The sequence below is a fragment of the Alosa sapidissima genome, chromosome 7 (genome assembly GCF_018492685.1).
Source record: "Alosa sapidissima isolate fAloSap1 chromosome 7, fAloSap1.pri, whole genome shotgun sequence".
NCBI lineage: Eukaryota > Metazoa > Chordata > Actinopteri > Clupeiformes > Clupeidae > Alosa > Alosa sapidissima.
In genome coordinates this window covers 23171020-23419023 of record NC_055963.1, presented here as the reverse complement: position 1 = coordinate 23419023, position 248004 = coordinate 23171020, and the positions used below count along the sequence as shown (strand labels likewise).

The window sequence follows — 248004 nt, the reverse complement described above, 5'->3', positions numbered from 1 at the left end:
TTATTATTGTTTGTTTTATTGGTGAAAAGGGTCATCTGTCATCATCTGTAGTAGATGTTTTTGTTTTTGTTTTTTTAAATGATAAACCACAACTTCATCGTTTAAGCAAATTATTGTGCGGGCCCCAGGTTGCGGACCCAGGGGTTCATACAACTTTAAGAACCACTGGTTTAAAATACTGCCAAATATTTTTGGTAAAACCAAGACCTCCCCAATTAGTCCATGGGCCAGGACCTAAAAAATCACATATCGGTATCACCTGAGGTGGCAAAATCTACCAATGATTTTTGTAATCCTCCATGCCTGAGGGACATTATTTGGTATGATAACCCTCTCTAAGTGGTAGCTTAGTGGTATTTTTCCTAGCTTTTATACCTGCACACAGTAAATTATACAATACAAGCCTATGTACAGATATGGGTGCCTCAAAGTCTGGAGGAAGGTGGGACATGTTATATCACATCTAGATGACATAGGCATAGAAAATATAAAATTTAGATGGATGATTTAGTTTTTCATTAATGATCCAGGCTAAATTAAATAAAATGTACACATTTTCGCCTATATAATACATTAATATATACATGCAAAAGGATGGAAAAGGGTGGATCAAGTCCAAACTCATGTTTTGTGACATCTAGAGAGTATGGGCTTTTATAAAATATATGGATTAAATGGCTGAATAGGCATGTTATGCTTAGAGACCATAATGTCTTGGCTGCAAAAATGGCTCAACTTTAGGCTACAGTGGAATTTATAGGTTGATGTGCTCAAACATTTGAAGACAAGATTAATGAGGACTCAAAAATATATTTTTAATCTTCATCACTATCATCATATTCATCCAGACTGGCATTTATGTTCTCCTCATCATCCTCTTCCTCCATCTGATTGCTACAAGTTTGTAACCTACACAATTCCGTGCACTTTAATTTGTTTGAAAGACAGGAGCAGTCAGGAAGTTTGCAGGTCAAGTTAGTTTCATCTTTGTCTATGTCTGAATCTCCCTTTGTGTACACCCTGTAGCAGGATCTCACCCATCACCCTCAAGCACACTGGATTTTTTAGTATATTTAGTATTTAGTTTTGTTAGTTTTTCTTATCTCCTACTGTCTCTAGTGTACAGTGGAGTTTGGTTCTATGTTTATACTTATACTTATATTTACCATTTCTGCTGTAAGTGCATGTTGTGTGTGATGTCTGTATGCTACTGAGACCCTCCTGAATTTTCCCTCGGGGATCAATAAAGTATCTATCTATCTATCTATCTATCTATATGGTAATGGCCTTCTGCTGCTACTAAGTCACGACTGGCTATGGATAGTACTCTTTTGTAACCTTTCCTGACGGCTGCTCTTCTGATTTTGTCATCAGGTCTTAACTCTGCACATTTTGTTAGACTCTCTTTTGTCCTTTGACCTTTCAAATACTTGCTACATTTGTCACAAAATACAGGTGCTGGTCATATAATTAGAATATCATGAAAAAGTTTATTTATTTAAGTAATTCCATTCAAAAAGTGAAACTTGTATAATGTATACATTTCTTCCACACATACTGATATTTTTCAAGTGTTTATTTCTTTTAATTTTGATCATTATAACTGACAACTAATGAAAACCCCAAGACACAAAAGGTCATTGCTAAAGAGGCTGGCTGTTCACAGAGCTCTGTGTCCAAGCACATTAATAGACACCCATTCAAAAATGTGGACCTTCTGAGGTCCAAGGTCAACGCAGCCGTCTACCAGGAAGTTTTAGAGCACTTCATGCTTCCTGCTGCTGACCAACTTTATGGAGATGCAGATTTCATTTTCCAACAGGACTTGGCACCTGCACACAGTGCCAAAGCTACCAGTACCTGGTTGAAGGATCATGGTATCCCTGTACTTAATTGGCCAGCAAACTCGCCTGACCTTAACCCCATAGAAAATCTATGGGGTATTGTGAAGAGGAAGATCTGATACGCCATACCCAATAATGCAGAAGAGCTGAAGGCCACTATCAGAGCAACCTGGGCTCTCATAACACCTGAGCAGTGCCACAGACTGATCGACTCAATGCCATGCCGCATTGTAATTCAGGCAAAATGAGCCCCAACTAAATATTGAGTGCTGTATGCTCATACTTTTCATGTTCATATTTTTCAGTTGGCCAACATTTCTAAAAAAAACTTTTTTTGTATTGGTCTTAAGTAATATTCTAATTTTCTGAGATACTGAATTTGGGATTTTCATTAGTTGTCAGTTATAATCATCAAAATGAAAATAATTAAACATTTGAAATATCAGTCTGTGTGTAATGAATGAATATAATACAAGTTTCATTTTTTGAATGGAATTACTGACATGATTGAACTTTTTGATGATATTCTAATTACAATGAATGAATGAATGAATATAACATACAAGTTTCACTTTTTGAATGGAATTACTGACATGATTGAACTTTTTGATGATATTCTAATTATATGACCAGCACCTGTATACATTTGGCCTCATAAACTCTTAAAGTCATTGGACCTTCCCTTTCGGTCCTCTGTGACAGACGGTTCTGCAGATATGTCTTTTGCAAGGATCTTGTCAAGCAGTTTCCTTATAGTAAAGATGCTACGCCATTTTCTGTGATACAATATGGATGGTATTCTACCCTCAGGGAGATCTTTAGCAAGATCAAGGATGGGGCGATAGGCTCTTATTTCAGCTGCTCTCAGTAGTGTGTTCCATGACTTTATGTTCATACAGTAGGTGCCACAAGGTTTATCATCTGAACAATGTATTAAACACTCCCCCTGAATACCACTACTTCCTTCTGCCATGCTTCTCTATTCTGGGATGTACAACAATTTAAAAGCAACAGAGATATATCAGGAATGATGTGCTAAAATGAGGCCTTTTCCTACTCAGCAACAGTGTGTGTGACTGTGTGTGTGCGAGAGAGGGAGAGACAGAGGGAATATATGAAGTGTGTGTGTGTGTGAGTGAGAGAGAGTGTAAGAGAGAGAGTGTGAGAGAGTGTGTGTGTATGTGAGGGAGAGAACATGTTTGTGTATGTGAAGTATGTGTGTGTGTATGTGAGGAAGAGAAAGAGAGTGAGAGTGCAGTGGCTTGAGCTGTGGCTTGACTGTGCATCATCAGTATTCTGCCACTGTCATCAGTATTCTTAGCCTGACGAGCCAGACCCACATTCAAATGTAGGGTCTGGGCACTCACCGTTCGCAGTGCTCAGTCCGAGGGGCGGGATAATCAGTTGTCTTTCAAATTCCCTCTGCACGCAATAGGACAGCGGCAGCGCTATGAATCCCATGCCTTTCCCACCAGCGGAGCTAGTTGGCTAGTTCAAACGTTTGCCAACCAAATAAAAGCTTAACTCATGTCACACTGTTCGCCAACAGCAACATCCATCTTATTTGTTTTCAAGTAGCAAGGAATTCAAGCCAAACCGTTGCAACTCTGCCATCAATCATTATGTTAAGCCCACCTAACGACTCTATACAGGATTTCATTGGCCTGATTGAGTTTCGAACGGAGAGTTGCTAGACTAGCCCTTGCTGCCGCTAGGGGCGCATCTAGATTTCTAGGCTACAGTATTCTAGCTTACCAACTGAAACTGCTCTCTCACACATAGGCTACATCTCTGTATATTATTTAAGTAAGTATATATACTCTTTTGATCCCGTGAGGGAAATTTGGTCTCTGCATTTATCCCAATCCGTGAATTAGTGAAACACACTCAGCACACAGTGAAGTGAAGCACACACTAATCCCGGCACAGTGAGCTGCCTGCAACAACAGCGGCGCTCGTGGAGCAGTGAGGGGTTAGGTGCCTTGCTCAAGGGCACTTTGGCCGTGCCTACTGGTCGGGGTTCGAACCCTCAAGGTTACAAGTCCGAAGCGCTAACCAGTAGGCCACGGCTGCCCCTAATTTTTGTCCTTTCTTTTGTTCACACACAAATTGGGGAAGTCTACAGTACGGTTTACAGCATACATCATTGCTTGATAATGATGTTAGTACCTGGGCCGGTTGGGTTATTATATCTAGTCTTTCACAAGTAGCCTAGTCACTGGTCATATCTTTACTCATTCTCACACATCTGAATCATAACACAAATAAAAATAAACAGGACTCACCTTGTAATCTGTTTTTGACACCACAACAGCCAACTAAACTGCTTCCATCCACATACTGGCCCTGTGGCCCAGCAAACACCAACACCAGGGTTGCCAGATTGGGTTGAGTGATTTCCGCCCATTCACGCTGAAAAACCCACCCAATCTGGCAACTCTGATAAACACACTCTAAAGTTGGCAGTTTATATTTGTACTGTAGAATGTTCAGAAAAGAAATCTAGTTCCAGACAAATTGAAAAAGCAGAATTTAGGCCTAAAAGTTATGCAGGACCTACATGCATTCTCTTTAGAATTGAAATATCATGGCATATCATTATAGTTTTGGTATCATTAGGGAAAACAGATTAATTACCCTAAAATATATTTTTCTGAGAGGTCTATATATTCTAGATGTGATATAATGTGCATTGAGACATCTCACAACTTCCTCCATACCACTATACCTTAGTTCTGTAATGTATTTTGCATTACATTGAAATGCATTGATTTTCAATGGACAGCTATTAGTTATGGGTCTAAAATAGCTGTGTAAAGTGTATTCAGCTATCTAACCCATCTATTTGCTAAAAGCCTACACTCTCTAGATGTGATATAGCAAGAGTTTGGATTTGACCCACCCACTTTTAGTCTTTTGCCTCTATTTAATCCTATATTAGGTGAAAAAGTGTATGACGGATGCATTTAGCATGTAATTCATGAAAAGCTAAATTATCCATCTAAACTGTATATTTTCTAAAAGCCTATGCCATCTACATATGATATAACATAGATTAAGACATATCGCATCATCCCACATACTTGCATGCAGCTATACCTACACATAGGCATGTATTGTGAATTGTACTGGGTATGGGTATAAAAGCTAGTAATAATGATACCAACTTCTGCTCTGGCCCATGGACTAAATAGAAGCTTCCCCTTTCCGATCTGCATGAGCTCAGGTCAATGAGGCCTGCAGGTCATAGCAAATGGAAGTTCAACTGGTTTATATCCAATAGCCTAGAGCACAAGTTGATACAAAGGTCTATCAAAACATTAGATGATAATATATGTGTTACTATGGATTTATAACAAGTTATAATGCAGCAACACAAAACTTGTAAACATAAAACAAACACAATAAGAGGGTTAACTCCCCATAAATACCCCCTAGAAAAACCCAGAAAGTGCTATGTCCAGTAAAGTGCTTGGTGCAATAAATTAATAAATCTAATAGAGGTAGGATTGTTGGAGAGTTTTTGCAGCAATGCAAAGTCCAGGTCACAGTTATTGGGGGTTATGGACAGAGGCATTATGTCACAGAGGGATGTCCGATGGGGAGTGGGGTGGGGGGGGGGGGGGCAGACTGTCCATTAGACTGGGGGTATAGACTGTTGGCCAGCCTGCTGCCTGGAGGATGTTCCTCACTCGGTTCATGCAGCGGGAGGTGTACACAGCAATGTCTGGGAGGATGACCCCAATGAGACCCCAATGTAGGGCCTCCTTCTCTATGCTGGTGCAGGCGGCAAACCACACCAGTAACCCATAACTAACTCGGTCACACACTCCCTCTCACACCAACCAAGTTTCTTGAGAACTTTAATCGTCCAATGGCAACACATGGAACTAATTGGTTGCCCTGCAACATTGCTCAAAAAGTTTACCCATGCATCACCTAAGCAATGAAAAATATTTATGCCCATTGGCGTCAATATAACGCCATTTAGCACTTGCACGGTACCCAGTTACTAAAAGGGTCATGATCCTACCTGATCAACAGTGTTACACAGTGCAATATTAAGCAATCTGGGCATGCACTGACAATGTCAGAGACTTGTTTCCACTTTGTACCCCCTGACAAGTTCAGTTGTGACTTTTTGAGTGCATCTCTAAGCTATGAGATGTGACGGTCAGCATAGTTGCCGTTGACTGTCTGCAGGTTGTCTCGTAGGCAGAGTATTTTTAGTATCTTTAAAATGCAAAAATACAGTATTTTATTTTGATACATGGTGTGGCTACTGTATTTTGTAGTTTATTACTTTTAAATTAAGGTATTTTTTTATTTTATCTTAAAATAAATTTGTATGTAGGCCTATTTTTTTTTTTTAGTCACTGGTGATTTCATTAAAGCAAAGACGAACTGTTTTAAATATTTAATTTTAGATTCAAAGGAACATATAGTTTCAACTTTACTTTCATGACTACCAATGAAACACATTAGACTACTATTAGTGCCAACCAGGTAATTGAAAAAAATATGCATTAGCCCAGTGGTTCTTAAAGTGGGGTCCGTGAGCCATAGTCAAGGGGTCCGCAAAATAATTTGCTTTAAATGATAAAGTTGTGGTTTATTATTTTAAAATCATATCTACAGATGACAACACTTTTTAAAAAAAAAACATGTGTGCAGCTGTGCACCCACATTTAACTTGAATCACTTCAATCAGGTCAAGGAACCATTGCTGCTGCTTAGCTTGACTTATTTGACTACATAGAGAAATGTTTGAATCAGTCCATGATGTCAAGTGACACAAAATCCAAAGGTGACAAAAGACCAAGTTACACACCTGCCAGAAAACAGTGAACCTAGCCACAACAAAAGGGGTCCTTGGAACCAGTTTGAGAACCCACATAGCCCATTATTTTATACAGGTTTAATTTTGAGTTTTACCCAATTATTTTCAATAGGGGGTGCTACAGACCAAGGATTTCTTTCAAAGAAAGATACAGTACCCTCCAGAATTATTGGCACATCTGCTAAAGTTGACTAAAAACAGGTATAACAAATCATCTGCTTGTGATTTATTGTAATCTCACAATTACAACAATGAGAAAAATCCAACCTTGAAAGGAAGCCAATTTATTTAGAGAAAAAGGAAATAACACATTACTCAAAATTATTGGCACCCCTGCTTGTAATACCTTAAGCCTCCCTTTGCCAATAAAACAGCTTAAAATATTCTTCTATGACACCCCATAAAGTTGGAGAATACAAAGTCTCCCCAAATCGTCCACATTCCTACACTTGTGCATTCTCCTCTTTGACTCACCCTTTGAAAATGTTCAGGTTTTTTAGGGGGTTCATGATACCATGCACCTTAATAAGGTTCCCAGAGCCTTTGGGAATAAAAAAAAACAGTCCCACAATATCACAGCCCGTCCACCATAATTCTCATTAGGCATGGGGTCAGTCATTCTTCTGTGTACGTCAAACCCACCTAAAGTGTTTCTTGATAAAGAGCGCAATTTTCATTTAATCTGACAATAGACCACTTCCAGACAAAGTCACTGTACTATTCAGTAACTCCTGATGCTTACATTTGTATAATGACTGGAAAGGCTTTTACCTGTCATGCCCTCTAAATAATATATTAACAGTGAGGTCACTTCTGATGATTTTTGGGGGGACTTGGTGACCCCAGGATGATACCTTTTTCTGTAACTCTTCAACAGTGGTTCTGCCTATCTAGATAGATAGATAGATAGATAGATAGATAGATAGGTAAATATAAGTATATAAACATAACAAAACTCCACTGTACAATAGAGACAGCAGAGGATGAAGACGCTTCCAGTGACAGGGCCAGGACTGGCCTGTAGTTCTGTGTGCATGGTAAGGTGCTCAAGAGAGTGAGTGTCATGGTGAAGGTGCAAAAAGCAGTCCAACAGTAGTCTAACAGTGCAACAGTGCAAGAATAAGGTCTAGAGACCAGCATAAATAATGTAGACAAATAAGAGAGTAATGTATAATGTAGACAAGGTAATATAAAAACTATGTAAAAACTATGTCAGTGCAAGAATAGGTCGAGGTAATAGGGTTACAGCCATTCAGTATTGTAGCAGAAGTCATTGGTCATGTGTAAAACAGTAGTAAGACATTAGGCTGTGGACAGTAGTAAAACAGTAGTAAAACAGTAGTGGGCAGTCAGTACTCAAACATGGAGAGGGTGGAGAGGCAGAAGCATTGGCCCTGGGGACAAATGACTTCCTCAGCCTTGTGCCTCAGTTGTGCATGGCAGTGAGCGAAGTCTCCAGCTGATCAGGCTCTTTTGCTTTATAATAGTGCTGTGGAGTGGATGACATTCACCAAGATGTTGATCAGTTTGCTCAGGGTCCTTTTATCTGATATTGAAGTGATGCACTCCAGTTCAGCTCCCACGACAGAGCCAGCTTTCCTTACTAGTCTGTCTAGTCGCCCAGCATCCTTCTTCTTTGGGCTTCCTCCCCAGCATACCACAGCATAAAAGAGGACACTGGCAACAACAGACTGGTAAAACATCCTGAGGAGCTTACTGCAGACATTGAAGGACCGCAGCCTCCTCAGGAAGTACAGCCTGCTCTGCCCTGCTTCAGTGTTTGCTGAACAGTCCAGTTTATTGTCCAGTTGTAAGCCCAGATACTTGTAGGTATTTACCACCTCCACATTGACCCCATTAATGGAGACTAGTAATTCACCACCATCTCCTTGGTCTTCGAAGTGTTGAGTTGGAGGTGGTTGAGTTTGCACCACTGCACAAAGTTTTCCACCAGGCTTCTGTATTCATCCTCCTGCCCATCCCTGACACACCCCACAACTGCAGTATCATCCGAAAACTTCTGCATTGTGGCATGACTCAGTATTGTAGCAGAAGTCAGATGTGTACAGGGTGAACAGATGATGGTTTAGGTTGTTGGGTGTCACCGGGATGCAGAGCTGGAGAGACTGGGAGGCTGGAAGGTGGGGGTAGGGCAGGCACGCAAACAAGTGTTTTATAGGCATTCCCTGACTTACAAATGTCTACACACATTCTTTTTATTTCATTTTAGTGTATTCTCGTCTTTCCGATGTTGAAAAACAACTCGGGATTTGTGTCACTTTAATGTCATACCTTAGTTAAAAAGAAAGAACTCTGAAAGTTCACAGACACAGTGATTAACTTAAATAAGTTCAAATTAGATAGGAAAATGCTTCTGTTACATTTTGAATATAAGATTTTCCTTGGGTGCCAATAATTGTGGGCAACATGTTTTTGTTAAGAATATTTATATATTTCTTTATGAGATTTCCCTTTTTATCAGAATAAATTTGCTGCCCTTCAAGGTTGGATTTTTCCTCATTGTTTTCATTGTGAGATTACATTAAATCGGCCATAAAAATACTTAATACCTGTTGTTAGTCAACTTTACCAAAGGGGCCAATAATTCTGTAGAGGCAATAGAAGCACTTGGCTTTCAAATCAAGTTCAGACTCAAGTCATAGACTGTTGCTAAAGTAATATGTATAAAGAAAGTTACTATACATGACATTCTGACATAACACTTCCTTACAGTTGCAAGTAAAGATATCAGGCAAGTGTTATTTAAATAAACTCCTGGTGTATTTACAAACTTTTCAATGCCTCGTTTTATGAGTAAAGAACACAGTTGTACTACTGTAGAAGTTTCGTACCATTCAGGGCATTATTAGGTGTAATTTACGAGATAAAAGTTGGTACCATTACGACTGCAGAAACTCATTAGTTTCTGACAGCGCTACTCGACCAGGGTTCGACCAAGGGAAAACAGGTTCTGGGAGGGTATTTGGCTCGGGGTCGTGGTGCAAAGGACCCTAGGGTGAAATTACTCCAAACCATCGCTTTAATTAAAAGTATGAACATATACACAGATATTCAAAAGCTACTTTGAAATAGTGTTCCGCATTGTTGAGCTTTATTCTAATGCTAAAGAACCTGTTAAGGAAGTCATTAACAGGTCTAGGCCTATATAAGGAAATGTATGGAGCTTGATAATAAACCAGACAAGTGTAGTAGAAGAAATTAACTGTGGCAGTAGAATGAGAGACCCTATTTTATAGTCTATGGGGGGACCATGCAGTGGAGTAGACATATTGTTGGAGTAGTTTACAAGTCCTGGCTTAGAGGCAGAAAATGAAGAGTGCTCATGGTCTGGCCTCCCTGTAGCCTGGCGGGCCATCCTATATCATTGAAATGTATAGTCTGGCATCGAACCATTCACCTCGCTTAATCCAAGGGGCGGGCAGAGAATTGTCTTTCAAACTGCCTAGGCATGCAATAGGCCAGCGCTACGACCATATCCGTATCCGGTCGGCAAAACGGCAAATACATCCCTCTTCGAAAGGAATGACTTAAGTGCATTGTGTTGCTCAACTTTCAAAGAAAAGCACAAGTCCAACAAAGTTGACGCCAACGCCGATTCAACCGCTCTTCGTTCGCCATAGCCACCTTCCTTGTTGTTCACCGTCGCAGGACTGTCGTTATCCTGTTAAGCCCGCCTTAAGACTCTCTAACAAAATAGAGCGCTGTGGTTGAATAACATCCACGGTGTTAGCCAATAGAAATCCCTATGGTTTGATACTAGACGTACAGGCTGAGCAAATTAATTTGCCGCCGCTAGGGTGCGTCTAGATTTCTAGGCTAGCCTCCCTGTGGACCCTGAGGGGTGGTCCTGGCATGGCCACATGAAGGTTAGTTTGGAGCTAAACTTGTGCCATAGGTCGACACAAATATTTGCATACAACCACATATGTAGCATCTGAGAAAGTAAGGTATATCTCTACATCAGCCTCCCCATTAATTAAAAGCTTAAGAATGTCCTTTTCTTTGTAAAATGTGTTTCTATTGCTGACTGGATTATGCTAGTTTTCACATAGTTGTGTAGTGCGTAGACAAAACACACAAAATAGTTAGTTAGTGACAAATATTGTTTTATTTACAAACATTGTATATACAGTGTATAGACATTCAGGTGAAAATCTTATTTGAAATAAATAACATTCCCTAAACAAATTACAGTAAACAATACACAAGTATTAACGAAAAGCTGTTGCAACCCAGGCTAAACAGCCCAGATTTTCAAAAATAACTTAAGGGTGACATTGCTTTTGTTCAATTCCTTCCAACTTCCCAAGCATCTGGGCTAACAGGCACTTCTATCAAACAAATAGTTGAAGCACAAATTAAACAGGACTTTAAAAAATGGCAACCCATTGCAATTCAAACATAAATATGACTTATGTTTTAATGGGGGTTTATCCACTGAACACATCACTCCCAGGAGTCTTGTATATGTGATATTGATCAAATAAATCTGTAACTTATCCAATCTAAAGAAAGACATCTGATCAAATATACATTAAGTTCTGTTTGAAATTGAACTTGCTGATACACAGATATGTATTACACACTTGATGGCCATGTAGACCATTCTTAGCCCTGGGTTAATGACTCCTTGTTTAAGGTTCCTTCTTTAGTATTGACAATTTAAATTTTGGAAGGAAAAGAAATCCTATAGGTTAGCTGTTGATGTTGCATGAACAAAACATTGTAGTTTGAAAAAGAAACAACCTCAAAGCTTTTCAGGAGAAACACAAACCTCTTTTTAAGTCTAGTGATGCCACTCCCAAGCCCTAACGTACTTCAGGTCTTTTAAAGTGGTTCAGTAGTGCTCTGTCTTATTGTTATGTGAGGTGGGAATTGGAAACTGGATCCCTGGTCTTTGTTACCTCTTAAAACAAGGTGAAAAATCCTTTAGATACAACTGCCTGTAAAACCAGGTCTTAAGTATCAGTTTTGGTCTTAGGGCAAATAAATGCCAACATTCTTGGCCTGCATTTGGAGTACAATGGGAGGTATCAGAAACGTGTCCATGCCTTAGATCAATAAATAACATTCCATTTTGAAAATAAATAAGTAACATAATAAACTCCCTAATAAATAAAGAATCTTCTGATTTCCACAATTGTTTAACATTACTACAAAATAAAGTAACATCTAAGATAACCCTCCACATTGTGCTAGGCCCAAATATTGGTTATTCATTCAAGGCATAAACAGCTTGGACTAGCTGATGACTGTGCCTTATTGAAACAAAACAATCCTATGGCACAGTGTAACTCACAGAAGTAACAGTCAGTGAGGACAAAATGAGAAGTTGGACATGTGACGTTTCTCTGACCGCCCAAAGTTATCCAGAAATTAGAGGCTTGGTGTGATGTTTTGTTCCTCTGACAAGTCTACAATATCCTCAGAAGTCTCCATCCAAGGATGCAGCAAGATGTCTTCTAAACTTGGTCTGTCTTCTGGCCTATATGATAGGCACCATAGAATTAATGACTGGCACTCTGGAAAAGCAAGAGGGGAACTTCAGGTTAGAGTCATGCAAATGACAGACAGTACATAATGTGGCAGCAGGAATGTTTTTTTTAATTCCTTACAGCACTCCAGGCCAAGAAGACTCACCTTTTGAGATGCGTTTAGTGAAACTGGGATTGGCCTGCACAATCTCTCTGTCCCTTTCAAAAGGGATGTCGCCACAGACCATGTCAAAGAGGAGTACTCCAAGTGACCACACAGTGAGAGGCCTGGCATGGTAGTTGTGGTGCAGTATCCACTCAGGAGGGCTGTAGACTCTTGTACCTGTAACAAAAGAGCAAATGAAGGGACATTTGTTAGCAATGCAGTGCTAGTTGTGTCTTTCATGCTCAAGTGAGATCTGACATGTGGTTGCTGATGATTTGAAGTTTAACATACCTTCAAAATCTATGTATTCACTTTCTTTGATGAGAGCACCAGATCCAAAGTCAATAATTTTGATGTTTCTGGTGCGGGTGTCCACAAGCACATTCTCATCTTTTATGTCCCTGTGTACAATCCCCCGGGATTCACAGAACTGCAGAGCTTCCACTATCTGTCTCAGAAACCTGCAAAACATGCCACCAATGTCAGACCATGTTATTGACTTCCAAAGTCCAACCCATGTCAAATTGAGAACAAAACTATTTGACATAGCAACCCAACTCTACCTTTGGGCAATGTGCTCTTCCAGACATCCTCGCTCTGTGATGTAGTCAAAGAGGTCCTGGCAGGGCTGTGGCCTCTCAAAGACAATAAGAAACCCACGTCCTGGCAGCTCAAACCAATCCAGCATCCGAATGATCCCACTATGAGTTTTGCCTGAGTTTGTTTCACCCCCCAGACGCAGAAGCAGAGCAATCTCCATGGGAACAAGGTTTGGGTTATCAGGCTGTAACAATGAAAAAGGGAGAGCTTGATTAGGCTACTTAACTTAAGAATATGAAAATATATGTAAACAGCAGAAGACAAACATTTTGTTTATTTGTCATGTAATAGTAGAAAAGTAGAAATTATTCTTCTGTAATAATACTGTAATAATCAGGATTAAGAAATAGCCTAAAAAGTATAACAAAAGCTAAATATATTTAATTAGATTCATGGTGAATTAATCAACAAATAACATATTAAGAGTAGCCTAATCAAATGAGACCGTGGGGTTTCTGTTCTTGGGGAAATTATTCGCAAACGTTGTTTAGGAAACTCGTTATTGCTACGTCATCCAAAACAGTTAGTTTTTTCCCTGCCTTCCGCTATTTTCCCACCAGAGGGAGCAATGCACCACACTGTACACGTTGACTTCATACGAGGACAATAACATCTAAACAAAAAACAAGAATAGAACAAAAACAAAGCAGAAAACGCAATCTTACCAGTCTTGCCCACTGCTGTACTCTATCAGAGGATATCTGTTTGATCGCCACCTAAAATGGACGGAAAGCAAGTTAAAAGTTAATTAACGTTAAAAGAAAATAAGACAAGAATCGTTTCAGTTGTCCCATTTTACCTAATCAAATAAAGACCGTATTGTCTTGAAGGGGGTATTCCAATCCAAACTCACCTGCAAGCCGTCTGAGATGCGCTGGCCTGCGAAGACAGACCCGAAACCACCGCTCCCCAGCAGCAAACCAAGCTGATATTGCGTCTCAAAGGGCTCTTTGCCTGTTGTTTGTGGGAGGAAGTTATGAGTTAAGTAGGCTAGTAAATACCTGAACAAATGCCTCTAAGAACACTTCTGACAGAAAATTACTTGTAAGGGTTATTAACTTTTGAAATGCTGCGTATAAGTTACTGAGCCAACGTCCATCACAAGTTGCAGGTTAACGTTACAGCTGATAAATCAAGTCAAATAAAACTAGCGATAACAAGGCATATAGGTAGGTAGGCTAGCCATATAGTCCTATGTAATTGTAGGAACGTAAATCCAACAGAGCAGGCCAGAAGAGATGAATTAGTAGGCCTGGGCTACTATCTTTGATACAATTATAAAAAATATAGTAAAAAGGCTTTCAACTTACCATGTTTGCCCCTTAGATCCTCTGCTTGTTCCAAATGGATATCGACAATGCGGTTGTCCAACATCTTTGTTCGGCCCTTTACAATTTTGAAAAAAAAGAAATACACAAACCGAAGGTAGTTTCAAGATAACATCCAAGTTCGACCAACTTCAGTCTAGTTAATCCACCAGAGCTCCATTTAAATTCACGAAGACGTTGGTGCAATGTTCACGATGGAAACACATGTCAGAATAGTGAGCGCTGAAAGTTTGTTGCTGTTTTAAGTTTACATCGGTTAACACGCCCAGGGAGAGGGTATTAGCCAATCACAATCATACCCTTCACTGTATTTTGAACTGTCTTCCAATCACAACGTACCTGTATTTAAATATGAGAATATTCATGAGCCAATGTTTGGTTTTTCTCAGAATTCAAGCGCTCAAAATAAACTAGCCTAGCATCTACCTTCCAGTAAAGTGGCGCGTGTCTTTGCTGAAGAAGGAAATGCGTCGGTGAATCGTATACGTTTTCGGTGTTTCTGTTTTTCTTTTTTGAAACAATTAAATCACATTAAGTTTAAGTAGATCATCTTGTGTCTAAAGAGAAGCTGGTTCGTGTCTGATATAGCATTGTCAAACAGTGTTAGATTTCAAATGTGTAGGCCTAGGCTACAGGAGTTTCACACGGGTTATTGGCTTTAAATTATAAGGTTATTTCAATGTGCGTCTTCAAAACATTGCTTCAAACACAGTTCTGTGTAAAGCACATTGGGTAGGCCTACACCAAACGTGAACGCAGGCGCGTCTTTTAGACTGGGAATGCACGGTGTTCCCGGGTCTAATTGAGAAATCGGTGTTTCTGTCTTGAATTTGGCATCAGTTATGTAAAACTATTAGAAGAACTTAGGCTACGCTCATGACTCACCAAATGTGTGCCTGCTCTTTGCCAATTAATTTCTTCATCGCAGCGTGCCACGATTAGGTAGATTGTAGTGGTTATGCCTACACATTCTGCACTGACCCGAAGTTTCTTTTTTCCCTAATAACCCACAGAACTACAGAGAAGTCAAGAAAGTATTTCTTCAGAAAGTTCTTCTTTATTATTCCCAGAAAAAAATGTATTTTCATCCAAAACAATAAAAACAAAACAAGCTTATATTAATCATTAAGTGTATAATGTATGACATGACATCTTAATTAAGTCTTTTCTTGTTTGTCTGTTTGTTTTTTTAAATGATATTTGTATGTGTGTGTGTGTTTAAACATGCACCTAAAGAAGTCCAATGATTGTGTGAATGGTATTAGAAAGAAAGGGGTTTGGAGAGTTCGAGAATGAAGGATCTTTATTGGTAATGAGGAGAGGTGAAGGTGGAGATAAAGAACGAGTGAAGGAAAAGACAGGATTGGTCTCCTGTTCTGCCCTCTCCATGTTCTGCCCTCTCCATCAACTGTTGTCCGGAGAGGGCTCTCTATGCATTGAATTCTTCTTCATGCTGTCGAGGTACTCTTGTTGTGAAACTGCCAAGACGGAGGCCAAAATCTCGTCATCTTCCCAGTCTGTCAAACCTGGAGATGAAAACAAATGTTTAATGTTTGTCTTTGAAGTACTATCCCACAAAATGAAAATCGTTTCAAACTTAGGAAGGGCAAAATCAGATGTTGTTATTTTCTTCTATGGCAAAAAGAAAAAGCTTCAATAAAAGTTTTGTCAAAAAATATGTCGTCATGGCTCAAAGTTTGTATTCCAAAAATGTATCTGTACCAACCATCAGCATAATCACTGAGGTCAGGAGTTACCTAAACAGCTAATTAAACAGCACATTTATCCAACAGTATTGCTTTATGACTTTCAATAATTAAATCAAGGCTGTGCAAAACTACTGTTTTGTTTATAGTGTACTCTGAATGGACAGCTAGTAGATTGTGAGATGTTTGCTTAATGTGACAAAAAGTGTAATCGCTTACAGTACGTTTAACATTCAGAGGGAAAGAAATACTTGGTGAATAACAGCAAATTTAGACAGTACTCTGACCAACTATACCCCTTTGAAGCAAACTGGGTACGTTACAGATGTTTATCATATTATGAAACTATGTAGCGATACTTGAAAACAAAGTGCCGCCACCACAGTTTTACATCCAGGACTATTTGTAAAACTGCAAAAGGCATGTTGCTTGAGGTGCACCAGGTGTGAACTTGTGCTCAGGTCACCGAGGGTGAACTGGTTCTCTGTTATATTGCTCTATTATTTCCTTCCTTCCTTCCATAGAACTCAGTCATATCTGACATGAAATCAGAGTTACATCATCTTTCATTCACACAGCAAATGACAAATTCCATCTTTCCACTGAGTCTGTATAAGACCGGTCAAATGCAGAATCCTGATGCAGCCCATAGACAAGACCATGCACGAGTCAACGCTTAACGAAATGTGACAATAAGTTGAGATGCACATTAAGAATGTATTTGCTAACAGTCGAAATTCTTTTTGAATGAACTGGACGGACAAGGTGATCAGGAGCATGCCTCACCAAAGGCAGTGGGTGACATTTCCTGCATGATGGCACGATACCCCAGCGCTGGGTACAGGGACACCAGAGAGGAGGAAGTGGGCCTGTCTGGCCCGACGCACGCCTGGTTACTGGGACCTACGGCACAAGAGCACAGGCTCGGAAATCACCCCCTGTGAGCTCAGAAGACAAGTCCCACATTCCCACTGGGACCTAAGAGCACCTGTGATCTCTGCCCTTAAAAAATGTCTACAAGCAAACGAGTCAACCAAATACCCAGGGTTTATCCATTTTCCTCTTTCCACCATGAAACAGTCTGAGCAGGAAATACTAGAGAGTGAATGATGGGAGTTCCTAGTTGAAATGTTTACGGGAATCATGAACCTAGTGTAAATTAGAACCTTGGAACATAGCAGTAAGATATTACTGATATGTTCCGCTAAGACGACTTTGCATTCACATGTTCAGAGTTGTACCAGATTTAACATTTGTACGGGATTCAGAGTCATGCTCACCTGGTGCGCAAGGTGAGGGGGGTTTGGAGATGGCCAGGGCAGCTCCTGCCGGGGAGGGGGGCTTAGCAGCGGTGTCTGAGTGGAGAGGGTCGGGGTTCTCTGGGGAGGGAGCGGAGCTTCGTTGGCGTGGAGAGCGGGCACTCCACTCTTCTAGGCCACTGGAGGCTGCAGCCGTGGCAGAGCTGCAGGTGGCACTGGCTTTACGAGGCTGCACAAAATGCATACACAGCACTCAGAACACTTCCAAACTATTCAAAACTCTTTGAAAGCATGTGATTACATAGAAAAGAAATAAAAGGAAACATTTAAAAGTTGTCGGTGGGGAAGGGTCTTCTTTTCTTGTAGGCACATCAAGAACGTAAATGCAGCAGTTACACCAACACAAAAATACAGGGCGGTTTGAGAAAGATGAACAGGGTAGCCAATAGAGTTAAACCAGAGACTTTCTAATGAGGAGACACAGCACTCCAAAAGTCCTCCATAGAAATGCATGGGGTTAGTTTGTAACACCAATATGGCCGTTGTCTACGCATATCACACCCCTTCCGCGTCAAAACGTCGACATGTGAATACCTTGAGCCAGTCATGTGCTGTGTTGCGAATACATTGAGCCAATAATGTGGTGTGTTGTGAAGACATCATGCCAATCATGTGTTGTGATCTCGCCGCTGGAGTAAGATTGGTGTCGTGAAGCCTTGCGCAGGCGCATTTCTACCAAAATAGATGCCCGATAAGTGCCTAAAAAGCGTTGCAATATGGCCGCCGAGTGGAGGGACTTGCCTAAAAGGACTTTGGTTAAACATGGCACATCTATGAGTAAGTCAGGCACTGTACTAAAAAGAGCCGATTACTTCTTTGAAGAAGGCGTATGTGATGTTTCCCTGTATTTGTTTATTTTAAGCATCACCAAAGAAGCAGCCAGCTCAAAAATCTAACAGATGCACAGAGAGTAGCATGAGTTTGAAAATGACAATTGTCTTGCCGTAAATTAACATAATATGACCATTTTATATGTCGTTTTTGTCAGTTTTAACATTAATTCAAGGTTTTTTCAATGTCAGTCTGACATGTTAAAACTAAAATTAACTTTAGAGAGGAACATGCTCCGATCTGGGGTGTGACTGAAATAACTGCCCAGGAGCAGTCTCAAGAGGCATAAGGAGATGAAGGACTTGACTGGAAGGACTTCGGCAGTAGCGATAAGTGCCACCTGTTTGCACATATGCAAAGGCATTATCTAGTATGCGTGTGTGTGTGTGTGTAGCTGCATTGAGAGAGCAACTGTGTGTCTTTATGTTACTGTTGTAAACTGTATGCTATCTATGCATTTAAGCCGGTGATACCTTAGCAGTAACTGAAACCACCGTAACAAAGCCCAGCCCTTTTGAAAATAATCTGACACTCCCCAACTAAACAAAGAAGTGATGAAATCCGTAAATACATAAACATTACTCAAGGTATCCAACTGGTTCATGTCCAAGCCAAGTTTGGATATTGCAACATCACTGTTGTGACTTGCAGACGGCAGAGTGTCACTCCTTTTGCATGTCAAATTGTGTTATTCAATTACTGGTAGTTTATCTGTAGTTTACTATGCTCCTCCTTTAGCCAAAGTCAGAATTCAAATGAGGCAATAGAGCAACTAATCTCCTTTGAAGGTTTGCGAGCCGACAGATCCTTTTTTTCCTCATATTGCAGGTAAGCCTTCAGGGGCAATGCTTCAAGAGTCAAACAGTATCACCCTGAAACGACTGAATTAGGGCCAACTTTACATGTAGGTAACAAGTGCCAAAAGCCAAAGTGTGGGAACTAAGGGTCTTAAAAGAATGACTAAGAAATGCATATTAGTCATTTTACAATTTGCTGACAAGAAATGCCACAAGTGTCACAGGGAACTCACCTGCCGTGCCTGCTTCTCTTGGTCCCGCAGCCACTGCAGGTAGGACTCGCGCGCCACCTGCTCCTCGATGGCCTCGTTGGTGGCCTCCCAGTCGGTGGCCCTCTTCTTGTCCTCCAGCATCTGCTGCTCGATCCACGACTCCTCCGACGTCTTGATGGCATTCTTCATCAGCGACGTGTCAGCATACTGCCAAAGAAAAGGAGCAGAATACCTAATGTTCTACTTTTCTGACAGTAACATCCAAGATAACGTAGCAACATGGTACATACAGTAAGTGCTTTGCTCAAAGGCACAACGGTGGAAGCCGGGTATTGATCCCACAACTTTACAGGCTACTGCATGACAGCTCCTTAGCCACTACGCTACTAACACTCCAGGGTTCAGTGTATAAACATATTAAAGTTCAACACCACCTTAGACAGAAAACGCTTATTAATTCATTTTGAGGACCTCTTTACGTCTTTACATTGGAATAGAATGTCCTACATTGCCCTTTTCCTATATCATTCAGTCTTTTCTATAATTGATGGCTGATGATCATGCATGCTCAAGCACAAGCAGTGATGAAATGTGCCCATTCAGTGATCTGCATGTTGCCCTGGACACAAGCATTGGTCTTCGTCTCCGCTTCATCAGAGCTGACAAATCGTTAAAACAGAATCTGACTGGGTGTTAGTGATAACTGAACATGTAATACTATGCAACTCTCTACTAAATCACATTTCCCCTCCCTACACAGGTGTTTTCTTTCCTGTATGAGAAACTGTTCTGTTCAGACTCCAGCCTCTGTGTTTTGAACGGCATCTGAATTGTAAGCATGTTTACACTATCAAATCATCAACAGTAACATGACACAGGACATTGCAGATCAAAACAAACAAAAAGGTCTGCTTAGGACCTGCTTAGCAGTGTCTGATACATACCCAGGACATGCTGGCTGAACTCAGTACCGATAAAGGCTTCTTTGGCTTTCTCATATTGAATAATTAAGTTCTATGTTCTACTTCACTTAAAAGCCTTACAACTTGGGACTGCAGTGGTGCTCATTGCAAAGAAAAGTTCTCAACAACACCTCCTCATTCAGTTGTTCCAAGTAGAACCAGTGTTCTGCAAAGAGTAAAATGGCCCTGCAAACTTATGAAAAAGTGCTCACAGATTGATCATATTTTGTGTCCCTGCCTTTCCAACAGATCAACAAGTGTTTCTTCCGGATCCCATGGATGGTCTTCTAACCTGCCAAACCGGCAGCAACAAGGAACGGACTGACCCAAATACGGCCAGTCAACAGCCGCCCCTCCAAATAACAATTCCAAAACTGGGACAAAAACGCCTGTGTTTCACAGTGAGTAACCTAGATACCCCAGTGTTACCACCTTTATCAGCCACTTCATGACCAATACAATAGTCAAGCGTGCCTGCTCCTTGGCATTTTATCTGGAGGACAGTGGGTAAGACTACGGTGGTTTCCTGGAGACTTAACAGATAAGAACACAAGGTATTATCTAAGCATGTTGATTTTGTACATTCACTGTGTACTGGGAGAGGGAATGTATTTTACCATCAAACCTTTCCACTTCACTAGTTTACCTAGCCCCCTGAAATTGTGCCACTAGCAAACATCAGCTATGACACATGCAGTTTAAACACACGAGACAAAAACTCCAAAGCAGGGCAATCACCATTTGGGAAATGGTGCGTCTGTTCTTTCGAACACTTGACTACATACTAATGCAACCGTAGGGCTTTAAGGTTGACCAAGTCAAAGGAAGAGGAAGCACACAAAGTGTTCTTTTTTCTTCTAATTACTTAAGGCTATTTCAGCACAGATGCTTCATTGCCTGTTGACCAACACACAGTGTTATCATTAAGGGTGTCTCCAGCCTAAACAAGACAGTGTACTGCTAATAGGATTTCCCTGAGAGACAGGGACGTGTGGAATGTTGGCCTTGTCCGAGCTGTGCCTCCCAGCTCTTTGATGTTCATGTGTCCTGGAACAGGGACGGGTCTGGTGCTTCCTCGGTCTCTGATGAGGCTTTGATGAGCTGAGGACTGTCACGTAATTCTGACTTCTCCGCTCCGCAAACACGGAGGGCCTATCTGAGTCAGGTGGCCACACTTGGTTTCCTGATGACAAAGACGGAACAACGACTGCTTTACACAGCAAATGCCTAATAATGATACTGAAACACTTAGGCACAGGAGCATTATGAGTATCTCTAATGAGTTCGTTAAACACAGGGGTAACAGAGATCAGGTTTATAACAGCAGTCTAGACGGACCAGTAGCAGCAGACCAGACTTAAGTAAAAGTCCTTAAATACAGTATGTTGCCAACAATTACTTCTCCTTCTGAGTCCACATCACCCTGAATAGGCTGGAGGTTGGAACTCACTGCTTTTGATTCTGAGCCAACTGTACCAAGCCTTGCTGCCCCCTAGGCACATACTGTAGCACTACCCTCCCCCGATATCGCACTCAACTGTAAGATCTGTGTGTGCTACATCTCTTAGGGGGTCCATCCAGCTGACAAAGGGCGGACGTGCACGAGTACACAGAGGCATCAGTCACACCCATGTGCTCTAAATCAATCACTCTGACAGGGGTCAATCAAGGTCAGGAGTTTATTTCAGACCCAGCAGCAAGGACTTGCTGGCATGTTTGGGGAGTATCCTCCTAACTCTGTTTGTAGCGCATGTCTTCAAAAGCACCCATGTGTGTGAGGTTCCACATTATATTCACCATACAACAAGAGAGGCAATAGGTGTTTAAAAACTTTTTGGAACACCTGTAGATACACGTTAACGTTTTTGACATTAGCAATTCAATTGAGACCAAGGACGCCTCATTTTGTTCTTTTATCACACTATATTTGATCACAACTACAATTCCAGACAGACTGTGGAGCATGCTGTAAGTCAAATGTATCTGTACCAGCAGTCATTGAGAAATTTGATGCTACGTGTATGTGCAGGCCAAAGCAGACAGACAGTACCCACCCCTGGTTTGAAGGCAGGAAGCCCGAGCCCAACTCCAATGGTGGCTTTGTTGGGGTTCACCACAGAGTTGTAGTGAATATTCCGATGGTAGCTAACTCTGATTGGCTCATCGTGGTTCTGATGAATGCCATGGAACGTGTTGATTGGTTCTGCACAAAAAAAGAACAGAGGCCTTTTACTGTGATGTCCGTTACAGCGTGTGCTCCATTACAGACAGACTTTTTTTTATGGCTTTGAGCGAACCTTTAGCTTTATTTCAAGTTTCTTGATCCCCTATGTTCCGTCAAGGGCTTTATGGTCCTCAGATAAGCTTTTGTTGATTTTAGCTGGGTCTAATTTTGAATTAAATACCGAGTGAGATTTCACGGTTACTAATCCTAAACTATTGATACGGAACAGTCTCCTATCTAATAAAAGATCTGTTGTCCATGTGGAAAGTTTTAAAAACAGACTAAAAACTCACTATAATATGCTAGATTTCCCTGGGTTTTAACTATGTGTTTTTTGTAATTGCATTTTAGTTCAATTTGAGTTTATGCTTTTGTTTCATTCAGAAGTTGTATTTTTCGGTCATGTCCACTTGTGGTTCTGATGTGTCATGTTCATTTTATTTGTCTTAGATGTTTTCATTTTAGTTTTGGCTTTTTTCATTCTGATTCCTTTTATCATTATCTAATGTTTATTTTATTCATCACTGGTGCATCACTTATTTTTTGCCTTTCACTCACTTAGTTGTTTATTCACTACGTCATGTTTTGCATTTTATATCACTTCATTGCCTTTTCTTTTTCTTTTTTATTACTTTTATATGTTTTTTTAAACCTTTTAAAAGCTAGACCCTATTATCTTTATATTCTTGTTATTCCTTTATCCATAAATTGACTTGATATTGTAGTACCATCAACATTCAGAACTATGAAGTGGCACTGGATACTGAGGTTCCTGCCAAACACTTATTTGATACACTCAAGTCCAGCTGAGAGGCTTCATGACCCTTGCATCCACACCTGTGCCATACTGGTAAACTTCCACCGGTCGGTTGTACATCTCCGCCATTGCCTGCATTTCGATGTGGTTCCCGTGGCAGTTGTTTTTTCTCTTCCTGTTTATGTATGTGGTGAAGTCTTCTGTCACATAATTTGAGAAGTAGTCTGCATTTTTCATCTGAAATTAAACCAGGACAGTTTGGTTAAGGATCAAACTGCAACAATTTAAAAACCATGTGGTTCACTAGACTGGTATTGCAGCCTAATGTTTGGACAACCAGTGAGTGACTTACCAAGTAATCCATGCAGTGCTTGCGAACAACTTCGTGCATATCTTGGTCTCCATACACTTGATCAGCTGTGCAAAAGAGAACATGTTTATTTATTAAATTAATATTACTTACATTTTACTGTTACAATAACTATAAACTCCTCGTTCTGCTGACCACTAACTGGGTAAGATGATGACTGTATCTAACATCATTAACCTGAAATAGCATGGTTTAGAAACTCAAAGACTTTAAAATGCATTATGTCCTTTGAATGCACTACAGCTAATTCTCAGAAGGCAGATGGTATTGTTAGTTATGGGTAATATCTAAAGTAAATAACGGCCTTCTTGCAACCTGCGGCTCATTTTTGGCGGGCTTCGTCTATTTGTATGGCATGGTTCAGTTTGAGTGACAGCTGAAGAGGCAACAGATGTAAACAAAGTGATGTGGGCATCTCATCTTACTCATCTCGTTCTCCACTCACTTAAGCATTGCGGCATGCAAATGAGCTCTGCTCCCCCCCTCCCACCACCACCACACCCGCCGCAGCCACTTCCAACAAGTCACATGACCCGTTCGCGCGCTATAGTTCTCAGAATCTTAGTCAACTACTTCCTCTTTCGCAGCAGTGGCCTGAAAAAGGAGGCAAAATGCAAAAATCTAGTTCAGCGAACTACAAACACATTTTTTTTTTTTTAAATAGTGCTATTTTCAATTTCAAAGTTAGACAGCTTCAAAGAACTGCAGGGTAAAAAAAATGCAAAATCTAACTTTGGAAATGGTGTTGTTAAAAAAGAGGAAAAATAGTCTAGGCCATGGCCTTTTTTGTAAAAGGCCATGCCAATGAAAAATGTATTTTTCATTCAAATTCAAAACAACACCACGTTGCCAAGTCCCAGCAGTTACTGTGGAGACTGAACTATTTACTATTTGATGCTAATGTGGTTCCTGCATTTGATTTGCCTGGAGAAGTGCGAGTAAAAGCTTTGTGTAGCACCAGTTGCTGTTCCATGAGCCTGGCAGGTCCTGTGCCGAAACATGAACAGAACACCTTGCCGCCATACCCCAGGGTTGGAATAAACCAGCAGCCTGTGCATGCTGTTCAAAGGACCATTTCTTCGTAGCACACCACCCCAGAGGTGCCCGTCTGTTCTGGACATAAACAGACATTTTTGGCAAGACCAGACCTCTGGATTCTCCATCGGCTCAACCACGCATGACTTCATTCCTATGGGCTTGAGAGCAACAAGCCCAAGCAAATTCAGGAAGAAGCCTGTGCAGTAATTAAGAGGACACGTCAGACTGTAGAGTATGGGCTGGACCTCATGGGGTGGGTGATGTGGCATGGAACAAAACAAAACAGAAAAACCCACACAAAACCAATTCGATTCATCATAAATACCTGGGGTTTTAACCTGACTGATTACAAATGAGTGGAGGGGAAGAACCTGGCTGGAGTTTTTAGTTCCTGCCAGGGAGTGGAACCGTGTAATTTCCGTCTCGTTTTTGTTTTCGTTTGGCGGCCCTGAGGTATGTGTGTGTGTCTGTGTCTGTGTCTGTGTCTGTGTGTGTGTGTGTGTGTGTGTGGGTGGGGGGGGCTGGGGGGGGGCAGGACCTGGTCGTCACACACCGGCACACTCTTTTCGCTGAGTGCATGGGTGGTCATGATTGGGATTTCCCCCCCCCCCACGCTCTATTTTGCATTATTGTGACTCATCTCCATCAAATCCCGACCATGTTGCTTCGTTCCATCTGTGATCTCAACTACTACGTGACACTTGTTCAAATTCTCCCTGTGTGGGTTGGTCACAAGTCAGAAAAACACCAAGCAATGTGGTTTCTAGGTGCACATCTGCATCAACAGGAGAAAAGTCGTTTTAAAGAGTCTACTATTAGTGGCAAATAAAACTTTGAGGTGAAAGTGTCCCTTAATCCTGATCAGATATGGCAGGTATTTTTTTGTAAACATCATGACTATGGGTATGAGCTAAGTGAGCTATGGGTATGAGTCTTCTGTCCATTGACATTGATGCCTTGCAGTTTATGGTGTACTTTATGCTTAACTGACACTATTACATATTACCTTCAGGAAGTTTTGTGAACCATCACTGTGTCAAGACACAGAGTCAGACCTCACGTGACCACACCCTGATCACAACCTGTCAGCACTACTACAATACTGGACAAGGTATGGTCTGGATGACTAAAAGGTCAGTCACTTGTCTGGAGCCTCAAAGAAAAGTCACACTCAACCACTGCCTGGACAGAGCCTTCAAAGGCCAGTTTCTCAATCACACAAGAAGTCATCCTGGTGACCTTTTCCGCCTCGACCCGTCCTTGATGTGAAATTTTCGCCAGGACTCAGAAAGAGGAAGAGCCGAACCTAGTACTGAGAAAATGAGCGCCGCAAAGATAAACTTCTGAAGAAATGAGAATGTGTACGGCTGTGGAGGAGAAAAGAAACCACAAGCGCGCCTCCACCAATGTGCAACAGAGATAGTGCCCGATGCTCGTAACCAACCCGCACAATTCTGAGAAAGAGGCCACTCTCCTCTCAGACTGCAGAATGGCGCGCTTCTAAAGAGCCCAGCCTAACCTGGCCTGCGAGCGCCTGATAACGGCTATCCATGCAGTCCTGGAGCAGTACTTTGGTCACTCTTGACGCCATTTACTAGCACCCCATACTATTATGGGAGGTTTCCCGTGGTTTCCTGGGTCAACCCCATGGATAGTTCATTCACAATTTTTTTTTCTAGTTCCGCCGCTGACTTTAATATCAGGAATTGTGTCGTCAGCAGAGTCCTACTTGCGGTCCTTGACAACATTCTATCCCAGAATGCCTTGCCTTGCAAAATGTTTCTCATTTCTGAAATCTAAAAAGCAGCTAGAGATGACTGATTCATAAGTTACCGTAACAGTTTAGACAACAATACCATATTAACTGCCATATTAACCTCATAGCTGAAGAAATTTCGCAAAATCAATGTATAAGCCGCGGCTAATAGTTGGGAAATTACGGTATAATTTATCCATAGCACAGTTCACTTATCCTTTGTGTGTGGATTTTAGACACCTTTAGTTGCACAACTGACCCCTGTATCAAACACATGTATAGTTAATTCATAATTTATTTTATCGTACCTGTTTATATAGTGCATTACATGTTAGGGGTTGCAGATGGAGATATGGCTGGGTAGAAAAGGGGTTGTGGAGTGTATTGTAATTCAAATGTATTTATGTAATGTATGTCTTTATCTTCATAATGGGTTTCAAATAGACCTAGATTTAAACATGCATGCTCATGGTCTTCAAATAGGTTGTATACATGCACTTAAGTTCATAATTGTAAACTTCTTGTGAACAAGCCAGAAGTATGGGAAAGTCTTATGTCAGGGTTTCTGTGAGACTCCGTAGGCCTATTCAATTCTGATGGTTATTAATGCACTAACTTCACATGGGTTGTTAACTTAAGACTGAAGCTCAGGCATATTAATGCCATGGACAATCATATGGACGTTTTCTAACTACTTACCCAAAACATATGTTGCTTAAAATAAAATTTATAGTTAAATATGAATGTAATGCAATGCTATTCTTTACTACGAAATTGGCTTTCTTACCATGAAATGTGTCTAATCTAAAATGTTAACTTCCTGTGCTGGATTGATAGTGAACTTATGCATTTCATTGGAATGATCCCCATTTAGAGTTGAGGCCAGATAACATAGAAGAGACCTCACCACAGTAGCCTGACCCCGAGAGTAATTTCCTAACAGTGTCAGTCTGCTGGTGGGTAAGAATACGTGCCAAATGACCGGGCGTATTGCCTCATTGGCCATGCATCTATTCGATTGACTGAAAGTCAGCCAGTTGAGTATTGGTGTAAAAGCTCTTTGGCTTTTATATGCAGACTTTAAGTTACTTAGTAGCAGCTGCTGAAAAAAACAAAGACAAAAGGTAAAAGCAAAAGAAGAAAAATGTATCTTAATATGGTTTTGTTTCTTTTAACTTGCATAAAACACTGTCCTGCGGCTTATACACAATGCGGCTAATACGCAGGAAATTACTGTAATGTAAATGTTCTTCACCTGCAGGTGAAGCTAAGAAAACCCCCAACAAGGCTGTCAATAGCTAAAAACATGTTATCTACATTGAACAATTGCTCTCACTTTTGACACCACCACTCTGGCCTACCTTGGCCTGGTTGTTACTCTACTGTTTGGTTAATAGTGTATTTGACCGCTCTGATGGTCGCCCTGCACTGTCAGGTTTCAGTGACCAGGCATCTCCACCTTTTCTCCTCTCCGAAACAAACACGTTAATTAAGTCAATGCCACAAAATCAATACTAACAACCATTCACACAGTCCAACCAGATGCCCTGTGCATCAAATGGAACAATGCTACTGAATGCTTTTCACCACTGACATCTATTCAACAACCTTATCTGATCACATTACATTCTCAGACAGAAAAATATATGCAGTAAAATAGACTTTAGCAAAATCAGAATTTAAGATAGAGCTGCACGATCTAATTGCGATTTTTGAACATTGGGACAATTTACAATACAATTTTCAAGCTTCAGTTTAATATTTCAATTTTAAGTTGGGTCACTTCTGACTGCTAAGCAAGCCTAGTTCATGACAAGCACAGCACTCCTTTAAAGGTGAGCTTCACTGTCTGTCACACAAGGAGGATGACACGAATAAGAATCATAGATGTGACCAAATTAACCATTGTGAGCTGCACTATTATGTGCAGCCTTAGCCAATAACTAATAGTATCAGTTCAAATGCGATTTCCATTAAAAATAGTGCAGCCCCAGTTAAAGACTTGATTGTGAATCAGACTGATGCTGACTTTACAGTTGTCTGTGAAATATTCCACCCTTATGATGTGCTCAAAGGGCTTGCTCAAAATCGAACTAGTGCACCCCAGCCATGGAAACTTAGCCAGGGGGTTTGAAGATTTTGGTTGCGAAACATGCAGCTTTGTTAGTAAGTGAGTCATGGGGACTATGTGTTGGGTCTCGTGGATGCCATAACACTGAATCACACCCACCATTGCAATCTGTCTACACCGTCAATGTCCGTGCATGTCTACACACAACAGATGTGCAATCACCCTTGCCCAATATGGTTAAACCCATGATGACTGCTAGACAAGTTGCAGGTACTTAGTGATCTGAGTAACGGGCTTCGAGTAAGCCCTGGACAACAAAAAAAGAAAAAATGTCGGACAGCAGAGATATTGGAGAAGCTACTTTTAATTCGTACAATATCTTGTTAGGGCACTGACCTTTGCTTTTGGGTGAGAGGTCTCGAATACATTGCATAAGGTGGGAGACGTGGCTAGTCTTTCTCAATGAGGAATGTCTGTGTATGGAGTCTATGTCAAGAGCCAAGGGTGTCTGAGTGTGTCTGAACGTGACTGCATGGGCCTACGTGCAAAAAGCATGGATTGACTCACGTCGACAGTCAATGTCACTGGAGCAAAGGGCCCTGTTGCTAGCAAGAATTGGAAGACAACTATTGAAAAAATAGCTACCAGACAGCCACAGTCTATACTGATGGTTGTTTTTTTGTTTTTAATACAACTGTTTTTAATTAAAAAAATTCTAAAATGAAATTGTTTCCAGTTTTAATTGGTCATTAAGGAAATGTTTTTAATGCAACTGTTATTTAACGTTACCACATGATGCAGGACTGACTGATGATGCTCTGCTAACTCATTTGCCCTTTTGACTGGAGAAGTGACTGTTGGGTCAAAGGACAGCATGAGTTGTCCGTTTCCACTGTTTTACAACAGTACACTGAAATCTTAAGCCTGTTGCGGCGCTCTGTATACGGGGGATCAATATGATGATAGGTGAGGCTTCAGGAATCTCCTGTGATACTCCAGGTTCCAACATGCCCTCAAACTTTGTTCTGTGTTTGTGACGAGCAACAAGCGCAATTACATGATGTCCTGAGGTCAGGCCTTTTAATTGTGCTCGGCCTGTCAAAAACAAACTGGAAAGACAAGATAGCAGTACAGCTGACCCACTGTTTGTTCTCCAACACAACAAAACAACAACTTCTTAGAGGCTTAACGCAACACATAACAAGTAGTCATTAAGCACTACATTGTGAATTACATCGATAAATAGTTGAGGATGATCACTATAGCCAAGACAACAACAGAGTTTTAGTGTTGTGCTGGTCTAGTTCTAGATGCTGGCATCGTATTTTATTTCAGTTTGACATCAATCTTGAATTTCCCCTTGGGGATCAATAAAGTATCTATCTATCTATCTATCTATCTATCTATCTATCTATCTATCTCTTTTACTTTCTATGTCCTTTGTGTAAGGGCAAACAGGCCAACCCCAAATACAACCATGAGTCATTCATTCATAAGAGTGTGGACTATTTTGTTGTACTCTTATGATTTGTTTTTTTGTTTTTGTTGTTCATCATATGATCTGCTGTTTCAAAACACGTTTATGAAATCGATTTGATCAGCATTGCATTCCTTTGCTAGCTCATTTGTGATGCTATCTCTCTGTGCTGTCTGTCCCATCTGCTCTCACAGAGTAACACACTAGCCTCTGATCTAACGAAAGGGCCCTTAACTCAAAGCTGATTTAAGAGGGAACAGACACACAAGAAGTGCAGAGCAAGTCCATACGTACTGAACCACCCTCCCAGCCTGCTTCCAGATGTTAGTGAGACTGTTCCTCTTTTAAATAACTGATACTGAAACTAATTTTGTTTCTTGTTTCTAGAATCTAGAATTGTTTTAGTATGACCCCAATGCTCTCCCCGTTTCTGGTGGTTGGGCACGTTGTGCAGTATCCAAAAATCATAAAAAGAAGTTCGCGTTCCAAGTTATTATGCTCTTGTAGCAAGTGTTTCAAACTATTTGCTGCAAGAGAAAAAAAAGACAATACATGATAGCTAAATAACTTAGAGTGCATCCTTTCCTAATTTTTACAATTATATGACCTCTACTGCCATACTATCTAAATGTTTTTTTTCTTTGGTTCTTTCAAAACAAAATGCTTTTTACATGGGATGGGAATGAGATTCCAGTCAACTCCATGATCCCAACCCTTCATAATAGGTTTAAGTAAATTGTAAGAAACTCTAAACCTATAACCCTAAAGCCCTTTAAGGCAAATTTACAGTAGAACCATTTGGAAGCGTTTTTCAGTCGTCTGTATTATTATGACCGCCGTGCAGCGAAGCGGCGGTCATATAGGTTTAGTCAGATTTTTTTTTTCTTCTTTTTTTTTTCTTTTTCGCATGCCCAAATTTCCGTCAATGATTCCCGGGACACTGAAAGACCGGGGTACACAAAACTTGGTGGGCATGTACCCCCACATGGATAGCATGGAACCGTCATTCTTCGTTTTGATCTGTAGCCCCCCCCCCCCGCTGGACTGGACCCCCCGAAAGGAGGGTAGGGCAGACACAGTTCTCTGTGAATATCTTGAGAACTGTAGGGCCTAGGATGACCAATTTTTTCCGTATGTTTGCCTCCAGGGGTCATATGTTAACCCATTCCATGTGCACACATGTGCATAAACAGATACACACGCACACACATACATTTACAGTAATCATACGTATGACACATACTCACACAGTAGACATATGTACGCATGCATGCACATGCACAAACGCAGGCAAACACACAAGCACGCACATACACACACACACACACACCCACACACATAAACATAAATTTGTACACGCACACATGCACACAATTCAAGAATTTTTCCCGTCATCTACTCCCTGAATTTTTGGTCATTGATACCCGGGACACCGAACTACCGGGGTACATGAAATTTGGTGGGTATGTAGCCCCACTAGACTTTTACGGAAAAATTTCATTTCATCCCCGGGGACCACCACCAACCCCCCCGTGCTGGGCCCCCTGAACCGCAAAAAAAAAAACAGTTTTTCCTAAATAACTACCTGAACCGTGGCACTGAGGATGAAGAATCTTTTATGGTATGTTGGTCTCAAGGGCCCACATCAACCTGGCTCATAATCACTCATTTGTGATTTGCACCCCCACCCCCCGGTAAAAAATGAAAATGCAATATTATTCTGCTTTAATCGCCCCTATCTTCAGTTAAGATGTTCAGAACTGCACCAAATTTTATGTGTATGATTGACCTGGCATTCTCCGGGGGTATGCCAAGTTTAGTAGAATTTCATCCATGGGGGGGTCTAAAAAAATTAGGTTATGTGTACATTTAGTGACTGTACACTCATTGGCCTGTAAATGGCGGTGCACACATATACACATGCACACACACAGGCACCCACATACTATCGGTATTAGAACGGCCGATACATAATTACAAATTCAGTAGGATTAAAAGAAAGCCAAAATAAATATTCATCATCATCATCATGGCTGCATTTTCAGTATTGGCGAGAAGTAGTCGTTTGTCCACTAGATGGCGCATCGTTGCAGTGAGACGTAATTTTGTTGGAAGTTAAAAGTGGGTTGGAAAAAACAATGGACGCTTCATACAAGGACTGTAATTTACCGCAGCGAACATCTAATAAGGATAGGACGATGTTCACATGAAGTGTAATTCCCATTTCTTCTTGAAGCCGAAATAAATCTGAGGATGTTTATCGGACATGCTTGGTTTTTACTGCAGGTACGTTAATCTTGTAATATCAATAAGGACCTAGGTAATGTTACCGTTAGCGTTGGTTGAGTGATGGAGGCATTTGATTTATTGCATTTGTAGAAAACTATAAATGCGGTTATACCAAGCAAATGTATAGGAGCACTGTTTGTATCTTTCGACTGTCATTTATTGCACGTGCTACAAAATCATTCTGTGCAATGGAAGATTTACCAACGTTACACCGGTCTGATACAGTTTTGCCTATACATGCGTGAGACTGAGACGCCTGTTTATTTTGTTTTAAGTGCGTGCAGGGTGTGAGAGGGGAATCGATGTGCTTTGATTACAGCTTGGTAGTTGTAGTCTGTGAAATTAAAAAGCACGTGTGTGTGAAGTATCAAACAATGACACCTTCATTTCATTATGGCTGCTTTAGCAAAACACCTTAAGCTACTGTGTAGTGGGTCCCATTTAGAAGTGGCTACTTCATTCGCGCTTTCCTTGACTCATGGAGCTGCGTGAATGTTATTACAACTTTTCGCCACGATATGACAGTTTAAGTCCGCTTGATACTGTAAGGCGTAAGCCATTGGTTTCCAAAGGAGATTTTATTTGTGTCGCCAGCATAGCCTATTGACAATTTATGTTGTAAATAGGCCTACCTTATAATCCTACCTGTAGCTTAGGGAAGCTAACAGCTTTCTATTAGGATCTAGTTTGTTAGTTACCGTTTTGTCATAACTCCCTGATGCATTTTTGCATTTAGAATAGCCAGAGCGTGTATATCTCAATCGGAAAATTAAACAATATCGGGTGCCTATGGACTAGGCTGGGTGAACCCAGCCTGATCTGCCCGCTATTTATTTTTTGATTTCTTAAAAGATTGAGCTTGGTCTGATGAAAGCCAGACTAGCCATGGACCTCAGTTAAACAATGCAAGGGAACATGAATCAGCCTATATTTGCACTAACAATAACGGACAAAAGCTCTTCAACTTTGTCCCGTTAAAATGTGTATGAACAGTCTAGCGACGCATTTCATCAAGGCCCATTTGGACATGTCAGTTATTTGCACCACTGGTTAGATGTAAAACAGCATTTCGTTTCAGACTAGGCTACTGTTACTTAATTTGTGCATTAACAATAACGTTTCAGACTACTGTTACTTAATTTGTGCATTGACAATAAAGTATTACATGAACTAAAGATGACTAAAATCTTATGTAGAAGAAGAAACATTCACAAAAAATCCATCCATCCAAAAATGACCTTTGTTTTTGATAGCTGTTGAAAATGGCATGGAACTGACAGAGATGTTTTTGTTTAAAAATACATAATAAATAAATAAATAAATAAATAAATAAATAAATAAATAAAATTATGCTGATACCTTTTGCTTTTCCCAAATACAATGTAGCCTACAGGTGTAAGTGACCTTTCATCAATCCAGTTGCAATGGATGAACTGTGATGAACTGCCCTACTTGTGATTGTTTAGAGATTTTAAAGGTTTTATAACAATGCTACATCTTCTTTGGCTATTCTACAATCTATTCACCTTTTCAGCACCAGCAGGCTACTTTCTGTGCAGCCGCACACACACACTCAGGCATGCCAAACAAGCATACACAAAAGTTTCAAGAGTGGGGGATGGAGTAAAATATGGAGACAAATTGAAGTGTGATTTATTTTCGCGGAACGGATGTACAGGACTGAGCGGCGGTCATATTTTGTACCGCTATGCGGTACATCTAGTTTCCATCCATTGTTAGACAGAATTCCATTGGAATTAATGCACCATGTTTGACTCGCAGCGCTTTACGGGAGTCCAGCTGACATGTTCACGTGTGGACTGACTGGCCGCTGAACGGAACACCTCCGCCTGTCTAGCTTTCTACAAATCCCAACAATTGGGCTCTTAAGCTTGTACACTCCCCAGGCTGAGAAACGTTGTTGTTGTTGTCTCAGTTTGAGTGGAATCCATGCCACGCCTAACTAAAGCCGCGTGACCCACCCCCCACACACACACACACACGCAGACACATGCTTACACACACATACCTGCCCTGCAGACCTACCACCTGCTCAGAGGGCTTGGGAGAATCAATGAAATGCCAGATATGTCCAAACAGGACATTGATGCTGCTTGTTTATAGCTATGCATCTTGATGACAGCGCTGACAGTCTAATATGCAAAACCAGAGATGCTGGAATGTGCTTGGAATTTGGAGACGCCCATTAAGAACACCTGAATTGTGAGTGTGTGTAGAGGTGAGTGGGTGGATGTGATGGCACAGGTTTGACTGCCTCCTACGATAAGTCTTGTGAGGTAGTCAAGCATCTATTCCTATCCACAATATGGTGCCATTTTGTTTCCAGGAGCAAATTTGATAGTTCTCACAGGTATGGTAGCAACGCTGACTGCATACAGCAGACAGGGTTCCGACAGCAAAGCAAAAAAAAAAATACCACTGCTCAATCCACATTGTTTTTATGATAGTATGAGATTACAGTTAAGTAACATTTTATCTAGACACGCACCAGTTTTCCTTATGAAAATGCGAAGAAATGCCACCCCCCCCCCCCCCCCCCAACACACACACTTTAATTCTGCAAAAGAGATGCTTGTATTTGTTTTCTCAACTAATGAAACAAGCCAGCTTAAGGGGGAGACCTTGACAGAGAGCGCCTAGTACAGAAAGTTCCCTCACAGAGACAACTTGCCCTCCAGTGTGGGTCCGATCTGTTAACAGAGACTCCGGGGTAGTTGATGTGGGACTGAAAACAAACGCCGGAGTATCACTGCGGGCACGTCAACAAATCACTGGCAGGAGGGAAAACAAAGTAGAAAAGTTGTCACAACGCCACCGCCCCCATCAGCTGATTGTCATACCAACAAAGGCTGCGCATGACAGGACATCACTGCGTAAACACTACCTTAGACCGGTACTGACCAGAGGAAATATGGAAGCTAATGGCATTAATTGTGAAGACCAGTCCTGCTCATGGACGAGTGCACTTTTGCGGAAAGGAGAGGAGAGAGAGAAGTGGAGCAGATCGCAGTCCACACACTGGCTCAACGATCGCCCAGGTCAGGGCGCTCTGCTCGCTATTGTCCTGCTGTGTGTGTCTGTGTGCAAGTGTGGGTGTGTTTGTGTGTGTATGAACACAAACACAGAGATGGCCATGTCATTGGTGTCAAGAGAGGGAGAGCGAGAGAGCGGGCGAGAGAGCGGGCGAGAGAGCGGGCCAGTGGACCCCCCCCCCCCCCCCCCCCCCCCTCCTTTGACTGTGGACTCTGAAGAGTTGGCGGGGAAATCGAGAGTGAGAGTGCTCAGAGCTAGGGCAGGGCTCCGCTAGGTGACACCTGATTCCTTTTTCCCACGAATCAAAAGCAGAAGTGCACATTCCTCCTGTGACCCAGGGACGCTAATTACAACAACATTCTGTTCAAGCAAAAAAAAAAAGTAGAGCGAGAGGGAGGGAGGGAGAGAGAGAGGGAGGCAGTCTTGTCAGGCAGTGTATCTTTCTTATCGAGTGATGCTTCCCCTGTGCTTTCTACTCCATGCAACATTGACAAGAAACGCCACGCACATTCAAACATCTAGGTTGATTATAAAGCAGTTACAGATACAGAAACAGAAACTTCTACAGAGTCCGAATCATAAACATAGACCTCAAAACAAAGACCACACACACCTCTCCGAATGATGAATACAGGTGTTAACGAGGGTCTCTGAGTGTAAGTGTATGTGTGTTGATTATAAAGCAGTTACAGATACAGAAACAGAAACTAATACAGAGTCCGAATCATAAACATAGACCTCAAAACAAAGACCACACACAAACACCTTTCCGAATGATGAATACAGGTGTTAACGAGGGTCTCTGAGTGTGAGTGCATGTGTGTGTGTGTTGATTATAAAGCAGTTACAGATACAGAAACAGAAACTCCAGAGTTCGAATCATATCAAAACTGCAATGGCAAAGACCACACACACACACCTCTCCGAATGATGAATACAGGTGTTAACGAGGGTCTCTGAGTGTGTTTTTGTGTGTGTGTGTGTGTGTGTGTGTGTGTGTGTGTGTGTGTGTGATGCACATCAAGTGTGGCTTACCATTTAAGCCTACACTTTACAACTAAAGCGATACTTTCGGTAAGAAGGTGGGCTTACCGCAAGACCACCACATCTAGACACATTTCAGAGAAGCATGACTATCATGACGGGCAAACACGCTGCACTTGCCCTTTACATCCTTGTCAGAGTGCCAAGAGACTCCGGAACCTTCAATCTATTCTGGCCAGGATAAGCGCATCAAGTCATAACCAGAATCTCTTACAGATACCTCACACACACACACACACACTGCATACACACACACTGCATACACACACACTGCATACACACACACACACACTAACTGTGTCCTTTCACAAGATGCTACTCCTGGACTGTAGAGTAGAGAGGCCTGCACTCCTGCAGGATCAGCACAGGACATGTGGGTCCCAGGGTAAACGAGAGCATTTTAGGAACTTTGATTTTGGTGTGAACGTGAGGATTGGTGTGCAAAATAGAAATATGAATGAATGGGAACAAAAAATATCCATCCAATGTAAACATCCACCTGCAGAATTTTGCAGGAAGGAAGAGGAGAAAAAATCCAAAATCCAGGCAGGAGTGGGACAAAAAAGGACATAGCTTTTATAGGAGTGTACAATGACTGTAACCTTGAGTTACTCTTGATCAACAGTGCATGTTTTGGGCTAGAGAGGATAGAAGGCACAAAGTTGAAGTTATACTATGCATTTCACTCATGAAGTGAAACATTTTTTCATGTATACCATATACATGAGTAATGCTGTCTTGATGCTCTCCAGAGCTACTGTAATACCAGATGACGTGTTTTGGTATGGCGAGTAATAATTTCATCCTAAACTCAACAGTCATACCCAACTCTACTACAACAGCGCCCTCTGGTGTTGGTATGTGGTAACTGCATATTTTGTGTGATTTACTAGATGAAAGTAAAGTGGCTCAAAGTCAAACAAAAGTCAAACATATGTTTAACTGCTGCAAAACATATGTGGAATTCTAGTGAAGGGATTAAGCATACAAGAGAATGTTCACCTACCGACTGCTCTGAAGAGGCATGCGCCGTCCTCCTTCATCTTTTTGATAACAAAACCTTTCTTCTCCCTGAGTGCTTTTTCAAACCAGTGCTCCTGCTGCACAAAGAACACACACACACACACACACACACACACACACACACACAGACACACACACAGACACACACACAGACACACACACACGCACGCACACACGCACGCACACACGCGCAGACACACACAGACACACACAACTTTATACAGGAACTGACTTTGAGACTTCTATGAATGCAATGCATCACCATGCCGTTACTCTAGATTAGTTGTCTGACATATTAAAGTATTTAACAAATGTTTAATGCTAGTCTACCTTCACCAGTTGGTATAGTCACATACAGATGGTAAAGGTAAATTTAACTGACCAGTTAAAGCACACACACTGGCTTCTTGACATATCCAAATGTGCACATAATATACACACATAAATCTTGGAGGATGCATGTGCCATAGCCTGATGGAACAACTCCACATAGTGAATAATCATGACACCAGAGGACACAGGGTCTCAGTCATGACTGCAGATTAAGGTAGGTGAGGATCATGCTCATGTACAGTAGTTAGTACTCTTTACTCAAAACTGTTCCTGTTGACATGTTAGAGCTTTTCAGTTGTGGCCCTTTGCCTGCACAAGTCATCCCCGTAACATAATGAAATGCCTTCTAAGACAACCTGGTCAGTGTCTTCACTAATGGAAATGCTGTCCACGCTTATGGGCCAGTAGAGAGCAATAAATGGCACAGCACCACACCTCCCAGTGCCACACACACCTGCTTCCACTGATCCCCTGGGAGCCTGGGCTTAGATTTGCAGAACCAGGTGTTTTCAGAGCAGGGTCTCCAGCTCGTTCCTCCTAGGAACTACTGGTAAACTTGATTTGAAGTGATTTTCACGTACTACACCTACGGAATCTCACTTTACATACGCTTCAACTCCTTCACACTAAAGGCTGATATCGGGTGCTCCTACTTCACAAACAGCCTTTTGTGTAAACCCATGTACAAACACAATCCCCATGAGAGGCTCCTGACCATCTCTACAGAATCTGGTTACTTAATACTCAAATGCGTCAGTACAATAGACAGTGTTTGGGTTTATTTGTACTCTTAATGTTTGAATGAAAAACTATACTTGACTTTATAGCCATTTTTAAATATCTTATCAAAATACAATCACTGGAGTGGTGTTTTATGTTGTTGTTGTTGTCAAAGATATCGAATCATGAAGGACCAGTAAAAACTTTTCCAAAACCCATGGATATGAATTTGGTTGCATCAGGACTTGAAATAAACCTTTGGAACAACAAAAACGCAATAAATTGCTTGATATTCCTGACACTAGTGCTCCATAGTATTAGGCAACTGACTTGACATCATGCCCTCAACAATAGCCTAGTTCTTGTAGCTGTAGAAGCCTAAAAAAAACAGACGAGGCTTTTCATTTGTAATGTATGTCATGATTAGGCTAGAGAAGGGGTATGTCTCTTTTAAAGGGCTCAAGCATGACTACAGCATGGGTTTCTATAACAGTTTGGCCGTATTAGGTTGGATGCTTTGATGAATTAGAACATTTATGTCCTGCTCAGTAAGGGACATGCTGGGCCTTTCCTACATGTCATAACATTTGTGTTATTCAGCACTAAGTGGCATGTTCTGGATGCAGTGGAGTAAACTGCACAGGCCATGCCAGTGAGATCAGCACTGATCTGTCTACAGTGTATGTGCCCCCTCCTGTCTCTGACCCGAATAAAGGGCATAATGACACTAAAAAAAATGTTTGATGAATAATGTTTACAGTTATGTGATGGAGGAACATTATTATACAGTCTGTTATTAACATGACAAACTGTGCTCCCTGAATTCCAATGACTGAGCCAATACCTAAAAACTTTTTTTTTTTGGTGAGACTAGAGACTATCTTCTAATCTATGGAAGAAAATATTTGATTATGATAAAACTATGCCTAGCCTAGGCATAGTTTTAAAGATGATTTCTGCGTGTAGCACATACAGCAAAGGGGAGCAAAGGTACCACATGCCAAGATGCTCACTTGGACAAAAGATGCCAGTATCAGACAAGGCACATTACCTGTTCCACTGTCGCTGGGTCCATAGACTGTAGTCTTGATGCATTCTCATATTCATCTTCACTGTTGTAACCAGCACCTTCTTCTGAGTCAGGACTTGGACCGCCACTGCCTCCACCAGCAACACCAAGAGTCCCACCACCAGCTACCCCACCGGAACAGGTTGCCTGCCGTCGTCTCTTACTCAAACCTGGACCCGAACAGCAACTTCCGAGGCCACTGCCACAGCCTACGCCACCTGACAGTTCTCCACGTCCCCCTGCTACACATGCTATTCCACCAATGCTACTTCCGTCGACAGGAACGGCAGGAGAACCTGAACCTACAGGAGGAGGGGAGGCCTGCTGCGGCCGCGAGCTGGATTCATTGCGTCTGTCCTCGCGTGATGAAGGTGGAGCGGCTTGATACGACCAAGGTGGCGGGGAGGCCCTGGGCCTTGTACTTGACCGGCCTCCGTGTGAATGTTGGTGCGAGTCCGTTCCTGTTCTCCTATCAGCTTCGTCGGAATGGTCCGAAACACCGACCGACGAGTTCGGTTTCTTCTTAGGAAGAATTGTCATGATTTTCTATTTAGGGAGGGGGTCAGGGGTGGCGATTCTTCCTTTTCAAATTATGGTTCGTGTTTGTAGAGTTCCAAGGTGTCCGTACAAATATTGTAATCTTTACTTCAAGATATAGGGCAAAAACGTCTAATATATGTTGTAAATTGAGTTCTGGGTTGATGCTCGGAGAACAAAAACAAACCGTCTCCCTCCTCCCGTTCCCCAAGCTTCCCAGTTTCCACAAAACATCAACACACGTGTGACGACACCAGTACGTCACTTCCGATTGGCTTTAAATCTCTTGTAAACTGATTAAATTACATCAGTCTAGAAACGTCTAACCCCATTTCTTTGTTGAAAAAATAGCTTTTGTGTTTCTCCGATTTGATGACTAAACATTTGTAATATTACTGAAAACTGAGCCAGGCCTGGACTAATCCCTCAATTATCTTTATTGATCCTGAAGAGGACAGCACAGGCTCCTCTCCTTTTTACCTTTTTCATGCCATAGCCTAGTTTATAAGGGAGTAAGAACATTTCTAAGCCTTTAACTATTTTGAATACATAAAATAAGGCAAATAAGACTGAGAAGAATAGACTAGCGAACCTAAATATTTTGAGAAAATTACTGGTGTCTGCTTGATGAATCAACTGAGAAATGTATTAGATTAGATTAGATTAGATTAGATCCAACTTTATTGTCATTGTGCAGAGTATAAGTACAAAGACAAGAAATACAGTTTGTGTCTAACCAGAAGTGCAAAAAAAGTGCAGAAAAATACAATGTGATATACAAAGTATAGACAGATGGTGCATAGACAGGTCAAAAAATATGTACAGTATACAGTTGATATACAGAAGGTGGAGTAATTAACTATAAATATGTGCAGTGTATTAGCAGTTACCTTATAAGAGCAGAATAAATATGGCTATATAATATGAACAATGTATGAACAACATGTACAGATATGTGCAATGTAGTAGCAGTAACATTATTATAGTAGTAATATAGATATATGCAGTGTATTAACATAATATAATATATGAAAACAGAATAAATATGGATATTCAGTATGAATAAATATACTGTGTAGACTGATATGTATAGAGTGTGGTAACAGTGCCATTGTAGTGCAGAAAAAGTAACATTATAAGAGTATTAAGAATAAGTGTATATGCAAGATGAATAGTATGAAGAGCAGTAGAATATGGCTATGTATAAGTGTTACAGTATGTAACCAACTACAGTATTAGTTAGTTGTCACCGGGATGCAGAGCTAGAGTTTGGTAGGGTGACAGCAGCAGGAAAGAATTGCTTCCACTGAACCTGCTGGTGCAAAGGGACCTAGGGCCTCCCGGAGGGGAGTGGGGTGAACAGTCTGTGGTTGGGGTAAGAACAGTCTTTGATGATGCTGCTCACCTCACGCAAGCACCACTTGCCCTGGATGGCCTTGACGGAGGGAAGTGGTGATAACGTTGGGCAGTTTTCACCATCCTCTGCAGTGCTTTTTGGTCATGGGCAGAACAGTTGGCATACCAAACTGTGACACAGCTCTCGATGCTCTCGATGGTGCAGCGGTAGAAGTTCACCAGGATCTGAGGAGACAGGTGGACCTTCTTTAGCCTCCTCAGAAAGAAGAGACGCTGGTGAGCCTTCTTGATCAGGGTAGAGGTGTTGAGGGTCCAAGAGAGGTCCTCTGAGATGTGAACACCCAGAAACTTGAAGCTGGTGACATGCTCCACCTCAGTCTCGTTGATGATGATGGGGGTGTGTGTGCTAGCTTTAGACTTCCTGAAGTCCACAATGAGCTCTTTGGTCTTCTTGGTGTTGAGAGCCAGGTTGTTGTCAGTACACCACAATGTTAGGTGTTGGACCTCCTCCCTGTAGGCCGTCTCATCATTGTTGCTGATGAGACCAATCACTGTAGTGTCGTCTGCAAACTTGACAATGGTGTTAGAGCCATGTACAGGTGCTGTTAGAGCCATGGTGAAGAGGGAGTAAAGGAAAGGGCTCAGCACACATCCCTGTGGTACGCCGGTGTTCAGGGTGATGGTTGAGGAGGTGTGATAACCAAACAGACTGAGGTCTGTTGGTTAGGAAGTTCAGAATCCAGTTACAGAGGGAGGTATTGATTCCCAGCTCACTGAGTTTGGTGATCAGTTTGGAGGGGACGATGGTGTTGAATGATGAACTAAAATCAATGAACAGCATTCATAGGTGTTGCTATTGTCAAGGTGGGACAGGGCAGAGTGAAGTGCCGTAGAGATGGCATCCTCTGTGCTCATTAAAGGGGAACTTGGCAACTATTTCAACGTAATAAACCCGTTTAGAAATCATTTGGATGGTTAAATGACCTGTTCCGGTGAAAATGGGGACTTTTCCCACGGCCCCTAGCGTCCCCAGGCGGAAAACCAACCTTGCAACATTGAGACTACCGTCCCGGAAAGAGAAGTGAGAAACAAGAAACTTGTTTTAAATCGCGTTTCTTACCTTGTAAGATCCACATTGTTCTGCCGAACTTATGCTAACCGTTTCGCTAACTTGTAAACAAATCCATGTGCTTTATCGTTACCTTTTTCCACAGTTTGAAATAGCCTAATGCACAATTTCTCCAGCAGAGGGGGAAATATAGCTAATCCTGGCAAGTTTCCCTTTAAGGCTTCTTGCATTGGAGTCTTTTGGCACCGGCACGATAAGCACACGGGGACAGCTGCCTGGGCTAGTGACAGATTAAATATGTCAGTCCAAACCTGAGTCAGCTGCAAAGCACAGGCCCTGAGTATGCATCCAGAAATACCATCAGGACCAGCAGCCTTACGTGCATTAGTCCTGCTCAGTGCCGTGTGAGGGGCTGGTGATCTGTAGAGACCACAGCCTTGATGGCCATCTCCTTGTTGTCCCTATCAAAGTGCCCATAAAAGTGGTTCAGCTCATCAGGTAAGGAGGTGTTGGTGACAGGGGGGGGAGGGGGGTGGAGTTAGTAGTTTTGTAATCTGTGATGGCCTGGATGCCTTGCCACAGCGTCGGGGGTCCGAGTTGTTCTTGAAGTGATCCTCAATCCTTAGCTTGTGGTTGTGCTTGGCCTTTTTGATGCCCCTTTTCAGGTTAGCCCTGGATGAGCTATAGGCTTGAGCATCCCCTGATCTGAATGCGATGTATTGTGTTATAACATTAACACAAGAATTATTTGGAATACAAAATGAAACTTTGCCCAGTAACACTTTGAGGAAAACACTTACATGAAATGAAAATATTTTCTTTGCATCATACAACAAACTACTTGCTTTATGGTCTTTTGGACCCCCGCCGTCGACTTCAAGGCAGCGCTCCGACCGTCGACTTCAAGGCACCTAACCTTAACCCTTGCCTAACCCTAGTGCCTTTCATTTTATACAGTAGCTACAGTGTGGTGTGTAAATCTACTTAATTGCACAAGGGCTTATGATAGCTCATAGGTTTTACATAGTCCTCATATAGTCATGCAAATTTATGACACCATGACAAAGTTTTACCGCTACACATTCCTTTGAATGACACTTGGACAAAGTTTGAATTCAGTGGCTATAACCCCAGGTTCCATAATATAGTTATGTTTATGTTTATGGTTCTTAGTAGACATGTTGGTCTAACTTTCAATGACATCAGTAGCTAAATATCAAGTCAAGTCAAATTTATTTATATCGCACACTTAACGCAATATGAACGCAATATGAACATTTGCATCGAAGCCCAAACGTAATATTCGTATTCAATTGGGGATTTACAAATACTGTATTATAATATTTTAGCGGAGTTGTAGCTTTTTTGATTTCTATTGATTTACAACTGTCAATAAATAACTTAAATTAAGCACATAACGGGTGTACATTAGGGGTAGCTGATGCAAATGTTTCTTTATGTAAATTAAATAAAAAGATTACAAATAAATTCTATAATAATACAAATAGAAAAGCTAGTGTCATTTTTATAATTAAAGCAGGCAAAAATTGAACTGTTCAATGCATCACTTAAGGGAAGAGGAGAAATAGATTTCTCCACATAGTCTGTCTGCTTCTTCACCACCTCCATGTCTTGAACTGTCTGTCCACTAGCCACTTTACCATTGTCTTCTGCCTCACTGTTTGCGTGCTTTATTAGCACATATGCACAAGCTCTCCCTCCATGCCACAGCCGAACTGTGACCACACTTATACCTTTCTTAATATAGTTATTTATACATAGATATATAGACTTTATTCTTGCACTGTTGCACTGTTTGATTTACTCATTTGCACCATCACCATGACACTCATTCACAAAGAGCACCTTACCTTACCTTATGCACAGAGGACCACAGGCTCAGTCCCTGCTTCAGTCATTGCAAGCGCACCTGATTGATTAATCACCCACTATGTGGATACTGTTTTTAGAATTGATTTAGATTAAGTTTTATTTAGTATAATTTGTATTTTAGTATATTTAGTATATTCTTTATCTTCTACAGTCCTTTTGCTTAGTTGTGTTTTTTTATATTATATACTTTTAATTACTTTTTCTGCTGTTAGTGAATGTGTGTGTGTATGTCTGTATGCTACTGTGACCTTGCATTTCCCCTAGGGATCAATAAAGTATCTATCTATCTATCTATCTATCTATCTATCTATCTATCTATCTATCTATCTATCTAGTTTTAGTTAAATGAAAATCAGGATTTAATTACTGGGCAACAGTAAAACAAATGTGTCAAGGTTTCACTATGTTTTTTACAAAATGTACATAACATCTTCAGTATCAGTATATTTTGCAATAATAAAGTTGACTGAATTGATAGTATATTTTTTACTACCATATTTCTCTTAAGACTCAATCAGGACGATGCAAGATCAGGATCCAGGCTTTATTCTTTTCAATGAGGGGCCAGTGGCCCTCAAGAGAGAGAAGTACATGTTTGTTTCACCCCATCAGGGATTTCACCAGATTCTCAGTATTCTCTGACTTCTCTAACTATACAGAAACAGTCTACTAACTTTATGTTACAAACAAAAGAAGGAGTGACCTCTAGGTCCAACCCAGTTTGAATATCCAATAGAAAGGGAGGATGAGGATTGGCCTTCATCAGGTCTGGTCAGCTTCTATTGTCTTTTAATTAAAACTACCCCCTTTCCTGGGAAGTCCTTCAGAGGCTTGGACACATGCTGTTCTACAAACATTAACATTTCACACCTGGTGATAGGCAAAAGGCCATAGACAGGCAAAAGACAGGCTTTCATTGAATTCAAGGATAAACAAAGGATGCTTGCATACAGACCAAAGACACACACAGGGTACACATGGGTACAAAAATCACAGATGACCATAAGAAGTACACAGTATGTACATTTACAGAAATTAGGCTGATTCACAACACTTTCAAATCCCCCTTTTCAAGTCATAAAGAATCAGCTTATAACAGAGGACTTTTAGGGTGTGGAAGGAGGTTACAGATCATGGGAGAATAAAAATAACAACAGTAGAAAGACTGACATCATCTACCATAGAAACAGCTAAGAAAATGCAACCAAAGCCAGTTTCCATTCTTTTTGTGGTGCACAATGCAATAGAATAAAATCACAGGTGGGTTGCTTTCATGTGGTGCACAATGTTTAGAATGTGTATGTGTGTGCAAAATGTGCTTAGGGCGGCGCTTGGCTCTATTAAGTCTTTAATATGTCCTTCTCCAGTTAAAGTATACCAACAAAATAAAATTCTCTAGTCTGAAGGTCAGGGTCGACTACCTGGAACCTTCGGATCCTTGCTGTTTTGGGGGGTTATTCTGCCCACAGCAGGTCCACTATTCTAAATTGATCCAATTTTTCTCGTGATGTTCTGACCAAGGTCCTTTTGTGGGATGGTACACAAGGTTTCCAAATGCTGCTCTCCCAGGAACACTGTGCTGCTGGGGTCTTCAGGGGTGGTGTTGGATATCAGATCAAAGGGCTGTCCCCCTTTCGATAAGCTGTGTCTTCCACCATCACACTTCTGTCCCATCCATCACACTTCTGTCCCATGAGAAGCCAGCGGAGGAAGTGAGACATGCGTCGTTAGGATGTCTCTGGGTCTGCGACTTCAGAGTCTGTAAACAGATCTTGAAAATACATGTCTTGGAGCAAGAAGTTTTAGCTGTCATTCCAGTACTAATAAGCAAATGATCATTCAGTGGAGTTCAACATTTTTCAAAGATGACGTCAGCTGCAGTCAGGTCTGTCTTGACCTCTCAGTTATACCTCCAAACACGCAAACAATACAGTACATGAACTTTGAGGCTTGTGATGCCTCAGAACAGAATTCCTAGTAATAATGTAAACATTTCTTATGACAGTGCTAACAAAACATCTCGTCCAAATCTATTAAACAGTGTTCTTGAGAAGTAAAGTTTCTTGAGGAGCCCAAGTCCTCAACCTATAATGTAACAGGCTATCTACACACATCACCATCACCATTGTTGTCAACCATCCATTGTTATCAACCATCCCCCTCGGATCGGTGGCACACCCTTGTCCACCAGATCCGCCTCTGAAACTGATAACAAAACAAACTACAGGAAGACGTCATTGTATGAAATAACATGGTAAAATTCTGCTTGTAGACATCAAATATCATCCGGTGATGGGTGGCTAGGAGCAAAGCTTGTAAATGTATGAAATAAATCATTACAAAACAACAAACAAACAAACAACATAAAAAATGAAATCTCAACCCATAGGTTTTCTAATGAAATTAAAATATATCAGCAGTTAGGCAAGCAAACAGACCATCAGAAATTAAACCAATGAGAACAAGGGAAAAAAAATAAATAAATAAAATAAAAATAAAATAACAACACAGCCAGTAAAGGATCAAATGGGGATTATATAAAAATGATCCTCCTGTTATCTTAGCACCTATAATGGAATTGGGAAATCTTTAACCATATCATCTGAGCAACAAGTATTCCTAGTCAGGACAAACTGAAAAGGAAATCAAATGAAATAAACCATAACCTAGCTGCTTTAAAGAAATAAAGATGCAACAAAATAACAAAAAATAAAATTCAAAATCAAAGAGAATCAAATCAAAGAAATAGAAATGATCTTTGTTACTACCAGCATCTGTATAGCCTAGCTGCTTTAAAGCAACAAAAAAAACTTACAGAGTCTATGCTCTTAGACCGGAGCATACAACAAAAAATAGTACATAACTTATTATCTTTAGCTTTAAGTGACTAGAGTAAAAATAAACATGTAATCATGAGTCAAACTTAGTATTACAGAGGGGAAAAGGAAGTAAAGGAACAGACAATAACACTAGATACATGCTCATTGCAAATGTTTACCATTGTGTTCCCCATATAAACCATAGAAATAAAATACAGTAAGATAAGGAAAGTAACAGTAATCTGGCCTTGCCCTGGTCAGAATGCCAGACATGAAAGGAAAGAAATAAAAATAAAACAAAACAACAACAACAAAAATAGAACAACAAAAATAACAACAATTGTCAGTCTTGATTGCATTAAACATTGGCTCACCATTAAAGAAATCACCAGCCAACCTGTAAATCAATTTGTCTTAAAGCATATTATAAGAAAGCAAAGAGTAAGAGACTTGCAATCATGTAGTATGGAAGACAAATGTAAAAAAAAAAGCAAACAACAAAGCCACTCTGACATGGCAGAAATTCATAAAACAATATTCAACACATTATAAAAACAGGACCGTGATTGTAGATCACCAAAGAAATTAAATCTGTGTTACATTTATAAAAAGTTCCCTTTGGTACAAAGCTATTACCATTGGAATTAAGTTTCCACATTCACACATGCTGGCCAGCACATACACTCACACATTCATTCATTCATTCAGGGCCCATGTTGACAATAGCAGTGACAAGACAGACAAGACAAGACAAGACAAACTCATCATGTTAGTTACACTGAACATAACACTGAACATAGAAAACTCCATCTTTGCAGATGGGGCAAATATTACTTGGATCCTGATCATCCATCATAAGTCTCCATAATTTAAAAAGTTGCATTATCAATCCAATTTCAAACTAGTTGTACTTTTATCAATTTGAAGAACACAGTATCATATACCAACTCAAATGTCTTTACTTTAAACGGTGGAAAACGTCATTTGACGCCCAACTATTAATATTACGCTTTCAGTTCAACATCTTTATAGGCTACTTCAAACTGTGATCTTAGTTACACAATCTAAAGATGGTTTCATACATCTGTTATGACCAGCAACACTCTAATGCAATTTCATTTTCAGGTGAGAGATTCTTAGGCAAGCAGTCCCCCCAAATGTGGGGAATGGCCAAAACCCCGGCTACCCTGAAAAGCTTAATCCGATAAGCTCCAGATTGTGTCCATAGGACCAAATATGTTTCTGTCTAAAACATACATGGCTATTTCCAGAACTATTGTTCTAACGCCAGTCTCATAGAGACAAAAGTATTCTCAGTGATACTTACGTGCCATTTACAGGAACAAAACAAGCTTGTTACTAATGCCCAACAGAGCTCCCTGCTGGAACCCGATAGTCTGACAAGAACTATTTAGGACTCAGCTCCCTAATATCTCACCACCAGAAAATATCAATTACCTTACCTTAAGAGTGTGCCGTCAAACATGATGTTGAAGATCTCAGCAAAATTTGAATCCAATTTAAATCAAAAAATTTTAATCTCACGGTTGGAACCTCCATAACTGATAGTATATTTTTTACTACCATATTTCCCTTAAGACTCAATCAGGACGATGCAAGATCAGGATCCAGGCTTTATTCTTTTCAATGAGGGGCCAGTGGTCCTCAAGGGAGAGAAGTACATGTTTGTTTCACCCCATCATGGATTTCACCAGATTCTCAGTATTCCCTGACTTCTCAGTATTCTCTGACTTCTCTAACTATACAGAAACAGTCTACTAAATTTATGTTACAAACAAAAGAAGGAGTGACCTCTAGGTCCAACCCAGTTTGAATATGCAATAGAAAGGGAGGATGAGGATTAGGCCTTCATCAGGTCTAGTCAGCTTCTATTGTCTTTTATTTAAAACTACCCCCTTTCCTGGGAAGTCCTTCAGAGGCTTGGACACATGCTGTTCTACAAACATTAACATTTCACACCTGGTGATAGGCAAAAGGCCATAGACAGGCAAAAGACAGGCTTTCATTGAATTCAAGGATAAACAAAGGATGCTTGCATACAGACCAAAGACACACACAGGGTACACAACACAGGGATGACCATAAGAAGTACGCAGTATGTACATTTACAGAAATGAGGCTGATTCACAACACTTTCAGAATAAATTGTATGTAAAATTTGTGCATTCACAAACACATCATTCGCATAAGAACCCTCGTGGCATAATTTCCTACTCTAATTACTCTTTTTTCTGTTGGTTAAATAGTTTATTTGTTCACAGGTTTTTTCTGCCTCACTTTTTAAATGTTGCAATCCCATTATAGCTATAACAGAACCTTCTGTAACTCATAATAATCAGATTTCAGATTCTTAATAGTCATTGTGGTCATATTTGTGAGCCTATAAATGTTGTTACTGTATAGCTGTTATAGTACAAATAGGCCTACATATTTCACTTGTTATGCACAATGTAGTAAGTCTAATACGTAGCCTACATGCGCAAATACAGTATTACTTTTGCTCATGTGCCAAGATATAATGTTATTTTTGCTTCAGTCAACCCCAACATTATTGTCTATCAAGTCACCTATACATCTGTGTACACATAAGCACCACGCACTGTTTCACTCACCTGATGATGAAAACCATCTGTTCTGCCTGGCAACACTATGGCACAAAAGCAGACAGCCTATGATTCTTACCAGATAGAGATGGGGAATCCCACCATCTCATAGCCTGACGAGCCAGACCACATTAAAATGTAGGGTCTGGGCACTCACCGTTCGCAGTGCTCAGTCCGAGGGGCGAGATAATCGGTTGTCAAATTCCCTCTGCACGCAATAGGACAGCGCTATGAGTCCCATGCGTTTCCCACCAGCGGAGCTAGTTGGCTAGTTCAAACTTTTGCCAACTTAATAAAAGCTTAACTCGTGTCACACTGTTCGCTAACAGCAACATCCATCTTATTTGTTTTCAAGTAGCGGGGTGTTCAAGCCAAACCGTTGCCAAACTCTGCCATCAATCATTATGTTAAGCCCGCCTAACGACTCTATACACGATTTGATTGGCCTGATAGAAGTTTAATTTGTCGAGCTCACAAGCCAACGGAGAGTTGCTAGGCTAACCATCTCAAGCATGTGTGGGGACTTTTGTCAACTTCTTTCCTTAACTAGTATCTATTATTCGTTTGGTCCCCGCTTAACAATAAAAACATAGCCTTAACTCAAAATTGCTGTAGGTTTATCATTTTGATCTGTAAAAAATGTCACATGCAGCGATACCTAAATTCTGCTCACTGCACATTTATTAAAGGTTAATGTATTATAATATAATATTCAATGTTCATTATTGATTGCTTAGCTGGAATGATGCTTTTCCATATCCTCTTATTGTTAAAGCATGCCGACAGGCATGCAATTGGGCTATGGGTTTTCTAGGAATAGCATGTTGTGGTTGTGGTTATCACAGAAAAAAAATGTATTATTATATTACCTATTTTATTCTTATTCTTTCTATTTTATACACTCTTTTATTTCTTAAATAAATTACTGTATATGAAGAGCCTTTCATTAGGAATCTAGATAGTTAGGCTTATTCAAATACATAATGCCCCACCTTGATTAGAATCTTGTTATGGGAGTCTTGGGAGAACATTTTTACATGTTAAAAAATGTATTAAAAATGACTATCAACCAATATATCGGTTATCAGTTTTTGAATAACTCAAATATCGAAATTGGTAGGTTATCAGCCTTCAAAATCCCATATTGGTCAGGCTCTATAGGAGATGGAGACAAATTGACATACTGTACACACACCAAATGCACACACACACACATCCACAATTAGACACACACACACAGACATGCGCAAGCACACTGGCACACACACACACATGCAGGCACACACACAGGACACAGGACTGAGCGGCGGTCATATTTTGTACCGCTATGCGTCTAGTTATTGTAGTATTTATTGTTGCCTATAGCTTGAATGTTATTCCAGATGTTGTAAGTCACTTTGGATAAAAGCATCTGCTAACTGAAAACCTTTTGAAAACATGTTTGTTTTAGTATTTAGTATATAGGACAGCATCAGTGTCCTTTTGCTTAAGCCCTACTATGCTAACAAAGCCTTTGCAGTGTTTGATTGCCAACTTTAACACACATTTCTCTGTTCTCATTGTTTTATTTGCATTTATTGTTTGTTCTACTGTATCAAAATATCCTTAAGATGGTGTGGTTCACCCAAACCCAAATGTACCAATCAAAACCATTCACAAGCAGAACACAACATTTGCAGTGGTTGTTTATTTGTTCTAAAAGTACAGCATACACCATCACATCTCAACTATTTGACAAAGATCAAGTGTAGATTATTACTTTACTTGAATAAAATATTACAATAGATTCTCTAATATAAAATACCCTGTTATTCTGTCACAACAAATCATCAGTTTATCTTGGACATCAGGATGTTTGACCAGTAGAGGGCACATGTGCCTGACAGGCATTTTTAAATGAAAGCTGATGACATTTTCATAGCACTACAGCTGAAAGGTAATAAAAATGCAATTGTTTCAGGTGTGAAGTACTGACATTAGAAGGCCAATAATAAAGCAAATAAATAAATAAATAAATAAATAATATAAAACATCTCAAATTATGTATGATGATAATTTGTACAAAGTACAACACAAAAATAAGCTTCTAATGCTTGGATAAAAAGCCAACTGAGACCAATAATATAATAAGCCAAAATAAGCATATACTGCGGGTGCCTTGTTTTTAACAGTCCGTCTGAGAAAGTACATGATAACAGCTATTTTTGAACATTATATAACACTGGTTTAGCAATACGTTTTTGGATATGCAGCAGTCTAGATGGGTGTGCTTCAGTTGATCTGCATATGAAACTCCAGATAGATTTACTGAAAAACAAAATACCACTTTCAGTCAATGCAGCTAATGTTGACGTTCACAATCAAATATAGAATATCACAATTAATTATAGCCAAATCATACTGCAGCTGGATGGACAATGGCAAATCAAAATCACTTGATCCAAATTAAAGAGAAACAAATGAGAAAGATCTCTTTTGCATATCATATGTTTATTTCACCTGATATTTTTGAGCATTGTTTTGAAGATGCTTATATTATTACACTTGGCTTGTGGTTTCCAGCTGTCAGGATTAGTCATAAACTAATTGTAGTGTAAAAAGTGTAGTGTACAAAATATCACCTTGTGGTCTTGAAGAGGTTAAAGAAGGTAAGAAAGGAAGGTAGGACTCACTGTAGGCTATGAGCACAAGGAGAACATGCAAAAACATGCTAAGGGTCCTATACAGTGATTTGGAACCATCTTTACCCCTGTGAGATGTGACGACCTGCCTTTGCAGTCAAGTTTTACCTGTTTTGGTAGAAACGCTTAAATTACAAATAAATATAATTCCATGAACAAGCGTAAGCGTATAAGTAATAAATGCTCTGCATGCTGAATGGAACGATGTCACTCAAAAAATACAAATCTCTGTGCTGCGTGAGTGTATTTTTGGCCATGGGTTTCACAGCTAGTTCTCTCCATTACAGCTGGAAGCAAATGCAACTGCTCAACTCAAAGTGTGTGTCTGCAAAAAAGAGATATACAGTCTAAAAATACATATATCATTTGTTCACAAAGACATTTTTGTTATTAGATAAATGTTTTTTTAATACAATACATAAGCCATTTGTGAACGTCCTTTTTGTTTTTCCAACTAACCCTGCAAGTCCGACCTACCACATGTAAGTCTTTGACGTGTCGATCTGTGAGTTCTGTGAATCAACTGAGCCCTCTTTTTCTTTCTCAGTCTCGTTTTCCCACAGGTTGATTAGAGGTGGGTAGAGCTCGTTCAGAGGAATAGATGTGGCATGCTGCATGTACTTCTTTAGAGAGTGGTGGCAGGATTTTTGCTTCATGCGTCGCCCCATGTAGAAGACCAGCAGGGCCATAATGCAGATGGCAAACATGGACCCCATGACGGCTGCCAAGGCAACGTTGGTCGGCTGGGCAACCATCTCCACGGCGAAGCTGGCCTCCTTGGTGGTGACGTTAATGCAGGAGTGCTGCGTCTGCAGCTCAGTGGCCGCCATGGTCAGACACACTGTATACAGGGTCGAGGGCAGCAGGTGAGTGAGGTTGTACTCCTGGACATCCACAGGGACCTTGGTGGAGTAGCTGATGTGCGGGTTGTCGATCTTCATTGTTGCGCTGACCCACTTAGGCTGGGTGACCTCGTAGCCAAGATGGGACGTGGGGGCGTTCAGCTTCCACTCTAACACCACTGACTGGGCGTGAATGATCTTGGCCAGCACAACCAGAGCTCCCGTGGTGTTCCTGAAGGCTGGACCACCAAAGCTGTGTCGGCCGCTGCCACCCTCACTCCTTTCCACGAACACCATGACGCTCCGTGTGTCTGCTCCTTCAGCGTTCCACGCCACACAGGTGTAGAGACCGGCGTCCTCGGGCTCAACATGGAGGATTTCCAAAGCACCTTGATCCTGGAGCCGGTGCTTCTTGGCACTGCTGCCATTAATCATCTGTGATGCGATGACCTCGGAGGTCACCTTGTCCCCTGTGGGGGTCACCCAATAGAACTGAGGTGCAGGGTCAGCAAAAGCCCAGCACTCTAAGGTCAAAGGTTGACCACCTGACACATTGAGCTGGGGAGGGAAGGTGTGGAGGGAGATCTGAGGGAGGCAGGTGTTGCTAACCACATTCCAATTGGTTGTGACCACTTCCTGGAGTGAACGTCCAATCAGATGAGGAGGGTAGGCACACAGGGTGATTTGGGATTCGAGCAGTTTGAGTGTGGATTGGTTGCCTAGGACCGGTCCCCAGTTTGACAGACAGTCACACCTGAGTGGGTTACTGTGAAGGCTGACTTCATCCAGGTTGGGGAAAGAGCCTAAAATCTCATGAGGCAACAGGCTAATGTCATTGTTGTGGATCAGTAAAGTGCGAAGTCCATCCACATCCAAAAAAGCACCGCGATCTATGTAGGACAAGTGAGGGTTGTTGTAGAGCTCCAGTTTGGCCATCTCGGGAAGGTTTGCGAAAGCTCCCTTCTCCACAGCGATCAACTCCTCCATGTTGTTGAGGCTCAGCTCCTCCAAGTGGGGGAAGTCTCGAAAGTCTCCTTCCTGCACCCGAGTGATGGGGTTCTTGTTGAGATCCAAGAACTTGAGATTCGGGAGAACGCGTAAAGCGTCCTTTGGTACTGCCGTTAACTTGTTATCGAAGAAGGAGAGACTCTCAAGGTATTCCAAACCTTGGAATGCCCCCGCCGGTACATCCATAAGCCCCATGCCAGCGAGCACCAGACTGTGCAGCTTGGATAGTGGATAGAAACTCATATCCTGCAACCCCAGGATTGGGTTTTCTCCAATCATCAGGATCTCCAGATTGGAAAGCGATTCAAACCATTGGCTATCAATAGCTACCAGCTTATTGGAGTTGAGGTGAAGACGCAGAAGGTTCACCAAGCCTGAGAAGGCTTTGGGGCCAATGGAGGATATCTGATTGTGATTCACATACAGCTCCTCTAAATTCACCAGTTCCTTGAGGCTGTAATCCGGAAGCTCTTTCAGCTGGTTCTCCTCAAGGTAGAGCGTGACAAGCTGCGTCAGCGGAGTCAGGCCGATGTCTTTGATGCGGGTGAAGTGGTTCTGGGAGAGATCCAGCTCGGTGAGATTGACCAGCCGCTGCAGCTCCTGTGTCACGGAGGAAATGTTGTTGCTTTGGAGGAGCAACACTTGAGTGTCTCCCGAAATATTCCACGGGACATGGCTCAGATGGAGCTCGTTGCAGTCCACCGTTTTGGCCTGGTGGTACACAGACTGCGGAGTGTACCAGGGACGGGTTTCACACACGCACTGCGGCGGGCAGAAGGAACCCACCAGGGAGCAATGAGTCATTGCAAGCAGAAGCCATGCGAAGAGTGAAGAACGGACGACAGTTCTCTTCATGGTGAACCTCTTTAAAACTGTTTCAAGCAGTGACTTAGTCTTCACAGATGGCAAGGTGACCTAAGATGGGAGGGTGTGAAAGCGGCTCTGTCATCCAGTCCTGGCAGAAAACAAAAACAAAAACAACAACATTATCCTTATTGTTACACAATAACAAACAATAACAAACATTGTCAATACATGTGTGTTTGCTTCATTCATTCATTTAATAATCACAAATTCTCATCTTCTTATTTTATCAACAAATGTTTCTAAATCTTTTATCTTGTTCAAAATATATTTTAATCACATGAATATGCTTTGGATCATGTTCTCTCAAATGCAAATGCCACTGTCAACAGGAACATGAAAGAAAATTCTGATCAAAGAGGCTGGGTTTTGGTGTTGTCTGTCTCTGTGCACCTAGAGAACTGCGTGATCTCATAACCATTCTGTCTTATAGTCCCCCAGGAGCCTGTAAGTACAAAGGTGAGAGAAAACTGCAGACACCAGTTCTGTTAAAAGAAGAAGAAAAAAAAATGGCATCTGTAAGAGAGCCATATACTGGTGAAACATACCGTACAAAAGAAATACAAATCCAGCAGTGAGTGAAGAGCAGTGAGTTAGTTTCATACATAGGATATGTGTGAAGGAAGACTTGTTCATTTAAATCTATAAAAAACTTTTCCCCTCAGTCCCATGTCAACATGAAACGTGTCTGGTGTGGTGTCTAGGAGCTAAGAAGCAAATGTTAGCATTAGCGTGCGGTCTTCCAGCTATTGCCACTCTACACTAATGAGCCAAATGTTACTGGCAGGGTGTAAAAAGACAGTGGGAGGCTGGTAGCACTTGAAAGGTGTTGGAAGGCGGCTATTGGAAAGATTTTTTCCCCGACCGCTCATTTCATAAAGTGGGCACATGGGTCACGACTATGAATTCATAGGGGGGGGGGGTAAAACAACTTGACAGCTTATTTCAGCAATTCAACGATGCTGGCATGTTTAACCCTTAAAGGAGTACCGTCACACTGGTGTACGGAAATGTTGAGAAATGAACGTTCTAAAGAATTTCTGGGTTCATTGAATTCAACATAGAATTTTAGAACCTTCAATTGTTGCGGAACTTAGAACGTTCAAAAACCTACACCTTTAAGGGTTAAGGAAACAACAGTGAGCAGATGTTTATATGTTTAAGCTGCCTTCCTCACTCATTATGACCATGTACCAATAACATCACTTCAAAAGAAGATTTAACATTTGGCAAAGTGCCTGATGCGGACAATAAATCTCCCCTGAGCCTTCGGGACACTTAGAGAGAAGCTGCCATGATGCAATCACAAGTAACAGCGTCTTCTTTTTCTGCACAATAAGAGTCCGGGACACTTAGGAGTGCCCAGGTAGACAACATAGATGTTTTTTGGATAAGGCTCTGAGACATCCTCCCATCTAAGCCCTTTAAACTGTAACTAATTTATGAGCCCTGTTGCCCACTGGGTGCTGCTGACGTGAGTTTGTGTGTATATTAAACAGTGAGCCTGCTGCTGAAGTATTTGGTCATTACAGAGGTCACTGGCAGAGAGAGAGGGAGGAGGGTGAGTGCAGGACCTCTCCCTAATCAATCCTCTTTCCCAGAAGACCTTGTGCTGTCAATGGTGTTGCCAGAGACAACGCCACGCCAGCATATGCACATGCTTTGTCTCCATTAGCTATTGGTGTGGTGGGGGGTGGCAGAGGATGGCGATTAAAAAAGACGTGCAGCGCTGCGTCTGAGTCTCCCCGGCTTTTAATCTGTTCAGCCTGTGGAAACGCTCGCATGACAGCCTTGTTTGAAATCCTCTGAACAAAATCGGGTACATGGACACACGTATGAACACACGCACACTCACACACACACACATACATAACACATAGTGCCTGATCACATACATGGGCCTTACAGAATGAAACACAAAATTAAAATGGGGAGAAAAAAATATTCAAATACAAGAATAATTACCCCTTATTCCTCTCAACCAAGGCACACAAATTGACTCTCACGAGACCTGCATCAGGGAGAAAGAGGGAGGAGAGGAGGGAGAGAGAGAGAGAGAGAGATGAGCAGCAGTGTCAATGTGATGGAGAGTAAAGCATGCTTCAGCTTTAGAGAGGACTGCGCAGGACCCCACAGCAAGGGAACCATCCTGAACCCGTAGCCCCTGCATCCCTGGCTGTCTCTGCCTGGGACCATGTACTCTCCCCACTGCAGCTCAAAGAGATCCAAGCCAGGAGGAGAGGGGCTTAATGGCTCCTAATGAGCGCCTGTGCTGGGAGCTGAGCAGACAGGAGATTCTTGCACCTGTCCAACCCCCACTCTCTCACTCACTCGTCCCTCCCCTCCCTTCTCCTCTCCTCTCCTAGCTTCCCAGAACGAGACAAATATGTAACCTCCCCGGGTTAGTTATACCCCCCTAGAGTGAGAGGACCAGAACGTCCAAGGAAGCAGCACACTGTGGATGGCGGACACTGTGGATGGCGGAGTCTTCCCAACCCCATAGCCGACAGTGGCGGCTAATCAGCAGACCTCCCACTACCACCAACAACCCTATCCCATGCCCTCCCCATACTCTCCAGCAAACCCCCTCTCCCTTACCTCCCTTCCTCCCTCCCCGTCTGTCCGGGATGTGGATGTGTGACAGTCCCCACCACGCCTGTCTGATCGCATTAGCGCACGCGGTCCCGCTCAGGACGCTAACCCCCGCAGACCCCTCTGAGGACGGCAGGAAATGGGGCCACCTTGCCTGATGCCATGGCAACCTGACAGGAAGTGGGGAAAAAAGGAAAGCAGCCCCCGGGGTGAAGGGGGGCAGGGAAGAGAGGGTGTGGGGTGTGTGCGTGTGTGTGTGTGTGTGTGTGTGTGTGTGTGCGTGTGAGACTGTGTGTGAGTGTGGGGCTAGGGTAGAGGGGGTTTTCACTGACTTGGGTCTCAGTGAGACTGTTCGCTACGCTCGCTCAAACACGGACACAGTGATGTGAATGGGGAAGGGCGTAGTGCATTTGAAATTCATTACAGAACCGAAAATGAATTTGCTGTGAAACAAATGCTGTCTAATGCAAGATGCTTATGAAAGAATGAGCAATAGGCAATATAAAAATAATGTGATGCTAAATTAAATGTAATACCAACTTAATGGGATGTCTGTGCATTGTTAATTAACAGGAGATGCTTATATAGCAGGTTAGGCTACTACGTGTAAATTAAATGCAGCCACAAGCACTATTGCGATAATGATATAATGCATTTGCTTAGAGTTTGTGTTGACTGGCAGGTCTGATAGCCATCTAAAAAGAAATGAATCAAGCTGTCATGTATCGTCATGTCTCTGTCAACCAATTGCTTTTGTCTTTGAAACAGAGCAAAAATCCATGACCTTCAACATTTCACTTAAACTTACTCTAAGACAAATCGGCATCAGAGCAACATCTGTTCCCTTCTGTGAAGTCTCCCAGTGTCTACGTGAGGGCTGCTGTCCTTTATAGCTCCATAACTCCATAGCCAACTCCACTGCCTTTTATTCACAAACAACCCCACCAACAAAAAGAAGCAAGGCCTCTATGATATAATGAGAATGAGAATCCTGAGAGCCTTGAATTACCAAGGAAAGAAAAATGGATTCATGAGAGTTAGATCTGTTAAATACAATTCTATTTTTACTTATAAAAACATGGAGTAACCTTGAACTGTTTCCAGCACAGAACTAAGCCAGATGTTAGCAGGCGATGTGCATCCTTAATGTTGAATTCAGCTCACTGACTGAGCAAAGTGCTTTTTCAAGGCACGCCTTTTAATTTAAGCAAGATTATCAAGCCAGATGTTGACACGACCAATGTGAAGTTCTCAAACTAGCTCTATACCTTCAAGCTGTCACGCTTGATTCTCTTGCTAACAACCACTGAGTAGAACTAACACATTAGGAGCTCGTTGCTACGGCCTTCAACTCAACAAATGAATGTAACCAAGACAACAAATAAAAAGCCGCAATAGAAAGTACCACCATGCGACTGGCAACCTCAATACCAGTATTTAAAAAAAAAACACTGCTTATTCAACTGAATGATTTATTGAGACTTGCGGAGAGATTGTGCTAAAGACCTCTGGCCACTCACGCATGGGAACTGTATTGATTACACTCTCATCACTCCTCTGTAAAATGGTGCTTCCTTCCTTTACGCTGGGCTTTGCTGCATCTGCCCACATTTGCAAACGCATTGGATGTGATGAAAAATTCATGGCTGACTTATTAATTATTGAGAGTACTGCAGGCAGGTCTTTAATTTTCATCCCTGGCTTTTTGTACGGAGCGCACAAACCAGCTGTTAATTGACGTGAAAGAGAGGTAGTGGCTGGGGCTTCACGGTTTGTCAACACCCTCGATAGATGCGACTACGTTCCCATGTGACAGAAGCTTCCTTATTTAGCCTTCTCAATACTTCAACTGATGGATACCAAAGTCAACCTTAGGTCACGGAAACCTTGATTGGCATCTTTAGTTAAACCTAAATTCTGAAAATGTGCAAATGCTCTTTTTTTTCCTGTTAGGCTTTTTGTTCCTTTAAGCAAGAGGCCAAATAAAGTATACCAAAGCACATCATCACTTGTTATTGGATGTCGATGTGAAACTCTGATCTGATCAGGTCTTCTCTAAAAATGTATCAGCTGTTGCATTAGAGTCTTGATGCAAAATAAATTTAAAAAACAGCAGCACACCAGCAGACCAATATGCTGCGGGGTCAGTATAAAGTGCACTCTCGCCCAGCCAGATAGGAGCCGCTGTATTTGTAGCCAGCACATGAGCAGAGAGCAAGAGTGCTTTTAGAAGCTGCTCCAAATGGACACAGGGACCGAGTGTCTTAAGAGAAATGCCAGCGTAAGCATCTTTCCAAAACACTTAAAATTCCGTTCTTGACTTATTTTACTCTTTACTCTAAATGCAGAGTGAACTGCCTTCCAGCCATTTAATGCACAGCTGCACATCAGATAAAATATGGATGACCACAGTTTAAGCCCCCACATTTATGAACAATATATGTACAATTAATACATTTGACTTCCAAAATCATTTACTTTCATCTGGGCTTCAGTTCAAAATGTCCCACGTATCAGTAACAATTGCAATTTGAACTGAAATACCATGCGAGGTACAAAACTGTCTGGTATAAAATTATATTAACCAATTCTCCAAATCTCTCCTTACATTTAAGGTATTAATTAAACAAAGTTGTTTGACAAAGTAACTTCATGTAATGACTTTGCTGCCTGTGACTGATAATACAGTTCTGTTTAATGTTCTCCTTCTCCTTCACCTACATTCTCTCTCTTCCTTGTCTTGTGAATACTTCCCGTCCCTATCTTTTGGATCTTCACACTCCCTCCTTCTGTTTTATGCTCTGAGAAAAAGAGGGGGGGGGAAATCAGTTTTGATAAGGTAGATAGGGATGCACTGGGATGGGTAGATAAAGTGCGCTGACACACAGACAAAGAGATGCTGCAGATAGCTCGAATTAAAGAGCATCACTCCAGGGAGGGAGAAGTCTGGCTCAAGGACATGCCTCGCAGCTTTTCATTTGTTCATTTGTTCTGGGGACATAAAAGCACTGACACTCTCACTCACCTCCCTCTCTACTGTAGGAGCAAATCCAATGATGATCACATTTCATTTAAAGCAATAATCAATTATACCAAATGTATAAACCATATGCAACATGGATTATGAAGTATGATAGGATATGTGGATCTGTGTTGTGTAAAACGTGGTATTGTTTAATGCTCATTGTTTCTGTGCTTGAGTACAAAGAACTCCTCTGAATCTTGGCTAATAGGAGATTGAGCATCTGACTGAACTGTGTACAGTATGTCTGCACATCCAGCACTGGCATTTTCTTATTTCCTGTTTGCTAAAAGTAATACTTAGAGCTGCAACAAGAGCATGTGTGTGAGACCTGACACAAAATTCAATCCAACACCAGCCACTGACACTCCAGGCTTTAAATGATTAACTGTGAGAACTTCATATAATAGCACTACAAAACATGTGCGTGCACACACACACACACACACACAGGGTACTCCACCAAGCAAAGCCCTCTACAGTTCTGTTTTTGAGGCAAAGTACAGAGGATGCCCTAACCTTCCACCACTCCAGCTGGTGAGAGAGTATACATTTAGGGAGGGTGTGCACTTGGAGGCTTGTTATAGTGGTGAATCATCACACTGTGTGCACTAACCGAGCTAAGCAGCATTAACATTTCAGTAATGTCAGTCCTCTGCAACACTTACTCCCGCAAATTATCAGGGCGAAAATAGGCTTCAAGAGCCTCCCCTTCTCACCTAAGTGTAGCTCTTTGTGACTAAAAACATTCATGCCAAAGCCACTTCTATATGTAGCCATTACACCTCCGGCAGTGGCTCGAGGTACAGTTAACAGCTAAGTGGCATAAGGTTGATCACAAAAGGTCATAAGGAACTATGGTCTGTCCACCTAAATCTGTACTTCAATTTTCTTCTTAGTCATTGTCACTCGCATCATGGACAAAAATATTATTATATCAAAATGCCAGGTGAAAAGGCACACAATAGTGTGAGCAAAGTTTACATCCCTAATAGGAGTTGAGATCTTTGAAGTGTCATAAAAAAACTTGATTCAAAAAAGCTCCGGTAAACTGTAATGTTCAACTATTATAATCAACATCTCTGTTACACATCCATGGCCGTTGAAAAGCACACAGATTGTTTGATACAGACACAGTGTGTACACACACACACACAGGTGCATCAGTCCTGTTAGTGGAAGTGAAATCAGGTGGCCATTAGCGTTTTATAAAAATGAGACCGAAATAGGGAGCCCTGTGCCAGGACACACATCTGGTGGGATGTGCCTGCATCAAGGTCCTGTCATTAGAGGGTGCATGACAGTGAGAGAGGGGGAGAGAGAAAGATAGAGATAGAGAGAGAGGGAGGAAGGCACAGGGGTAGAGAGAGAGTGAGGGTGAGAGAGAGAGAGAGAGTGTGTATGTGTCTGTGTGTGTATGTGTGTGTGCGCGTGTGTGTGCGTGTGTGCGTGTGTGTGTGTGTGTGTGTGTGTGTGTGTGTGTGTGTGTGTGTGTATGTGTGTGTGCGTGTGTGTGTGCGTGTGTGTGTGTGTGTGTATGTGTGTGTGTGTGTGTGATGAAGCGTTTCTGAGCGCCCCTATGCAGATGGCAAGCAGCTACAAAGGGAGGGAAAAAAAGATGGAGGGTGGTAGGCGGCAGTTTGTTTTTGTACTTTTACTGTCATCTCCAGCAACCCCCACAGAGATAGTAGCAGGAGCGCTTGGCTCCCTAGTTGCTGTGGGAGCAGAAGATCTATTGTGAGCACTGGCGGTGGCGTAGCTGTCAATGAGATAGCTCGAGATTGGTAACAACAACATTTCCACCTTTTTCACCAAACAGGTCCTAGCATAACATCTAACACATTTTGGGGTGTTCACAATGACATGTGAAGAACATGGCGCAAATCATTACTTTATCCTGAAAAAGTATGATTGTGAACTTCTGATGGTGAATGCCCCTGGTAAGTTGAAACCATTTAAGTAGGTACACCCAACTATGTATCTAATGCCAATTTCATGAAGAGAAACATTTTGTTGACTTATCACCAACAATTTTAGTAATTTAATGCAGTTATTAGTAATGATGGTAAACACAGGCACGCCAAGACATTTATATCAGGCTACTGAATCTGAATCTAAAAAGATTTGTTTAAAGCTAAGAGACAAACTGTCTGTGAAATGTGAAATACATAGCTACATAAATAAATAGCCTACATAACTGTTATTTTTACATTGGAGATCATTAGGAGAAATGCCAGGGGGGACATTTCATTAAATGTTGTATCACTTGAAGGAGAGGCAGTAAAAAGCACAGGCGCTGCACTTGACAGACATCAAACTTGAGATCAAAGTACCAAATCCTAGGCGCTCACTGTCATCTGCATGCGCCCACACGAGCGCTAGAGCAGGTTAATCAATGAGGAATCGCTGCAGACAATAGAGAAAATCAAAGTATTGTGCAACTTTTTGCTTTTTCCATTGAAATAAACACTGTGCGATTGACTGTAAATCAGAATTACAATGTCCATTAAAATGCTCGAAGTAACGCCCTTACCTCCGGCAAATGCAGGCGGAGTCCAACTGAGGAGATTCCTTGGTCCTCTTTCGCTTGGAAATCCTCAGTGCGGACTAATTTGCCAGTGGTGGCATATCCTTTTGTTGATGGAAGACCGCTTGAAGCATGCATGTGTAAGCTCCCTACCGGTCACGATTTTCTGAACCGCAGTCAGGGGGTACAAGATCTGACTCCAGGTCCGCTCACTGATGTAGGCTACCTCAACCTGTCCTGTGTGTGGTTCCCACTGTATTTGAAGCAGACTGCGCGCCTGAATGTGCACGCCTCTCACCCCCGCTCATCACTATGTCGTTAACCAGTAACATCTCCAGGACCCTGTTCTTCTCCAGTAGAATTCGACGTGTTATTGAAGTTGAACCAATAGTATCGCCAGGTCGCTGCTCTTAACCAATGAGGTATAAAAAAGCTTATCAGTCTATCCCGTTGGAATGATGTAATGGTCTAGTTTTTCGTTTTGTTATTAGGGTTTACCGTTCCTGCTGCAGTGTGGGAATTAAAACATGTTGTCAAGCGATGATGTCAGCTACGTAGGCATTCGGTTTCATAAAATGAGTAAGAATATTGTAGGTCAGGATTGAAAATAGGCGATGACTCTGACACAGTTACTGAGATATTTAGCCTGCAGCTTTTGCCCTTAGCACCACAGTGGTGATATATGGAATACAACTACTAAAGGCGAGATGGACTAACCTTTAACGTTCAATAATGTGTAATTTCAGCGCTAAATTAATAAAACCATTATTGACAAACATTTGTAGCCATATGAAACATTACAAGTAGGAAAGACCCTTATGTATTCTGATCTTTTAATTGTGACTGTTGGCTGACATAATTCTATTTGAATGAATGAGAAAATTAAGATAGCCCTCTTGACCAAATTCTTCCATCATCACTGTTATGTTGACCCAAAAATCTCTTCAAACCATAATCAAAATGTAATCCATATTTCAAATGTAATGATTTTAATTAAGGAATAATTATGAACTGCCCCGCCACCCCCAACCCATGAGCTGTTAGGAATCATGGGCTGTTAGTGAATAATGTTAGTGAATTTCTCAACCATTGACTGAGGGTCAGTTTGTATCATGAGAAAAATGACAACATGAATGTATTAGAACCACTGCATGAAATATTTAAAAAAAAAATTCTTTCTGAAACTGGTTTTATCTCCCAAAGGTGATGGCCTCTGCTACTGTATTGTGCAATGGCATTGTCAAAAATGTCCACAACCAATTAATTGCACAAATCCAAGCCACAGCCTACACAATTAATGACAACATTAGTTCTGTTTTACCCCTAATCGTGTGTGTTCCATTTCTTTAAGCAAGGCTTGTCCTACTGCCAGAATTACACTACACAGAATTCAAAGACACCAATGAAAATAAATACTGGCCAGTATCTCTGAATTGTGCTTAGCTCAAGCCCACCCCCGGTCTCCATCCCACCCACTACCCCACGCTGATGTGTGAGACCTGGGCGTGCATCTCAGCACCCTGCCACGCCGAGTGAAAAACAATCACATCCCTTGAAATCCGGGATTACGTTGGATTAGTCAGGCAAATATTAATTCCCCCTCAGGCCCCTACATGGGAGTTTATTGTGCCGGCTGGTGCGCAGGGTTGCCCCTGCGGGAGAGTCACGTTGCAGCTTACATAGAGACACACAAACGCCCCGGCTCAGTCTTAGCAACTTCTGACACAGCAGCCACTGAGCCACTGAGACAGCCATGGTGGAGACATGCTGGGATAGAACTTTGGTGTGTGTGTGTGTGAGAGAGAGAGAGAAAGAGTGTGTGTGTTTGTGTTTGTGTTGGTGTGTGTGTGTGTGTGTGTGTGTGTGTGTGGCACTACCCCAAGGATTACCCTAAACACAAGCCTTGGGAAAAGAGACTTGTTTGCATTTTAATATAAAACAATAATGAAACCACACACAGGTTCAGAAAGCAGACGAGCTGTGCAGTCTATACTTTACAAATATACATAAGGGACATTTTGAGAGGTGCTCAAAGCAAATAACAACACAGCAGCCCTCATACACTCCACTCCTCATGGTCATGTACAGCATACTATCACTGCAGGATGACATGGCCCGGCATTGTTCTGCTGTCATTGGGCCTGCTCCCTGCCTGCTCGGAGCTATTGATCGTGGCATTATAGCATGCTTCTGCTGAGTCATCAGACAAGAGCAGGGCTGATGCGCTCATGTTTTTTTCTTCCCAATTACAGTGGCCTCCTTTACCGTCACTCAGACCACAACAAGGCTTATGACTCACTGGACAACTTGTTGGGCAGTGGTGTTTGTCTATGGAATTGTATTAATTAACTATAATTTTATTTGTTTGTTTATGACATTACTAAGAATTTTAGATTGTGTTAAAGACCTCTCAGTGACTCAACGACTGTCACAATGGCTGTGGGATGAGTAGAGATCACTTGTGTATTTTACAGTCTAAAAAATAGTTGAGGGGGTGACGCATGAGATCTGAAAGTCTGAAAATGTGTCTGAAAGCACTTTACTTAATCAAATAACTAAAGACATGTTTTTCACAACAACAAAAAAACAAGTTTTGTACATTGATTGGACACCGTTTCCGTTGGAAAGATAATCTGCCTACATACATCAGAACAACTGCAGAAAAACACGAGAGGGGTAACACTTTACAGTCCCTAACTAACACGGTTAAGCGAGAGGAATGAATTTCAGTATGTTTGAGCCATCAGTGCTTTCTGATGATGAAGCTCACGGTTGTTCATTTTCGCAAATGCATTCAACTTTACCCCAATGAGAACTCTAATACAATCCAAAAAATAGAATCTTACTCACATTATTCAATGAATAAATCAATGTTAATGAACTGAAGTGTTAAACCTGCAATAAGGGATATTTTTTATTAAGACTTTTAATTAAGTCTTAATTTATAATTAAGATTTTTCTTTTTTAATTAAGTTTTTTTTTATCTTAATAAAAGCAGATCTCTGTTAAGAGATGGAATATTAGAAGCACAAACAATCTCACTATCTTTCTCTAAATATGGTGCTATTAATTATTTCTTCATTGTAATAAAGGCTTTATGAGAAACATGCTATACAGCACTACCACTATGGGGTCCACGATGACTAAAACTTTCCAGCTGATCTAGTTCAGATAAAAAGATGTGTGATGCACATATTTATGAGTTCTTTCTTTTCTATGATTAAACTTTAACTCAACTGACTTATTCATTGTAAGAATGAGCCTGCATACTGTTGAGCCATATTCAGGTAACGATAAATTGCAACGGAAATTTCCCTAATGGACAAAAAGAATAAAGTTCAAAGAGGGAAAAAAATAGATGGTACACTGTAAGACAAAAGGCACCATGACACGTAGTGAGGTTTTGATCATATTCAGACCGAGAGCTGGTGAATAGAGTATCTATATACACATGTAAATGTGTGGTGTCGTATATGGCCACGCCATGCTCCGATGGCAGTGGGAGCACTGGAGCAGGGCACGCTTGCTTCATTAGCGAAGGACATTGATGAAATAGGTCATTGTAATTCAGTATATGCCAAAGGACAAAGGAATGCTGAAGTCGTGTAAAATAAATATAAGCCTCTTAAAGGGGAAGGACCAACAACTTGTCAAAAGGAGTGGCTGGATCCAGTGTGGTTTGTATTTAGGCAAAAGAAGATGAAAAAGGAGTGATTTTTTGCCACAAGTGAGACTATTAAGCTGTATTTTATAAATAGGCCAGTCTCTCAATTTTCCTCATTTTCTCTACCTGTCAAACTCAGATATATTTACACACACCCTGACACTGAAGACTATACAGACAGCATCACAGGATCACAATGAGACAGCTGAGTAATTGGGTTGATCAGATACATTGTTTTGTCTTTTGATTTGTCTTTTGACTTTAGTGTATTTGAGTTAACCTCTGCTTCAGTGAAACAAAGCAAGAATTTAATCTGTGGTTTAAATCACCTCATCCCTTAGATCACCGCATGACGAGAGGGTATTGCAATGCTGCTGTCTTGGCCATGCATCCTCCTTCTGCCTAATACGGGGTACTGACAGCGCTAATATCATCCCTGCGGGCTTTGCGATCCATCTTACGTAAGATGCGCCGCCCGGGTCTATTAAACTACTCACTGTAACCTGAAACCTGAACAGCACACCATTCCCGGAGCACTTCAGAGATGTACAGTAGATCTGGCTCAACTTTGTGGCAATACACTACTTTTCTCTCAGGCTTGTGTTTTTTCTCAGGCTTTATCCAAAAGGGAAGACTAATTGAGAGGAGGTGGACCCTGTCAGGGCTCAGAGGGGCCTTTGATGGTATGAGGAAATGAGGGAAAACTGCTTTCAGTCCCTCTGTGATGGTACTGAGGGCTGCTGTAGTTTATCTTATTGTTGCTGGATGCTGACTGACACAAGTTTGATATCCAAGTGAAGTGCAGAACAACAGAATGTATTGGCCTACTGAAAAGAAACAAAGGAATCAGCAGTGACATGTTGCTACTGCAACTGTGCATATGACCTGATGGCAGTCAGGAACTGAAAGAAAAGAATCTGAAATACTACAACAGTTTTACCCTGTACACCTTTACTCCTGGCACACAGGTGTATGTCTCGGTATGCAAAAGAGAGGTCTTGTGTGGCAGCTGAATTGGGGAAACGAAGACCATTCTAATGGTGCCCTCCATGTGAATGATAGCTTCAATTGAGCACTGTAAGATATTTGCCCATAAATGTAGGTACTTTGTGCTATGTTTGATGCTATCGCAGAGTGGATCTTGTGGTTCTCAGAAGCTTGGCACATTAGTGGCCATTAGCAGTCCGAGTGGCAATAAAATTGATCAAGCACAGGAGATAAGATCAATTAGATATGATGGCAATCTTGTCAGTCTGTGCAAATGTGTCAGACGGGTTGACGTCATCAGCAAAACAACAGTGGGACACAGCCCCCCCCCCCCCCTCCATCGGTTCCCCAACACAAGAAAATACTCCAGAGCTTCCCAATGCCGACACAGAATGTCAGATAAGTAGGCCCATCGTTCGCTTCCACCGCCACAGAATATGGAACAGATAAGCATTTTTAAAAAGAGCCTCTTTCATCATTCTTTTTGAAAGTCTCCGCCAAGCGGAATCAAAGACTAGTTTCAAGGGAGTGTTCTGGGGTTTGGCTAATCAGTACATTGTGCAGAGGTCCTGCTGTGCTTCTGCTTAAACCCCCCCTCATTAATTAATACCTTGCCTCTCACCCTGGAGGGACAGAACCGGCCCCCACCCCCAAAACTAGAGGACAACATCCATGATGGAAACTCTTGAAGCGGGCAGAGGGGGCTTCTCTTGGATATTTTTAGCATTGTTTTGGGGGGGTGGGGTGGGGGTACTAAATTCTCCCAGCAGGGATTGAGTTGTATTATTCAGGCATACTGTAGTTGAAATGAGTTGAAATGGCTTTTTAAAGTTTGTTTTTAGCGGAAGAAAATCAACTTTTCAGAGCAGGCCATAATTATTTGGGGGATTCTCAAGTTTAAAATGTGCCATGTCAGATTTTGTGCCATTTTGCTGGGCTGGGGTATTGTTAGCGGGCAATGGAGTAGGATCATTTCTATAATTTTCAATTTAAACTAATTGTTGAGGAAGCAAGTCTTGGGAGTTTACGAAGTAACAGAACAAATATGTCAAACACATAAGAATTATGAAATAAATTAATCAACAATGTAAAGAACAAAATAAGGTTTTATTCTTTTTTTCTTGAACATTAGTTCCAGGTATTTCTTTAAAAAACAAGATTAATATCTATAACATATACACAAACAAAGTAGAATGTGCAGATTAAAAATAGTTTTGTCTCTCTTTTTTCCAGTAAATATAATGTATTTGGACAGTTCATAAACAAACAAAACAAATCAGACAAAAAGGGACTTCTCCTTCTCTCTAAATAAAACCCCAGAGAGCACCACTCATCTGGGTTAAGAAAGGAGAAGCCTAACAGATCGTAACGACTCGCAACAGAGTCTTGGGGTTCAAACGCAGACTCTCAAAGGAATCTGCGTTCCGCATGTCAAGAGATATCCCACATACATTTGCACATACACATATAGCAAGTTTTTTTTGCCAACACGTTGCGATTTACCAGGTCGTACGAGAATACTCCCACATGACATTTAAATAGAAAAGCAAGTCAAAGAGGAAAAGGAATGGAATCACAACATACAGCAACCTGTCATCATAGACATCTCATTTTCAGTAACTTTGTAAGTATATTAAAATGAAGCATAAAACTTTCAACAGTTTTGAGCCCAAATGATTTGATGGGTGCTGAGAGTACGTTGTTGATATATTTTGATGACAACCTAAAGGGCATGACGACTGAGACAAGCACTAATGCAGACATAAGCTAATAAGGGGTGCAATAATGAGTCTTCAAAAAGACCACCAGTAAGGGTAAATCCCCAAGAAACAAAAGACAGAAGGAAACCGAACGTTTTGCTGGTATTGAGATACAACTTGCATAAAGGTGGTGTGAGTACTGAGCATGAGCCGTGTCAGATGATTGCTGTTTGTAGAGCTGAAATCATTTTCAATGGCTTTTTCATATCCTGGCCCTTAGTTTGCATAACATACACAGATAGAGAATCAAACACATCCTGGTCACTCCTAACAATGATGATGAATCTATCAGAAAAACAGCACACCACTATTGAGCAGTAGCAGATATTCTTTATAAAGCTGGGAAAGCAATGGGTCATAATATTCCACATTACTGTGAACAATTTTCAAATAAGTGTTACATGCCAAAATATTCATCTAATGCTCAATATTAAGGCTTTGGCTTATTCTCCATATTTTTCTTCTAAATTGTAACTATAACAGTCTATAGAGAGATTCTCACTCAGTTGACTTTGCAGAGAGGGAAAGCTGGTTGAGGTCACGTGCCAAGATAAAACGTAACCTTTTCCTCTGAAAGGTTGAGCTCAACCAAGGATGAGCTCAGTCATCTTCAAATGATTTACAAAACTACTCTGTCTATCAAAATATTCTTTTATCTGAAAATACAAAGCAACACAGACCTGAACAATCACATTGCCATGCTGCCACAAGAACGGCGTAATCTATACTGCATATTAACCCAGAAACGTGTTTGTTTACGTCCACTGCTTTTGTACAAATATGAAAGCTCACATACACATCTGGTTGTACCACCTCATTGGACAACTCCACCCACCCCCCCCCATCTTGCCCCCAATTCAGGGCCATGTGGTCAAACTCAACCAAGCTCAAACACTGGTTGTAAGTCAGAAAACGCAAACACAACATCATGCTAAGGAACTGCAGAGACAGAGAGAGAGAGAGGGCGGGAGAGAGCTTACAGTCAGGCCAAGCGGTATTTAAAATGCATTTAACCCCCATTACAAGGCTTAGGACATGTAGAATTAGAATAAGCAAGCCTGAAACAGTCATATATCCTCTTAGCATGAAATGTGCTCATATCTGCATGTAAGTACACATTGTGAAAGAGAAACGTTTTTCTTTTTTTTTTAACTTTGAAAACAAACAAAAGCGTGTTCCAAGAGTGCCAAATACAAGCGCCACAGTGCGTGGGCATGTGTGTTTTTGTATGTGTGCTTTCTAAAATGACCCATAAGAATAACAGAAATCACAGTGAGCCACTTCATATTGCAGGCGGTGTTATTGTTTGCCTGGTTAATAAGTAAAGGATGAGAGATATGCCCTACTTGTGAAAATCCACCGGGTTGACTCAACAAGCTCGTCAAGCTGTGTAAAATGGCTTCGTTATCATAATGATCTGCTGATTTTTATGGCAAAAACAAACCACTCCATGACAACAACCGGTGATAGACAGTCCACACAGAGATTTCTCCTTTCAAACACACCTCCCTCTGAAAAAGACATGTTGACTACAGGCAAATGTAGGGAACAAGGGTAAGGATAAATTATATCTAAACATATTTCATTAATGGGGCTAAAAAGATTAAAACATTAAAAACAAGACAAACATAACAATTACAATAACAGACTGAGAGGTGCGAGCTGCTTACATTTTCTGTAAAAACAATTCTTTCCACTGCTGTGCACTACAAAAGCAGGCTTTTCACTTTCGTTTAAATGTTGTATGTGTACTTAAAATAGGCCATGTGACCCATAAATTAAAAATAATTTGTATAACAATATGTTGAAGCTTGTCGTCTCAAATTTACAACATCTGGATTTACAATACAACCTGAATGTCTGAGAGCTGTGTAGGCTAGGAACAGGAGGATGAAGTGCTACTTCTGCTTTTTCTATGCCATTCAATTCAGACACACATCACAACTTTAACTGCAAGATCAACTCAACATCGTAGTGAACGGGTCAGTGGTGGTGCCCTGGGAATGTTACAACAGAGAGAAACTATTAAGATTTTGTACATTCATTCAGTTAAATCTGTTTGGCTTCAACCTGGATGACATTTTGGTGTGAATAATGCTTTAAAAAAGCCTCAGCAAACAGTCAGCACAGGGACCAAGGAATGGATAAACATGATGAGAGACCTCCGCATTGGCTTGGATGACCAGTTGAACAATCAGCTGGCCACAGAGGAAATCACTACATGGTATAAAGTTAGCTTCCGCTTTTAACAGTTAATTCTTTCAAGGGCTCTCTCTCTCTCTGGATGGCTGTGCAGAAGTGTTTCAAGGCCGAGCTGCAACAGGTGCATTAAGAAATGCGAACAGTCAAAAAGACATGGAGCACAGCGCCATATTTTACATGCAGAGAAATATAAAACAACAATTTCAATAACACATCTCAGCATCTTAATACCTCGTCACCTTAAGTGTACTCAACTGGCGAGATGTTTAGGTAACATCTGTACAAGCAAGCTAATGGGATATTCTGTTGTGAACTGTTCTGAGTGCTGGGAGGGGGTGTCTGAATGTGCTTTGACTGGATCGTTTCATTACAATTCCTCAGATATGATTGTTGAAAGAACACAGCATTCTTGCTGCCTGACACATAAGTACAAGACAGTGCACTCTCTGAAAAGTGCTTAATACAATCTGACAAAGATTCCTGTACTACAATAATAAAAAAAACACATTCTTGACAAAGAGCTTGAGACACACTCATTTTTGGGTCATTTTGGCCAAACCCCGGCAAAATCGTTCACTTCTTACTGACAGACACCAAATCCGCAAAAGAGCTGACACATTTTGGGAAGGCTGCTTGGTGGGATGTTGGACCGTGTTGTTAAAGACCGGATTGCTTACAAGCATTTCAATCAGACTCTGTATTAAGGAGCATAAGAGGCTTTTCAGTCAAACAGCACCAGAGAACAAGCTGCTGGACCCACAATCAGTTTGTTACGTGTCTCTGAGATGAGGGGAACAGCCATGGATCATTTCACCTCCTTTTGTAACACATTGAGATGACACTTGTTTCATAAGTCAAACATTTTCATTTTGAATAAATATGCTTGGCAAGGTTCACAGATTTAAATCTGAGGACATCTCTCATAAGTGGTGCTTCATCATGACACTAAAAGCCAACTGCTTTTCATACGGGGCTGGGAAAATGCCCGAGCCAAAAATGACAGCACAGTTGTGTCCTCAAACGATGGATTCCCGCTCTCCTGCTAAATTACACTTGGTGTTACACCACTAAAAGAACTTACATTCATTACAGTCACCCGTCTCCAGACTTTTTAAATGAATGCAGATTATGTGTGGTGTTATTCTGTGTCTTGCAGCCCTTCCACAAAACAGACAAACACTGGAGCACTACGAAGGATGCTTTCAATTTGTATACAAACAGCTTATGCTATTTCTTTGGTTGCCTGTGATGTTTTTTTTTGTTCATTCAAAAAAATAACAACATCATACAATTCCAAAAGGTTTCTTGCGACACTGCAGAGACCTTGTTCCACTGAGGAGGCTGCCTTTGTAAGGGATGCTTTGCAACATCAGAGAAGCACAAGAAAGCAGTCAGACATTTTTTCGTTCCTTCCCTAAACATGGAATGGCTTCAGTATGTAGAACAAAAGAGCCGTTTAAAATGGTCGAATGGACTCTCATGGACTCTTTTGTCTCACTAAACAAAGTTGGCTCATTCCATTTGTCAAAAAACGAGAGAAGATAATCTCTTTAATGAGACCACTCATCATCTTATTCATCCATGTTTCATGCAGAGAGCTCTAGAAAGGAAAAATCCAAAAAGATGGCTGTGAAAATTCCATCGGAAAAGTGCCAGCTGATTTAGAAAATAGATTCTTCTGTCAATGGAAAATATACAAGAGGGTCACAAAAGTTCTCTTGTCGTCTTTCTCTCCTTTTGCAGACCAAGTGCATCAAACATTAGAAATGTTCCTCCCTTCAAGTCATCCAGCCGAACGGTGCACATAACTCATCCTTGTCACTTGTGTTGTGGATCTGATGGTGAATTTGAAATGGAAACATTTGACTAGAAAGAGAGATGGACTGTCATCACTTGGTCAAAAACTCTTCTCCTTTTTTGTTTTTGCTCAGTCCAAAGTAGAAACGAGCTTAATCATGGCGCCATTGCACTGAAAAAGTGCTCAGTGTTAAAATGTTCACAACTAAACAGAGAGGGGAAAAAGAGAGAGAGAGATGCACCAAAATGTCTACTTTGTTGAAATCAGACAAAATAAATAATGAAAAAGGAAACGCACAAACACATTCTTAGAAAAATAAAAAGACTGAGTTAGAACTTTCTATGACGCAAGAGAAGTTACAGATGCCACCTCTGGGTCACCTGGCAGCCAAGGCATGTAGACAAGCCAATCAGGTGAGTTGGGGCCGCACTGGAACATGCAGTTCTGTGCAGTCATTGGCTTGGAGATTGAGAAATCCCCGCCCACTGGCCACACTGGGATCTCTGAGTGGAGTGTGTGTCTGTCAGTCATCTGTCCTTAGCCTCTCATTGGCTAGGCTGTGTGAAACTACAGAACGTAGAAGCAGGTGATGGAGCCAGACAGGTGCTCAGGGCTTCTGAGGTCCAGGTGACAACACAACGGGAGTGGAGAGGCCGTCCACACTCAAGGCTGGGATGTGGATCTGACTGCTGCCGTTGGTGGGGAACTGCAAGCGTAAAACAGAGATGCAAATCAGGACATCTGAAACAACCTTGTCCACACTAAACTACACCGGGTCTGCAAGTGAAGCCATTTGCATAGCGTAGTAGTAATAGTCTTAGAAGATGTTTTTTTCTTCTATTTTTTTCAAATGTACACGTCGCTCTCACGTCTGGTGTAGCCAGTTTCATTGATTACAGTGGAAGCTAACTGATGCAGCAGATGCAACGCTTCAGTTACGTCCTCGTTGTAGACTCGCTGTTATACTTAAACTTTAACTGAAGATGGTTGAGAGTGGACAAGAATAGCTGGAAAACTGCAGGTACTGTAGGAGGATTGCACCTCCTACAGGAATGTAAAGGGACTTATAATGAGCTTATATCAAATATATTTGAAAAATGTTTCATCAATCATGCAACTCAGGCATAACAGAAAAAAACAAGTTACAATAACTCATATGTACAGTATGGCGATTGCCAATTCTTTATATCTATCAAAACTACACTGGGTTACGGTAGTTATCACCTGATACCCTTTACTTTTTCATTCTGCATTGTTAATAAGGATAGAAATTAACAGTGCAAGACAAATATTTTATGAAACAACTAAACCACCTAAAACATGTGCACAGTACTATACTGTATACAGACCACCAACAAGGTGAGTCTTTCCGCAGTTCAAAAACACTGACACTGACAGTGCTTCTTACAGTACGGAGACCTGCCAGCAGAGGGAGACAAAGGGACAGACTGCAGACTGAACTACAGCATCCCTTCTCTGTTGCTCTGACACACAGCCACCAAGCCACAATGGTAGCTCTCTGTCTCCCTCTTCCTCTCCTTTAATCACTCTCTCCATCTCTCTCTCTCTGTCACTTTCTCCCCCCCCCCCCCCCCCCTCCCCCCCTCCCCTGCAGTCAGATGAAGGTGTGAGGAGGGACAGATGGCGCAGTGCAGGGCGGCGTTGGGAGACAGCAGAGGCAGGAAACAGGAAGCCATACCTGGAAGGAGAGCTTGGCAGGGCTCCGAGGGGCGATGGGACTGAGCGTGCTCCAGAAGTGGATGGTGGAGGGGAGCGGGCTAGGAGTCAGCAACACCGGAGTCTGGGAGAGCAACACGGGAGAGAAATGTCTGATGAGAACATGGCTGATTATGGTGTAATAGTATAACGCAAGATTTCAACAGGTTGAAAATATACGCAATATGCATACCTTACTCTACCCTACTCACAGCTAGCTGAGTACAACTTGACTCAAATTAACACTTTGTGACCCTATTCTCATTATGAGTCAACTGTGTTTACAATGCTGAGGATCGGTCAAGAGACTCTTCAGCTGAAGCCTTTCTGTACACTGCTCCTTTGCTGGCTGAGAGAGGCTTCACAGAATAGAATGGACGTATAGACTAATGCACAGTTTTGAGTTGACTTCTCTGAGCCTGTGTCACATCAGTGCAGACCTGCCAACCTTGAAGAATTTTTTTGAGTAGCACCTCGAGCCGAGAAAACAAAAATTGCTCACGTCGGCCTTCATGCATGCAGCCAAAAACAGACATAGCCATACTCGCAAGACACGTTTTGGATAGCGACCCATCTTTAATGTTGAATATCTATCTAAACGGGATTCAATGTGTTCCTGAAAGTGCAAACTGAATCTTTTACAGTAGCTCTATAATGTTGACAATCTGTTTTAGAGCCTAACAATCCTGACCTATGAAAACCACTTGTGTTGATAGGCACTGATGTGGGTATTGTTCATTTTCTTTTATGTGGGCCCTATTTGATCATGCCTGGTATTATACCTCTTTTCAATCCATTAATATTAAAGATTTATTTTGTAAACAAATACATCTATCGTCCATGTTATGCCAACATATCTAATTTACCTGGATGTAGGCTACAGTAGATAGAGGCTTATGGACATCTGCTGTTGTCAGTGTGTAGTCTATCCCTTTACTCACAATAACCTACATGTTTTGTTTATTTGTAAAAAAAACAAAAAAACATTCATTGTTCAAGTATTACCTGCTGACTAATGCAAACTACTGATTGCTTTTAAAGAATTTCACTTGCACGTGCACTCAAGTTTCTTTCAGATTGCGGTGTCTTTCTGCCATCTGTGAGGCTGCAATGATTAGGCCTACATTATCCCAACTACAGTGATAGGTGCGCGATCTCCGTCTATAAGCCTATTATTTGTTCTCACTTGTTTTCACGCTAATAATCAAGAAGAAGGATCCATATGCTCCAAAGAAAAAAACAAATTGAACACTCATTAATGAGCAGCTCAAAATATTTCGCCTTGGTCCACTTTCAGACTCGTTGTTAATGGCTGCATTTTGCCTTGGAAAGGCTCCATTTGTGCCTTAGCTATGAAAACTTTAACCATCAGCGACACATTGAAAATATGCTAACTGAAACAACTTGTGAACAAGTAATAACTTTCCAAGACACAGTCAAACTATTAGGCCTAGGTGAATTTACAATCGCTCTCAGTGGAATATTTTTAGTTTCACAGCAAAACGGCAGCTAGGGAAACGCGAATTTGCGAGTGAACACTTGTTAAACTCACCTCATTCAAGTCTTTCATTTTACCCACCGTTGGCGGAAAAAAAATAACATAGAGAGAGGCCACTATGCTTTGCCTGTCATTCTCACTTGTCACTTTCTCTTTGTATCTCATCGTCGCATGAAATATATTAGCGGGAGATTCACATGCTCAAGGAGCTTTCTAGAGAAGTTGGATGTCTGCTCGTTTTGCGTAGTTTTAAGTAAAAAAAATCGTAGCGGCGTATTTTGATCTGAAAATGCGTGGTTGCTACGCAAAGTGACAGACGGCTGTCTGTCGACTGAGTTAAGGGCGCCCTGGTGAGGACACTCACCAGGGCGTGAGAGGTGATAACTGTAGGCGTTAGTGTGTTGGTGGCACTTCCGGGGGCCAGGAGGCTGTTGACCGCTGCGTTGACCTTATCCAGGGAGAGGCCAGGCGGTAAGATGGAAGGGGACGAGGGTAGCTCCAGACCCCGAGGCTTCTTCGCCTTGGGCGGGTGCACTTCCTGAGAGGAGGTGGACACCGGAACAGACAGGGAGGGGGATGGGGAGCCCTCTGTGGAAATACAAACATCAGGCCAACGATCCGTTCAGTCTGACTACTTTGTACAGACAAGAAAAGTCCACGTGGCACCAGTAACTACATCAAGCTGCCTGTTACATGCATTTTAAAGTGCTACAGCTAAGAATAATGAGACAGAATAGCCAAGTCCCTGACAGATTCCTTGCTTGTCTCTTTAACGTATAAGCGTTAAGCTGGCCTCGTGAAATCACATGAATAGACGTCAGACACAAGAGACTGTGCTGCGACTGACCTGCCAGCTCAACCTTGATCTCCGTTTCTCCATCCCCCTCCTTCTGCCCGTCAGGCTGACCTGCCGGCTCCACACACGGGGCGGGGACGTCCACAGGGGTGGGGGCCTCAGCATCCCTGGAGATGGACACTGCCTCTACAGCCTGGGGGGTGTAAACAAGGTGACAAACTATGAAACAACAAAACAGATAAAACAATGCAAGCCACCTATGAGCCAGCGAGTTTTGTTTTTGGAGAGAGGAGGTGGCAGGGTGGAACAACCTCAGGCGTCTGATAAACAGAATAATATGCGTTTTACCACTGCATGGAAAATGGGACGAGTACAGGCTTGTTTTCCAGGTTAATGGGTAAGAACACCCACTCAGCCTATGCCAACAGCATGATGCTACATCTAATAGGCAACATTTAAGGATAATTCATTATGCGGTCATGTAGGAAGCCTTGAGTTTATTATGGAACTTAATGCCAGTGCATACCAAGCACTAAACACAACCCATAGTGAAAAACACTGACGACAGCATGGGCGCTACATATGAAAGAGGCATAGACATTCAAATGGCCATATGCTTTGCAGCTAACAAACCTTTGGGAGTGGTCCAGCCCATAGACTGTATATATAGATTGATTCTATATATACCGGTCCAGTCTATGGTCCAGCCCCCCTACTAGCTTAGCTCTAGTATATGGTACACCTTCTAATCTACAGTTACAAATGGACTTGCTGCTTTTAAGGGAAGCAGCTACAAAACTTTATCTCCAAAAACTTATTTGATCTGGACAATTTCAATGTGATTTAGCACATTGTTATGTCCATTGCACCTTGTAGGTGACAGTATCAGAGTGTAGATAGAATGTTGTCAGGGAAAAAAAGAACAGAGTCTGTCAATTTATAGAACAGTCCAGGCTGACTCATACCTCCACGGCTGTCTTCGGATCGAGGACTATCTCCAGGAGGTCATCATCCGAGGATGGACTAGGCTCCTTGGAGGTGGCACTCACTGTTGGGGGTTTGATGACCACATACACCTGGGGTGCCTGGGATGCCTGACTGACCACACACTCCCCAGTTCCAACAGGGGCACCAACAGGCGTCAGAGAAATGAGGGAGCCCTGGTCCGAAATACTCGTCACAAAGATGTGCGGAGAGTCGCCCATGGATTGGGTCTGCTGCGTGTGAGCATTCTGTGTGGAAAATTAGGGGGGTTAGTTGGCAGACAAGACTTAAAACAAGTTAGAGCTGCATTAATTTCCCTTTCCTGTATGGTCTGTGTTTGTACATACTTGATATGAATACAATGTACACTTTGATGATTCACTATAAACAGTCCAGGATTTAGGATTTTCTTTACTACTCCGTTGTGTGTGTGTGTGTCTGTATATACACAGTGCTGTGCATAAGTAATTAAAATAGCCCCATTCCTTCACCATACCTAGAGATTATCATGGATCTATTTCAGTTAGCCTAATAGCTGGTTTGATTTGCATTGAAAGATGATCTTATGGAAAGTACCCATGCCAATCTCTAGGTATGGTGAAGGGTATGTGATGATGTGGGGCTATTTTAATTATTTTAATTCCAAAGGCCAAGGGAACTTTATCAGGATGCATAGTATCCTGGATGCATGAAATAACTGAAAATAAAAATCTGCCTGGCTCTATGGGAGTAGGGGTGTGGTTACTTATGCCCCCTGTATTTTAAGGAAGAACATGTATTTATTTACGATACATTATTCATTCACAAAGAAAATTGGTGTCCTTAAATGTTGGATTTTTCCTCATTTTTTAAAATTAAGCATGGATGTCTTAACTTATGCACAGCACTGTATATATAAAGGAGAGAGAGACTGACCGTGCTGCCCGTGGTGGAGCCCGACGGTGTTTGCGGGCTCAGGGCGGGTGTGGCGCAGGGTGAGGGCTGGGTGACGATCACCTGCAGGCCGCTCTCCACCCCGTTGCTGTGGGGGGGCAGGGAGCTCTGCTGGGCCTCGGGGGCACACAGACGTACCTGTCGCACACACACCAAACATGCCCTCAGAACCCTGCGCACATTCCATTTACATGTTCACTATTTACACTAGCCACTTCTCTAATGACCAATTATTCAACTGAAGAAAAAGTAAACACTCATACTTTGCCTTCTATGCCAACGGATCAGCAACAAAACAGCTCAGCTCTTGATCAGCTCTTGAGCTCTTTACCTCCAAGGTCTAGAATCACATTAGTGACCAGACTAGTGAACTGATATGGCCACATCAACTGGCAAAAACTGCCTGCCTTTCTTACTCTAGGCCACCCATTCACCAACTTTTATTCTTTCACAAGCATACACTTTCAGTGGACTCTGAGTCACGTCAGATAATAACCGTATGCAAATCTGTGTACTCCCCTGTGTAGTAGAGCTTGTTAGACATCTGAAAGAGTTATTTCCAGAGCAATTTTTATTTTTTATTATATGTTTGTTCAAAGCCATTCATTTATTTACTCAAAACATCATATTTTTTCCATGCAAATGAAGAACAGACGCAGGCAACACTTCCTATTAACTGAATAAACAGACTCCATGATGGGAACACAATTCCAGATGACAAGGCCCCCTAAGGTGTGCAGCAACAGATTGAATGTTGCCATCTCATAGCAGGGTCATTAGGACACATCATTACTACCCATCTCTTTCGACAGACACATTTGACTCCCCACATCGAATCATTTTTAGAAAGCAAAAACTATTTTCATCTCTGCAGGACCCAGCATGGATGTGTACATCATTAACATGTCCTTTGAGACTATCAAAATATATATGCACCTGTGATCTCAATATAACGAATAAATAAAAATAAGTAAATAAATAATAACAAATGTAATGTAATGCATTAGACAACTGACTCGTACACACTTTGTATAATGGCCCGATTATGCATTTATGCTGCTATGAGTTTGGAACTACTATACAATTACACAGTGACTGCAGTGGATCTACACTGTCAGCCAAGTAAACGAAATGTAATATAAGTAAACGAAACAAAATATGACTGCCACTGAGCCCTGCACATTTTCTCCACAAAAATAAATCACACTTGTCAATTTGTCTCCATTCCCTACTCTTGCAACTTTTGTGTATGTAAATGAGTGTGTGCATGTATGTGTTTGCTTTTGTGTACGTGTGCTTCTCTGTGTGTGTGTCTGCTTGCCTGCATGTGTGTGCGTGTGAGTCTGTGCATGCATGGCATGAATTCAGAGGGTGTCATAATGATCCTACACTTCAAATTCTGCGCAGTTTTGAACCTGTCAGCCAAAGATAGCTGCAATTACACTGCCTCGTTTTTGCTTTTTCATTTTTAACTAGGTGGCGCTATACATCAAATGAGTGGATATGGGATGGGTTGACATGGCCCCTGGAGGCCATCATACAAAACAAAATTAGTCATCCTAGGCCCTGCAGTTCTCGAGATATTCACAGAAAACTATGTCCGCCCTACCCTCCTTTCGGGGGTCCAGTCCGACAGGGGAGCGACAGATCAAAACAAAAAACAACGGTTCCGTGTCATCCTTGTGGGGCTACATGCCCACCAAGTTTCGTGTAAAGGACACTGATGAGTACACTGATAAACATGAAAAAAACAAAACATATATTTCACTAAGCTTATTCTGTTGCATAGTGAAACAAAGCAAAAACGCAAATGAAGCCTAATGTGTTTCCATCAGGGATGGAAATGAAATGTTTTGTCAACCTGCCACTGCCACTACCATCCAATCAACTTTTAGAGATGTAACCGTCAACCATCAATAGAGATGTAACGGTCTAACATCAATGCTGGACAGAACTCTTAACTAAAGGTCAACAGAACTGCATTCATAGGCCATAGTGTCTTGTCATAAAAGCGGTGAGGCTCCTTTATATCCTGGAAATGCATCAGGCTAACTACACACACCTCTACATCCCACAGACGCACCTGGACTATAAAAACCAACACGCACAACCAGCTACATATAGACGTGCACTACTACAGCATGATGTACCCTGTAATTCTGCTTCATCTCGGTGCACTGTTGCACTTCGCATTTATCCTAATATAGGGTTGTATATGCTGGAGTTTCTTGTATGTAGTTTGGTCTCTTTTATATTGTGTGTTACATTGTATTTACCATTTTCATGTTCTATGTAATAACCACTGACCTCAGGGCAGTCACTGTGATGTTGCATTTTGCACATTTGAAAAGCTTTATTTTTTTCCAATAAAAAAAAAGACACACATCACACTCAATACTTACAATTACGCCGCTCAATCAGGCATATTTTGTCTTGTGTGTCAATTGTTATGTTGTAAATTTGTTTGTTTGTTTTGTCGCGGGAACGCTGGCGACTACGCCGCTCCGTCCGGCATCTTTTGTCTTTTTGTTATGTGTCTTGTTTGTGAAGCGCGATTTTGTGTATTTTTCCCCTTCCTCCTCTATAATGTAATGTATGTTATCTTATTATTTATTTATTTTACTTTGTTTTATTTTATTTATAGGCCTAGACCTATACCTATACTTTTTTTCCTCTCTCTTTTTACATCTTGTTACTTCATTGTTTCTGTAATCTCGGCTTCATTGAAAATGAGAGCTTTCCTCAATGACCCTCCGAGAATAAATAAAGGTTGAATGAATGAATAAATAAATAAATACTGTTGATAACATTCCAAGTGACCTGAGCAATCACAAAATTGGCATATGCATTTAAGGCCTAGTCCACACGTACCAAACCGATCTTTTTTTCCTCCGTCTTCCCTGGAACCGTATCAAGAATATCAAACGGATCCATCTCAACGCGACTCAACACGTTACTTCATACCCCAGGCCTATAGGTGGCACTGTGTCTTTACAGAAATTCACCAAAACTTGCAAAACGTGCGCTTTAAAAACAGACAGAATAGGCTACGGCGAAATGGCTAGTGCAAGGAAACCAGAATTGTTTGTGTGGACTGATGGTGAACTGTCAACTGTAGCCAACTGTAAAACTAATAAACTTTATTTTACGGTTTGTGAAGGGTGCAGTCCCGTGCTTTATTTGGCTAACGCAGGTAGGCCTACTAATCACCTTTACTTTCTTTGGTTGTAGGATAGTCCGTGATTAACATTAGTTTTGGCTATCACCGCAATTAGGCTACTAAACGCAAGGCTTACCCAAGTTCTAGGCTATTCTGTCGCCACATTTATAATATTGCTATAAAACCTTCGTTAGTAACAGTCAATACTTTTGCCTGCATCAAATCGTGCATTCGCATTCAGTGTGCTACCATCGGCTTAACGTGAGTTCTAAGCGTCTTTGTATGCTTATATCTGATTTCACTCGACTGTGAATGCATGTATATATGTTGTAAGACAGGTAAAATAAATTAATGACACTGGCACTACGCACAAATTAATGTAGCCTAAACTTACACCGCACTTTCCTAATAACTTAAGTTCTCTCGCGTCACTGACAGTAGCTAGAATGCATAAAAAAACACCGGGAAAAACAGTGTTCAGTCCACCAAGTCATAAGCTATCGGCGCTGCACAGCATCAGTTGTGATATTTATCTTAACGGAGTGTAATCGTAGGTAATGTCATGTATGAAAACTAGTATTGTTAGGCAATACTATAAGTGCAAGTCCAGGGCAGCTGAGGTGTGGCGATGACATCATCGATACGCAAGCAGGATGTGCGGTTTCGCTGTCTAAACGAACTCAAACGGGCTACGGTTTCAGATTTCTCCACTCTGGGACCAGGTTTCAGAAAAGTGCGGTTTCGGGCAGTGCGTTTACAGGATTCGTTTGGACGCTCGGCCAAGACGAAGCAAAACCTCTGCGTTTAACCTAAAAAGCGTCTCCGTGTGGACAGGCCCTAAAGCTATTGGACAGTCTTTGTTTTCAGTGTTCTGTTAACGGTCAAGGTGCTAAACATTAGCATAACCATTTTGAGCTATTAGACAGTCTTTGTTTCCAGTTTTCTGTTGAGGATCGAGGTTCTCCCTCGTTACAGTCAGTGAGGTAGTTGTCAAACTGTGTGGAGGGCTGGAAGTCTTCGTCACACTGTATGGCTCCCAGTGTTCATCCACGGCCTCTTCTTCTTCTTCTTTAATTTTTATTGGTGGTTGGCATACCATCTTGGTGCATTACCGCAACCAACTGTTTGGGGTGCGGAGCATCAATGGATATAAGATGTTTATTTAAATAAATAATACTACTAATACAGCCTCCTTACTGGCCTCACAGTAATTGTTGTAGATGACATGAAGTAGGTCGGTCAGATTGATGTCCATAGTCCATCTCAGAGTGGCAAATGGCCTTGAGTCGACCAAAAGCACACTCAATGAGGTGGTCCCAACAAAAACGTAGCTCAAAATATTGTTCTTGTGGTGTAGAGCCGCCAGTCAAATATTCCTTCAGCTGGGTCACCCAGACACCCAAACGAAAAATGGGTATAGCCTCCTCGTCTGCTTTTTCAGAGCAGGCATCTTGCCAGTCTTAAAACAAGAGTTCACCTTTGAATTGACAAAGACCTGTGCATCGTGAACACTCCCAGGCCACTACAACCACATCCATGAACCTGTAGTGGCACACAGCTTGCACATTAAGGAAATGTTTACCCTTTCTAATGATGTAGTCCATAGAGCTGGTAGATGGTTTGATTTCAATGTGGGAACTGTGGACAACTCCCATTCACTGTGGCATACCATGAGGGCGATGAAAGCCCAAAACTAGATCCTCTGCCTCGGGCTCCATGAAAGGCAGCTGGATGTATTAAGGACCAGGTGATGGCTCTGCATGTCTACCAACATCGGACACGACCTGTTGCAACAAGCCGAAGGCGTTAGCCATCTTCCCCAGCCTTCCCTCGTCGCTTAAGTAATGCAGCGTCACTAAACCTTCTTCATTATGTCAATTGGTGTTCTCATGTTAGTTGCTTGTCCTTCGATATACAGTCAGTTCTTCGCTCAGAGCGACGAGAGAGGCTCTGGACAATTTGGAAGTTCTGTTTCTATTCATCGTTCACCACAATGCCATTAACAAAGCTGTCCCACCAACGGCTGGTTCTCCGAGGTCTTATCCAAAATCCTGGTTGATCTTCTAGTAGGACAAAATGGTAGATTCAAAAGTATTTGGTGCATCCTATTGTTAATGCGCCTTCGCTGGTCTTGTTAGTGATACAGGATTTCCAGGTTTTGTTGCAATAGTGCTAACAAATTCAGCAGCGCCTGCAGCACTAACACGGCCGGGATATTTTGGTTATCCTGGCTCAATTTATCCGTAATCCGGTTGTGCAAAAGCAGGATGGGGGGCCCCAGCCGTGGCGCAACTGGCTGGGGCACCTGCACCGTACGCCGGCGACCCGGGTTCGATTCCCGCCCCGTGGTCCTTTCCGGATCCCACCCCGATTCTCTCTCCCACTCACTTCCTGTCATTCTCCACTATCCTGTAGCATTAAAGGCATAAAAGCCCAAAAAAATATACTTAAAAAAGGGGAAAAAAAAGCGGGATAGGGGGCAGCAGGATATGTTATGGTATAAGTTACCATGGCGATTTATTCTGTGGAGCTAGCCTGCTCCAGACCAGGCTAAGTTCCAGGATCTATTTAATCTCATCCCTTATCTCAGTCAGCAGTCACCACAAACGGAAACCAATAGTTATTCCACTGCCCACTACACATTGTTATCACATATAACTAGACCCACTGTCATTATTTAAACGTTTGTGATCATTAATTAACTTTTACATACTCGCCATTCCCGACCTGTCATGCGACAATGTGACACCACGGGAGTGCCGAAACCATTTTGCGCGTGGTGGTCGCGACACTAATTGCAATATTCTCCTAAACAGAGGTGTTGCCGTTTGTTGCTGTTGTGATTCTATCGCTACCTACTTCAAACCGTAGAAGAAGCAATGAAGCCGCTCTAGTTGCCATGGTGAATCAGTGAATCTGTGATCGGTGCCGGGGTCTATTTGAGGGAGCCGTGAGCGCGCAATTATCCAGGATAGGTTTCACCTGGCTTGATGAATCCCTGTCTGCTCATCCTGGCTTGGTCTTTGTGCAACCAATTAAGCCTGTACGCTCTTGTTTTGGATTCATTGAGTGCAGCTCAGTAACTTATCCCGGATGTTTTAATTCTGCTTTTGTGCAACAGGCCCCTGAGGGGTATTTCACAAAACCTAGATAAGGGATTAAGCTGGGATTTTTAGGTTATCCTGGATGAATTTAGCCTTGACTTGGTTTCACAAAAAAGATGGCACATAAGTTTCAATGGGGATTTATTCTCTGCACCTAGCCTGGTCCCGACCAGGCTAACAGCCAAGCTAAGTTAATTCTAATGGTAATTATGTGGTCTTATTGGTTTAGCTAGCAGTCATTCACATCAGACCTCCGTGCTAATTTTAAGGAGCTTTATTCCATTTATAAACTATTTGCTAAATGTATTTGCTCGCAAAACAAAACAGATTGTCTGCCTACTACCATATGGTTATTATTTTAATTGTGATAGCCTTATAATTATTAACATAGGCCTAGGTACTCATTGTTTGCTTATTTTATTGATAGACGTTTGATGAATAGCCTACTGTAGTTGATTGGAAGTGGAGGGGCAAGTTTTCAAAGGTATTTTCAACTATAATATTAAGGTATATCATACTATGTGCATCTTTGCAGTGGCAAGAGCTTTCTTGATGATGTTGCGTGCCCAGACAAGGAAGCACTCACACGTGGGTGCATACATAAATTTGCATTCAGTTGGTCTACCACGCCTACTTCTGCTGTTTTACAGAAATAGCCATGATTCCCCATTCCAAAAAGGATAACTTTACTTCATTGTTAGTCTATCAATAGCGGTTGTTCACTTTGTATGAATGACGCTATTTTCCGCATTTTTTTTATTCCAACCGTGGGCACTTTGGAGCAGAAACGAGAATGCGCACACATCCTGAATTACTTACACCTGGCTTGACATAGTCGCTCCTACTCATCCTGGATTGGCATTAGTGAAACGAGTTGAGCTAGGATGACCAGACAACGCTATGTCAAACCTCGCTTTATCACTTATCTTGGATGTCTTAATTCTGCCTTTGTGAAATACCCCTCTGGTGATCCACCATTGTTATTGTTGTTGTATTATTATTGTTGTTCCGTCTAGCAGTGTCAGATGTGTTGAGTGCGGCTGGGTGTAAGGGTCAGAGGTTAGAGGTGAGGCTATGTCGTCATCTTTAGCAGAAAACATTGTTTGCCAGTCCACGCTGCAAGGACGAGCCAGCGTTTTCCAAAAATCCCACTCTGGAACTTGTTATTAGGGACCTAAAACGCCATTGTCTTACGCCAAAAAAAAAAAAACATTACCGTTTTCACAAAAACACCATTTTTGTCGTTCTCGTGTGGATGGGGCCTAAGACACTCTGTTCGTGTGATCTCTGGAGCATCCTATAATGATCCAACTATATCCATATGCGGCCTGGAGGAAAGACGAACATACCACTATACAAATTAGATTTTTTAGACGTCCCTTCCTGTTTAGGCTACTCTCCCCCTTTTTAGTGCGCAGTAAATTGCTGACAAACTGACACACCAGTGCACAAGTAACAAGTTCAACAATGTAATTTGTGCCACTTCAAAAGAGAACTATTTGCGCAAGAATATTATACTGTGAGAATTCAGCGTAAATCAACAGATCTTGCTAGGTTTATGTTTATTATTTTTAACCGTCAGTTAAAAATGTAAATTTGTCTGGATTTGACTGTATAGTTGTGGAATGCTAGCTCTATTTATTTACCCACCAGTGGCCGGTAAGTTGACCAAATTCACCCGCAAGTACACAAATTCACCAGCATCTGGCTAATTTCCATCCCTGGTTCCCCTGCCTGTGTAACTGGACTCTACAAGAAAGTGGGACATAATCTGTATAGCTGAACAGTGCCGAGTCTCACCTCACACAGAGCCACATCTGGTGTGTGCACAGCGGCTGGTCCGGCCTTGGGCAGGCACTCGGCCGTCAGGAGTGTGCCCTCAGTCTTGATGGACTTGGGGGGTTGTGTCTTCAGGGACTGGATGGTAAAGGTGGAGTAGAGGCCTGACTTCATGTAGTCGTTTCGAGAGCTGCGCTGGGCCGAGCTGGGCGAGGGCCTCTGGGGCTGGAGGCTCTTAGGGATGCCGGTGACCCCGGCCATAGCGGCCAGGGCACCCGCAGGCTTGGACTGCAGGATCGCCTCGGGGGCACCCTCTCCACCCCGTCCGGCAGCATCTTCTGGCCCTCGCACCCCCTCGGCCGAAGCGGGGTCGGGGGAGTTCACAAACTTGTAGACAAACTTCTGTCCACTGACCTTCTTGATGATGTTCTGTGGTGGAAGCGTTTGGAAAGAGGGAGACGCAAGGAAGACAAAACTGATCAGTTCTGCTCACTGTCATATACTCTTAACCAAGCGCTGTTACTTGCTCTGTCTTTCTTTCTATCTCTCTCAGTTTTTCTCTCTCCCTCATACAAACAAACACACACGATTCATTTCATGCATCAATTTATGTTCACTCTGTAACAGATATACATTGTCATTTATACCATATGAATATATGAGCATTTGCCCAGATACAGCACAAGAGATTGCATGACAATGTATGTATAACTTCAGGGTGCAGAGAGACTACTTTGAACTGTACTACTGTACCAATGAATATAAATAAATGCTTTAAAAATATAAATCATCCCTACAAAAGCAGACAAATGCTTACCATACCAAATAAACAGTAATTTTCTTGACAGAATCTGCAGCATAGTGTGAACACGTTAATCACCTTGAAAGCCATGGGGATAGCATATAATTGCTATGTTCAAAATGCACAGCATAGCAGCAACCCCCTACAGACACCAGTAGCATTTGCAGAACAAAACTGCCTGAAATCGACTGAAGACAAAAGCTCACCTAGTGATATGAATAACAATAGCAATTTTATAAAGCAATAACAGTAATAGAAATAATACTGAAGTACACATTCTTGTAAGGAAGCTCCTATTCAAACGTGCAAATAAACTGTGCAAACCAGGACACTTTTATAGTTCTAAATAAGGGCTGTAGTCTCAATCTAAAGGCTAAAAAACTCTCTCAGACGGATTCTATACCTTAATTTAAGATAATTTCATATCTTCTACCGACTTCTGTAATGAGCCAGGAGAACTCGTAGTTCCAACTAGCACCCTTCACTTATCTATACATGAGCCTTGCTCAAAGCTGGCAAACACACTTGCATTTCCCATAGTGTGTGTTACCCAGGCTGGTGAGACTAGACTACAGACAGCAGCAGAGCCTCACCTTGTCGTAGTAGTAGCGTAGGGCTCTGCTGAGCTTGTCATAGTTCATGTTGGTCTTGTTCTTGCGGAGGCCCCACAGCCTGGCCACCTCCTCAGCATCCAGCAGCTTGAACTCGCCATCCCCGTTGGGCGTCCAGGAGATGAGGTGCTTGTGGCTGTGGTTCTCCAGCAAGTGCAGAAGGAACTGCCACAGGGTGATGGATGGATCCATGGCTGCTCAAAGAGAGAGAGAGTGATTAAGAAAGAAAGAAAGAAACAGAGAAAGAGAAAAGAAAAGAGAGACACATGAGAAAAGAGAGAGAGTGTTTCAATGTTATTTTACAAATGAACACAAAAGCTTTATTGTTCTTTATGCTTTGGCAACACTATATGTCAACAGTCACGGTAGAAAAGCAACTGAATTTGAATTTAAGAGACCGTGAGAATCCAAGAGGGGGAGGGAGAGAGAGGGAGATGGGTGGCTGAGGGCACATTTCACCCTCTACATATTCCCATATTATTCACAGCCTCCCAAATGACACTAGTGAATTAATGGTGGAGGAACAGACATCTCAATTTGTGGACACGAGACAACCAATGACAAACAGTCTGCTTTTGGCAGATGCAGTAAAGCATCTGGCTCGGTTTATGACTACTATAGTATGCATTTGTGTGACCTAATTAATCAACAGATAAATGCATTCTCTACAAAGAAACTGGTACAGAACAAAAAATAAGGAAATGGATATAGCGTCAACTTTGTTTGCCATGTATTTCCTTTTTAGAGACGATCCATTGCACAATTCAACCACAAAAAAAAGAAATAATTTTACCCTGTAGAACATTTATGTGGTCTGCTATTGATTTGGCTCTAAATTCATGAGAGAGGGCGCAAAGCAAGAATGCTCAGTGCTTACTGCTGAATGGATTGGACAGGGCTTATGTTATTCAGAGTTCAGTGTTACACCCTCCATGCAGTTGGCATCATGTTACCCAGAGTGATTGGATGAGAGAGGCCCGCTGACAAAAGCGCTGCCAGAGACAAAGTGGAGGGGACGGGCATCACAAGTTAAGGAAGAACACGACGTGAATGCAAATTAGTCGTATTACCATTTTTTCCCGTCCAATTACGCAACTCATATCAAATACCTAGGAAACTATCACCATGGTAGACGTGTTAAAGCAACAGTCACCATGGAACAGGGTTTTTTTTCCCTTCCATTTTCTGTGAAATTCACTATTCAGGTGTTGCTAAGCGCATTAAATGCCAGCAATTATTGAATCTGTTGCTGCTCTTAACGCAGGCAAATATCTCTACATTGGCAGTAGTGACAGCATGAGGGATGATATGGCTGACCCAAAACCCATAAATAAAAATGGTCAAAGTCTGTTATAGACATTTATCACAAGAATGTTGCAATTTAACCAGCATGGTTCTAATCCCAAGCAAATTGAGACAATTGTAGCCTACAAAGACCAAATCAGCTTACATCAGCCTCTCAAACTTCTCCTGCATCAGATCAATTGCAATGTACTTCATTGTATGCGCAACGCATATAATCACAACAAGTGTCTTCATGTGTCAAGGGTGCTTTTCTCCGATGAGAGCCCTGTTGTTTTCCATGAGAAGAGCACAGATCCAGACCTGCTGTAGTGGTATATATGGCTCCTTGTTTATCTTGGATAACATCACAGCATACATTGGCACAGAGACTCATAAATCTTAATAGCAATGCCAACATAAACAATGACGCGTGACAAACAGAGCATAAATCTGCTTTGAACCTGTCAGCTCCTATAACGCTTGTGCAATGGCCTCCCAAAGCCAATTATGCCAGTCCTTAAGAGACTGAGGTGCAGATTATGTATTTCACCATATATCAGAATTAATTTACACCACGGAGACACCGAGAACAGAGAGGAGGTAGAGTAACTATGGTGGAGAGGCATGAAATAGTTGAGCAATTCCTTTAGTAAGAAGTAATTCCCTGATCAGTTCCACTGGTTTGGGGAGCTGTTTGCAGTTTCACTGACATTAGTTTCAGATGCATATATTGCAAACATGAGGAAAGCTGGCACAGAGACACTCATGCACCAGAACAGCTAAAGTGTGGATCAATAGCCTACTCTTTTCTGTTTGTTGACGCAGCCATGAAATACAAGTTAATTAGCATATTTTGGTTTTGCATTCAGCAGTTGTGGTAAGAGATCATGTTAGAATTCATACAGGAATTTTTACTGCTTGTGCAGAAGAAACAAGCTATTCAACACCTGAGTGAAGCAATCTTTGTCTAAACACAGCTGTCACCATCTGCAGCAACTCAATCAAACCAATGATAAGCTTTAAGCACTCAGCACAACTGTTTCAAAAACAGATATTAATGTTTACCAACATTAGACTATTTTTTCACTCTAATCAGTAATTTCACTTATGTGATTACAGCACTGAGTTGATATGTTGTCAAAGATGACTATAAAAAAAAATCCTCTTTTTGTTAGACCTTTTCCAGCTACTTGCTCCATAATCCTTCGGCTGAACTGCAGGACCATTCATATGTCTGATTTTTTGTTTTGTTTTGTTTGTATCAGCCTCCCCCAAGGCCTCCAACAGGTTGAGATTGTGCACGCTCTCAAACAGGATTGACTGGTAACATATACTAATATTTAGTTACCTAGTAGAACAAACCTAAAATCGGCCACGCTTTCACTTGTAATGTATTTTAATAACAACAATTCAAATCAGCATCATCGCTCCATGAAGCCTTTATGTACGGTCTATCTACTTACCATCTGGTAAGCTACGAGCTGTAATGGACGGTTGATTCATTTATATGCGTTTAATGGGAGTATGAGTCTAATATGTCGAATACAGTCAAAACCCGCCCGCCTGGTTATTTTTTAAAAACAAGATACTCATTGTGTTGTCCTCCGTACCATGAGCTATAACTGAGCAAAAACAAACTAGCAAGGTAAAATAAGACTAGCTGGTGTTAGATGCTAATAAATAAAAATCAGTGCAGTTGTGTTTATAAGAGGCCTGCCAATTCATAAGATTCCGAGGAAACACATGTGAACTTACCACTGATTAGAGTGTTTGAATCCATTTTGCGTGGGTTCTTCGGAGTGTCAATTAACAGCCATTAAGTATTTTATCCAAGATGTCAAAAGTCGGTTTGCGTGCCGTCAAAGAGCAGAAGGTGAGACCAGCGAGTACAATTCTGTTTTGCAATTATGTAACACTGCACTGACAACACATGCATATCTTCCTCCATGTTAGTTGACATTAACGTTAGCTTGTTATCGGTTGTACGCAGCTAGCAAGCAGCTAAAGGAGTACCGCTGGCCTTCACCTATGTGTGTTGCTAATGTCCGTCGACTTTTGATAGTTACTTAATATCTTTTCCGCGACACAGCAACTGTTCAAACACGTGTAACATAGCGCTAAGAAGGCTGTGGAGCTAACGGTAATGATGAGATTCCACCCTACTCTTTCTAAAATCAACTGTCAGCTAGCTCGCTAACTTAACTTACAGTTATTCAGCAGCTAGCTAGCACAGCAACTTAAAATGAACAGAAAACTAGCTGCTGAAAGCTCTCCTGCAGCGAACTCGTTGTAAACGAATACGTGCACCGTTGAACCTAAACGAAAGTCTGACTGTACTCATGTCCAAAGCGCCAAAAGTCCTCTCGTTTCCCTCCATGGCGGCTGTTCAGTGTTTCAAATTGTACTAAATACATTATATCATAGGTCGACGAAGCAAGGCGCCCTTTGAAGTCACACAGAGACCCGACTTTAATCCTTTGCTTTGCTTTCCCTCGGCTTCCTGTTTCCATAAACGCCCGACTACTTTGGTGCGCGTTGTTGTACGCTACACAGTCTGCTTGCCTGAACTCTATCTGGTCGCGAGGACTCACAGCCAGCAACAAACGTCATTCTGCTCATGACGTAAATTGCCTCTCTAGAAAAATGCATGTTTGAAAATCCCACTGAAATGATAGAACGACTTATTTCAAGACTATCGTCGACTATTTTTAATTTATAAATGAACATAATACGAAGGAAAGTAGTCATATGCAAATATTGTTTTGATGTTTTCCCCCCTCAAGCATGTCACTGTTTTCCTTGCAGCTCAGATGAGAGTATGTTGTAGTCTTCCGCTCTTTAACAGTTTCAAAACGCGACAACGGTATTTTGTTTTTGTATAGCCTACACACCAGATAACAATTCAAAATGTGTCTTACTTTTTTACGTAGATTTTACAAACAATCTTCGATGTAGCGCACATGGTTAAACATGAGCGTATTTTGTAGAAATGTGCGCCTCTACAGTGAAACAGCAATCTATTTCAGGAAGCAGTCTTACATCCATGCCACAATTCAACATCTAGTTTCCATGGCAACTGTTACTAGTGTGACGGGATATCAGAGAGATGCTGAGGGGGAGATTAAGAAGTCTCTTCTTACCTCCGGATAACTGTGACCACTGACCAGCACAGAAACAAAAACGTCAAATTAATTTGAGAACCACTGGTTAAATCAGGCTGTCTCGTTTGTCATGTACATTATATCATCCAAGGCTGACTTTCAAGGACTGCATTATAAAGATGACACTTCAAATTTGATCAAATCACATCTACAAAACGTATTTCTGTAAGTGGTCTCCTAAACAACATGGGGAAATTAACTCGGTTAAATAGTTCATAAGGGGTTTAAGAGTTGATGATGTTACCATAGCATTTTTTTTTGTGTGAGTTCAGAATGAGTGTCTGAATGACCCATGATTAATTTCATAATTACAATAAAGGAAACCTTCATTTTCCACCACACAGTAAGCTAGGTTTCAACTACAAGGATGCACTAAAAAGATTTCAAGACACAGAAAAGTTAAAAAATATAGACTTTAATCACTGCAAACTAGACAGCAACATTAAAACATCATTGATGCACCCATTGGGAGGCCACTTTTAACAGTGAGTGAGATTTTATTGCACAGACAAGACTATGTTTGAAACATTACATGAAGCCCAATACCAAAGCATACAAAAGCTCTACAGGACCTCTCTTCTCCTTGCCTCAGGAAGATCAGTCAAACCCTGAAGCTCTCGGAGGCCCTGGAAACAACGAAAATGTAAATTGTGTGATTTTTCTTTTGAAATGGCCAATTTTGTCCATAATTATTTGTTTATACAGACAATTTTGTTCTGCTTTAGACATTTTGTTTTAGAATACTAAAGAAGAAAAATACTAGCTGTACAAAACACTATTTCAGTTTAAGGCTTTAAAACCTACCTCTAGTACCATGCGAATATTTGCCTTAATTTTGGCTGAATCTTTAGTTAGCACCTCTGAATATCTGAAAATGAAAGTAAAATGCATTACATCATTACACATTCTAAATATGCAAAGATAGGTGTAAAGATCAGGTGAACTGAATTTCTGTGTTCCTGAATTTGTGCTGGTTACACGCTTGTCAAATGTCCTGTTCAGCTTTCTCTCATCGCTACATAAATTCAGAAACACAAATCAAGTTGAAATTCAGTGGATATTATCTGAAGCAGGGGTCTCCAACAGGTAACTCGTGAGTTACCAGTAGCTCCCCACCTGTTTCTGAGTAGCTCTCAAAATAAGGTTCAAAGAAAATGTTTGCGAATTTGATAACAAAGTCACTTGGTAAACCTGATAAAATTCCTATCAAATCAAATTTACAATCTACAAAGACAGAAGGTAAAGGAATTGAAAGGAGCGTTAAAACACAGAAAACTTATTCAGCTGTTTTGGGTGGAGATCAGCTATGTGAATACATGCTACTATTAATAGCCTGAAGGATGTTGCATTACGTATGGTATAAATGTCAGCTAAATCCAACCATTAGCCATTGGTGAGGATTCAGACCAGACATATGTTGATTCAGACCAGCAGAAATTACTGCTTTTTGTTTGGGGTACCAACTTTAAACATCAAAACAATTGGGTGGGCAGTTTTAAGATTCTATACTGCTACTTTACAAGAGCAGTTAAACAACTGCAGACCTTTGCCCCTTTTATACCATACTCACCAAAGTGAAACCAAATCCTAACATCTGCATTCTCAGCTAGATACAGATAATCATGTAGGAGGACTGAAATATGGTGACCCTCTACATACAACATGCCTCCATCATTTAGGGACTTTTTTTACAGATATTGCTATTGCAATTTGATTTACAATATCATTTTCATCATCAAGCTTTAGTTCAATATTCCAAATTTCACAATAAGTTGGGCCACTTCTGAGTGGTGAGCATGCCAAGAGCATAAAGCCCACCATACACGGCGGGCAATATGACAGTCAAACGCAAAGGTGGAATTCTGTATTCATTTTACTACACACACCGCTGGCGACGCGATCACCCATCGATTCAGTGGCCAGACAGCTGTTTTCTATTATGACGTATCAAAATAAAAATAAAAAATAAAAAAGGGTCGAGCGACGGTCACCCTGTCATTCCACTTGCTGTATGCGTTGCACCATTCACTTCAATATTTTCTATTCCATTTTGCCGGTCGCCTGCCATAATAATAATAATAAATAAATAAATAATAATACATTTAATTTATAATGCACTTTTCATCATACAGTAGATCTCAAAGTGCTACAGGTTAAAAACAAAAAAAGGTGAGCCATAAATCGCTGTTGCGTCGCCGGCCGTGTGTGTAGGCCTTAAGAAGCACAGCACTCCTGTTGGGTGAGCTTCACTGTCTGTCACGTAGGGAGGATGACATGAATGTAAAAATCATAGATGTGATAAGATAAACCATTGGGACAGAGTTGCGAGCTGCATGATTAATTGCAGCCTTTGCTTTTTTTTTTTGCAATTAGCTAAAAACCTTTTTAGCTAATTGCACTGGTTGAAATGGCAAATTTGACTGAAAATGTATTAATTGTGCAGCCCTACTCTACAAACCCTCTTTCCCCAGTGACGCTGAATATACATATTTAACAGACTTTATGACATGGACAAGGATCTGGGTGATTTGGTGTGGAATGACCCAGCTAAATTGCAATCACAACAATGGGAAAGATGATCAAGAAACATAATATGAAAGGTGCAGGATGATGTATTAGCTAAACATAGCCTTCAAAAACTATTGCAATAGAATATTTTGTCCTGTTAAAAAATACCTTTGTATTAATCAGTAATGTGAATGTCTTTAGTTTTGAGAAAATAGGAAAGTAAGGCCCTTCATCAAAAGCAGTATATTGATCAAATATGTGGACCAGCTGGAATGACAAAAAAGCACTGCTGAACATAATTCTCATGGTCACCATGTAGAAATTGGGGATATCACGATGCAACGTGGCACCGGTTTCAACTAGGGATGTAACGATTACCGGTATAATGGTAAACCGCGATAAAAATGTTCACGATAACAATTGCCGTTTTATTTCAAATATCATGATTATCACGGTTGATTACCACGGTGTGGAAACCGTGTGTTTAATCCTTCCCAGCTTCATCCGAGCCTGCTTTTGACATACAGTAGGCCTGGTACAATGAAACAAAACTGGTACCCTACTGATTCTGTTATCTACTTGATGGATTTAACTGTGATTCAGATTTGGCTACACCTGCTTTTAAAAGCCGGAACATTTTCACCGCAAAACATGCACTGTATCATGTAGCCACTCTGCGTGTTTTTATGTGTGTGTCCACATTAAATCCATTCCACTCACGTTATCAGGAGAATACCATAGCCTAAGTTTTATTTTGAACACTTACTTTGGTCTCACTCAATGGATCCAAATAACAGAAATAGCAAACTCCAAGTCATATATTTTGTAATATAGTAAATGCTGTCACACTTTTTGAAACTATTTCAGCTTGTGTAGGCCTATTAGTGCTTTCTGAACATATTGAACACACTTTTAAAAACACCGCGATAATTCCGAAATCCGTGATCATTTTGGTCACTATAACCAAAGTTAAATTTTCATACCGTTACATCTCTAGTTTCAACTGAAGAAAAAAACAGAGAGGGACGCTGGTATGCCATGTGTCAGGAATACTGCAAGCTCAAGATCAACAATTCCTTTATACAAATTGTGGCTCAGGATACTGTACCACACTACGAAAGCCTAGTCAGTCAAGGTGTACATTGAACAAGACCTACATAATGATTTGATCAGTAATCCACTTGTTTCTGCAGTGTGTGTAACAACCATAGACTGTATAAAATAGGTAACAACATGGGGGGAGTGGAAATGAGTAAATAGATATTTCAGTCACAGCATTATATTCTCTCCTTGTGCAAGCACTGGTAAGTAAGAAAAAATAGTATTGTGTTGTCTGCTCCTTGTGTATTAGATCCCATTACTCACGCTGTGAGCTGACTAGTCTTCTTCTCAATGAACTTCAGGGCTTCTGCATGTGTGAACTCCACAAAAAATCCGTATCCCACAGCCACAAATATTTTTGAGGCATCAGGCCTACAAACAGTAAATGAGCTACCTTAGGCATCATCTTGACAACAGACTGATAAACTATTTTAGACAATTAGGTGAGACACTTTTACACTTACACATGAGCTTGGACATAGAAATTGCATCCAAGATCCACCTCTGTCTTAAGATCACTACTCCCAGAATCCTATACAGAAAATTAAAAATGTTGACAAGGACAAGTTTTCAAAATTGACTTAATCCTGCTGAGTGTGTCTCTGTTCATGGTAAACTTACCTGTATGGTTTCAATTGTATTTTTTAACTGAAGATACTGGGCAATCTTTTCGTACACATCATCTCTTTGCTCCAACACTTTCCTGTCAAAACGGAGACTTCGATTAGTAGACGTGCCAGTAATACTTTAAGACGATGTGCATGAGACTCGCACACACTTACTGCAAATCTCTTTTCAACACCTCGTTGATAAACGTTTCATACTGCAGCACCTTCTGGTCAATGTTTTTCTTCCCAGTTGTCATCCTGTATGTCTAGCGTCCACATAAGGCCTCAGCTATGTGATTACAAGAAATCTAGGATAATCTGCGAGATCAACATCTCATGTTACACGACAATACAAGAGAAACTACTATGGGCAAGTAAGGCAAGATGAAACAAGGAACTGCAATCGCTCTTCCATGCATAAATATTGTACGAAATGGTTACATGCAAGATGTTTAACCATACACGTTACCGTATTCGAGCTTTGAAGCTGCTTTAAATTGGTAATGTTAGAATAAACACATTAGCTTAAACGGAACCAACTCTATCTCAGTTGCTTGTCATGTGAAGTTGCCTTAGCCACTAGCCAGACGACATGCATTTCCTCCCGCTTGGAATTCTGGGAAATAATTTCTAATTTAAAAGTCTAATCATGTTGATTCCCTGTGATACAGTCAATAGTTTTCCTAAAATGTACAGTTTGCGACCCTAGAATTTTAAGATGCCACATGAAGCTATTTGCTTTTGATGTTATGCTATTTTACATTTTTATCAGTATTAAATTACTCCTAGATAGTTGTGATCTTTGATATTAAGCTTTTATTTTGAAAATGAGTGCAACTACACATGTTTTATGTGACATATACCGGTAAACTTTTTTGTAAAAAAAAAATAAATATAATGTAATGTATATACACATTAATAAAACTGCATGTACATACACATACATTTTCCTACTAAATCACATTCAGAACTGTATAAAAAGCACAACTTCGATGTATGTCAAAGGTCATTGAGGACCACCTCTTCCTGGTTGGCTGTTGCGGTGGTGCATTGCTAACTTCGGCACAGCCTGCAGGGAGATGGCTAGCGTGGCGCTGGCTTGTAAGATTAACATGTCCTTGGAATCGTTATTTGTTTGACTTTTTGTCTTCATGATACTACTTTGTTGCTACCCTCTGCTGAGCCTAAATATCCACATTTGCCATCAATTACACTAAACGAGTATTATTCGTGAGTTTCCTACAACTGTAACTTAGGGAACTACTGCTCTACTCGAACGCTACCTAGCTTGCTGGCTAATTAGCAGGCTAACGCCAGTGAAACTCAAAATGTCTGGACCAGAGTTGCTTTTGGATTCCAGTATCCGTGTTTGGGTAGTTTTACCAATTGTCTTTATTACTTTTTTCGTTGGAGTTATCCGTCACTATGTCACACAACTTTTGCACAGTGACAAGAAAGTGGATCTTGAACAAGTATCTGACAGGTGAGAGAACACTTCTCAAGTTAATGGAAGGGTTATTATGGCATGCCTTTTGTTTGCTTTTTTACTGTATTGGTAGTAACGTTGTACGGCTTTCTTTGAAACCTGTCTGTCTTTACAGTCAAGTATTATTGAGGAGCCGAATACTGAGAGAGAATGGAAGGTACATACCCAAACAGGTAATAACAAGCAACATATTGCCTTCCCTCGCTCAGACCTGTAGCAGTGTGCAATTGTCAGTCCATTGCAAAGATAATACCCCTCAATTACTGTTGTGCTGGTGAAAATCACGTTATTTTTCTTGCAGTCATTTGCTATGCGAAAGCATTACTTCAATGATGCAGAAACTGGGTTTTTCAAGAAAGTCAAGAGAAAGGTTGTTCCTAAAAACCCTATGACGGGTAAGGCGCATGTCTTTATCAAGTCTCTACTAAGATAGTAGATTACTGATCACTCCCTCCAAACCATTGACTGTATCCAAACTCACATATTGTCATTGATTGTATTTGATTTCAGATCCCAGTATGGTGACAGACATGATGAAAGGAAACTTGACCAATGTACTTCCGATGATAGTGATTGGTGGATGGATAAACTGGGCCTTTTCTGGCTTCGTCACAAGTATTGAGAAATACATATTTTTTTCTTATCCATTTTGTCTCCATTCAGTCTGTCTGTCTGACAGTAATGTGTACAACTGTAATTTGGGAAACTGTTATATTTATTCAAGAATTGATGGGCCTTCGAGACTAGACTTGAATAAACTGGACATAATGTAGAGATGTGTATGATTCAGATAAGTTATATCTTGTATGGAGTGATTCACTCTGGTCAAAAATGAAATCCCTCTTCCTGCACATAGCCATGGGCTCACAACATTTCTTGTTACTTTTTTCCAAGCCAAAGTCCCCTTTCCTTTGACCCTGCGGTTCAAACCAATGCTTCAAAGAGGAATTGAGCTGCTGTCACTTGATGCTTCTTGGTAAGCTTCTGAAGGCCTTATATTATTACTTGTGATTCAGAGTCGATTTTGATTTGGTTATATATTACATGAGTCGTTGTGAGTGTTTCAGTAGAAAGTGAATTAAGAAAATTAAGCAGCATCATTAATCCTTAACTCTTATGGTTGTTTTGCCATAAGTCACACAAAGACAGCTTGTAGGCCACAGACAATGAATCTCATCTTTGTTCCACACTGAAATGCACGTTCTGTTGATTTGAACAGGGTGAGCTCTGCTTCTTGGTACTTCCTCAATGTTTTTGGGTTGCGCAGTATGTACAGTCTCATCCTTGGACAGGACAATGGTAAGCTGGACTCTCATCCACACACCTTGAGCTTTCCTTCAGAAGTGTTATTGAGATGCTTGTATCAGATTATGGGTTAAGAGTAGTAATATTCTGCTGTTTGCATGCATAGCATTACACCAGTTCTGAGATCTCAGGATTTTATCATGCCCCAAAAAATTACTTTTGTTGTTACAGATGGAACATCAACAAAACATTTCAATTAGTTAACAACTTTTGGTTCATATTTATCAACTATTTAACAAACCTTTGTTATTGGTTCATATTTGTCATTAGTTAAGTCAAATAAGATGCCAAACCCTCAGAGTTTTTGAAGGTATATCTTTTTGTATATTCTAAAACATCAGACTAAGGTTGGCTGTGCTAAATTTCGCTTGTGTTTTGTGTGTGACTTTTAACAAAGCTGCCGATCAGTCAAGGATCATGCAGGACCAGATGACTGGAGCTGCTATGGCAATGCCTCCTGACCCAAATAAGGCCTTCAAGGTACACCCAGTGCTTATACATTGTGTTTATACATCGCCTTTGTAGTGAAATCCTGAGGTACCTATAAGCAAAAAATAAAATCCTGTATGTAATGTAAACATTTATCCTCACTTAACTTCTGCACTCTCATCCTCTGGTAGTTCTGTACTTGGGTCTTCTTGTGGTGTTTGTAGTATTTGTTGTTTTGTAATGTAGCTATAGATAGATAGATAGATAGATAGATAGATAGATAGATAGATAGATAGATAGATACTTTATTGATCCCCAAGGGTCAATACTTTATTGATCTTTATTATATTTTATTGATCCCTTTAGTGTTAGTTCTCACTTGGAAGTCACATTGGATAAAAGTAATGTAAATACAATTTAGCTTTTCAAAAGTATTCAATGGAATGTTACAGTTAGCTCTATGTGTTGTCATATTTTTTAATAATAAAGGCCATTTCAATCCTCGCCAGTGTTGTCTTGCGTGTAAAACTCAAGAACCATTGAAGGGTCTTCAAAAGTTACTTCAAAATAGTGAATTGAGTGTTTCTTAAGGAGTTGTGTTTTGTCCTTGGTGCTGTTATAGAGTGAATGGGAGGCTCTGGAGATCGTTGAGCACAAATGGGCCCTGGAGAACGTGGAGGAAGAGCTGATGGCTCAAGACCTTAACTTCCGAGGCCTCTTCAGTCAGGAACTTAAACGCCCTGTCTTCTGAAGATGGCTTCCCAAGTGTCCTTCGGTACTTGGAACGAGACTGGTCAGTTGCTTGGTCAGTTGCTTTATGTGAACAGGTGGCCCAGATGGACGACTGAACGTTCACTGAAAATGTCTTAAAGTATGGGATGATGATGGAGAAGAAAACATGAACGATGGCAAGGAGGGATATTTTACATCCAACGGTGCAGGAAAAATACACCAGCCAATTACATTCATACATAACACAACCTAGTTTTTCATAACATTCATTAAAATAATTCCAAAGGGGTTGGTCGTCCCATGCTCTTTTGAGTATTTTATATTCTGTGTTATATTTGTTTAGAGGAATCAGAGCGTATGTCATAAATCCGTTATTGTTAAAAGCTTTTTCCACTTGAATGTCTGGCTTTTGCACCTTTTTAAATTCAGTGCCAAATGCTTGTTATAACCCACTTCTCCGCTGTAGATGAATATACCTGGATCGGAGTATCCTCATTCTACTCATTACTACTGAAAGTTGAAAATTTGTCAAATTGTTTTACATATTTAATTAAAAAAAATACCTGTGGACATCTAAACACATTTGTTTCATCCAGTAGTTTCATTATGGATTATGATACGCTTATGTTTACAGTTCAGGTGGGACACCGACCAGTGGGAAATGTGACATTTCAAATTCAGGATAAAATTCTCCACATCACAATTTTTAAATAGCATTTTTTATTTACAGTTCATTAATTTTGTACAGTATGAAGTATAATGGCTCCCCATTACACGAAAAAAGAAATGTGGAAATGCATTCATATTATGCCCAGTGGAAAAAAATAACAGTGCACATTTGTGCACCTCACCCGTAGAAAAAAAAAGTGTGCACACTGGACAAATGTCCATTTATTACACTGACTTACTTGTGAAGTTATTGAAAACCTGGTTGATTCTCAGTTTTATTCTGTGGTCCAGACCAATAGTTAAATTAACTGCAGTTTAACACATGTAACATAAATTGCTCTTTAAGGGCAAGGACAACAGAAATTAAATCATTTCAAAATCAGAGCAACTGAAAATGCCTAAACCTGAGTCATTCTCCAATACATCTTGGTAGGTTTGCGCTAGCTGTTGAACCTGTCATTGGTCACTCTAACTTTTGTCATAAAACTGCATTTATAATCAGCCTTACACTAATCATACTTATCTGCCCATGAAGTAAAGGCAGTCACACTGCACTGAACATAATAAAGTAGTCCATAAAATGAGTCAACCAATGAAGAAATTCTAGTGGAACGAGAGTCCCCTGAATAAATCATCAAAATGCAAAACTTCTGCTGGCGTTCTCTCTAAAATTATTTTACAGCTACCCTCGAGTAGGGACTGTTCCATCCTATCCCAAAGTACAAATGGAAGACAAGCAAGTGAAAAATTCAGTTGAAGCCTCTTTTGATTATACAGCAGTGAACACTGAGTTTGACAGCATAAAAAAATAATTTTGTTGGCTGTTCGAGTATATAAAACAATATCTGTGATAACAGCTCCATGTGATGCACACAAATGTGCAGGAGAATATCCTCATAGTCAGTGCGCTCTACATTTAAAATATCCTAATACTTTAAGTGGAAGGTAGTGGTGGCACCACCACAGTTAATGTGAAGGCAAAAGCAATGTGACACCCTCAGAAGTCCTCTCTAAGACTGTGCTATGTAAAGAACAATGCAAGTTTTGTCATTTTGCAATTACTTATCCAAGCCACTGACCGTATACATCCTGTATGAAAACAAGTGAAATTTAGCCTTTCAAGCAATTAAGTGGGAAGTACCTTTAAGCATATAACACTTAGCCATATATATGTGAAGGAGATAGCACTACACACAGTAGAAAGTGGATGCTGAGCCACAGCCTGTTTGCCACCATAGCTATAGGGTGTCAAGTTGGTAACCCTCAGAATCGCCACAACAATAAATGATCAGCACTCTACACAGGACCTGGCCAAACAGTCCACTCATCTTATTCATAATCAGGGCACTTAAAATAAAATCCAAGATTCCCAGCAAAAGGAAAACATGAGTCCCATCATTGGATGGTAAAAGAATATACCAAAAGCAACAAATGGACAAAGTGTAAAATCTCCCTCAAGCCTATTAATCATCATTTATTTATATCAAAAGAAGCGTATACAATATAATAATATATTCAATCTATAAACAAAATAAAAGTAAAGATCACCAGTCCCCTGCATCTGATCCAGATGATCAAAGATAATACAATACAAAAATACTGTACAGATGCAATTTTTAAAAATCAACAGATCAAGAGCTCTATCCAGAAAGCACTTAGCTGAAATATTCTCGTTGCTCAAAGGAATATAGAAATTGCACAAGTGTTGGGGGCAAAACAGAAAAGAGTATAATTTAAATGCTTTGTTGTTGAATCTATTGCAAAAGATAAATACAAACTCTTCCTTAGAAATATGAATCTGTGTCCTGCAACAGAGGTTTACTTTCTAAAAGAACAAGTGGAAGATCTGTTTTAAAAGCATTCTGATGTCACTGGGAAAACACCAGGAAACATACTTATGAAAGAAAAACAAACACAAAATCCCACCAGTGTCCCTCATAATTAATCTTAAAATGATCAATAAATAATCTATCACAAGATTCAAAGCTACTGTTCAACCACATCTGTCTTTACATAAAATATGCCTCAACAACAAGTATGTGGTCTTTCAGCTTGCCTTGCAGGATCACTTATTGCAACTCGTCAGCCACATCTGTTCATGCAGTCCCTGATATGACGGAGGGAGGGGAAAACGGAATGTGATTGATATAACTGATACTTATTTGACAGACAAAAAAAAAAAAAAAAAAAGAATTCTTTCCTGTTCAGCCACAGATCACTGTTCTTAGATATCACCCTTTCAGATCTTGTGAGCTGTAGCGTATTCCACAAAGCCAACTGCTGGTGTAAGTAGTAAGGGGAGGCAGGAACTGAGTCAGACACAGTGGAATAAAATTGGCTGCACTCTTAATGCTTCTCCTGCCCAGACATGCAGTAGCTACATTCACCATTTGAATGAATAAGAAAATTCAACAACATGTGGCAACAACCCAAACATTCTGAGCGTAAGGATGTTTGCAACAGATAATAAAGCAGAAAAACACAGACATATTCGACCGCCACTTCTGAATCTGTCCGCACCTGTTCCCTACAAAACCGCCGCGCAACATTCGCTCATCTCCTATGGTCGCCCCCGGACGCTTCCTCTTTCTTGGTTACCCCATCCCTCCCTCCCTCCCTTCCACCTCCTCTCCTTGGCCTGAGATTTTAGCCTCTTCCTCTGCTTTCATGTTTGCAAAGAGGTAGAAGGTTCAAGTTTTTGTTTTTGTTTTTGTTGTCCCCCCCCCCCCCCCCAAAAAAAAAGAACAATGAAACAAAGAAACGAAGAAAAAAAAAAAAGAAAAAAAACGGACACACCCAAAAGAGGATGGTAGGAAAACAAAATAATCAAACAAAACAAAATAAAAAAAAAAAGAAAACAAGAGAGAGACAGCTTCAGTCAGTTTCCATGTTGACGCAGGAAGTAGCAGCAGCCAGGCCATCGTGGTTAGAGGAAGTGAAGTCGTTGGCGGGCTTCACCGAGGCAGCACAACCATCTGCAGGGGCGGGCAGGGTGGGTTTGCGGATCTTGTCTTGGCGCTGGTAGAACAGAACGTAGGCAGCATTGGTCTGCAGAGACAAAGAGAGCGAGATGTTTTTTTCACTTCATTGATCAAATTGGAATGGTCAGTGAATAAACTCTGAATCACTTACACACAAAGTTCAGAAAGTTTACCCAAAGCACACACAGAGCTTGCTTGTGCAACGACTGAGTCACTGTTAAGAAGAAACTGTAGTGTATTACAATTAGTTTTCCGCACGTACCACTATTTGATCCTCCCTTGCATAGGTCACCTTGCTGTCATCAAAGTAATACCACTGCCCATTGTCTTTGTTCCGGGCATAACTGGTATCTGAGAGGAGAGAACAGATACTGACATTGGCTCTACGTCATAAAGAATTTCACATGAGTATTTTAATAATTCATAAAGGTTATCCAATCATGTGATAGAGGTCACGTTTGTGTTGTGAAACACTACATATGGAGTTGCATGGAACTGAACAGAGTTGAAAACTAATATATATGCGTATAGGCAGAACAGAGAAATAGGCCTGGCACTCACAGTGTCCATCCCTCAGGCCTCCGTAATGGTTTGACACGGCCATGAGGTCATAGCGACTGGGAGGTTCCCCATTGGCCCCAGGCTTTCGCAAGAGGTAGCCGGAGAAGTCCAGTTCTCTGTGACCAAAGAGTGAGTCGAGAGAGAAAGAGCAACAAAATGAACAAATAGTAAGAAGGGGATCTCATGTCAAGAGAGGATCTCATGTCACTGTCACAGCAAGACCCTTCAGCAGATGACCAGCAGCCTGTCGTCAGCCCCACAGGGTCTGTCACATCTCCAGCTGGGCATTCAGCACGAGTTCGGGCCGAAGCCAGAGGAGGCAGACGGCAGAGTCTGTCCATCACATGATGTGTGACATAGCCATTTGAGATTTTACTATTGCATAAGCCATGTTTTGTTAATGTCTTCCATATAACAGGTGGTTCTTTGATACCGTAACTAACCTCAACAATTTATACCTATATAATTTACCACCATTAATATTTTAGTAAGGGCCATATCATTAACTATCTGTACTAGACACAATTTACTACATTTCTGTTTTCATAGCTGCACAGCATGCAATGGGAGGATGGGCTCTCACCGTAGGGGAAACTCCACTATAGTGTCCAGCTTCTCGCGGGAGTACTTGGTGTAGGAAAAGCGCTTGAGGTGGATGATGAGAACCTCTGGTAGAGACCACAGGTCCAGCTTCTTGGTGGCCAGCTGGTGCTTCTTACACACGGGGCAGTACCTGCAGACACATCACAAGAGACGGAAAACACAGATGTTATGGAGGAAGCCGTGGTGCCTGGTCTATCCATGTTAAACCAAAAGAAGACCCTCAGAAATCAGTTTATGCCTATACACCTTTGGTAATATAATAAAACTCAATGGTAATTTTATGAAATTACTCATTTTTCCCCAATTTGTTCAACTCTAAGCCAATTTTTTTTCTTGGATCTTTTTCTATTTAGTGTCTACTACTGAATTGCATTTCAGTAATTGTGTTGTAGCTGAGTATTAATTTAACATCATTCATGATGGGTTTCATGATTGATTTTAAAAGCCACAATTATGTATCTAACGGATAAAATCTGTTGCTTCAGACCGCTATAATTATTTCTGCTAAATGACTCCATTATAATTCAGCCATGAAACTACAGTAATGGATGATGATGAATGTGTTATTGAGGAGTCTGTATTTCAATGGACCATCTCAATACCCATGTCTGCATAGCATGAGCAGTTAATAATTAGGATACTTGAGGTCTTTTGTGTGTGTTTTTAATGTGCGGTGATGAATCACCCCAAGGTTAGAGAAAGAGAAGGGGGGGGGGTATCATTAATTACCAGGGATTCTCCTCCTCTAGGGTCTCCACAGTAGTGAAGAGTTCGATACACTCCTGCAGCTGCACAGTAGTTTGCTGATGGGGGACCTCCATGCTGGCGTGTTTCACATATTTCTGTTGATCACACAAACAAGACAAATGACTTCAACTCTACAAATATATGTTGCTGTGTTTGTAAGTGCAAGTTGGAATTGTATACAAATATAGCCACCGGCCCACACTCAGGCATAATTAATCATCACGCACCTACATACATATTATGCTGAAAAAACATCCAGGCCACAAGAAGATAGGTTCAGTTCCACCTTGGCTGCAAGATGTTACAATGCCACTAGGTGATTTTAAACAGAGAACATCTCTCCTCCACAGACTCATCTCTCCCCCTGTTCAGGCCCTGGGTGCCCCCCACAGTGTCTTAGCTCTCTGAGCTTAAACCTGTTGTGTTGAACACTGTACTCTCAGAGTCTATCTCCACCTACTTGAGAGGCTCCCTACTTCACTGTGGTGGCTGAGCCTTACTTGAGCCATCACTAAGACAAAGATACAAACATGGAAAAGTGTGTGTGTGTGTGTGTGTGTGTGTGTGTGTGCACCCCACACATTCCTACCTCAGCCTCGTTATCGTCATAGTACTTCTTCTTCATGTCAGGGTCCCAGTCGATGGCCACGTAAGGCTGAGCTGCACATGGAATCAGAGGAAACCAACTTCAGATTACATGAGGAGGCTCATAAACACATCACACATGTTCTGTTGTGTTGGGTTGCGTTGTGTTGCGAGGGTAGGGTATGTGTGTGAGGACTTCTGGATTCTGACTCTGAACCTTGCTGCCACATGCTTCTTCCTGAAAGATACTCATCATATCTGTACCAATGTGTTGTGCATGAGTGTGTGTGTTAGAATTACATTCACAGCTGATGCACTACTGGATGTTCACTTTGCTAAGTGGTAAGAGAGGTTGTGTCTAAGAGATTGTGTAAAGAGATGTGTTTGGTAAAGAGATGTGCCACTCACAGCTGAAGGAGAAGGCGCTGCCCCCCTCGCCCATCCCTCTCTCCGTGGTGCCGTTGGAGTTGACCGCCTGGATGGTGAAAAGCGGTCTCCGCCTCTTCCTACCTTGCCCATTCCTCCCGCTCCCCGTCAGCCGTTTCCCTGACGATGCACCAGCTATAGCTGTTGAATCCCCATCCCTCCTCTCCTCTTCCTCCCCCTGTTCCTCGTCCTCCTCGTCCTGGTCCTCCGCCTTCCCAGAGGCCTCGGTGGTGGCGACGTCCGACTGGGTGGCTGTGTCGGCGCTGCTGCTGCCGGCCGACTGGCCCTCCTCCGAGCTGCTGCCCCTCTCCGGGTCGCTGGCCGCATCCTCCGAACTGGGCTCTGATTGGCCATTGTTCTGTCCATCAGCCTGCCCCACTGATGGAGTCATCTTAGTGGTGCATTCTTCCCCCTCGCCAGCCTGCTTGGAAGGTCCTGCCTTTTCACAGTCATCATCTCTTTTGTCTGTTTTGTGAGTTTTTAGAGAAAGAGAGAGACAAATAAACAGATTAGAACTAAGAGACAAGCAGGTTAAAGAAGAAATCCAGCCATTTTTCACATGGGGGCTCACGGACATGCCCCCAGAGGGTAGCGTTGTAGCGGTCTGGCTGCTTTAGCTGTTGGAATTAGCAACTCAAGCTAGGTAAAACCGCTTGTTTTAGGGTTTTTTTCTGTACTCGTGTCCTCGAGAAATGGAGATCTATGTGAAAAATCACCAGATTTCTCCTTTAAGTATGTATAACAGTACAAGGTTTCACTTTCTTTTTCTTCATGGAGGCTATTTTCAAAGAGAAACGCTCACCGTTGCCCAGTCCATTGGTCTGGGTCTTGTACAACTCTTCCTCCTCCTCATCTTCCCCACCTTCATCATCCGCCTCCTCTTCCTCAACCTCGTCTGAGGGATCCGGGGTGTGAACGTAGCGCCTACAACCACACAAGCATTCACACCCAAAAACATTACAGGATATTTAGCTTACCTGACACAACCTGTACTTGACAAGTAAGATACAGTCCCACAGATGTTAAACACACTAAGAGTTAAGTTCAAATTTCAAGTTTAAGTTAGTATTTTAAGTCAGTGTTCTGTGAGGGGCACAGTAGTGTGAACACTGCCAACTAAACAGTTCTACAACGACATCATTTTCAGGGAAATGAAACTGCACCTGACATAAGGTCAATATAGTTATGCTTCAGTTTTATTTCCGACCTGGCATAAGAACCATATCAAACCACAGCCCTTTTAGTGTCACTACTGTAGCTGAAAGAGGAGCAGCCTTCGTAGCACATCACTCCATGCGAGACCACTGGTCTGTGTGCAGGACTCACGCCAGGCGCTGCAGGAACAGGTAGTAGAGGGCGTCGCGGGTGCACTGCTCGCGGGGCACGGCCATCAGGAGCGGGTGGCCAAACAGTGAGGTGCCATAGCTGCTGCCTGAGCCGTAGTCCCGGTAGTGGGGGCGCTCCCGCAGGTACACAGCCAGCACCACCTCCTCCCCATCATCCTCCACTGCCCCGCTGCTCAGCTCATACCTGAAGGAAAGTAGAGGCAACAGGGTGAGCAATCTACCACCCATATCAATGCTTTGCATTCTGCATACATTTCCCACAGATTATAGATTTTGCAGTTAGCACAGCCAGGCTTTACAGTGCATCTTACTGATACATGGTAACCCTAGCAACGCAGCCAAGTTTAGCTTTACCAGTTATGTGATATAAACACAGTACAGAATGAAACACTACACAACGGTAGAGTACATTACAGTACAGTACAGTACATAACCTGGGAATACCACAAGGAAAGACAAGAGCCCATTTCCTCATTGTGACAGCAGGTGGCGCTGTTCATACACAGCACATGTACTCAAACTGCAGAATGACAGCCAGAGCTGTATAGTGCAACAAATAGGGACAAAGAGTGGTCACTGCTGATCATTTTCACACAGTCTATACTTAAATCCTGGCAAGGGTCCATGGACTTGATTGTAACAGACCATTTAGACCTCAGATATAGGATTTGTTCTTAATTCCCTTGCACGGTCATGTTAAACATGCCTGAAAATGACATATATTGCCCTGATTTTGTCAAAGCAATCTTTGAACATTCTGCTCTTTGGCAATGATGGCATTTTATTTCTGTCCATGCATCTTTGTATTGTAGCAGTGCCAGCATTTGCAATGAGTGGGAGCTGTGGTTAATATTAACAGTGGTTAACAGACGATTAAAAGCTTACACAAATATATCATCTCTGTCCAGAATGCAGCTCAGAGACTCGTCAGAGTGGTAAATCTTATAGAAGCGGTGGTTGAACACGTCTGCCACAACCATCTGAGAGCAAAAGGAACCAAATGAACACAAAATAATGACACACACACGCACACAAAATCATGATGAATAGATCTGGGATCTTCTTATACTATAATTAATCACAGATTCTCACAACATACACTTTTTCATCCACATTTTGCATTTACATTACACAAATGTTACATATTTCACAAATTCGGATTAATCATTCATATTTATTTAATAATCTATCAGCATTCACTCAGAAAAAAAGGGGAGGGAGATGTATGGTTTACCTGATTGGCTGGCACATCTGTTACCTGGGATAGGGCGATGCACAAGTCAATCACCTTACCAGCTTTGGGCACAACCACTCGATGCTAGACAGATCAAAATAAAGAATATTAAAAAATATATTTTTAAAAACATTTTAAAATAAAGAGGGAAATAACTGGGCTGGAGCTGGGTAGTGTGTACCTGGACCGGCTTGGCACCAGGGTCAAGCGAGACGAAGAACACCTCCATCACCCTCTCCTTGCTGACTGGCAAGGGGACACTCAGGTAGCAGAAGGGGTCAAAGGTCACCGAGACTTTGTGGCATTCTGGACAAACCAGCGTTGACTTGAACAGCCCGTGGAAAGTGTCAACGATCACAGAGTCGTTCCGTCGCCTATGGTTACGCCACGCTTCCTCTGCTACTTCCTGCAGAAAGAAAATGCCCGTCATGGATTCTGATTCTAGGCCCACAAATCATACCTTTAAAAAAAGTAACCGGCCCACATCTCAGGAAGACCTTTTTCCGATTTTATGAATTCATGTCAAGCGTCAAATCAGCGGGTGCGATCGATCTTGCAGCGCTCTGCAGATCTGGCTGAATCTTACAACACAAACATGCCTCGTGTTCAGCCAGACCTACACAACGTTGCAGAGGTCGAACGAGCCCACTGATTTAATACTACCGGAACACGAAGCCATGCAATTCCTTCAGATACAGGTCTTGTTGCAACCTCTCTGCATATCAGGGGTCCCCAAATAGTCTGGCCCAAGGGTCAAATTATGTCAAGCATGCCAAACCAAAGGCCAAAGCATTCAGGATTAAACACGCATACACCCAGAAACATTTAAAAATTGAAAACATTTAAAGACCAAACATTTAAAGACCAAAAACTTTTTCCTTTACTGCACCTCTGAAAGCAAATTAGCAACATTGTGACAACTACTACAATTTTTCAATTGGAATAGCCTGACCGTATGCAACGTGAAGCTGGTGGTTTGCTAAGGCGTGCCACTCACATGGCTCCTGCAGGCCGGATGTGGCCCGCGAGCCGCTATTCGGGGAACCCTGTGGTGCACTTTCATAGTTTACAATACTTCAGTTTGTCTGTAGGGACCCTCACCACACTACCACATAAGTGTAATTATATTTTGAGCATTGTAAGTGGTATAAAATAGCGTTTATTTTACTCCTCAATAAATCCTTCTGAGTGAGAGCTCCTGGCATAAGACCCAGACCTGACCATTAGTCATGCCTGCTCCACCACAGCATCTCTCGTTAGCATCTGCACAAGCCCCAGGCTGTTTGCCATCGGCCCACTGTGGCTCTACCCCACTCTGGCCCTAATAACTCATGTCCATCTGAGCCTTGGACACGTGGACCTTGACAACAGGGTGCGCGTGCCATAGATTTGACAGAAGGTGCAGCACGGGATCCTGGGCCTTATATAGCACAACTCAACACTTCCATCAGATTTTGGGCCAATCACCTGCCATCACCCCCATCACCACCCAAGCAGCCTATTTCCACCTTGCCATTCATCTTGACTGCACAGACTCTCCCCTGGGGCCAACTGTTATTACCGAAGTCAATACAAAACAGTGCCAGAAGGCTTTTCTGGCTACGATGGCAACAATGGATAGAAATGTGTGCTCAAGCCTGAGGCGTGACGGACCATGAAAAGTTGCCTGGAAAACTAGATGACAACCCTCCATCCAAACATTCCTTTCCATGTTTCCTTTCTTTCCTTCTCCTTCGTGCTCGGGGGAATCAGAGGCCATAAAGGGACCTTGATATCCTAATCGCAATGTCATCGTCATATAACTCTCCTCACATAAACTAAGAGGGTTAAAAAAGGATTTTTTTTATATTTTGAGCTGCCAGCCAGCTTTACCTGGTCAGGTCGGCCATCGGCGTCCCTCAGCTCGATGTACTCCTTGTTCTTGACGCGGTTGAGGTCCTCGTGGAGGCCGTCCAGCAGGAAGGATAGAAGCTCCTGGGAGTCGTGCTGCTGGTAGCCCAGGAACTGCGAGGCAAAGTGGCCCACCTTCGTCTACACATACACACGCACACGCACACGCACACACACACACACACACACACACACACACACACACAGGCATACAGACACAGACACGAGTGGTTTAGGTGGTGTCCTCAGAATTATTACTGAGTCACATTTACATAGTACAGCTTTATGGACTATTTGTGTTGCATTGGTTTGCATACAGTACAAGATCAAGCAAGATGGCTGTCCTTATCCAGGGCACTTGCTTTAATGACCTGTGGGAAATAACCTTTTTTTTTTATGTGCTGCTGGAAAAGACCACATTAAGATAAGATGATTCAGATCAGAAGCTGAGTTGGTCCTTGTAATGCAGGTGGTTGAGACAGAGACAGACAGACAGACAGACAGACAGACAGACACACACACACACACACTCACTCCAACCCACTAACTCATAGGCCAAGACAGCATAAGACACAATCATAAACATGCTCTGATTTATTGTTCATCTGGTTTTGAAAGGTGTGGCTTACAAGCTTACTGATCCATTGAAACAAAAATAATCTCTGTGGCATCATCAATGTGCAATTCCATTGGTCTCCAAAGCTCGGGCTGGTAGATGCTGATAGATTATTAAATATGAAGACAATAGCCAAAACCTCAGACTATAAGGCAGACATTTCAATTTGAGTGCGAGTATGATTAACAATTTAAAACATGCAGATTGGATTTATTCACCCAATATGCAAGAATGGGACTATTCCGCTTTGAGAGATTATACCTTCTGCACAAGATATGTTGATCAGGCAAACAGTGCAATCTGCTGCACAAGAAATGTTGATCAGGCAAACAGTGCAATCAAGTTAAAAATCTCTTCTGATCTGTTTCCTGTAAGCAGAAGTCTAGGGCTAGACTGTGTGACTGCATTGTGTGAACAAATACATTTCGACTGAGGGAGAACTGATTCATTGCAAATTGTGCATGTTCACAATCCATGACATGATTATGAGTATGGCCTTTAGACAGCACATCACAGCAATAACTTCTCAAATGAGAATGTTATGATGTTTTATCAGTCTGGGGATGATGCAGTATTACTCATAGTCTTCATCCCAGGTAAACACAAATGGAATAGGGCAAGCACACTGGAGCCTTTACTTCACTTTCAGGCTATGACTGCAGGTCCTGTTATGTATGGTAGCTTCAAAGCTGAAAATAACATCCTGCTTGTTTATCCATCATAAAAGCAAACGCTGAATGAAGGGACTGGTGAACGGCAAGGTGGTTCTCATGACATTTGACACTCTACCTTGAAGACACGTGGAACCACAGAGTAGTGCCTGCCAGTCCACATCTGTTTGATGACATCAGCGTAGGCCTCGGCGATCTCTCCCTTCATGCCCAGGGGATTGGTGAAGTTGAGCTCCTCGAGGTACGCGTTGCGGAGGAAGTACTCAGTCAATTGTGGTGTGTTACTAAGACACTAGGAAAGTAAACAGCAATATAATAACCAAATTTTGAATTTGCATATCCAAAACTCTGCATCATAGTCCATCTGGGCTTACACCAACTCTAATATTAGGAAACACACTTCCTGAAGTCATTATAATAGTATAGCCGGATAATATACTATGCTACAAGTTCATGGTTCACTGTACTTTAAACATGGAGGCAATATTCCCATGAGGGACACAGTCCAGTTCTGACCTGCAGGGCAGAGTTCATAAAGCAGGTGTTCCCCAGGTTGGTCAGGCCGCACACCCCTGGTTGCCCCCGGTACGAGTCCTGCTCCTCCACAGAGTTCCTCCTGCAGAGTTAGGACCCAACATCACAATCAGAACCTCTTTCATCAGCTCAGAATCTGCCCCACATCAACAATCACACTCTCTATGAATAACACATGATTCCAGTTCTGATTCTGAATCTTTGACACACAACGGTGTCAAATGACAGACCCAACTTTGCTACTACCCACAGACAAAAACACCCGCTTCAAACCAGAAAGCACAACAAGAGAGGGCAGTCCGCCCCGAGATTTTTGTTGTTTACTGAGGGACTCACATTATCTGAGGCCTGGAGCTTGGCCAGGTCCCGTCCGCATTTCTCATCTCCATGATCACCGTCTGCAAGACAGGCAGAGCAAGTCTCAGCACAGCACACAAGCCAGCTCAGAGGCCTCCAGAGAGGAAACATGACCCTGGACAGACATGTCTGGACTGGACTTAAGTCTACTGAATGCAACTGTAGTGTTCACTGAATAGGGGTACGTGCTGGGAAGTTACGTGTGTGCTGGAGGTAGGGTGGGTTCAGCTGTCAGTCAGACAAATGCAGATGGTAGCGATGCATCTGAGGGGGATTTAGGTGGTCGTGAAAGTGCATATATAATGAATGTGTTATGTGTGTGAGTGTGAGCGCATGTGATACTGGTGAGTGTGCGTGCGTGCAACTATTCACCATCCCAGAGCTGAGGCAGGAGTCAAGGACGGACACGTAAATGTTTCGCAGGCGCTCACAGCTGGTGTCGGAGCTCTTCATCCAGAGCCGTGTCTCAGCGCTCTCTCCAACGTCAAACTGCTTCCTCATCATCTTCTCAATGGTCTCTATGGGGCCCCAAAATCAAATTTAGCAGCATTATTACATTCACATTTAACCTCCCACTTCATTATGATAGCCTGTTCATTTTAAGGGTATGACACTGCATTTAAATCAGGTCAGATTAACCTTTTTACATAATCTACAGACACACACATACAGAGACACACAGCTGTGTATAAATTAATGCTGTGTTACAACATGTATCAACTGATTTTTCCAATAAGCAACACAGTTTTCTTAATCTTCCGGGGCTAACAGAGCAAAACTAATTAGAAGAGTTGGTACTTCTGTGCATCCAATGGAGTAGACACCATGAGTACAGGACTGCTTCCTTGTCTTCCTAATAGGATTTTCTCGACTGTTCTGCTTCAGACATCTCTTATGATAAATACACATGTGTTCATGCTATAATAACAACACACCAACAACAATAGGAGAGGAATAAAATGAGCACCACTCACGTATGGTGTCTACTCTGCTGAACTGCGCTGTCACAACATTGTCCATGTTGCTGTGTAGGCAGAGGAAGACCTCCACAGGGTAGACCTCAACTTTCACAGTGCTGGGTAGGTCCACAACCTGTAAAGTACCAGCCAGATTCCGAACAATATACTCTTTAAAAAACAACAGCAGGAGCAACAACAGCAACAGCAAAAGCAACAATAACAAAAGCAACTAAACTTTCATCAGCTACAACAACAACAACAAAAGCAACTCAACTTTTATCAGCTACCCACATCTGCACACAGCCACACGGCGAAATAACCCACACTACCGGTCTCACAGAGTTTATCTGTACCAGTCATTGGTCACCACAGCTAAGCTAGTTACCTTCCGCTCTAATGCAGGTTGATCATCCACCAGGCCATACCAGGCCAACAAGTTGCGCCAAGCCTCAGCTGGGATCAACACAAAGTCCTCGTTCTCCACCAGGCGCTCCTTTAGGTGGTATGAATCCAAATCTGGGGGGATTAAAATTATTTGGTCAATCCACCGAGGTGCTACTTCCATCACTGTGTGCACCATTTTCTCTGCATCTCTCTGTTGTGATGTCTTTATTGGGGATTTAGACAACCGAGTTATACAGACAAATAAAAGGGTTTTTGGGAAAAAATCCTGTTGTCTACTACGACTGTTAATACTCTCTAATATACCATTTTATCATGGATTTCATACAGTCATAACATTCAAAATTACTTTCCATATAATAGGTGTCTGAACAAACAGAAGCGTACCCTCAAAGAGTTCTGTGTTATCAATCTGGCCAGGAAAGGACGAAGAGTTCTGATCCCCAGTTTTTACATACTCTTTCCACTGCTCAAACCATCTCCTCTCCACCAAATACCTACATTGGAAACAAACACATTCAACTCAATTCAAAAATGACATTCAGCTACACCATCATACACACAGACAGACACACACACAGACACACACAGCAGCAAATAAGGGAAGAGGGTTATAGTCCTGCATGTGTGAGGCCTCGAAAAAGTAAACACATAAAATAACGAGCTGACAATGGCAATGGCATCATCACTGCAGTCGTGATGTCAGACAAAAGCAGAAATAATGTTTTGAAACGCGAATTATGAAAACGGTAGTTAACTATTACGAAAACATTGGAAAAGTGTGTGTTCAACTAAAAAAATATTTCTTGCTGTTGACATTTTATTTCCGCTAGAAGAACCGGTTGCAGCGCTTAAGTGAAAGGAAGACTAGACAGGAATTTCTGTAGGTCATCGTGGGAAAAAACGAAAGTATCAATTGCAGCTGGCTAACTGGAAATTGAAACTTAAGAGATGATTAGAAATAAAGTTAAAATGATTGTGTTATTTAAAGTTACAAACAGCATATATGCTAGGTTAACTTAAATCATTATGATAATTTAATTGTTTCTTTTTGTCTCTGTGTAAATGTGTACAGAACACCTGCTAAACCTTTCTGACGCAGCCTATGGCCAATTCTACTTACATTAGCTACCATTAGCTAGATAACGTTAGCATTTTAACAGTTGCAATTGCATGTCAAATTAGTACAGAATATGTTTTAAAAATACGTCCGTCCAAACAATGGCACAGGTGAGAAGGGTCAATGGCAATTGCTGTCATCTCTTAGAGAGCACCAGCCAAAGTTCACATTACGACGTAATGTATTGCTCAAATAGCTATTTAGCCAGCAGCTAGCTAAATAGCTTCTAGCTAGCTAGCACAAAAAGTCACCAAACGTCACCAGCTTATTTCAGAAACCCATCATATTAGCCACAAGCTAACGACACGTTGGATCACCGAGGGTCGGCGCAGTAGCTAGGCAGAAACTATCAGGGCTTCTTCAACTTGTACACGTCTTACAAAAACATTGAAAGGCCAATTGAGAGTAAGGTACACCAACATTAACTGGCAGCTGTCCGAGCAGGTAAAACAGATTTTTCACTTGTTATTAAGCGCCAGTGTTTGCTCTATGTGGGTGTCAGTCAAGAGGGCGGTAAGAGCCTACCAACTATCCCCAGCTCGGAGTTCATGATTCTGTACAATGGTCTCGATCTCTCGCCGCTGGGTCTCTAGTCCAGGAGGTTCTGTTGCCGAAGCAGAAGTGATAGCAGCCATGATAATTCATAAATATCAGTAAAGCTCTGAATTCATCCACCGCATACAAACCCCGGAATAGTAAGTATTTGCAGGAAGTAGGAAGTGGTTTAATGGTGACAACTTCCTTGCAAGCAAAAGGGCGTGTTTGATTTCCATATATGGGTGTACCGTGGGTGTGTACCTTGGTCCAGCAACTTTTTAAGGGCACTGTTTTCTCAATTATTATACGTGTTGGCCACTAAACAGAGGGTGAAAATGTTCTGTTGACTTGCTGCATTACACACATCAGCTTGTTATTCTCTTGAAGTCATTAACCTTAACCTCTGTCTAGATCTGATAAAGAACATTGTAATTGTCCACAGTGGTTTCAGAAGACCTAATCTATATTTTGAGTGTTGTCTATTTAAAGCACTCAGTTTAATTAGTGATTAATGATTAGGCCTACACATTTTTGGCAGTTACAGGCTGTCACATTGCCGTCACACAGATGTATTGCTCTCCATTGCCACAAGGTGTCAACATATCGTTATGGAATAGAGAAGCAAAATGCAATGCAGGCACATTGAATGACTATATTCAATCACATAGGCCTATATTAATATATTCAGCTATATTACTTAATGTGTTAAGTACCACTTTTATGCTTTATCTTCACCCAATGTAGCTTTACCACATTATTTTACACAAAAATGAAGGTTGCCTTTATCTATCATTGTGTGCTAAAAGACAATCAGCAGTTGAGAAATTCTGAAAATTCTTTTTCAGATAATGTGTAGCCTTGAGACCTGGACAGACTCTACAGTAGGCTACAGACATTTTATGAATGTTAACTGCGGTGATACACGTGCATCAAGACTTACCTTGAACCACAAAGGTCCTTACTCTCTTTCATCTAGTCATCATGACAAAACAGGGTAGCCTGTGTAGATAAAACATGCGGTGCACCAATAGGCATGTCTTTTGTAGTGGTACTTCAGGGATTTAAATATTTAAACTTGGATGAAACACATAAAAAAAAATATCAATAATTTCTCACAATTTCCATATTCAGTCACATGATAATCTAATGTCATGGTATGTAGGCCTATGTGACTTCATAAATTGTACATGAATCTTATTTTGCAAGTTGTCAGTATCTAGAAATGTTTTAAAATGTGAACAGCTATTTTATTTGGATTGATCACTGATGCAGACACAACCACACTGTCATACTATTGGCTAATTATCTTTATAGAAGAGACAATAGATGTGTTTCATTAAAACATTTATTCTATCATGCATGGTACCAGACATAGCAATGCCTCTATGCCCAAATCTCAGACTCATCCAAGAGAGGGTTTATTTTTAAAGTACAACAATCCTATGAATGTGAAAATGATATCAGGAGAATGTTCTCAGTTCACATTAAAACACCTGAGTTCCTTACAGTACAAAAAGAAAATAGCAGTTACCACCCCAACCTCAATCGAATAATCTGAAGATATGTACAAATTCAAGTAATAAATAAATGAAATTCTTTTTTTCCATATGACCATATTGAGTAAAACATGTCCTGATATGACAAATCTTCTTAAACTTAGTATGATATTTGTGATTTGTAAGCTGTAGGCCTACTTGAAATCTAGCTAACTTTAATGGCATATGATTTACATGAGAAGATTGATCTGCCACAGGACTTGATTGGTTTATGTTGACCAAAAAAAGTGTCTGTTTTAAAGTAACTATAAAGTAATCGTATGTTAAACTAAATGTATTCCAGTTTAACTATGCATACTTAGTAATATGATATCTTTATATTCTGCTGTATCAGTCATCCAGACTATTCTGACACTTTGTATGTCAAACACAACTTTGTCCACAAGTTTGCCAGGATAATTAAATGCTGTTCCCTTGGCTCCATAATAACCAGCCATTGTGCAGCACATAGTACCCATAAGGATGATCCATGTACCATGTCCTAAGTGAAATTAATGTAGGCAAAACATTACACAGATTTAGGAACCAAAAACGGAAATAAGTCTTTGTTGACCATTTCCACATCACCATAGTTTAATGCTAATTAAATGTTTGCATGCATGCATTTTCTTTCATCCTTACAAGAAATTATATACCAGCACTCATAAGCATTTTTTTTTCATTTCATTTCACCCAACTATAGTTTATATTTACAACCTTGAAATCTGACATGTACAGTATATTTTAATTTATTATTACAGGTGGTTTAAGGACTTAATTACGTTGTGCACATGCTAGATGTTTTTTTTAAACAGTGAGGTCATGGAAATACAAAAATATTGTGCTTATGAATTAAAGGATAAAGTACTGTCATTAATAAACTTAATCAATTCAGAAAACATAATCATTGTGCTGTCATGGGTAACGCTCCCTTGATAGAATTAATATAATCATATAATGTTGAATGGATGGTGAGTATACAATTATATGTATGAGAGAAACATGATGCTATATCTTGTAGGGAAATAGCTCACTCATGACTAACATCTCAGGATCATTTCAAAATTATAAATTTAAGGACACTACAAAAATTAAAAATAAAAAGATCCATGCATTGCTTCTCTTCTCATATAACCTAACTGTGCTTTTCATTTGAACATTGAACACTGGATTCAGTGAAATGGCAGTCGCCTCCACTTCAGAGAAAATGGCTGAAGTCACACACAGAAATACAAAATAAACAAAAGATCACAAAGCCCATGCTGCTATTTCAGTGGACGCGAGAGACATGTAAGTCCTAAACAGATGCTGCTGTGTCCAGTCTCCAGTAGCAGTAGATAAACAATCCCTCCGTCTATCATGGGGTATTCCTCTGCACTTTGGCTTCCCAATATCCTCATAGATACAGTAGTAGTTGTTGTAATGAGGCTTGAGTCCTTTGATGGTGTCTTTACAAACATGTGCTCTGAGGCGTTTCAAGTTTCACCAAGAAAAAAGGTTTTTGTGCTACTCCATCTGTTTCCTCCAAATCTAGCACACAATAGTTATTTTAATGAGCCACACATCAGGCAGCACTGACTGTCACCGGAAGATCTGGGTATTCTATCTATGCTATTAATACTGTATACAGCAGCAATCTTCTCCTCCTCAAAGTCCATTTGTCGTCAAGCCTATGATAGTACATAATCCGTCTTGGGTTACCTGTCAGAACAAGACAGAAGATATGTACTGAATCAATGTGTGGTTCAATTCATTCATTTAAATTTCATTGTACAATATAGCTTCCACCAATTCAGGTGCCAGCAGACAGTCTATTTTAATACAGTTATATGTGCAAGCTATACACAGTGTAGTGTGAAAAATATGCATTGCTTCAAAATAGGCATTGCTTCAAAAAAGAGGCACACATATTGGCTTCAAATATTAAATACATCAAAAAACATGGTGAGAATAGTCTTGACATGAAAGATTAAGTAACTAAGCCATTTACACTAGGTATACAATGTCTCAGAAAATGAGAACATAATGGTGCTATTTATTCCATTTTTTTCACCAGACACAAGTTAACCCCAAGCTGTTATTCATGATATGCACAACCATTCAGAGTCAATGAACCATTCACACATTGCTATATATTAGGGCCTGGTACCCGTTTACCCATATTTCCTGTCAAGATGCAAATATTGGATCACAAGAAATAAGCCTTGGTTGAAGGATTTCCCATTTGGCCGACTCTATAACCTAAAGCACAAACTGAAAATCTGACATAAAAACCATTGTCCTTGTTGCACGTAAGAGTAAAGGCACAGTTGCATCATCATTTCCTCGAAGGAAACAATGGACTTTATTTAGATGTCTCCTGAAACTGTTATTAACATCAGATAGACAAACTTATGATTTTTCTTTAAGAAAAATATGTCATGCAGCATTCCCTTTTCCAATATCCTGTCTAAAAATATGATACGGTCTATCATCTCAATAATAGCTTAAAGGAATTATCCGGAGTAAAATGCACTTTAGATCAATTTACGGATGATTGGGAGTACATACGTTGAGTTGACATCCAAATCATGTCATTAGGATGTGTTTTGAGAAAGTTCGAGGTTACCGTTTTTAGTCAAAACTCGTTAGCCTGGAAGTTACGCGGGCATGTCATTTCGCCGCTACAAAACGCTATTTTTATACCTCTTCTACAGTTCCAAACAACATTACACTTACGTGGTAGTGAGTAGAGGGTCCCTAAAGCCAAACCGAAGTATCCCGAGGTCTTTATGTGGTCGGATAGAGAGTCCAGAATGAATTTCATCAAGCCAGTACCTTTCCGGAAAAGTTGCCATCTTTGCTGCCATCTTTGCTGCCATCTTCAGGGGAAAGTCCGTAGGAGTCGATTGCTGAGTGTGGAGTAACATGCTCTGGAAATTCACAATTTCGTCGCCGTTTTTTTTTTTTTTAAAAACATAGTCCAGTCCATACAACTTCATTTCAATTTCGAAAGAAATACTGGACTATGTTTTTTTTTAAATAAATAAACGGCGACGAAATTGTGAATTTTCGGAGTGTGTTACTCCACACTCAGCAATCGACTCCTACAGACTTTCCCCTGAAGATGGCAGCAAAGATGGCAACATTTCCGGAAAGGTACTGGCTTGATAAAATTCATTCTGGACTCTCTATCCGACCACATAAAGACCTCGGGATACTTCGGTTTGGCTTTAGGGACCCTCTACTCACTACCACGTAAGTGTAATGTTGTAGAAGTGTAGAAGAGGTATAAAAATAGCGTTTTGTAGCGGCGAAATGACATGCCCGCGTCACTTCCAGGCTAACGAGTTTTGACTAAAAACGGTAACATCAAACTTTCTCAAAACACATCCGAATGACATGATTTGGATGTCAACTCAACGTATGTACTCCCAATCATCCGTAAATTGATCTAAAGTGCATTTTACTCCGGATAATTCCTTTAAGAGTCGACAGGTAAAGTGTTCCAAAGATACTGCAAAACCTAATGGGACAGTGAGCAGTATGAGCAGTGGCATGCCCTAATTAATAGCTAGAAAAGCTACCATTTTATTTGGCGGGGACAGTGACGAAGAATGACAAAATGTATGCCACACGATTGCACTAGAAAGGGATTTGGCTGGCAGCTGTCGGAGTTCACACAAAATACAAACGACAAGCCAGTGAACGAGGGAGGACTAGAAAGCTGGAGCTGCTTCAGGTAGTCTAAAGACTCATTTAGGCATGTCTCCTTGTATATACTGAAAGTCTGTTGACAAAAGGACTCTTTGGCAGGGAAACAAAAATAACCACAATGTTCATTTTTAAACAGAACCATTCTCTGAAAAATGTCAGACAGCTGTCTTGAGGGATTCTGTAATTTCAAATTATGCTGAAATTGGAGAGGGAAATATTTTTTTTTATCAACACAGTCATTTTAATCTGAAGACTGGGCTAAATTAATTGCTGAATCAGTCCCTCTCAACGTTACCCTCAGGTATAACACTTTTCCATTTATAATTCACTTTTAATAATAACAAAGCTTGTACTTCTGATAGTCCAAAATTCACATCAATAATTATCTTTTTGGGAAAATTTCATGCAAGCATAGCAATATTTTTGCTACAAGGGGCTCAATAATAGTGTAGTAATGAGATGAGCTGCCTGAAATTTCATTCGTTAAGGAGAGTGAGAGTGTACTATAGAGATAGGGGGAAAGTGGAAAATAAACCCAAAAGGGCTTTGCAGAGATTTAGAGGGAGAGAAGAAAGACAGAGAGCAAGAAAGAGAGAGCAAGAGAGAAGGAGATAAACATAGAGGCTTAGAGAGAAAAGTGACAAGTGAAAGAGTGAGAGAGAGAGCAAAAGAGAGAGAGAGAGAGAGAAGAGAGATATGATGATGATGATGATGATCATAATGAACAACAAAAAAGGCAGGATTTGAACAATATATATTCTTCAAAAGGTTAAGGTGTATTTAATAGAGACAGCTTTTATTGACAGATATATTCCATCGTCATATTTTATTTTAAATCCAGTTTTGACCACTTTATTTGATATATGATATTGCCCAATGGTATTCACATTTCTGTAACACCAGATCTTGTGAAGTGAAATAGAAAAGTCTAATTTCCTTTTTTGTCAGCTTGTATATTTGCCCTGCATGCAGAATCACAAGAAATCCCACAGGAAGATTGAATTTTGAAAAGATTGAAAATATATGAGAGATGTGATCAACATGATGTCAGAAATGAGGCTGAGGCCGTTTGAGTGATACTGATATCATGTTGTGGTGACATCTCTAAAGGGACAGAACACTTTATTAAGGCTGGGATAATAATAGAATAAAGACAGACATCACCCCTCCTCCTGAAAAAGTGACCTACTGTGTCCTGTCGGGCTCAATTTTGGTCTCCCCGTTTTGCTTCTCGTTGATGGACTTCTGGGAAAGGCGTGTGGACATGGTGGCCGCCTGCACCACCGACTTGAAGCTGCGCTTACGCTTCTGGACGTTCTGCTCCGGGTGGAAGATGATGACGTACACCTTGGGCACGTAGAGCATCCCCAGCGACACCGAGGCACTCAGGCTCATGGACACAGTCAGAGTGGTCGTCTGGATGTACATCTAGGGAGCAGAGGAGTTCATATTTATCCATTCGGCATGCGTGTTTTTAATCAAAAGCTACTTACAAGTGTACAGATCGACTTTGATTCATCTCTGAATTAAATGCTTGATCTTTGTACTACAGAAGAGTTCAAAAGGGTTTAATCACATGCTAAGCCCTTGGAGACTGTGCATGTGGGAGATTACAGTGCAGTAGTATGCACTACTGATGCAGTTTTAAAGGTAATTTCTTGATATACCATAATTGGAGAAAATGGCCTGGTCTTGGTCTTGGTTTCTGATTTGACTCCTTCTTTGGTTTTTTTGCTTTGCTTTGCTTCACTTGCCTGCAGTATTAACCCCCCAAGTGGGAAAGCCATTGGGTTCTTCAGGAGAGCATAGGCACCGAGTTTCAACAAATCCACACACCCACATCTAAGCCCACCAAGAGCTAAACAGCCAGAGTGGGATGCTGGAAATCCGCACACAATGCTACAGTGCAGCATGGGGCTTGGAGAAAGGAATGGAAAGGGGGGTGGGGGGTGTGATCAAATACACATTTTCACAAATACTTGCCAAGGGTTACGTCACATCCCCAGCATGACAAATGCAGCATACATATATAGTATGCCAGTGGATATTTGTGGCCGGTTGACTGGGAGTAAATACATCTGGATGCATCTGTGAGTGGCTACCTGGATGGTGAATGCCACAGCACTGCAGCTACTAATGCCCTAATTCCTAATTCCTCACTGTGGGAAGCACTCAGGTTTATTAAGATGGCTAAAGACATTGTTTCTAAGCTCCCACACAGTCCCCCCCACCCATCAACCTGCACCCACAATTAAGCTCCCGGAACAGTGCTGTTGGGTTGAACAGCTCCTGTCTCCATGTCATAGTGTGTGTTGTGGAGATAAAGGGAAAAATGAAACGATTTTTTTGTTCTCTGTTTCTCTCTCGGTCGCTCTCTCATTCCTTTTTCATGTGCCTCATTCACCCTTTCGCGTCATCTCATTGCCATATCAAAGGACGCCTCAATAGAAGAAGAAAAAAAAAATGTTTCGCAATGCAACTTCAACTTGTTATCGGGAGCTTGGCAGGTTGTTCCCTACTTCAATGCCTGCATTTACAATGGAAAGCATTTTACATAAATTTCTACTTAAGTGCTTAACTATTTATGAAAACAGCCATTTACTGAAATTTCTGCATTGGTGTGAATAGAGGTTGACTCATTGGAAAATCCTTGGAAAGAAGTGTGGTTTGGAACACAATTTTATGCTACAAAATGACCATGAACATTTCTGATGAAAGGTTTGTGCAGCTGAATATGTGTAATAATAAAAGTTAATCATCATTTTCTGATAGAATGAAAGTACTGTACTGCTGACAGTAGGTTCCTTTGCTTTGTGGTGAGATGTTCACTAAATTACAGCAAGTCCAATCATCAGGACACGAAACATGACATTTCTTACATAATTCATCAACTTGTGTGGGTGTGCTTGCGGTTAGCTCATCTTTCAAGACATGCAACACTCATCTATGCATGTCTTAGCAAGAGACTTGGTCATCCACTTGCAGATGGGGTAACCCAGAGGAAGAGACCCCAGGGAATCCTCTTACGGGGGAGGCACTTAATGCATGAAACCCGAGGAGCTGCGGAGGGAGTTTGATGGTGGAGAGAGAGAGAGAGAGAGAGAGAGAGAGAGAGAGAGAGAGAGAGAGAAAGCGGGACTCTTGGTGGTGGCTGGTGTGTGCCTGTGGATTTTTGACTGCCCTGCTTGGATTAGTGATTGCTGCACACTTCAATAGGGTCAGAGGCCCGGGCTAACTAGCCATGTAATCCTCCCTATATGTAGCCAGTCTGTGAGTGGTTGGAGGTTGCTCACACATGCAGCAGCATTTTCTTTGTGGATTCCAGTGCCATTCTTCAGTGCCGGCTCACAGGACTGCTCAGGGAGGAGTGTGTGGCGATTGGGAAGATGTATGAAGGTAATAAGGGCTGAAATGGTGGGCGCTCAACTAGGGGCGGAACATTTCCGGTAAATTTCCGGAAACTTACCATGGGAAGTTAAGTTGGGGAATTTTGGAAATATTCCAAATTGGAAACTTTCATGGAATTACAGGAAATTATGGGAATTAATGGGAATTTACGGGAATTAACTGGGAATTTTGGGTAATTCATACAAACTGTTTCGTATACAAACATTAACATTTTGTTTTGTAATAAGCAATATGAATTGTATGTTGGTATTTTCGCTTAGCTTAGCATATAAAGCTAGCTAGCATGCTAGCGGGAATCCCATTCTTTGCCTATGGTTTACTAGCGTGCTAAACTAGCAACACTGAACTGCCCAAGATACACCACACCACTCAACAACAAAATCCAATTGGTTGGAACATTTTTTCCCCATGCATATGAACGCACCATAGGTTTCCTTTATGTCTAGCAGCCTATGCCAATTGCTGTGCGCATGTGATTGACATTATGTGCAGGGTAGAAATTCGACTGAAACTGTATTAAATCAGGTTGTTTTAACTAATATTAGACTGCAAGATGGGGTTTTGTCCACTACAACTACTACTTAAGTTCCCTGTTATAGACTAACTTGCCATATTAAAAATTCCCAGTTTATTCCCATTAATTCCCGTTTATTCCTGTTAATTCCCATATATTCCTGTTAATTCCCATGGAAAGTTTCCAACTTTGAAAATTCCCAGAATTTTGCAACCCTACGCTCAACTCTACCTGAATCTAACTACAACAACTTCTTCAACAAAAAGTAAGGTGTAGGCCACACATCAAAATGCCATAGGTTTTGGAGGGCTATGGAGTGTGTGCTCATTTTGTACATGCCAAAATGTGCATGCTGCAACATCCACAATAGGTGGCATGTAATTCTCTGATGAGGGTGAAACTACCCTCATACATCTTCCCAAAACACTCAAGATGGCAATGGTATGGTATGGATATTCTTATTTGATCACAAATGTGTTAAGATACTATAAAATGGCCACCTTCTGTGTGCTTTACAGATACCTTCTCAGTGGATTGTGCTGTGCCAAAGAAGATGGGGACGAACGCCAGCCAGACTATGCAGGTGGTGTACATGGTGAAACCGATGGGCTTGGCCTCGTTGAAGGTCTCGGGCACGCCGCGGCTCTTGACGGCATAGACAGTGCAGGTCACCATCAGGATGATACTGTAGCTCAGGCAGCAGATGAGCGACAGGTCGGACATGTCGCACTTGAGGATGCCACGAGCCAGCTCGGGATTGGGTGGCCGCTGCTCCTCGTAGTCCACAATGGTGTGCGGCGGCACCACGCCGAACCACACAAACACACCTATCACCTGGGAACACACATATCCAAATAAATGTTAGCACACATTTACTTTAAAAAGTATACTTAAAGTTGATTTTATTAAGTAAACTTAAGTGCAGTTGCAGTATAATTCCCAAGTTTACTTGCAAACTTGCAATTTTCCACTCCTCGAGCACTCAAAGCACTTTGCAATGTCATCCCTCACATTCACACACACACACAGATGGCACAGGCTGCCATGAAAGGTGTCAACTTGCAAATCGGGAGCACTTTTGGGGTTAAGTGTCTTGTTAAAGGACACTTCGACAGGGTCAGGAGGAGTTGGGTTCGGACGATTTATAATAATAACTAGAAAACGCAATTCCAGGGAATTACCAGTGCATTAAAATGCAAAACATATGGTGTGATATATATCATTAAAACAGATGATGTGCTAATTGGCAACCAACATGATGAGGTTTAATATAGTTGGAATGAATGAACTAGGTAGATGAGGTTTAATATAGTTGGAATGACTGAACAGTTAAATAGGTGGATAGTTTAAAAGGTTAAATTATTTGCTAGGTAGATGAAATTTAATATAGTTGGAATGACTGAACTAGGTAGATGAGGTTTAATATAGTTGGAATGACTGAACAGTTAAATAGGTGGATAGTGTAAAAGGTTAAATTATTTGCTAGGTAGATGAGGTTTCATATAGTTGAAATGACTGAACTAGGTAGATAAGGTTTAATATAGTTGGAATGATTGAACAGTTAAATAGGTGAATAGTTTAAAAGGTTAAATTATTTGCTAGGTAGATGAGGTTTAATAGTTGGAATGACTGAACTAGGTAGATGAGGTTTACTATAGCCTGGCCACCTGGCCTAGGATTCTAATTGCTTAACGGCAGTCTTAATAGAGCCATATTGTATGCTTAAAGCCTGAGACAGAGTATATAGTTTAAAAAATGTAGATAGTGTAATGGATGTTGATAGACAGAAAGTTGAATGGATGTTGATAGGCAGATGGTTTAATGGATGTTGATGGATAGTTTAATGGGTGGATGAGTGAATGGTTTGAAGAGGATGAATGGATAGAAAGTTGGATGAAATGTGCCTTATAATGGAGAGTCACAGAGAGAGTTGGCCTAGTTCAGCAGAAAGCAGTTGATACAGGTGCAATCAGTTGAACTGATTCTTTGATGGGGCCTAGATGAGCAGCTGGAAGTTAAAACAGGTGCAAATCAAGTTAATTAGTCCATTGTGATGTCATCAGCCTAATGTTAAGTCTATGGGGAAATTTTGAGTAGTTTTTAATAAATAGTTTAAAAAGTATAAAAGTTACAAAGATGAAAAATACATTGCCCAGATGTCCTAAGTAAGACCTTAGACCTTAACTAACGTAACATAGTTTGAATGAAGTTTCTACGTTAAACGGTTGAAGCTGCATTAATTGCGTTAGAAGAAGAAGAAGAATAATAAGAAGAAGAAGCCTAGGAAGAACAGTACAGTGCATTTTCATGCACTGTAATAAATAGTTTTTAACTGCAAGTACACTTGTAAGTTTCTTTTATATGGACTTCACATGCTACTTTTAAAGTATACTACCAGGTTTCCATTCAGGTATTATTTTTATACTTGAAGCATACTTTTAACTGCCCTTTAAGTAGTTTCAGAGTTCACTAATATAAACACTACCCATGGACTACATCTACAAAAATTCACAACACATAATCTGAATAAAGAACATGTTTTTTTTACATGCTCTGTTGCTTTCTGCTAAACGTAAGGCATGGTTGTATTGAAAGATTCAGCTAGATCTGTGCAGCACTGCATGATCGAACGAGCCCACTGATTTGACGATACTGCACCAGGAAGCCATGGAATTTTCTTCCTACAGATACAGGCATAGTCTTGTTATAACCTCTGTAGACTTTCAAAGTTCACAATACTTTGGTTTGTCTGTAGAAACCCTCACCACACTACCACAGAAGTGTAATGTTGAGCATTGTTAATGGTACAGTATAAAATAGCGATGTGGCACTCTGACCGGTTAGCATCACTGTAAGGCTATTCAGTGATAATGCAAATTAACAGTCTTGCTCAAAATGCCAGCAATTAACGTAATTTTGCTCTCAATCAAAAGTTTGAAGTTGTTAACTACCGTAGATAGACCCTAGATTGTTTTTACTCTGGAGTTAGACTTTAAGTAGTCAACCCAACCCAGTTTTAACCCAAACAGAGTCTTTACAGAAGGGTAATATTAAAGTCAGTCATGCAGCAAAGAACAGTAAGCAAAAGATCTGCAAAGATCAGTCCCTGGCTACAAGTACAAGTAAATATACTTAGACTTTTCTGTCAGTATATGCCAAGTATACTTAAGTATCAAGTATAGGTTAGATACACTTAAACCTTTATGCATACTTCTCAGTATAAGCTAAGTATTTCAATTTAGTATACCTCTGATCAGTGCACAAAAAGTAAACTATACATATACTTACTTTTTCTTTTTTTGTTCAAAAAAGTATACTTCCATAAACTTCTTTTTTTGTAAGGGCATGCATATTACATTATACAGCAGAATGCACTGAAAGTATAATACAGCAAGAAACAGACTTACAACTGACAACAGAAAAACCACAAATTGAGTCAAAAACTTTGCAAGTACATAGTAGGGAGTCTATGATAGTTAAGTATATGGTGTATAATTTAGATGAATTGCAAGTGTAAACTTATAGCAAAAGAGCCCTAGACAATCCATGTTTTACACTGTTTTTCAGTTTTGACACAATGTAATCCTGTATTATGGATGGATTAACTATCCATCAGACAAAGAATTGGAATTCAACCTCTTCAAACACAGCCAATCTACAAGCTCCCAGTCAAAAGACATTTTACAACAGGGAAAAAAGGATAGCCAAACAGATGTAGAATAGAAAACATCTGTGACGGCAGAAAAGTTGCAAGCGAGTAAACTGAGGATTCAACACCTAAAATTAACACTTCCCTACCAGAAAGAGTGGAGACAGTACTCTTTCTGGTAGGAAGGTGAAAAGCAGTGTACTTTTTCACTACTTCTAGTGAAAAGTTTTTGTTCAGCTTTAGGGGGTGTAGGAAGGTAAAAGGCAAAGCAGACGCAAGCTACGGAGGAGACAGATGTTCCTGTCACCGTACTCGGTGGAGTCGAGCTCGCTCGCTCGCCGAGGGTCCCTGTGACACATCTGTGATCGCGTGCTGGAGGAGGGGTGTGAGGAACTGTTCCGCTGTCAATCCCGACGCTGCTAATCTCCTCTCAGCTAGCGAGCAGCACTCCTCCATTTTCCACAGGCTCATCGGCCGCATTATGCTCCAGCTTAAGCTCAAACTACAAAAAATGGGGTCTTTAACAATCACCATTTTTCCACGGAGTGCACACATTCAATCATCAGTGGGAAGGCTTGTATGCCAAGTGAAATCATCTCTTAGAGTTGTAGAGTCTGGGGTCTGTGGTGTGTGTGGAGGGGGGGGGGGGTATGAGGTTTTTGCCTTCATGAGCTTACCTGATCTGACTGCACCTGTCCTCATGTGATGGAAGCACATGAGGACTGAACCCTCTAATACACTGAGGCAGCAGCAGATTCTGACAGAATACTTACCTTGAAGCCTTAATGAACATATGGAGCATGACACACAGGTGCATTCATGTCTCATGAGGGGAGGTGGTGCATATTCAGTCTCACATAAGTCACATAAGTCATAATTTAACATTTGGGGGGGGGGGAACATATGATACTTGAGAGCACACAAACAAAAAAATGCAAATCTGATACACAATACCTGTCACGCACAAATACACATCTGCTCCAAATCCCTCTAATATTCAAAGTGGGACTTGACCCACAAACAAGGACATCACCAGTTTTCCACATCGTCATTTCACCATGACATCAATCAGAGCTGTTATATGCACTTCTCTGTGTGTGAGTGTGTGCACCAACGTGTGTGTATGAGTGTGAGTGTGAGTGCATGTGTGTGTGTTTGTGTGTGTGTGTATTTCTATGTGTGGATGACAGCGTGTTATGGTTACATAACAACCTTTCACAATATTTGCTCATGTCACTTGATGTTGCTTTGCTCTGAAATCCAAAGGGGTGTTAAAACCTGAAGTGTTAAAATATATGATATCTATATGTATGTCTGGCTTTCAATGTGTGTACTTCATATAGGTGTATGACATGAATGTGTTTGTGTGTGTGTGTTCTATGTTAGTACATGACAGTGTTAATTGTGTCTGTCATCATATGTTGGCGAGGGCCTTTGTGTGTGTGTGTGTGTGTGTGTGTGTGTGTGTGTGTGTGTGTGGGTGTGTGTGTGTGTGTGTGTGTGTTACCACACGCACCTGCACGGAGATGAGGATGAAGGTGATGACCAGCTGTGAGGTGGGGCTGATGAACTTGGGCGGTGTGACGGACTTCTTGCCCTGCTCGAAGATGCGGTAGATGCGGTTGGTCTTGGTGAGCATGGCCGAGTAGGTGATGCACATGCCCAGGCCCAGCAGGAGGCGCCGAAAAGCACACACCCCCACGTCCGGCTCGGCAATCATCAGGAAGGTGATGAGGTAGATGAGGAAGATGCCCGTCAGCAGCACGTAGCTGAGCTCGCGGCCCGCCGCCCGCACAATGGGCGTGTCGTTGAAGCGCACAAAGGTGACCACCACAAAGGAGGTGGCGATGATGCCCAGGATGGCGATAAAGACGGGGATGATGGCCCACGGCGAGTGCCACTCCAGCTTAATAATCGGCGTGGGCCGGCACCCGGTGCGGTTGGTCGTGGGGCGCATGTTGAATGGGCACGCCTCGCAGTTGAACTCGTCCAACTGGTAGAGGTAGCCGTCGCACAGCTCACAGTGCCAGCAGCACGGGACGCCTTTCACCATCTTCTTGCGCTCGCCCGGGTTGCAGGGGAAGCTGCAGACGGAGTCGGGCACCGTACGGATGCCCCCTGACCACTGCATCTCCTCCAGCTGGACAGAGAAAGGGAGACAGAAAGAAGGAGACAGAAAGAGAGGGGTGGGGCAGGGAGATAGAAAGACAGAGGGAGAGAGAGAGAGAGACAGGTAGTAGAGAGAGAGAGAGAGAGAGAGAGGTTTTAGGGATGGTTATGGCTATGACAAAAATGGCCTTAACCATTTTATGGAGACTAGACTTGAATGGGTGAACAAAGTGTAGTGTGCACAAAACTATGCAAGCTGTGTAAATGTGCAGCCATTTACATTGAGTCGCAGGTGATTGGTCCACTGGCCGATGGCTTTATACCCAGGGCTGGTGATATTGGTCATCTGGTACTGAAAGATGTCATAACGTCCTGGTGCATCTCCATTTTCATTAAACAAGACCCCAGTGCCTGCACTACCTGCACAAACACAAATCCAAATCACACACAACATCAGCTACAAAGAGAACCAGCAACCACTCCACATCCCATCTGCCAGAACGCAGCAGGGATCCACACTGTTGACACAAAGCTCTCTGCCTCTGGGCCCTCCCCTGTTTGGTTTGAGGTTATACATTGTAAAAGTATATTTGCTAAAATACAGCAGCAACTTGTACGATGTGCCAGATGTAATATCTCACTCTTGAAGTCTTGGAAGTATCATCCTGGGCATAATGTGCATGTGAGACTAGGGGAATGCCACTCCTGTACTTCCCTTTCTTAACCCTCCCATCCTATCCCATCCCATCCTAGCCCAACCCCAAACCCAGCCCCAGCTCAGCCCCAGCTCCAGTTCCAGCTCAGCTCCAACTCCAGCTCAGCTCCAGCCTCAGGCCCTGGCCCTGGCCCTCTGAGCCCTGCATGCACATTAACCTCTCAGCACCACCAGCTGTTAGCTATGGATGCTCCCGTCATCTTCAGTCATGCATACCCTAACTAGTTTAATATTATATACACTGCTGACATCTATTTTTAAACTTCAATCAAGTCCTCTCCTGCCCCAACCTCCATAAAAAGGAAAACATATGTTGAATAGGAGCTCGCGCTGAAAGCCTGCACCCGGGAACATCAGCAGAATCCAGCCTCTGAATGGGGATGAAGGTGTGGAGATGTGGTGCTGAACACAATGCTCTCGGTGGGGTTGCATTTTCCTCCGAGGCGCATCTCTGATTTTGTGCGGGCGTCATTGCAGCCCTGCCAGGAGATTGTCCTCTCTAATCACTGATAAGCAACCTCAGCATTCGTGCAGCAGTGGCGGTGAAACACGAGAGGTGTTTCCTCTCCAAAAGATGACGGCTGCCTCATCTGGCATGCCAGCATGAAAATGAGGTCTTAACTGTTTTTTTCTCTCCTCCGTTTCTGCCACCACCTCCCCATCCTCCCCTCCACTGCTCCTCTCTCTTTCACTCGCTTGTTCTCTCTCTCCTGTAACGCACATTGCTTGTTCAACTGATCCCCCTAAGGCATTCCCATCTGAGTTTTTTTTACTCCCGTCTCCCCCCATTATTTTGGAAGAGACGCAAACACGTGCTCACACACACACACACACATACGCACACACGCACACACACACACACACACACACACACACACACACACACACACACACACACACACACAGACAGACACACACATACACACACACACACACACATACTAAACACCATACTGGCACAGAGGGGGAAGTCTTAATAGGAATCCATTTCATCGAAAGCCTCTTACCCACCAAAGGAGAAATATATTATTTTTCAAATGAGCTAAAACCCAAGGTTCTTAAAGGGGAAAGGGGATGGGTTCCTATAGTTCCAGAGCAAGAGAAAAAGGGGGAGACACAGAGAGGGAGTGAGAGAAAAAGAAAGAGGGGGAGACAGAAAGAGCATGCAAGAGAAATGTGGAGATAAAGAGATTTGGGGAATAAGAGTGGGACTACAGACGTGTCCTCTCGGCAGAGCTCCTACTTGTCAGTAAAGAGGGTTTCTCACCCTCAGACCAGTGCCACAGCTTTGCTGATACTGAGACAGCCAGGGCCATTAGTGGAGAGAAAAAAAACTTCTGCAGACTGCAGATACATCCATCTCGCTTAAAAACAACCAGAGCCGCATACCAAAGGGTGCCGTTTCAAGATTATTGCTTAAGTACACATATATGTCAAAGGAATTAGCAACCAATCGTGTATTTATCACTGATACTAAATACGTGAAAATGATGTTGTTGCTGCTGCTGTTGTTGTTCATGGCTTCTGTGTTTATGTTCTTATTTTTGTGTGTGCTGCGAATTTGAATCTACAGATGAATCATGGATTACTCTCAACTTCAATCAAAAATCTAAATCAAATCCTGTAACCAGAAAGAAATCCTATAGCCGTAACAGAAACCATGTCATCTTATTCTCATAAATCATACGACACGTAACAAGGAAACAAAAAAATCAAACATATTGTGTTTATCTACAGTCTGCAAAAAAAAAAGAAAGGATGTTAGCAACGGCATCATTCTGTGCCAGGATTTGGCACACTGATAATTGTCGGTTCTCTGAACGTGTTAGATAACATAGATTAGCTGCTATTTTGGGTCCTCACCATTGAAGTTCACCGAGCGTATGTATTTAAGCAACAAGCGTCCCTCCACTGGGTCCATCTTGTCACAGACCCCCGTGGAGCCTGGGCAGAGGTCCAGGTGCATGTTGTGCAGAGCGTGGGCCATGGCGTAGACCGCGTCAATCACAAACTGCACTTTCCCTTCCTGCTCGTAAGGGGAGTCACGGCCTATCCTCTCATTACCTACAATGGGAAGCACACAGAGAGAATTATAGATGGAGAGAGAGAAAAGACGACAGAGAACAGAGAAGCAAATAGATAAATGGAGAAACAGTTCCAGAGTGTTTGTGTGTGTGTGTGTGTGTGTGACAGTGTATGGGAGACAGAGACACAGAGAGAAATAGGTTGTTAGAGTAATCCTCAAAATATATGAAATATACGTGCATCCAATACATTCCTTACCTGTACATTTTTTCTTTTCACTATCGATCTTTATGCCTGGCCGTGTCAGTTTACATCTGAAATCATCTTCCCAGAACTCTGCAAACCAGATGTTCCTGCGGTTGTTCTCCAGAGATCTGGTGGTAAAGTACTGGTCAAAACCTGCAGTAAAGGAACAAGCATGAGAACATAGAACTCTAGCCTACTGTTTCGTCTCATCCCTATGTCTCTAAGGGCCAGTTTCCCATACATAGATTAATGCCTAGCCCTGGACTAAAAGAGAATTTCAATGGAGATCTCCATTGAGAAAAAAATATGTTAGTGTACAACTTAAAGCTTGTGGCTTGTAGGCTTAATCCTTGTGCGGGACACAAGCCCTTAGTACTAGAGCAAAACTGAGCTGGTTAGAAAGCCAGTTGTATGTTCTGATTCCAAAATATTAAAAGACATTAACAAGATAAGCCACAGAATTAAATTTATTAGACTACTATATTGACTTCAGTTATTCTGACACCATTTCTTTTTTAAACACAATTTCAAACTTGTTAGCTCAGCAGTAGTAACATCAGTATATCAGCAGCAGTTAGTTACTCCTCTAATCCTCCTTACCATCAATGGAGGCTCTTTTGGGGAGGATGGTGACAGCTCCTTCTGCCATGTCCTCCTGGTCCAGGATTGGTGAGATTTTTGCTCCCCAGCTGTCAGAGCCCACAAACAGGAAGTGACCCGTGAGGTTTGCCTTCTTTGCTGCATCCAGGACCCGTCTGTGTAAGAGAGGAACCGGAAGTGAGTTAGGGGGTGACCCCCATCTCCCAAACAACCACTCTGCTCTGAAGACTATAGCAATAGCCTATTGGAAATATTCACTATTTCACTATATAGTGCTTTGTGTAGCGGATAAACTCTATATAGTTATTCACTATATAATGCACTATATAAAGAGTTTCCAGGTTGCACACATGAACCTTGAGGTGGATAAACTCATTTCTTTCATAGCTGTGCAATAGTAAGTAGTATGGAGGGGCAAAGCCATAAACAATCTGCGATATTCCACAACAATCCATGTTACCACTTAGAATTACAACTCTACCAACATGTACAACAAACACATTCCAGACATTTAATTTCAAACAAAGTAAATAAAGTCTATGCTATTAAAATCTAATCTCAACAAAATAAAGATTCATGTGTTATATTGTATATGGAAAACACATGGTTGAGAGATGATGATAGCCAACAGGCATCTAATTAGGACGAATCCTCATTCATCAGACGCAATTAATACCAGGGTGGGATTGACACTTCATATTACACTATCCAGCAGCCCTTCATCCTTTCCGGCAACTGATGTGCTTTAATGAGGAGGATAGCAGAGGCTGGACGGAGTGTGAACACATTAGAGAGATGTGTCATTACTGTATCTCTCGGGTTTGATACGCTGCCCATTACACAAGGACGCTGTGACTGTGTGTACAAAGCAGTGGTATGGGTTGATCCATTTTCCTAAAGTGACTGAATGAATAATAGACCAACTGATCAGTTGATGAATTGATCTCTGTATGTGTTTTTAATTGGTTAATTCATCAGCATTATGAAAGGCCCTATTGTATCTGCGGTGGACTTAATCTACGAGCTTCCCATAATACCCCTGATCATACTTAGGAGACAGATTGCACTAATTACCAACATTTGGCACTGTGGAAATGTTGACAGCTGAGAGGGGAAAAAACACCGACACAAAAACAGCTTTTTTTCCCTGCTGTTAAGACGCGGTAATCAGGCGGAAGTGGAAGACCGCCGCAGCGGTAAAAAGACTAGGTGATCAGCTACTGAGAACATTAGGTGACACGGCTTCCTCTCCCACTGAGACTGCTGGACAGCTGATGCCAGGCTGAATGCCTTTGTGGTTTTGGTGTGTGTGTGTGTATGTGTGTGCACTCCTTAGGTTGGCCAGGGAGGGAGAGACACACTGAAGATTTAATTCATCTGCAGACTGGAGCAGCTGTGGACTTTATTAGTCATTTGGTAAACCTGGATGGCAGATTTCCCCAAAGTATTCCCATGCAGTGCTTATAGTAGGATAGTTGTTCTTTCAGCTCAAAATTTTACATAATTGCTAGCCAAATGTGAACTGACCACTTCTGACACATTGTTCAGAGAAAGATGAATCTACACTCATGAAGCTAAAGCATTAGATTTCAAATAAATAAACACACACAGCTGTTAACCCATTTGGAGCACAATTTCTGTAGATTGTTACAGACTGATGAGATATTTGTAAGAGAACGACTGAAAGTATCATTATTAATATTGCAAGTTTATAACACATCACAGCAATAAGATGACTTGACTGGGTTATGTTGAGTGTATTCATCTTGTGACAATACTATTAATTCAGGTACAAGTACAACCCTCAGATGTGCAGTGAAATATCCTTTAATATTCCTTGCCTGGGTTCCTGCATTGGACACTGTTTTGGAATCTCAAACTGTTCCCTTTCCCTGGCACCTCTGTACCCTCAGGGTTTATCCAAAATAGATAAAGACATTACACAAAGAGGTATTCAATAAATTTCAGGATAACCTTGTGAAATTGGCCTCAGTTTAGAGACCAAGTAGGAGAAAAAAAGAGTGATTTTTCCTCTGGGCATGAACAGAAAAAAACGCCCACACAAATGGAAGCCGGAGGCCCTGCAGGCAGCCGCAGCAGACTGCAGAGACTCGCCGCCTCTGACCACGTCTCGACTACCAGGAGGTATCCCAAGATTAAAAGGGTGAAACACTAATGCGCAATAAGGAGCCCCTCCCAGCAGGTGAAACGGCTACCCGATCATCTAATGAGACTGCTGTGTGTGAGACAATTACACGACATGCAAGTCATTACCAGCTGCGCAAGAGACCTGGTTCTGATAACTTACTTGATGTCGTCCTCGCTGGCGAATATAATGACTCCACGTGCATTGGAGGTCTCCATTAGCCTCTTTATGGCCTTGTCATATTCTCCTGGTTTCGGATCTCTCGGGATCTTTATCGACTGGGCGATGCACAGACCCCCTTGAGGTGAAAATGGAAATTGAATTCTGTGAAACTGATTCAGGATTTTACAGTGTGTGTAAAAGGTCAGTTTAGCTTCTAGGCTACATTGCAATGTATCCCACCGATACAGACATTCACAATATATCACATAATAGATCACACAAAAGATCACATAATCATAATAGATCTAATCATGTTTGATTATTTTATCTTCATTGTCGCCTACCTGCACAGTAGATTAATTCAGAGCATGATCACTCTGTTATTTGCACAAGATAAGCTATTTGCTTGCCCCTATTTGATTTAAGGCTAATAACAATGCAGTCAGGTCTTTCTGAGAAGTCAAGTCTGGCGAACGCTTGAAAATAGCTTTGTGTGTCATTTAATACCTTCTTCATTATGCTTCGTCGTTTTACTTACCTGCCTCACGCGAGATCTGGATGAATGCATCAACTCCGCTCTCTCCGTAGTTGCCCTCCGACGCCACTGTTGACACATAATTCCACCCCATGGCCTTGACGATATCAACCATGGCCTGGGCTTGGTAAGAGTCCGGTGGCACCACGCGGGAGAAGAAGTCATAACGGTTGTGGTCACTCAGCTCCGGGGAGGTGGATGCATAGCTAATCTGAGGAATCTGGTCAATTTAGAAACAGAAACAATGTGATTTAAGCAGCAACATCGTGATTTAAGCAGCAACATCTCCCTTATAAAATGGAAGCATATACCTTATTCTTCATACCACTTGCCCTCAATTTACCAGGCTATGGTGCTGCATGAAAACTTGGCCTATTACAATGTTATGTTAATACATCAGCTGTTGTGTGCAATATATTCAAATTCACATACCCACTGCTGCACCACACCAATGATGTCCAAATACAGTAGAGTTGAAACCAAAATTTAATTTCTACTCTTTCTCTCTCTCAGACAGAGCACACTGGCACACCACTATCTCTTCCTCTGGTGGTATTTAATTTACAGTAACTGGATTGTGGCATGAGGTCCACATTCATGTGGAGTCATTAACTTATCCACTGGAGGCACACTAATCTGCTCTGCTTCGGTTGTGTATTTTTGGAAAATGAATCAGTCAGAGTTATGATATGATTGGCAACATGATGGTCTCAAATGAAGTTAGAAGGCCACCACCACATCTGCATTCTCAGGACTTAGATCATGTCACTTTGTTGTTCGCAAGGCTTGTATGGAGGACATGCTTCAGAATCTATCACATATTAGCCATCACATTCATTAACACAAGGAGAGACTTTGCTTATCGTTGGTCAGTGTGGTCGCTTTTATCGTTATGGTTATAGTTATGGTTATAGTTATCGTTCCTGGTGTGACCGCTCTTAAGGCTAGGCTTGGGTAGCCTATCGAATATCGAGTATTGGTTGGAACCGGGACTATCTTTGTAAGAATGAACAGGTATAAGGGATCAGATTCCAAAAATAATTCTGTGGAAATGCATGGATTCCAGTTGCTGCTACTGGAAGAAACTGGAATCCATGCATTTCCACTGAATTATTTTTTGGAATCTGATCCCTTATCATACCTGTTCATTCTTACTCATCGCTAGACTTATGTGACTAAATTCAAGATGGCTGCAAACGCTAAACTTCGTGAAGATACTGTCTGCATAAATCGTCTTGTAAGTGAACTACCAGTGCTTTTTCAAAGTTCTCAATGTCTCGTTTTAAATGTCAGGGCCCTCGGAAGTCTACCAATGAAGTGTGGAGATACATTGAGCCTCGTAAATGGTGTAAAACAGTGATTTATTTGCATGGCTAGCCCGATGCCGAAGCACCACCATTGAAAAAGCTGTTGGTAGCATTGGCTAACTAGCGCCAGATTTTGGAGCGCAGGGGACAAGCTGAGATGGGCTATGAGACATACGTTCACACTCGGTACATGTTTCAACACACTTTAGGTCAATATCACACCGGAATTCTCCTTTAACTCCCATTTGATAGCTTCTGGAGGAAAGTAAATCCTTTTATCGACCAAAACGTCCTCAAAGCCAGCCTGCTTTCATATACTGTCAGCTGCCATTGTCCACAATGTATTTCTAATCAAGTCTGGTTTGTTTGTCCCATGGTTTGTCCGAGTTTTCACACGGCAACAATGGGGGCGGGGCTTAGCGACAGGTATAAGTGACTAGGTCAGGGGTATTCAATTAACCTTCAGCGAGGTCCAGTTACGCGTGGTATTGCCCCCGTATCGTTATATAAAGCTCTGTTCTCGCTGTCTAGCTTTCTCCTCTTTGAGCAATCCATGATTTGAAAATAACTTACTTATCGCTAACTTACATATCCATCTGATTGTTTCTCGTCCCGTATCCTCTCCTCGCTCGTTTCAGGCTATCAGTGACTCGACTTTATCAGAATGCACAGGCTGAGAAGCAGCAAGCGAAATGATGGTTCGTGAAGCTACTGAAGTAAATGCTGTTATCCTAACCTACGAAACATTTAGCCATTTAGCCACGAAACATTTAGCCATTTCCGCCATTTGACGACCCCTGGACTAGGCTATTAGGCTACGGGAGGAAGTGTAGTGGTTGCAGAGTGAAGATGTTTTTCACGGGTGTGGTTAAAGGTGTGAAAACGGTAATAATACAGTAGGCCTATGTACAAAATTATAATAATATGCCTGACGTTTTCGTGGTGTAGCTGAGGCCAGAGAGATATACAGGTAGCCTACGTGGAATGAGGAAGCCTACGGTAGAATGAGCGGGAGAAAGAGCGATAGGTTGGCCATACGTTCGAATTTAGGCCGGACATATTGATGTTAAAAGCCCTGTCCGGCGCAGCCTCAAGCCGGACGCTCATTTGTTCTCCTTTTTTGAGTTGCGCTTGCCATCTAAAATCGTTGCTCGGACGCAGCATCGTTTCACAAACTATGGACGCGAAGACTGCTGGTCAAATTATGTGCAGTGCTTCGCAATCAGGAGGAAATACTGTATATGTTAAGTTGACCTGTTTGCATCTTTCCAGCGTGTGTTGCTGGCCTAGCCTAGGGAAGAAAATGTTATAATAGCCTACCTGTAATATCTGCCAGCAACTTGCTTGCCAACGTTTCCCAGTAGGCTAGGCCTACTTCGCAAAAGTTGTGAACTATAACCGCATATTTTTTGAATGTCGGCGACTGGCTACATAAAAAAAAACGTGCGTTCATAATACATGCGTGCTTGAGATGAAACCAGCAGTTTTCAGCAGGATCATGCGAGGAGGACCTGTCTCTTAATTAATTTAAAACAAGTCAATGTTTTTTGCAATGTTTCAGTCAAGCTTTGGTTGGTTTAGATACAACTGGTATGCAAAAGGTAAAGTAGTGGATTAACTTTAATTTGCTGTGCTGCATATTGGACAATAGATGCACATAGTAAATTATATAAAGTAGGTTTATTAAAATATGTAAATAGCTTATAGTTTGTTAACTACCACAGTCACGAGTTGGGTCGCGATAGTCTGTCATTTTTAAAAAGTGGGTCCCCAGAAAAAAAGTTTGAGAAACACTGGCTTAGTCTAACTTTGAAAAAATATTAAAGGGAATCCAGTCCAGTGCACATGTCTTTGGCAAGTAGCCTAGGCTACTACAGACACAGGTGAAGAACAGTCAGCCTCAGCAGTAAGCAAAACCAAACATGTACAGGCAGCTTAAAAAGCAAGCAGCCCAGACCCTAAACTTGGGCATTTATAGCTTTGAAGGTAATTCACACACAATTATTTTTCTTTCGACAAAATATATTTGGTAACTTCTGTAGACATCCAAAATGGGGTGGGGGTTAAAATTAGTAGGAAAAAAAAACTATTGCATAAACAGTCATATCTTTTTGCTGTGGTATAGTCTTAAGTTTCATTTAGATGTCTTGAAAAGGTCTTAAAAGTCTTTAAATTTGCACTTGGAAAATGTGCAGATACCCTGAGAAAGACCGTTGGTTAGCTAGCTCATTTAAAATATCCTAAACTTTTTTTGACCCTGCCTCTTAAAAAAATCGGAATCGAGAATCGTTAGGAATCTAAATAAGAAATCGGAATTGGAATCGGAATCGTTCAAATTCAAACGATACCCAACCCTACTTAAGGCTTACTACATACTGCAGTGTGGTTATCTAAAGCAGGTTGGGGCCAGCCGGGACGCAGAGAGTGGAAGCGAGAGAGGAGACCAAAGGTAGATGTGGGGGTGTGAGAGAAGGGAAAGAGTGGAGGGGCCCAGAGACCATTTGACAGATTATCTGTGAGGATTAGAGAGGTTTTAGTTAAATTAAGTTAAGCACAGAGGCAAGAGAGACAGAGATCAAGAGACAGGAGCAGCATTACTCACATTTAAGTCAAACTTATGCGAATCTCTAACCACTCAGTCACATTCCCGAGACCTCAGCTTCCTCCTAAAGCTGAAAGCGTGGAATCCCAAAACAGTCAGGAACACTAAATCAATGTTACACGGGGGTTCATTTACTGTTACTATTATGGGATGGAAATGACCATTCGTGCAGGACATGCTCCGTGACCATGGGTGCGCTAGTGTTTGGGATTAATTAGTTTCTGCATGCCATCGCCTCAGGCCTCAACCTGACACATGGGAATAATACCTTGCCCTATTTCCAGAGAACTGGCTGAGAAAGACTCAATATCAGAATGTGTCACTTTCATTCAGCGGGGGGACTTTGATCCAAATCCAATCTTTTAATCACCATAATGGCCCCTGTCTACATCAACCTAGACAATGTGTGCCCATTGAAATAGGCATTACTGTCTGCATGTCCGTGCCCATACACCTGCCTATGTCTATCCATAGGCCAATTGGTTTGTTGATCTGTCTGTCTATTTGTTTCGCTGCCACTGGTCCTGTTTTTCGGAGTAACTCTCTCTACCCAGCTGTCTCTATGTTTGCCTTTTGCGCCCTCCGTGTTGTACTGTACCTCTGTTTCTTCATGCATGCTTGATTGTCGGTTGTCGTTTTGCCCACACATGTTTCTGTGGACCTTTGTTTCTTTATTGATATATCTGTCCGTGTGTCTCTGTGCCTTGTGGTCCTAGATATGTTACACAGCTTGTCTGTGAGCCATCTGTTTGCCTGCTGTGGGGGGATGAGAGCATGTTCACATGTTTCCTTCAATGTCTTGTCTTGCCATTAATTTTTAATGTGGTATATTTATTATTTCTTTGTGTTTGTTTTTGTCATCTCTCTCTTTTCTTATTCAGCCATAAATAGTATTAGGCATTCGCTGTGAGATTGCAGTAGAGGTGACAGAAAGTTCAGTTGAAGTTTGGGCATCTCTCAATCTTTGGTGTGCTGTGTGCTCCACCCCAGATTCAGTGCACGTAGAAAAGAACCTAGTCGCTTTACCCTGAAGCTACAATTATGGTAATTAATGAGTTTCAGGAACTATTTACAACCTCCCATACTGCTTCTGGTGGTCCCCTGGCTAAGTCATGAAGGTGGAATTTACATGGAAAAGTCATACAAGACTGATTTAGCCTTTTTCCCTCAGCTCTACTGGACATATTATGACTAACAAAACATATTAGCCTTGAGCCTTGATTTCACCATTTTACATTCACCAAATGTTTTGATAAAGTAGGCCTACATTTCTGATTTGTTATCCACTGTCAAACCTCCTTTTCTAACACAGCTTACCCTCAGATATTTCAGGGAGTTTACTGTGTACAAGCACTTGTGTTTCAACAACACACTTGCAAATCATTTCAATGCTCCAGCACATAATGGCTTTGGAAAGTGTCAAGGAAGAACAGGGTTTGGGTGAATCTCACCCAAGGCAGAGCTTAACCTACTCTTTTCTTGTCAAACTGACTTCACGAGGCAGACAGGGAAAGGTTTCGTTACAGCCTGCTTACTATTTTAGCTTGGCATCTGAGAAAGCCTGTCTCCCCTCACAGACGGTTTGATGCAGATTTAGAAGATTTGGGGTACTTTTTACCACTGCATTTTTAATGGTGAGAGCTTTGGAATACTTCATGTACCGGAACAGATATAAATAAATATCTTTCCAATTAATATTCTTTCCCATACAACAAGAACATGCATGCATTTTTAAAGATGCCCATTACATTTTAACGGTCAGGCCAAACAAATTCACGTCGCTTCGCATGCAGATCAAAGAGTCTGTGTTTAAGTTAAATCAGTCACCTTTCATTCTCACTTTTCAAGTCACCTGGTCAACTGACAACTGTTGTTGGTGCTTCACCAGATCTGGATTCACACCACATCAGTGCCTGATTCTGTCCACACACAGTCTTTCAGTTATCTGTGGCATCATGCTCCAATTAAACAACATGGAAACATGCAGGCCTAGCCCATGTCAAGTCATTGGACTGTGTTGTAGTTCATATTTCAAAATAATAGGCAGTAACAACATAAATTGACCTATTTATCTCTTATTAATGGGCATTAGGCTTTGGGGTAATCTAAATTTACTAATGATCCATCGTGCCTCACAATTAGTAAGAGGACCTGAACCCTTGCACTTTATCAAACATTTGTCACACGCAGTTAGAGAAGCCAATCTTTAAACAGCGAGTCTTTTTCCCCACTCGTCCCTCTCATCACACTAAATATAGCCTGCAGTCTGAGATGCTGCCATCGGCTTATTGTTCCCCAAGGCTTGCCTAATTCTCTTGCTAACAGCTGGCTGATGTGTTATCTGCCTCCCTGGCTCGTGCTAAATGGCTTATTGTGGGGGAAAGTGTTATTAAGCTGCGCGGTGTATGACAACCAGTCAGCTTGCATGGGATCCTTTTCTGTTAATGCATCTTTATACGTCTCAGCCCCCGAGTTTCCGAAGTTTTGTTTCCACTTTGTTTGGGTATTGTAAGCCATTACTGGCGTTCAATAATTTAGTGCCGAGGGCGTTTTAGAGAGTAATAATTCAACTTGGCTGCCTCCCCCCATCGTGACAAAAGCCTGACAGCAATGCATCTCTGTGACTGAGAAAGATGCTCCATTCTCATGCCCAGCAGGTAAGTTTGGATGCTGAACAGCATCCACTGTGCGAAACGACAGCAGGCAAATGACCAAACGCAAGACCACACATTTTCTCTTTTCAGTGCTTGTTGTAGTCATTAGGAATCATACTGTTTTTTCAGAGGACAATTTTCTATTATGTTTTAAATAAGCACTGTGCTTTATTCATCTCACCAGAAAATACAACCTGAAATATAAAACATATTTAAACATGAATAACTAAGGAGTAAGGATGTTTTTTTCTGTGTAAGAATTAGAAGATACAAGACCCTGGTTTTGCCATTGACCCAACCAGAGGTCTGTGTTTGAAAAGCAGAATATTTACAGCACTTCCTTGACGGCAATGTCTGCTTATTAAAAAAACATGCAGTTTGTTCCAAGCACAGTCCATCTTCAGTCCTCTATAAACAACCGAAGTGCAGCCTTATGAAATTACACAACCAGCCAGCAAATATCAGTCCTCGTCGGCCACACTGAAACTTGATTTGACAGGTACTGCAATATTGTTCCTTTTTTCCGCCTATGCATCACTCCCATGACGCCCCTGTAATCTAAATGAGGGGCCAATAGCAAGAAGAGGGTGCATGACTGCATGTGGAGTAAGATAGATTTACTCACTGTTATTGCACACACCGACAGGGCATTTAGGGTCTCCGCTCTACTCGTTTGTAGTAGTTGTGTCTTTACCAACTTTTGAGGAAATAAGACAAACTGACAGCGTTCAGCGACTCTGCGCCTCCTCTTTTGTCAGAGATACTGAAGAATTATTGGCTTAGAATATGCAAAGCCAGAGTTATTTAGGAGATTTGCCTCAGGCGCCAACCTCCCTGTTCAAATTTGAGCTTCATCCCCCCCAAATATTTTGAAGATAATTCCAGGTGTGCTGCTCAGAAAGTATCGAGACGTATCAGAGAATATCCCAGAAAAGTTTGACGCTTGAGCACAGCTCAGAACACTACTGGTCTCATAACTGTATAGAACACAACTTATACTTTTCATGTATGTATTAAAGAAGAGTCACTATGTTGAGCAAAGCTCACCCTCAACTTTCTGTGACTCACTGCCACCTTACACTATAAAACCACCACACATTTTTCAACAAAGTGTGACTGTGAATGAAAGTAATGTAAGATATGTCCATTGTTATACACCATGTTTAGCAAACAGAATTTGAAAAGGTACTTTATGGGCATATGAGATCAGTATGACGCTCGTCCTAGCTTTTCCCTCAAAAGACAAAAGTTATCCATAGTGTTTTTTTATGTGAAGATACATTCATCAAAAGGGTCCTTTAGGATTTGTTTGAGACAATTGCTGTTATACAGGGACTCATAAGGACTCCAACTGCAAACTACAAAGGTCCTGTACTCAAAGAAAATCTTGTTACGGTGGTTCTATTGGGAGAAACACCAAAGAGTGTAGTCATGGAGGAGGCAGGGAGGGAATTCATGAAGTCAGTGAACATCAGAGATGTGAGGTGCAAAGGTATTTGTTCCAGATATGTGACAGCATAACAGATTTTTTTCCACACAAAGCTTACATTGAAGTTAATGACACACACACCTGAACTATCACCAGGCATAAGCTAGAGACCCATAAAGCAAACCCTTGAATGTCCACCAATGGCTCATTTCGATATGCCCATGTCCAGTCATTCATTAATTAATTCTTGTCTCAGGGTCTCTGTTGTACTCTGTCTCTCAGCCTAAGTTGCTTTTGAAAAACAAAACAGGAAATTGGGGTGGGAATACCATTAATAACAAACACAAAAAAATATATCTGACTAATGTATGAATACACACAGTGAGGTGATTTATCTCTCTTAAAACTGACCCTGGCCTTTTTGAAGGCAAAACAAAATGAATTAAATGAGGTGATCAGAAAACGTTCATTTTGGGTTTTTTGCCTCACTGAACAACTGCGAGGTCGGAATTGTATCTCTGAGTGCTTCAATGCTTTTTTATCACACAAATGCAAAAAGGGCCCGTGTTCTGTCCTGTTCTTCTTTTATCCATTGTCTGCTTCCCACTGTATTGGCTGAATTTAATTAGTGCCTTGTCTTCTGACAGCTGTCCTCGTACGAGACGTCCTTTTGTTTCAAATCTATTCTCATGTAGCACTACTTCAATGGACAAGTTCATCCTTTAAAATAAAGCCATCTGACACGTTTCCATGAATAAATCTCATCACTCTTTTCATTCGTTGCCATGATTTCCTTTCATCTATAAATGGAAAGGGTGCATCGACTGGCATTTCCAGACAATGTTTCCTTGTCTTCTTCAAAACGAAAATAATGCATTTCAGTTGTGTGTTTTTTAGGAGGCTACTAATTGAGGAGGAGGTGCACTGGAAATGGCATCGTTTTTCCTAGAACGGCAATTTACCCACAGTCAGTCAGCCAGCCAGCTAGCACAGGTAGTCAGCCATTTTACTCCATAAAGATATATGGGCTTGGGCCATCTAAGAACAACATCTAAAGACTGAGGCTAACAGTCAAGCTAGTGAACTAAGAGGACTATGATGCTGATACATGCACGGTTGGATGACAGCAGCTCGTCTGAAGCATGTTAAGCTGCGTCTTCTTGTCCATCCCTTTATGGGGCAACTGAGAAAGCATGATAAATCCATCAGCCAGTCAGGTCTCATAAAATCAATTTTGCTTTTCCCCGGCAACAAAAGAGTGAAACACGAACAAGCATCCCTAACAATACTGTTCCCCTTTTTGCCATTTAATTTCTTATATAAGACCCATGTAGGATGGGATTTTGTTTTTGTGGAAGCCTGGGAAAAAAGAGGGACATACTCAATAAGCTTTAGGGTGTAAATCTCCACATTAGTCATGGAGATTCCACATTTTTCCTCAGCTCTGGTGCAGTGTCCAATGTGTGCCAGGAGTCACTCCCCAGAAGAAGCAAAAAAAAGATTGAGACAGAGTGTGTCTCATATCTCCACTCACATTCTGATGGCTCATGTAGTCTGGGAGGGGGGTAGACTGAGCTGTACTGAATGAATGAGTGAGACAGAGAGGTCGCTTGAACAAGGTTTGACCTTAAAGATGCCTGATTAAATAAATACAGTCATCTTTCTTTGTAGTAGACAGGGAGGAGGGGGAAACAACAAAAGAAATATGTCTTTTTTTGATTTGCATTTCCAACCCTTCTGATCTCCACAAAGTTTGCCATGCCTTGGATCACACCCTGCCCCTTGTGCCAACAAAACCCAAATCAAAACCCAAGGCCCTGGCATTGAGCTTGTTCTGTCCCACGGCCTCGTACGCTTGATGGGCTGCTTTATTCTCCATCCCAATTCAGCTTAATCCAATGACAGCATCGGGCAGCGTTCAAAAAGAACGTGTTGGATGGTTTGCATCACAAATTTGTTGATACTGTTTGGGGGCTCATACATATTTATTATGTTTTTTTATTTTTTATTTGAAATGTGATGTCGCTGTCAGTATGCGCAATCAGTATGCAGAGCGTGGGCTCTTGAGCCTTTATCACACCTGGTGAAGGGGGTTGTTGTTCACCCTAGCGGGTTCTGTAGTGGCAATATTTCACAGAACACCTACCATGGCCTCCCAAAGCCATCTCAACGCACATGCGGGAAAAAAGCTGACCTTACTTTGTCACTATTGTGGTTGTAATCGCATGGTGGTTGTAATCGCATAGCGGTATGAAATATTTCACAGGCAAGACCATCAAGGGAGATGTCTCTCATCCAGTATCCTCATCCATTTCCTCCCTCGATATCTGCAGTCCCCCCCATCCCCTTAGTTACAAAAAAAACCCCAACAACAACAAAAAATAACAACACCAGAACTCGATGGACCCTGGGGAGAACCAAAGAGGCATCAGGCCTAAAACGCGATTAGTTCCAGCTTCTAAATCCTCATTGTCAATTAACTGCAGCTTCAGACCCCTAGGAATTCTTACAGGCAGCCTGAATGGTCAGAGTGGCCAACTGTCCATTTCAAAGGGGAGGCTAAGAGGACGTGAGCAGCCACTGAGGAGGGTGGGGGAGGCTGAAACCGGAGGCATTGGTCAGTCTGACCCTGTGTGTCGAACATGAGGCACCATGACCCTCCTCTTCCAAAAAAGACACGTTTAATTAGTGAGGATTTCACATTATATTTGAGAGACTTTGGGACACATTTCAGTAGCCTCAGAGAGAATCTCATTTAGGATTCGCTGTGACTGCATAAAAAATTAGGTGGCTTGAAATATTTGCTCCTCCAAATGCCAGTCTCCTCGTTGACTCATTCTGAAGGCATAGCAGGTCCAAAATCTCTAAAAATATATCTGTCACTGTAGAGGCATTCTACTCAGTCACAATATTAGCATGCATAGGACCTCAAATCTATGCCCATCCTTGTCCACAATAACCAGTCAGACACTAACGCACCATAGAGTCAGGCAAAATGCAATTACTGCAAGACATACTCTGCTCAAACATTCCTCATAATTGCTGGGTGTTTGAGTAAACATCTAATGTCATTGAGATAGCAGGAATAATTTGTCATGGGGGATTATCTAATTCTGTTAAAACATTTGGGAGTATGCTCCGCTCTGCTCTGCTCTGCTCTGCTCTGCTCTAAATTAATTTCGAATTGGGATTGAACTGTGAATGTTTTGCTAGTTCACTAGCCCATGGTGTGGACAGGTGTGTGTGACAAATGTGAAATCTTGGCTGCTGATTTTAGTGCTAAGGGGAAGGAAAGCCCACATACAGTAGTATCTGTAGTGACCCTTACCTCAAAGAGGCGTAGCACGTTGGCCACCATGATGGAGACGGAGCTGGCCGAGGCCCCGATCACGCCCACCACGCGCTCCGGTTTGCGTATGATTGGCGGCTCACCGTTGGAGCAGCGTATGTCCGACGTGTCCTTCTGGATGAGCGCCTGAACGAAGGTGAGCGACTGCTCGAGTGCGTAGGTGTCGCGTGAGCACGTGTCCAGGATGCGCGCGCCCAGTGTGATGTTGGGCAGCAGCTCCGGGTCGCTGTTGATCTGGTCCAAGGCGTAGAGCATGGCCTCCATGCGGTGGATGCCCTTCTCCTTCTTGATCTCGCCGCACGACGCGCCCGCAGGCCCCTTGGAATGCACCGGGAAGAGGCCGCCCAGCGTGATGTCGCCCTCGATCTTGATGGAGCGCGGGTGCGTGGGCTGGTGCGCCCGCACCATGTCCCTGGGGCCCGCCAGAGCTACCCAGAGAAGCCACAGGACGGGCTGCCACCACCATGGCATCAGGCCGGAGCCTCTCAACCTGAACCCAGATGCCCAGACCGTGCCATAGCGGAGGAGTGGGGACGTAGGTGGACTCGGTGTCATACTGCTACTACGACTGAAGGGACCCAAATTGCTCACCCTCTGCCTGAAGCACCTGCAAGAGACAAAAGAGTGTAGGAGGCCTAATTACCATGCATTCATGTTTATAGTGAGACAACACTGTTTTCAGCAGACAGTTAGGTTTTAAAGCAATGCAGGGAGGATATATCTACAGTGTGCTCTCATGGTTTTGGTTCTAGTTCTATTGGGAACCACTGGCACTCTGCTCTATACTGATTCATTAAACAGGATCTAGTGCAGGATCTAGTGCATTAAACAGGATCCCTTGACTTGCACTTATATTTGAAATGCCCAAGGAAAGAAAAACATCATGGAACCAAAACTCTTGGTAGAAGCATTTTTACCATACTTAATACTTTACTTTACATACTTTACCATAAGCCATCAGCCATGACAGTCTTCAGCCCCCCCCCCCCCGCCCCCCCAAAAAAAATGTGATGTGATGTACAGAATATTTTTTTTATTTAGCAAACCCATAGAGGCATAGAGAAGATGTGTACTGAAGTCTGTTATGAACTGATTAAAGGGAGCAGTACATTTTGACAGGTGATTTGATGTTACCTTGGAAGAAAATTAATGTATTTCTTTGCTAAATCGACATAGTATTTTTAATCTGACAAACATAACTTGGCTTGGCGGAGGACATTTGTATCACGGGAAAGGTAATTATATCTCCAGACTTAAAGGTATGCACAGCACAGCGTCTCTTCTCCTCAGATCCTTGTCGACGGAAAACACGGCAATGTCAGCGGTGGCTCTGACTTAATAGAGTGCATCGCGAAGCGCCGTGTGGCTCAGCCATAGTGACTAAGAGCACAGAGACAGATGTAATTTCCAGAGACAGAACTGAACAGAACAGAACAGCCCATCTGTGGACTTAATGTCTTGCGTTCTGCCCGGGGTCCGTGAGGGGAGAGGCCCGGCAAGGCCATTTGCAGAGGATATAGTCTGTTCCCACTACCCACAGCCCTACTTCCAACAGAGAGAAGTTTTTCTGTCTACGCTTCTGTGAATGTAAGATGTATGGTTTGGCACTGATTGCAGAGATAACCACTAGGGAGATGAGATTTCAAATAGTACAGAGGGGTTTTGTGTTGTGGATGTGTTGTGTTTTGGAGAGTGTGTTGTGAGGAGTTGGAGCCAGGCTTTGTTGAAAACAGGACACGCTCTCACTCCCTGGTTCTGTGTTAGCCATGGCAGCTCAAATCATTTATATATGAATCCCTTCCAAGCAAGATGCTGTTCGAGCCTCACTTGCTTTTTTGTGTTTCTTTTTTTCACTTTTGTGAATAGATTCCCCCACTTCAGGCTGGATTTTTGTACAAAATGTCACAGATGTTCTCCCAAAAGGACACTGCAGTAGCTTTTTGTTGGTTGGCAAGTTTCAACTACTAAGGCCATTTTGCTGTGGTAGAGCTGTGGTTAAAGCCATGCAAGATACCTTGATGTCCCCCACTCCCTAGCTAACTCTGACTTCATACGATAATCTCCACCCATCTGTCTGTCATGTGTCATCCACATCAACACCTGTCACATCCATGGCAGGCAGCACATAAGTGTGCAGCTCATTACTACACACAAAAAAGCCTCAAAATGTGTCTCTCGTTTACTTTAAACAGGGATGAAAGGGGCTGGTTCTCTTCCAGCACCAAAGCCTTGATACTCAGAGGCTGGCTGCAGCCCGCAGCCTGTCTAAAATTAAAAGTCATATTCAATATGGTAGACTAATTCTTTTAGGAGAGAGACTTCGCAATCTCCCCACTTAATGTGATTTGGAAGGGGCTTCACAGTCGTAGCAGTAGCGCATCCCTGGATGCTAAACAGAGCCGACATCCACTCCCCAACGCACACCCTGGTAAATATAATTTTTATGGTGATAAAACATCACTTAGGACCAGCAACATAATGGAGGGTTTTAATAATACATGGATAGCCTTTCCCTGTTGTTGTAATCATAGTCTGTAAGTGAATGCATGTGGGATATTGCCATGCTTACCAATGCTTCTAAGGGCAATCTTATTTGTTTATGGTCTCAGGATAAATCCAACTCAAATTAGATATGATCAAATATACAGTAGAACACTCATTATTACAATCCAGTGCATAGGTACACAAAGAAACCTGTATTTGATGGAAGAGAACACATACATATTTGTTCCAATCAACAAATCACTGGAAATTGGAAGGTCTAAGACAGACTCATTTCTATAATGAATGCATAGGCTTACTATTAATAGATTTAAATCCCATAGCACAATACAAGATCATCATGGTTCACTGGGAACATATGAATATGACATATTGTATCTCTGTATACGCCACTGCAGATAATATATGACATAATCTGGTGATGGCATCCGTAGTAATGGGAAAAACAACTATGTGCCATTTTATGCACATTCTTCTGGTTAAATCTATTATACGTATTGAAACCCACTCATATGCTGGTGCAGTGTGATTTGCACCTGGGATTTCCAATTCCTGTGAAATCCGATCAAAACATATGTGCATATATTGTAGTCTGCATGCATACTGTGCTTATGTGTGCATATGCCTAATGTGTGGTGCCTTAGATAAAATGCAGGTATCCAACCCTTTCAATAAGTTTTGAAAACACTAATATTGTCTCCAATATAAAACTGGTATCAGCAACAAGTGACAGTTGTAAAGAGAACAATCTGTAACAACTAGGCTAATCCAGTGGCACAACAAAGAGCACCAATGAATGGGCTTTCAGTTGTATTTGTAGTAGCTCATCATTACCCAGTCAGGTAAGGCCTTCAACCTGCCCCCTAAACCCAAATCCAAACGATTGTGCAATCACTAAGTGAACAAGACATAGTAGCCAACCTGATTATACATCAGGGTTACACTCGAATGCTTGGTCTGGCTTTTCATTTGTTTATGGATGTGTTAATCTTTTTTTCTACCTGGATAATCTCTGTTCACCAAAAAAAACACCTTTGTATGTCAGCAAATGTGCCTAAAGAATTTGTTTTTTCCCTAATGATTTCAGGATCCATGGGCCATCTGATGCTTCTAGCTGCAGATGATTCTCCAGGGAGTGCAAGCAGAGTCTAACGTCTAACGTCCTACTCCTAACACTAAATTAAGGGATACTTTTCTTTGTGTGACTGAAAACACATATGTCTTGTAACAATGTTTCCACATGAAGCAGATGATAGTGTCACAGCAGAAAATTAAGGTCAAACAGTGCCATAATCAGAAGGTGACAGAGTGTTATCTTTAACACCAGACAATACTTATGAACAGTGTGGTGCATTATTAATCAAATAAAGAGCATGTCATAATATAGTTATATGAAGCATTTTCCTGATCGGGTCAAAAACTGTTCATGTGTGTGAGGTAGTGACTCCATTGTGAAGCAGATCTCAAAATGATAATATTTCCATTCATGTGAGTGTGTTCAGATGTACTCATCTGTGCAGTATCACAATCAGATAACATCTGAGAGACCTATTTCCAGGAAAAGGGAAACCCCTTGCGACTGAAGCAATGATAGCTATAGACATCATCACTATAGTGGGTATTTTCTTGACCAGGAGAGCATCAATAAATCAATAACAAATATGTCATCTGCCTGGCTGTCTAGGATTCAATATGAGCTAGTAAGAGATATCATTACATCACACACTGTGACATTACTGATGGGCATCAAAGTCCAAAAAAAAATGAAATGATGACAGAGATCACATCCACTAAATCAGGTCAATTACACTGATTAAATTAAACTGACCCAGGGCTTTTGTTCCCAAACGTGAACGGGCATGGACTCGGCATGGAAGTATTTTTAATTTAAGGTCAAAGTTCATCCTAGCGAGCTCCTTGTTGCCTGCCTGTGCAGTGACAGCATATTAGGAAATTGGAGAGCAGTGGGAGTTGCACAGGCACCAGAGGTTAACATGCCATTGACTCCTGGTCTAACAAGACCCACCGATCTCCCAATACAATTGACTCTCGGTTAGCATCTCTCTCTCTCTCTCTCTCTCTCTCTCTCTCTCTCTCTCTCTCTCTCTCTCTATCTCTCTCTCTCTCTCTCTCTCTCTCATTGTAGGGACCTATCCTTACTAATGCACATTACAGTTGAACTGACTCAGAATGCCTACTGCCAAGTTTTTACATTAGTAATACACTGTCTCTGCCTTTGCCGTGGTAGCTTATAGAAGGAGATTTGAGGAGATTTTTCCTCTGATGATTTCGTTGACATTCATTATGAAGCTCGACTAAAAGCCAGCATGAGAGCATGCTGTTCAGGCTTTGAGAGGTTGCGTGGGTGAACTGTTGAAGGGAAAGATATGGTGAAAAGATGTCTGCAAGGCTCTGGTTGAGAATTACAACGTCAGAGAAAAAAATTAATTGTGTTTATCTAAAAAAAAATAATCACTGACAAAACAGATCTATCTAGGCTATCTGCTTGATAACAAGCAACACAGAGTACATCCTTTTAACAATTCTTTAACATATGATGCATCACCCCCCACTAAAAAAAGCATTTAAGGGACTCAACTCTACACAGTGTACACTGTAACAAACTGCAAATGAACTGAGATAATAAAATATATTCAGAAATACTTGTGAAGCTCATTCAGATCTCTCCAGAGCATGTGTTTGCTCCACAGGATGTTTAGCAAATCTTTAATAGCCTATTTTACCAGAGGGATGATGAAAACGGCAGGCTTGCTTGACACTCAGGCACTCAACTTCAACACACCATACGCAGTTGTACATGTGAGCAGACTACTGTGACTTCAACAATCAAACAGTGACGGCTCTGGGTAGAAAATGTGGTGCACGAGTGCGTGAGTTGATGGTCTGTGTCTCTGTCCGTGGTGCTGAAAAAAAGAACGAGATCGGTAATGATGTTGGTCATTTGCTTACCTGACATTTCCATCCTGACGTGAAACGCGCGTAGACCGAGGTGTTCAGAAGTGCCAATCAGAACTTCAGAGACTCACTTCGTACATATGTAAATACTCCATATAGAACTTTCTGCCCGTCTCTAACATGTGAAACATTGTCCAATGCCAGCTACGTCAAATTCCATTTCTATGGTTCCTCTCCGGAATGAAACACGTCCGGCATTATTTCTTCTCATGGACACTTTTCAGAATTCTGAATTCAATTTAGAAACGCAACATTTCTAGAAATTCTTCCTTTCGAGGCTTGCACATTTCCTCATAATTATGACGCTTCAAATTACTATCAAATCTCTTAAAAGCGTGGTTTCCCCCGCCTCTCCATCTCTCTCCCTCTTTCGTCCTCTCTCAGTCAGTCAGTCACTCTCTCTCTCCCTTGCTCTCTCTCTCCCTTTCTCTCTCTCTCTCCCTCTCTCTGTCTGTATGTGTGAGTCTCTCCCTCTCCCTCTTCATTTAAGGAGGATTAGTGTGTGTGTATATGTGTGTGTGTGTGTGTGCATGCATGTGCGAAAGAGAACGAAGAGAGATAGAGCGCATGCATGCGTACCACATCCATGTACAAATGTGTGAAACTGATTAAGAGGAACTGTTTTTCCAGCTCACTTCGAAATTCAGAAAATCGCTTCTATTCACCGTCGGCGCCGACTCGTGACTGTTTGCTGTGTCTCCTAGGAAATTGAATAGCTTGAGGCAAAGTAATATATATGTAGCAGCTCTGGTACAGGAGCGCTAACAGGTAATTTCTGTGGTTGCCATTCTGGCCCAGTTGATGACACTGATAATGAAGAGATGAGATTTACACAGTCTGCATTTTTTGTTTAGGCGCCTGTCATGCCCACTCCAAGGCTAGCAGACAGTGTATGACAGTGCATAGAACTGGTCAAATGTTCAGTGAAAGGCCATCTCTTTAGGATGCAATCCATCTTTGTTTACCGCACCCGTAGTTTGAGACTGTGTGTCTCTCCGACAGACAATTGAGCTTGAAACTGGCAGGAGATTTCTGTCGAAATGCTGCGCTGGAGGATTCCCAGTGCACATGCAACTTTAATAGCCCCACAGCCCCAGCAAACTTTCTCCTTTGCTTTAAAAATACAAAGCTTGAATTACATATGCATGATTTCACTGAAGCCATTGCATGCTCATCCCACTCGACCGCTGGGCTTCTCATCTGAAATCTCACATCGCTCTGTTATTGCGCTGTGTTTATGCCAAAGTTTGCGTGCATTCCATGCTCATTTCATTTTAGACAACATTTTGGGGGGAAGAATGTAGCCACTCGGGAATGTTTCTATCATGCGAACCCAAATCTCATAATAAATCAGGATGTGGTCTCATTGTGTGTGCATATGATAGCCAATAACTCATTGGGAACCAATGCCCTTTTTGTGCTTTTGAAACACACTATAGGCCTATATCACTGTTGATTGACTCATTTCATCAGAAGGGTGCCTCACAGTCAGTGGTGCATGCCTTATACATAGCAAACAGCATCAGGGTCATAATAATCCTATGTAGTGTGCTGTGGTACATATCAAATAGCTAATCAAATATGTCAGCTACAGCTCTGCACACAAATGATGTCTCCTATATAAGAATGCCAATACATTGACATATGGACTTTCTCCCTAGAAGGTGATTCGTCATGTGGTGTAAAGAGTTCCCTGCATGTTCCCACTCCAAATGGCTACAAAGGGAGCATCCTAAGAGGCTGACCACTGGGCCAGGAGAGGTGCAATTCCCTAATTTTAAAATGTATCAGTGTCTCATTTAAGATACATTTATTCAAATCCTGTTTCAAAATGTACTGCATGTGGGCAGGGATTAAGCTTTTCTCTGTGAATGTTTTTTTTTTTTTGCCTCCGTGTGGAGGAGATATTTATTCATTCTCTTTTTTGTGCTACGTCCTTTCGGGAGTTTGGTGGAGGAATGAGCATTCCTGCCTGTAAACTTGCCTCACGTTTTCCCTCATCAGACAGAACCATCCTACCCTACCTACCCTACCCTCCACCCCGCCCCCCCCCCCCCCCCCCCCCCGCCACACACACATCATACACACACACACATCATACACACACACACACACACGCATAGTCAGACACACACACTGCTCAGTAGTACACTAATGAACCCCCAGTAAGTGGGTAACGGGACATGTGATGCGTTTCAAGATGTGGTTCAACTCCATCCACACGCAGAGAGGAGGAGATCCCTTGAGGGGAGGAGGGGAATGAAGGGAGTGGACCAGCAAACCTCTACACTCACACACTCACTCACACACACTCACTCTTACACTCACACTCACACTCTCTCTCACACACACACACACACACACACACACACACACACAGAGAGAGAGACAGAGAGAGAGAGAGAGAGACACGCACGCAATCATATCCCAACCTCTCTTGACTATTGCTTTAGGCCAGCTCTGGGCTAGTTTGTGTGTGTGTGTCCGCGCCCATGTGTGTGTATTAGGGTGTGTGTATTAGTGTGTGTGTGTGTGTATGTATATATATTTTTTTGGTTTGGGAGTCGGGGTGGGGGGGGTGGGGGTTGCGTGGGTGAGCCCAAAGCAGTCCCCCATGACATCCCATCCTCCTTAGGGCATCGCAGTTACAAGAACACAAAGCCACTCCTGACACCCCCTTCTAACAAGATCCAAAGTGATAATTTCACACTTCCCTTGCTTCCATTTTGATTTGCAAGTGTTTGTCTCTTTTAGAGGGAATTGTTTTGACCTGTAGCCAGCTGACTGACAGTGTCAGCTTCAGTGATGCAGCCCCTCAGAATTATTGCCTCTAAAAATGCCCTGCTCGGCTTGTCGCGCAGCTGACAAAATGATTATCATAACAATGAACACGCTCATCAGTGCGTAGCATCTGAATGACCCAACTTTGACGGAAGCCTTATTTAGCTGTAGGTGCTGAGATTATTTATGCTGAAGCCAGCAGAGACAAAGAACTGTGCACTCCTTACTCCAAAAGCTGTTCAGCCAGCGTTTGGCTATCATGTTAGAAATTTGTCAACACCAATGGCTTACAAATTTTGCTCATGTGCCATGCCGTTGATATGTGGGCCTGTGAAAGGCTAATCTGCATAGAGGACTTCCATTTGTTTGTGTGGAGCATGATTTTGTTGGTTGGGGTGCGTTTAGCTCACTGTTTCCTCCTCATCACTCCTATCAGTATGCCGTGGCGTTGGGATGAAACGCCTTGCCACTGCGGATTATGCGTTTATCTGAGGGAGAACAGTACCTCCTGCTGCTCATTTGCACATCTGCTTTTTCCCCTCGATCAATATTTATAAACAGTAAATAAATAATCAGCAGCACTAGCCCCCTGGGCATCACTCTGATATTTATGTGAAGTTAGGTGTGAGGGAGGAAGAGATGGAGCCCTCTCGTTTGCCTTGTGTCATTCTCTCTTCCCCTTCCTCTTTCTATCTCCTTCTCTTTCTCTTTCTCTCACTCTGTTTCACTCTCTCCTCTCCTCTCTCTTGTTGATCTGGGTAGTGTTTGTCACCTCTGAAACCGATATTCCTCTGACACACCTAATGGTTTGAGAAAGCCAGCTGCGGCGGTTTGAGGGTGCATGGGAGACGGTAACTGGTGTTGTCACGGTGGTCCAGACAGATGGCTTCAGGTTGCTTTACTACCCCTCTGCAGTTCTCTTGCGCTGTTAGAGATGCTCTTTGATGTTCACTCCAGCTTGGGTCCAAAACTTTCCTATCCCCAAAGAGGGCACAACAGTGCACTCCACTCGCCAAAGTGCCTCAAGATGCCACCCAGAAGTGCTTTGCTCATGCCAGGGCATTGTTTACAATGTGCCCACTGCGCTGTGATGTTTGCCAAACGCGTGTTATTTTCTCCCCATCAGCCAATTGCCACATAAATAGCAAGAGCCATGTAGTGCATGTTCACACCTCTCGGGAGAAGGAGCACCTAAAATGAAGTGCTGTGAATTGCCATAATTTAATGCCTTTTCAGCCGTGTCAGAAAAATCAGCCTTCAAGTTGAATGAAATTTTCAAGCCCCTGGAATTGCAACAGCACCAACCACTCAACCATTTAGATACCAACACAAATGTCTGGAAACATTCCCTCCCCAATTTCCCTGACTCCCAGCTGTTTTTTCCCCTCTCTGCGTGTCAGAACTGATTCATACCATGCCAATGTTCAAGCTGTTTTGTATGCGTACTGATTCGGTGGACAGTGTCCTGTCAAATTCATGTTGTGGGCTGTCACTCAGGGGACGAATCACACCGACACTCACAAATTTACTCTGCGAGGCATTTCGGATGTGTCATAATGGCCTTTTCTCCACGAATTTGCTATTGTCCATGAACTATATGAACTTTTACTGGGGGGTTGGGTAAGGGGGGTCGTGACTCATGAAACTGACTTAAGTAGACTATTTTTCTTATTTTTGTCATACTTTGATCACCACTTCTTCTCTGGGGTAGAGATAAGGTACTCATTCTAATTGCAAAACACTCCATCTCTGCTTGTTTGTCAAAGATTGTGCTGTTAATGGACATATTACCAGAAAAATCACAGGCAGGTTCTGTCAAGCAAACATGTTTTTTTTTAATTGGAAAAGGACTGAAATGCAAATGTTCTTCACTGAAGCATTCACAATATATCCACAGCACTGAACTGGCATCCTGAAAAATGGCATCCCAGAAAAAATTATGGAAAAGGGATGGAGATTCCCCTCTCCACCTTCATGTTTTTATATAACAGCTTTCAAATGGAAACATGTCTTGCCCCTTGCCCATCACCTCACCACACACAAACACACACACACACACACACACACACACACACACACACACACACACACACACACACACACACACACACACACACACACATACACACACACAGCCCTGGGGTTTTTGGACCTGGTGTTCAGGGTTATATTTAAACAGATAGGCTGAGGTACCACCGGCAGGGCAGAGGAGCACTTAGTAAGCCCAAGTCATCCTCTTCAATAATGCAGGAACACACACATGTGACAGGCACTAGGCCTGTGCATATTCAACTCCACCATGGACACCCCTGCAGGGATGGACAGACTCTGAGCAGTAGAAAGAGAAGGAGGGATAGAGAGGAAGACAAAGGAGAAGAAAGAAGAAGACATTGGTAGAGGCGGGGGTGCTCTGCTTTTGAGCCTTTCCCCTCGGTAAAGAGGCAAACCCTTTTCCCCAAATCCTCCATGCTCTGGCAGGCAGCTTCACACGCTCTCCGTGTCTTCAGAGGTGCCTCAGTGGTTTCTCGGCAGCTCAGGGGGTTCCATGTTTGGGGCTTCTCCCCACGCCGCACAGGTCACGCTGCCTGACACGGATGCTTGTTCCTTAATCAAGTGCCAAGTTTATTTTTACCCAGATGATGCTCCAGCTGTACGGACTGCGCAGTGATAGTTACAAATGGGGTATATGTGGTTTTCTGTGCATAATCCAGTAGTTACAAATGGGGTATATGTGGTTTTCTGTGCATAATCCAGAGGGCTTATTACATAAATGCTCCACGGGTGCATACCTATATAAATTCTCAAAGGGATTTTTTTTTGTTAGAGCCTACGTTTTTCCATGGCATCTTTTCTGAATTAGAATTGGGGAGATTATTCATTATTATGGATTCCTTCACAGTTACCACTGGCAACAAAGCTGGTGTAGGGTCATCACACTGGCATGGTTTTGAAAATGAACCATCACAGTTTTTTTTTCTGGGGGGAAAATCCCTAGAGGGTTATAGATTGCACATTTTCTCTGGGAATGTAGTAGTGTGACCGCCATGAACTCCCTGAATCACTTTGTGCCACCACAGTTATGGGGTCCATTCATCATCATGATACACTCCACTGCTCAGCAATAAAACAAAGGGTTTCCTGCATCTCATCACAAATCAATGACTCATGCACCTTACAGACTAGTGTACTTTACATTAGATAGAAAACAGGAGTACAAAATCTCCCAAAATTGATTTGGCCATGTGTTCTTATTATTGTATACAATATGAAGGCATAGGTCAATAACTAGCCTGCTACTTGTGGAACAAATCTTTCTGTCTGTATCTTTTCAATGTTATCAGCCGAAGGGAAATATGCTTCAGTGGATCTGTACATCCGCGAAAATAAAATGAGGGGAATCAACTCTCTTGATGCCCTTTTCTTTACTTGTTGCCATCGAATAACGTTTAAATGTTCCTCCCAAACCCTAATGTTTACCTTTTAGGTCCTAGCTTTGAAGGTGCCTTTTACATGTTCTGACTTATAAACTTCAAGCTGTCAAGGTGAAAGAGCTTTCTCGATGTAAAAGTATATGTATCATGGCGTGACACAGTCAGAGCTGATTTCAGGCTTTTCCATTTTGCATTCATACACAGTATGCTGTAACCTTTCAAATTACAGTCCTGAATTTAATAGACTTTCAACTCACATACTTTCTGGGACCCAACATTTCAACAAGCCAAAGTCAATTTTTAATCATAATCTAGTGCAGCGCTCAGGTGTGGAGTTGCAAACCACCCTCTGAATGAAAACTGGCTTATTGGTTACCGTGGCAGCCGAAAGGCCATTCTTGCAGTAGCAGTCAGCGGAGCTCATCTATCAAAGGAAGTGCAGAGCTCCGCTCTCTCGGTTTGGGTGTCTGGGCAAGTCTGATAGGGTGGCACTTAAACAACATAATCCACTGAGCATTCTTCATGGACCCCGTTATTATCCTACAAAGCAAACGCAGGCAAGCATGCCCTCTGACTGTGTGATGATATCTACCCCCCCCCCCCCCTCTGAATAAAGAAATCTGAATAAAGAAATCACCTCTCAACAAGATGACGTACAGTAGGCTAATTGAGATTCAGGTGTGAATGACTGCTTGTATGAATGTGTGTGTGTGTGTGTGTGTGTGTGTGTGTGTGTGTGTGTGTGTGTGTGTGTGTGCTTGTGGGTGCGGGTGAGTGTGTGTGTGTGTGTGTGAGAGAGAGAGAGAGAGAGAGAGAGAGAGAGGATGGGGCTTGGGGCAGAGAGGTTTGTGCAATGATGAGACAAACAATTTTGTGCGTCCTGTCTTTCATTTCACACACACACACAAACAGAGAGAGAGAGAGAGAGAGATCACTCCAGTTCAGCTCCCACTGCAGAGCCAGCTTTCCTTACCGAATTGACAGGTTGGTAAGGAAAGCTGGCTCTGCAGTGGGAGCTGAACTGGAGTGCATCACTTCAATATCTGACAAAAGGACCCTGAACAAACTGATCAACATCTTGGACATTGAGTGTCACCCACTCCACAGCACTATTGTTAAGCAGAAGAGCCTGATCAGCTGGAGACTTTACTCACTGCCTTGCACAAGAGAACAGACTGAGGAAGTCATTTGTCCCCAGGGCCATTGAACTGTTCAATGCTTCACTTAAGGGAAGAGGAGAGATAGACTTCTCTGCATAGTCTGTCTGCCTCTTCACCCCCTCCATGTTTGGATACTGTCTGTCCACTAGACACTTTTTACCACTGTCTTTCTGGCTCACTGTTTGCGTGCTATATTAGCACATATGCATAACCCCTCCCTCCATGCCACAGCCGAACTGTGGCCACACTTATACCTTTTCTTAATATAGTTATATATAGTAGATCTATAGACTAGTATATATAGTAGATATATAGACTTTATTCTTGCACTATTGCACTGTTGGACTTACTCATTTGCACTATCACCATGACACTCATTCACACAGAGCACCTTACCTTACCTTACTATGCCTCACTCATTGCAAGCGCCTCTTGATTGATTAATCACCCACTATGTGGATACTGTTTTTAGAATTGATTTAGATCAAGTGTTAGTTAGTATAATTTGTATTTTAGTATATTTAGTATATTCTTTATCTTCTACTGTCCTTATTGCTTAGTTGTGTTTGTTATATTATATACTTTTAATTAGGCCTACTCTTTCTGCTGTTAGTGAATGTGTATTGTCTGTATGCTACTGAGACCTTGAATTTACCCTGGGGATCAATAAAGTATCTATCTATCTATCTATCTATCTGTCTGTCTATCTATCTATCTATCTATCTATCTATCTATCTATCTATCTATCTATCTATCTAAACACATAGAGAGAATAAATGCACCATGATGAATGGATTCTAAAGCTATATCGCCACCTTGTGTTAACATGGCTAACAGCAAGTCAATCAATGCCTGTGATAAAGAAACGCAAAACGCGTCATTAATATTCTCAATGTTACAATGTTACGATTTTTTTCCTAAAAGCTGAAGAAATCTCACTTATCTAATCGATGCGACATTTGCCTATGCGAGATGATACAATGTAACAACAGAGACGGTTGATAAAGTTAAAGTTAACTATAGAATCTTTGGTAACAACATGTATATAATGGAACATTCTGGACTTCCGAATGATCTGCGCATGTGCGTAACCTTTCAGCCCACAACACGTGTTCAACCAGATTGGAGAATGCAGTGCTTGAAATGAAACAGCTACTGCAAAGTTGTACAGTTTTCTGACGAAACATTTTAAATGACCAGTAAAGGTATGCAACACGTCTAATATTACCTTTGAATTTACGGTTTGAACTGTACAATGAAGAGTCAACCAAGCCTACTCGTTGCTTGAGGTAGCATCATTAGATCGCTTGTAGTGTAGCTTGCTGGCTAACGTTATTTGGTTGACTAGCAAGTAACGTTAGCCATGATGTTAAAAAACATTACACTCTGTGAGTTGTTTTAACCGTTGTGTTGTTTAGAAACACTATAATGGTTGATTGACATTTTCTCCATGTGGTCGTTTGCCAGTGACATCGTTAACCGATTATTGCAACGTATTTAAAGGGGAGTATAGTCAGCATTAATTAATACGAGTTAAGTTAGCCTTCTTGGTGCAGTAAATTTATGTCTCCTACTAGTAAGACCTAAGGTCACCTCACCTAAGCTATAAAGCATTTTAAAGCAGCACTATGGAGTTCTGGTAGCGAGCTAAGACTAAGCAACATGCTTAACCTCGCAAACACCACCAGGAGGAGGCATTGCAAGAAGCTTGCTAACAGGTTTGTTTTGGCGATGTATTTGCAGTGTCTGCTGTGAAAGGTTATCTTTCATTTTTGCTGTGTGTTCCTACCTCGAACACAATACTGCATTGTGAATACACTCAATGGCGGGTGCAACAACACAGATGTTATGTCTGTTTTGCACATGCTCTGCAGCGGGCCATGTACCAACAAAATGAATTTAAAGATTATACCAAAACTAGTTGCCCGATAAAAGCATGCCCTTAAAAGCAGATTGTTGCCTTATGTAGGGCTGTCTTTATTTCTAAAGACCCACTGCGGCCATTTCGCCAACCCTATAATCTAATTTGAGTTCCTCAGTGATGCACATTCATAAGTCATAAGAAATCCTTCCATAGCGAAGGAAGGAACAGTATACACCTTCTTCAATCCCTGAAGCAAGGATTTACTTTTGAAATCCCCATGCTTCAACAAAGGTTATGCTTCAAGGTATCCGTAGTACATACACCGACCACCTGGAAAACTGGCATGCAGTAACGCAATTGAAGTGTGTGAATTTAGGGTTAGTTGCCTGTGATTTGTCCTCCTACTTCAGAAAAGGTCAGAAAAATGGGCTAATCCATTTCGTTTTTTGGAGACCTGAGTTGATACACTGACAGTTCAAACCAGAAATCCTCACAAATGATCTTTAGAGTGGTTTGCTCATAATGTCACAAAATGAACATGTCAAAAAGGGTTCAAAATAAAAAAAATTGCCGCAGTGGGTCTTTAGGGCTAATATCTTCCTGTGTTTCCACTCTTCAGCTATTCACTATTTGTCTCTACAGAATGACGACAGAACAGGAACGTTATGTAAAAGTGACTGAAGATGTGACCAGTGACGGAACTGCGGAACAGACTGATCTTGCAAAAGATGTTGGTCAGAGTGAATGTGCTGCTGAGGTCCACATCGAAGATCAGGAGGAGGAGGAAGTGGATGGTTCAGAGGTGGACCATGAAGAAGACGCCAGCACAGCCGATCTTGGTGAAGAGAACCAATTCATGGATGAGGGAGATGGACAAGACTTGAAAAGCGGCAAAAAGACTGTACCAGGAATAGTGTATATTGGACATATACCTCCCAGGTTACGACCCAGATATCTTAGGACCATGCTTGGTGCTTATGGAGAAATCGGGAGAATTTTCCTGATGCCTGAAAGTAAGAACTTATAGTAGAATGAAATGCCTAGCGTGTAATGTATTATTGAGGGTTCCCAAGGGGTCATGGAATTTCTGGAATATCATGGAATATTGGAAAGTCTATTCCAGACATGGAAAGTCAAGGAATTTTTGGTGCAAAGTCATGGAATATTAGGGAATTTTGTTGCAGCAGTTTAAAACGTAGTTGCCAAAAGACATTAATACAAATATATTTCCATGTGAAGTTGGTGTATATCTGGTTATTAGCTTTACTGCTTGCTTGAGTGGTAACTTTGTTTATTTAATGCCCATTTATTTAATCTCCCACTCTAAAAAAGTAAGATTCTTCAACGCTACGTGGCTGTTCTGAAATCATTGGTCAATATATTGTACCATTCATTATATAACAAGTCATGGAAATTCAGGTTTTTTGTCAGGGAAAAGACATTTTAATTTAATTTTACATTTGATTTAGAGTGGGAACCATTTATTATTATTATTATTATTATTATTATTATTATTATTAAATGCAGGTGAATTGATCAGTGGTGAATGCAGCACTTTTTTTGAGCATCTGTTTCTGCCCCTAGGTCGAATGGTCCGCAGGAAGAAAAAGAAGTCTGGCAGTAATGCCAGCAATTTCACTGAGGGCTGGGTGGAGTTCAGAGACAAGCGCATAGCCAAAAGGGTGGCCATCACCCTCAATAACACACCCATTGGAAACCGCAAGAAAAGCCGCTTTGCTGCTGACCTCTGGTCCATGAAGGTGCATATTTATTTGATCAACAATCTCTTGCAGAAAATGGATTGGATGGATAAAGAGCCAGAGAGAGACTGAATTTTACTTGTGTGTGCTTTTTTTGTTGATAGTTCGTTAAAAATATCATCTTTCTCCTCTAATTGATTAGTACTGTCATTGTGATCAATCAAACTTATCAATCCTCACCTGCTCTCCTGTTTACTGTGCCAGTATCTGCACAGGTTTAATTGGTGCCACCTGAGTGAGCGGCTGGCCTATGAGCAGACTGTGTATCACCAGCGCATGAGGACAGAAATCACTCAGGCCAAGAAGGAGACCAACTTCTACCTGGCCAGCGTGGAGAAGAGCCAGACCCTGGACAAGATCCGCAAGAAGAAGGAGAAGAAGGGCGAGAAGATGGAGGAGAAGACGTGGGACTTCAAACAGCGGCAGACCGAGGAGGAGATCCAGACGGGCAAGGCGAAGAAGAAGGGCCTGTCGAAGAAGAACCTCCAGAAGGCTCAGGAGAAAGCTAAGGTCATCCAGCAGAAGGCCCAGTCCAACACCTCTCTGCTGGCCAAGATCTTCAACAGTGGAAGAGCACAGGACTGATGAACTTATTCAAGTCATGCCTCAATATTCAGACAAACTGAATATACATAGACTTTACCAGTATCAGTGGTTTGACACTGTTTTTGTGCCTCTTGACGTCTCTCAGACTAGATGGATCTTTTTTGAGAAATTGGAATATTTTTTCCATAAATTGCATGAGTGCTATCCACGGCACTTACAAATAAACTGTAGGCATGTTGTTTTACTAACAGCTTGCAATAGCAGCAGCAACATCATTTTATAATTGTGCATGTAAAGGAAGTCACAAACCAGTGTACACCATTAAGAACAAATGTGAAAATTGACACGAAACTTTGTTTATTGTCCCATAAAAAATGAAAGGATATGGCATACAAATCTATTGTGCACGTGAGATACTTTTCTTTTCATTAACAAAGGGTAAAGGGATTCAGTTGTCCTGGAGAGGGAGAGGACTAGGCAAATGTACAAACGCAACAATCATTTAAGAAGCCAAATGGTGAATACACTTAAAATGTAAACATGTCTGACATTCTGTCCTAGTTCATGTTTAAAGCGCTCTCATTTTCACCATACACCTGCAATGCAACATGGTTTTACAGGGAGACTGTGGATGTCTGTATTCTATTCATATTAAGACAAGTGATGAGGGCAAAACATCTATGAATTAAATTGTCCCAGTAAAGGTGAGTCGGGGAATCTGGTAGAGGATTGGCCGATTTCCTCAAATGTCAACAATCAAATTTACACCCCTCATGTCTGCTCCTGAAGCTCAGATCGAGCAGTAAAACAGTGTATGGCTGTCTGGTCCAAACCACTATATACAGTACAGGGTATTTTAATTGTGGACAGCACCTTTAAAGGTTAATTTTGTTTTCTTTTGATTGTGCTCCTCCTTTGGATAACCACATCTGCCCCCTTAGTTTTATCCCAAGTAAACCGATTTCTCCAGACCATCCTCCACTTTAGTATACTCAAGGTGGGATCTAAAGTATTTGCTGTCATATTTAGGGCTACTCCGAACATAGGCAAGGTAGTCTGGGGTTCCAGGACAGATAACATTATCTGCCATCAGGACAGAACCTTTTCGTAGCAGCCCGCATTCCTGGGGGAAAAGAAAGGGAAAATGTTAATCTCAGTGTGGTGAAGTCTGTTGGCATTTAAAAGGTAGAACATGTCGAATCACTGAGCTAGAGAACTTGTGTAATTCAGAAAGCTGCTTGCCTCAAGTAATTTGGTGTCGGGAAGATATCGGTCTTTCCAGTGGTCCAGGAAAACCAAGTCAAAAGTTGTTATTCCAAATTGCTCCTTTATTTTGGGGATGATGTCTCCTGAAGGACCTTCTACCAACAAGACCTGTTGCATTGAAGTAGAATAAGTGACCATTTTAGCGTTAGATGCATGTACAAACATGATTCCTAATGACATTTTTTAAAAAGGACTTGACATTTAGGGTTCTACAATGGTATTGTGCCTTTATGTGGATGCCACAACAGATAATTAATTATGAATGTGAGATAAATTGTAATCATATACAACCAACATATTTTATATACAGTGCAACCGGAAAGTTTTCAGACCCTTTTAAGTTTTCCACATTTTGTTTTGTTTCAGACTCATCTTAAAATGGATTATTTTTTTTCCTCATTAATCTGCACACAATACCCCAACACTTCACAAAAAAGCAGTTGTTTGGAGTGTTTTGTAAATTTATAAAAAATAAAAGACTGAAATATTTAATTCCTCTCAAAGGATCTCATTCATAGTGACCATTGGGTCCTTGGTTACCTGTCTGACCAATTCTCTCAACCTTATGGCTTGGCTTTCACTCTGACATACACCATCATCTGTGAGACCTTATATAAGGAGATGTGTCCTAATAATGTCCAATGAATTAATTTAGGCACAAGTGGACTCCAATCAAGTTATAGAAGCATCTCAAGGACCATTGATAGAAGAAGGATGCACCAGAGCTCAATTGCAAGTGTCATAACAAAGGGTCTGAATACTTATGTAAATGGAATATTTCAGTCTTTTATTTTTTTTTATAAATTTACAAAACACTCCAAACACCTGTTTTTTTGTGGAGTATTGGACTATTGTGTGTACTGTAGTACTATGACGTGAAATTAAGTAAGTATGTAAGACACCCTGTCTCTATTGACCAATGTGTACCAATGTTTAATATTTCAAAATACAGTCTTTTTTGTTTACTCTGTAGCCCTGCAGATATGTCTGGGTTGGTTTCTCAACTTGCTGACTGCAAAATTTAAAACCTTGATCTCTCAGACACCAAAGCATTCGCTATATGTAAACTCAGCTATCTTGTCTCCTTAAGTTGGACTGTTGACCTTGGCACAAAAAAACCCAAGAAATTTGTCTTTACTTTTCATAAATTCAAACAAATCCATTACCTTCTCCTGTAGCCCAGCAAACTCAATGACCTGACAGCCACCTTTGCGTAGTCTGGGTTAAACTCCAGAGTGATGAGTTTGGTCCCAGGCGCCAGTAGGCGGGCAATGCGCACTGTGGAGTACCCGCAGTAGGTGCCAAGTTCTAGAGTTGAGCCAGGACTGACCTCACACACCACAGAATCCAAGATGGTCCCTACACACACACACACACACACACACACACAGTTGTAATGAATAGAGTACTTCAGTGACAACAAAAAGGCTGTGAACATCAATAGGATTCATTTCCATATCAAAACCCCATTACACTCTTGCACTTACTCCTTAGTGCTGTTAATGGACAGCTTTTGTGGCATATAGGAACGATGCTGTACACATGCTCACAATACTTTCTCTCCCCAACACCAAAGAACTTTCCCTCTGTCGCACGCACGCTATTTGTTTATCCAGCACCGGCTTTGCAAATAACAATGTCCACAGACAAGGTGGAATATTTTGCATGACTTATAAAAGCACAATGTATTGCGACATCAGATGCAAGTCAAATTTGTAGTTTCTTATGTCTCATTTCATCGAACTACAGATCCGCTACCCGATCTGGCAAACTTACATAGTGCGGTTATAGCCGATAGAGGGCCGCGAAGCGAATGCAGAATTGCCGTTCACCCTGTTACGAGTTGATGAACCACTGAAACGATTTTGGAAACATTATTTTAAGCAAGAAAAAAAACTCTTTGGTGTTGCTTTAATAGTTCCACATCAACTCAGACAGTTCAAACAGACAGATTCTGAGTCTTTCTAAGTTATTCATTAAAATATATACATATATTAAATCATTCTACTATGAAGCCATTTAAATCAAAGTATATGTATGTTTTTTCATGTACATACATGTTCAACTGCCACCCTGTGCAGCCATGCAGAAGTCCCAGTGACCTAGCATTCAGCTGCAAACCTTCACTTCACATTCAGGGCAGTGTTGTTTGATATGACTGAGGGCTGTTCACTCCAGACTAAGGAGGCTAGCACTGATTGAGGAGAATGACTAGGAAACGTCAAATGGGAAGAGGCTTACTCAACCTGCAAGACTGGCATGTACCACTAATGCTAAAAACTGAGCACTATGTTTCCTTTGAGCGCTGTAATCTCTGAAACATAACACGTCTAACTGGACTTCACTAGGTTGCTGTATTATATACTGCTTCTGGTGTTTTTGTCTGATAGCCTGCATTAGAGATATCTGAGAAGACTTTTGGATATTTTAACAAGACAATTATTTATTTAATAGTGATATCCATGACATTTTTTGATTTTCTGAGCATTCTAACCTCACAATTATTTCCCTTTTTAGTTAATAAGCACACTCAGAGTGAAAGACAGATCCAATCCATGGTTCACTCCGGAATGAAAGAAAATTAATTACAAATAAAAACACAAAATTCCCTCCCTACACATATCAAATCAGCTCTTCCACTATATAAATGAGATGTGGTGAATGGCATTGTGTATGGGTTGAATAGTAGAAAACATTGTGCTGCCCTTTTTATTGATCCATCAAAAGCATTTGATTGATACACAAAAGCATATCACAAGAGCAGCACTCCTAAGAACCTATATCTTAGCATCTGGTAAGATGACAAACTAAGTTAAGGCAGAAACTGGGCTTTTTTTATATACAGGCACATTTTCCAGTGCTGTGCAGGAAAATGATTATTGAGCCAGCGTTAGAATTAGATTATGGTGACTCCCACTGCTCCCACTGCTCTGAAACCACTGGACCTGGTCTATTATTCTGCCCTCTGCTTTATTACTGGTGATGCCTACAGCACCCATTATTGCACCCTCTAAGGTTGGTTGCTTCTCTCTCTCAGAGAGACGTGACTAACATTTATATTTACAAAGCCCTTATTGCCAAAAGCCCTCTTTATACTTCATCACTCTTCAATCAATTCAGTCAACACTACAGTATCAGACTTGCCATGATCATATATCACTTCAGGTACCAAAAGTTAACACAGTTCTGTTAACACTGTTCCTGTAGGACTGCCTTTGTATATTATGCTCCAGTTACCTGGAATAAACTGCAGTCTATTTTCAAACTTTGTAAGCTTCCAACAGTTTGCAAATAAGATTTTAAATCTTCCGGGTTCAGAGTGCAATTGTTTGAAGTGATGTGATGTGTCCTATATTTGTATTCCTGTACTTGAACGACTGGTGGTCTAGTGGTATCTTTTAAGTATATCCTTTTTTGTTTTTGTTTTGTTTTATTTTCTTTTATTACTGTTTTGTTTCAACCACTTTGTGCTTTTAAATTGTACTATAATTTTATGTCCGATCACTTTGCCGATGAAGTTTAATTTCTATGTACACTCAAGTGTCCTTTCCTACCTTTCTCGTCCCCCACGTTCATAGCCCACTCGCAACGCCGGCAGAAATGATCAATAGTGGAGATGACGCTCTGGGGATCCCCTTTGGTGGCGTTCTTCTGCACTGCTTTAAGGAGCCGCTGTGAGAGGAACAGGAGGGTCTGGTGTTGAATACCACTGTTGATTTTAATGAGTCTAAATAGCACTCCTCTAAAAGATTGCCGACAATATGCAATATGTAGATTTAAAATGTATTGCACACGATCTGTGAGCTCCCAGCTTGATTGATTTCAATTAGGGCTGTCAAAATAATTTCGATTAATTAATTTGAGAAAAAATAACTGATTAAAAAAATTAGTGCAGATTAATCGATTCTGTATGTCCTTTGACCCCGAGCCATTCTAGTCAGTAAAAATTAGGCTGTAAAATGTGCTGCTTGGATCCTTGATTGGAACATTTACTTTTAAAAAACGGCCTGATGGTGTTGATAAAAAATAAAGTGTTGAAAATAAAGTCCTCTGCAATGTCTGCAGCAAGGAATTTGCATATCACCGGAGTTCATCAACTCTATAGTCGCACATCAATGCAACGAAATAAGTGTTGACATTGAGGGGAGTGCTAATTTATTTTCATTGTGTCTCCAAGGTAATATCTGTGGCCTGAAATGCCTTGTATGTGAAAAAAAAACTTCTTCCCGAAGCACTTTATTTTGAATTTATTTCCTCAGCATATTAGGTCATATCATAGATTATTATGGCAATTATTTGAACAGTGAAAATAATAATAAAAGAGTTTTTGAACTTTAATGTCACTAATGCTGATTATTCAATGATTCATTTGAATTTAAATATTTAAAATACTTTCACAGCAAAAATTATATATGCGATTAATTTAGATTAATTAATCACAGAGTATGTAATTAATTAGATTATTTTTTTTAATCGATTGACAGCCCTAATTTCAATCAATGCACAGAAACAGGATACACTGATAAATGCAGACATTACTATAAAGTAAAAATCTTCATGCTGCTGATCTCATAAAAATGATGGCATTTGGCCCAGGTGTGCAGATGAGCCCATAAACAAATAGGTTTACAAACACAATCCACAAGGTCACCTGAGGTCGCGTAGAGCCTGTGATGAGGTCCAGGAAACGCTCAACGATGACATCATGCCACAGGAGTGCGGCCGAGGCATTGTACTGCACAGCTACGGGGATGATCCAGAAGAAGAGGCTGTAGAGGACAGCTGCTCCAACCACACACGCCGACAGGACACCCAGCAGCATGCTGCGGTCAGTGGGGGAAAAGGGAGAACACAGATCACACGCTCGTTCAAGGAGCGATCTCAGATCATGGCCCTGGAGACACAGGGGGCTGGCAGAGCATTTCGGTAATAGGTGAGAGGAGGAACTCTAGCTCAGAAAGTGAAGAACCCTCCTAGTTTGTTTTAGTCATTTGCAAATGTTAATTCATTGTTAAATTATGTTAATTAGTGTTTTTCTGGAGGCAAAAGTAATAGGTGACATAAGATGGTGCATTGCATGGGTAGGGCAGGATTTTTTTTATTATACCTTTGCTACCTGGCACCTCTTCAGTCAGTAGGTGAACTAAATACTGTATGATATGAGTGCACTCTTTTTCCTTCACCAAAACCAACAGTTAAACAAGTGGAAGCATTGTCAAGGAAATATAGGACAGAAACCACAATCTATGGGTCTGTGGGTCATATACCTTTGCCTCCTTTCAATTATACCCTGCACAAAAAATGACAAATGAACATAAAGCTTAATATCTGTAGTTTCATTACACTTTCACAGTCCTTCAAAATGTTAAACTTTTTGTGTTATTAATAACTACTTATCTTGGGAATAGTGCCCAATGCACAGTGCATTTCCACTTTTGGTCATAAGAATAGGTTCTTCTCATGAGACCAAATATTGTACCAAATATTATTACTGGGCCAATATAAACGTGTGACGTGTTTTACCCATCATTAAAGCAATGGTCCCTTGTGTACTTCTGGCTGTGTTTCTATAGCAAGCTGATGTTCAAGAATATAGCTGCAAGCAGCAATGTGGGGGCCAAGCAGTGCGCTATAGCAGGAATGGAGTTGCCATGGCATGAGCAAGCACTCACAGCAAGTTTGATTGCAATTGGATAAAGAATGGCTGAGAAATAAGCTCATTTACTTTGTTATAGTGCCCCTAGAGGCGAAAATTACACCAATGTCCTTATGCGTTCTCACAATCATCAACCATGTCCCTGGACTTCATACACCAAAGAGTTGCTGAGATGTGAGCTCAATTTGTCTATTACAGCACCCCTAGAGGCCAAATGAGACCACTTTCCTTGCATGTCCTCACAATCAGCTACTTTGTCTCTGTATTAAGTTTGGACTTCATACATCAAAGCGTTGCTGAGATACAAGCTCACTTCCTGTATTGCAGCGCCCCCTATAGAGGCCAAATGATGCCAATTTCCTATTGCGTCATCACAATCAGATACCAAGTCCCTGTACCAAGTTTGGACTTCATACATCAAAGCGTTGCTGAGATATGAGTTCACTTCCTGTATTGCAGCGCCCCCTATAGAGGCCAAATGATGCCAATTTCCTAGGGCGTCATCATAATCAGGTAACATGTCCTTATACCAAGTTTGGACTTTGTACCTGAAAGCATTGCTGAGATACAAGCTCACTTCCTGTATTACAGCGCCCCCTATAGAGGCCAAATGATGCCAATTTCCTAGTACGTCCTCACAATCAGATACCAAGTCCCTGTACCAAGTTTGGACTTCATACATTAAAGCGTAGCCGAGATGTTAGCCCACTTCCTGTTAGTCGGCATCGTCGCCATGTGTAATTTATGTGAGTGAGGATTGTCTCAAAATGATTTAAATATATATAAAAGGATATATATACATATACATATACATACATTTATAAATATCCAAATACAAAATACAAATATAAAAATGTGACATACAAATAAATAAACAAATTTATATAAATAAACGTGTCTTTGTAAATATATTTTCGAGATTTGAAAATAAATATGCTTGACTTTGTATGTGGAATCTGCATTTGTGAATCTCCTTTTTGCTTTTATGTCGATGACGTAATTTTGAGACATTCCTACTGCACACCAAGATCCACAAATAAATACCACTAGATTTGAATGCGAAGACACCCTCCACTGAACAACCAGCAGATGGCAGTGTTGTACAACATGTCTGTTATCAACTAATAGCAACTGGATCTTTCCGACGCTGTTTTCCCTAGTTCAGTTCAGTCAAGTGGTCTATGACTAGCAGGATTAACGACATGGAAGACACTGGATTAAATGGATAGGTAAGTAGTAACAACTAGCCAGAACGATTTATTATCGGTTTCGATGTCTAGTGCCGTTTTTAATTTCATAGACTGTAAATAAGTCCATTTAGTCAGTGTACAGCTGCTAACGTTAACAGCTAGCTAAACAGCTGGTGCCTGTTCAGCTTTGTTGGTGCCTGCACAAAACACATTAAGTTAAGATTTCCCTTAAAATCTGATTCATGGCCCCTTTAAAATAAAATGTAGTTTTCCCTAAAGTTATTGTGTCTTGCAACTCAAGTGACAGGCTGTGTTCGTGTTCGCTGTTTTACAGATGTTGCAGATCTTACATTACAGATGTTAACATAGCTTCTAGGTTAACGTAACGTGAGAGCCAGCTCAGCTGAGATCGCTATCTGACAGACTGCCATTAATGTCAATATTGCTAAATGGACTTATTTATACAGTCTATGAAATTAAAAATGGCACTACACATCGAAACCGATAATAAATCGTTCTGGCTAGTTGTTATTACTTACCCCTCCATTTAATCTAGTGTCTTCCATGTTGTTAATCCTGCTAGTCATAGACCACTTGACTGAACTGAACTAGGAAAAACAGCGTCGGAAAGATTCAGTTGCTATCAGTTGATAACAGACATGTTGTACAACACTGCCATCTGCTGGTTGTTCAGTGGAGGGTGTCTTCGCATTCAAATCTAGTGGTATTTATTTGTGGATCTTGGTGTGCAATAGGAATGTCTCAAAATTACGTCATCGACATAAAAGCAAAAAGGAGATTCACAAATGCAGATTCCACATACAAAGTCAAGCATATTTATTTTCAAATCTCGAAAATATATTTACAAAGATACGTTTATTTATATAAATTTGTTTATTTATTTGTATGTCACATTTTTATATTTGTATTTTGTATTTGGATATTTATAAATGTATGTATATGTATATATATCCTTTTATATATATTTAAATCATTTTGAGACAATCCTCACTCCATAGTAATTGGCTGTCATGGGCAAACAAAAATGAAATAAAAAAAAAAATCTGGCAAGTATCGTTTGTGCGGCTCGGGCAGAAGATCATCTCCCCTAAGTTCCGTGAAAATCGGATGAAATTTGTAAGCGCTGAAACTTTTCGTAGAGTTTGGACTAAATCCAATATGGCGGAAAGTGACGTAATAGGGGTCATTGAACTTAGGTCGGTCCAGGGATTCCAACAGTGCCTGATATGTGAAAATTGGACGCACCGTTCAATGGTCACATGCGTGAATGCAATCCAGGTTCGACCCATTGGTGGCGCTAGAGTGTTGGGCATAGAGTTCTGGAATTTGGTGAGAGTGATCATGGGACAGTGCTGAATCAGTGTGCCAAATTTCAGAACTTTAGACCCAGCGGTTCAATTTTCGGCCAGATTTTGACCTGTTGGTGGCGCTAGATGGCTGGGTTTAGAGGTCCGTAAATGAGTGTGAATGGTCAGTGGAGTGTCCCGAAACTTTCTACCAATAAATCTGCACTTTTTAGCCAGGCGTTCTATGGGCTGCCATAGACTCCAATGGCGGAAGTGTAATAATAGGAAAAGCTAGTAACTCAATGGGTGCCTTCGCAGCTTCGTTGCTTGGCCCCCAATAACAAGCACAAAGCTCGAATCAACTAACATGACTGTTCATATTATGACTCAGAGCTGCAGACTGTAACACAACACCAACAGTGCTAAACCCTGCACCACATGTGTTAAACACATCTAAACACAAACCGGTTCTTCTGTTTTAGTAGCCCATTATTGGGGGCCAAGCCGCGAAGCTGCAAAGGCACCCATTGAGTTACTAGCTTTTCCTATTATTATTATTATACATCAGACATTGGAGATGAAATTTGGCAGAAAGTTTCGGGACACTCCACTGACCACTCACGCTCATTTACGGATCTCTAAACCCAGCCGTCTAGCGCCAGGTCAAAATTTGGCCGAAAATTTAACCGCTGGGTCTAAAGTTATGAAATTCTGTGCACTGATTCAGGACCATCCCATGATCACTCTCACCGATTGCATTCATGCATGTGACCATTGAACGGTGCGTCCGATTTTCACAAATCAAGCACTGATGGAATCCCTGGACCGACCTGAGTTCAATGACTCCTATTACGTCACTTTCCGCCATATTGGACCTCAGATGCCACGTGCCAGATTTTTCAATTTCAATTTTGTTTGCCCGTGACAGCCAATCAAATACGGCGACGAAGCCGCCAAACAGGAAGTGGACTAACATCTCTGTGACGCTTTAATGTATGAAGTCCAAACTTGGTACAGGGACTTGGTATCTGATTGTGAGGACGCACTAGGAAATTGGCATCATTTGGCCTCTATAGAGGGCGCTGCAATACAGGAAGTGAGCTTGTATCTCAGCAACGCTTTGATGTACAAAGTCCAAACTTGGTATAAGGACCTGTTACCATATTGTGATGACGCACTAGGAAATTGGCATCATTTGGCCTCTATAGGGGGCGCTGCAATACAGGAAGTAAGCTTGTATCTCAGCAACGCTTTGATGTATGAAGTCCAAACTTAATACAGAGACAAAGCAGCTGATTGTGAGGACATGCAAGGAAAGTGGTCTCATTTGGCCTCTAGGGGTGCTGTAATAGACAAATTGAGCTCACATCTCAGCAACTCTTTGGTGTATGAAGTCCAGGGACATGGTAGATGATTGTGGGAACGCATAAGGACATTGGTGTAATTTTCGCCTCTAGGGGCACTATAACAAAGTAAATGAGCTTATTTCTCAGCCATTCTTTATCCAATTGCAATCAAACTTGCTGTGAGTACTTGCTCATGCCATGGTAACGCCATTCCTGCTATAGTGCACTGCTTGGCCCCCACATTGCTGCTTGCAGCTATATTTGATCTTTGTAGTTGTTGTTTTAACTGTAACTTGACAACCAGTAATCTCTTTAAATTCATAGGAAAGGTCCCATGTGTTAGTTAACCTTTGGACTAACCTTTGGTCTGCTATGTACCCTAGATTTTTATGACTACGTTCTAGTTCTTGTTCTTACTATCACTAGGAATACCTGATCCATTACTAGTATCTGACAAATACATTTTGAGGGGATTCATAGAAATTCAGATCAAGAATTTCTTATGGCATATTTACCCAGACTTTCTCATGTGCTCATGCCTTCAATCATAGGCAGGCAAATATTTCCCTAAACCTGTGAACACTCAGAGTAGCCCTTAGGGAGGATGAAAAACAGCATGGGAAATGCCAAACATTCCTACTCAGTTAAAGCCGAGGGTCTAAGCTGGCTGGAGTTAGCAGAGGCTCAAAGCATACGTCAGTCTATCTGTGAGTGGGTAGTGGTGCCAGCACCTTGCTCTCCTGTTGTTTCTATTTAAAATTAGAGGATTAGGGAAATTGTTTAAACACCTCACTCAGGCTGGAATGTTGTTTCCGTGCCATTGTGTAAAAAATGGCCACGTGCCAAAGGTGAAGAGCTGTGTCGAAAGGTTTTCCCATCATGTTGTCTTTATCTGCCTCTGACACAAGTGGCATGGGGTCATTGTCCAATTGGACCATTTCAACACAAAGCTGTGGCTCTCTCACAAATCGTCACATGAACCATGAGTCTGTCTGAATTTTGCAATTTTTGAAAAAGGCACCTCTCCGATTTGTTACCATTTTACACCTCAGTAAAGTATACAGATAAAATAAGTGAACAGATAAAATAAGTGTAGTGTTGCACAACCAGTGAGCCACTAATAGATAACATGCGCAGCACACTAAACAGACACTAAAGATTTAGTAAACACACTGCTCCCTGCCCCCTTTTGCTCACACTAATAAAGTAGGTTTCATCGATCTTCATGTCTGCCAAGGGGCTTCGAGGGAGAGGAAATTAAAGCACGGCCAGATTTTGACTAGAGCACTGGCACATACATATTAATAACGGCTCAGCATGGTGCTACAAAATAAAACTCCACACAGAAACGCTTGAGTATCTGCTGCAGAATTACCCCTGTGTTACAGATGCACTAAATATTTAATGCAGAGTTTGTGCACATCAAATGAAGTAGTTGTTTGTTGAATGATATGAATTAAAACACAAGTTCTCGCATGTAGTTCAGATTGTCAATCTCCGGAAAACATATTAATTAGTTGTAAACAGACGAGAGTTGTGAGCAATTTCTACACTACATGATGAATTAAAGATCTGCCCTGCTCGTGTTGGTATAGAAAACATGGTGGTGATTAAGAGTTGCTGAAGCACTGGTTCAGGAAAGTAAGCACGTGCACAACACACAACACACACTGACTGTTTTACAGCTGTTACATTTCCTCGAAGAGACGTTTACAAAAGAGCTGCTAGAAGATCATGCAAAACAGAAGGATTTTCAGTGCCACATCTTACTTCCTGCTGCAGCTGTCTCCACGCGTTCACAGATGATTCCTTTCTCCCCTTCTCTCCTTCGTTGCCCTCCTTCTCAGAGACTCTCTGCACACGAGAGCATTTAGTCTTCACCTCTGTCTCCTCCCTCCCTCCCTCCCTCTCTCGCTCTCCGTCTCTCACTCTCTCTCACAAACACACTCTTCCACTCTCTTTTGTTCTGTCCCTTTGCCTTAGTGCTTTCCACTGAAAGAAATGTGCACTGCTGCTAGAGGTTCACCAGGCTCATGCAGAGACAAATGTCCCTCAACCACACATCATGGGTGGACACACACACGCATGTACACCCTCTCAGACTGGCATATAGACTCATGCACCCCTATAAGCAGCCATGAACACACTGCTAGGGAGAAGAGCTGAGCTCAGGCCAAATGGGCTGAGTTTTAAATCCCTCTTTAGCCAATCGTGCAGTAATCCCTCTCTTTCTTTCTTCTACCCTCTTCTCATCCCTCTTGCCACATCTATCTCTCTCTCTCGCGCTTTCGGTCTCTCTCTCTGCCCCTCCCCCTTTTTCACTGGAACATACACATAAAGCTAACAAAGGAAAACCCTTGCACGTTTTTCAGACATGCTGAGCTATCTGGTGTGCTGCACGCAGGGATAACATCACATGGACACATGTCAGCCATACAAATAAAGGAGTGACATACAGAGCTACCACAGGCCAATGTATAATGAATGTTTTTAGTGTGGTGAAATATGCTGTTTTGAAGATAAAACGTCTCTAAATATTTCCTGCCGGTCCTTAGAAAACAATTTTTACTATTATTGATGTTAGCTTCTGCAAAGGGGCCAAAAGGACACAGGCTCTCCCCTTGGTCTTTCCTATCTGCCATCTACAATCTCCATCACCCACCCACATTCTCCTGCTCACTGAGTGCCTCTGTTCATCGCTGGCAATTATATGTGGCTAATGCTGCACTATTTTTCTTTGAAGGGAACGTTAATACTGCATCAACCAACTATTGATTTTAACTTAGCCTTTACCCTCTGGCTATGGTCGTATCCATTGAACATGAACTACACCTACCCTTCAAGTCTTTGTGGCAGTGGTTAAGTCAATATATCCGGTGATATCATCAAGATCAGCTGTTTCAGATCATGTGCTTGTTGATGAGAAGAGACTTATGGCCTAAAGTGTCTACTTGTATGTTTATTTATGGAAAAAAATATTATTTACTATTGAAAGTTTTCAAAAGCTTACAAACCATATCTTGATTTTCAGTGATACGTCACAGGCTTTGTTCAATCCCAGCGTTTATTGCTGCATTTATCAGGCACAATAAGTTTTCCTTTGACTAAACAGTGGCTACTTGTGGCTCAAGGGGGTACTTTATATTCAAATAGGGGCCACAATACATTATTAAGGCAAGGTCAGACACGCATTGCCTGCCTACGGCCGAGGGGCTAAGGTTTCATCTAAGTCCAGCTGAGAGAGGCTTATCAGTGCTTGTTAGTTACTTCAGGTAAAATGTTCTACATGCTGACTGAACAGTCTCCAGCGTTCACTTTGTGAAACATAATACAATGGAGATCAATAATTAAAATGGTTGATTGCTGCGTGTAAAATGAGACACATAATGACAAAATGACGATGTTGTGTGGAATATGGGCCACACAATCATTATCTTAGTACAAGTTTGGCTACACGCAATATGCTTTTCCACGCCTTTGTTGTGTCCATGAGCTCTGTACTTTGAGGAGTATTTGCTGCTGGGGGGCTCATGGGCATGCCACAGTTATGACTCATTCTGAGCCTTTACTGCCCAGCATGGCCTAAAGTCCTCCAGGGCAGTAGGGCTTTCCAGGTTATGTTTCCCCCTTAGTTATCTGTGGTATGTTAAAATAGCTGGGCAAATCTGAATGTACATCCAGAGCTGTAACACATAATCAGTAGTAACACTGAGAGAGAACAGAGAGAGTGAGAGAGAGAGTGAGAGAGAAAGAATGTGTGATCAAACCTCTGATGTAGTCCCTTCAGATTACCAGAATAATATTTTTTCTTATCTAGTTGTTAGGCCTACATCTGAAATCAGTACGAATAGACGGATATTAGGCTATTTATTGGCTATAGCAGTGTCAGACAATGTCTGACATGAATGAGAATTCCAACCACATGGCTACCAAATTTCTTTCCAAGCAGAGTTAAAGGTTAAATGCTGGATAAATAGCCTGCTCTATGATCATTAGTACTTCATATGTAGAATTACTAAATATGTTATTACATACACAGAGAATAGTTTATTGTGACATGTTTTTCCACTCCTCACACGCGGATTCGCAGAGAAACGCATCACTTTTGTTCTTATACCTGCTCTCTCACTCCCCTGAGCATTCGGGATCATTGGTACAGTCTGAGTTGGTTGAATGGAATTTGGGTCAGTCCACTTTATGCCCGTTTTAGTTTATGAGGGGGGGCGTGGGGGGGTTATGTATTTAAATAAGCGATTACGTGGAAGCTACACCTCTCCAAACACAAGTAGAAGGAACATTAAAAACAAATATCTGGATCTGCAGTCTGCAACTGTATACTCTTGTCATTGTTTCAGCGAACGCGTAATTAACTTATCTCCACCTCTCCAATCAGTCGGAGTGAGTGACTCCTGAGTCTATTCGCAGCTGCTTGACTATCCCTCCACTCCGGATTTGGCAAAGAAGGGAACAGCTGCTGTAACGTTTTAACAATTTTGGAGAACGCGACCCGGGACATGCTGTCAGACGGAGGGGAATCGGTACACCACCCGCGCCAGTAGAATCATGGCCGAGGACTACTGGGAGAGCGCACTGGCTTTGGGATATTATTGTTAAGATTACAAGGGCATACAGGATCCCGCGTCCTAGGGTAAGCAATCAGCCAAATCTGTCCAGTAAATTAGCTGGCGGACATTTTCCTATGTCTGAAGTATTGCGTTAGAGGCATTTGATGACCATTTAAAGAGTGTCAGGTCGAAATAAAACATTAAATGTGACTCACCAACTAGCCGGAGACTTCAGCGTTACTGTCGTGCTAGCTCCATTGATGTCAAAAGATTGCAGCGCGCTAGCTCGCTAACCACCTCTGACTTGGGAATCTCCTCAGATGTCGCCTTGTTCGGTTTGGGATAAGGATTCCGATGATAACGTTAGACCCTATATTTCGCCCTGGGTTAACGAAATAAACTGGATGCGGTTTGTCCGTTCATCTGTTAGGCGTAGCATGAGTAATTATTCTACATTCCTATGCATTTTAGAAGCAATTGACAAGCTATGGAGTGGACCGAGTGCACCCGAAAGGGCCATACGCGTCGGTAATACAGCTAACTATAGCTCTGCTGCTAGTTAGTTAGCTAGCTTGCTAGATTAAGTCGCAAGATTAACTTGTGAGCTAAACAGCTAACATTACCAAGTGAATTCGCTACTTGTACGTAATAACAACGCAATTACTTATAAAGCAAGTGATAACGTTACAGTGTAATGCAAAATACAAGTTCATACTTGGTGATGGCTGTGCCCGTGCTCCTCCAGTCTCTCGTCACCGGTAAATATTTACAGAGTGATTTAGGCTAGTCACGGTAATATAATGGATTAGCACTTTTTATGGTAACTCCCGTCTTTCCGTCGAATTTGGGAATTGTACATGGTTTTCCGCTATCCGCGTGAATATTGTCAACGCCGAAGGTTTCATACCAAGACAAAGGTTAGCCTAATGGTGAAGATGTCCCGTATCCAAAAGGGGTACTCTACATTTTGAAGAAGTCTCTCAAAACTACTCTGGGATTACTTTCCCCATTCAAACACGTGAACAATTCCTTTTGCCAATTGCCATCTGATGCCACAGGAGTGCGATCACCATCTTTTGTGAATACCAGAGCCAACAGATGTTGTCAGCTGCTTTCTCTCTGCATCCTCACCCAATCTGTGAGATTGCCTTATGGCGTGTTTTTTGTTGATTTATTATTATCTGTATGAGTTTTCCTACTGAGAATAGAAATATTTGAGATATAAGGGATTTTTTGTAGTAAACCAGTCCTGCTAACCTCCTTCAAGCGAGTCAAACTGCTCTGTGGTGCTTAGGGTTGATCATCAACGTGCAAGGTGTCTGTCACCTCCCAGAAGTCAAGAGATATTGAGTCACTGTGGACCTGTGAGTAAATAAGCACAGGTGATCTCCACCCCCCTAATCCACCTCATTCAATCAAGAAGCTCATTTGGGGTTAAAAATTCTGCAGCCAGCTTATGTAACTCTAAGCTGCTGCTTGTGTTGGAATTCACGTTTTATAGTTTGCCTGATGCGAGAGCATCATGTACCAGTGCAATTGGTGAAAGAACACTCTGATCTGCCAGTCTCTGACAAAGGACCCTGGGTGACACTCCTGAGAATGGAGACGTGCACACCTTCAAGGGGGAGTATGACTTACCATACTATAATACGATGCAACAATACACTACCCATGGACAATTTTTGTTTAGTTTTGAGGAATACAATTGAACTAATTATTTTCCTCAACTATACAGTCTTTGTATAGTTGAGGAAAATAATTAGTTCAATTGTATTCCTCATCCACCCTACCTGAAATGTCTGTCGTGGATAGATGTGTCCATAGAGTCTGAAAATGAGGATTTAGCAAAAAATTATTGCTTTTTGGTGGCAAGCAGCAGGTCTAGATGAAAGTCTGTGAGCATCAGACATCACAGCTACGTCAGACAAGGGAAATGCATCTGACAAAGTGTCAAAATGCAGCTGGTGTTTGCCAATTATCCAAAGCAACCCTATAATCACAGCTTGCCGAACCAAATGCCCATTTAGCTGTGAGCTTACACTGTAACATGCTCTTTATCCAGACCCGAGAACCAGTTTGTAAAGCAAATGCGCGCAACATTATTGAAAAAGGCTGAGCATACTAATCCAGCTCAAGGCCATGCTGTGATCGTTGCTGTTTTTTTCTCTGTCTCTAATGTCACTAACATTTGCATGTACCTTAATTACACCAGTGTCATTGAGAAATTTTGATGGTAAAAATGTCCCTTTCTAACATACTGGAGACGTGATTTTGTATTTATTTACGTGACGTCTTTCATCCACAAACTGATTGGTGACCCTTTAATTATCAGAGCATCTGTGATGTGTTGACAGGACACAAGAGTCAGGCTCTCCCTGTTGCATTCGTCCATGAGAATGTGGACTGGGCAGTTTGTGACTCCAAGGCCCTTAACTAAAACTGTGTGTGTGTGTGTGTGTGTGTGTGTGTCCACAGAACGAAAGCCACCTGAATCCAAGCAGATAGTTAGAAGGAAAAAAAGGACAGCACTTAAAATGGTTGTCCTCTTGGGTTTCAGGTCTAGGTTTCCCCCTCTGTTTGACCGCTTGCTCCCTCGGCCAGGGGGGCAGCACGAACTCCGCTAGCACCATCCTAGCAATCCAAACTATTTGAAACATTAATCTTGTCATCCCCTGGATTGTTTGCATTGACAGTAACCTGAAGTGATGCGCCTCTTCTGTTTTTATGAGGGTGCGGATCATATGTCCCCCAGCCCCCACTAAAAAACTAAAATGTTTCCTACGGCTGCATTTTGTAATGGCAAGCTCACAGAGCAGGAAAGGTGGAAGAGGCGATGCAGAGTGCACACACTGCAGCAGAATACTGAATAAGATGCCTGGCAGCACCCCATTGCCTGCTTTTTATGATGCTTTTACTCGGATTAATGTCACTTTATTCTCCCACCCTCCCCTATACATTGTCAGCAGAGGGAAGATGTATACATATCAGGGAGTGTCTACCGGTCTGGAGTGTAAAGATGTTTTCATATACACTGCAGCACCCGGGCCTGGCCGCAATGTAGCGCAACACTCAAGTCCTCCATCAGCGAGGAGTGGAGAGAGTGCAGTTCAAGTCTGAATTCATGCGGTTGCAACAGTGAAGTGGCTCACTGCCGTCGGCATGTGGGCATCTGTTTGTGTGTTACAGATCTCATTTCCCTCTCTCGAGCATCAGAGCAACAGATATCATCATCTGCTCTCTCTCTTCCTCTCTCTCTCTGTCTCTTGCACTCTTCCCCTTTTCTCTCTGTCTGACTGAGTGTTTTTAAAAAATGCTCTAAGCCCTCATCATTGGTCCAGTAAAAAGGGGGAGGGGGGGATTCAACAGGGACTTTTAGTAGGTCAGTGCCCTAAGCGGGAGAGGTCTGAGAGTGCAGATTTGAAACCGGATTCTGGGTGGCTTCGGTTGTTCTGCATGTGCCAAGGCAAGTGATTAGTTGCAGAGGAGAAAACACAAGCCTTCTGGCTGCTTGGCACGTCTGGAGAACTGTCCCCGAGTTTCTCCCAGGCCCCTTCCAGACCGGCTGGTGGTTTGTTTGTGGAACTGTTATCTAACCAGTTGTCCTCTTTCGTCCCCAGCTTTGGTATGTTGGGAGTTGTTTTGTGGCAATAATATTCTGGGCTATCGAGAAATTTGATTGCCGACTTCCCATTTGCCAGCGGAGCAGAGCTGCATTGGCACTCTGAGGAGGAATCCCTTGATTCTGTAACAGAAAAAAAATTTTTTCCATTTTTTCCATTGGGTCTCTGTCTATTAGTAGGAATAGAACGATAATAAAAAAAAAAAAAAGGATGTGAAATGACAGCGGGCACAGCCATTAATCCTCTGGTCTGCGCGCTGAGTGTAAGTGCCGTTGGCTGAGTGATGTATTTATTGTGAAAGCTATCAGTCACTCGACAAGATGCCTCTAAGCGCTACAAACTCACTGGATAGCATGCTCTCTCGTTCACCTCACTCCTCTCTCTCTATATCTCTATCTCTCTCTCTCACTATCTCTCTATCACACTCTCCTTGCTCCCTCTCTTTTCTTCCCCTCTTGGTGATGATTGGGAGAACATGTTTATGATTTAAACCGGCATGTAGGCTATATCCGTAAATGCCATCTGGCTGATAGTTGTCCACATACTGTAAAGGGCACATACGGTGGTTTACTTTTAAAGCCTTTTACTGTAGATTGTCACCATACCAGCTCAATCAAAGATTGATCTGCTGATGTTCGGGGTTGGGTAAAGGTTGATGTCGGTGTATTATGGCATGTTTGTGTCAGCAGTGATGGTTCACAGTTTGCTGTGTGTCCCAAGTGTGTGTGTGTGTGCGTGTGCGTGTTTATGCGTGTGTATATTGGCTGCATAACTATTTGTGTTCTTGTTTTTCCTGTGTGTGCCAGGCAGGCTGATTGAACAGTGGCTGCCCCTCCTCCCTCTGCATCACGCCCCCCCCTGCCGCCGCTGATGGACCGCATGAGGAAGATCAAACGGCAGCTGTCCCTGACACTGAGGGGGGGCAACAGCAGCGACAAGTCCCTGAGCGAGACCATCAGCTCCCAGGACAACGCACACAGCGACTCCGGTACAGTAAAACCCAGAGCTAGGAGCTGGACACAAACAAGGTTTTGCCTAGTTTCTGGAAGAGTAAATGATCAACCAATCAGTCTATCAGCCTGACGTTCATACATCACTTTGAAACAGCATAGTTATGCTCCAGTGTGATAAGTTTTAAATGATTGTAGTTATATGAATTGTTGTGCATTTTGATTCATCAGCAGGCTGATCATGGTACTTTTTGGCTTATCTAACACATGGTAGTTGTAGGCCGAGACGCCTCTAACCCATAGTGCAAGCGCGAGCGCAGACGGTGAACTGACACATGGAAGCCTGGAAGCTGTGCGCTGAAACTTCAGTTGCAAATAGGCTTGCGGGCATTGAGCTAACCTAGCACTTGGCGTTTCACCGCTGTAGGCTATGCCACCAGCAAGCAGCATAGCGCCGGGCTTCAACTGTTTGGGTTATTCAGCAGGCAAAGGCACAGAAGAATCTCTGATTGCCTTTTCACCTTGTTGGACCCCAGCTTGATGGCAGCCGTGTTGTTTCACATCCACCAGACCGTCACTAAAAACGCAGATGGGGTTACAGAGACGGGTGGGAGGTGCACAATTACCACTCACGAAGCCGCAAAGGGTTTAGTCAGGCATGCGTCACTGGCGGGATCGGTCATTTACGCCGAAACAGCCCCTCCTATGCTCGAGCTTTGCTGCGTTTCGCCGGCCTCCCCCACGAGGCGTCAGCATCGCTGTCAGAGACGCGACCCAGCGACGGCGAGTTGCGGCGTAGGAAGATGGAAGGAGTCTCCGGAGAGTTATTTGAATGTCGACGTTAATAAATTCCTCACGCGCTCCCCCTGTGTTAACCTTCCATTTTCAACGAGGCTCTGATTGCGGCCTCATAAATTTCAGTTGGCCCGAGGAAAGTGAGCAGCTTCTTCGTTCTTAGCCTTGTTATATACAGCACTATCTACTTAAGGAAGATGTCGGGAATTCCATTATGCACTTTCCCCAAGAGGCCTGTTATCCTCGCAGCAGAACTAGAAAGCCACTCTGTCAAGGAGCCGGATGCTAATGCAGGGAGGTCTTGAAGAACCGCTGGTAAAAGAGGAAGAACCACCATTCATGTAATGCGGTTCACCCCGGGGCCTCTCTGAGACTGAGTGATGCAGGGCACACAAGACATCAGAGTGGGAATGCTACGAAGCAAGATTAGCAGCATGTTGAGTCCAAAGCCAGAGGAGCCAGATTCAACGTTGGCAAAAAGAGGCAAATGTTTGTGGCAGATTTGCTTTGAACTTCTAAATTATAATTTTGTTTGGTGTGAACATTTCAAATTGTTCACTTTACACTGTAAACAAAAATGATGAGCGACAAGGCAATTGGCATGAATGTTTTCTTATGTTTGCTGAAAATGAATGTACCTCTGGCTTTAGGTTCAACATACCAATAATCTAGGTTCGTACCCCTCAGGCAGGAGTTTTGCACACATACACACACATACCTACACACACATGCACACATACATACAGTACATACATACATACAGTAACCTTAAAAGCTCTGGATGGGTCTTCCTGAGGATTCTACTGGCTGTTGGACACAGGCGCATACGTCTCAGGGTAGGGTGGAGCGATGGCAAAGCTAATCTTTCCTGCTTGCTTACTTATATTTATTTTTTTTAAAGCATGTTTTATTTTACAAGCATGTCTCCTTCCTCCTCCTCTTCCTCGATCTCGATACTGACTACCTCTCTCTCTTCTCTAATCACTTCATGTTTCTTTATTCCGCCTCCTCAACAAACTTCAATAAAACCGCTCCAGCATATTCATGTTAGCCTGGTCAGCGGAGAAAGGTTTATGGATTTATCCCACATGTACGTGACATATGCCCAGTCTCATACCATAGTTCATGCGCTGAGTAGCTTTTATAAGCCTCCACCCATTCCCAAGTGCGACTATGTAGACAGCACACGAGGCAGTGGACAGGAGGCAATGAAGTACCGTCACGTTTCCACGAGAGCCTCACAGGGTCAGGATAATGAACTCTGGAGAGTGATTAGGTTATTGATCGTCCACACCCGGGCAGCAGGAGTCCTCTCCTTCCCGAAGGCCCTGCTATTGGCATTCCTGACTATTAACGGTGAAGATGTTCCTTGCTAATCAACCTTTTTTTCCCTCCCCGTCTTTGAACTTCTGTTGGTCTAAGTGTTAATTACTCTATTAAAAAAAAAATGCATGTGTCTAATAATCTGTTTAAACCCTATTTAATTGGTTTGGTTCTTCTCTTGTTTGTGTTTTTTGATTTTGAACTTGCTTTCTCTGTGTGTTTTTTCCTTCCCTGATAACCCTCCCTCCCTCCTTTCTTCCTTCTTCTCCCTTCCTCTTCCTCCATTTTCTATTCTATATCATACCCATACCCTCCGCTCTCATCCTTCTAATCACTAATACCTAACAATTCTACTGAAACGTCCCCCCTTGCCTTTGCCAATCTGTTTCCCTCCTCTCACTTTACCCGTTTGGCTCTGTGTATCATTCTGCTCCTCCCCTCCTGTATTCCCTTCTTTTATTTATCTCCATCCTATCCTCTTCTCCCATCTCTTTGTCCCTCCACCCTCGCGTCCTCTCTTTTAATCCACTCATTTTTTCTTTTATATTCCGCTTCCTCCCATTTATTCCCACTTTCTTTTCCTCTCTCCTCTCCTCCCCTCCCCCTTCCTTTCTCTCTCGGTCTCAATGCAACCTCCCTCTCCCTCTCCCTCTCCCTCTCTTTCTCTGGTCTTGCTCCTGGCTCTCCATCTCCATCCCCCGTCCGTATCCTCATTCCCATCCCCCTCTCTTCCTCTCCCTCTGTCCTCTCTCTTCCCCCTCTCTTCCTCTCCCTCTGTCCTCTCTCTTCCCTTGCGTGCCCTCCTCCTCCTCCCTCTCTCTCCCAGAGGCCATGCCAGTACGGGGCAGTGGTGGTGGTGGCGGCGGCGGGGGTGTTGGCAGTGGGGGCGTTGGCGGGGGGAGCGTTGGCGGCCTGCGGGGCTCCGGGCGCTCGGCCGGCGGCTCCCTCAGCATGCACTCACTACTGCAGTCGTACAGCAGCGCCCTGCGCAGGCCGCGCAGCCTGGGCCGCAGCCTCAGCTCCTATCTCAACCACGCCACGCGCCTCGGTACAACACACACACACACACACACACACACACACACACACACACACACACACACACACACACACACGGGGCGATCCAGAACAGACCACGCACCAAAGCACGGGGAGGGTGTGGGTGTGTGTCCTGTAGAGATGGATAAATGGATTGTGTGTCTGTATCTGTCTGCTAATAGATATGGAAAGCGGTAGTGTACACAACAGTGAGTTTGTGTGTGTGTGCTTGTGAATGGAAGTTGTACAGATAGATAGGAGTGTGAACCCATGTATATGAGCGAATGCCTGTGAGTGTATGTGCCTGTGAGGAAAGTGTGTGTGATGTAGAGGAGAAACAGGAAAGAGACGAGAGGCTGATGATCACTTTTATCATTAAGCACGAGTAAGTGAGATTTGGATTACCTCTCTATGCTCTAAAACAGTGTTTTTCTACCACTGTGCCGGGGCACACTAGTGTGCCGTGAGAGATCATCAGGTGTGCCGCAGAAAATTACCCAAATGTCACTCACTGGTCCAGAAAAGCAACTGTTGCATCAATTTATCATCGAATTTATAACCACATGCTCTCATTGATTGTATGGTTGCACTATTTGTGGTATGCAGGCATTGTACAACAGGGTCCCCATATCCAGTATTCACAGAATCATCACATATCCAGTTCATAACAACAATTAAATTAGATATAGTCACCTACAAATGAAACAGAGGGCGCTTGTTTTATTGAGCAGGTCTTGCATAGAAGCCATAATAAGGCCATATCTGTGTATTATTTGAAATTTTACGCTATGGTATGTTTATTTTTTCTTCACACAGGATGTTAGTGTGCCGTGGGACATTTTAAATGTCAAAAGTGGCACAAAAAAGGTTGAAAAACACTGCTCTAAAAAAAAAGGCATAGTTTGTTTGCGTTTGAGGTTGTATTTGTGTGTATGTTTGCTAAGATGTCTTCTTTGTCTATCAGAGAGATCCCGACGTGTGTGTGTGTCCATGAGCGTGTCCCATAGCTACCAGGTGTAATGTTGTATGTGAGTGGGGAAATGAGAAACTAGCTCAGATTTAAGCAGACATCAGATAAAGGCACTGTGCTGAAAAATGGTTTGTGAACAAGTTGGGGAGCTAGCCTCTTAACCACCGCTGACCTCTGGGAAAGCCTGCTGTCTAGTACTTTTCACTGGGAAGCCCTCATCCTGGAGTCACCGCATCAGCCCAGTCACAGCGGTCAAAAGTCAAGCCAGTAACCCAGACTGTACCGATACTGAATTGGACAAATGGGGTTTAAAAGTAACATGTAACAGTAACATTTAAAAAAGATTAAATCAAATAAGATAAAAGCTTGATGTGTTATTCTACATTGCCTCTGGTTGGATATAGGATATGTTTAACACTGGGAGTGAGGCCTGAAGAACTGTTTAAGGAGGAAGGATTTGTGTGCAGTTTCCCTTCCTGTGTCGCAGACTGGCACCTGACAGACTTACGGCTCCAGGGCAAGAGGATTAGTGACTCTGCAAGATGGGGCATGATGGCTACTGTGAGCTATAATTAGACTGTGTTTTAGTCTGTCTGTGTGTAAATGGCTCTGTGTGTGTGTGTGTGTGCAGAAATCGTCCATGAGGACGTGAAGATTGGCTCTGACGGAGAGAGCGACCAGGTCTCGGCCACCTCATCAGATGAGGTGCACAGTCCAGTGCGAGTCCGGCTCCGGGAGAAACCGGGCCGCAAAATCTCCAACGAGGTGCCCCTTTCCCCCTTTTTTGCCCTCATTTTTCCTTTAAGGTTGCAGTCTTCGACTGTAACCCATTACTCATTCTAGATGTCCGTTGTATGTGTGCTGTCAAAAGAACCTCTGGTGTCCATATGTAGTCCTATGTCTGTAAATGGGAAACGAAGTGACTCAAAGCAAGCCATACACTGTGAAAACCAATCAACACATTCTCAGGAGCATGGATGGAAGCAGTATAATTTTATGATCCATAGAGCTCAAGTATCAAACATTTTTCAGCAGAAGCAGACTGTACCTACTACATCTTAATTTATTTCTTCCCACTGTCTCTGTGTCTGCTCTTTCTCTCTCTCTCTCTCTCTCTCTCTCTCTCTCTCTCTCATCCATCAACATGCACCCATCCTCGACATCAGTCTCCTACTGTTACTCCACATATCTGTCTTCCATAACGGCTCTTCTTCAGCTGTCTCTAGCTCACACACACACACACACACACACACACACACACACACACACACAGAGCTAGCTGGTTGAGAGCAGATGAAAGCAGACATGTGGCTTCTCCCGGCTGCTATGCGGAGTCTTCTTTTCAAAATGAGTCTGTTGGCACGGCTTCTCAGGCTTGTGCCAGCTGCCAAGGCTGGAGGGGCTGTTTTTGCAACAAGTTAAGTGCCGTTGTAACAATGTTGTTTTTGTTGTTTTTTAGGACGTAAATAAGCGTCTGTCGTTGCCGGCAGACATCAGGCTTCCCGATGGCTACCTGGAGAAGTTCAGCCTGAACAGTCCGCTGTTTGACAAGCCCCTGAGCCGACGGCTCCGAAGAGTGTCTCTGGTACAGAACCCACGCCTCTGCTCTCGTTCTACATGCTTTTCGGTCATGTTCTCTAGTGTTTCTCTCGCTCTACCTACCGCTCTCTCTTCATCTCCCTCTCTGATGAAAAACTCTTGTCTCCAAACTCCAACTCTATTTGTTGTGATTTACTTTCCTGCTGTCTTTTGTCTTTCTTCTGTACCATCCACTTCATCTTCCTCCTTTTGAACTCTTCATGCTCTTTTTTCCCTCCTCTCCTTCCTCTGCACCTGTTTCTTCACCCCCCTCGTTCCCTCCCCACTGCTTCCCCATTTCCCTCTCTGTCCTCCCTCCTCACACCTCTCTGTCTTTTTATCCTCTCTGGCTTGTTTTCTGCGTTGCTGTTTTTCTCTTCCTTTAATCTGTCGTGCTTCCCTCCTGTACTGATCTAATCCCTCGTGTGTCCCGCGTACGTTCTCTTTCATCGCCGTGGTGTCCTGCCGCTGAAGGATTCTCAGCATTTTGCACTTATCAGCAGCGTGTAGCCATTTACACTCCGACAGGCAAGACAGGCTTCGATAAGCCTCCTAATCAGAGGAGCCATTTTCTCTCTGAGAAAACAATGTACAGTATATCTGAGGGTGGGTGGGTGGGGGGGTCTGCCGTCTCGAATCCTTTTAGGCTCCTCAGCCCGTCTCCATTTAAAGTATAAGGAAAACTTGCTCTCTGAAACCTCGGATGGAGAGATTATTTTGTCATCATCGGCTTCCTCACATTTTCAGTCGTTATAAAAAGGTTAAGCATCCTTTTGTTGTTTGTATGCATTTATATATGCGTTTTTTTTTTTCCCCCATTGTTTCCTGTTCAGTGTTTCCCTCTCCGATGTGAATAGCATTGTTGTGTAAGCATGCCGTAAGGGCAGTATGTAGCAACAACACTTTTCTTGTGGACTTGTGCTGGAGGTTGGTAGCATCCCTCCTCTGCAACTTATGTAATGTAGCCATGCATGAAAATAGCTCCCCCACAAATTAGGTAAATCGTCACATGAGTTTGGCCAGATGCGTTTTGAAGTAGGACTGTGGTTTTCATTTGTATTTTGTTTGTGTTTAGTTGCTTTCCATGCACTCCTGTAATAATGGTCACATTTTTGGTTGTTTTTGCAGTCTGAAATTGGCTTCGGGAAGCTGGAGACCTACGTCAAGCTGGATAAACTTGGAGAGGTGAGGAGGTCAATTACAGAAGGAATACCTTTCTGCCATTTATACCTTATGAAGTTGAACCTCAAGACTCAGGGGAAGAGTGTGTGTGTGTGTGTGTGTGTGTGTGTGTGTGTGTGTGTGTGTGCGTGCGTGTGTGTGTGTGCGCTCACATTTTTATATGAACATCTGTGCTTGTATTGACCCAGGGCACGTACGCCACTGTGTATAAGGGCCGCAGCAAGCTGACGGATAACCTGGTGGCTCTGAAGGAAATCCGACTGGAGCACGAAGAGGGGGCACCCTGCACTGCCATCCGAGAGGGTGAGGCACACATACACACACAGATCTGCGCACACATAGACGCACGCACGCACGCACACACACACACAGCAATATTCCACCAAACAATTCTTGGTAATATAATACTTATGCTTGATGCACTAAAAAATGAATCCATGAGCTTCACTGCTGGGGATTATTGTCAATTCTGTCTACTTGAATTACTCTTTTATCTTTTGTTACATCGTTTAACATGAAATTAAGTTTGGAATGAATGATCTTATCCACTGGATTTCCTGGATTGTCCGTTAGTTAATAGAACCTTAATTGACTAAAAGATGCAAACTTGTTGGAAAGAATGTGTAAAGTGCAGGATATACACTCACACGCACTTGATCACGCAGTCAGATACACTCATTACCATCATAAAGATGCGCTGACCGCAGTGTGTTGTCACTGTAAACTAATGCAGAGTTGTAGCTAAAAATACACACACACACACACAGCCCTGTCCCCGAGCGAAACCAAAGCAGGCCCCCTGTCCCAAGAGTGGTGGGCAGTCGTTCAGATAACAACCTTGGAGCTGAGGAAGGTTGCTGTCCTTTTTACTGTGCACTAAGTCTCACTTTGACTTTCGCTCTTTCCTTTGTGTCTGTCCATTTCACTCACTCTCCTCTCTCTCTCTCTCTCTCTCTCTCTCTCTCTCTCTCTCTCTCTCTCTCTCTCTCTCTCTCTCTCTCTCTCTCTCTCTCTCTCTCTCTCTCTCTCTCTGTCTTTGTCTCCCTCTCTACTGTCTGTCTGTCCACTCTAGTGTCTCTTCTGAAGGACCTCAAACACGCCAACATAGTGACTCTGCATGACATCATCCACACTCAGAAGTCCCTGACGCTGGTGTTTGAGTACCTGGTGAGTCAGTCAGTCTCACACACACACACACACACACACACACACAGACAGGGGTCTGAGAACATCGGACACTAATGTGGCCCAACAGGGACACACACACTCTTACGCACTTGAACACACACATACTCAAATGCACACTGGCAGCTGCTTGCATAATTCAGCCATCAGAATCCAGCAGATGATGTCTAGTCCTCCTCCATTTTGACTGATGAACAAACTGTCTTTCTTTCTTGCTCTTTCTTTTCTTCCTGTCATTTATTCTCTCTGTCCATTGCCCCCCCCCCCCTCTCCTCCTCCCAGGACAAGGACCTGAAGCAGTATCTGGATGACTGTGGTAACTGCATCCACATGCACAATGTGAAGGTAATCTAGACCAGCTGTTGCGCCCCCCCCACTGGGTTATTTAAATCCGTGCTTTTTGAGCAGTCTTTCAGGTCCACTAAACCCTTGATTGACCCTGACCCTGTGGATGATTACCTCTCTCTCCCTCCCTCTGTGTCTGTCTCTGCAGCTCTTCCTCTTCCAGCTCCTGCGTGGGCTGAACTACTGCCACAGGCGTAAAGTCCTCCACCGAGACCTCAAACCCCAGAACCTGCTCATCAACGAGCGTGGGGAGCTGAAGCTGGCTGACTTTGGTCAGTACCCGCCCTGCTCACACACACTTTCACTCACTTGCGCACACACACACACACACACACACACACACACACACACACACACACACACACACACACACACAGCGGCAGCCCAGCAACTGCTGTCACCACGGCTCTCTTCTCACGCCTCCACCCCATGTGTCCATGTCCTCATTAGTGGTCAGAGGAAACCCTTTCCTGTCCAGTGCCCTCATGCATAGATACATGCATGCATACACACACACACACACACACACACACACACACACACACACACACACACACACACACATACATACATACATGTAGTAAATGTCTGTAATGTTATACACTATTCCAGAATCATAGAACATTTATTCTATGAGTTATTGAGTTGCTGAGCAGTATTGTACTGTGTTATACATTAAGTTTCTCGTTCTCAGTATTCTAAAGTGAGCGTGTGGTTTTCTACATTTAAAAAGTGTAGTGTTAGCAGTTCTCTTATCCCTGATTTGCTCAGTGTTTTGGTCTTGTGCAGACTAGACACTATCTAAAGCTCTCATCGCACGAGTTGTGTTTTTTGGGTCGAGGCTGTCTTTGGATGTGACGGTCGGGTTTTAATTATGGGCTGCAGGAGAGCTTTGGACTCGTGTGTGTGTGTGTGTGTGTGTGTGTGTGTGTGTGTGTGTCTAATGTGGGGGTCTTTGCGGACTGTTGCAGGCCTGGCGCGGGCCAAGTCTATTCCCACCAAGACCTACTCCAATGAGGTGGTGACTCTGTGGTACCGTCCGCCAGACATCCTGCTGGGGAGCACCGACTACTCAACCCAGATAGACATGTGGTAAGACTCACAACTCAAACACATATACACACACACACACCAAATAGCAGTGCTGCTCTAGAAACTACTTTCATGTGTGAGATCTGTGTACGAAGATGGCTTGAAGAAAAAAGGTTTCCCCCTGTGTTTAGGTGTGTGTGTGTGTGTGGGTGTGTGTGTGTAAGGAGATACTTGTTTGGAAGAAGGGTGTGTTACTGTGTTAGATGGTGTGAGTTTAAAGGCATAGGGATTGACTGGAAGTGGTGTGTGTGTGTTCATGATTGTGTGCGTGCATGTGTGTACTGGTGTTTTGCAGGTATATTGACAGTGTGTGTGCTTTTGTGTGTGTCTAGGGGTGTGGGCTGTATTTTCTATGAGATGTCCACAGGCCGGCCGCTGTTTCCAGGCTCCACGGTGGAGGAGGAGCTGCACTTTATCTTCAAACTGCTAGGTATGCCCTCTTATCTGCAGCTGCCCCAACCACCCAGACAGCCGCCACCTCCTCCCCACTCCTACTCTCTCCTGGAGACATGGGTGCTCTGGACTTCACTGCTTTTCTTTCTCTTTCATTTCTCTTCTCCTCTTTCACTCCCTACCCTGTCATCACTTCTGATTTCCTCTCTCTTTCCCATCATTCCTTGTCTGTTCAGGTTCTAACCTTGTCTGCTCCCTCCTCCCCTTTCCTTTCTGAATGCTCCCCTCTTTCCTCTATTTGCTTTCTTTCTGGCAGTTTCTATCCTCATTCTAGATGTCCGTTGTATGTGTGCTGTCAAAAGAACCTCTGGTGTCCATATGTAGTCCTATGTCTGTAAATGGGAAACAAAGTGACTCAAAGCAAGCCATACACTGTGAAAACCAATCAACACATTCTCTCAGGAGCATGGATGGAAGCAGTATAATTTTATGATCCATATAGCTCAAGTATCAAAAAATTTTCAGCAGAAGCAGACTGTACCTACTACATCTTGATTTATTTCTTCCCACTGTCTCTGTGTCTGCTCTCTCTCTCTCTCTCTCTCTCTCTCTCTCTCTCTCTCTCTCTCTCTCTCTCTCTCTCTCTCTCTCTCTCTCCTATCCCGCTCTAACCTTTTTCTTGGCGGAGTCTGAGCTCTCTCCTTTACCCTTCCCCCCTCTAATGGCTTCTCCACCTGTCTCAGGTACGCCCACAGAGGAGACTTGGCCTGGAATCACCTCCAATGAAGAGTTCATCTCGTATAATTACCCCCGTTACCGTGCCGACTGTCTTCACAACCACACGCCCAGGTGACCACGCCTCTCTAAAGCTCAGTCGTCTGTGTTTTTACATTTACATTTATATTGAGTCATTTAGCAGACGCTTTTATCCAACATCACTTACAAAATGAGGAATAACTTTCAAGCCACAGTGCAGAGGAGACCTGAAATAACAATAAATATTACTATGCAAAGGAGACCTTAGGTAACAATAAATACTACTACCAGAGGTGTGTGTGTCATCCTGATACTCACTCACTGATAAAGCAGATGGTTTCTGTGTGTTGCCTCCAGCTTACTGAGATGGCAGATGGTTTATGAACATTAGCATTTTGTCAGTAGTAGGGTAAAATATGCTCCAAAAATGACGGCTGTCATCTCTGTTCTGTGTTGTTTTTCAGACTGTGCAATGAAGGAGTGGATCTTTTATCCAAGCTGCTGCAGGTGAGGAGCTCATTTCTATTGTTTTCAATAATTACTAGGAAATGTTATTATGATATACATATACTGTACATGGTCATATATAGGAGATTTGATTGTTTCATTTTTTGAGTACAGGCTAGTATTGCTATAGGCAGACAAACATGACATGTGTATGGACCCTGTTATCCAACCACCCCACCCCACACCCCAAGAAAGTGCAGTTATGTATTTATTTTGCCCTGGGGTGCTTGTTCAGCCATAGACCCACAAAATAGCCAACACCATGTTTACCACACACACACACACACACACACACACACACACACACACACACACACACACCCTATGGGTATTTGTGTTTGTAAGCAAATTAGTGTGATGTGTGTGTTGGTATAGAAATTTGAGCTTGAGTGCGCTGTGTGTGTGTGTGTGTGTGTGTGTGTGTGTGTGTGTGTGTGTGTGTGTGTGTGTGTTTGTGCTGTCCACAGTTTGAGGGGAGGAAGCGCATCTCTGCTGAGGAGGCCATGAGGCAGCCGTACTTCCACAGCCTGGGAAACAGAGTGATCACACTGCCTGACTGTAGGTTTACAGACTTGCACTCCTAACACCAACACATACACCAAGGCACTTGCACATATGCTGTGTGTGTTTTCAAAGCATGCACATTCATACTGGTGCTTATCTATGCCTTTCGGATTTCTAATCATTTGCTGTCCCTATCAGTCTTCTTACAGATCTGTCTGATAACACTGATACATCCAGCTCTCTCCATCATGTCTGACCTGACTTAACACGACTGAAATGACTGACTTTGTGACTTCTAAAAACTCTCTCACACGCACACACAGGCTTGCAGACAGACAGACAGACACACACATACACACACAGATATATTACTCCCACTCTCTGCAGTAACAAAAGCATCAGTGATTGGGTAAATCCTCCTCACTACATCGTCTCTATATAATGCGTCCTACTCCCACTGACTGTCTGCATGCTCTGTATACGCTGCCTTTGTGCTATTACATGCATGTCTTTGTGCCTTTTGATCCAAGTTCCTGGCTGATAATATGCCTGTTCACTCCACAGCTACATCTATATTTGCACTTCAAGACATTCAGCTGGAGAAGGAGCCAGGAATGCGAACCAACTCCCTGTCAGACTCAGGTGAGGCCTTTGTTTGAGTTCTTTACGCAGCAGTCTCCAGTCTAGAACATCCCTCTGGACATACATATGATTCACTCCGTAGGGTCACACTGACCTCTGGGCTGGGGAGTGTGTGAGTGATGGATGTGTGCCTTTTAAAAATATGCTTACTTTGTGAACTCCTGGTATCTATCATTCGGTCTTAAAAATACCTCTGACATGCAGTTGTACGGTTAGGAAATAAATTCACTTGTGTAAGCATCGTTGTCATACTTTTGTAAATGTGTAAATTTTATGCACTATCAGGCCCTTTGTGACAACTGTAAATGTTTGTTCAATCATAAAATATGTGTGAATTTGTAATACTAGCAAAGCACCCTTTCTTGCCTAGTACTTAACTGCATGCCTTGAACTTAATTGCATGTGTTTTTCTATGTGATCGGTTATTTATGTATAAATCTTACCATCATACCGATGGAATGAGAGAAGTGCTGTTGAGCTAGTGGAGAATAAAACGGGGGTACTCAAAAGAGCGCGTTCATCTCATCCTCCTCTCTCTTTCTCTTTCTTTCTTTCTTTCTTTCTTTCTTTCTTTCTTTCTCTCTCTCTCTCCCCTTCCTCTGCCATCTCATCCCCCTGAGAGGCTGTGCGGTTAGATGAGTGGTTGTGCTCAGTGTCATTAATTAAGTCGAGAGCATCTCCATGAATGTTTAATAAGGACCCGATCTCCAATCATCCGCACGGTCCCTCTGATCAACGACTTTAACTCCACCGCCCGCCCCGCCCTCTGCATCATATTTCACCCCCACTCTTTGCCTGCTGTCTCCCCCCTCACTTTGATTTGTTCCCCTAACATATCTATACACACTGGTTCAATTTGTTCTCATAGCATATCTATACACACTGGTTCAATTTGTTCTCATAGCATGTTTATACACACTGGTTTAATTTGTTCTCATAACATATCTTTACACATTGGTTTAATTTGTTCTCATAACATATATTTACACACTGGTTTAATTTGTTCTCATAGCATGTTCATACACACCGGTTTGTTTATGTTCTGTCCCTGAACCTCATCATATCCATTGTTTTCCTGAGATGGTTGCGTGGGGTCACAAGTGGGATTGAGTGTGGTTGTTTTGCTTATTGTCTGTGACTGGGTTTGGTGGAGAGATCAGGCTAATAGTTTATTTTTGCTGTTGTGAATGCTTTTCTCGTGTTCTAGGCGCACGCCATAACTTCCGTCACGTCACTATGTTTCAGAGCTCTTACAGAGATGCATAAGGTTCCGGCACTCCTTAGGTACTTAAAGCGTCACTGACTTGTGTTCACAAGGAGGCGACCCACCACCCCTTTCTCCTTCTAACTGTCCTTGCCCCCTCCCTCCCCCTTGTCGTCCCCCCCCCCCCCCCGATGTCATGTCTGCTCCTGCAATGTTACAATGTTATGGATTGGCCACCCCCCTCCCTTTCCCCCAAAGGGGAACATACTGTGTATTTACAAGTGAGGAATATGTTGGTAGTTCCACACTTACAGTATGGGTGTGTGTGTGTATGTGTGTGTGTGTGTGTGTGTGTGTGTGTGGTATGTGTGCCATGTAAATACAGTATGCCGCCCACACTCAAGGTGTCCACAGGTGGCCATAACCGTTCCTCTGTTGTTGTCTTATGATGTGCGGTCCATTCCACCCCCTGCAGAGTCCCACAGCACGTTTACTGCTGGGAATATGAAGTGTGTGCTCGTGTGTGTGTGTGTATGTATATGTATATATATATATGTGTGTGTGTGTGTATGTGCGTGCATTGGCATCAGTCTTCAGGCATATGCTTGCTTGCTTGTTTGTTTATTTATTAGTTTATTTATTTATTTTCCGTTTTCCCAAACAAGCGAGGCGTGAAGGAGAGGCCTCCTGAGGATCAGCTGTGTGCTAGGCTGAGATGGAAAACAGGAACATGTGGCGGCGCCTCACACTAAAAAGCACACAGCCTTGCTCTGTCGGCTAGCAGAAATCCACAAAACACATGCACACACTTCTCAGAGCGTTTGTGTGTTTAGATGTTGGGATAAGCAGACTGTTGCCTCTCCATAGTATTCGACTCTCTTTGAGTCTTTAAGTCGGCATCAGTTGGAGTGGGCAGCATCTCACCCTCATAGCTGAGACTTGGGCAAATTCTTACATTGCTAAAGATCTGAATGCTCCTAGCCATGTAATAGTGATGGAAATCAGAAGGACTGCGGAAAAGAGTCTTGTGGATTCTGTGAGTGTTGTTGATTGTGTGAGGTGTTGACACAGTTTACATTTTGAGTCTGAAAAAAATGGAAACACAAGTCCCCAAAATAGAGCACTGCTGAGGTATTAGGACAGGCTGTCTATGTATCATGCCTGCAGAACTAGATCAACGTGTAAATTCTAGAGCCATTTTCTTAGGATGTCAGACGGTAAAGAGTTAGATATTGATTGATTTGATTTTTGGTTTGTTGAAGCACTCTTCAAAATCTTTGGAACTGAAACTGTTCACCCGCACAACTTGTGTCTTTTTTTACACACACTACTTGGCTCTGTCAGTTTGAGGGACTGACATTCCCGTTGCCTTTGAGTACAGAATATTACAGTTATTCAGTTGTGTGCATTTTGCAATGTTAATGCAACAGCATACACACCTTATGCAGCATAGACATATCAGAAATAATGGTGACCGACATAACCATTTTATTTAAACAAACTGAATAAGTGTATTGTGTCAAAATAAGATTGACTGATGCTCAGAAATCAGTCATATAGCACTCATCTTACATACTTGCCAAATTTTGCACCATTATGGATTATGCAAAAAGGGAACCAATAATGACTAGAAACCACAGATGAGCCAGTGTTGCTGCAGAGGCTCCTGAGAGGCAGAGAATGCACTCTTTCTTTCTCTCTCTCTCTCGCACACACACACACACACACACACTTCCTCCCGGCCCCCCTGTAATACTGCTTAAGATATGATGGCCCCCAGGCCCACACTGCCGATCAATAGCTATAACGGAGGCACATTCTAACAGTGCTCTGCATTATTCAACTCCGCAGGCGGGGAGGGCACAGAGTCCAGGCCTAATGGTCAAATCACTGGCGGCACATGCATTTGGATGTCATCATTGCACAGTAGATGGGTTTATGCAAATGGATGTAGCAGCAGAGGGAGGTTATGCATTTTCATTGCTAGAACTGTTCACGTTAGAGAAGCCATGGCCACAAGTGGCTTGCTGTACCTTTTTAGATCAACAGAAAGTGTGTCTGGAAAATCTGTAGTGTATAATTTATGTGTTGATAAAACCACAGGTTGTGCATCAGAAGAAAATTATATGGAGTCTGTGTAATGCTTTGGACTTATTCCCCCCTTTGGTGTGAAAACACATGAGGCATGCTTTAACATGTGATCTATCTGATATGAAGATCAGCATCTGTACTGGATTTATAAGAGGTGTCCAGGAAATGAATCTATCTGTATAGTGTTCGTCTAAAAGTAATTTGACCTCGGCAAAATTGCTATTCCATACAGTGGGAGGACGCATATCTCCCTCCATATGAGCCCTTGTTTTCTAGCTTTAGATGACCTCACACTAGTGATGTGATACCAGGGAAGGAGCGAGGCTGTTATTAGCTGGTCGACATGATTGTGATGAAACTAAAGCAGTGATTCTTAGAAACAAAGCCAAACAAACAAAAAAGGCCCACCATATGCTGTCCCTGGCCGGACGTGCAGCGCTAAGCTCAGCTCAGCTCCATGTCGTGTTTCCACATGAGGTTTGCCAGGTCTTTGTGACTAAACCCACCCTGTGGGAGGTCACCGCAAGGCCAGAAACCTGCAGCATAACCCAGCGCTAATACAGTAGATCTGGCGCTCAATTATGAAAGGAGCTTCAGATGGAAGAACGGGAAATGAACCATGGGACAGATGGTCATTTTGTAAAACTCTTGTAACAGAGAGGACTCTTTTTACTTTTCAGTCAGTGCTGTGCATTTAAATACGTACTTGTGAATACATGGAAAACGTGTTGAAAAATGGCCGATTTGGCACGCATCTCACATGGATTTCTGAGCCTGTGTGTGTGACGTGGTAATGGAATGCAGTGTGGCAGTGAGTCACCCTGTAACAGAAAACCCATCTCATCTACCCCCCCCCCCCCCCCACACACACACACACACACACACACACACACACACACACACTCACTCTTACTTTGCTGAGTCAGCCACTCTACACCACATTGTAGAAGATGAGGAATAAGCACTACACCCACATGCTTGCACCAACACTGTCCTGTACAGACACATGCACTTACTCAGATTAAATGACATCACTCGCAGTGTAGCCACTCTTGTATTGCTCTGCTCTGCTGTCTGTCTGTCTGTTAACATGGGCCATATCTATTTACATTTAATTATTATCATCTACTGTATATAGATAGAACATATGGCCCAGCACTGCTTCGTGTATATTGTGCTGATGCCCCTTGAAAGGAAGGAGCACTATTGTGCCCCCTTCTGGACAATAAATGTACTGTAATGCCCTGGTCCTGGAGGGTGAGCGCAGAGCAGAGGTTTACAGCAGTAGCTGGGGCCGGTGACGCACATAACGCCCCGGTTCCGGAACGTTCTGGTCTTGACGACTAAAGTGTGAGCTGCAGCGGCCATCTGCGATCACAGCTCTCGAAAGGGCACAATCTGGTCAACACTCTCACTCTCTCGCTCTTGCTCTCTCTCTCTCTCTCGCTCTTGCTCTCTCTCGCTCTTGCTCTCTCTCCCTCTTGCTCTCTCGCTCTTGCTCTCTCTCGCTCTCTTTCTCTCTCGCTCTCACTCCCACTCTCTCATATCACAGGGCTTACGGGTCCATATGTCTGTCTGCTCCCTGGCCTCTCCTGATAATGTGATTGGTTGTGATATAGTGAGGGTATCCCCCCCCCCCTTCTTGCCCTGTGATGTGCTGTATGCCAAGGTTGATGACATGCAATGCAGAAGAGATGATGATGACTGTTGTGCTGATGCCTATGATTGATGATGGTGATATGGAATACCATAATGTGGATGACCATTCACAGTAAAGTAGTTTGCGATGCTAATTTTAGTGTTCTCCTGTTTTTTTCTTCCTCCCCTCTCTCTCTCTCTCTCTCTCTCTCTCTCTCTCTCTCTCTCTCTCTCTCTCTCTCTCTCTCTCTCTCTCTCTCTCTCTCTCTCTCTCTCTCTCTCTCTCTCTCTCTCTTTACAGTGAACAGCATATCTCGGCGGCAGAGTCTGCTCTTCTGAGCGTGGGGAGCTGGTCAGAGATGGGACGCCCGTGTGGAAAGGACGAGCTGAGACATTTCCACGTGTGATGTGATGAAGGGATTCTAATTTAACTTTGTATCTTTTTTTTGTTTTTTGTTGTTTTTTTTTTCGTTTTTTTGATTTTCTGACTAATTATCTGGTCCTGTGGCATTTTAGTGTGGACGGGGTCACTAGATGTTTACATTTGAAATGCTGACATTGATTTTTCTTTTTCTTTAATATAATATGCACTTCTTTTCCTAACCGAGGTTTACCACTCCAGTCAGGCTGTCATTGCTGTCCATTTGTCTGGACATTGTTGGACAAGGAAGGACTTTTACAACTCCTTCAAATGTTACAGTTATTACAGACATTACAGTTCTCGCATCATAAATTCTGTCATCACAAATTTTACAGGCCCAGATATGAACACTAGAATTTAGAGGGAAAAGGGTTGTTTAGATTAACCACAAAGAACAAATCACACAAAGTATTTAGCAATATCTCTGACAATAGAGTATGTATTTTTTTCCCTATAATCAGTAATTATAATGAAGGAAAAAACATTTTGTGTATCATATGGGCACTGAAATCTGAGAGCAGGTGCTGTTGAATGTCATTTTGTATTAAGATGAAGCTGGGGGACACCTCATATCAGTCTTCCACTGTCCTTTTGCTGGTTTGACAGTCATTTACACCCCCACCCCCACCACCCCTCCTGGGCCAGAGTGCACCTGCGTCTTGCATAGCACCACCTGGATGCTTTTTTGTAATAGAATCTTTTTCGTTTTGTCATCTACCTGCCAAGTTTACAATTTTACATCACTTTCTATGTAAAGCTCAACAGAACTCTGTTGGTCTGTCTCACAGTATGTACTTATCGCCTGCATTGTTTTCTGGATTTTTGGGTTTTACTCGCTCTGTTCACCATTTGTTTTCTTTCCTTTTGGTTCGTCGTTTTGGAGTCAGTTTAAATGCAGCGCATGGTCTATCTATAGACACACACACACACACACCCCTTCTCTTCGCTGTGCTGACTCCAACAGTACTTGCAGGTGTCTATGTGTTGAGCTTACGCCATGCACTTCATAGCACCCACAGCAATAGCCTGCGTCAGCGTCCAGAATCTTTAGCGGTACAGGGAGTCAGCTGAGGACTGTTTAGCCGGGAGCAGTAGAGGGGTCGGGGCCGGTTCCTAGTATTGTCCCCTGTCTGTGATCATTTCAGTTCAGGTGGTGTAACTTGTGGAGGGGGATGTTCTGTCTCAGGACGTACCAACCCATGTGCACTATGCCTGGAGTCAGCAGGATAGGTTTGCGTCCAACTGACCCCCTATTGGCCTAATAACAGATCAACCGTTTAAAAGAAACCAAAGTCAAAAAGCTTCAATACTGTTGTTGTCCCTGAGCTGCCCTTGATATCAGTGCTCAACACTGTTGTCCAAGACCCCCTTGATTACTACTTGATAGAGAAAGATACTGTTCTTATTTGTAACTTCCTTATGTTTTTAGACAGTTTTATATACAGGTGGTCATTTTCAGTGACTGACGATTCTAGCAATTCTATGGAGTCCCTTGAACCTGTGTTTAGTTTGGTGCGAATTGTGACCCCATCCGATGACGTGATTAGTTTGTGTGTGTCTGCGTGTGTGTGTGTGTGTGTGTGTGTGTGTGTGTGTGTGTGTGTGTGTGTGTGTACGTATGTATGTGTATGTCAACGAGGGAAATGTGAAAGTGCATGGCGGTGTTCTATGGTGGCAGACTGGTACGTTGTAAATAGCCTTTAGAATGTTCTTTTGCAGAACAGAAAAGAATACTGTGCAATGAGAGAAACCTCTTTATTGATTATGTATTTTTTGAAAAAATAAGGATATCATTTTTGTTATAGTCATATCATTGATGATGTTGTGTTCTTATTTTTTAAACAGAAAAAGAATAATTGTTACTTCTTTTAGGAATCCTTTAACAGGTGTAGATATTTGGAATTTTTTCCTTTTTTATTTTGATAGTCTTTCTTCCAGTGGTGAAAGTGGCTGTACTAGTAATGTAAGCTTTCATCAGGAGTTCTGCATTGGAAAGCATTGTCATGGAAGGGCTCATAAACTGGCCAATGGCAGTTGTGGGGATAGCCTCCCCTCCCCTCCCGTCCTGTTCTGTATTGCAATAACTGTTGAACGACGCAATAACCAGTCCTTTGAACCAGAACCTTCCCAAGATTTGCAGTGAACCTAAGGCTTTCATACACTAAAATAACACTAGGTCCCAGACAATTGGACCCTATACACAGACCGAATGAATGAATGCAGCCAGCAGCACAAAAAAAACTGAAATCATTCAGTCTTTTTTAATATACATATTGAGCAGTCCATTTTGCATTTGATTTGGAAAGGTATTGATGGGGTTTTTTGTAACTGACAAGAGATGTTATTCTGAGCCAATACAAGGTAAATTCCTGAAGCTTTCAATATGGATAAAATGGGTTTGTTTCTTTTGTGCAGTGAGATAAAGGGGCAGCCTTTTTAGTATGAAACATAGTCAGTATTATTTGAGGTTCATCTTGTTCATGTAAAAGGAATCTGAAAGTGACTGATGTGGGCTTGAAATGACGTCTGTTCAGTTGCCTCTTGCTTTCCAGCTGCTTTCACGTAGCTCTGTAATATCCCAATGGCATTGTGTGTGTGTGTGTGTGTGAGAGAGAGAGAGACTACGTAAGAAGGGAGATGTGCATGGATATATTGTGTAAATTTGCAAACTCTGTACATATGTATAGTTTCAGAAATGGTACTCACACACATAGCAAAGCAATATCTGATGTACAAGCACATTTCACTTTGGGCAGTTCTTCAGAGGCTGACGCCTTTCTCAGTCGGCCATCCAGGCTTCTCTTCCTGCCATTCATGTGAAGGACACTCAACACAACTTCTGAAGCCAGATTTTCTCTTTCTGTCAGATAAAAGGCATTTGCTCAGGATGAACCTGTGGGGTTATCTTTGGTACCTATAAACACTGACAAAAAAAGTTCATTTTGAAGAGAATTCTGAATAACTGCAAGAGCTAATCCGATGTTTTTTATGGCAATAGATCATCATATCCACCAAAGCAAGTTTTATTTCTTCTAAGCGAGAGCACTGATTTAAGCGAAAGAACTGTTTAGTGTGAGGGATAATTGTTGCGTGATGGCTGTTAAGAAAAGGCTACAATAATCATGACTTGACTGACTGTTGTACAAACTGATGTGGCTGCACTGAATCTCACAGAACTCGCCATCACAATATCACCACCCAGAAATAATTGTAAAAAATACATTCAGAGGCATATGTACACCTACACAGCTGGAAATACTATGTTTGTATGGTTGGCATGAATCAGGATAAATGTGAAAACCAATTTCAGGCAATACAATCGTTGGCCAAAACTCATGCTTGTGTGGTCCTTTACTCACAGTTTAGACTGTTCCTAACTAAGATCTGTTCTGGAATGGAGGCCTACTACTGCACCATTGAAATTCTTTCATAATAACACTGCATTCAATTGTGCCACTGTGAAGCATCCAAGTCTAGGAGAAGATATTAAGAGATGTTTGAGTGTTTCAGATATGATTATATTATATATGCATTGTCTTTTAGGATTTGTAATTTCTTGAAGTGGAACTGATGATAGTGAGCCCTCTCTAATGAGGTATAGACTCGCTTATAAGGCACGCTCAGTTTAAACAGCATATATCCTTCAGACATACATAGTATTTCTGTCTGAAGATGTATAGAATCAAATGATGTATTTCTCCCTATTTCTAGAAAATTGATATACAAAATTATACTTTAGAAACACTCCCAGACACTTAATTACATAACATTTTTAACATATTCTAAAAAGGAAAGTGCCTTCAAAAATTGACATTTTTGGAATTTGTAGCCTTACTTTCAAATATTGGTAGACCAAACAGCAAAAAAAAATGCAGTTTTAAATAAAGAAACATCATTGACATGTTCTATATGATTTGGATGGGAACAAATGAACACGGTGCAGTGTGTTTGAAGTACTTTTCTAGAGTCTATCCCTCACAAATCCAGACTTTTGCTGGAAATCCACAGATAATATTCAACATGCAAGAGTCTTTCATATGACAGGCTATTTTCAACAAGTCGACTGTTTGAAGTAGTATATGTACAAGACAGTTGGACATATGATGCTCACATTTGGTCAATATCACAGCAGCCATACGCTTTACATCACACACTATTGCGATTGCTCCTTTGTGTGTACTGTGAGCAGCTTTTGTTTGTGGACTGCCATTGGCTTTTACTGAGTCAACACCAAAGTTATCTGCAACCTTGCATGGTATAATTCTTCCAGATATGTGCTAAAGCTTATATCTTGCTATGTGATCCTTAGCTAGTTTCTTCCAAGTCACTGCAGAATATAACTAGCTGTTATGGAATCACATACTTTGGATCCAAGTAAGAGACATCTTGAATATGTAATTGTTGTAAATTCCTGTTTATTCAGTGTATTCAAGACGTATATAGTTCAATAAAGATGTGTACATTTCTCAAGAAACATTTATGTTTGTTGTATCAGTCAAATAGTTTTTGTTGGAGAAATGCTACACTGCCTTTGTGGAAGTATGGATAAATGTACTTTCAAATAACATCCTCCTGAACTCTACTGTCGTCTGAAGTAGGCCTGAGCTATGCACACTTACCTATCAGTTAGATAGAACTTCTCAATGTTGATATGAGATGCTCCTCAAGTATTCCTGAGGTGGGCAGAAGGAACAGCACCCTTGCCTGAAACTGACAAACATATTTCTCAATGTTCTGCATGAGACCACACATAGAGACATAGACTAATATTCAAGCAAACAAGTTTATTAAGGCTACAGCACAAACACAAAGGCAATTTTACCTCCCAGTAATAGCAAAAGTAACAAATAACATCCAGAAGAAAAATAAAACGCTTAGGAGAGCAACACAGTAAATTACACATCCTAGGCCTATTTAAACATTGGAAAACAAAGTACAAAAAATAGGACTTGTATTAAAAGAAAAAGGCCTAATGTAGGCTATACAAGCTCACTCAGGCAAATTATATATATATATATATATATATGTGTGTGTGTGTGTGTGTGTCTAGAAATAGGTAGGACAGGCTTACACAAAACACCTGCAACATGCGTCAGCGGGATGAAAACGGACAGGGACAGGGGTTGATTACATCTTGCATTGATTCTCACCCCTTGCCATCAAAGTTACTTTCGTTGATTGGTAATGTCTTCCAAGTCATTCCAAAATGGCAGCGCTCCTGACATCTACACGTGAAGTGTTTACCGAAGGTGTAAGAGCTGTTTTGGAAACATGGCCTGTGCTTCAAGTAAGTACCTGTCATTCAATATTGGGTACATGATGCAGGTATCGCAGATATTTACCCAACTGCGAACAGTTTTGTAATTCCTTTGTAATATCCTGAAAAGATTAAGCTAATGTGCTAGCATCCCCAATAGCCTAACGTTAACGTTCTTCCGACCACAAACATAATATTAGGGATGGCCAGCGACCAAGCGAACTTGCTAGTTTTTTTGGCTGGACCTTTGGGCATTTAAAACGTTGAATGAGATGTTGGATTATAATTGTGTGTGGTTGATGTGTGTGGTTGTAATCAAGCTAGTCATTCAACTCAAGTTACTAAGTTTCTGTAAAGTATCCTAAATCAATTCAGTCCGCAAGTTTCCTTTACAATTTAGCCTACCTACACCTGAAGAATGGACATTCCGTATGCAGTCAGAATGCAGAAATGTTGATATTCTCCTAAATCGTGTAATGATCCTGCATCAGATCGCTGTTGACAACGGCTTTGGAGGCGTTTACAGCCAGCAGAAAGCAGAGTGGATGGTGGATGCTGTACAGCAATATTTCCACGATAACAGTAAGTGATGCAATGAAATGAATTACCTGAAAAAAGATATGTTCAGATTCAGAAGATTCCTCTGCTAGAGTTTTCTTGCACTTCTACTTACTGTATTCCCTGTTATTGGCAGGTGATCTGCAGCAATATGAAGTGGAGGACTTCATATCAGAGTTGATGAATAATGAGTTTGATACCATGGTGGATGATGGAAGCTTACCTGGGGTGCGCTAATCAAAACAATTGTCTTCACAAATTTCATTCAGTTTAAGAACTTAAATTACAATACTTTTTGTTAATTGTTTTTACCATGTAGGCTAATCAGTTACAAGCATTCAGGGCAAAGCGGCTCTATTGATGGTATTCTCTACTCTGCTACTTCTCCCAGTAATGTGAATATATATCTTTTTTCCTGCTAAGTAGGTGGCACAGCAGGTTTGTCAGATGTTCAAGCAGTGTCAGCAAGGTAAAGTGGAGGAGGTGAAGAGTCAGATAAGCCAGCTGGCCAAGAAGAAGAGCACGGGCAGGGTGAAGGCCACTGCCGTCAAAAGCCCAGAAGAGGAAGAAGAAAGTGATGAGGATGTTCCAGAGGTACGTGCTGCTGATTTCCATTCAAACATTCTCAGGGGTCAAACTTCATTTTCAATGTTTGTCCATGAGAAGCCAATACTATAAAAAGAGAAGATAGAAGGGCTTCTCTTGCGTAGTTCTAATTAAGCTGAGAAATTGTGACCTTCGGTCTCATTTTTGTGAAAACTGAAAAAAAGGGGGGGGAAAACCTCACACATCAGACTAAGTGATTCTGATTTCTGTGTAGTATGCTGTAAGTCCAATACCGTGTACAATGCTCTCGAATGTGCCATGCCTTTATGTCATAAAGACTTTGTTGTCCAGTGACTTAAACCTTCTTTCTGCCTCATACTTTTACATTTGTCATTTTTTCCGGTGACCCAAAAGGCAATGGAGTGTGAGGGAGCAGCCCAGACGAGCTCGAGCCACGCACCTCCCCACGAGGCCAACCTCCCTGCCCCGCCCCCAGATGAGGCTGAGGTCGACGACGGATGGACGGTGGTCCGCAAGAAGAAGTGATGTAGCGGCCTGGGCCTCAGATGCCGCCCTCGAGGGGTCAAAAACCAGGGCATGTGTGTGTCTGCAGGAAGTTCCCTTTCTGGATCCTGTCATGTTACTTCTGCCGTTATAATCCATGTGACCTCTGATGGGGTTATCAGGCCAGCTGAACTAACTCGTACACATGATGTGTGGATCTCAGTGACTTTATATACTTCCTGTTATTTTTCCATTACCCCCAGAAGCAAGAAAAGGACCGCTGTTCATCAGTGGGACTGAGAGAAGCCTCTGGAAAACTTGCAAATTGAATGCACAGTTCTCAACTGATCCTTTAGCATTTATTTTTCCATCATGATGTCTGTCCAGAGTATCCAAAGTCAGAAGGATGTTCCACGTCTCTGTGTGGTCAGGTTCTATGTGATGTTGGGTGAAGGCAGAGAGGCTTGAAATACTGGACTGCTGACTCCAGCCTGATTCTGTGTGGATGAATTCCCTGGGGTGGATTAAGGAGATGAACCTTGTGGGGGGAAAAGGCTTTTAAAAAAATTAAATTATTCAACATCTTTCAGCCCACTGCTTTGAATTTGTTTAACTGAAAGAAAGTTAGATGGTAAAAATAAGCCGTATTCTGTAATCCTCTGAAAACCTTATGCAGTTACATCATGAAATTTAACAGAATGCAAAATATGCATTGCAGATTAAAGTTGGTTGTAGGATTAGCAGATAACTTTATTTGGCAGTGTTTTTCACACTAAAGCACTATTCTTGGAATCTTTCACCCTTTTCTCAGAACACAAAAACTATTTTTCAAACTGCATTAACAGAACTTCTGTCTCTCTGTGCTCAAGACCAAACACTGTTTTCAGATCCTACGCAAAGCCAGTCCAAAGTAAAACACTCAGCATTCATTACACACTATATCCAAAACAATGCAAAACACAACACTGAGGGAATGTAGCTCCAGAATACAATTCATCATAGATTCCTTCACCTATTTAGTTTGACTAACGTAGTCACTCAGTACTTGTCCTGGTGCTTATCAAATGTGAGGTGAAATAGATGAAATTTACAGGGAGAAAATGGCACACAGTGCAAGGACTCTACGCACTTTGTTCTACTTGGAATAAATACCTACTTGCTGCTTACTACACCCAGAGTATTTTTTCTTCGTCAGTTAGTTATTGTGATGCATCATAGATTATTTTATTGCAATGTATTAATTGTCAGAATTGCTGTGTATCCTGGCAGGGTATTGACAGTATTGTGTTGTGAGGTACTATGTGATGCCAACCTCTATTCACAACTCAGTAATACAGATATGGCGAACTGTCAGTACAGATAGCCAGAGGTGGAAAGTAATGAAATACATTTACTCACGTTACTGTATTGAGTAGTTTTTCTGTGTATTTTGTATTTTTTAAGTAGTTTATAAAATCGGTATTTTAAATTTTACTTGATTACTTTTTGAGTGAAGTATTGTACTTCGCTACATCAAAAATCCCATCCGTTACTTGAGTAAAAAATAAAAAGTTAAGACTAACTGAAACAGAAAGGGAGAGAAAAAAAAATCTCGCCCTAAACCACTAGCCTAGTGATAAAGATCAGCATGTAGCCTACAACAGGACATGAATCAAGCTGACGCCATGCAGTCTTTCTGAAAGTGATGGAGATAGAGCTGGATCACTAGATGCATCAGATTAGCCTAACCTATGAAAGTGTATTTTCCGCTATTCCAATGGGTTGTCTCAGTTCGTTTTTATCACCAATGATTATTATTATTATTGGAGATATTCAAGCAAACACCATGGGATTTCGTGTTCTGACGTTTGTGCTCACCTTTCTTTGGAAAGAAGTTTATTAGCAGTTGTTTCCCCTCATTTTGATGTCTCTCTTTTTCCTGTTTTGGCTTTTGTTTTTAGTAACTTGACTTGGCTTTCTTGGAGAAAGACATTGCACCAGCAGCAAAACAATTAGCGGTCCACTACTAGCGACGCTCAACTAAATAAACAAAAGATAGACTACCTTAATCGTGCAGGTGGACTAAACCATTTAGCTCTTTAGCAAGGGAGAGTGAGAGTGACCTTAGACAGTTTTCACTATGTTTTGTATACAAAATCCAATCAGTCAAACTTTACATTTCGTCTGACATTCATTTTTACATTTAATTTGGAAGTTAAAATATTCAGTTAAAATAAATATATGGTGGAAATAAGTATTGAACGCTTAATTTTTTTCCAGTAATTAGCCTAAACTTCCAGTGAGTCTATTTGAAATTTTCACCACACATATATATACACACATAAAAAATCCAAACAAAGAGTTTTGTGTATTAAAGTGAAATGACACAGGAAAAAAGTATTGAACGTGCCTACTGAAATTTCTTCAATACTTTGTGGAAGCCTTTGTTTGTAAAGACAGCTTCAAGACATTTCCTGTATGACAAAACCTATTAGTCGCAGTATTAGGTGTGATTTTGGTCCATTGTTCTAAACAGATTCCAGGGGTCCCTCTTGTGAATCCTAATCTTTAGTTCCAGATTACTTCCAGAACTGTTTAATTGAATTGAATTGAATTGGCTGCCTTCAAGTCTTTCTGGAGCCTTCTCCGAGTGGTCCTTGGCTCTTAGAATTGACTATCCTTCTGACTCCCTGGTTAGAAATATTGCAAGGAGATCCTGTGCCCTGTGCCGGTTGATGATGCAGTGATGTTTCTTCTACTTGGAGATAATGGCTCCCATGCTGCTTACTGGAAGATTCTGAAGTTTTGAAATGCATCTGTAACCAGTTTCATTGATGTTTTGCAACAATAAGGTTGCAAAGGTCTTGGGAGAGCTTTTTGCTTTTATCCATCATGAAATGTTTCTTGTGTGACACCTTGGTAATGAAAAACCTTTTTATAGCCCATCAATATGTAAGCTACTAACCAAGCTTATATTACATTATAATATTATATTATTATATTATTTGTACAGATAGAAAGGATAACTACTCTCTAACTACTTCCAGCTCGTTCCTTCCCTTTCCTTGCCTTAGTGCTTTTTCTTAGCGTGTAGCGTGTGTCCCTGTGTTATTCCACTTCATTACACATGACTGATGAAAGTGTTGTGCCCCCTGTATTCCACTTTTCAAGGGCCCTTTTTGCAACACCTTTTGGGCACTTATCGTGCATCTATTTCGGCAGAAATGCGTGTGGGTAAGGCTTCACGACACCAATCTTGCTCCAGCAGCGAGATCACAACAGATGATTGGCACGATGTCTTCACAGCACACCATATGATTGGCTCAATGTATTTTACAACACACCACATGATTGGCTCAATGTATTCACATGTCAATGTTTTGCCGCGGAAGGGTTGTGATATGTGTAGACAACTGGCATATTGGCGTTACAAACTAACCCCATGCATTACTATGGAGGATTTTTTGAGTGCTGTATCTCCTCATTAGAAAGTCTCTGGTAAAACTGGTTGTTCTGGTATCCCCCCCCCCCCCCCCCCAAAAAAAAAAGTAACTAAGTAACTTTTACTTTAAAGTACATTTTAAATGAACTACTTTTTACTTTTACTTGAGTACATTTTCAGATCGGTATTTTAACTTGTACTTGAGTAATATTTCATCAAGGTATTGGTACTTTTACTTGAGTACAATATTTTCATACTTTTTCCACCTCTGCAGATAGCAATACAGTATTGAATGCCATTCCATACACAGGGGCATGGTAAACATCACAGTTGCACAAATCTCATCTGAACAGTACTGTCCTTGGTTATTCTCTTCCTCTTCCTCAAACACCACCTCTCACACACGCTCTTCCTCACACACTCTCTTCCACAGTCCTCTGCCTCATTTGGTTTCCATCCATTGTTGGTATTAAAACCCCAAATTAACCTGAACTGCCTGTGCACTCTCAACTGGGTTTTACTGGCATCACCATACAGTAGCATTCACAAGTGTGAACTATTTTGAGTTGTGTGTAAGCAATAGTATATGTGCTCCACTTGTGTTTAATGTCTACCACCTGTGGGTACCATGATGCATCAAAAGAGCACCACCAGAGTGCTTAGTGTGTTTCAGTGAGGGAGAATGTATTTCGCAGAAAGAGTAAACTTGTAAACAGAGTGTGATTGATTTGAGAACTAGATTCAGGTCCCTGAACATTTGGTTCAGAGAATGGGATTTACGGATTTACAATTCTGAAAAACTGTCATTTCTCCAAACAACAAGCAGCTGTAGTATGATGCTAATACCAGATTTCAAAAAACAGATCCAAAGAAATATGTTAATATTTGTATCAGAGTAATGAATCCGTTAGTCCTGTAAAATGTATTACAATTACAGAAAAGTGAACTAATTTTGGATGTTGTATAAACAGCACCATTCACAACAGAAAGGACTCTAAAGAAGCTGGTTCGTTTCATCTTTAATATTATTCTCTGGTCTCCAGTCATGGTCATACACAGTATCTTATGTTCACAAACAACAAGCATTCCACACACCAACTGGCGAACATATATAAAAAAGTGAAGGCATGTTTCCCTCTCTATTTCTCATTTTTACACATGGCATATCAAGGCACTATTTTAACATATAAATACGTGACCAGCCGACAGAAGACGACCATACATCTCGAAAACGATCGACAGACTGCAGACATTTTATTCCAAACATTTACATAAATCAAAGCTCCGTAGTAATAATAATAATAATAGTAATAATAATAAGAATAGTAATTAAAAAGAAACGTAGACTGAGGTTACACTGTGGCTAGCTGTGTGCTCAGAGTCAGGTAATCTGAAGTTTGTTTTACCATAATACTCGTGATACATTCAGAGATGTGTGCACCTGGGAGTATAGGAACTGACCGACTGCTGGGAGAGTGCGGGGGAAGGATTAGCATGTGTCTGTGTCTGTGTGTGTGTGTGTGTGTGTGTGCGCACGCAGGAATAAGCAAGGAGGGGATCTAGTCAAAAAAGTGGAAAATAGCATGGTTTGTGTATGTGGTGTATGTGTGTGTACGTTGGGAGTTCATCTGCTAGTGCTGTTGAGACAAAGCATGTACAAAGTACTGACAGGTTCTCCTGTGTGTGTGTGTGTGCGATGCATAAGGAGTTGCTCCAATGCTTTTGAGTGTTTGTGCAACATGTGTGCATATGTGCAAGGCTGAGTTGCTCAGACCTCTGTGTGACTGTGTGCATATGCTGTGACTGTATAGATCATCCCAGTGTATTTAAGTGAGTAAGGAGTCTTTTTTTCCTCCAGTGCATGATCATATGTGGTGTTGTCAGGAGTCGCTCTATTGAGTAGAAGTGTGTGTGTGTGTGTGTGTGTGTGTGTGTGTGTGTGTGTGTGTGTGTGTGTGTGTGTTAGGAGTTGAGCCAGGGGTGCTGCAGACACTCGGCAGCCGTGGCCCGCTTCTCGGGCAGGAACTCCAGCATGGTCAGCAGAAAGTCGCTGAACTGGGCCGACTGCTCCAGTGGCCACTCGTACTTCTCCAGCAGGACCTCAAACAGACCCCACGGCTTCAGGTTGGCTATGTGCCGCAGCTCTCCTGACACGAGACACAGCACACACAATTAAGATTTATACACCAATCACAAAAGCCACATCACTATCCCAAGGTGCATTCTGTTCCACACGGCATTTCATGTCTCATTCAAAAGGTATGTATTTGGCGCCCCCTAGTGCACAAAGACTAAAATGTACACAACATGTTAAAAAAGATACACCATTTGAGATTTTGAGATTGGGTAGTTGAGTTTTGATTGTTCAAGGACCATACATTTGATGGAAAAACAAAACGTGAGGAGAACAATCCGTCGACAGACAGTGCGAGTGTGAGAGGACGTGGGCAAGTGGCAGCTGGGGTGACTGGTGACGGGCATCTGGCTGTGATGATTTAGTGCGCCGTGTTGGCAGACTGTGGTGAATTTAGAAACAGGTGACAACTTGAGTTACAGAAACAGGAGCCGTCCCTGGTGGCCAGTCTCTGAGTGTGTTTTCGTAACTAGAGATCTCGCTCCTGCACGTTTCTCCACGGTTTAGTAACACAGTTGCGTTTTCAAAACTTGGTCATGGTCCGGACAATCTTCCCCACTGCCTATATTTAGACTAGTTACGGAGCAAACGCAGAAAGCCCCTGTGTAGTACACCGTCTCGTGGAAACCCCCCTCGTTATACTGGATACACACATGAAATGAAACCAAAGTGGTATCTTTGGGCCATGTCTTTCTGCTGTGATAGCGAGTCCAGTCTGTGGCTTACCTCTGCGGTTGAAGTACTCGCGGGAGTAGCGTCCTGAGAGGGCGTGGTGAGGTGGAATGGCTCCCAGCAGCTCGATGATGTGAGCTATGTGATCTGTACAGGGGACAGCCAGCAGGCAGAGAGGTCAGAGCAACTCGGACAACCTCTGCCGCTCACCTCAACACACTCGAAACAGACTCTGAGAGCTACTTTCTTTTCTGTGTAACAATAACACAAAGCCAGTTTTTTTCTTTCTCTAAGTTCTTGATTGTCAGTAGGTTATGTTGAACTTGGCCAGACGGACGGGCCAGTCTATAAAAAGCAGGCCTGACAGGACTGACTGTATATAAAGCAGCATGTACAGACCATAATGTCTGCCAGCAGAGAGAAAGAGAGAGAGAGAGAGAGAGGAAATAAGAGTGAGGGAGGGAGGGAGAGAGAGAGAGAGAGAGAGAGAGAGAGGAAGAAACAGTGAGAGTGAGGGAGAGAGAGCAAGAGAGATAGAGAGAAAACAGTGTGATCAAACCTTCATCTCTGGTGTAGTCCTCTCCTGAGTGAGGCTCAAACAGATAGTCTCCGGTGGCCAGCTCAAAAGCCTGTGTAAGCAATCACAACAGCAACACACACACACACACACACACACACACACACACACACACACACACACGAATCACAAACACTGCTATGCACATACAAACACACAGATGAACCTCTCTAGGGGAAGTTCAGCAATGCTCCCATCACAAACGTAAAACATCACAGCGGTCTGTTCAAATAACCATGGATAAACTGCTACAGTCCACATACTGCCGCACAGCACAACCACAAGCTGTCAAACAGTTTTACTTTAACAAGCAGTTAAAGTAAAAGAAAAACAGTGTTTCCCACACATTGACTTATTTGTGGAGCACCGCCACAAATTCAAGATTGACCGCCACACCAAGACTGTTTTTTCTTGTCCTATTTAAATTCAGTGAAGTCCTGTTTAATTGCACACCCTCGCGCTGCTATGCGCACCCATGACTAATGCAGCCTCTGCCCCGTTCTCCCTTTCTCTCTCTCTCTGGACGCGCCCCTCCACTGCGTGCTCACCAATTAAAATGCTATCGTGCAGGAATTGTTTTTATTTTACAGTCTATGGTTTGAAGACGAGGCTAAAATGCTATTAAATCCGATTAGCATCATGACCATGCTGCGCAAATCTGTTCAAAACTGTTACATTCAAGTTAACTCTGGTACTCCTCCATTAAATTATTTGCAAGCTTGTAAACATCCATGGATAGGCCTACCTAAGATAATGTTAGAATAGTGCTAGGACCTTATCCTAATGTTATAGCTGCTTGTAGGCTACAGTATATCGACTAAGCTAATCATGCAGGATAAATGTAACTGTAGCTTACTTTTAAATTTGACTCCTGTTCAATCCAGATGTAACTCAAGAGGGCTTGTCCCCAGGATATTAAGTTCTTGGTTTGAAATTTCGTTATTTCTAATAGGTCCATCTCCAAGCATTACTCAGTGCTACTTACTGATAGAGCGCTAACACAGCAGGCCAGCTGTCACAATTCAAGTAGAATTTGTCAATACAATGGAGCTCATAGGCCAAGCATAGGCCTACTGCACAGTGTGTAACCAAAAGCCTAGTAAAGCAATAGTATGCCTAATACCTGTCCTGCCATCACAAATTGAGTCTGAGTCTTTGAGGAACGCTGAAAGAATATGCTATGCAACTCAATTTAGGGGAGGAGAGGGGTGATGGGTGAAGGTTGTGGAGCTGTGTGTAAGTGTGTGTGCATGTGTGTGTGTGTGCAGTGCGTGTGTGTGTGTGTGTGTGTGTGTGTGTGTGTATTTGTTTCCCCTCACCATGCAGGCTGTGCTCCAGATGTCTGCCGGGGTGCCGTACTCGGCCCCTATGAGTACCTCTAGGGCTCGGTACTGGCGTGTCTGAATGTCCTCTGTGAAGTGCTTGTGCTGATGGAGAGAGAAAGAGAGGAATAAATCATTAGGGACTCTAGATTCTAGGAAAATCACACATTACATTAGCCGTCTAAATGGCCAATTTATTTAAATGTACGGTAATTTTGAGAGATCAATGACAAGGCTAACAGGGAATAAGCTCTTATGCTGAGTGACTGCTGCTGACTAATGATTAAATTACTAAATTGTAAATACAACCCCAAAACAGAAAAAGTTGGCAAGTTGTGTAAAATGCAAATAAAGACAGAATGTGATGATTTAGCAGCAAAAAGGACATATCAAATATTGAAAATGAACATTTGGACTATTTCATGGAAAATATGTTCATGCTATCAACATGTTTCAAAAAAAGTTGGGACAGGAGCATGTTTACCACCATGCTGCTTCACCTCTTCATTTAACAAAATACATTTTTAGAGACCATTTGCTAGAGTTTTGAGAATGAAATGTTGTCCCATTACTCCCCAATATAGGATTTCAGTTGCTCAACAGTATGGGGTATTCTTAGTCATGTTTGTCATTCTATTATGCACCCACTTCTGCCAATGTCATCTGATTGGAGGGCCACGTCAGTGTTAAAGAATAATACAAAAAAAAACAACGGCTATTTCCTAAAATGCAATGTTTTTTTCAAATACTGTATTTTCAAACACAAAACTACAAACAGAAAGTGCAAGTCTTTTTGTCTATTTTTAGACACCTGTGCTAGCAACCTTAGCTTATGAATGAAATAATGATAAAGTAAATATTAATACAAATGATAAAACCTGACAAACTAGGCGTCAGGTTTAAGAAAGCAATACCATTGGATTTTTATATCAAGATTTCAAAAGGCCATGGTTTGAAAGTGGTCAGAGATAAAGTCCTATTGTAAATATAAAAATCTTTGAGTATAAACAGAAGTTTATGAAGGGGGTAAATGTACCCATCTAATTTGCCACTGGATGGCAAGCACCTCAGATTATGCACCTTTCAGTAAATACTGGATGAACATATTTGGGCAGGTTTACTTTTTTTTGTCATATTACCCACATAACAAATTAACAAGAAAACACCTAAGATGTACAGTGATGGCCAAAAGTGTTGGCACCCATGCTAAAGTTGACTGAAAAGAGGAATATAAAATCATCTTTTGGAAATTGATCTTAATGCCTTAAGTGAAAAATGAGGAAATATCTAACCTTTAAGGACACCAATTTTCTTAGTGAATGAATAATGTATCATAAATAAATAAATGTTCTTCCTTAAAATACAGGGGTCATAAGTATTGCCACCCCAATGTTAAATTCCCATAGAGACAGGCAGATTTTTATTTTTAAAGGCCAGTTATTTCATGGATCCAGAATACTGTGCATCCTGATAAAGTTACCTTGGCCTTTGGAATTAAAATAGCCCCACATCATCACATACCCTTCACCATACCTAGAGATTGGCATGGTGTTATTTCAGTTAGCCTATTAGCTGGTTTGATGCTCATTGAGCTCAATGCAAATCAAACCAGCTAATAGGCTAACTGAAATAACACCATGCCAATCTCTAGGTATGGTGTAGGGTATGTGATGATGTGGGGCTATTTTAATTCGTGCAAAACTATGGCCTGCATTGCTTCCGCGTCATTACAAATGCACGTCTTCGTGTTTCTCGCGTGTAATACAAGCATTTCCTGAAAACTTTGTGCAGCGATTTTGGGTTTTAATCAAGCTCTGGATGTCTAGCAAATAGTGGAGGAGAGTACAAATGGGATTTGTCACCGTACTTGGATCTATCGTCTATTTTAATCAGTATCGTTGTTTGTCGCAATTAAAAATACCCTCAAGGGCCGGATTACATTATTATTTTGACATACGTCGCGGGTCGGAATTGGGCCGGACGCGGGCCGGATTTGGCCCGCGGGCTGGGAGTTTGAGACCCCTGCTCTATGGAGAAATATTTAAATTTGCAGAATTATTTTTGCCAATGTTTTCCTGAAATATTCAAGGTCTTCCCTGGAAAAGACATTGCCTGGATGGCAGTATATGTTGCTCAAAACCTGTATACATAATTCAGAATTGATTGTGCTTTGCCAAATGTTGCATGCATGCTGTAGGCACTAATGCTCCTCCACACCATCATAGATGTTGGTTTCGAACTGAGTACTAAAACAAGTTTGATAGGTTGGATACTTGGATAGGCCCTCTCCTCTTTAGCCCAGATGAGTCCATGATTTCCAAAAAGAATGGCAAATTTTGATTGGTCTAACCACAGGACTTTTTCCATGCTACCTCAGTCCATTTTAGGCCCAGATAAGATGGTGGTATTTTCTGTATCATGTCTCAATACAATTTTGGCTGTTATAAATTTTGGCTGCAGTTTTTGAACTGTGGACATGGACAATCGTTATCAGAGGTTTTCTTGAGCCCATACAATGACTGGTCTGGAAACAGGTCTGGTGTTGATGCAGTTCCATCTGAGGTCCAAAAGACCATGGCCATCCAATTAGTCTTTCAGCTCTTTCCCTTGTTTGCAAAGATTCCTCTGGATTCTCTGAATGTTTTGATAATATTATGTTCTGTAGATGAAGACTCCTACATCTTTACTTCTAAGAGACCCTGCCTCTCTGGGGTGCTCTTAGTTTTAGTTTAGTTGTGAAACATTCCTTCTTTTGTTTTCTTTATCATTATACAACTTTTCCAGCATTTTGTTTCCCCTGTCCCAACTTTTTGGGGGCCAAGCAGCGAAGCTGCGAAGGCACCCATTGTGTTTCTACGTTTTCCTATTATTATTATTATTCCGTCATGGAAGTCTATGGCAGCCCATAGAACCGATATAATGACTTTTGACCTATAGGTGGCGCTATAATTAGCAAATTTACCTTTTGGCCTGTATGGGTGTTGTGTTTGGAATTAAAACATACTAATGGTGATTGTTAATACTATGGGAGGTCGTAAGTCCGACAGATGTGAATTTGTGACGTCAACATAATTGATCCGGCCGCCATATTGGATTTAATCAAAAACACCTAAAAGTTTTCACAGGTCACAAAGTTTGTCCGATTGACACCAAACTTGACACACATAATCTTCAGTCCAAGCCTCAAAAAAGTTATCCCTTTTTGTCTTCAAACCTAAAACCGTTCGCCCGTAACAGCCAATCAAAATTGGCGGCGAAGCCACCAAACAGGAAGTGAAGGAATATCTCAGCAATGCTTTCACGTATCAAAACCAAACTTGTTACATGGGCTCAGGACCCAATTAGGAGGAGGCTCAAGAAATTTGGTAAATTCTGACCACTGTGTGGCGCTATAATCACAGGAAGTAGGCTCATATCTCAGCAATGCTTACACATATAGAAACCAAATTTGGTATATGGACTTGGGATCCCATCCTGAGGACACACAATACATTTGGTGACCTTCGACCACTAGGGGGGCGCTAGAGATACAGGAAATTAGCTCATATCTCAGCAACGCCTTTATCTATCAAAACCAAACTTGGTACATGGACTCGGGACCTGATCCTGAGGACACACAATACATTTGGTATACTTTGACCACTAGGGGTACTATAATTAGGAAGACTTTTACGTATCGACACCAAACTTGATACGTTGATTCGTAAACACATCCTAAGGACCCACAATAAATTTGGTGACATTTGACCACTAGGGGCTCTATGATTAGCAACACTTTCACCTATCGCAACCAAACTTGCTATGTGGACTTTGGACTACATCCTGAGGATGCACAATTAATTTGGTGTGCTTTCACCACTAGGGGTGCTATAATTATCAACACTTTCACCACTTTAAACCAAACTTGGTATGTGGACTTCTTGTGAAGAGTACATCTTGAGGACACACAATAAATTCGGTGACCTTCGAATCCAGTCCAGTCCAATTCAAACAAGTCCAATCCAATCCAATCTAACACAACACAGTCAAGTCCAGTCCAGTCCAATCCAATCCAATCCCAGCTCCTGCTTAACTGCTTGGCCCCCTCATTGCTGCTTGCAGCTATATTTTTGAAACAAGTTGCTGGTATCAATTTCATAATTAACATATATTTCCCATGAAATAGTCAAATTTGTAATTTTCAACATTTGATATGTTGTCTGTGTCCTTTTTGCAACTACATATGAGTTTAAGAGATTTGCAGATTATTACATTCTGTTTTTATTCACATTTTACACAACGTCCCAACTTTTTCTGTTTTGGGGTTGTAAGAAAAACTGTCTCATCAATTAGGAGACATGCCCTACATCTACTGTAGTCGACAGGTTTGTTCCCAGTTCTGGCTGGATATCTGGGGACACTCACCACCCAGCAGGCGTTGCCCAGGTCTGCAATCTTGATGTGGATTTTGTCTGCGTTTTGTGGTTCCAGTGGGTTCACCAGGAAGTCTGCAGCGCTGTACGCTAACCACATAACAAACACAACACACACCAGTCACCCCAATGCCACTAGTCTCAGTCAAGTAGTCAAATCACAGGAAATGCCCCACAACAATGACTCTGACAGCTAAAACCATCATAAAGACAGCTAGCGCTCATATACTGTAACTGCAATGCCAACACATAACACTGATATCAGCAACGCTGCATCCACTATGATAGATACACTAAGTAGTACTGCATATGCACTTCTTATAAGCACAATTCATCAAAGATAACATTTTGTATTTAAATATGATAAATATGGCATTGTAAATATGTACATAATACATACATACATACATACACATACAACATCACATTCATCAAGACTTCATGCCAACATTTGTATACACACAAGGATATCATCCTGAGGATCAAATAAGTTTTAACTGAATAACTAGAATGTAATAAAAGTGGAACTGAACGACTTGAGTGAAACAGTGCATCCTAACTGTTGCTTAGCACTGAATGCTCTATCCACACTGAATCCGTTAAATATGCCAGTCTATTGCGTGATATTTCTCGTTCAAAATAGCAGAACAACGTGAGCAACAGAAAGAACATAGAAATGGGGCCACTGCATTGCACAGCACTGTGTCACATTGCGCATCCCAATTGAAAAAAAAAATATTTTGTCTCTCGGGCTACATCAGGTCCACAACTGAAGCGCTCCATTCACGGTGTGTAAAAATAGTTTTAGAAGACCGGTCTAATTTTTTTTAATGTACGCGCCGCCATCACGTCTGGTGTAGCCAGTTCCATTGAATAATGTGGAAGCTAACTGTTGCAGCAGACGCAACACAAACAGAACACTTCAGTTTGTGCCCGGTGTTGCCTCCCTGTAACGCTCACTTGCGTCGCATGCTGTTAGGACACAGTGTAATGATACCACTTACAGTTGGAGGAGAGGGCCGAGCGCTGGCTATCTCTGCCTGTGGAGTAGCCGGACAGCGTGGACAGGGCCGACTCGGAGGTGGTCGAGAGCACCGAGCTAGACATGCCGGACAGGCCCGAGCCGGGGCTGGAGAAGCGCATGGGCCCGCCACCGCCGCTGTGACCATTACAGCCATCCTCCAGCCACGAGGAGCCCGACTCAGGGCTGCCCTTACTGCCGTGGGTCCGCAGGTTCCCGTTTCCGTTGAACACAGAGCGACCTGCCGAGGGAAAGGAGGGGGAATCAGTCAGGACCTTTGCGTCTCCAAACTCATCCGTGGTGCTAAGGGTGCTTTATGGGTCAGCTCGTTGTTTTCAGCTCGGTTTCCATTTCAGTGTTTTCAGCTCGGTTTCAATATTGTCATAAATGCTCTACATGCCTCCATAAGTTATACATTTCCCCAAACATCAATCAGTGGATAAGCATGCTGACATTTATATCCATTTGTATTTATTTCATTTTTGTGTAGGCCTGAAGTGGACCTTAACTAATGTTTGTAAACATGTAAAGGGGTCTATAGTACATGCATGCATATTGCAACCCACCTACTAGTGAGAAAAAGAAAAAGCCACACACACCTTTTACCGGCGGCTCCTTCCTCAGGCGTGCCTGCCTGCCCTCTGACCTCCGTGTCTCACCTGGCGGGAAGCCCTCGGCCTCCTCCTCGTCATCCTCCTGCAGCCTCCACAGGGCCCTGGCCTGGCTGCCTGTTGTCCCAGCGGCCGGCTCGCCGTCCAGCTCCTCCAAGCGCTGCAGGTCCTGGAGCCGCTCCTCCAGCAGACGCTGCTGCCGCTTGGCCTTCCGCTTCAGCTTCTTCTTCTTGTTCTTGGAGATCTTCCCCATCTACACACACCGGCAACAAGGGGCAAGCAGGAGACCACCGTCAGTGGAAACTAACGGTCAGTGGCTAACGGTCACTTAACTCAATCTATTTATTATTCTTATGATTATTCTTATTATCACCACCATTATTACCATTATCATAATTATTATTGGTGTTATTATAATCTATTATTATCATTATTATTATTATTGGTGTTGTTACTGACATTTATTGTCAATAACAACACCATACATTGATCATTATTGAGGATGTTGGATTGTTATTAAGTGAGTTCTGAACAACACATGAGATGATTTCAAATAAATTAGCCTATATTTTAATGAGTAGAATGATACGTTATAGATAATGTTAATGTGGTAAATTCAACTCCCACCCATCCATTATGAAATAATGAAAAAGTGTTCACCCGAGGTGTGTGAGTATCCAAGGGATTCATGTGCGTATAGTGACTAAACCCCCCCCCCAAAAAGACCAAAGATTGCAGCCACCCCAGAGAAGCCCCCTCTCTGAATATAACGCTGCTGCATGTCAGAAAAAAAACTGTCTGCTGTTGTCCTATTTGGATGAGCAGTGGTCTGACACAGCAATCTACAGCCATGTGGCCTCAGTACTGTACAGGGCACTGGACAGTCGACATCTGACACCGCCTCACCATTTCCTGCTGGGGGAGGCTATTTCAGGCCACCGCTCAGCTGCCCATATGGGTGGGTGGGGGTGGACTACTGAGAAAGCAGCTCCACTGAAGGCCAGTGTCGCTGAGGCGACCGACTCGAGTCCCGTGGCGACATGTGTGCGGCTGAACGTGAGCGGACCCTGATGACGAGGGTGTAGTGGACGGGGAGGCGGGGGTGGAATGCGGGGGGGGGGGGGGGTTACAGTTTACAGCTTACAGCTGTACAGCAAGGAGGGTGTACTTCAAATGTACTGTGCTCAACTCTAATGTGCTACAACTATATATCTACACAAATAAGCAACGAGGGCGTTGGAATATATCTGTGTCTGAGACAGTGCAGACATTATAACAAGTAAAGCTCTTAGATTTGACATCTTCAGAAATTATGTCTGCGCCTCTAGGGCAGTGACACAATAAACTGCAACACATTAATGTCTGAATATATAGCAGCTTCTGCAGCACCACCAATACTGCAGCCAAAATACAAAATATCTCTCATAGCACCACATAGAGCCAAGCCAGTCTTTTCAATTTCAATTGTTCATATGTCCTGCACTTCCTGGAAGACTTTTCAGCCAGCACAAACATTTCCGATTGACCATCACCTGCATTGTTTTAGTGTACCTGTTTACACGGACCCAGATGGGTGTTACACCTAGTGAATGAGTTAAAAAGCTGAAGGATTTATGCGTGTGTCAAATCGAATAAAAAGTTGCACTGTTGGGCATAAACAAGATGTTTACACGTGAGTGAAACACGAAAGGAGCAGAAAATAACAGAAGATGCCGTTGACGACGCTCCACCAAAAATAAATGTGCTGGCTGAAACAGCCTTCCGTGATATATAGTCCATTTCAACTCTTCATTCCTACAGAGCACAAACAATGAGTGCAAAATATGTGCCTCCCCTGTGCTTTGTTTTCTGCCTTGAATAAAGCTGTGTTGCTGAAATGTCAGGAGCTGCCAATCTGTACTGGTGCACCACTGCAGGTCGTAGCTCTGCAGGAGGGCCATCGATCAGCAGCTGCTGTGGGTTTACATCACGGGGTTACCAGTGGTGTCAGCGGATGACACTGCTGATATTTCAGTGGGGGAACGCTGCTTCTACACTCCAGACCACAAGGATGCTGGGGCGAGTGGCCTTTAGGGATGTTAGGAGTGCAAAGGGGCACTGCGCCCTGACATTTCACTAAACACCTACTGAACAGGACCAGTCAGAAATGACTATTTCGAGGTACTGATGCCAGTTCCATGCAGAAAGATGACCTGAGTACTCGCTGAACTAGACTGACTATGCTTTGTGCTGGAAAATAGAAACGTGTGGAGTTCTTCTCACCGACAAGGAAGAAGGTGAAAAGTGAGGAAAGAAAGTGAGGAAATTAAGTATGAAAGGGACACAGACTGTGACAGCAAAACGTCTTCTCTTAGGGCTAACATTTCAAAACACTGACAGTCGCAAAAAAGCTGAAGTTTGTTGAGTGACTTTAAGGAGCAGGCTGTGCTTCGCATCTCTCTCTCTCTATCTCTCTCTCACACACACACACACACACACAGACACTCACCCACACACACACTCAAAGAGTGGTGTTAAGTTGGTGGAGTGAGAAAGCGTGTGTTGAAGGCTCTCACAGGGTATGTGTTTCAGCCGCACGTCTTTGCGCTAATTAGGAAATATTAATACCTCAGTCCATGATGGAAGCAAACTGTTAGTGAAATGGAACTGATAGAAACGGAGCATATGAAAATTTAAACAGCTTCCAAGGGTGATGTAGGGGCAGAGTATGTGCTTGATTACAGTGGCATTTGGTAAAATGGAGTCAGGCAGATGAATTGCTTTGGGTATGACACTGCATTGCAGAGCTATTGGGGGTGAAAGATCACACTGTACACATCATGCAGTTGCACGAGTCGAGTAATAGCTTTCTTTAGTCTGAATTCAAATTCATTCAAGTTCATTCTACATAAAGCTTTGGATTCTATGCCATTTCAGTAAACTATATATGTGTCTCATACGGGTCACTTGAGAATTACGTAATAATCATTCAGCGTTTTCTTAGATAAGGGAGTTTAACACATTTTGTTTTGTTGCTTACTTGTTTGTTTGATTTTTTTGCTGAATGAAACTTTACGTTAAAAGTTACTGTGTTAAACTTACAACAAACATAATCTGAGTTTCTCTCATGACATCCACAAACAAAAGGTTCTCTTAGAAACAGTCTCCATATTCCTCTTACTATTCCATCCATACAAACATCAGATATACAGACATACAGTAGACTGGTGATTTTAAATGCTGAAAAATCCACCACATCACCACAGCAAAGTCTACCATACTGAGGCATTCTAAACAGTTCTTTACTTAGTGCAGTGAGTGAGCAAACCAGACGCAACATCTTGAGAAAGGTCCATTACATCCACCGATTAAGGAAAACAAAAAGTCAACATCGGCATCTTCCTTCCATTTGAGATCTGTCTGAACAAATCTATGCTATATCTACACGTAACACTATTATGCCAAAGCGATTTTCACTTTAGACTCCAAAAGAAACACAACTGTTTGCACTTCGAGTTTCTTTCAGAGCTGAGGGAACATAAAAATGTAAACGTAATAAAAGAATGTAAAAACCTCACAAGACAGAATAATACCGATATTGATAGGATTAACCATGTTAACAGTAGACACACCAGTGGCGGATGTTAGCATTAGCATTGAGCTGATTGTGTAATTCATGAAGTAGCTGCTGGTCTGTCTACACAATGAACGCTACATGTTATCATGTAGCGGGACAAAGGTTTTGTTTTCCTCAATCAGTGCGCATCATAGGGTCACATGCATCATGCTGACTGGACCTACTTTAGCACCAAGATGTGCCTAAGTGTTCACACCATGACACTACACCCTCCCCAGTGGTCTTTTTGACATACCTGATTTTCCCTTGGGGCGGAGCTAACTGCCATCAGAAACAGAAGGGGGGAAAGGAAGGGATAGATAAACCACAATGATCACAGAGAGAAAGAAAGGGAAACATAAGAAAAGAAAAAAAAAACAGAAAAGAAAAAAAACAGGACAAAGTTAGAAACAAATAGAGACTGAGAGGAAATGGGGGTGACTAGAATTGACACCAATGACAGAGGACAATGACAGTGAGAGAGTGAGAGAGAGAGAGAGAGACAGAGACAGAGAGACAGATACAGAGAGTAGGAAAGACAGAGGAGAGAGAGAGATACACAACATGCAAATAAACATCCAGACACATTCCATTAATAACCTTTAGGGTGGAATTCCAATTGGGCCTTTAAGACACTACATTCTGCTCTGCCTCAATAAAGTCATCTAACTAGTCATTTGGCTAAACTCCCTTATTGGACTAAGGGAAGTGATCATCACTAAAATGTTGACTTTAGTCAGAAGATTGTTCCGATTGCCAAAAAGAAGGTCAAGCATTCCACTTAGCTTGCTTGTGTCGCATGTAATAAGGCAGTGTTACAAACCTGACATATTTTAGAGCAACACTTCCAAATACCATTGCAGTGTCTGCATTCTACTGAGCTGCAGGCTTGTGCAAAATTCCAGAATTGAATTGAAACTGGCTCTTAAATTCTAATTCAATTCTTGAATTTCACTTGCATTTCAATTGAGGTAGCAAACAGGAAGCAGAATTGCAATTCGAATTGTGCACAACCCTGCTGAGCTGGAGATCTGATGATCATAAATTCAAATTCTTACACTGTGTCAATGATTATGCATTCCGTTAACTTAAGACTCTTTGACCCAATTTATAAGAACATAAACTAATAAAGAGCATACAGTGAGTGCACCATTCATTCATTCATTCATTCATTCATTCCCGTATAAAAATGTCACACTCCCTAGGCAGATACTTCCTGGCATGTCATTGATGCTAACTAACTGGGGGTGTGTCCTGGGCCTGACAAGCAGCAACACACTGAAATGCAAGCATGTCACTGGAGGGCGGGGATTACCAGAGGAGCCTGAGGGGGGCGGGGCTCCAGACTGCTGCCATATTGTGGCCTCGGCAGCCAGGCGCCGGATGTACACCTCGTTCACATCCAGCAGGATGTTCTCTGGCTTGATGTCTGTGTGGATGATCTTGCATTTGGTGTGTAGGTAGTCCAGACCTTGAAGAACCTGATCGAGAGACAGAGAGAGAGAGAGAGAGAAAGAAAGAGAAAGAGAAAGAGAGAGAGAGAGAGAGAGAGAGATTAATGGGATATGAGATCTAAGGATCAGTTACACTGTGAGAATTTGCACATCCGAAATGAGACTTCAGCAGCTTCGGCACTTACATAGCTTATGCTGACACAGGAGTGATTCATCTAACAAGCATAACTGAATTCAAACTCAGAACGTCAGAACGATGTAATGATGTATCAGACTGCATAATTAATATGTCTCTGTAATAAGGGACTGGGTAAACAGGATTAGCTCCACATTCCAAATATTTTTTAAAGTATCTTTGAACTTTTGCCTTTATTTAGATAGGACAGTGAAGAGTGACAGGAAACAAATAGGAGAGAGATGCGGAGCGATCCGGAAATGGCCACGGGTCGGTTTCGATATGGACGCTGCAGCCACTTGCCCTAAGTCTTAGATAAACTGATTGAAGTCCCCTACACTACACTGGTTTCGTTTGAACATAGCGAGTACAGATCTATAGTGGGTCTAGAGACCATGACTTACCTGTTTGAGGATGCTCTTGACACAGACCATCGGCAGGCCCATGTAGTTGGACTTGATGATGTACTTCAGCAGCTGATGGCCGAGCACCTCGAGCACCATGCAAACATCTTTAAAAGTTCAGAGTTCAGGAAACACTTCCACAATATGTCTTCCATTCAAACTCATACTTTCAATTTTCATTCAGTTACCCCTCCTATGTACCCTGGAAATCCAGAGTTCTCGTAAGAGCACAATGGAATTGTCTCTGTGAGACACTCTGGCAATGAGCAATGATGCACTTTACTTTTACCCCAACATTCTGGGGAACCAGCTAAACTGATATACACAGTGCTGCAACGTTGGATGACAGTACACATTGGTCGTAGTGTTATCCGATTGCGTCGAAGTCCGAAATAATTCAAAGTAAACATGGTCTAGTGTTATCCAATTGCATGCAGTGAGATTTTTAAATGCATGTTTGTTGCTGCCCCTCGAGTTGGGCCATTACATTGTTCGTGGCCAGACCCTTAATCTTTCTAGATTACCAGGGTCTGGATTTTTCAGGCTACCTCCTATGGTCACCTGCAGTTAAACTGCTTGAGCAAGGATACGAACACCGTTAACGCCGGATATTTTGAAGTCATCAATGAGCTGTACAATAGTCTGTCGCTTTGGGTCTGTAGGGTCACTGTCACGAACCTGATGCAAACAGAGTGCATTACATTATTATTATCATGACAACTAGAACACGACACAATGCAGCAAAATGCTAAACAGATATGAATACAGATATTACTAGATAGTTGAATAGTATTTTCTTGCTTGTTTGGGCAAGCAGTTTTTCAACACTATTTGCCTGATGCTTTTCATGATGGTCTTGAAGGCTGCACTCACGCATTTCAGCAGCTTTATTTCATCCAGGGCCGTCTCTGTGTAGTGCTGGGCACTCTTCACCACCTTGAGCGCCACAAAACGTTTCCTCCTAAAGCGGAGAAAGAAAGAGAGAAAAGGAGAGAGAGAGGAGAGAGAGAAAGAGAGAGAGAAAGGGAGAGTATGTGAGGGAGAGAGAGAGAGAGAAAGAGAAATGGTCTCAGCATGGTGGTGGCTGTTTGCCATGAGTGGGTGTGGGGAAACAACCTCTATACACTTTTAAGAACACTCTAAGTTTACAACAATATGTCTGAAGAATCACTGGGCAGTTTTTAAAATAAATCTCTCATACCCTTTCTTTACACACAAACACATGCTCATACTCTCACACACACTACAAGCACTGCACCGATAGCATAGTAGCTAACTGTGCTATCTTCACTCAACATCATGTTTCATCTGAGGCCGACATAAACAAGTGATCATATAACTGTGCATTGCTTCAGAAACGCGAGCGCAGTCAGCGCACACACACATTCTTTCAGTACTCACTGAAGGTCCCAGCAAAGCCACACTGTAGAGAAGTGCCCCCATCCTAGTTTCCTCACAACGTGGTATCTGCCATTAAACAAGTCTCCGATCTTCACTGGGTAGTATCCTCCTACAATATAAACGGTACTCAGTGCAAGACATTCTACCAGACACAGAGTTGATTACAGCAGTCAGTTTGGCACAGCTATTCAATTATCTCATTAAGTTCTCTCTTAAGATGTCAATACAGGGATACTGGCAAACATCTATACAGGGATCAACAGTCAGCTAGGCATAATTACATGTTAACATTTACATGTATTCATTCAGCAGGCACTGTTGTCCAAAGTGACATACATATGTCAACTATATTTACAAAAGTGACATACATATGTCAACTATAAGGGAGAACAATGGTGGAAGCCGGGAATTGAACCCACAACTTTCTGGCTACTGCATGATAGCCCAGCTCCTTAACCACTGCACTACCACCGCTATGTTAAAAATAATAAAAAATAATCATCCGAGATGTTTCAAAAGAACAAAACACCCAGGCTGACAGTCATGGAACAGACCTTGAAACTATGAACATGCTTGTTGTCATGAGGCATGAACGAATGATTTCTCAAGAGCTAGGAAGACGCTTTCTGCTCACAGTGGATTCTGCCAAACTATACACAAGGTGATGCATCGACGGCATATGACAATATTGTTTTAAAATAAAACCAACATATCATATAGAAATAGATACAATAAAAATATAACGCTCACAAAATGATATGTCATATTGTGCTGTGCTTGTTTTGATGTCTGTTGTGCTATATTTATCACTTGGCATCAATCATTCTGCACCTCTGCCCTGAGACTAGCAGTGACGCACCCTTGCAGTAATCTGTTGGGTTCTCCTGCTCCTCATCATCTGATCCCAGCAGCTCAGCGGGAGGAGGGGTGAAGTCCGGTGGCGGGGGACTGAGGGTCTGCGGAGGGGGGGTCTCACTCCGGCCGGAGAGGGTCTGTGAGGTAGGTGGGGTGGTGGACAGCACCGGCGGAAGGCTCACGGAGGGGGTGATGGGGGTGACCGGGGTGGATAGAGGCGAAGCGAGGCTGGTGGGGGAGGGTGGTGCAGGGTCAGAGCCAGGCACGGAGGCAGGCGGGGAGGCCGAGATGGGACTGGAGCTGGGGATGGAGATGGGCAGGGACTGGGGCAGTGGGGCGGTGGGCTGCAGGTCAGGGGGGTTCGGGAACAGGGTGAGTGGAGGGGTGGGGGGAGTTTTCGGGGGAGTGGAGGGCGTGTGGATCGTTAGGATGTGACACAATTCATCTGCAGTGGGCAATGGGGGCCTGGAGTAAGAAAACATGGCATTTATTAACACTGAATATTAATAGGATGTAATTTTCATACATGATTGTTACAAATGAAAGAATGTATTACTACAAAAACATTCCAGCAGTTACTAGGTAGACGTTTATAACTGATGTATTACCTATAACAAAGTATGGCAAGTAACACTATGATAGCTATTGATGGTGAGTTTGACACCTCCTGATCTTAAAGCCTTCCAACAGGGCACAGACAACAAAGTAAGCATTCATTCATCACAATAACTGTATTATGACCCCAGCCAGACACACACACAAGCCACGTGTAAGGGAAGAGAAGGGGAATTGAGCCTGAAGGAAATGTTCACACACTATCATGAGGCATGACATTTCACTAGTACAAATCATATCTTTTGTTTAATACATGAACCGTTTCAATGCACTGAAAGAATATGACTGGATAAAAATAACAGCAACAATGAGCTCCTCCAGATTATTCCGTCAAGGATTTTAGGACAACAACTCCTTTATGCTATGGTGAACAAAGGTGATCAGTGTGAACAAAATAAACCTCAGAGTCCAACGTCATGCAAGGTGAAACTGTCCCGCTTGTTATGAATTTTAAAACAGTAACACCATTATGTAACTGTGGTGCCGCAACTCTCTGCCTTGACTGACAATTGGGACATGTGCGCAATGTGCATTGTTCAGGTTTACAAGGGTGACGTTAAAATAGGCACCAGAGGGAGGGGGAGACATGAGTCAATGTGCTTATCTGGAGAAGTGAGTCCATCGGCCTGCCTTATGTATTTTTAGCCCACTCTGAGACAGAATCGCAGCCGCAAAATCTGGAACACGCTCTGTTGGACGCACTGGTGTTTTGGATGTAGAAATGAGACCAGATCACTCACCCAAGATCGATTCGGGGAATATCCTCACCAGTTCCTTTGCGATGCTTCTTGCTTTTCTTTTTGTGCTTCTTGCCTGGAGTACTATGCGGATTGTTGTTACCGCTGGAGACTGTTATGAATCAAGAGTATATGTTAGCGATGCTAGTTGCGGCGACCCCCTTACTGCTAACCACCTAGCTAGCCCACCAGGCTTACTGCTGTTATGAGCACAGTACTAACGTTAGCTACAATAACACGCATGGACAGTTGCTGAAGGTTGCTCTCGGCGGTCGAAATAAGAAATGTCATGACATGAAAATATATTTATATACACACAGACGGAATGACAGTGGAAGCACGATCGATTCCATAAAAACATGTTATGCCCTCTGGGTAAATGTCTTGTCTGAATGAGGAGTGCCGAGGTTAACGGTAGCTGGCTAGTTAGCGTATACATCAAAATGCCAGACTAACGAGCAGAATTCACAAACCTAAAGCATATGGGGCTCTCTCTTCATGTCACAACACAATGCATTAATTACAACACGTACACACTCCCATATGTACATTTTAAAAGCTGACAACATTTGTGGAGAAATTATAAAAGCTCTCACCGTTCATCGATATCATCAGTGCAGCTGTCACCACGCACCGTAGCTGGTTTCACTGCTTGCGCATGCGCTCTGCTGATGCGCACAGCACAGGACTATCCCGATTGCAGTGCTGTAGCGCTGAGGTGGTGGAATGCAACATTCATTCAGTGAGGGAATTCTGTGCACTGACATGGCTTACAGAATATTAATCAGACCCAGCTTTTAAATTAATGCAAGCTGTTGCCTGATAGTGGAGACTAAAGGGCCACACTGTTGCCGGGACACAGGACTAAGCCAGTGGGCAGCGCATTAGGCTAGATAATATGATTAGGACAGTAACAATAAATTAATAACCAAAAACAACGGAAATTAAGCAAAGGAGGCACTGCTTAAAATTATATCTTTATTTTCCCCATACAAATTTCCATTTCATTTCATTTCTTCATTTTGGCTCCCAATGTCTCTTTAACTGAGAGTAAATCTATCTGAGAAGAAAAAAAAATGTTTCTCTGGACAATATTTACAGGCACATATACATAATTGTTAGCAAACTATACACAATGAAAATACAAAAGAGTAAAACAAGACTATGGTCTCACTTTTCCTTTAGTTCTGCTTACTTTATGAAATCCCCTTACATTTCAGACCTTTCCCTTGTCAAATGTGAATATTTGGCAAGAGGTTTAGATTACTTCACTTGTAAATGTTACAGAATAATAATAATAATAAAAAATGTCCATTAGGGCAGATATATTGAATATTAAACTTCAAAGAACTGTGCAGGTTGCAGGATGAATATCAAGGATACAGGATGCCTTAAAAGAAGGTATTCATTGCTGAGCACATAGTATTGTTCAGACATATTCGTCAGTAAACAGGTTTGCCAAAAGCGTCACCATCATGCACAAGAGGTTTTTTACATACATCACACACACACACACACACACACACACACACCCATACAAACGCACTCTCAGCAAAACTTGTGAGACACAAGCATCATGTGCTCAGAAACACAGCAGCTATTGAAGCCAATGAGTCAATCAAATCACAGGCATGCACTTGCTATGCTACATTACAGTAATTAAGACTACACCAAAGGAGCTAGACATCGATTTTAAACGGCTGAACAAACAGAAGCACACACGAGCGATGCGTTTCCCACAAGATTGCTGTGCCACAAGTCTGAAGGCCAGTTCCTTATGCAATGAACTGCGCTGTAAAGTCAGGATAAAACGTCCTGAACTGAACAATATAGCTGTGCCAAAATACAGAGGCAAATACACAACAAGTTGGATAGCGAAACACACAAGGCTTTGTGGAGCTCACAGCACTTTTACCTTGTGCCATCTGTCCAGTTCCTGTGTAAAAGTGAGCCTTGACCAGCAAATTCATGTTCCTGTTGGCCTACTTACACAGAGGTTACACCAATACAGGCCATTGGGGCCTTAAGATCACTCAAGTCACATACACCATCAAAAAGTTGTATAGATATATGTATATAATGGGGTAGGATTACCAAAAATGTAAACACAAAGTGCTAAAGGTAAAAAAAAAACAACAACAAAACTACACAAAAAGCTTACAATTCAATGATGAATACTAAAATAATCTCTATACACTAGTATCATCACCACCACCTAGAACAAGAACCAAGTTGAACTGTGATCCTGAAAAAAAGCATTTGGAGACACGGACAGCTCTATTTGTGTGAATACAGTGAACACTGAAACAATACTGAGACGGGTTGGAAATGAAGCTGTAATCAGGAGGCAGATGCCTCGACCAGATGCCTCATCAACACCTCTAGATCCAGACGTCGAGGGACCCTTGGAGAAGCATATCGTGTCAGACAGCTCTTGCCTTCCACTTCACAAATGCAGCCAAAAAGGAAAGAAGAAATGGCAGGCGCCTCTGCCTTATTTCCTCATTTCCTCATGTTGCGTTTGTTTTCTCTACCCATTTGGCAAATGTCAAGCTTTTACACTTTTACTTGGTAGTCGTTAAAAATGTTAAAAAGAAGGCACATTTTGGTTATGTATAAATAAGACCTATTTACAGGAAATAAGTTAGTGTTCAGTGTCAGCTCTGCTTCATGTCCAGTCACATTGCTGGCCTTCATGGAAAAAAAGAAAAGAAAAAAATCAAATCATCACTGTGATGAACATCAGTTGATAAGATCACCACTGGTCTATTAGAACCTTCTCTCCAGTGACACCTGGATATGCCCAATTCAATTAACACTCAAAGCCCAAATAGTCCATATGCTCACTTGGGTCTCCCTATTTCTTTGCTAAACAATTATTGCTATTCCTCTGTGCTTTGTTATTTCAAATGTTTTTCTAAGGCCAATGTGCTTTGGGAGTCCTTCTGATTGAGAAATACAGAGCAACACATTGGAGATGGTGCTTTATGGACAGAAGTGTACAGCATTATTCTAAGCTCAGTCAGAGTAATAGCAAGGATCTTCCTTCAGTAGTCTTTTTCCTATGGCCCCACAAGTGCTATGTCCCCTTTCAACAATGAAATGCTATTCTAATGGATCCTGACACACGCACACACAAACACAAATACATCCACACAAACACCCTTCCTGTTTGTATTTTTTTTAAAAGTCTGTGATCTATATGAGGAAACACCACTTGTTTTGGCACTTGCGCTCAATAACCATGGCGATGACTGGTTAGAGGTGTTTTTGATAAGTCAGACTCCGGAGGCAACTCTAAGTCTGAATATCTCCAAAGGTAAGTGAATTTACCTCCATCTTAAGTACATTGGGAAACCGTGCTGGCTTTTCAGACAATTCTGTACAATTGCAATGGAAAGACCAAACTTTCACATCAGATGATATGGAAATAGTTGTTTAAAAAGCGATTCATTTTTAAAATGTAAGATACTGGCTCTATATGGCATATATGCTTTAACACCATTTGCCATTGGCACCTCACACAATATCAGTAGCCGTGCTCCAGCCTGACTAAGCTGCAACACATTATTTGAGCTTATGAAGGAGCATTCAACCACAAATAAATACTTAACCCCTCCCCCACCCCACCCTTACTATTCATTTATCCAATATATTAATTTATGGAAGAATTAGCCAAGCTCACCTTACACATACATACTCTCCTGATAATAAAAAACACACACTTAAAATGAAGCAACACAAAGCAAAGACACACTCATAGATAGAGTAGCACAGAGCATCTCTGTGGGATTGTACTTGTCCTTCCAGTACAGCTCCCATGTCTTGTCCATTTCATTTAGCTATTCCCAGTATTTGCACATCTTTCCCTTTTCCTCCCCTCTCGTTGCTCCGAACAGATCCTGGAGCTGAGAGGCGCCTCACGTGTCTGGGCAGGAAGTGGAGAGAATCTTGGAGTTTTGGTTTTGGTTCAACTGCTGGCTTTCACCCGTTGATTGGATTTTTTTTTGCTCGACAGGCAGTTCATTGGTCAGACTTTACCATCCCGGTCCTACCCCGGGTCCACCACTTAGTCAGTTTAGACACAAGAGTGTTTAAAGTTTAAGAGTCAAGGTTCAAAGGTCATCTGGGTGGTCACAGGTCAGTGACTTTGTTCTCCACTAGTGCAGCGACCTGCTGGAGCCGGTAGGCCAACTGCATCTTCTGTCCTGCTGCATCCTCCTCCAGCGACATGATGATCTGCACAAACCACAAGAGCAGCGTTTTTACTGGTGCTGAGGTTTCAGGGATCACACTGGTTCTGTCAGCACATCTTTGTCTCTTTCAAACAAAGTCAGGTGCATTATGATTGTGTAGGACTTTTTTAAAAAAGGGTTTCAATTGTCTGTTGCCTTTCTTTTATGTTGTAATACAATGCAAAGTTTACAAAAGATAGATGTGGCATGAAAAAAAAAAACAGAGTAAAATATTTGATACACATCACATCCTGACAGAGTGGAATTCAATACTGAACCAAGACAGCCCATGGCTCTCCTCAGCCCCTCCCCGTTACATTCTAACTGCCGTGGTCAGCACCTTAGTTAATGAAGGCTTTTCTTTTCTTAGCCACGCAAAACATAAAACATCAGTAGACGGCCCTTCAGGACGCACCCAGGCTCCTGCGGGAACCTTTTTATGGAATATTCATGAGGTGCTTCCCACATTGTGAAAGATGAGAACGGAGAGACTAGCACATAAATCTGAACGTGCTTCCGTGCGTGTGTCCGTTATGAGCTCTCTCTCTCTCTCTCTCTCTCTCTCTCTCTCTCTCTCCGCACACGGCGCGTGAGTTTAAGAGCTCGGTGTTCGGATATGCGGAGAGTCAGGGAGGAGGTCTGGGCAGAGTGAACGTAGTCGAGGCAGACACTTACCTGGTCGTAGTACTTGTTGATGTACTTGTAGAGCTCATGCAGGGCCACCAGATTGTTCATCTCAGACGCAAAGCTCTGAGAACAGAGAGCAAAGATAAAGTAAATGGGGTTGGGCTTTTTTAATACACAGTATCGATCACTATTTACTGCACATGGGATCTATAAGCATGTCATTTATTGTTTGTCTGGGCTAAGCCCATGCTGGTGAATGTAATGCTGTACACCAGCCCAGGCAACTGCGCAACAGCGCTAAAAATACATTTCAAAACACACTCAACCGCATGTGACCCATTCGTGTGAATGCTGAAGTGTCCTGACAAAAGCGCAAATGAGCCAAGGAGTCAGAAAGATATTAATACACTTGTGCTCATGATGATGCCGATCACCTTACAAGGGCAAAACCCAAAGTGCCTCAGTGTAATGGTATGAACACCACTACTCACTGGTTTCAGCACATGGACTTAATATGGTCATTCATTACAGTATATGGAGTGTCCAGTTTATTATGAAAAATATGACACAGAATAGTATCATTAAAATCAGGTTGACCAGCATTGCTTTGAGAGATTACCATATCATATATATTGTTAAGTAAAGAGGTATACAGAATTACATCTCATTACTTACTCCTGATAGTTCAGTGAGAGTAGAGTTCATCTCCTGGTAGCAGCCTGACCCAGAACTGTGAATGTCACTGTAATACCTACAAAATTAATTTTAAAGAATTTTAATTTTAACACACACACACTGTCAAACAAGTCAAACAATATGCGATCCTTGGGAAGACATGATAACTACTTGATTTGTTAAACGGTACATAACATGGCACAGCTAGACGCGTGGCTCTGTCTCTTACCTCTCCACCAGCTGCTTGTACCTGGGAATCTCCCTGGCATACAGGAGCTTATTCACTGGAGAGTCCTGGTGGAGGAGAAGGAATAATGATCAAGCCGTCTCTATCTGCGCAAACTACTAGGGTTGGACTGAATGAGATTAAAAGGACACTGGAGAAACCAATGAACTAGCATTTGTTAGCTGAGTGGTATTAACCATAACCTTTTCACAAACAGTCACAAATTACAGTCATACAATGCAGTTAGTTAGGCAAGATAATTTAAAGTAATTTAGCATTATAATTCAGCGCTACTTAACATCTATAGGATTTGAAAAGAAACATTTTTCTACTTTAAAGAGAAAGGTTAAGTCCCACGAGCAAGCCTCAAGTGTTATTAGATGATTAAGACAGTGCTTAGCAAGCACTTGTTTGAAAACTTCATCCAAAGTAACTCTGCATGTACTAGGCATACATTAAACATTACCACTGTGCTGGTGTTGCTAAAAAAAAATGAACCCTTCAACTCGCTACTTGTCGACTCAAATTCTATCAGCGAAACAGGAAAGAACATCAGAGCGGATGCTGCGGAGAGGCACCTACCCGTCCCACTTTGTGCTCGGACGTGGTGCAGGAGTCGATGAACGTCTGTGCGATGACGGACAGTACAGCGTCCACACTGTCTGTGACCTGCACGTCAAACACAAACTGCGGGTTCTTCAGGATGTTTACCCAGAACCTCAGAGGCAGGCTGCAGAGGACAGACAGACAGACAGGAGGGAAGCATTTAATCCCTGAGAAGGACAAGCCCAAAGAGATGTGCCGTCTGAACTTGTTTATGAGTAAATCCCTGACATCCCCTTAATGGAAGTTTTTATTAGTAACAGTTCCTTGAGCTCTTGACAACTGCAACATCAATCATTCTGTAAACACTACACTTTAGCATTCATTACTGCACATTGAAATCCCAGTTAATGTTCCAAGTGGGTGCTAATGAGGCATGGTATTCAAGGTGTGATTGATATAGTTTGAACTGTGCAAGGGCAGACATTTCAAACCAGCTCAAGGGCTTGTCTAAGGTGATATGTCATGTCATAGTAAAGTGTAGGTATCCTTTGGTTGATTTCCAAAATTGCTGCAACTCTAACATCTATGTAAGACGTGGACAGATTACAATCCTGTTAGCAAGGAACATGTTTAAATTTCCCCCCTTATTATTGCTGCTAATCAAAGAGATATGGCATGGGGCCAGCTATACAGCTAGTTGTGGTCACCTGTTGGTTTTCCAGATATGAACCGTCTCTGGGTCGTCGATGCCGTGCTTCTCTGCCATGTCATCCAGGAAGTCGAAGAAGAACCTGACGGCGATGGGTGGTGGCCGCTTGGTGCTGAGGATGGCCACAAACACGTCGTCCACAAACTTCTGCAGGGTGCCCTGAGAGGAACAGGTCAGCACACATTTAGCACACTAACTCTCTTTCCACCCAAATCAAGTCTATGTTAGGTGTTTCTGTAAACAGGAGCGCTTTTTTATATATACTCAAAAAAGTATATATACTTATACTATATATATATATATATATATATATATATATATATATATATATATATATATATATATATATATATATAGTATAAGTATATATACTTTTTTGATCCCGTGAGGGAAATTTGGTCACTGCATTTAACCCAATCGGTGAATTAGTGAAACATAAACAGCACACAGTGAACACACAGTGAGGTGAAGCACACACTAATACTACAACAGCGGCGCTCGGGGAGCAGTGAGGAGTTAGGTGCCTTGCTCAAGGGCACTTCAGCCGCGGCCCACTGGTCGGGGCTCGAACCGGCAACCCTCCGGTTACAAGTCCAGAGTGCTAACCAGTGGGCCACGGCTGCCTATCTATGTAACGCTTTAAGTGTGAATGTGTGTGTGTTATTCCCACATTTTTGAGTGAAGCAGCTATGTGTAATACTCTGGCTTTGGCCCTCTCTCCTCCTCATATTCTGTGTGTGTGTGTGTGTGTGTGTGTGTGTGTGTGTGTGTGTGTGTGTGTGTGTGTTACCTTCATGGAGAGCAGGCGTGTGAGGTAGATCTCGGGGATGGCTTTGGCCCTCTCTCTCTCCCTCATGCTGCTCTTGCGGTGTTTGGGGATCTCGGGGTCCTCGCTGGACTTGACCAGGTGCCACAGCCGCTGACCCTCCTCCTCCTCCCCCTCCAGCATGGGAGTCTCTGATGGGCACACAGGGACAACACACACACACAAATGTCAGCACAACAAGTGGGAAATAGGTCACTGAGTGTTTATATTGCACGCATACAGTCCTATATCTAAACTGTGACTTTAACCCTTTTGTTTTGTTTGTTTGTTTTTCAACATTCCAACATCCATTTTCAACATTCCAACAATTGAAGGTGAATTCTATGTTGAATTCAATGAACCCAGATATTTTTTAGAACATTAATTTTTCAACATTCCCATCACTCCGGTGTGACGCTACACCTTTAAGGGTTAAAAAGTATATTTAGTACAGAATAAGAAAGAAGCTTTATTCCATTAGCATTAGGGGCTCTATGCAAATCTAAAGTTGTTGTTAAACTAAATGATTGATGTTTTCTCGGTTGTTAATTAGCTGGGAGTTTCTGTCTGTGAATGTGTGACTTACTTTCCCCAGTCTGGTAGACCTGATTGATGCCCATGACAACGGAGCTCTGAGAGCGAGGGATGAGTGCTACTGTGGCTAAATCTGGGACCTGGAGAAGACAGGAGAGAGGGGAGGACGGAAGAGGAGAGGAGAAGGGATGACATAGACAGGAAGAGAGGAGATGAAAGTGGTAGAATGGAGAAACAGGAAATTATTTGGGGGGTAGATGACCAGATGACCAGATATAGAGAACAAGAGAATGGGCAGAATAAAAGCAACCATCTACTAAAATGTACTAACATCCACAAAATGAGTACTCTGGTCAACGCCAGCTGAGATGTGTACCTTGTAGTGCTGCAGGGTGTTGATTCTCTTCCAGCGGCCCTGAATGATGGCCGTCACGTCATCATCTGACAGGGTCAAGTGACCTGCCTGCCCTGCCCTCCATTCTGGAAAATCAAGCAGACCAATAATCAATGGATCCCTCTTGAAATGGTCGTGCCTGTTTACCAGACCTGCATTTTAGATGTGCTCACAGCGGTCGAGCTCTTTGACCTTTTTCATTTACTATTCAACCACAAGGTCATGCAGGTTACTCTAAAGATTATTTCCCGGAATACCATTTGTATGTGTGTATGTGTATGTGTATGTGTCCGTACATGTGTGTGTGTGTGTGTGTGTGTGTGTGGTGTGTGTGTGTGTGTGTGTGTGTGTTGGGTGTCCACATCTGGAAGATCATGTACTGTACTGTTCTATGTATTTGTGTGTGTGTGTGTGTGTGTGTGTGTGTGTCTAAAGGCAGAACCTGCGTGCATGCACTGCACCCTACCCAGATCCAGGGAGTCTGCTTGGGGTCTCTGTGAGTAGGGCATCCCTTTGTAGAGCTGGTCCAGGATCTTGTCCTTCACCTGGGTGATGGTGTCGATGTCCAACACTTTCACCGGGCAGGCCTGCACCTCAACCCCACTCTTCACCATCACTGTCAGAGTCTGAGAGAGAAAAACAAGACAGTCACTCACACACTCTCTCACCCTCTCTCAATCAAGCCAGTGCTCTCTGTCAAGACTATGGGTTGCATGCATCCAAGAGGGACTGATTAGGTGATAAAGTAGACCTTTAAAGTGTTGGAAATCTGACAAATCCCTACACAAACTCTTTTGAAATGTGTGTCTATGGCATGGACGCTGGTCTCTGAGCTCAGTGTGTTTCTGGTGTAATAGGTCGGCTTATGTGTGGTCAGTGCATAGGCATGCTGTGCTGGGGCTGGTAAACATGAGGAGAGCAGCGGAACGAATGGGGCCCTCCAGTGTGGCTGTGTGACTAACGAGGACGGGAAGTGATGAGGGACAAACAGATCATCCAGATACACATACCAGAGAGAGAGAGAGAGAGAGAGAGAGAGAGAGAAAGACAGAGAGAGAGAGAGAGAGAGAGAGAGAAAAAGACAGAGAGAGAGAGAGAGAGAGAGAGAGAGAGAGAGAGAAAGAGAAAGAGAGAGAGGAATAGAGAGGGTAGAGGGAATAAAGGAAGTAGTAACATCATAGCAGAGTGGAAAAAAAACAGTACGAGAGAAAAAGCTACAAATACAGAGAGTGGGAGACGAAGAGGGAAAGGGCTGAGAGAAAGAAAGAAAGACACACCATGGAAGTGTAGTCGATGTCCTCCCTCAGGAGATGGCTGTCATTTAGTGTGCGTTTGGCTTTGCCGGTCACCACATCCACAGGCCCTTTGTCCACCTGGTACTTAATGGCCCTGTACAGCATGTAGAGAGGCTCTCCGGCCACTTCCTGTGAACACACACACACGCAAACACAAACACACACACGCACACATACACGCACACACACACACACACACACACATCCAAACAAAAACATACTTAATGTCCAGAAGAGTGAAATCCCCTTACCAAATCAACTGTTCCCAACCTCATCACAGATGACTCATTCGAGCCCCAAGCTCAAAAACTAAACTGACTCACTGACCTTGAGGAAGGAGTAGAGGCAAATGGACATCCAGTTGGTCAACATCTTCTCCACCACGGTCTCCGTCCTGACGAAAGAGACATGACACACTGGACCCTCAGAACACATTCAGGGCTCTACACTCACCCCCTGACATATCACAACAAACCCAGAGCTATGCCATACACCTGAACGACATCATTTCGGCGAACTGAGTAATGAGTGTTTTTCTCCATCTTTATTCTGGTCTAATGACTTCATTAGGCCGTGGTCGTCATAAATAAACACACAGTGACAGACAGAGAACTAACAGCCTAGAGCGGTCAGCACATCTGAGGACACCGGAGTTGTCCAGAGCTGCGGGAGTGCCCGGTGTCGTGGTGACCCACCTGCGCAGCATGAGCTTGGGGTTCTTGTCCACGTACTGCTGCACCAGGTCGCCGAGCAGCGTCTTCATGACGTCGGTGAAGTACTCCAGCTTGTCATGCAGCGCCATGGTGAGCAGCGAGGCTACATAGCCGCGGTCGCGCTGCGAGAAGCTCTGCTGGGCCTCCAGCGTGTGGATGAACTACGGGAAGCCAGGGAGAACCAGGGAGGAGGAGGAAGAGGAGGAGGAGGAGGAAGAGGAAAATGAGGAAGAGGAAGAGGAGGAGGAGGAGGAGGAGGAAGATGAGGAGGAGGAGGAGAAAGGAGAGAGATAACACAGTTAGCCTGGAGGTCAAGAGCCACGGGAGGCTCGACATGGCAGTTGTTGTGATTATGAGAGGGAAGCCCTGCTGGGGTTTCAGCATGAGTGTAAACAACATGGCAGTGGGAGAGGAGAGCAACAACAGCAGCAGCGGGATCTGTCTATAGGTCAGAAAACACAGCCAGCGGGATGGAGCGCCAAGGCAAAGGGGGCCATCATTACACAGCGCAACAGCAGAGGCACTGGATTTTTGATGTAATGAATGTCAAAAGTAGGGCCATTACTGCCGTGGGCTTCCTGCAGTGGATAGAGTGCATTCAGCAATGATGTGGCTTTTACTGTGATTATATGGTACCAGAGTTGTGCTATTGGTGCCTTGTTTATGCCCAATCCTTCAACATCTTACCGTGCTCATTCACTAGGTGCAACACCCAAAAGGGTTTGTGTAAACAGGTACGCTAAAACAACGCTATACAGGTGACGGTCCATTAGCCTTGCAATTACAGTAACAGGCTTTATGTGTGAACACAGATCTAGCTGAAGACCTGATCCAGCACAGTGTGTGCATCTCATGGGCAATCATGAAGTAATGCCTCATGCCTCACTGCCTCACTAGTGTACTGGAACTGTGATTAACTGTAAACACACAGTAGAACAGTGTTTCTGTGTGAGGTTCTGTCCTGCTGAGTGTTCATCGCAGGGAAAAACCTGATCACGTCTCAGCCACAGCCTCAATTATTTAGGATGAGTTTTGGGTGGAATGAAGGCTTCTTCAACGTGCTCAATAAGGACATGTCATTTTGGTTCTAAACTATTTGAGTGTTGCAAAAGGCAAATTATTTGACAATATTGCAAACATCCTCAAAAGGACCACATCTGTCCACTGCTAAAGAAGTTATATGGGTGACATAAGTCTCCTCCAAAAGGAATGTGTGGAAGGCTGGAAAAACAGAGATGAAAACTCAGGATGAATAATTAAGAGCTGATGAAATATTAAAGGTGGGCTTCTGTCTCTTTTTGGATAGTCATCACAGGGCTCAAACGGAGCGCCGAACGTGCACGCGTTACTTAATGTACACAACAGCGCGCCTCAACAGGATCCTCATCCATATTTCAGAGGCGTGATTTTATATACATGGAGTCTGATCGTGATATCTTTTTGCAATCTAACAGCGTTATATCAAAGAGGAGTTATCCCGTAGGAGCGCTGCTATGGCATTTGCTTGGGATGAGGGCATGTTCGTGAGTGAGACTGTATGGTATGGTCTTTCCGGTAGCAAGCTCACACACACACACACACACACACACCTCATTTCGATCTTCTGCCCTCTCTGTGGGCGCAGAGATGGGAGATTTCCTGCCTTGCTGTCTAAAGTGTCACACTCACACCCACACATACGCCCACCTGCTGATCAGATACAATGTGCTAATGAGTCTCCCCTGGGGTGAGAGGTGAGCGCCCCGGCGACACATCCGACTTTCCCAAGCCAATCAAAACTGAGCTACGATAACACAGGCAACAGGTCGGGGGCAACAATCCATCTCTGTCTAAAAGGAGAAAAATAAATCTGGTGTGAAACACCATATCCTATCCATAGCCTTTCCTTGTACACCTCTACTGAG

General features: G+C 42.1%; 14 protein-coding genes across 31 annotated transcripts in view; 4 read left to right on the top strand and 10 right to left on the bottom strand.

The window, feature by feature from the left end:
- Nucleotides 1-10790: 10790 nt before the first annotated feature.
- On the bottom strand, nt 10791-14502 carry pim2 (Pim-2 proto-oncogene, serine/threonine kinase). The gene is made up of 7 exons (XM_042097316.1): nt 14256-14502; nt 13799-13899; nt 13611-13661; nt 12909-13129; nt 12637-12806; nt 12346-12522; nt 10791-12227 (listed from the first exon to the last, which is right to left on the bottom strand). The coding sequence occupies exons 1-7, from the start codon at nt 14317-14319 to the stop codon at nt 12082-12084; spliced, it is 930 nt and encodes a 309-aa protein (XP_041953250.1). The 5' UTR covers nt 14320-14502; the 3' UTR covers nt 10791-12081.
- A 1056-nt stretch (nt 14503-15558) lies between these two features.
- On the bottom strand, nt 15559-40115 carry otud5a (OTU deubiquitinase 5a). 3 transcript variants are annotated; one of them, XM_042097314.1, is made up of 9 exons: nt 39308-40115; nt 37187-37277; nt 23434-23498; nt 23162-23318; nt 22155-22303; nt 19160-19345; nt 17260-17467; nt 16766-16882; nt 15559-15799 (listed from the first exon to the last, which is right to left on the bottom strand). In XM_042097314.1, exons 1-9 carry the CDS (start codon nt 39863-39865, stop codon nt 15678-15680), a joined length of 1653 nt encoding a protein of 550 aa, XP_041953248.1. In that variant the 5' UTR covers nt 39866-40115; the 3' UTR covers nt 15559-15677. The 3 variants fall into 3 exon arrangements, with proteins under 3 accessions (XP_041953248.1, XP_041953247.1, XP_041953249.1); XM_042097313.1 differs by having other exon boundaries at nt 37187-37280; nt 39308-40114; XM_042097315.1 differs by lacking the exon at nt 16766-16882 and having other exon boundaries at nt 37187-37280; nt 39308-40113.
- Nucleotides 40116-51290: 11175 nt separating this feature from the next.
- si:ch211-180f4.1 (uncharacterized protein LOC100144405 homolog) lies at nt 51291-63424 on the bottom strand. Of its 5 annotated transcripts, none has more exons than XR_006033029.1 (3): nt 63166-63424; nt 52296-55109; nt 51291-51930 (listed from the first exon to the last, which is right to left on the bottom strand). XR_006033029.1 is itself a non-coding variant. In XM_042099306.1 (3 exons), the coding sequence occupies exon 3, from the start codon at nt 55007-55009 to the stop codon at nt 52778-52780; it is 2232 nt and encodes a 743-aa protein (XP_041955240.1). In that variant the 5' UTR covers nt 55010-55109; nt 56984-57029; nt 63166-63424; the 3' UTR covers nt 51291-52777. The 5 variants fall into 5 exon arrangements, 4 of the variants coding, with proteins under 4 accessions (XP_041955240.1, XP_041955242.1, XP_041955238.1 ...); XM_042099306.1 differs by adding an exon at nt 56984-57029 and having other exon boundaries at nt 51291-55109; XM_042099308.1 differs by having other exon boundaries at nt 51291-52629; nt 52782-55109.
- Nucleotides 63425-70208: 6784 nt separating this feature from the next.
- elk1 (ETS transcription factor ELK1) lies at nt 70209-93266 on the bottom strand. Of its 3 annotated transcripts, XR_006032770.1 has the most exons (10): nt 91993-92841; nt 88936-89147; nt 87562-87969; nt 79480-79635; nt 78546-78812; nt 77632-77773; nt 77149-77372; nt 75270-75371; nt 71420-74276; nt 70209-71380 (listed from the first exon to the last, which is right to left on the bottom strand). XR_006032770.1 is itself a non-coding variant. In XM_042097731.1 (9 exons), the coding sequence occupies exons 2-9, from the start codon at nt 89143-89145 to the stop codon at nt 74178-74180; spliced, it is 1608 nt and encodes a 535-aa protein (XP_041953665.1). In that variant the 5' UTR covers nt 89146-89147; nt 93156-93266; the 3' UTR covers nt 70209-74177. The 3 variants fall into 3 exon arrangements, 2 of the variants coding, with proteins under 2 accessions (XP_041953665.1, XP_041953664.1); XM_042097731.1 differs by lacking the exon at nt 91993-92841 and adding an exon at nt 93156-93266 and having other exon boundaries at nt 70209-74276; XM_042097730.1 differs by having other exon boundaries at nt 70209-74276.
- Nucleotides 93267-93797: 531 nt separating this feature from the next.
- On the bottom strand, nt 93798-98230 carry uxt (ubiquitously-expressed, prefoldin-like chaperone). Of its 3 annotated transcripts, none has more exons than XM_042099281.1 (7): nt 98085-98230; nt 97790-97933; nt 97629-97710; nt 97472-97539; nt 97272-97379; nt 94203-94266; nt 93798-94024 (listed from the first exon to the last, which is right to left on the bottom strand). In XM_042099281.1, the coding sequence occupies exons 2-7, from the start codon at nt 97870-97872 to the stop codon at nt 93962-93964; spliced, it is 468 nt and encodes a 155-aa protein (XP_041955215.1). In that variant the 5' UTR covers nt 97873-97933; nt 98085-98230; the 3' UTR covers nt 93798-93961. The 3 variants fall into 3 exon arrangements, with proteins under 3 accessions (XP_041955215.1, XP_041955216.1, XP_041955214.1); XM_042099282.1 differs by having other exon boundaries at nt 97790-97904; nt 98085-98215; XM_042099280.1 differs by having other exon boundaries at nt 97790-98214.
- Nucleotides 98231-98640: 410 nt separating this feature from the next.
- On the top strand, nt 98641-102145 carry zgc:86609 (TMCO1/EMC3 family protein). The gene is made up of 8 exons (XM_042097669.1): nt 98641-99098; nt 99217-99274; nt 99403-99496; nt 99612-99716; nt 99996-100077; nt 100321-100400; nt 100804-100886; nt 101458-102145. Exons 1-8 carry the CDS (start codon nt 98944-98946, stop codon nt 101584-101586), a joined length of 786 nt encoding a protein of 261 aa, XP_041953603.1. The 5' UTR covers nt 98641-98943; the 3' UTR covers nt 101587-102145.
- A 1545-nt stretch (nt 102146-103690) lies between these two features.
- usp11 (ubiquitin specific peptidase 11) lies at nt 103691-117986 on the bottom strand. Its single transcript, XM_042097667.1, has 21 exons — nt 117794-117986; nt 116536-116645; nt 116132-116262; nt 115762-115879; nt 115160-115305; nt 114767-114828; nt 114413-114512; nt 114015-114188; nt 112592-112750; nt 110901-111125; nt 110720-110803; nt 110371-110465; nt 109466-109669; nt 108942-109063; nt 108122-108604; nt 107718-107788; nt 107111-107223; nt 106362-106511; nt 105779-105894; nt 105480-105568; nt 103691-105284 (listed from the first exon to the last, which is right to left on the bottom strand). Exons 1-21 carry the CDS (start codon nt 117901-117903, stop codon nt 105111-105113), a joined length of 3036 nt encoding a protein of 1011 aa, XP_041953601.1. The 5' UTR covers nt 117904-117986; the 3' UTR covers nt 103691-105110.
- A 2971-nt stretch (nt 117987-120957) lies between these two features.
- grm6a (glutamate receptor, metabotropic 6a) lies at nt 120958-156330 on the bottom strand. Its single transcript, XM_042099290.1, has 12 exons — nt 155959-156330; nt 150466-151093; nt 139149-139365; nt 138611-138746; nt 136303-136457; nt 135715-135855; nt 135295-135495; nt 132997-133136; nt 132124-132747; nt 127481-127792; nt 124226-124464; nt 120958-121041 (listed from the first exon to the last, which is right to left on the bottom strand). Exons 2-12 carry the CDS (start codon nt 151039-151041, stop codon nt 121038-121040), a joined length of 2745 nt encoding a protein of 914 aa, XP_041955224.1. The 5' UTR covers nt 151042-151093; nt 155959-156330; the 3' UTR covers nt 120958-121037.
- Nucleotides 156331-164397: 8067 nt separating this feature from the next.
- abt1 (activator of basal transcription 1) lies at nt 164398-167902 on the top strand. 2 transcript variants are annotated; one of them, XM_042099242.1, is made up of 4 exons: nt 164398-164541; nt 165843-166213; nt 166785-166960; nt 167165-167902. In XM_042099242.1, exons 2-4 carry the CDS (start codon nt 165844-165846, stop codon nt 167543-167545), a joined length of 927 nt encoding a protein of 308 aa, XP_041955176.1. In that variant the 5' UTR covers nt 164398-164541; nt 165843; the 3' UTR covers nt 167546-167902. The 2 variants fall into 2 exon arrangements, with proteins under 2 accessions (XP_041955176.1, XP_041955177.1); XM_042099243.1 differs by having other exon boundaries at nt 164409-164541; nt 165820-166213.
- On the bottom strand, nt 167847-183343 carry comta (catechol-O-methyltransferase a). Its single transcript, XM_042099244.1, is given in 7 exon segments — nt 167847-168629; nt 168749-168880; nt 169939-169967; nt 169970-170131; nt 172327-172444; nt 173424-173595; nt 183052-183343. Coding segments are annotated over 6 exon segments (792 nt in total). The 5' UTR covers nt 173595; nt 183052-183343; the 3' UTR covers nt 167847-168449.
- Nucleotides 182549-208406, top strand: cdk16 (cyclin-dependent kinase 16). 3 transcript variants are annotated; one of them, XM_042099240.1, is made up of 17 exons: nt 182549-182919; nt 187267-187444; nt 190351-190572; nt 192164-192297; nt 192992-193117; nt 194239-194295; nt 194481-194595; nt 195365-195459; nt 195760-195822; nt 195971-196094; nt 196794-196914; nt 197247-197344; nt 198051-198156; nt 198528-198570; nt 199038-199128; nt 199639-199716; nt 204951-208406. In XM_042099240.1, exons 2-17 carry the CDS (start codon nt 187327-187329, stop codon nt 204986-204988), a joined length of 1629 nt encoding a protein of 542 aa, XP_041955174.1. In that variant the 5' UTR covers nt 182549-182919; nt 187267-187326; the 3' UTR covers nt 204989-208406. The 3 variants fall into 3 exon arrangements, with proteins under 3 accessions (XP_041955174.1, XP_041955173.1, XP_041955175.1); XM_042099239.1 differs by having other exon boundaries at nt 187263-187444; XM_042099241.1 differs by lacking the exon at nt 190351-190572 and having other exon boundaries at nt 182553-182919; nt 187263-187444.
- A 1800-nt stretch (nt 208407-210206) lies between these two features.
- tsr2 (TSR2 ribosome maturation factor) lies at nt 210207-212519 on the top strand. 2 transcript variants are annotated; one of them, XM_042099245.1, is made up of 5 exons: nt 210207-210357; nt 210819-210909; nt 211022-211113; nt 211312-211479; nt 211846-212519. In XM_042099245.1, exons 1-5 carry the CDS (start codon nt 210277-210279, stop codon nt 211975-211977), a joined length of 564 nt encoding a protein of 187 aa, XP_041955179.1. In that variant the 5' UTR covers nt 210207-210276; the 3' UTR covers nt 211978-212519. The 2 variants fall into 2 exon arrangements, with proteins under 2 accessions (XP_041955179.1, XP_041955180.1); XM_042099246.1 differs by having other exon boundaries at nt 210272-210357; nt 210728-210909.
- A 3839-nt stretch (nt 212520-216358) lies between these two features.
- On the bottom strand, nt 216359-236013 carry srpk3 (SRSF protein kinase 3). Of its 4 annotated transcripts, none has more exons than XM_042099235.1 (17): nt 235938-236013; nt 235345-235453; nt 233994-234454; nt 233135-233243; nt 232607-232694; nt 232324-232411; nt 231734-231840; nt 231016-231181; nt 229957-229982; nt 226094-226358; nt 225478-225735; nt 224466-224563; nt 220059-220166; nt 218722-218791; nt 218217-218309; nt 217294-217503; nt 216359-217261 (listed from the first exon to the last, which is right to left on the bottom strand). In XM_042099235.1, exons 1-16 carry the CDS (start codon nt 235951-235953, stop codon nt 217319-217321), a joined length of 2247 nt encoding a protein of 748 aa, XP_041955169.1. In that variant the 5' UTR covers nt 235954-236013; the 3' UTR covers nt 216359-217261; nt 217294-217318. The 4 variants fall into 4 exon arrangements, with proteins under 4 accessions (XP_041955169.1, XP_041955170.1, XP_041955168.1 ...); XM_042099236.1 differs by having other exon boundaries at nt 216359-217287; nt 217320-217503; XM_042099234.1 differs by having other exon boundaries at nt 216359-217503.
- A 2959-nt stretch (nt 236014-238972) lies between these two features.
- Nucleotides 238973-248004, bottom strand: part of plxnb3 (plexin B3) — a 41700-nt gene continuing 32668 nt past the window's right edge. The window contains 13 exon segments of the mRNA XM_042097927.1: nt 238973-239580; nt 240252-240326; nt 240879-240954; nt 241108-241172; nt 241687-241834; nt 242358-242518; nt 243150-243316; nt 243751-243838; nt 244075-244178; nt 244559-244718; nt 245370-245516; nt 245715-245781; nt 246083-246261. Coding sequence (XP_041953861.1) covers nt 239476-239580; nt 240252-240326; nt 240879-240954; nt 241108-241172; nt 241687-241834; nt 242358-242518; nt 243150-243316; nt 243751-243838; nt 244075-244178; nt 244559-244718; nt 245370-245516; nt 245715-245781; nt 246083-246261 — 1542 coding nt within the window. The 3' untranslated portion in view covers nt 238973-239475.

Bases quoted from the DNA above. Each gene is read 5' to 3' on its own strand.
- pim2 (XM_042097316.1), bottom strand. From the start codon at position 14,319: ATGTTGGACAACCGCATTGTCGATATCCATTTGGAACAAGCAGAGGAT. The intron at 13,130-13,610 runs GTAAGATTGCGT...TCATTGTTACAG, and splicing joins TACAGCAGTGGGCAAGACTG to CCTGATAACCCAAACCTTGT. The intron at 12,523-12,636 runs GTATGTTAAACT...CTTTTGTTACAG, and splicing joins TGAATACATAGATTTTGAAG to GTACAAGAGTCTACAGCCCT.
- otud5a (XM_042097313.1), bottom strand. From the start codon at position 39,865: ATGACAATTCTTCCTAAGAAGAAACCGAACTCGTCGGTCGGTGTTTCG. The intron at 37,281-39,307 runs GTAATGTGCCTT...TTCTTTGTGCAG, and splicing joins ACCCAGCGACAGTGGAACAG to CAGGAGCACTGGTTTGAAAA. The intron at 23,499-37,186 runs GTAGGTGAACAT...TCTTTTGCACAG, and splicing joins ATGCCTCTTCAGAGCAGTCG to CTGATCAAGTGTATGGAGAC.
- si:ch211-180f4.1 (XM_042099306.1), bottom strand. From the start codon at position 55,009: ATGAAGAGAACTGTCGTCCGTTCTTCACTCTTCGCATGGCTTCTGCTT.
- elk1 (XM_042097730.1), bottom strand. From the start codon at position 92,017: ATGGATTCAAACACTCTAATCAGTG. The intron at 87,970-88,935 runs GTGAGGCTCTGC...CTTCCACCACAG, and splicing joins TACGCTACTACTACGACAAG to AACATCATCAAGAAGGTCAG. The intron at 77,373-77,631 runs GTCAGTCGCAGC...GTATTTCCACAG, and splicing joins GATCAAGGTTGAGCTGGCAG to AGGGCTCCCCATCCCCCTCC.
- uxt (XM_042099281.1), bottom strand. From the start codon at position 97,872: ATGACAACTGGGAAGAAAAACATTGACCAGAAGGTGCTGCAGTATGAA. The intron at 97,380-97,471 runs GTAAGTGTAAAA...TACTGTTTGTAG, and splicing joins TTCTATGTCCAAGCTCATGT to GCCTGATGCCTCAAAAATAT. The intron at 94,267-97,271 runs GTGAGTAATGGG...TTTCATTTTCAG, and splicing joins AAGACTAGTCAGCTCACAGC to ATATTCAGAGGTGCTAACTA.
- zgc:86609 (XM_042097669.1), top strand. From the start codon at position 98,944: ATGTCTGGACCAGAGTTGCTTTTGGATTCCAGTATCCGTGTTTGGGTA. The intron at 99,497-99,611 runs GTAAGGCGCATG...ATTTGATTTCAG, and splicing joins TCCTAAAAACCCTATGACGG to ATCCCAGTATGGTGACAGAC. The intron at 100,887-101,457 runs GTACACCCAGTG...GTGCTGTTATAG, and splicing joins ACCCAAATAAGGCCTTCAAG to AGTGAATGGGAGGCTCTGGA.
- usp11 (XM_042097667.1), bottom strand. From the start codon at position 117,903: ATGGCTGCTATCACTTCTGCTTCGGCAACAGAACCTCCTGGACTAGAG. The intron at 116,646-117,793 runs GTAGGCTCTTAC...TTTCCAATGTAG, and splicing joins CTCCGAGCTGGGGATAGTTG to GTATTTGGTGGAGAGGAGAT. The intron at 110,466-110,719 runs GTAAACCATACA...TTTTGCTCTCAG, and splicing joins CAGATGTGCCAGCCAATCAG to ATGGTTGTGGCAGACGTGTT.
- grm6a (XM_042099290.1), bottom strand. From the start codon at position 151,041: ATGACACCGAGTCCACCTACGTCCCCACTCCTCCGCTATGGCACGGTC. The intron at 139,366-150,465 runs GTAAGGGTCACT...TAAATTGACCAG, and splicing joins ACGTGCTACGCCTCTTTGAG to ATTCCTCAGATTAGCTATGC. The intron at 136,458-138,610 runs GTAAGTTATCAG...TCTCTTACACAG, and splicing joins GCCAGCGAGGACGACATCAA to ACGGGTCCTGGATGCAGCAA.
- abt1 (XM_042099242.1), top strand. From the start codon at position 165,844: ATGACGACAGAACAGGAACGTTATGTAAAAGTGACTGAAGATGTGACC. The intron at 166,214-166,784 runs GTAAGAACTTAT...TTCTGCCCCTAG, and splicing joins AATTTTCCTGATGCCTGAAA to GTCGAATGGTCCGCAGGAAG. The intron at 166,961-167,164 runs GTGCATATTTAT...TTACTGTGCCAG, and splicing joins CTGACCTCTGGTCCATGAAG to TATCTGCACAGGTTTAATTG.
- cdk16 (XM_042099240.1), top strand. From the start codon at position 187,327: ATGGACCGCATGAGGAAGATCAAACGGCAGCTGTCCCTGACACTGAGG. The intron at 190,573-192,163 runs GTACAACACACA...GTGTGTGTGCAG, and splicing joins CAACCACGCCACGCGCCTCG to AAATCGTCCATGAGGACGTG. The intron at 195,460-195,759 runs GTGAGTCAGTCA...TCCTCCTCCCAG, and splicing joins CGCTGGTGTTTGAGTACCTG to GACAAGGACCTGAAGCAGTA.
- tsr2 (XM_042099245.1), top strand. From the start codon at position 210,277: ATGGCAGCGCTCCTGACATCTACACGTGAAGTGTTTACCGAAGGTGTA. The intron at 210,358-210,818 runs GTAAGTACCTGT...ATCCTGCATCAG, and splicing joins AAACATGGCCTGTGCTTCAA to ATCGCTGTTGACAACGGCTT. The intron at 211,114-211,311 runs GTGCGCTAATCA...CCTGCTAAGTAG, and splicing joins ATGATGGAAGCTTACCTGGG to GTGGCACAGCAGGTTTGTCA.
- srpk3 (XM_042099234.1), bottom strand. The intron at 231,182-231,733 runs GTAAGTCATGGT...TCTCTCGATCAG, and splicing joins TCAAGAGCATCCTCAAACAG to GTTCTTCAAGGTCTGGACTA. The intron at 220,167-224,465 runs GTGAGTGTCCCC...TCTCTCCATCAG, and splicing joins TGGGCAACGCCTGCTGGGTG to CACAAGCACTTCACAGAGGA.